Genomic DNA, 271244 nt, shown 5'->3' on the forward strand with positions numbered 1-271244 from the left:
ATTCTGTGTCTACAGGTGTTCAACTCATCAAATCAAGACAATCCTTCCCCTGTGACATGCATGCTTGTGTGACCAACTATGTGGAGCTCAGGGTGGTGACACATGTCTGCTGTCATTTCTGGGAGGCTGAGGCAGGAGGCCCATGTTTCAGGTCAGCCTGTACATAGTGAGACCCTGCAAAAGGTGGAGATGTAGCTCAATGGTAGAGAGATTACCTAGCAAATACAAGGCTCTGGGTTCGATCCCTAACAACACACACACACACACACACACACACACACACACACACACACACAGAGTGAAGATCTAGGCAGTTTATTATTTTTTTCAGTCTTCTTGGAGATCCATGTTCCTGGCCCTTCATTGCCATCCCTGCCCCACTCTGTCCCGGACTGTAAAGAGCCCCAGATAACACAAGACCACTCACAGCTGTACACCCAAACTTCCTCTACCAACATCCCCTAAATCCCCAAATAATCACCCCTTGAATACACGTCCTCCAGGAGGACAGGCCCAGGGAAGATGTCCTTGTAGGCCCATAAAGGACTTGCTACCACCGAGGCAGAAATTCTGGAACCTGGATTTCCAGTAAGTGTGCAGATGCCTTCCCCAAGGACACACAGGAAATGGGGTCAGGGAGAGGTGGCACCCACCCCTCAGAATTGCCCCTAGACATCTGAACTCCTGGAATTCTGTATTGTGGGAGACCACACCTCCTCCTTATCACACCTCATCACCCCGCTTTCTTGCTTTAGAGGCCTCCTTGTGCTCAGTAATTGGCACCAGACAAGACTCCACCCATTGGCCAAGACCACAGCTACCCTGGAAGTCTTTCTCAGTCCTCAGCAAAATGTCCTCAAAAAGCAGCAGCCTTGCACTTGCAGAGGCCCACAGCAAAATGCGGTGGGAGGAGGTGTCCTTTAGGGCACAGAGTGTCATTTCTCTCTCAGGGGACAGATAATTCTGGCCTTAATGCAGCCCTTCATCTGCCTAGTCTCCAGCTGATGGGAAGGCAAGCTCCCGGAGCAGCCCCAGTCAGCGATAAGGGCTCTTGGCCTGAAATGAAAAATTCATGAAGGAAGACCAGTGCTGGGGCCTTTGGATCGCCTCCAAGCCACTGTGCTCGGAGGATATGGCACGGAACCCGAAAAGCCAAATGGAAAATTTCTTTCCTCTCCGGTACCTGTCATCATGCTTCTCGTCCCTGTTGCCCTTCTCCGGCCACACACCTCTTCAGTCTCAGCAGTGGCCCACGTTACAGAGGCAACCCAGAAACAGGAAGGCCGGCCCGCCCAGACCAACCACACGGCACCCAGCCAGCATCCTCAACAAAATAATCCTTGTACCTAGACAAGCTGGCACAACCCCGGCCACCTGTCACCCCAGTCCTGGAAGAAAACCAAACTGACTGTTGTCTGCCCCCAAGACACCTAAGGGATACTGCCTGTTCTGATATCCTAACCAAGAAATCTGATCAAAATTCATGGGACTGGTCAAAACTCACAAGTTGGGAAAGAGATGGACTTTAATGTTACCATGTGGGAGAAGCGGGTTTGGATGAAGTCAAGAGGAACAAGTAAGATTGGAGAGTTGAACTCTCACATGGGCTTGAGAAGCCTGCAAGCTGGTGGCACAAAATGATACCATGGTGACAGGAGCCGTTCAGAGACAGTGAGTGCCGGGGCAGGGGCCAGGCCTGCCACCGGGGACGTTCTTCATTGAGGGATGGGGAGCCGCAGGCTTCAGGTACAGACGCCTGTCTCTGCCTTGTGGACCCAGCCAGGGGCACACCTCCCTTGGATCCAGGTGTGATAGTGCACATCTGGAATCCCAGCACCTGGGAGGTGGAAGTGGGAGGATCAAGGGCTCAGCTACGTAGTGAGTTCAAGGCCAGCCTGGGTTACAAAAGACTGTTGTAAGCAAGCAAACCGATCCCCTCCACTGTCCCCCTCCCAGGCCAGCTGGTGCCTGCAAAGAAACTGCGTCCTCCATGAGCTTGGCACCTGCCGATGCCTTGGCAATTAGCTCTCAACTCTCTTAGGCGTTCACACTGTCTCTCCACACAGTGAAGGACCTGGGTTCGGGTAACAGCTTCTTATTGATGAGCTTCTCCTGACAGGTATGGTGGCGCACGCTTTTAACCCCAGCAGTGAGGGAACCAAAGCAGGCAGACCTCTGTGAGTTCAAGACCAGCCTGGTCTACACAGAGAGTTCTAGGACACCCAGGGCTATACAGTGAGTTCTAGGCCCTCAGGGCTACATAATGAGACTCTGTCTCAAAAGAAAGAAGGAAGAAAGGTTGATTTTCCACCCCCTCCTTGTGAGCCACCCAAGGCCCTTTCTCCACCCCGACACTCACTACAAGATGTCTGTGCACCATTGCTTCAATGTTAGGGCTCTGCCAGGAAGAACAGGGGTATCAGAAGGCAGAGGGCATGTTACTCTCCACACCAGCAGACGCGGGCCTCTCACACCATGACCAAGACAGAGCAGTTGAGTTTCCAGAAGGTTCCCAGCGGGGGAGGGAGCCTCTTGGGTAAGCAGGACCCACGGTTGAATACCTCCTTTCATTGTTTTCTGCTGTGTGGCTGTGTGTAGTCTTTCACGTTTCTTCCTTCCAAATTTATACTCACTAAGAGGCATTTGAAAAGGGCAAAGACAAAGGTGGAGAAGGAAGACTATCTCACGACCCAGATGCCAACTTAGTATTTAGCACCTGTCTGTCCCATTTATCTATGCCCTCTAAAACTTCAAATGAAATCACACCAGATATACAGTTTTCAGCAAGAGTGTTTTAACAATACTTCAAGGATTGGCGGTGTGGCTCAGCAGTTAGCACACTTGCCCAGCATGCCTGAGGTTGTGAGTTCCTTACTCCGGCACCACTAAAACAACAACAAATATGTATTTCAGAAACATGTCCTAACTATAACGTACCTCTAATATGTCCGTGCTTTGGTTTGCCTGCTTTGGGACATCTGGATGGCCTCTGAACTTCTAAACTATGCAATTAATAAGTCTATGTAAGTTTTTCCCATCAGTTGAGGGGACATCCCAAGGAGACAGTCTTAGAGATGGAGATTCAGAGGCGATAGCGATTGACAAGCCGGTCTCCCACAAGGCTGTAGCCGCAGCAAACAGAACAGCCATCTCTACAAGACTCAGCTCTAAGTCCCACTGGTTGTGAAGCTAACGCCACCCTGACAAGAAGTAAGGGACCTTCTGGTGGGAATAGGTAGAGGTGATGGGCTCTGTGTTTAGATACTGCTGGAGTCAGAGCCTTGGCAGGTTTTTCTTTGTTTGAGACAGGGTCTCATATATGCCAGGCTGGCCAGGATGACCTTGAACTTCTGATTCATCTCCTGAATGCTGGAGTTACAGGTGTGCCCCCATCATGCCTAGTTTTATGCAATGAACTCAGGGCACTGTACGTGGTAGGCAAGCACAGTGTCAGCAGGCCCCAGGGTGGGGGTGGGGGGGCACACTTCTAAAGCATAAATTCCAGAGGACCATAACAAATAAAAAGAAAGAAAGGTTTGTCAAGACAGAGTTTCTCTGTGTAGTTTTGGTGCTTGTCCTGGATCTTCCTCTGTAGACCAGGTTGGGCTCAAACTCACAGAGATCTGCCTGGCTCTGCCTCCCGAGTGCTGGGATTAAAGGTGTGCGCCATTATGCCCAGTTGAAGGCAGTCTTTTAAACATCAAAGCTAAACAGGGCTGGAGTCCTGAGGTCAAAGCAGAAGCATGTACACGGAGGTGGGTTTTCGAAGCCTCAGGGCCACTCTCCATTCAGGAATATGAAGGTTTGGGCATTTGGGAGCAATGCGCACTGGAGATAAGGCTAGAGGAGGGCTTGGAATGGATGTTTCTTTTTAAAAGACGTTTAGGAAGGGACAAGAGGTGGTGTGGTTCTAAGACTCAGGAGGCTGAAATGTAGCATTTGGTAAAGAGCTTGCCTAGCACGCACAAAGCCTTATGCTTGGTCCCCAGTGTCACATAAACTGAGGACGGTGGTGCACACCTGTAATCCCACCTCTCAGGTGCTAGTGGCAGGAGGATCACATGTTCAAGATCATTTTTGGCTACAAAGTAAGTTCCAGACCAGCCTGGGCTACAAAAGACCTTAGAGCAGGGGTTCTCAACCTTCCTGATGCTGCGACCCTTTAATACAGTTCCTCCTGTTGTGGTGACCCCCAACCTTAAAGCTATTTCATTGCTACTTCATAACTGTCATTTTGCTACTGTGATGAACTGTAATGTAAATACCTGTGTTTTCCCATGGTCTTAGGTGGCCCCGTCACGACTCACAGGTTGAGAACCCCTTAGATGATAACTTAGACATACTTTTAATGAAGAGGTACTAAAGCTAGCTCATCATTGATTCTGGTACTTACTGACCTCTCTGATTTTAATGGGAGCTAATTTCTTTTTCTTTTTCTTTTTTCCTGGATCATTTGACACTGCCAAGGTTATTCATCCATCCCCATTGCTGTTCCTAATAGAAACTGGTTTCTGCAGGGCAATGATGGCTCACACCTTTAATCTCAGCACTCAGGAGGCACAGGCAGGCGGATCTCTGTGAGTTTGAGGCCAGCCTGGTCTACAGAGTGAGTTCCAGGACAGCCAGGGCTACACAGAGAAACCCTGTCTCAGAAAAAAAAGAAAGAAAGAAGGGAGGGAGGGAAGGGAGGGAGGAAGGAAGGAAAGAAGGAAGGAAGGAGGAAGGAAGGGAGGGAGGAAGGAAGGAAGGAAGGAAGGAAGGAAGGAAGGAAGGAAGGAAGGAAGGAAGGAAGGAAGGAAGGAAGAAAACTGATTCCTTTCCATTACATCAGACTTAACGCACCCAGAATCCCCACTCCCGGGAGGCTGAATTAGGAGAACAGGGGTTTCAAGGACAGCCTGGGAAGGAGGAGTGACTGAGCATAATCTATGGGTTATAACCTGACTACTGAAGACCTCTGCATACAAGCTGACATCAACCCTGTCAGCCTTTTGGTGGTGGTGGTGTTTTGAGACAATGTCTTGCTATGTAGCCCAGGCTGGCTTCAAACTTGTGGCCATTCTCCTTTCTCAGTCTCACAAGTGCTGGGATTACACGTGAATACCACCATGCCTTGCTCAGGCTTTTTCTTACATCTAATCCCTCCAGCTCTCTCCCCATCCCCTCACCCACACAGTCCTGCAGGCACACACACCGAGAAAGACATGCACACACACACACACACACACACACACACACACACACACACAGATACACAGTCTGGGGCTGGTTTTGCTTGCTGGCAGTGGCTGGGAACCAAACACAGAAAGCATCCGGGTGCCTGTGGCCATCTTTGAGTGGCAATAAGCTCCCAAGTTACGGTGCAGCATCCATCCCTCCAGCCATTTTCCGCTGACCCCACATCCATCAAACACTGGCTCCCTCTTCACTCCCAGTCCCCACGGCCGCTACCCTACTTCGTGTCTCCCTGAGTCAGGCGGCTCTAAGCGCCTCCTGTAAGTGGACTCATACAGGGTGTGCCCCCTTCCAACTGGCCTATTTCACTTGGCAGAAGGGGAATTCACTTAGCAGCATCAAAATGTCCTTCCTTTTAAGTACTCGATAATGTTCCATCATAGCCATATACCTCATTTTATTTATCCGCTCACCCACTGATGGGCACTTAGTGAAAATAGGTTTTTAAGTTGCTTTTATTTTTTCAATCTTGCAGGCATCACGTCATATTATAGTAAAAGTACATTTTTTAAATTTTTATTAGCATATGTTAATTATACATAATGGGTTTCATTATGACATTTTCATACATTCGTATAATATAATTTTGATAGTATCCATGCCCATTACCCATTATCCCACTGATCCCTTCTTTTCACAGCTATTTCCTCTTCTGCTTTCATGGGTTTTTTTCTTCCTTCCTTCCTTCCTTCCTTCCTTCCTTCCTTCCTTCCTTCCTTTCTTTGGCCAATGAGTTTCATTAGGGTTGTCTTCAGGAGCATGGGTTAAAGGTTATTTATAAGAGCCCAGACACCTTACTGTGGCTGCACCACCAAATAAAAGGGGTGCCTTATGATTTAGGGGTTTTTTTTTACTGGTATTGTTTGAAACCAAGTCTGACTATGCAGCCTGGCCTGGGACTCAGAATCTTCCTGCTAGGCTCCTACCGTGATGTGCTGTCCCAGCACATAGATAGGCCCATGGTTTATAGGCTGAGATCTTCAAAATCGTGAGCCAAAACAAACCTTTCCCAGTTATAAGTTTATTGCTTCAGGTATTTCATTACAGCTTGAGGAGACTATGTACAAACCTCTCTCTTCCCTCTGGCAGTTGTCAGAAAGCCTTGGCATTGTTTGGTTTGTAGATGTCTCAGCCTGTTTTCCATGATCACATGGCTTTTCCCATGTCTCAGTCTCTACATTCAAATCTCATTTTCTTCCTCCCAAGACGCCAGTCTTCGGGCTGAAGGCCTGTGATCCCAAACAGCACGAGTATATCTTCATTTGATTCCAGTTGCAATGACCCTGTCCCCCGAATGATCCAGATATGAACATACGCTTTTAAGGGACATAATTCAACCCACTACTATGGGCATCCCTGTCCCCAAGCCATCCTCCTGCCCTGTCTCCTTCTGGAGGCAGATGGGGGGATTGCTACCTGGCCAGAAGCAAATGGGGGGGGCGATACTGGAGGCTTTTCCCTGTCCAGAGAGAGAACAAAGCCACAGTGCTCAGGACATGAGCCTTTGCTGTGAAAGGCTCTCCATGGTGACGGAACCGAGAGAGCCATGGGCCAGCAGAGTGGCTGAGCCAGCCTGCGCTGAGACAGTTTGCTTTGCTGTCCTCGGCTGAGCCCTGAGCACAGTGATATAATGGCCCAATTCTATTAGTCACCGCTCCTCCAGACGCCATACCATTTGGGAAACATGGCTGCATTCTGTGAGGTCACCACATTTACAGCATTTAGGGTCGGGATAAACAAAGAAGCAAGGAGTTGAGAGGCTCGTGACTCTCTACTCCAGACGAGGGTGGAGAATGAAGGATGGTATCTTCACAGGGCCACGGCACCTGTACCCAACACTCCCCCTAAAAGCCCCATTGCTTACTGCCCACTCTTCCCTCTCTGGCCTCTGGGAGGTGGAACATCAAGGCACAGACCATAGTATAGAGGGATCTCACAGGCTGGCTCTTCATAGGTAGTCAGCACTGTGTGACGAGCGAGGGAACTCGTCAACAAATGGATGGATAAGTCCCATGGGAGTGTGTGTGTGTGTGTGTGTGTGTGTGTGTGTCCTTGACTTAAGATGGTCACTTTTTTCTTTCTTAGAGAGGGTCTCATCATATATCCCAGGCTGTCCTGGAGCTTATGGTCCTCTGGCCTCCACCTCTCAAGAGCTGGGATCACGTACAGCACGCTGCAGGAGAGCCTAACCTGACAGCCCAGCTTCAGAAGGGCTTCTCAGGGTACTACACGCACAGACTTATATTCTACACTGACCATGGTTTGTCAGAACATAGACTCGTCTGTGCGTGTCTACCTCTGTGTGCAGTTTAAACTGTCTTAACAACATACTGCCTCAAACCTCAGTCCCATGAAAACCGTTTGAGCTGAAAGGGCTCAGGTCAGGAAGTCAGACAGGAACTAGAAGGGGCGGCTGATCTCTGCCCCACGCCAAGGCTGCCTCAGCAGCGGGGGCTACGGTCATCTGCAGGCATCTTCACCCACACGTCTGGTGGTTTGGCTGAAGTCTCAGCTGGGCTGCCAGCCCAAATGCCTACCCCCTGCCTCTGCGTGTGACCTCTCCATGCTGGCTAGTTCGGGTTTCTTCAAACCAGCTGGTAGCTAGGATCCAGAGTTTCCCACAAACCTAAAGCGCAGGCGCACAGAATTGTGATGATGGTACCTGGGAGATCCCAGCGCAGCACCCAGCACCACACTGTGTGCCGCAAGGTGGTCACACGGGTTGCCAGGTTCAGGACCTTGGGGCGTGGGCAAGAGTCTAGGACATGTGGACAGACTTGTGTCCATCCCTCCCCTGGAGAGATGGCCCAGTGGTTAAGAGCACTTGTTGCTCTTGGGGAGGACCCGGGTTCAGTTTCCAGCAGGCACATCAAGCAGCTGCCAGCTGCCTGTAACTCCAGTTCCGGGGGATCCAATGTCTGGCCTTCGTGGGCACCGTATGCGTGTAACGCACATACAAACTGCAGGCACATACACCGTCAATTAAAATACAGAAAGGTTAAGTTGCGTCATTCATACAAAACTGTATATAAAACATATGAAGAATTAAAACCCACCAGTTGTGCCTCCCTGGTGCTCAACCAAAGACAACCACGTTTTCCTGTTATCTATGTATTTGCTTTATTTATAATTGTGCCGCACACATTTGCTCCTAAATAATATAGATTGTTATAAGCTTCATAAAAATGGCATCAAAAAAAGCTAGCCATGGTGATTTAGCTCTGTAATCCAGCCCTTGAGAGGTTGAAACGGGAAGATAGTGAGTTTGAGCCTAACCTAGGATGCATAGCAAGACCCTGTTTAAAAAAAAAGAAAGAAAGAAAGAAAGAAAGACAAAGGAAGACACACAGAGTATTCTTTTGTGACCTCATCCATTTACTCTTGTATCGGGCAGGACAGGCTTGGTTATGCTGAGGTAACAAACATACTTGAAGTCTCAATGGCTCACAACTACAGTTATCTACCACTCACAGAATGTGCATGTTGTGAGTCAGCCATAACTCTGCTCTGGAATCCAGGCTCAGGGACAGCTCTGACTGGACATACTGCTAGTCTCCAGACAGAAGGAAAAGATGGTTACACATGGCTCTTCTCCTGTCCAGAAGTGACATGTGTCAGTTCCATTCTGTTAGTCCAGCAAGCCACATGACCAAGTCTAAGGTCCGTAGAGTGCAAATGCAGTCCTCGGGTAGAGGTATACCCCGAAGAGGGTGGCCCTAGAGCAGTAAAGAGTGTTTGAGGTAATAATTCAAACTACCATGAGGTTTCCTTCAGTCACAGTCTTTTGCTTCCTTAATGCAACTTATCTCAACATTCCTCCTTGGCCACAAATGTTTGTTTCTCTCTTGCAAAACAGCTCACCGGGGAGATTTGACATTCCCATCTAATCAGGGAAACAGACTCCGAGTCCAGGGTTGCATGTTAGGTACAAAGGATAGAGGTGTGGTTCCCCTGACTGGAGAGACGAAACTAAGAGAACAAGTCATTGTTCAGGAACAAGGATGGGAAATGACAAGGAACGCTTCGTTTCGAAAGAGTGGGGGGGACAGGGCACTGGCCACTGAAATCTTGGAGTGTTATAGGACTGGCATTACAAAGTGCCTCTTAAAAAAATTATTACCGTGTGTGTGTGTCTGTGTGTCTGTCTGTGTCTGTGTCTGTGTGTCTGTGTCTGTCTGTGTGTCTGTCTGTGTGTCTGTGTCTGTATGTGTGTCTGTCTGTCTGTGTGTGTGTCTGTGTGTATGTCTGTGTCTGTGTGTGTGTCTGTGTGTGTGTCTGTGTGTGTGTGTCTGTGTCTGTGTGTGTGTCTGTGTGTGTGTCTGTGTGTGTCTGTGTCTGTGTGTGTGTCTGTGTCTGTGTGTGTGTCTGTGTCTGTGTGTGTGTCTGTGTCTGTGTGTGTGTGTGTGTGTCTGTGTGTGTGTGTGTCTGTGTCTGTGTGTGTGTCTGTGTCTGTGTGTGTGTCTGTGTCTGTGTGTGTGTGTCTGTGTCTGTGTGTGTGTGTGTGTGTGTGTGTGCAGGTGAACACATGCCATGGCATACACATCTGAGCTCAAAGGCCAACTCGAGTCTCTCCTTCCAGCATGTGGGTTCTAGGGATCCAACTCAGGTCATCAGACTTGGCAGCAAGTGCCTTTCTCCATGGGGCCACCTCACCAGCACCCATGGAGCCTCTTGTCCGGGGAGTGGGGCTGTCTCTTGATCAGGTCTTAGATTTGCTCCTGGTAGAGAGGGAGTCCTTCAGCCTTGGCTCAAAGGACCTAATTGCTGAGTCCTCTTGACTCTGTCATTCAGAAGGTCCATATGTGTGTGTGTGTGTACATATACATATACATATACATACATATACATACACACACAAATATATATATAAAATGAGAGAGAGGATATGCACTCCTGGGACTGTGAAGTTTTCCGACTTGCTTTCTATAATAGATTCTATTATTATTCAAAATGCCCATTGCCCCTCTCTATGGGTATTTTACTACCATGGGATTGATAAGTGCTTGCTTCATTCACTGATGTCTGATTGGTCACATGATCCATTTATTCATTTTATTTATTCATCTATTTATTTGTGGTCAATGAAATGTGAGCACAGGTATGTCGACACTGGTCCACAGCAGGGTGTCTCACTTTTTAAGACATGTATGAAACACCATAGGATCTTGCCAAACAACCATTCTGATTCAGCAGCTCTGGGGTGGGGCCCCAGGATCTGCATTTCTGCATTTCTGCATTTCTGCATTAAGTAGGTGCATTAAGATTTGTGGATCACACTAACTAGTAAGACTGGGCAGTGGTCCTCAAACAAGACCCATCTGGAGGGCTTGTTACATCAGGTTTATGGGTGTATCTCAGGCTTTATGATTTAGCAGGCCCCTAAAAAGAATTCAGTATTTCTGATGCTGCTGCACTGGGGACCCAACTTTGAGAAACACAGTGGGAATGAGCAGGTGTCTAACTCCATCCTAGTGTGGTGCTGAGTCTGACAAATTCCTTATTCCATATGTGAGACTAGGGGAACTCAAGCCAATCAGATGCCTGTGTTCTGGCCTAGTTCCAGGGAAATTAGAAAAGCTGGGAGGGGCCCCAGAGCTGTTGTTTCAATAATATTAATTATATTATTATTAATTCAATAATAATGTTGTAGCCAAGTGGGAACCACAGAACTATGCTGAGCCTTGCTTCTGCAAATGGCCAGTGGATTTCAAACAGAAATACAAAGGATCAGCATGAGGCAAAGCCTCACACCTGTAGTCTACTCTCTATACTTCCATGTCATCAATTTTTTGTTTGTTTGTTTTAGTTTCCACAAATAAGCAAGGACATTTAAAGCAACATTATAATCAACAGCAGCAAATAGCCATTGTAACAGGGTAAGTACTATTCCAGGGTTGTCCTTGAATCTGTACAAGGCTCACCTACAGCCACCATCCAAACAGCCCTCTGGCCTGTCCTTTTGCTCCCGGCCACTGCTCTCAGCAGAACCTGACATCTGTTTCCTGCTGACACTTCTCTGTATTTGGAAATACTTGGGAGCAGCACACTGGCAGACACCTGCCCCGTGTGCACGAGGCTCTGGCAGGTTAAAATACAGAATAAATGCAAAGGAGCAAACAAAATGAGTGCTGCTGGACTCTCGTCACTCAGTCTCGCTGTCATCCCGTACCCTGCCTCTGCCCACTGATGCGTTTCTCAAGTGAGTGGCCTAAAGCTGGGGTTTCCGAGCTTTCTTGAACACAAAAGCCTTGTCTCTCTCTTCCTTCACCCTAAATGACTACAAAGACTCCTAAAAATAATGAAGGGTGTTTGGCCAAAGACATTTTCTCAGCAATCATTCTTCCAACTGAATTAAGTAAACACGGTTTATTGCCGCCTCTCAATGAGGTACAAAGATGACTAATTTACCATCCTTGACCCCAAAGGGTAGAGCCGGAGAGCAGATGTTACATAATGAGTCAATATCACTGGCGAGATAGGAACTATGATGTAAGGTCTGAATTATGGAAGTGCCTGCCCTTGACGCTCTGCCTCAGCACAGGGCCTCACAAATAAATGACTTTGACTGAACAAATGAGTGGAAAATTGAGTATGGAATGAGTGAAGTCCACAGGAAGGAGAGGGAGTCAGACAGACGGAGGGATTCTGTAGCAGCCTATGGAAGGGTGAGTCGTTTTCCAGGTAGAGAAGTGTGTCTAGCTAGCCAGCTTGCTCCAGGGAGCCCGTCTTTGCTTCCCGCATACTAGGGATACAGGCCGGCCGCCACACCCAGCTGCCATTTACAGGAGTGCCAGGGATCCGAACTCACACCTGGGCAGCAAGCCTCTTACCCACTGAACCATCTAGTCAACCCCCTGAATTCATTAAAAATTTAGTCCTAACAGGAACACAGAGCACTAGAAAAACGACTGACCCTTTGGGAAAGGGGACAGAGAGGAGAACAGGAGGCTACAGACAGCCCAGAGCAGAAGGAGGAGTCCTCAGGGTAGACGCAAAGGGGAGGCCTGGAAAACCGGGGCTATTCCCAAGCAGGAGGGCCCAGCAGCCAGAAGTCAGGTGAAAGGGGACAGCAGTCCAAACGCCGTATGTGGCAGAAGTCGGGGTCATGGTGGCATCTGCCAGACGGATGGAGTGGAGACAAATCAAACTACAGTCACAGGTACCCAGAGCCCCACCCCCTCACATTCCCTCCTCACTCCAGTGTTTTTACACGTTTACTGTCTTCTGTCTCAGAGGAAATGCAAACTTAAAGACAGGAAGCCAGCCAACTATGATGGTGATCCCAGCACTCAGGAGGCAGAGGTAGGCCCATCTCTGTGAGTTCAAGGTCACCCCGGCTACATCGTGAGATCTTTTCTTCAAAATAAAAAGACACGAAATCAGAGGAATCTGTTCATTTGCTGACACCATTTGCTTAGTCGGTTTTTCCTCCCTTTCCTTCCCCTTCCTCCACAAAATCGCATTCAACAAAACATTCAACATACATGTAAGTAGTGTTACACCAAACCCCAGGTAACTATCACGTGGTCAACAATGCCCAATCCACACCAATCCTGTTTCATCTCTAGGTGGATAGCTTCATGCTTTTGAAGCAAATACTAAACTTTGAGTCATTTCATCCATAATTATGTCAGCATTGCCTTTAAAAAAAACACAAGGACTTAAAAATAAATGTTACAATTAATATCACCTAAAATCAAAATGCCTCAGTGTCAACCAAAATGCAGTGTTCAGATTTCCCAACTGTTAGATATTTCACTGGTGTAAGTTTGCTTTGGTGTAGTCCTGGGGATCAAATCCGGGCTGCCTGCACCCTAGTCAATACCACTGAGCAGCAACCTCTGGTTTGTGTTTCCAGTTTGTATTAAAATGCTAAACAAACAAAACCCCCAGCCATTGCTTTCAGTTGACCTGCCTTTGAATTTAGGTTCATGATGGATGTCCCAGGTTCCCCCTCCACAGTTTCCTTGGCTGAAGAAGCAGCATGTGCTGTCTTGATTGTCTGGGGGTTAAGAGGATTTTTGTGCCGTCACACTTCGCAGTGGGGTGTTGCCCACACAGCAAGTGAACCTGAACTGATGGTAGACATGCAGCTTGATGAACTTCCCCAAATGAACACAAACTCAGGTCTGCTCAGAAACAAGACAGTGCGTGTCCCAGAGACCCTCTCTCTCTTTCTCCTATCCTACGGAGGTCACCTGATCTCTTTACATCAGAGGTTCCTTTTGCCTCTTTTGAACCTTCTAGAGATCAAATCAAACAGGTCTCCTCTGTGGCAAGTTCTTTTGCTCAGCATTTTATCCATGTTGGGTTTAGAGCAATGATCTGTTCATTTTCAGCGCTGTACCGTAACCCGTGGGATATGGATATACCATGAATTGCTTATCCATTGTCGCACTGATGAACCTTTGGGCTGTTGGCAGTCATAGGCTGTTATTAAATGGCATTACCATGAACATCGTGTTTCTTTGGGTTCATACTTAGGAGTGAGAGTCATGCATGCTCTTAATTGCTGGATTTTAATCTATTTTTTTTTTAAATCTTGATCTCTTAAACCTTAAGCACATCATTTCAACCATCTGGAGTTTATCTGTAAATGGGGGTTGTCACACCTGTCACATTGGCCCTGTGGAGTTAGGAGGGTTATGTAAAGCTCTCAGGGCCACACTGGGTGTCAACTGTTGCTCCATCTTCCTGTGGTGGTCTGGATCTTCATTGCTCTCCTCCTGCTTCTTCCAGGTTCAAGGTGACCTGATGGTGTTTCCCTCTAAAGCTGGTCTATTCTAGTGACTTCCGCTTTTTTGTACACGAACAAATTTGCAAAATATATGAAAATGTAACAATCTCTTTATCTACAAAATTTGGTCTCTCTCCTACTGGCCAAACCTGAGAGAGAGAGAGAGAGAGAGAGAGAGAGAGAGAGAGAGAGAGAGAGAGAGAGAGAGAGAGGTGTTTCTGGGGATGGAACTTTTGCAAACTCGGCAAGCGTCCTGCTGCTTTGACACACCCCCAGCCTCCCAGGTCACTCTTTTTTAATTCCCTGTCCCTTTTTACACCCATTGTCTTAACCCCTTGTCACTTCACACCTAATGTCATAGCCCACCACTTCTTCTACCTGGCTCCAGGCTGTCTATTCACCCGAGGGTACTCACCACCTCTGGGGTGACCAGGCTGGACAACGGGATGTATGGCTTCCAGAATGATGGCTCTTAAATGCTCCATGAACTCTCTCCCCAGTGAAATCCCACAGCAGGGGAGCGGGGATTATTTAAAACTCAAAACCGCAACCACTTAAAGCCTCTGCAAATGGTCCTAAGGATATTTAGGAAATTTATAAAGATGGATGCCAGAAAATCTGCAAAATCCCAGAAAGAACAGCGAGAGTCAGTGTCACTGAGCCACAAACCACTTCCTCCTTCCTCCTCCAGTTCCAGGAGGGGGGGGCATGCTGTGAGAACAAGAACACTGGTGACATTTTCCAGAGTGGCTTCCGTTTGACCCTGGAGGGACGGGCTGCCTTCTAGCTCCGGGCTGCAAAGGCTCCGGCAGGCTGAGTGGTCTGAGGCTCACTTCCTACCCCCGCCCCCACACCGTGCAGAGGTGGAAGTTCTGTTTCAGCCATGGATGGTTGGAGGTTAGCTGCTTTAGTCTGTGGGGCAGGGACTCTGTTTTGAAACGAGCATGCCAAGGAAACCAAAGGCTTCTTACCTTGTCCAACACCCTGCCCACTAAACTAAGCAGGACTGTCACTGAGACGGGGGAGTGCCACCGTCCCTGGCCAAGTTTCTCCGGCTCTAGAGCAGCCTGTAGGTTTTGCTGAAGAGGAACAAGCCATAAAACAGAACGACCCGAGGCTTTCACCAAGTAAGACAGTTTGGGGATGGTCAATTGAGGATGCTCCCAGAAACGATGAAGATTGAGTTAGGAAGCAGTGAAGGGGAGTTGGGCACTCCTCCATTAGACAAGCTGGACTAAGGGGTGGGGACAGAGTTTAGAAGTACAGCACTTGCCCAGTGTGTGTGAGGGCCAGGGTTCAATCCCTGCTACCACATACACAGAATCCAACTGCAGACCAGTTACAAGTGCATCAGAGAGAATCATGGATTGCATCAGTCAATCCCCACTCCCCACCCCACTTCCTGGAGCTGGACTGAGCCTCAAAATTAACCTGAAAGATTATATCTGCAAAAGGGGCCAAAGTTGATTGGGCAAGACTGAAGCAATTTCTACACACAGGACACGATCAAAACCCACAACCCAGTGAGCCATAGTGAAGGTAAACAGCTCATAGGATATCACTGGCCAACAGTTTAACAAGAAGATCAGACAGAGGGGCTGCAGAGATGGCTCAGTGGTTAAGAGCACTGGCTGCTCTTCCAGAGGATCTGGGTTCAAATCCCAGCACTCACATGGCAGCTCACAACTGTCTATAATTCCAGTTCCAGGGCACCCGACACCCCATGACAAAACACCAATGCATATAAAATAAATTAATTAATTAACTAAAAAAAAAATCAGATAGAAAAGCAAAGGGAGCCTTTTAAGACCCGTGTGAGCCAGGCACAGTGGTGCAGGCACTGGGGGAGGCTGAAGCAGGAAGATCAAGAGTTAGAAGCCAGCTTGGGCTACAGCAAGTAGAGCTAGATCTGTCTCAAAAACAAAACAGAAGACCATCGCCATTCCAAGGTAACTGTGTATGTGCCCAAGTTTGCAGCCTCTGAGGGGTGGCATCCAAATCTACCTGTGAGAGAAAGAAACTTCATTAGAATAATCCAGCCAAGCCACTCCACAAATAAAATATGCAAACATAATAGCAACAAAGTCCCAGCCAGGCTGTACTTGGGAGGCAGAGGCAGGTGGATTACTGTGAATTCAAGGCCACCCTGTTCTACAGAGGGAGTTCCAAGATAGCCAGGGTTACATATATTACCTGAAATAGTCTTCAGTGAAGTTATGGCTAACAGGAAAAGAAACAGAAATTGTGACCCACACAGAAGAAAAGGAAAAACAGATACGGGAGTTCCCAGACTTACTAGACAAGGACTCTGAAAACTCCAAAACAATTGTCATAAGACCCAGATGTTGCACATCTGCCCCCAGGGTCTAGCTTGCTAAGTCTCCTTGACCTCCCTATCTTTGCCGTTTCCCCAGCCCACCAGATCCAGCCTGGGACCCACATACAGTACCCTGCCTGCCAGGCTTTTGCTAGGACCCTCCCTACCTCTCCCCAAATCCATTGTTGCACCCATTTCGAGAAACCCCCAGAGACCACCAAGAAGCCGGTTTCCGATGCAAGCACATAAGGGCTCTTTTATTCAGGTTCAACCTGAGCCACAGCACGGCAGATGGAAGGAAATGTGGCTGTGGCCACAAGCCCAGGTGTAGAGAGTTTTTATAAGGAAAAACCACAAGCTGGGAATTACATGCTTGGGATTGGGTAGAAGGAATATGGGGCAAGGTGATTTTTTGAAACTATTGGTCTAGACTTTGGGCGCAAAACCACATTTGAAACCATTGGGTTAGACTTTTGGCAGGGAACCACAGTCCACTGAACAGGATTATCTGGATCTTGTTAAGCTTTACTGCCCTGTATCTGTTCAAGTTGTCATGGCACGTTCCTGAGGTCCTTCCTGGAACTGAGTACAGCAGGTGGTCTGAGATGGTGGCCCTTTCCCTAAAATGGAGCCTGTAAAGTCAAGTCTAGACCTTCACATTCTCCCCTTCACAAGTACCAATGACAGGACTCAGTCATGAGTCCTACCTGCCCAGAAGTTCAAGGGTATTGGGACCTAAGAACCATTAGCTAACAGATTTTTCTAGGGCAGCGACATCTGTATCTGTTGCCATTCTTAAGCCCCTGTAGTTCTGATCTTTGAGTACAACCAGATTATAATCTTATATAGTACTTCTTTGGTTCTATACAAAGAAAGTCAGGTGTCTTATTGCAGAACCATTTTAGTTAATAAACTTATCAATTGACAACTCTGAACCTATTTTCCTAGTATGTCAATGAGCATTATAGTTGGCCATCTTGCCTCTATGCCAGGGAGTTTCCCTTTGACCCAGCATTTCAGCTTTTTCTGAACAGGGAACATGGGACAATGTATTCTCTTCTGGAACTGCTTCAAGCTGGTGTTGGGGCACTGTTGTCAGGGCCCCGAAAAGGTTGAAAGGCTGGTCAAACTGGGTAATGGGGCATCTGTCAGAAGCATGTGGCTATCTGACCCTTTAGAGACAGGGAACAATCACGTTGTCTGGGCTGGTCCACGTCAGCTTTTAGCAAGTCTGGAGTTCATAGCCATCCGGAGCAGTATAGTTCACAACTGAAACTTGGAGGTGTCTGCAAGCCAAGTAGAAATCTGTTGAGACAAACTTAAACTAGGAACAGAAGTTAAAATTCATGAACTTATTTGGAACCCTTAGGCCCATATTCTTAGTAATTGGGAAAAGCAGGAGTCCCAAGACCAGGAGAGAGAGAAAAATACTATCCTGAGGAATAAGCTAGACTTATGGATATCTGCAAAAGAGCAGAGGTGGACTCATACCTTTGAGTCCCAACAAGAACTACAGATTTGGGTTAAAACCATATGCATTTTCCTTCTGTCCAGAGAGCCACGTATAAATTGGACAGAGATTTTTGGTGTGTGAGTGCACTGGGTCTAGAGGTCAGAGGTGGCTGGGTGGAATAAGGTCAGGTAGACAGAGGGGACTGGGCTGGGGTACAGGAGGTGCTTCCTGGTCTAAGCCTGGAGTGTGGGGGCAGATCTGGGTGGGTGGAAAGGTTGACTGTGTTGTGGGATGGGCCAGCCTGGGCTACATGAGAACTCTATCAGAAAAAAAACCTTGATGACAACAACATTGATTTATCATTCACAGGGTACTTACTCTACAGTGGGCACTATATGCATTGTTTCATTGTCCAGCATTATGACATGGATCCTGTTTTGAGTTATAGATGAAGAAACAGAGACTCACTTGACCAATAGACACTACAGCCTAGAGATGAATTCAGAAAGAGCCTTCGCTTCTTAAGCACATGCCCATATATATATATCACGAAACTTACCTTCTTATGCATTTTTGTAAGTGTATAGTTTACTGGTATTGAAAATATTTACCCCATGAGCAATCATCTCCACTCAACTACAGAACTGTTTCCTCTCCCAAGACTGAAATCCGGCATCCATTAAACCTAGCTCCCCATGCCTCTCCCTGCTGTCCTAATGTACTTTCCGTCTCTAAATCTGACTCCTCTAGGTACCTTTTAAAAGTGAAATGTTACAGTGTTTCTTAACCTTACTCTTACTGGCTTATTTGCCTTAGCATAACATCCTCAAGGATTATTCATGTTGTAGTGTGTGTCAGAAGTCCATTTTTTCTTACCCATTCCTCTCTATCCATAGGTTGTTTCTTCTTCTCAGCAGTTGTGAGCAATGCTAAATGAACATCGGTGTACAAATACCTATGTGCATCAAATTGAACTTGTTTTGTTTTGTTTTTTTGAGACAGGGTTTCTCTGTGTAGCCCTGGCTGTCCTGGAACTCACTCTGTAGACCAGGCTGGCTTTGAACTCTGAGATCCACCTGATTGCTGGGATTAAAGGCATATGCAGCCACTGCCTGGCTCAAGTTTAACTTTTTTTCTTTTCTTTTTCTTTTTTGTTTTTGTTTATTTTCAAGACAAGGTTTCTCTGTGTAGCTTTGGAGCCTGTCCTGGAACTCGCTCTGTAGACCAGGCTGGCCTCGAACTCAGAGACCTGCCTGGCTCTGCCTCCCGAGTACTGGGCTTAAAGGCATGCACCACCACTTCCTGGCTCAAGTTTAACTTTTAAGGTGCCACATCTGCATTGAGGATGATACAACGAATGAGGTTAGAATAGAACATGGAAGAATATCTTATCTTAAATTTTAATAGTTATGACATGGTTTTAATGAAATCAGAATAATTACAACCATCAAATCAAGTCTGAAGTGTCACAAGCCACGCTTCTGTCCACAGGGTTCCTCAGCCATACCACTACCAACATTTGGGGCCAGGTAATCTCTTGTGATCAGGTGCTGTTCTGGGCACTCTAGGATGGTTAGTCACATCTCTGGTCTCTATCCACAGAATGCCAGCAGCACCCTTCTAGTTATGACAACCAAAAATGGCTTTGGGAGCAAAATGGTTGACAGTTAAGAACTACTGATTAGACTGGAGATGTGGTTGAGTGGTGTTGTGTTTGCCTAGGGTGTGAGGGGCCTCAGATTCAATCCACAGCATCACCAAGCCAAAACCAAAACACTGACTTAGGATGTGTCTGAAGACGCCATTCCACCTGAAAAGCAAAGGCACACCTGGGCATGGTGGCACACTCTTACCCCATCACTTGAGAGGTAAAGGCAGGAGGATCAGGAGTTCAAGGCCAGCCCCTGCTATATAGCAAGTTGGAGACCACCTTGGGCCATATAAGACCCTGTTTCAAAAAACAAAACCACACATACACACACACACACACACACACACACACACACACACACACACACACACACAGAGCAAAGTCAAAAGTCAGGAAAGGTGGTACAGGCTTATTATCCCAGCACTCAGATCACTGAAGGAGAAAGACCATGAGTTTGAGACCAGCCTCTACTACCTAAAAAGACCTTGTCTCAAAAATATTTTTTAAGTGAATCAATTTAATGAAAGCATAAGTTACAGAAAAGGGAATACAGAGATGGGAACAAAATTATGAAGGAGGCATGCAGATGCCTGGCGATGGGGGATGCATGCCCTGCAGGGTGCTGGGCAAAGCCATTAACTCAAGTGAAGGCATTCATGGGCCTCTGACACTGACCCATCTGTTCATCTTTCCTGCCTGTTTCCAAGGATTCCACCCTGGACAGCTGTCTTGAATTCTCCCACCCAGAGGCCTCTGTGGCTGCTGCCTTCACCACCTGGAATACCACCCACTGCCTCATCCTAGGGGCATCTAAGCACCAGCTCAAATCTCCATGAATCCAAATCAGAAGAAACTGTTCCCTCCTCTGAAGGAAGGTTTTCGGCACAGGCTGAACTTTGCTGTTTACTGCTGAGGCATCCTGGGGTGTCTGTAGGATTTCCCCTTTGTCCTATATACCCACCCACGCAGGGACAGGACTTTGCCTCATGGTCCAGTCTATCTCTCTAGCACTGAAAATATGTTGCTCAGTAAAACTGTTTACTGTCTGGTTAATTAAAAATATGATGAAAACAGAATATAGGTCTCTACAGGGACTTAAGTAGCTTTAAAATAGCTCAATCACATGAATTCTGGTAGGAAAGGATTTGTGATACACCAGTTTAATGCACACATTTTATTGACTTCATTGGAATTAATAGTGGGGAGCAGTCAATTTTTATTGCTGTAATTAAGGATGATGTCAGAAAGAGAAATGTTTGGTGACTGAGACTTCATCTACCTGTCTGATAGTTTTTTTTTTTTTATGTATCTAATAGTAAGTCTGGAATACCATGTGTGTGCGCGTATGTGTGCCTATGAGTTTTGGCATACGCCTTTAATCCCATCACTTGGGAGGCAAATGCAAGGTGAACCTCTGAGTTCGAGGCCAGCCTAGTCTATAGATGAGTTCCAGGACAGTAGTATCATTGTACTATTTATCATCCAAATTGAGTCACTGCAATAAAAGTCACTATTACATTTTTTTCCCAAAACTATATCAAGATTTTATCTTTATTATTTTTAGAAAATTCTATTGTTTATTTCAAAATTTATTACTCGTGTGTGTGTGTGTGTGTGTGTGTGTGTGTGTGTGTGTGTGTGTGTGTAAAAGATGGCAGAGTGACGTGTGGAAGTCAGAAGTCAACCTTACGGCATCAGTTCTCTCTTCCACTTTGACATGGGACCAAACTCAGGCCATCAGGCTCACACAGTGAGTGCTTTACCCACTGACCCATGTCACCAGCCCCTCAGTTCAAACTCTTACTATAGACAACTTCACACGTGGACTAAGGAAACAGCACAGGCCAAAGGGAAGGTTCTTTTCCCATCATCACTGCTTTATACAGCCAGCTGGAAGCTTTGTCTGATAACCAAAGGAACCAGGGCCTTGAATAGCATCCTCCGTGTCTTCATTGACCTGTAACACATCTGGCCTTAGAACTTCTAAACCAAGTTAATCGCCATGATCAGAAGCTGGCCAGGAAGCACTGCACATTCTAAACCTGAAAGACCCATAAACAGCCCTGGGTGTGACAATAAAGGTACAATGTCGCATTCCTCGGTCTGACTCATGTCAGGCTGTCAGGGGAATCGAGACTGCATGTCCAGACTGCATTTAGAATCATTCTCTCAGCCTCACCCTCTCCCTCTGCCCTCATGGTGATTAAGCTGATGAGGTCTAATCCCCTGAACCTTCACACAATCCTTCAGATAATCCACAGCAAACGAGGGTGGGTGTGGCGGAGTTCCACTGCAGTCCCAGCACTTGGAAGGCTGAAGGAGGAGAGCCACAAGTTTGAGGCCATTCCGAGTTATATTGAAGGCTGGAATAAAGTTACATATATGCATGTGCATTCCCACGTATGTGTACGCTAAAAATCACCAGGGAGGAAACTTAGAAAATGAGATGGATTTAGAGAAAGGTTCTTCAAATGGCTCCCCTCATAACTATGACAAAGGTTTACTAAGAGCTTGGCATTTGCCAGGTGCTGACTGAAACACTTGTCCATTACAAACTCATTTGCTTAGTCGTAGGGCCCCAGGAGGGAAGCGCATTACAGTCGGCTGCGTTTAATAAAAGGACAGCACAGAACGGCACTGTGCTTGCCCAAGGCCACAAAGCTAAGGCGGGTGGAACCAAGGTTCAAGCGCCAATAGCCGAGATTGCAAAGCTGGTTGCTCTCGGTCATTCCCAGAGGACTGGGAAAAACTGACCCGGCTAGGAACTGCCAGGCTTGCCTGAGGACCATGAGCACAGTGTGCATTGCTTACGGCTCCCCCATCTTCCAGGGTACCTTGTAGACTCTCTTGGGTGAAATCCTGTTGAGAGGCCCTCACTGAGTTAAGACTCCGTTCCAATGAAGACCCAGAGCCTCTGCCAACACAGAATGTGAGCAGGGACACACTGTCTCTAGGTGACCTTGAACTGCTGATCTGCCTACATCCACCTCCTGCGTGCTTCCATGACAAGTGTGCATCACTATGTCAGACCTATGCTACGCTGAGGCTGGAGCCCAGGGCCCCATGCAAGCTGCTAGGCAAGCACTCTGTCAGCTGACCTGCACCTCCAGCTCTCCTGCTTTTTAAAACTGCTCTACAGACACACTCTGGCACCTGGGTATCTCAGGTCAAGGCTCACCGAGTCCTCAATCCCTGCTAAACGTGAAGGCAAAAATGGGGCCATGTTTGCCCCTTAAATGGCCTCCCACGCCGATGCTTTGTAAAATGAAATAATATGACTAAACAGAATACGGCAAGAGCCCTGGCAGAGGGGAGGAAATAGAAACCGGAGATAAATAAGAAAACAGCGCTGTGAGCTTCATTATGATAACGGATCCTTCTGTAGGCCACCCAGTCACAAGGGACAGACATGTGTTCTGTCAACTCCCTCTTCTGCCCAGGCTTAGTCTGCTCTGCTTTTTGACCCTCAGTGACTCACTGTGTCTAAGAATTTCTAAGCTGGGCAGATGTCCTTTGCTAGTACCCCTGGCAGAACCTAGGTTCCTGTGACAGGAGGGGAAAATCCACTTTTACCATGGTGAACTCACTTTTACCATAATATGGTGGACCCACTTTTACCATATGGTGGACCCACTTTTACCATATGGTGGACCCACTTTTACCACAGTGGACCCGTCTAAGATCCTAGGAGCCACTGCAGCCATTCCATGGCCAAAGATGAGGTCTCAGCCCCAGCAGACATGAGCAGGAGGAGACCCAAATCAGGCTGAGCCGGCTTCCTCAGCACGTGTGAGGCTGTGTGCATAACCACCAACCAGCTCTATTTAAAGGGAAGAGCCAGAAAACCGTAGCTCAGAACCAAGTGTGTGCACCCACACACACGCGCCTGCGCCCACACTCATGAACACAACTCTCTCAACTGGCAGCAAGTCTATTTATAAATTCATTGTTTTTAAGAATTTCTTAATTGACAATTCTGTGCATCCTTATGGCATACACCTGCCACATGATGCTTTGGTACCCATGTATGAGTGAGATGGCTATATCAAACTGGGTAGCATCCTCATCTGGTGACAAATCCAAAGCTCATCTCTCAAAGTCTAAACGGTTTCAGTAGAAGAGTTGGGACCATGGGGGAGGCTGTTCCTCAGTAAAAATCCGTTGCTACCAAAGCCTGGAATTCTCTTTGTCAAGATGGAACAGAATACAGAGGACTAAGTAAGCCTTGAGATGAAACTTTATTGAGGTGACGTGACAATTGGGTAAAAAACACAAGAGCCCTGGATTCTCTCCCCTCCTCTCTGCTGTCCCATGGCTAGGGGTGCTTTCTAAGGTCTGGGGTCCAACACAGTTCCAAGAGTCTATTCTGTCCACACTCTGGGGTGCCCCATACCTTCAGAATGAGAAATGGGCTTCCGGAGAATCTGACAGACTCTTTAGAGTGACTTTTTTGGTTCAGCACCGAGCAGCCTTCAAAGGATGCTATTTGCACACACTGCTCTTTTTGTTTGTTTGGGACAAGGCCTCATGATGCAGCTCAGCCTGGCTTTGCGCTTACAGCAATCCACCTGCCTCAGCCTCCTGCCGGGATAACAGCCCTGAGCCACCATACCCCAGCTTGCTCCCACTCCTTGAGTTGGCTCCTGATTTCCTTGTCACAATCCTGAAATGTGTTGGACAAGATCTGGCACAGCTTCGGAAGACAACTGCCTTCCTCTGGCTATGCGCTCCTTCCATTTCTTCCGTCTCCTCCCTCGCAGGCCCTCTGAGCCTTGGCGGTGTGTGCCTGGCTGCCCCACCGGAGAGTGGCATTTCAAGTCATCGGAGTTCTATTCTTAGTCAAGCACGTGCCACTGCATGCGCAGCCTCAGGCTCACAGAATTTTAGAACCGGGCCTAGCTGCACGGATGGAGAGGGTGAGTGGCGAACAGCGAGTCTTGACGAAGGCCTGTGGAATGCCAGGCACTGTTCGCACTCATCTTCTTCTCATCAGCTACCAGCTCTTAGCAAACGAAATCAGCACGACGCCAAAAGGCTAAATGCCACGGCGGAGGCCACACCACCAGCACACCCTCCATTCTAACTTGACTTCAAAGGCTACCTTCTTCCAAGAGGCTTCCAAGCTGCAAGCCCTGGTTAAAGGCTGAAAGAAACTGAGGGCCTATAACAAGTCCATAAAGCTCCGCATGTCCCCACCCACTTCCCGAGCTGAAAGAGGTCAGAGGCCGCGCGCGTCTCCACTTCTTTGTCCCTTTCTGGCTTGGTGACTCACCACCTCTGCGCTTCAAAGTTAGGACTCCACATTTCGTCACCTGCGTCCTGAGCTACAGGTCCGTCCTCCTGGGCACACCAGAGCTGAGAACTCCACAGCTGGGCTACCTCCCTCCCCCAGCCCCCCCTCCCCCTCGCCCCCCATTCATCCCCATGGGATTCCAGACCTTTCCAGCCCCAGAACCCAGCTAGCAGTCACAATAGGCCCTCTCACATCATCTCACACCTAGCAACCATCAAACACAACCCACCCTCCAGCCGGCTCCCTGTATCCCGCCTCTTGGCGCAGCTTACCCAATAGTATCTTTGCCCCCTGGCCAAAGACATCAAAAGTAACCAATTGTAGAAGAAATGTCTGCTAAGACTAGCCGCCTCCACCCTGAGGAACAGCCCCACCGACCAATGGGCTGCCAACCAGGCGCAATGAGCGAGCCGAGCAAATAGAGTGGCGGGCGGCCTATCCAATAAGCAGTGGGGTACCCTTGGTTGGGGGCGTGGCAGAGGCGGTCGTCAGGGGCGTGGCGGCAGTTGCCTGGGCGGGGCCGGTAGCGGCGGGAGCTGCGCTGGCCAGGGGTTCCGGCTGTATTTCTATGAGCGCTGCCGGCAGCCGCGGAGCTGCGGGAACCGGAATCCGGGCGAGCTGGACCGCTGGAGTCAACGAGCGCAGGTAAAGCCTCGGCTGGGCGATCTCCACCAAGCCGCCATCGCTCTCTGGAGGCGTCGGGCGAGAACCCCGAGTCCCCGGTCCCCAGCGTGGCTCGGCCCATCGCGCCGCAGCCTGTGTGCTCCGGGTGCGTGGGGACTCTTGGGGGGACTGTCACCTGGCACTGCGGGGTCCGAGGACTAGCTTGTCTAGTGGCGGGGCAGCCCAAACCACGGGTGGGATACGCCTTCCTGAAGGTCCTTTGTCCTCTCCCGCTCGAAGAACCGAGGTTGGGGACAAGGCCGACAGAGGCCTCCTGGCTGCCATTCCCTGTTCCCCATCGATGCTCACTCTTGGGGCCTGGGGAGGTATCCCGCCAGGCCAGACTCGGGGAAAAGGGTTGCAGGATGCTGGAAACCCGAAAGGGCCCGACTCTAAGCCCGGCATATTCGATGGGCCTCTGCGTTTTGGGATCCCGGTGCTCACCTACGACTGATGGGTTCAAGTTTTAGGGAAGCAATTTCTGACCTACTTGGAGGCGCACTTTATTGAGCTTGTGGGGCAACTGTTCTAGGTGTTTCTTGGGCTTTCCCCACAGCAAGATCTGTCCAGCAGCGCCCTGGGCTGCCTGCCAGGCTAGACAGCCCGAGCATCGACCTTGGAAGTGCCTAGGCAGAGGCCAGATGACAGCCACCTGTCTGGGATGCTTAGGAACGGAAGGATTGTATCATCCATCTGTAAGGGGCTACTCTTTCTGGTTCCTCTCTTTGGGGCCTCCGCCCCCGGCTTGTCGGTTTTACCTGGCCTAAAGGCAGGTTCTGAGAACAGGCTCCGGAGAGATTGCAGATTTGGCAGGCTCTCCACTCGATCTGTGCCCAGAGCTTTTCAAGGGCCTTTCGGTTACAACCACATTAAGCAGAGTGCGTCCCCGCTCTTCACTGCACTCTCTCATTTGCCTGATGAGAAGGGACATAATCTTCTGAAGGTCAGGAAGCAGGAGAAATAGTTGTAACACACCTTGCCCACATGAGGCCAAATGAAGCTTCCAGCCAGCCGGAGAGCAGGCCAGTCCATGCTGAGAATGGTCAGCACGAACTTAGGATATTCTCAAGCTAAAATGCCGAAGCTCGTCTAATTCATTCCCCTTGTTGTACAGAAGAAGAAACTGAAGGCCTGGGGTGGTCACAAGGCTGGCTGGCCATCACAGGGTCATGACTAAGAGTTAACCTCTTGACCCTACATCTAGCCAGGACATGACTTAAATTTGACTCCCAGCCTAGTTCTCATTCTTTTAAGTTCTAGGGGAGCCCAGAGAGGTTAGAAGCACAGACTTCAGCATCTCAGTGCCTGGGTTCGAATCTTAGTCCTGCTTCTTTTTCGCTATGTCATTTGGGGCAAGTTATCCAACCTCTCTGTGCCTGTTGCCTCACCAGTAAGGCAAGGAATGCTGTTGGCACTTTGGTTAAAAGATTGGAGAAGCATGCACTTTGGGGAACATTAGAACAGTGCCTGGTACATGGCAATCATAATAGATTTGCTGACTAGCATGTTGTTGCCTTTCTCTGTAGCTTTCCTTCATATCCACCACCCAGTATTGTTCATCCTTCAACAGAGTCTCTATTCTAACACAGGTTTCTTAGTTGCATCACATTTTCCCCCCTGTTCTCCTTGTATTGAACTGGACAATATAGTTCCTCTGTTAGTTCCCACCTTGTAATAGCACTCTTCTCAGACACCGGCATGTCTGTTATCTTTAAAGGGAGTAAAAGTGAATCTAAGTGGTAGACCAGAGTCCCCAGGATCCCGATCTGCACAGTATCCTCCCAAACTCCCGTTCTCTCCACCCAGGCTCCCTCCCCAGTTGCCAGTGTGATTCAGCTTGATTATAAATGGATGAACGTTTTTAGATTAAGATTTCATGAGCCACTGAATTAAGTGCTTTGGGGAAGTTCAGGGATCATGTATCGAGTGCATTTAAGCAAGCTCCTTAGTCATTTGAGTAGGGGGAGCAGCAGCAGCAGCCTGGCAGCAGCAGCAGCCTGGCGGAGACACAAGTGCATGACAGATCCTTGCTGGCCACCTACTTGTTCATTCCTCTGCCTGCATCCCCCCCCACCTTTTTTTTTTTTTTTTTTTACAGAGCTTGAAACAAGTCAGATGGCAGTGCGGTGCAGTGGTCTTTCTCCCCTCGTTCTATCAGGAGTTCTCGTTCGTTCCTTTGACTTCCCCTTTCATTCACACTACCTCTTTGATGTGTTTTGAAGTCCACTAGGTTCCAAGGGAATGTCGAACTCATCCGTATTGAAGTGCCCTCTGTGTGCGGGGCCCATTTTCTGTAAATGAGAAGATGCCTGCCACTTTTGTTTCTTTCTTTATTTTATTTTTTTTTATTTTTTGGTTTTTGCAGAAACCCCATGCCCTGTGGCTTTTCCTTCTCTAGGCGTCACCAAAATTGGTGACTCTTCATTGATGGGCCCCTGGAATTATGATCCTGAGTTCGGGGCCTTTGCCTTGTGTCTTCACCAGTCAGCCATTTTAGAATAATGGTTCTCTCTTCTTCACTGCCTTGCTCTTTCTCCCTGACGTTCTAACAGAAGGACGACTTCCTGGTCACTGTCATCCCTCCTTTCCGAATTCACACCTTTCCCCGTCATCTCTGACGGAGCCTGTAGAGTACAGAGGTTCCACCACTTAGCCCACAGCGCCTGCCCTAGAGGGTAGCACAACCTCTGGCCCTGTGGCAGGCAGGGGAACTCACTCTTGTTTGCTTCCACCCACCCCTTTAAAATCTGGTTCTGTGAAAACCCCTGGCAGATGGACATTTTCAGTATAATGGAATCCCATCTGGCAGAATTTCTGCCGGGACCATAGCCTACAGTATGTGGATTTTTATTGGCTGTAGGATTTGAACCCTGGTTGACCAGTTGAAGAGTAGATGACTTGGGCCCTGAGGTGTTGTAAGCCTTTCTGTTTCATCTTGGCTATCCCAGGAACAGACACTGGAAGGGTGGGGAACCTCTAGATGTGGTGAATGTTAGGATTGTACAACAGCCTTTCAGGGCCCAGCAGTCATTCTTCTGTCTCTGTCTCTGTCTCTGTCTGTCTGTCTCTGGTGGTGGTGTTTGAGGCAGGATCTACATAGGCAATCCAGGCTTGGCTTCTCATGGTCCTCCTGCCTCAACCTCCAGAGTCCTGGGATTCTAGGCATGGGGCCCTGATGCCCAGTGATTACAGCCACTTTAAGCCCCTGTGTTTCTGTTCAGCACTGATAACATACAGGGGCTGAACTTATTTTCCATAAGAACTGGTTTTGTTTTTGTTTTGAGACAGGGCCTCCTGTAGCCCAGTCTGGCTTCAAACTCACTGTGCACCCAAGGATGACCTTGATCTTGATCTTCCCAAGTGCTGGGATCACAGGCATCACCAGCCACTACATGGTCATCTTTTAAGGATCGTGTTTCTATTTACATATTATTTTTTTCTATCCTGGTTCCAGGGCATCATGTATGGGAATTAAATCTTTTCAGTTTATAAAATGGCAGCAGTAGACTGCTGAAGAACCCCACTGTGACCCTGAAGTGTGTGCTCTGGGCCAGTTGAACAAAACACTTATTACACACAGACCCATTCTCCGATCTTTCATAATCGTCGGGCAACAGTCAGTAAAGAGCTGATGAAAGAATCCGAACATTGGTAGCACAGGTTTGCCTACTTTCTGGCTTTTCTCTTGTCTTTAAGTGGAGCCCAGGTTGGCCAGGAACTGGCTGAGGTGAAGGATGGCCTTGACTCCTCATCCCCTTGCTTGGGTCTCTGGAGAGGCTGGGATCACAGGTTGTTGCGTTAGTTTGTTATATGGTGCTGAGGATGGAACCCAGGGCCAGCATTCTGTCAACTGAGCTACATCCCCAGCCAAATGGAGGTTTGCTGGTTCACAAATTCTTCACCAGGTGTGTGTTGAGACCCACAAGTGTGTCTGCTTTATCACACAAAGCTATTTTGTTTTAAAATTGGTTCTATTTAAATTTTTTAAATGTAATGCTCTTTATTCATATTTTGGTGGTTGTTTGTGTTTGTTTGGAAACAGGATCTGTCTTTGCTCTGGCTGGCCTGGAACAGAGATCTGACCGCCTCTGTGTCCTGAGTACTGGGATTAAAGGTGTGAGTCACCTAGCTTGGTTTTTGATGACGTTGTTTATCTTAATTTTTTTTTAATGTTGTGCACTTATTTACTGTGTTTGTATTTATGTACATGAGTGTGTACATGCCATGGTGTACATGCTGTGATTAGACAACTTTGGGGGTTGGTCCTCCTTCTATCCTAGGATCCAACACAGACTGTCATGTTCAGTGACAGCCACCTTTATCTGCTGCACCACTTTTCTGACCACACTAAAAAACTTATTTGAAGAAAACATACGTTGAAAAGTACAGCATATTGAATCTATATGAGAAATGCCACTCTTGGAAATTGCAGTTCTGGCTAGCTTTTTAAAAAACAGATAATACCAAGCCGAGTGTGGTAGCTTATATCAGTTATCTCAGCATTTGGGAGGTTGGGGAGGATTGCCATGAGTCCAGCATCAGCGTGGGCTACATAATGAGTCTAGGTCAGCCTGGTTTACAATGCGGCAGTCTTATCTCTTGGGGAAAAATGGTTACACATTTATATGATGAGAGAGAATATTTGAAAAGTGCAAAGACTGGGAAGTAAATGCATCTCTGTCCCAATCCCTACACCCATCACCTGCTTTATACCACACTCGCCACCCTTTCTACACAAACGGTAGCACACACAAGCAAGCTGTTTGAAACCTTGCTTTCTGACTTCATTTTTCTTGACCAGATGAAACAAGCTTCCACGTCAGCCTTCATGAAGGCCGTCTATTTTAGATCTCCCTTTCTGCTCTAGAGGATGTTGAGAAGGCCCTCTCGTTTAAGCAACAGCTGTGCATGGGCATCTTAAAGCATTCTGTGGTAGTTTGGAGACAGATGTTTTCCTTCTCTTTGTCCTACTCTGCTGTTTAAGGGTCTTGATCTGGTTCATTTTCTCCACCAGTTAAAGAATTAAAAGGCAGGAAAAGAAAATCTCAGACCTAGCAGGCAGCAGCAGGCAGCAGACTACTAAAAGTGAACCGGCACACACACATAGCAAAGCGCACAGAGAGACAGACTCCTCACAAGTGGAGAGGGCATTCAGAAACCGAAATCACCCCATCACTCCCCCCCCCCCCAGGGCTGGGAATTGTGCTTCCTGGCCTGAGATGGGTCCCCTTCCCCTTATTTTGGATTGGTCAACTCAAACAAAGAAAGGGAAGTTGATAGGCTCCCAGTTTCAAATGAACATCTTGGGGACCAGCCTCGAACATCTGACAGCCTGGACAGGTCAGCCAGAAGGGTGTCTGCTGGTGGGGAAGAAAACCTGCCAGGCCTTTGTCTCGGTGAGGAGGGTGAGGAAGGTTGCATTTTATTATTTATATGTGACCCCCTTTCCCTGTCTATCTACCTGTCAGGGATCTCTCTGGCTTCTAGTCCCTCACTAGGATTGGGAGCCTGAGAAAATGCTTGGAGAGACAGAAAGGTTCTTCAGGTCAGTCTGTGAAGAGAGCTGGACAGTGGAGAATGAGGGACACATAGGCCCTTGGGCCCGACCAACCGTGCCCTTTGGGCAGAACATGCTGGCCATGCCAAAATCAGTTCGCTGTGTTCTCCGGTATCCAGAGAACTTCATTTCCAGCTCCTGGTGTCTGGCCCTGTGTTGTGCACCACAGCTTTCTCTGTGTTCTCACCTTTGAACAGCAGAGAGGAGCCTGCCCTTCCCCTCAGGACTTCCTGTTTGGGGAGCATTAATAAGTGCCACACCTCTTTTCTCTTGCCTCAGGAAGAACCAGCTCTGGCAACTTCTCTTGCCCCCAAATCTGTACGCGACTTTTTTTGACCTGATTGGAAGTGTTTCCCAGGCTCTCCAAATCATTTTGCCACTTCCAAGTTCTGATCCAAGCTGGCTTTGCTAACCAAAGCTTTCTTGTCTAAGGAGAGGGTTTCCTGGTTCTTTACATTGGAGTTTCCCATGGCTGTCCTTGTGTTTTAAATAACCATGCTGATTTAAACGTGGCCTTTTGGTCTTCTGTGGTTCCTAGATTTTGCCTATGGGTTTTGGGTTTTCTTTGAATGTGTCTCAGCCTCCGTCTGCTTTTATTTTCCTCTGAGTCTGTCTTAAAGTCACCTTGGAAATGTTTGAATGTTCAAGATGTTACTCAATGAAGCCAGTCTTGAGTCATCACTTCCTGGTCCTCACTCACTGCCGGGCACCCACGGCATCCCTCCATTTGTACCTCAGATACCTCTTGTGCGCAGTGAGGACAGGGGGTGTTGTGATTAGTTGTTCTTTTCCATCCTCTCTCCAATAAAAGAGACCAAAGCTCCCAGCAAGTGCCCCCAGCTTGTACACCATCACTCTGGACGTGTGTTTGTGTACTGTTTGCTTGGTCATGTCAATGAGGGCAGTGTAAAAAAAGACAAAACAAAACAAAACAGGAAGTACAGCACAAGTTCACCCAAATTCAAAATTTTGAAATAAGGAAAGCAAATGTAACATCGCTTTTCAAATAAACAAAGCAAACTCAAACCTTTATTTGATTTATGAATAAAGATGCCGGCAGATATGTGAGCATCGGAGGGAGCCAGGGGTCTGACAGTACAGGGACTCTTCTACCCAGGTCAAAGGTTGTCCTGGTGGCTGTTGAATCATGGCATTTGGGAGGGCCTGCATTTCCTGCAGAAGACTGTATTCATGAAGTGGCCTCGCCTCTTCCAGTGTCCTTAAGCAGTGCTGGGAAACGGGGCATCCACCGGGTCCAGCTTTCTCTGGAAGTGGTACCTTTTGTGGGCTTCCAGGTCAGGTGTCTTTGGGGGTTCAGACCATGAGTTTCCAGCATGTTCGAGAGATATGAAACTGATAGGGGAAATTGTTCTTTAACTCCTTGGGGTCTGGATTCATTCATGTGTGAAGGGCCGTGTTGGATTTCCTCAGGAGTGAAAAGTGGGGGGAGGCTGAGCCGAAAACTCAGCAACGTTGCGGAAGGATTGGGATCAGGTAGAGCACTTGGCACCGTTTACACGGGCATTTTTTGAAGCATGTGTGTAAGCCTCTTCAGCCCATGATGTAGCATGTCAGGGGTGACTTCTCATCAGGCCCCAGGTCCTGTTTGCTTGCCTCCGTAATACCAGCACTCCGACCTTGGGCTAAGATTTCCCAATCCAGGGCCCAGGGTCTATCTGTGAGGTTTCCTGAGGTCGCCTTAGAGGAACCCTGAGCACTCAGTCTTTCTTTATTTTATGTGAATGGTAATTGGAAAAACTTGAAAGGCCTGACGTGGAATGCTAGGATTACTAATAATATTAGAGTCCACACATAGAGCCTTGGTACCCCTCATTTATGTGTGGGAGATCCCGATGAGTTGGAGCCAGGAAACCCCATTATAGAGGAAAAACAAAGATGGGTTTAGCACAGAAAAGAGGCAGGAACTTTTCATATGAAGAAATAGTATGATAAGTAGTGATTGGATAAATCATATCGCATGACCTCAACACAATGTCAAAATGGCAGCAGCCGGCAGCCAAAGCTTATTTGTCATGGTGACAGGGGACATGGCCCTGAACTTGACTGGAGATGAAAGCTGGGGGTGAATTTGCCTCTCATTGGCTCCAAGGCTCGTGTTCTGTTACTAAATAACCACTCATTCATTTGTTAGCTTTTTATTGTGGACATTTTAAAGTCACACAGTAGACCGAATTATGCAGTGAGCTCCAGTGGCCCCAGGGCCCATCACCAGCTTATAAGTAATGGAGTTTCCTATATTCTTCTGGCTACTTTCCCCAACCCACATTTATCTTTTTCTTTTCTTTTTATTTATTTATTTATTTTATTGGTTTTTTCAAGACAGGGTTTCTCTGTGTAGCTTTGCGCCTTTACTGGATCTCACTCTGTAGCCCGGGTCAGCCTTGAACTCACAGAGATCCGCCTGGCTCTGCCTCCCTAGTGCTGGGATTAAAGGCATGTGCCAGCACTGCCCAGCCCACATTTATCTTAAAGTCGACCCCAAACATATTGTTACATCTGTAAATATTTCCATGATATCTCGTCAACATACTCTTTTATTACACATCTAACATTTTAAACAAGTTAACAGTAATCCTTTTACCGCCCAGCACGCAATCATTTATTGAATTCTGCAGCCACACCACCCAGAACATGCCCGGGCTTGGCTGATCTCTTGACTGTAATTCTAGTTAGCCCAAGGGAGGCTCACTGTGTTCCAGGCTCTTACTCCCTGGCGGGCCTGAGCTGCAGTCATGTGTAAACTTCGGCTTCCAAGCACTCTGGCTGCAGTCCCCTCTTTGAGTCCGAAATGCACATAAAGTGCTCGCTCATTCTTATCAATGCCATTGAAGAAATGTGTCCTTCTGAACAGTGAGACGATGGGAAACGCCAAGAAGAGAGAGCCAAGGATGTTTCCCTCAATTTAGAAACTAGCCCCTTCCTTTGGTCTGTCATTAATGCCATCCACTACAGGTTATTTTAGCCTTGACAGCGGAAGGTGGGTGTGGCACTGACATTGTCACCATAGAGCTCATAGGAGGAATGCAAATGTCTTTATGTCTGCCTTTGAATGGGAGGAGTGCAAATGTCTTTGTGTCTGTCTTTGAATGGGAAGGGCCTTAGAAAACTCCTGTCAAGGGGGCTGAGGTGGTGGGCTCCATGCAGTTCTAACACGGGAACTCCCCACCACACACATCATGTTCCTAGAGCCTTAGCACAGGGAAGGGTCCCTGGGCCTCAGTTTCCTTGCTTACATTCATAACACTCAGAGCTGCTGCGAGTACCAAATGAGGTAATGTCTGAGCATACACTTTGTAAGCAGTAAATTATGAAGTTGGCCTCCACTGTCAACACAAACGCATCCCGTGCCTTGTTTAGGGGGTGACTGAGGTCATGGATTCACGTCACCAACACTTGATAAACTGTGGAGCTACCAAAGCAGAACACTTCCCATCATCTAGTTCTGTTCCTCGGTTAAGATCCAGTGTGCTAAAGATAATGATGTCTGAGCCAAATGTGTATTAGATCCCAGGACAAGGGTGGGTGTGTGATGGAGAAGCTAGTGGTCTGCAATAAGGTAAGGACTGTGTACTAGAGTGTGTGTGTGTGCGTGCGTGCGTGCGTGCGTGCAGGGGGATGTATGCACATACAAGTGGTCCAATCATTTCCTTGGTACCTGGTAATGTTGGGGGTGGGAGGGTGGTGATGGCCCACAGGCAGATCAGACAGCAGACTCTCCAAGCTGAAGGAGCTGTTACTTGGTTCTGGAATGAGGTCCTCTGGTCTCAGATACAGGAAGCCCCTTTGCCTTCTCTGGTGAGCATACATACCATTGCCAAGTTTGCGTAGTGTTTGTATCTTTAAACTCATAATAGCAGGATGCTCTGGCATAGGGTGCTTGACCCTGTCTACCTCATTTAAGCCTCTCAATGACTCTTCAAGGAAGGTCCTAGTATATCCATTTAATTGGGGTGCCAAGAGGTTAAGAAACTTGCCCAGAGTCACCCAAGTGCTATGCGTACAGCTGCACTTTAGGCTGTCTGTCTTTCCGGAGAGCCCGGGGAGTAGCCCCCTCCCCGCCAGCACTACAAATCAGAGGAGTCTCTCAGGAGGTGGAAACCTTGTGGGGCACCAATTGTTCTGAAGGACTTCTGTTTCCCTCAGATGCTAAAAAGGAAGCTTATTTTATAATCCGACTGGCTTCTTGGTCAAGATTAACCTAGGATTAGTGCTATTCAAATAAGCTTATGTCCACTAGAAAACACTATAGAGAATGTTGTGGTATCATCTCTCACCAGAGCTGCTGAAGGCTGTACCTTCTAAAGGTCTGCAGTGTGTACCAGTTCCTTCCTTCTACCTACAACAGCCTGTTTCCACTGTGAGCTATCGTGATTTGTGAGACGGCTGTGTCTGAAGTCGATTTCTTACATTTTGGCCTCCTGAGGTGTTCATTAGTCACACAGGGAAGAGAGGAAGAGAAATATAGCCTTGGTCAGTAGCTTCTCTGAATGACAGAAAACTGAAAACCTTCATTTTGGGATGGAGAAATGGTTTGCCAGATCTTCAAGATGGTCTTTAGAATACCCAAAAGCTGCCGCCAGCTCAGCTCACGTTGAGCTTTCTCTCTCAGCCCACAGCGGCAAGGCAGCTGCCCACCTCTCAACCTAGTGGAATATCCTGGCAAGGAAATTCTGCTTCAGGGATCACGGTGGTGATCCTTCAGGCTGACTGAGTCTTTCCTGCTGGCTCGATCTGTTTACAAGATGTCCACTATGCGCTCAACACCCCAAGTTTCCATCTGTGTAGAATGCCACATACAAGTGATCCAGTAGGATGATTAATAAGAGGTGACTCATCATTCTTGTGAAGAGATGAGACTAGCAAATTTTCTGGTCATGCGTGGGCATTTACATGTCAAGGTAGGCCGCTGTGGTCTTAGAGTCTACAGGAGATAGGCCGCCATACTGAAGTTCCTACAAAATGAGTTATATGCCATCAAGGATTGTCATTGTGGCTCCAATGGTGAATGACAATACATGTCCCAACAGAGAGTCTGGCTCCAGTAGCCAAGTCAGTGTTCCTCACACCTGCAGCCTTACTTCAGCCCCTCACTTGAACAGTAAGGTAGACACAGCTCATTGCCCACTGCCATGACAGCCTGGCGTCATCTTCCAGGCTGGCTCCTGGAATTCCCCTTGTAAACAGAGTGCCAGAGCATCATTCCACAGTGACTCATGGTCCCTTCTCCAAACCCATCCCTCTGCTTCTGTCTGCCTCACACTCTGAGCCTCAGCTCAGCTGTGCCCCTGATACCTGTACACACCCCATTTCTCACTTTCTTCCGTTCCGTCTCTCCTCAAGGATCCCCCACTGTAACCCCGTCTCTTCCTTTCCCACTGCTTCCCCTTTGAATTCCTCAGGGTTTGTTGTCAGCCCTGAGGATTCAGTACTTACTCCTGCATGGGTACCACTGCCCACTGCTTTACAGGTCTGTGTAGTGTACTTCTTGTGTTATACCCACAGAAATGAGACTGAGGCTGAGGCCTTTGATACAGGGGGATTAGGGTGACAGAATGACAGAATAGGGTGTAGTTTGTGCAGCCTCCCAGGGTTGGCATGAACACTCCTCACAGTTGATATGAACACGTCTCCTGTAGGCTCTGTCCTTTTCTTTTGTAAAGCACCGCCGTGGCCACTTAAAGCAGGTGGATTAATTTTCGGTAAATGCTTATGTCCTCTTCCCAATTGTGGGAAAGGATTTGCCCTCGCTGGAAGCTTTCTAACCTCCCAGGACACTGAAGAAGTGTTGGGAAGGCCCTGCAGAGGAAGAGCTCCAGCAGGGGCCTATCTGCTGTTCCTCACAGTGTGGTCACAGAGGAAGACTGGGTGTGGACCTAGAGAGCAGGTGCCTGTTCGTTATAGGCGAAACTGAATTTGGACAAAAGTCAGAAGAGGAAGGCCGCTGGCAGACTAAGGGTGGCAGTTGGGACTCGCCCTCAGGCTTTAAAAAGGCTGAGAAATTTTGCTTCTAGAGTGGGAGGCAAGAGAGAGCGAGGCCCAGAACAACAGTAGGGTGTTTGTATTGGATGGATGGGGAGACGGGAACATTTGAGGGTGTGAACTTACTTCTGTTTCTTTACTTAGCAAAGCAATCCATTTAGCTCAAACCCCAAAATATACCAACCCAGTGTGCTTCCTTTTGAATTTTCATTTTTCTAGATTGTTCAGGATCCTCCATGCAAAGATCTGATAAAGCCACACTCAGGGCTGCCTGGCCGCAGATGCCTGGCCACGTGTGTTAAAAGTCCCTTACAGCTGCTTTCAAACGGACAGTTCTCTAACCCTGAAGTATGAAGGCAGCTTTCCTTTAAGGAGCTCAACATGTTCTGTGAGCCTTTTGTATGTCTGTAGATATTTTATAATTTTAAACCCTTTTTAACCCACATAGTTCCTTTAGCTCCGTAGTCAGCCTCTTTCCCCCTTTAGCCTATAAAGGAACCTATTCCCTCATTTGTAGACAAAAGAACCAATTAACACGAAGTTTACGTGATTTACCTAAGATTACTTGACAGAATCAGGATTCAAACGCAGGGCCTCTGATTGTAAAACCCATGTTGTTCAGAGAGATCCTGTGGACTCTCGCGCTGTCTCTCAAAATATCCAGAGAAAGCCAGCGACCCACCCAGAGCCCATGGCACGGCGTGCTCAGGGGAGAATCACTCTAGACGTCATTGGTAGAAGGACAGAGGATATGCATGTCTTCCCTCTCCTCTCTCTGACATCTGGGTCTCCGACATCTGGGTCTCTGACATCTGGGTCTCACCACTTGGGTTGTGCCCTGGACGTTCCAGCTCTCAGAATCCACAGGCCTGACAGCAGAGGCTGTGTGTCTTTCCCACACTCCTTCTTCCTTCCTTTTCAGCCCAGGGGCCTCAGTGTCCGTCAGTGATTCGTGTACTTATCTGTGTTGGCTGCTCACACCTGTTATCTGAGACTGGGGCTCAGTGGAGGCCACGTGACCTCCAAGCCTGCTGCTGTAGACTGGCAGAGGCTCTCGTTTCTAGTCCTAGCTTCCAAGGTGCTTTGACAACTTGAAGAAGTAGAGCGTGCCTTCCAAAGCTGAGCACACTGCAGTCTCTTGCCCTCGGAGACTTCTGTCAGTCTGAGAAGGATGAAGATTGCTGGAGCTGTCGTCACTGTCTAGCCTTGTGTTACGGGCCCAGTGGTTCAGCCCTGAGGAGAGCCTTTGCTCTCACGGCTGATAGGATTCATCATAAGAGCCACAGAGCTGAGAGGGCGGGAGGAGGAGTGAGCTCAGCTCCAGCAGGCCTGGAGGGATGGGGTGAGTCATTTTCCCTGTGGGGAGGTGTAGGGCTGGGCACGTGGGTCAGATCTCCATGCAGATCTGCTGTTTGATGCCTACCGCGGTGAGAGGCAAGATTGGCAGCTTCATAGCCATGCTCCCACTGGCTCCCACCTGCATCCTCATTCCATTCTAGAAGCTTGTCTGCAGAGTGGCCGCTTGTCTGTGTGGCTCCTGGGACATGTCCCGAGTTTCTTTTCGCTGTAGATCCAGAGCTGTTCTCTTCACTTGTACCCTTCTCTGAAAAAAATGGAGCAGACGGGTCTGGGGATGAAGCTCAGTTGGCAGAATGCTCGCCTATGGTGCAGGTCGCCCTGGGGTTTGAGCCCTACCATGTAAAACTGGGCACAGTGACACATTCCTGTAATCCCGGCACTCGAGAGGACCTGAGAGGTGGGGGCCATAGGATCAGGAACTCGAGGTTATCCTTGGCTGCTCTGTGAGTTCTGGGTCATTCTAGAATGTGTGAGACTCTGTCAGTAAAGAAAGGAGGAAAAGAAGGGAGACAGGGCTGGGCAGTGGTGGCGTACGCCTTTAATCTCAGCACTTGGAAGACAGAGGCAGGCGGATCTCTTGAGTTCGAGGCCAGCCTGGTCTACAAAGGGACTTGCAGGACAGCCAGGACTGTTGCACAGAGAAACTCTATCTGGAAACCCCCACCCCCGAAAAAGGAAGGGAGGCAGGGGTGGCGGGTGTAGGTCTGTCCTTGCAGCAAGTGAGGCAGTGGAGTTTGTCAGGTTCTGGTAAACTGAGAATTTGCTTTGATATTAGAGTTTAATTTTAGTATAGGTTTTTTAAAATACAATATTTGGAACTATTGAATTCCTAATAAAATATTTTCTTAGAAATGTCCTCTTTGAAGATTCTGGAATTCCTAGAGGAAACAGCTGGCTTTTGTTTTGTTTGTTTGTTCCTTCTCAGCATGGGTTGGTTTCTTTAGGGTAGAGAACATTTCTGAGCAGGGGAGGGGCAGGTTCTAGGCGTTTTTCCATCCTTCTCCAGGACACAGCATACCCCCTCCTCCGGCCAGCTTCTTTGCAAGCGGGAGAGACCAGCTTCTCTTCAGCATTTCTGTAAATGCAAAGTGCCCAATTATATGTTCATGTTTAACTGGTGACTCAGTCTTCAGATATTTTTAGTTTAGTGAGTTTCTTTTGTGAAAGCTGGTGGGTTAGTAGCCATTCCTGACATTTCGACGGTAAGTCTTCATGTTTTTGCTCTTCTTAAAAAATTCCTTTTGAGGTTTATTTTCTTTTCTTCATATGAATGTTTTGCCCACATGTATGTATGTATTTATTCTACATGTATGCCTGGTACCTGCATAAGTCAGAAAAGGCATCAGATCCCCTGGTGCTGGAGTTGTGGATGGTTGTGAGCCTCCATGTGGGTGCTGGGAACTGAACCCATGGCTCCCCTGCAGAGCGTCTCTCCAGCCCCAGGTCTTGTTTATTACTGGAATTCAGAAGCCATCTTTGGAAACTTCAGCAGATTATGACCTTACAACTTTGTAGAAGAATACAGTTAAATAAACTTCTATCACTTGAATGAGTTTACACACACACACACACACACACACACACACACACACACACACACAGACACACACACACACAAAGGAATTTCAAGGTCTAAATTTTTAATGAAATTGAAGGCAACATTAACATAAATATATTTAATTATCTACCATGTCTTCTACTTAATCAAATTATGTGTGACCTTGTACAGCCTTTCATCTTGCAGGATCTAATTTCTAAGAGATGTCAGTCTAAGTCAGTAAGGCTGTGTGTGTCTGTCTGTGTGTGTGTGTCTGTATGTATGTGTGTGTGTGTCTGTGTGTCTGTCTGTCTGTGTCTCTCTGTGTCTGTGTGTGTCTCTGTGCGTGTGTGTGTGTGTGTGTGTGTGTGTGTGTGTGTCTGTGTGTCTGTGTGTGTGTGTCTTTATTGGGTTGGGTTTGGTTTTGAGACAAAGTCTTACTTTATAGAAGACCCGCTGCTTCCATTGCCTCCAGCTCCAGAGTTCTGTGATTGCACGTGTGTCACTGTGGCTGGCCAGTGAAGGGTCTTGTAAGTTGTAGCTTTCAGCCACTCAGCTCCAGCAACTTCAGCATGAGAAACCTGCTCTGATCTCCCTGGGTGGCCCCAAGAGTCAGCGGCAGCAGTTACCACAGGAAAACAGCTAGTTACTCAGTGCTGATGCCGAAAAATAAATGCCTCTTGGCATCTTTTGAAATTGGTGCATTCGCCGGCCTTTCTCCTCACTTGGGAGTTTGAAGTAGTGGTGGTCCAGAAGGACGGTCTTTCAAAGTCCAGAGCACATGAGTAGAACACTCCATCCTCCCCAAACTCTGAGGGAGAAGGTCACATGGACGTGTTCTGTGAGCTGCTGCCTCAGATGCTCAGACACCTGGGCTATTAGACCTCGAGTGGGACCCAGGTTGTCAGGGATTGCCCACTTCTCAGAAGATGGCACTGTTTAGGGAGGTTTTGGAGGTGGGGCCTTGCTGGAGGAGGTGTGCCACTAGGGGTGGACTCTGCGCTTTTAAAGCCTGGAGCCAATCCTGTTTTATATCTCCTTCCTGCTTGATGTTCAAGATGTGAACCTCAGCCTCCTGCCGCCACTTCTGCCCCACCACCACGGACTCTGGCTTTCTGGAACAATGAGCCCAAGTACCTTGTACTTGGTATTTTATCGCAACAATACAAAAGTAGCTTATACTAGTGGTAAATAACTGCAGGGTGCAAACACGCATCTTAAGTGGACACTGGGCTTTCTCCTAGCCATCTTCTCCTGGGCTTATCACTTACTCCCTGTGGTATATGACAGCTCTGACTTCTCAGTTAAGTGGCAGAAACTGGCTCTTTTCCACTCTCTTCAAAAGTCTTGTGCTGCCCACACTAAGGTTGACTGCTTAGGGATGTCTTTCTGTTTGCTGTATGTGTGGCTCCCATTGGATAATAAATAAAGCTGTTTTGGCCTATGACAAGAGAGCTTACAGCTAGGTGGGAAATCCAAGCAGAGCTGCAGAGAGAAGGGTAGAGTGGAAGAGAGACTTAAGCTCATTGCCAAAGGAGCAAAAAGATGCCAGCAGACCGGTAATGCCATGGCCACGTGACAACATATAGATTAATAGGAATGGGTTGAGTTAAGTTATAAGATCTAGCTAGCAAGAAGCTGAAGCTATAGGCCATACAGTTTATAAATAATATAAGCCTCTGTGTGTTTACTTGGGACCAAATGGCTGCTGGATGAAAGTGGGAGAGATTCATCTCGACCATGGGGCAGGACTGGAGAAACTTCTGGCTACAGTTGACTGCTTTTTTTGCCACATCATATGGAGTGGACATAGGCCATATTTTTGTGGTCGAGTGTTGTTCCTTGACCCCTTAACCCCTTCAGTTGCCAGAAGCCTTGTGTGTGCTAGCCTAGAGTTGTGGGTCAGGATGGGGAGAGGCATGGACTTCCCTGGCAAGGGGAGGTAAATCTAAGGGCAGGCTGGACTTCAGTAGGAAGGACCCTCTGCAGGACATGGTGGGAATATTGGAAGGCTGTTGGCATAAAACCAGGAACAACGTAGCTTGAAACTTTTTTTTTTTTTAAAGAACGAGCTTCTCACTGTGTTCCAGACCAAACTGGCCTGGAGTTTGCCCACAGTCTTCCTGCTTCTGTCTCCCTGAGTCCTGGGACTCCGGGTGTGTTTCACCATGCCCAACTTCTTGGAACCCTTTGGGGAACCTGAAGATCACCATCTATTATCCAGTGGTGTATTAAGTCTAACAGGGTTCCTCTGTGGAGGACTCTGGAAGAGAATGTCCTGGGACTAATTTAATCTTATTGGAGGTAGTCCCAGCAGATCATCAGCTAGCTGTTTCATTGTTTCCTTAGCCAGATGTCTTTTGTGTGAGTTCTGTGTGTCATATTAAGAAGTTTACTGAGATAAGAGGGAAGATAATTTAGTAGTGATGATGATAATAGCTGATATATTGAGACATTTACTGGAGTAATCTAATGGAATTATTGGTACAAATATATATAACTTTAATTGAAAATTATTATATATATATATAACTGAAAATATATAACTTTAATTGATTTGAAGAAAGAACCAAGGCCTTGAGGTTTGTGAATTTTATTGTGTGGTCTGAGTCAGGAAAGCAGGGACTACATTCTGTCACAAAGCACAGAGAGATTTGTTCCCCCTGTCCGTTTTAGCCAACGACTGCAATTGTCTCCCCAGAATCTCTGGCATTTCACACTGAAAGAGTTCTCTACTCTAATCCAAGCCTCTCAGTGTACAGCTGAGATCCTTAGGGCCTGAAAAGCTAAGTGACTTCTTCAAGGTGGCTAGGCAGAACAGGTTCTGGCCCCCAGGTCTCGGGGCCTCCATCCTCAATGATGCTCTTGGCCATGGGAGAGCAGTGAAAAGCGTGGGAGGCAGCCTAGGCCTTCAGCATAGGTGGAAATACCAGCCACGCAGGTCTTAGAGTCCAGCAGCAATGCTGAGAGCCCTGTTAATGACCAGATGCTGGACATTTGGCGACACTCTGCATCTTCTTCTGGATGATACAGAGATGACAAATAGAATACTAACGATCAGTTACAGCACCGACATTTCTCATAAACTAAGAGGACTGGAATGTAGGGTAACCCACAGAAAAAAAAGATTGGTGAGGAAAGGCTGGCTCCCTTCCCTCACACACCCAGCCCACCAGCCCTCCTGTTACTTGTTTTCCCCGTCTAAGGCTGCTTAGGGCTCCTTTCAACTGGATTTCGTCTGCCTAGAAAATGGAGAGGGGGAGCACGCAAAATAGCTCAAGGCGTTGAGTTTGGTATGTCTTCCATCTGAGTAATGACCAGGCCCGACCTTGCTTAGCTCCCAAGATCAGATGAAATATGGCACATTCAGGATAGTATGGCCATAGAGTCTAAGCTTGATGTGTCTAGACAAAGTTCGGAATATTTAATATTAAGTGCCAGGTCAGATTTGTAAAAAAGAAAAATGGAGAGTAACCACCGTAAAGTAAAAAAAACATAAGATATGAGTCGAAATGGACCCGAAGAGCTTTGTTTTGGAATTACCTAGTTTAATACCTACATAGACTGATAGGTAGGGAGGTAGATATTCACTGTACACACATACACACACTTCTGAAGTCCTAGACTTGATACACTGAGGCTCAGTTCTGGATGTAGCTGTTTTAGGCCTTTCCTTGCTCAAGTATTCTCATCTCTAAGTTCCTAAAGTCCATAGACCCTTAGCTTGTTTTCCCCCTGGTTGTATACAGATGGTACTTAATTGTGGTTCTGTGCCATGCTAAGCACCCAGTAAGTAGTAGGCTACTTAAGCCTGCTAGGATTTAAGGGTGCACTCCCTAGGGGCATGCAGAACTGGCTTGCTGCCCAGGACCCTCAGACTCAAGCCATGGGCCAAGGCTGTAAATTCAGGTCATAATCCATGAAATTGTCTGCCCTGAATTGAATTTTAAAACCTTGTCATTTTTCAAGGGTTGAGGAAATCAATTCTTTGCTGCGTTTGCTATTTAAAAGAAGTTGAGGGAAGACACTGTCTGACAATGGAGGTCTCCTCTATAAAGCCCTGCACATCTTTAAAATAATTCTGTGCCGCAATAGCCCTCCCTTCCACCGAATGCATGTCCTGTACCCCGGGCTCAGAACGCGCTGTTAGCTCTTCCCACTTGGCGACCCACTGATCTGCCTGGATTTCCCTTTCCCCTCTGGTGGGCAGAAAACCCAGAGTTGATCTCACTGGACCACATACATAGTTGTGTTTGTTGGTGTGTGTATTTTTCTTGTACTAGATTTTGACTTTTTTCATGTATTTTGTTAGTTGCTATCCTAAAGCCAGCTAGTGTGAATGCATTCATGAATTCCTTCCTTCCTTGTGGTACCAAGCAGTGAACCCAGTGCTTTGCACTTTTTAGAAAGGTTCTACCCCTAGCCCTTAAAGCTTTTTCCTCTAGTAACAAAATAGTTCAAGTCATTATGAATTTTGAAAATAAATGAAAACATTCTTATAAGTAGCAGCAAAAGCATCTTCCACCTGGCTATTGATGATGCTTCTAGCATCACAGAGGTATATTGTATTTTCTTATGTGTCACTGGAAATTGTATAGTGAAAGCACCTAGAAATAACAGTGGTGTGGACTATTTTACATAAAACAAATCCTGAGATTGGTGACCTAGGTCTGATCTGGTGGCTCCACTAAGTCTCCTTAGGCTGCTGTTTTGAATAGGCTTAGAGTGACTCCAAGGTTATTTCATGGCCCAAGATGGCGGTTGGAGTTGCAGCCATATTGTCTGCATTTCAGAGAGGCGGGAAGGGAAGGAGGCAGGAGGGCGGACTTCTTTTTAAGGAGTTTTCTTAAAACCAGACCATTTAGAATTGGCCAGAGTTTAGTCAGATTGACTCACCTAGCTGCAAGGGGGCTGGGACTACGTCAGTTCACTCAGCAAGACACATTCCCAGGTAGAGGTGCTTTGTCGAAGTTACCTCAGATAGTTTATGGGAAGTTTTAGGCATAAACAGACTTTAATTGATGAATAGTAAAGCAAACCATAGCACATCTGATAAGCTTTGACATTTTGACTTTCAAAACTTGGCTATGGTTTTAATCATTTGTGCATATACTTGCTATTTTTAAATATTTAGCCACTACAGACTTACCCAAGGCTAGAAGGGACTTTAGATAGGTTTTTCCAAGGATTACATGTTCTGGAAGATAATTATAGGGATGATTCAGGTGCCAGAAATGATTAAATTGGGCCAGGGGTGGTGGGGTCAGCATCAAAGACTTCACAGGAGTATGATGTGTCTGGAGGAGCAGCTGCTTTTCAGCCTCATTCATTGTTGCCATGGCAGGCTCTGTGTTACCAAATCTTCTGCTTTGGACTTTTGTTTGTTTAGGGTTTTTGTGTTTGTTTGTTTTGTTTACTTTGGTGTTTTGTTTTTTTTTTTTTAAAGAAAAACCAGAAGTATAGATTTTTGCTTGCAATTTGATATTTGACAACTAATGAACAAATTTTTCCCCCAAATGCCAGGCAAAGCCAGGCATGGTGACTCACATCTCTAATCCCAGTACATAAAAGCCTGAAGCAGAAGGGCTGCCAAGAGTTCAAGGCCAGCCTGAGCGACAGTGAGACACTCACCACCACTGCTAAAGCCAGGCAAAGATAACACCAGGCCGAGGGCCGGCCAGCAGGCAGCTTAGATCTTGAGTCTGGGCTGTGTCTTGTTTTCATCCTGCAGCTGAGCCTTTGGGCCTGGTGGGCCCAGGTGGCCTGTGATGGGGCTGGGGACACTGCTCTGCAGTTCCTGCCTCACCACACCCTGGCCCTTGTGGCTAATTTGTCTTGGACTGTGAAGAGCGCCTCCCCATGGGAAGTAGAGCAGCTTGGCTGTGAAGGTGAGTGAGCCTCGCCTCCACCTGCCTTCCGTTTTCTTCTTTAGTGCTTTCCGTGTGGTGAATCAGAAACACGTGGCTTGGGGACCAGCTCTGCCTGCGTACCTGTGACTCGGGGCCCACTCTAGTGTCCTCTGCGTTTGCCCTCCAGACCATTCGTTTCCTTGCTTGCTTCTCTCGGTGGCTTTCAAGCAGCACCACATCAGGGTCTCTGGAGTCAGAAGCGAGCACTGGCCTCCCTGCCTTACCAGCCTCGTGACCTTGGGCAAACTTAATCTTCGTAGGCATCCGTTTCTCCATCTGTAAAATGGAGTGATACTGGCATCTGTCTCACTGGGCCTGGGAGGAGTAAATGAATTAGCATTCACGAAGAAGAGAGCTTTGTGCAGTTTGCTTTTCTTTGGTAGTTTTGGAACCTTGTTGTTGCGCGTTTTGCGTCCCTGAGCTCCCGTCTTCCCCCCATTACTGAATGTCTGGAGGAAGGGCGTGACTCCCCTGCCCTGCTGTGTGGCTCTACAGCCTTCTCAGTTACGTCATGTGTCACAGCGGCGACGCCTGGCCTGTCAGCACTGTTCAGGATCGTGTTGTGGGATAAAGAGCAAAAGTAGCTTGAGTTTTAGTCCAGGGAAGAAACCCGTCTCCGGAGCCAGTGAGAGCCCCGCGTCTTGGTGGGGGTCACAAAGCCTCCCCACAGCCAGTTTGTGAGAACATCCAAGACCATGGCAGACATGTTAATTAAAGAAATTTCCCTTTCCCCTAAAGACTTTAAGTGTAGAGAAAGGAGAAGTAGACTGTTTATGTTTTAATTAAAATGGGCTGTTGGCCAGGCGTGGTGGCACATGCCCGTAGTCCCAGCACTTGGGAAGTCCAGGAGGAGGGGTGTGGTAAATTCAAGGCCCGTCAGCGTGGTGTTTCGGAGACCGTCTCCAACAACACAGAAAGGAGGGTTGCTTTCTCGTTCTTTAAAACCTTACCTACATCCCATTCTGTTCAGCTTTTAGGTTAATTTGAATACAAGATCAGAGCGGATTGGCCCAACTGTACAACTCTTGGAGGAAAATCCACCTTCTCCGCGAGAGAGGAATAACGACATAGGTATGTCCTGCTGAGACTCAGTTTCTCTTCACCTCCCCGTGCATTATAGTAAATAGTGCATGGTTGTTGGAAGGGACGGATCCTGCAATGAGCTACTAGCCTTGACCAGCAAGGAGACTGGGAAAGCCGCGGTGGCCAACCTCTGTTCTCACTCCAGCAAGGAGGACAGACAAACACTTAAACTTTACTTCTGTGAACCAGCACATAATCAGAGAACTTTGGAATTTGGAATTTCTGGTAGATTTTTCATTTCTGCTTTTGTTTTAAGACAGGGAGGGGTTCAGGGCTGGACATGGTCGCACGTGCCCTTAACCCCAGCACTTGGAGGCAGAGGCAGGCGGATCTCTGAGTTTCGAGACCAGCCTGGTCTATAGAGAGAGTTCCAGGGCTACACAGAGAAACCTTGTATTGAGAAAAACAAACAAACAAAACCTTAAAATTGTATCAGGAATGTTTTCTCTTTAATTAATTAATTAATATTATTTATTATTGTTAAGACAGGGTCTCATCCCAAGCTGGCCTTGAATGTGGCTATGTAGTGGAGGACAACCCTAACTAACTTTTTTAAAGCGTTTTATTTCGTGTGTGGATGTGGACAGGCTCATGTCATAGTGTGTGTGGAAGTCAGGGAGCTTGCTAGAGTCAGTCACTTTTCCTTTCTACCATGCGGGTTCTGGGGATCGAACTAGGGTCACCAGTAAGTGCAGCAAGCGCCTTTACCTGCTGAATTATCTTGCTGGCCCTCCAGGAATGTTCTAGAATCTTTTTCTTGTCTTGATGACAGAAGGCCAGGTAAGAGGCTGTGACTGTTCCTCCCCAGATTGAAGACCTTGCCAGAGGTTTCCCAAAGTCTTTTGATGCTGTGTTTGTGCTGCTTTGGTTTTAGAGGAGCCCCCAAGGCCCCTCGGAGTCCCTCAGGAGTCTTCAGTCTGTTAGACACATTTTGGAGATATTTTTTTTTCACCCTACCCATTATGTCTCCATGACTGGCTACCAGAGTTCTCATAACTGTTTTTAGCAGCGGCTACTTGAAATCATTCCAGGGAAAGCCGTTACCATAGTTACCAGGGCTGTGAGAATTACATTTTCTGTTTTTGTTAGTTTTGTGCTAGCCTTCCCCCACCCCTCATTTCATTGTGAGGCAGGGTGTCAGGTGGTTTAGGCTGGCCTTGAAGTCCTTGTGTCGGTACCCTGCCTCCCAAGTTCTAGGCTTACAGGTATGCATCACCATGCCTGGCTAGTTACCCCAGTCCTTAAGGCCAGGGCTGATGTTCTGTTACTCTGTAGAGCAGCAGGGAAAAGACGAGCTTTTGTTGTTGATGTTTGGTCCTCTGTGTTTGAAGTGGTGGGTGAAGGCTCTGTGTATCAGGGAAGGTTACCTCCAAAGGGGAAATATTCAGACCCCGTGTTGGAAATCAGATATGCACGTGTATTTTCTGTACTGCAATCTTAAATTTCGGTCTAGTGGTTGAGTTTGGTCTGTCGTTGGCCCCGTTTGGACTGTTAGCTGCATTCAGGTACCTCCTACAGGGGGAACACTGTTTTAATTGACTAGCTCCGTTTCACATTGCCCGAGAGCCCCAGGAGCCAGGACCACGATGACCTAGGCCAAGTCTGAATGGACTTCTGCAGCCTGGACTCTGTGGAGCAAATGACGGAGTTAGGCAGCTTTCTCTCAGCACGCTCTGAAAACAGAGAGGCGGGGCCAGCACAAAGGACAGCTTTACCTGTGCTGGTGGCACTCGCAGTCCCATGTCGCTGTTCAAGGCTGGAAACAGCAGTGAGCACACCACACCTGGTGCTCCAGGGGCCATTAAGTCTACAGAGATTTAAGTGGCTTCTTCACAGACATCAGAGCTCTCCCCCAGCCCTTCCTGACTCACCTGACTTTCCTGACTCACCTTACTTTCCCCGCTCCCCGAAAGACTCTATTACTGTACATTCTCCAGTGTGTTCATCTTGGAACCGCTCGTGAGACTACAGGAAGAACATCGTACCCTCCTCAGTCAACACTCAGAACTGTTTCTGTGGCTGTGGGCATTGGCTGGGTGTTGGGGTTGTCAGGTGATGATGGTGGGGGTTGTCTGTGGAGCACCTTTGGGCATGTGTGAAGCAGGTCCAGAGCGGGCCATGCCTCTGCCGTGAGGTGGGCTCCACCCTCCTCGCCCTGGCCATGGCCCTGAGCCCAGATCTGTGTCTTTGCCTTCTAGATCAAGATGAACGCCATGCTGGAGACCCCCGAGCTCCCTGCCGTGTTTGACGGGGTGAAGCTGGCTGCGGTAGCCGCCGTGCTCTACGTCATCGTGCGGTGTTTGAACCTGAAGAGCCCCACCGCCCCTCCCGACCTCTACTTCCAGGACTCCGGGCTGTCACGCTTCCTGCTCAAATCCTGTCCCCTTCTGACCAAAGAGTGAGTCCACTGCCCTGCCTGTCCCCACCTGCTGCTCTGTTTGGCCTTGTGCGATGTTCAAAGAACCTTTCCAGCCGAAGGACGGTGCTTATCGGGTGGGCTCGCTTGGGATCTAGCTTGACGACTCGGGTTCTAGTCTCAGCACCACAAAGCAAGCAAGCAATGGATCTCGGAATGCACCTCTAAGGCACAGAGGGGAAAGGCCTGGCCTGTGTGAGAAACAGTCTCGGTAGTTGGCTAGTGTTTAGATAATGAATGGTGGGAGAAAAGAATCGTATCTTTGTTGCTTAGAAACATCCTGTCCTTCACAGCATGATGTCGTCATCATCCATGACAAGGATTTTTCAGAAAACAGTAGACATTTTTAGGTAGATATGAAACCTTGGGTCATATTTTAACTCTCACCACTCTGAGGACAGAGAAGCCATTCTTATCCAAAGTCACTGGGAACCACAAAGGCCTTGTCATGGGGTCCTCTTTATCCCCCGGACATTAAAATGTATCCAGAGCACTAACCAAAAGAGCACACTTGAAGGGAGTGCCTCCTCCGATCCCGGTGGGCCGTACCTGCATTTTGGAGGGGAGTGGCATGCCTCTGAGGGAGGTAACCATGGTCTTCCTCTGCGGCTCAACCAAGCCCCAGGCAGAAGCATTCCATGCCCTCCTTTGTAGAGACCCACAGAGGTTTCCTAGTGAGAACTTACTCAGGGTCGAGAATCTGAGCTTGCTTTACCCAGCAGGGCGGCATAAGGGGGTGATTGGACCATGGGTGTGGTTACCAGGTGTTTGGAAGAGGGGGAGGTTTTTTGCCCCGCCCCTTGGCATTGTTATAAAAAGCCCTTTTGGAGCGGCAGAAGGGACCGTTGGGTCTTGATCCAGGTCCTCCCTCTGAAGCTATCCTGTGTTTCTGTCTTTCATCTAAAAGTTTCTTATCCCTCTCTCCTCCTCATTGGAACCCTTTTAAAAAGCGGAAGCTGGCCTCCCACGCTCCTTTTAGTCCGGTCAACTCCGTCTTTCCCTCTGTGCGTCTCACGGCTTGCTCCGTTCATCCCACCGCACTTCGAGGCTGTGCTGTGGCTGTGCAGAGAGGTGTCCCTAGTTAACCGTGTCCTCGGCACACGCCTGGCGGGTTTCTAACACGTGGTGACAGGGCAGGAGCCCTCCCTCCCCCCTCTTCTGGGGAGCTGGTGACTGAGTGCGTGATTGTCTTCTAGGGGCAGAGGACAACAGGCATCTGAGAGTTGTTCTTGCTTTGTGCAGTCTCCGCGTTTGGTTGATTTTCAGAGGCCAGTAGCTGCGATGGGGGACCTTCCATGTGGCCCTTGGGTGTTTGGGGTGGTCTCCAGTGCAGTGTCTTACAGCCAGGTCTATGATGTTGTGGCTCTAGAGCTAGAGAGATCCTCATTGAAGAATGTGTGTACAACGTAAATATCATAATTGTGTTTGAAATTACCCTTGTGAGGACCCGTCCCAGCACAGTAGGCGCCACATACCCGGCGCCATACTAGGATATGGTGTTCCTATTACATGATTTTTGCAATTAAAAATCTATTCTGTCCAGGGTATGCACAGTAACAGTGTTTTGAAAATTGCCCGGCATTTTACCTTGTCTTTTCAATGTTTCTCCTGTGTTTCATTTGGATAATTCACTAATTTAGACTCGCTAGTGACATTTACAGTTACTTCAGACTCTGTGGAACCACCAGGCGCAGTTCTTCAGTCATCTCATTTTTTGTAGAGAGCTTTTGAAAACCAAATTAATGCTGGGTGGTAGTGGCACATGCCAGCTTCGTCTACAGAGTTAGTTCCAGGACAGTCTTACACACACACACACACACACCAAAAACAAAAACAAAACCCAAATTTATTGCCTAATTTTCTGGTTCTTACGAAATGCCTGACTGGAAGCAACTTAGGGAGAAGAGGTTTTCTTCAGCCCCACAGTTTGAGAGGGTGCAGGCCGTCTTGTTGAGGAAGGCGTGGGGGTGGGAACAGCTTGAGGCTGGAGCAGCAGTGTGAGGTGACCGGTGTCTGCAGTCAGGAAGCTAGAGTGTGGGCTCACACCACCCCAGTGGCCCTAAGTCCGCCATCTAGACTTCATGTCCCAAAGGTTCCCCAGCCTGTCAGAAGAGCACCACTGCCTGGGGACCAAGGTTTAGATAAATGAGCCTGTTGGGGGGACACTTCCCTTTCAAAACCCTAACACCAAAGTGTTTAAAATCCTGTAAGTTTATATGCAGACAAGTGTAAATTTGTGCTAAGGATTTAGAGGGAGGATCCATGGGAGCACTGCCTTCAGGCTCCGGAAAGATACTACCATTTTTTTTATTCTGTGCTGTTTGTAAATAAACGCTGCTTACAGCAGGTCTCAGCTCCTTTTCTTTTAAAATTAACCCAGACACATTGAGCTCTACAGTCTCCCTTTGCTCTCTTCATTTCCTGGCTCACATTCCCACGGGAGTCTTTGGTGTTCACCTAGTGACTGCTCTGAGATGGCTGACTCACTTCCGGTGTGGTAGACTGTCCCCTCCATCCTTGTGGGACAGCACCTGATTCAGGGGCATCAGCACAGTCCCCGAGCTTTCTTCCAACACGGCCTAGATTAGGAGGGGGTGGGGTGCCCAGGTTAAAGGCAGAGCTGATGTTTGTTTAGGACTTAGAGACAGCTTAAAAAGTGGGTGTGAAAGACAAGTTCTCCAGGAAGTGTCTGCTTCCAAGACCTTTCTCTTTGGCTACAGGACCAGCTCACCTAGAGCAAATTGGAATATTATTTAAGCAGTGGAATTCCAAACACACAAGCCCCCTTTATCATGAATATGACATGATTTTGGGACAAAAAGAGTCTGTTCCCCCTAGGTTTTTGTTTTTTGTTTTTACCCATTCATTGTCTTCTTTATGTTAGAGTCTGGTCTGTGTTCATGTGGTGCTAGCACACCACCCTCACACCCTCCCTCCGGTGCGTGTCCCTGCGCTTCACATTTAGCGCCTCTGGGATACGTTCTGCCAACAAATCTTCTGTTTGTTTGTTTGTTTTTTCCTAGACAGGGTCTTACTATGTAGCCTTGGCTGTCCTGGAACTTCTCTGTAGATCTGCCTGCCTCTGCATCCTGAGTGCTGGGATTAAAGGCTTGTACCACTATGCTCAGCTAATCCTCTTAATGACTTGGAGGCCAAATTCATTTTTCCTGTCATTTTAAGGATTGGGAAGCTGGGCATGGCAGCGAGGGCACCTGAGACAGACTGGAGTGTCTGGAGCGGGTTCCCTTTTCATCCCTGGGCAGAGGTGGACAAGGAGTGTTCTCAGGGGTATGGGGGTATGGGGTGGGGGGAGCACAGAACAGCAAAAGGCTAGCCCACAGGAAGGTTGTTAGCAGGGTTTCCCCCAGCAGGTGGCCTTCAGTTCCTGCCTGTCTATTTCTATCTCTGGTCGAAGCCACTGTCCCCTAATGATCTTCCTGAGTCACATTTCCGGAATGGCTTCCCTTGTGCTTGAAGCTGAGGGTAGGAAATGGCTATTGTGGGTAAGAACTTCTCCTGGGACTTTGAAGTTTGTTTCCTAGGAGGAGGCTGTCTCCAGGCTGCACAAACACTCGCCTCTGCTGGAAGGTTCGGGCAGCTGATTCACAGTGAGTCGCCCAGCAGCCCGACTCAGGCAGATGCTTATTATGACTTTCATGCAAATCCAGGCAGAGCCTCTTGCTGTACCCAGATGGGAAACAAATGATGAAAAGTGGATATTCAAAGTGAAGAGTAGAGAGCTTTGTCCTTTTCTTGGCATTAAAGTCAGCTTGTAAGTCTGACTTTAAAATAATTGACCCAAAGGTCCATCACAAATGAATTCTGTGATGTCTGGAGGAAGGCGGCTTTGGTGGGATGCTGTGCCTCCTGTTCACTTAGTAACACATCAATATTTACCTCGCAATTCAAGAAGAGTTTGCCTTTAGGGAAACAAGCAGACTGAAGCTTAGTGAGGAGCAATGAGGAGTCTCTGGATGGTGATACGGGTCTCCATTTCTTCAGAGTAAAAAAATTAATGCACATTCATTCATTAAAAATAGAAAACAAAGCACATAAAAAAGCACCTATAATTCTTCTAATAAGAAGTAGTGTACCATTGCTGTTTGAGTGAGCATTTCTGGGGTCTTCTGTATATATGTGCCCTCCACTAAATCAGGATGGTATATGTTCTGATTCCTCTCTCCCCTCCCCCTGTGTGTGTGTGTGTGTGTGTGTGTGTGTGTGTGTATTGCTGGGAATTGACCTAAAGGCCTTGTGCGTGCTCGGCATGTCCTCTACCACTGAGCTGCATATATCCAGGCCCAGAATGGTAGCTCGTTTTAATCCTTGCTCTGCCATGCTGCTGCCAATCCTCTGGCATGTTTTTTTCCTGTCTATCATTGAGCTACAACTGGCCTCTAACCAGACGTGTACCCCCAAGTTCTCCTCTAGTTCACCATCTTACATCATCCTTCCAAGTGCTAGGATTGCAAGGATGTTGCATTAGAGAAGTGTAAACTAGGATTCGAACCTAGGTCTTTTGCCTGCAGACTAACCAACTGGGAACCCCCGGGGGAAGTGTAGCCACTCTGGGCCTGCTTCCTTCGATTACAGTGGATCAGGCAGACCTCCTTTATCACTTGTTCTTCAGCATTAACCTGTGCTTCTGGCATCCCTGCTCACAGTCCTCCAGGGGGAAGGAAGTAGAAGTTACACGCTGGAGAAGGGTGGAGGGGTCATTGTGTCTAAAGAGGAGCAGGTGAGTTAGGGAAGGTTTCTCAGAATGAGGTCCAGTTTAAGATTCTGACTACAGAACAATGAAAGAAGATAAGCAGGGGCAGGGAGGCCCTTTCCTGTCTGTCTGTCTGTCTGTCTGTCCTCTCTGACCTGTGCTGTACAACAAGTAGGCACTGTCTCTTCTTTTAGTGCTCTGGGGTAATCATTTGCATATAGTCTAGTTTACAGACCTTGAGTCTACAGCACAGGACCGTGCCCAGCTCTATAACCCCACCACTCCCCGAGCTCTCACGGGAATGTCCCAAGTTGCCCCTCCCTGCCTCTGACCCACCCAGATGTCATAACAGTACTTGAGTTGGCTCCCTCACGCCTCCTTCAGTGTGGCCCAAACTTAGTTGTCCGTTCCCATCCCTCATGACATTCTGTCATAGCCCAAGAAGGGCCTGCCCACAGGACTGCTGTCCTCTGGCTACTCCAAATCTCCTTTGTTTTCCACCAGAATACCCTTTCTTGGGGTGGATGTGTGAGGAGTGTGTGTGTGTGTGTGTGTGTGTGTGTGTGTGTGTGTGTGTGTGTGTGTGTGTTCAAGTACACGTGTGTAAGTGCATATGAAGGCCAGATGTCAATGTTGGTGTCTTCCTTGGTCGCTCTCCACCTTTATGTTTTGAGACAGGGTGTCTTGCAGAACCTGAATTCACCACTTCAGCTAGGCTGGTAGGCCAGTGGTCCCTCGAGTCCGTTTGTTTTTATCCCTCTACCTACACCCCTAGTGCTGAGTTCTGCCTGCCTCCATGGCTTGGCTCTTAGGTGGGTGTTGGGGATCCAAACTCAAGTCCTTACACTCGTATGGCAGACACTTTATTCACGGAGCCATTTCCCCAACCCACTAAGATAAGTCTTAGAACAAAGCCTTAAACTGGACCTCATTCTGAGAAACCTTCCCTAACTTCCCTCCTCCCTTTAGACACAGTGACCCCTCCACCCTTCTCCAGCATGTGACTCCTGCTTCCGTGTGGTGCCTCTCATCTGCTGTCTGTGAGAATTTGTGTCTCTTTCCACCTCACCACTGGAGCACATGTACCCCAGATCAAGAACCACATGCTTGTCGAGGCAGAACAGACCATGGGTGCTCCCAAGCCTTGAGTGTGGGATCGTTCTGTCTCTTATTTTCCATAAGCAAGCGTAGGTGAGAGATGTTCAGATTTTGGCAAATGCCATCTGTGTCAGCCAAGAGAAACCAAGAAACCGCCCTGGCTCCCATTTGTCCAGTGTCACCCAGGGAGTCGGGTGTCCCTTTAGCGCTGACAACGTTGTTTGTCTGTCTCTGAAAGATGTATCTTGTTAAATGATTTGTCTGGCCTTAAATTGGTCGGGGCAGCCCCAGATGCATCATGGCTGTCCCCAGCCTTTCCCTGGGGCCCTGGCTGAAGGATCTGCTGGCAGGTGCAGGTTGGAAAGTGAACACGAGCACCAGGTGGCACTTACTGTACATTCCCCGTGGGAAGCCAGGCTGTGCCTTTTCACTCACTAGCAGGCGTGTCTGGCTGAGTTGTGTTCTAGCTAGAGATGCAGGGGTTTAGGGGAAGCATGGCAGAGCAACAGACAAACCTGAAATAGAGCTGCTGTCTTCACCGGATGTGAGAGACATCTAGGCTCCCTTTTCTGGTCCGGGAAGGGGAGGCAATGTGACCGAACCCTGGCTGAACATGTTTAAGGCTTCCCCAGAGACAAAAAGCTAATAGTTTTCTCCTGCCACCAGCCACCACCTGTGTCACCCAGAACTGGGTGTTACTGTTCTTGCTGGTTTTGGAAAATGCCTGAGACTTGACTGTGAGGGTCACGCCCATTCCAACGCCATGCCAAAAACGACAGTTGGCGTCCTGTGCCCCCGTGTCCTCTCGGAACACTGCTCCTGGGAAGCTGCTTCACACTGTCACAAGAGAACGGCAGAAGCCCCCTGGCCCTGCAGTGGATCGTGATGGGTCATTGGTAGTTTTCCCCATGGCTCTCACTCACCAGAGTTCAGGCCCGAACGGTCTCCCCTGAATCGTTCTCATCCTAGTTAGCCTATAGTCTTAGTCTTTTCCATAGTCCTTTGATTGTCTGGCTCCTAAACGTTAGAGAATCTCTGTTAGACCTAGCTGTTGGGGTGGGGCTTAAGTCATTAGAAATGTTGACATTGTAGACATTTTCTAGAGGCATTTTGAAGAGTGGCTTCATCCTAACTTCACTGTGGCTGCTCTCCCGCTTTGCCGCCATCCACAGACCTGGATTACTCCCTTCATAATTATGCCCGGCGAGACAGAGAAAAACTGCTTTTAGTTTTCTCTCAAACAATGTTGATTCACTTTCTTATCTGAGATTTTAGTGTGTGTGTGTGTGTGTGTGTGTGTGTGTGTGTGTGTGTGTGTGTAGGAAGGTATGCCATTTGTGTGCAGTACCTGTGCAGGCCAAAAGAGAGCGTCAGAGATCTTAGAGCTGGGGTTGCAGGCGTTTGACAGCCCCGGAGTGGGTGCTGGGAACCGAACTCAGGTCCTCTGGAAGAACAGCAGGTGCTCTTTGCCACTACAGCATCTCCCCAGCCCCTCAGCTCATTTCCTGTCTTCCTGCACTCTCTTTCTAACCGGAAATATCTGTTTCTTTCATCCACCACAAACAAAAGCCTGGTTCTATATACTATACATACTGTGTTTGTCAGAAACGGGCAAGATAAAGGTACTTTCGTCCTGGTGTGCCCAGGAACTTTTAAATGACTAGAAGTACTCTACCAGGACACCCAACACTGATTCGGATGTCTCTGGTAGAGCAGTGTAATGCATGGAGTTCTTTTCTCTGTCAAAAGAACGGAGGACTTCATAGGTGAACTCCTGTGGTTTTCCTCCTGCCTCTGTCTTAAAGACCGCTTCTTTGCAGTGACAGTGCCAAAGCCTGGGCTAGCCTGCCACCCTATGCCAGCCTGCAGACCCTAGGCTATCCCACCACCCCTATGCCAGCCTGCAAACACTGAGATAGCCTGCCACCCCCATGCCAGCCTACAAACCCTAGGCTATCCCACTACCCCTATGCCAGCCTGCAAACCCTAGGCTATCCCACCACCCCTATGCCAGCCTACAAACACTGAGATAGCCTGTCACCCCTATGCCAACCTGCAAACCCTAGGCTAGCCTGCCACCCCTATGCCAGCCTGTAAACACTGAGATAGCCTGCCACCCCTATGTCAGCCTGCAAACCCTGGCCAGCCACTCCTAGGCAAAGCTCTGCAACCAACACAGCTTATTTTTATAGTGAGTTAAATCTGGAAAGAATTTCATTATCTTGGGTTTAAACTCCACTCAGTTCCCTGTTGTTCACTCACATTCCAGATCAGATTTAAATCCTTCCGTCCTCTGCTGAACACTAAAGCTCTGTCCTTTTCAGAGAATAAACTAATTGCCAAGAGTCTTCATTTCATTGACCTGATTTTATCCATCCCAAGAGCTGTACAAATATTTCCTTAGATGCTGTAAGAGGATCTGCAGTGTCCCGATACACTTGTTACTTAGCCCTTAGACCTTCAGAGCATAATTACCTGGAAAGCTTTAAGATGGAACACTCCAATTGTCTGTTGGGACTGAATGCTGATGGGCAGCCTTGGTTGAGGCTACTTCATCTTAAACTTGCTTGTATACATAATTTAAAGAATTGTTATCACAATCATGCTGTCAAGGCCAACAAAACAAAACAAAAAACTGACCCTGGGATATAGTCCTTCGTTACAGACCCAACCAGTTTGCCCAGGGCTGGCAGGTGGCCTGAGACATGAGACTTTCTTTTTTCTTCTTTTGGAGACAGGATCACACCATGTAGCCCTGGCTGGCCTAGAACTTACTGGGTAGACCGGGCTGGCCTTGAACTCACAGAGAGAGGTCCACTTGCCTCTGTCTCCTGAGTGCTGGGATTAAAAGTGTGTGCCAGCATGCCGGGTGACCTGGGACTATGAATGCTAACACTGAAGAAGTCTCAGCTAAGTGGGATGGGTTGACCACACTATTCTGTCTTCTGTTGCAAAGGGAGGTTGGCTGAGTGAGTGAGTGAGTGAGTGAGTGTGCATTTGGAGGTGGTAATTACTTTGCCAGCAACTAGTCTAAATTTTACTCTAAGATAGTCGTTCCCCTTCTCCGCCTGTGCCCCAGGAGATATTTATCCTAGGGGCAGGCTGACCAGGACAGGGAGGAAGGTGCTGCCATCTCCCTTGACTTGAGCTAGGTAACCGACTTGAGCCTGCCACAGAAGTCACCTGAGCCCTGTCCCTGAGATCCAGATCGGAGCTTTTTGTGACAATTCTGTTCCTTCTTTCAGGAATTGCTGAAGCCAGCAATACCTAAAAGGGTTCGGAATCCAGAATTTTCATGATCCCCCCATTTTAGTTAAATAGAGGCTGTGCCATTTGTGATAAAACAACCAATTCCAGGGCTGGAGAGATGGCTCAGCCGTTAAAGGCTAAGCTCACAACCAAAAATATAAAACAACCAATTCCAGCTTCTCAAACCTACCCCTCTCCCATTTGACCCCTCCCTTGATGCCCTGTTCACCAAGCCTGACCATATTCTTCAGGGCTCTGCTCTGCCTTCAGAAATGCAAAGCTGGGTACGAGTCATGGCACTTGGGAGGTAGAGGCAAGAGGATCAAGAGTTCAAGGTCAGCCACAGCTACATAGTGAGTTTGAGACCAGCCACAGCTGCATGAGACCCTGTCTCAAAGCGGGCAAAGCAATCAAAAGAAGCGTGTGCTACAGTGATGCCTTGACTCCACGTCAGACGCAGATGCATGGGCAAGAGGGCCTGCTACTGCTGTGGGTCCCATTGCTAAGTTACTCTTCTTTTCCAGTCTTCCCCGGACCAAGTGCTAGCCTCCATCTTGGGTTCCCGTTCATCCTTAACTTTCCTTTACTTACATTACTTTATTAAGCTTCATTTACAAGTCCTACCTGGGACCACGTCCACTTTCTGGTCCTTTTCGGTATGTATTTGCCTGAAAATTACTTCAGTATCCAGAAGCAAAGACAGATCTGCTTTCTAGGAAGCCTAACATTGCTAAATACAGCGGGCTTTCATCAGCGTCTCATGTTTTATTGATCCCATGAGTTTAGTAGTTACCAATTTTTATCTCAATCTGTTCTTTTGTGCCTGCCTCTCAGCACCTCTCTCCTCGCTACAGTGTCTTTCACACCACAAACAGTGCGTATAATTAAAACAGAAATCAACTTTAATAATGTGTTCCAGAGGGTAAATAAGTATGATTTCCAGATTTCCTGCTGGCATGTCATCGGTGATGATCAGACTGAGCATGCTCCATTTCAGCATCTGTACTTTGTCTGGAGCTTCCCAAACTTACCCCTCTCCCATGCGATCCCTCCCCTTGATGCCCAGTTCATCAAGCCTGACTGTATTCTTCAGGGCTCTGCTGTGCCTTCCGAAGTGCAAAAGAAAAGCTACGCACGAGTCATGGCACTTGGGAGGTAAACGAAGTGCCTGGCTTTGGAGCCCAGTGTCTTCAGTGTGGATGGCTTTCCTGTACATGGAGCTTTAGGGGGATGGCTTGGGGGTCAGAATCCAATGGTGGTGTAGTAACTACTTAAGGGATGCATTTGCCTGAGCCCCACAAAACTCTAGTAAGTTCTACTCACACAGAAAGTTGGTATTCACCCATAATTGGATGAGGTACACCCAGTGACCGGTTACTGCTAAAAGTCCTTTTTGGATGAGGTACACCCAGTGACCGGTTACTGCTAAAAGTCCTTTTTGGATGAGGTACACCCAGTGACCGGTTACTGCTAAAAGTCCTTTTTGGATGAGGTACACCCAGTGACCGGTTACTGCTAAAAGTCCTTTTTGGATGAGGTACACCCAGTGACCGGTTACTGCTAAAAGTCCTTTTTGGATGAGGTACACCCAGTGACCGGTTACTGCTAAAAGTCCTTTTTGGATGATGTACACCCAGTGACCGGTTACTGCTAAACGTCCTTTTGCCCCTGAGCCTCCTTAGAGCTCTTCAGCTACCTGAGGTGACGACCTGCCATGTCACAGTAAGTCATGGAGATGGAAGGGAGTCAGCCTTGTGTACCCTGTCTCCACCCAGGTGAAGGGTCTGGCTTAGTGTACACCTGACTTCAGGCTATGCTACTTAACTCCTTGGGGTACCCATTCTGAAAGTCTGTAATCTGAAACATTTGAGGAACTTCTCCCAAGGTCAGTGGCTGATGGAGAACCATCTATGGCTTCCCTGGAAGGAAGAGGTTCCCTGACCATATTGGCTTCCTTTTGACAAGAAACATGAAAAGGTCCTTCCAGCAAACCCCTGAACTAGTGTGTTCAGTTGAATCACACAAACTTGAACAGTGTTTTCATATTATATGAAATGAAAGACTCTTAAGTCTTTACATGTTGTATGTATGTATGTACACATGTAAGTACACACATGCCATAGTACTCTCATAGAGGTCAGAGAATAATCTGCAGCAGTCAATTCTCTTCCACTATGTGGGTTCCAGGGATCGAACTCAGGGTGTCAGACTTGGTAGCAAGCGTCTTTACCTCCCAAGCCATCTTACCAGCCTCAAATATTTATTTATTTATTTATTTATTTATTTATTTATTTATTTATTTATTTATTTATTTAAATTTGAAGTTATCAGGCTATAACATTATGGGCTTAGCTGGTGATCTATTTTTGTTTGTTTTTTTGTTTTTTGTTTTTCAAGACAGAGTTTCTCTGTGTAGTCCTGTCTGTCCTGGAACTCACTCTGTGGACCAGGCTGGCCTCGAACTCACAGAGATCCACCTGCCTCTGCCTCCCGAGTGCTGGGATTAAAGGCGTGCGTCACCACCGCCCGGCCTGGTGATCTATCTACTCTTATTGTCTGTTCACTCTACCCACACTCGCCTCCTTGTGTTTACTACACTCAAGATGCTCCTTTTCCTCATTTTCCCCTTCTCCATCCATCAGAGGTCCCTGCATCCCCCACCCCACCCCGACCTCTGTAGCCATTCCTCTCGCTTCCTGTCCTTTTTACTGTCTTATCTCTGGCTCTTCCCTAGGGGTAGGGAGGGATGTAACAGTAACTCTGCATGTGTCTTTTTCATCTCCAACTGTATTCTTTTTCTTCCTTTTGAAACAAAGTTTTCCTATGGAGCCCAGGCTGCCCTGGAACTCACTAGATAGCACAACTGGCCTTGAACTTGGGGCAATCCTCCTGCCCCAGCCTCCCGAGGACTGGACTTGAGCCACCAACTGTTTATCCCGCCCCCCCAGAGGCTTGCAAACAAAGACCATCTTTAAAAAGTCTGTGTTCCACACAGCTGTTCCTTTGCACAGAATCAGTTCATGCTGGTGTTTGTAGATTTTGGAAGGAACATAAACTATGTGAATGAGTAATTTCAGGCCAGGGATAAAGGATTGGGGGGTGGGGAGGCATGAGAGACCTTAGTACCATGACACGTTGGATGAAGGGCCCCGTGTGATCTGCAGGACTACTTGGCTTCAGATTGATGGGACAGAGAGCACCAGGGTCAGTGAGGACACCGGCCAGTGGGGCAGACCGTGTAAACAGCACTCTTGCAGGGAACTGGCTTTGCCTTCCAGCAGAGCATTTCACCTATCCAAGTTTGTCCAGGGCCTCCAACCAGCATCCAGGCTAAGAAGGCAATTGCTTTGCTCTGACCCCACAGGCCCTCATGCCCCTGCTCCCAGTGTCAAGGCTAGGCTTTGACTGTTCCTGTAATCCGCACAGATGAACTTCAGACTGCTTGTTTAACCATTTGCACCTGCCACATCCTCTGCCCTTTGTCCTCTGTACCCTTTGATTCTGTTTGTTAATGAGTGTCTGACCCCAGTGCTCCGGTCTCCACCATGCTTCCTGGCCGGCTCCTAGCCAGGTCGTATGCATGGTCTGGTGACGACAGCTGCCTGATTAGACCCACAAGTCCCATGTCTGTAGGGGAAGAAAAGGAGGTCAGATCACATGGAGTGTCGATTTCCCAGAGAGGGCTTTGGACTCGTTCCACACTGGGGTGGGAAAGGGAATCAGGGGCCTTCAAGGTAGAAGTAATGGTATCTGTGGACACTGGAGGGAAGGCCATAATGTCCACCCCATAGAGCAGCTGGGAAAGAATGGAGAGGACACACAGGGACGCGGCTGTCTTGGAGGCTTGTCTGTGGGAATTACACAGAACCGGGTACCAGTGTGACAGCAGAGTTGGGGGCAGACAAGCAAATTCCAGGACTCCAGATCAGCTTCAGGTTGGGGGGGGAGGGGAGGGTGGTTGGAAGGTTAAAAGAAATGCTTTGGATTGATGGCTGCCGTATAGGAGGAGGAAGAGGCAGGAATGAGCCTCAGGAAGACAGGAAGAGAGGTGAGAGGAGAGCCAGAAGGAAGAGCTGTGAAGACGGTGCCAGGATCCACAGAGCCAGAAAGGATGCGGCCGGAGTAACGGCCGTGATCCTGGCCAGAGTCGGGGGTGTCGGGGATGTGCTTCGATAGCAAGATTGAAAAAGAAATGAGGATGCCAGTGAGCATTCAGACTCGGCGAAAGGAAGCGGAGGGGTGACAGAAAACCAAGCTAAACGGGATGAAGGCTCTCCCCCAAGGTGAGAAGCAGTGCAGAGGCAGCCAGGCAAAGGAGGAGGTCTGGGGGTTGTGAGGACAGAGATGAACTCTCCCGGAGGTTCCTGGGAGGCTCACCTGGACCGGCTCTGGCCCTAGCGGCAAGGTGACTTTACCTTGCAAAACCTCTATTTCCTTGTTTGTGAAGCGGCATGATGGTAGCTGTTTGATAGGCTCAGTAAGAGGAGAAAAAGATAACAGCGTGTAAAGAAATTTCCAGGATGTCTGCACGTGTGAGCGTTTAGTAACCACAGCCGCTGTCGGCTAGAGCTCTTCATAGGTATATTGTCATCCAGATCAGATGGCAAGTGGCATCTCATAACTAAGTTCCTGTGAGTCTGCCGGATCTGTCAGCAAGACCTGTGTAGGTAACTGGGGAGAGGAGGGGGCTATATAATTTCTGTAAGAGGAAATATAAGTAGCAAATAACGAATAATGTTTAGCCTTGGGAGTGAAGTGTTAAAAAAAAAAAAGTGTTGTTGGATGCTCAGAGGGAAAAAAGTATCATCAATATGATATTAATTTGTTGTTTTTATCTCTGCGGCACAGCAGCTACACCTAATCCTATCACTGCCTCAGCTTCTGACTGTATCTTTGCAGCCAGCGCCTTGCTGAAGCCACAGCCTGAGGGAGCCTTAGTATCCCCCTCCTGCCTCAGCCGCCTCCACATAGGGAGACAAATTTTGCTTTAACTAAGTCTCTGTCCTCTTATTTTACCAATCAAGACTCAGAAGCCAGATGCTGGGGTGAAAACATGAGAGCTCAGAGAGGCAGAGAAAGCAGCCAGCTGACCTTCTTCCTTCACCAGTGTCCCAGAAAGAACTTCTCTTCCCGTGTCCCAAACCAAAAAGGACCTCCAGACTCAAAGTCCCTCCCCACTACTTCCTGTGCATCTCTAATCATCTTCCTGACTCCCTCTTACTCTCTGTGGCTACTTCCTGTCAACTAGGTGCTTGCTTCTCCTCCTGACGTATGGTTAATTTTATTTAATCCTTCTTACAATAAACAGAAGGCTCTTGGATTACGGGTGTGTACTTAGGGCTGGGCCACACCACAGCTAGAGGCAGGTTTTTCCAATAAATAACGCAATCTCAGGGTTCACAGTGTGATCAAATATCCTGCAACATTAACTAGACACTGTATCAGTCAAGATCAGCTGGTTGTGCCTTGGTAACGTCTCCTAGTTAACATCATACCTTGTGGTAAACAGTTACTTCAGATCAACAGGAGGAGGAAGGTGCTGCCAATTATAGTCCCACTGGGACCTCAGCTGACGCAGGTGTCATCTCAGCATGTGGTGGGAAAAGGAATTGACACCCCCCCACACACACTGGCTCCCTAAGACTGCTTCCCAGAAGTTGGTAATTCCCCTTCCCTTGACTATGGCAATGCTCTTGGCCATGTCTAACTTTAGAAGTGCAACTAACTTGTGCCCAGAATTGAGGAGAGAGGGCCGCCAAGATGACTCAGTCGGGCAAGCCTGATGACCTGAGGTTGATCGGGGACCCACGTGGTCGGAGAGAACTGACCAGTTGTTCTGTGGCCTCCATGTGTGTGCTGTCACTTGCTTGCTCTCATACACACACCAGATAAACAAATAAATTAATTAAAGACTATGAATAAAAACAGAAGTGGGAAGAGTAAGGCCTAGACCCCAGCCAATCAGAGCTTCCTCTAGTCCACCCCTCAGTCTTTTTCCTCACCCATCCATTGCCTTTTCCTTAGGTCAGACCTCGTCAGCTTTCACTTGGAGTGACGCCGTAGCCTCTTTGTCTTCCAGGGTGTACAGCCCTGCTTCAGATGGCAATGGGATCTTGCTGCCCCCCCCCCGGGGGGGGGGTCTCATCTTGGCTCTGCCTCTCCTCCCCACACACCTGTCTTCTGTATCAGAGTCTGCTCTGCTCTGCCAACACTTCGCGTTCTCGAGAGCCTGCCTGTTCCTCTTGTGTCCCCTCTCCCTGGAATCCCCTTACAACCTTTGCACAGACAGCCTCCTTCCTGTGAGAACACAGGCACCCTCTGAGGAACCCTCAGCTCCTCCTTCCCACTCGGGGTGGGTGGTTCTCTTCTGGGTGGCCTCCCAATGTCTAGTACTTCTCTGACAGCATTTGTGTGTGCATTAAACATTACTAGTCCACATCCGCAATGCATTGTGGGTGACTCACTATTAAGGGGAGCGCTGATTGCACCCTCAGGAAGACTCTCCAGTGCAGCCTTGTTCCTCCTTGCCCACCTCAGTCCTCAGGGCTTAACAGACAGCCCAGCACGGGGAATTATCCAGTCACAGGGAGGACTGAGATTTAGCCCTGCTCCTCCACCTCTCCAGCCCTTGTGCTTCGTCGGCCATGTATCTTCACTACCCAGCGTGACGTCCAGCGCAAGAATGGCTGAGACGTGTTTATTGCTTGGATGGATGGATTATAAATAACTGTAAAATGGTGCTTCTTTATAAAGAATAAATTTAAACAAAAAATAGAAGCCTCTGATGAAGAGTGGCAGATTGAATCCAGTTTATTTTTATGCTTTCCTGAGCTCTGCCCCACCACACACACAAAAAAATTAAAACTTAAAAATGAAGGTTTTAAAAGGGACAAATAGAACACAAGGAATGGGCGGGGCCATGGATCGGATGAGCAGAAAGCAGTGATCAGGTGGAAATGGGAGCTGACTTGAAAGGTCAAAGAAACCTGACCCCACCCCCCCAAGCCTGCACAGGGGGTCCTACAAGAGCCAGGCTGATTGGAAGGCCCAGGTGTTGGAGCATGCAAACAGGAGAGTTGGCTGGAAGCCTCTCGGCCTTCTCCCTTCTCACACAGGACGTGACTGCCCTGCCCTGCAAGAGACTAGCAGCTTAAGGGTGGGTGGGGTGTGGCACCAGGTCTGGTGTCTGACTCCAGAAGGTCCCCAGCAGACACAAGCAGGTTCCAGAGAGATGGGAGGATTCCCCTTGGAGGAAAACTGACCACCCCAGGACAAAAGTCCCAGCGATGATGTTGTTTGGGGATCATCTCGTGAGATAACAGGAGCCCCCGGACTGGGAGGCCTTTACACAGATAGACCATGTCAGCTTTCTAGCACCCCCATTCTAGGAATCATGAGGAAAGCCTGGAACGTGAGAGCTGTGGTAGGTAGCCGGCAGCAGAAAGATAGATGTGTGTGCCTGTGGCGAGAATAAATGACCACAACTAGAGTGTTTGAAGCCTAGGAACGGCTTTGGGAGCAAAAATAAAGATTGTCAGAGGGACGGCAAATTTGGAGATCTCTTCCAGAAAGAAAAAAAAGACAAAGAGATACAATGGAGAATGGAAGAGAAAATGTGGACATTGATCCAAGAAATCCAACATTCAAATAACATTGGTTCCTAAAGAAAGAGTCGGGAGGCTGTGGGGGAAGGGGCCATTGACAGCTGCCCCCCCCCCAACTGACGCCTCAGCACCCGACCTATTGACCTTTGCATTTCTGTTTCAAGTGTCAAGAGAGGTAGCCCCTGCTTTAGCACAGTTCTCTGGAACACAGTTATCTGTATGGTTTTGTGGTACTTGGCACACTGTGGACAGAAGGTCCGGCACCTCCACTCCTAGGGGAATTCCTCACAAGGGCAGAGTTGTTGGAGGAAATGTTTTCCTGTGCTTTGGGAGAGGGCTGTATTTCAACAGGGCTGACCCACAGCCATCCTCAACAGTGGCCTCTCTGAGCTGCGCTCGAGGCTCCCGGGGCATCATTTCCTTCCTTGGGGTCTCTGCTTGCGGCTCGCCCTGCTCGCTCGGGGAGCCCTGGCTGCTCTCCCTGTCTCAAGTGTGAGTCTTGCTTCCATAGGCTTTTGAAAACAAAACAAAACAAGGGGTTAGAGATTTAGCTAGGTGGTAGAGCGCTTGCCTAGCAAGTGCATGGCACTGGGTTCAGTCCTCAGCTCCCCAAAACAAAGCAAAACAGAGTCTCGGTATGCAACCCACACTGACCTGGAATTTGCAATCCTCCTGCCTCAGCCTCCAAAGTGCTGAGATCACAGACATACACTACCTCATCCAGCTCTTCTTATCCTTTCTTCCTAGTCCTAGAGGAGTTTCCTCTTTTGATGTGTTAGTTGTCTAGTAGTCCATAAACAGTTCAACCATCTTTTACTTCTAGATTTTGTCTTTCCCAGTGCTACAGTGAATCATTTTGCATTTGCACATGCCAGTGTCAGATAAACTCCTAGAAATAGAATTGTTGGGCTGAAGGGGACTTTGTAGAAAAATTTCCCAGTGGTTGCCTTCCAGCCTGTCCCACAAACACCATGTGAGAGGGCCAGTTATGTCCCACACCCACAGCAGTCAGGCTCTGTTCTTACAGATATTTGCCAAACTGGCGGGGGAAACATATTTTCTCTGTGTGGTTTTCATTTGTATTTCTTTGAAAAGGGGTTTTTTCAATGCATTTAAGAGCTGTGTGTGTGTGTGTGTGTGTGTGTGTGTGTGTGTGTGTGTGTGTGTGTGTGTGTCCTTTCCTGCTTGTAGCCCCCGGCCATTGCCCTTGTGGTCACTGACTGGCCTGCTCTGGTCATCTGAGAGAGCTCCAGATAGGCCAGGGAAATTAGGCCTCTGTGATAGGAATTGCAAATATTTGCTCCTGGTTTGTCATTTGCCTTTGGACTTTACATGTGGTGTTTGCTGTGCAGAAGTTTGTAATGTATGCATAGTCAAATTTTCCAATAGCTTTTGTGCCTTGTGGAATTTCTGTTTTCCTTAGAAAAGTAATCCTTTCTAAGAAAGAAATACTTCTTTGCTTCAGATTATTAAAAAAAAAAAAACTCTGAAATTTCTTCTAGCACATGCATGGTTTTATTTTTATTTTAGAATGTTTGACCCTTCTGGAATTTATGTTCCTGTGAGGGACAGACAGTGTCAGCTTACTTTTTTCTAGATGACTGTCCTTCACCCAGCACCATTTATTGAACAATCCATCTTTATCTCATGTGTTCAGGACGGTCTTTCTCTCACTAAATTTCCCGTATTTCAGAGTATTCAATGACTCTAAACATGCACCATTTGCAGGCTGTCATTTGTTAAACTACATGTTTTGTTAAACTATACATGTCTTGCCGTGGGGAGTGGGCAGTGTAAGGAGGCTCCTCATTTACACTTCTTTTTCATAATTTTATTGGCTCCTTGACAGGTCATTTTTTCCACATGAGCATGCAAATGCTTTATTCCAAATACAAAAATCCTATTGTTTTGATTGTACATCTGGTTGAGGGTTTTTTTTTCTCCCCAGACAGAGTTTCCTGGAACTCACTCTGTAGACCAGGCTGGCCTCGAACTCACAGAGATCACCTGCCTCTGCCTCCCAAGTGCTGGGATTAAAGGCGTGCGCCACCACTGCCCGGCTGATTGTGCATCTGTTAAGTTTATAGACAATTTAGGGAGAAGCAACATGCTTGGGTTGCAGATATTTCCAGTATAGACACATTTGCCCAAGTCTCTTGAGCCTTAGAGAGCATTAGGAAACTGCCTTCTTAATCTCCATCTCATGATGTGAACTCCCTGGGAACTAGAGTAAGATTCTGAATGTGGCTTCTTAATAATGATCTATATAATTACTGACAAAAGCAAAATTTTTATTTAATAGTGTGAGAACATGTCTTCTGTCTAACATCATAACTTGTCATTCTTGGAGTCTCTTCCCGCACATTGAAGGAAGGCAACATGTAGTACCAAATGCTGTTGTCAAATGCCAGCATTTAATTTTTGCCGTTTTCTTTTCATTTTCTTGCCTTAATTTCTATTTTATGTGTATGGGTGTTTTGCCTGCGTGTATATCTGTACACCATGTGTGTGCAGTACCCAAAGAGGACAGAAGAGGGCGTTGTATTACTGGGACTGGAAATGCATTCGATGGTGAGCCGCCATGTGCATGCTGGGAATCGAACCTGGGTCATCTGGAAGGGAGAGCAGCCGGTGCTTTTAGCTGCTGAGCCATCTCTCCAGCCCCATCTCAAAGTCATCTTTTAATTGAAGTGTTGGGAAAAGATCAGTCCGCATAGATAATCCAACAGTTTCACATTTAAATGTCCCAGTTGCCCTCCCTGTTTGAATAATGGCAGAGGAGATGAGACTTTCCACTCCCTATCTTCCCCCCATCAAAGCCTGGCGCAGAAGTGGCCTTGGTCTGGGAAGCAGCCAAAGGCAATCCTGGCTTGGGCAGTGAGTGGGTCTTGGCACTTTGTGTGTGTCCTCCAGACGGGAGGGAAGTCACTGGAGGATATGAGGACATAAAGGTGTGCTGTGTCCCGTGTGTCAACATGTGCCCTGTTTGCCAGTACAGGCGGGTTCATTTCTGTTTTGTTTTTAGTCTCTGAGTTCTCAGTGAAAAGGATTGCCAAGGTAATGTTTTCCACATGAAGTCTGCGCTCACTGAATCCGGGCCCTCGTGCTTGGCGCCTGGGCAGCCTTCTTCCTGGAGCTGCAAGCTTCTGTCCGAGGTTAGGCCAGTCATCTGCGACGCCGCCGTCACAGGCCTGGTTCTTCAGGGGATGCCTTTTGTCCAGTAGAACCCGTTAGCAACTGCTGCCTTTGCTGCTACCCTTAGAGCATGGGGTCAGAAGGGGGAGGGGTCACACATACAAGAGAGGTGCTGTGGGACTCCGTGATCAGAAAATAGATCTTGTGGGATCAGGTAGGTTTAACATGAGAATACAGTCCCAAGGGTTTGAAAGTTTTTTTCTTTGAATTTAGTGAGAAAAAAGTATGAATGTTTTCATTTTAAATTATCTGTCATTCACAGTCCTGTTCTCCTCCACAGTCCTGTTTAATAGCTTGCCCACGGTGCACAAGGGATCCACAGATGTGTCCGCTCAGCCCTGTAGCCCCCCCACCCCCCGGGCTTAGGAGCCAGTTGCAGGGACAGAAGATGATTTCCATCTTGCCTACTCTGGCTCCTCTTCATCTCAGGCAGAAGCAGAATTGTTTCTGGGTTGGAATTTTCCTGTGCTGAATCCAGCAAATCCGGAATAGAACATTTAGCAAGAATGGGGGGCGGGGGTAATGAGCAGCAGCTGGGAAGCGTCTGCCTCCGTGGGGCCATGCTGTGTGGAGAGCACATGCTGCGGTCCTGGGAAGGGGTGTCTGGGAAGCCGCTCAGAGGTAAAGGCCTGAGGTATTTGTTCTGAAGCTCAGGATGGATGAGTCCTTCCTGAGATGAGCCATGCCTCCCAGGAGGGCTGGAGAGATGTGCCTGTAGGGCCTCCTGAAGAGAGAGAGAGGCCTGTGGGGCTGTGTCCTAATATAGCAGGGTGAGGCCCAGGGCAGTGGCTCTGAAGACCTAATATTGACCTTTTGGTTAGGCGTGGGGGAGAGGCCCTGAGAGAGGGAACCTGGACTCAGGTTCAGTCAGAGTCTTGGGTTTCAGACCTGAGGAAATGGGAAGGGGTGGTTCTGGTCTGGTCTGGTGAGAACTCTTGTGGGTGTGCTTGAATGCGTGCGTGCACATGTGTACACACACACACACTCACTCACTCACTCACTCACTCACTCACTCACTCACTCACTCACTGAGAGAGAGACAGAGTTCAATTTTGCCACCTCAGCAAAGCGTTGCTCCTCTGTATCTCTGCCCCAGCCAGCAATGATTAACTTGGTGATTTGTTTTTAACCCATTAAAACAAGAAAAATGCTTCCCCAAACCAGACACCTGCCACCTTACCGGAAGTGCCATTTTTCTCTTCATTACCTTCTGGGGTCTCATTATCTTTGGAGAGAGACCAGCATGATTTTATTAGTCTGGCCTCACCTTAGAAATTGCCAAATGTGAATATTGAAATAATTTCCATGCTGTTATATTTCTGCAGGGGAAAACAAAACAAAAACCCCACTGCCATTCAGAGGACAGTTTCAGCTGTAGAAAACATGAGACCAGAAAAAAAAAAAAATGGCTGTGTATTGACTGTGTGGGGGAAAGCTCCATAGAGAGGTCCCAGCAAACTCACTTCTCAGTTTGGAGACTCGTGATTTCAAAGTGCATTTTGACAGTTGATTAATGCTTTGTTGCTAATTTAACTTCTAGTTAGGGGGGTTAGTGAGCCTTAAGTATAAACTAACAAGAAAAGCCGTGGCCTGAGTCACACATCTTCCCCCCTCCCCATCTAGAAAACTGGGAAATGCTATCGTTAATAATTGTTGGTGAGATTAAATACGAAGTGTGACTTGTCCAGGCCCTTACAGGATGCTCAGGAATGCTCCTGCTCCCTGAGAACCCCAGACTCCATCTTGAACTGATAACTTCTTGTCCACAAGGCTGTACACCATCATGCCTTTTCCTTCTGCCTCCCGGACCCTGCTGCCCACACCTCCTCTCTGTGACCTCTGCTTCCTGGCCCTCCTCATGTGCTGAACTCCATCCAGGTCAGGCCCTGTAAGGGCAGGCACTGGGCCTCGCGCTCTCCATGTGCTTTGTAGCACCCACATTTGTTGAGTTGTATTGGGCAAATACGGCATAACCCTGACACTGACTTTGGCGTGGTCCCAGCTTCTGATACTCCTCGACAGGGCTTCTCAGGCCACAGGTCACTGACCTTTGGTCAGAATGTTTACCTTCTCTGGGGGCGAATATTTTTTCCGGAGATGGAAAACTTGTTTCTGTTTCTCTGAGTGTGTACACAGAGCTGAGTGGAAGCCTGCTGCAATAGACATTCTCTCTGGAAACCAGGCCAACATTCGAGTTTGTGTACCCTAACCATTCCAAACAGCCCCTGACCGGAACTCTGACTGATGTCCTGGCTCCCAGCCGGTGAGGGACATCTGCATTGCTGGAGAGTGAGATTGTCAGGAGATGAACAAGAAAGCCGTGTGTGGTGGCGCACACCTTTAATCCCAGCACTCAGGAGGCAGAAACAGGTAGATCTCTGAGTTCAAGGCCAGCCTGGTTTACAGAGTCAGTTCCAGAACAGCCAGGGCTACACAGAGAAACAGGAAAAAAAAAAAAAAAAAAGATAGACAGAGGAAGGGAGGGAGGGAGGGAGGAAAGGAAGGAAGGAAGGAAGGAAGGAAGGAAGGAAGGAAGGAAGGAAGGAAGGAAGGAAGGAAGGAAGGAAAGAAGGAAGGAAGGGAAAAGAAAGCCATGTGCTGGAGAGATTGCTCAGAGGACCTGGTTAGGGTCCCACCATTCATATGGTGGCTCACAATAACTCCATCTATAACTCAATAACACAATAAAACTATCCATAGCCCCTGCTCTAGGGGACCCAATGCCCTTTGAGGAAACTAGACATACATGGTACACAGACATACACGTAGGCCAGACACACACATAAAACAAAGATAAGTACATCTTAAACAAACACACGACAACAAACAGTGGACACGGTCGAGAGCGTTTTCAATATTTCCTCTGCTTGTTTGAATCTCTTGGACGCGAGTTCTGTAGGAGAGGGCAGCCTGTGGGCCAGAGTGCCGAGTGACAGAGATGTTTGTAGAGTTGAACAGAGCCAGGGCCTGTGGGCTCTGGAGACTTCCTGGGAGGATCCGTGGTTACAGACACTTCCCCGCAGGACCCGCCAGAAGAGCCGCAGGGCGAGCATCGTACAGTCACAGTTCTGAAGAAGATAGCCATCCATTTTGCATGCTGACCTTTCAAATCAACCTCAAGGGTGAATTCTAGATGAATTCCAGAGGCAGCTGTGGGCGCCTGGCAAAGGCCCCGCAGACACTCAGTGCTGGGCGTCCTGCTTCCTACCCCAGGCCTCCTGAGTTTCAGCTGGGAGTAATTTAAAGATGGATTTCTTACTTCTGATTAACGTCACAATATTTAGCTCTCCCTTGACGTGTTTTCTGGTACACAGTGGGGCCGTGCTTAAGCAAATTCAACCAGATCAAGAAAGAAGGTTGGGGATATAGCTCTGTGCTGTGTCCTGAGGTCCTGTGTTCCATCCCCCCCTTTCCCCCCACACACAGCGTGCTTCATTTCTGGTGGCTCTTCTGCTAGCTTTACCATTTAGAGGACCATGAGCCTGCATTGCATGTGGGTCCCCTCTGGCAATGCCAGGCCCGTGTCTCCCCCACAGGGAGAACATCTTGTTTGCTCCCTCCAACTTTAAGACTGTGTTTCTGGGTTTTCATTTTTTTTTTCTTTCATTTGTTGCACAACACGATCCCAACCTGAAGCCACAAAGCCATCTGTGCTTAGCTCCGGATCCAGCCATCTGCCCAGCACTGGGGGACTGTCTGGGGCTTCACTTGGAGAGACAGTGTGAGTCTGGGTATGGCCGCACGCGCCTGTAACCCCTAGGGGGCTGAGGCAGGAGGATCAAGACCTGCCAAAAGACGGTGTTCTTTCCTAAGACATGCTCGGGATGTGACGGAGTTACAGTGCATAGTTTCACCTTTTAACCTGACCCCCAAGCTGCAGTTGAGCTGTGACCCCACTTTAAATGCAAAATGAGCATGGGCAGAGGGACCTGCTCCGGAGTGAGTCCGCTGTTCGGGGACTGTTGTCTCCTCGTATTTGCTGAAGCCCAGAGCTTGAGCTGAGTGTGTCCCTTCTCCACTTCATTGGCAGCTCTGATGCCCTCTTTTAACCGGCTCCTCGGTAAGCTGATGTCTGTCGGGAGTAACTAACAGCCAGGACCATTCTCCATGTTCCTAAGAAGGAGACAGCCTTTAAAACTCGACAATAGAAACTGCACGTGCTAGTAGTTTGCTTGTTTGGGTTTTTGTTGGTGGTTGGTTGCCATTTTGTGGGGTGGTGTTGTTGTTGTTGCTACGATGTTGGGGGGTGTACCCAGAGCCTTGTACCTGAGAGGGAAGGCTTCTATCCTGAATTACACCTCCGCCTCACATGCCACTTTGATAGAGGTTTTAAGCTGGAGGTTGTTGACCATGTACACAAGCCTCATTTACACTGGTGCTCACCACTACTGTTCTTACGCGACGACTAGTGGAATCTCTGGAGAGAAAGCATCCCTTTCCTTTCCCCTCCTTGGACCCGGTCACCATCCGCATAAGCACCACACAGTGCAGGGCTTCGGTCGAACTCTTGGTTCCACTGTTGGCACACAGTCTGGCCATCCAAGCTTTTAACTCACTGGCCTGGGGGCCCCAGGGAAAAGCAGGCAGTCCATTTCACAAAGTCACATCAAAGCCAAATGATATCGCGCACAAAAAGGACTTTGAAAGCCTGTGAAGGAAAGGCTGTAGAAAAACAAGCAGTTTTACTTAACATGGTCTCTGTTCAAAGAGAAAGGTAAATAAACTCAGGATTACACAGCCATGAATAGCATCTCAAACGTCTCTGGCTTCCTTTGCTAAGGGGCTCGCTTTGTTGAGGAAAATCCTTAATGTGTATTAAGTCACTAAGGGAGAGGCCCTAAGGTTTTGGTCCAGTGACATTTCTTTGCTATTGTAAAATTCTGGTGGTTTTTCCTGGGCATGAGTCTTATTCTCACAGGTAACTAGAGCATGGTAAGTACTTTCTTCTATTTCTCTTTGAGAGATCTTTGTTCTTCCTTTGCCACGGAAGAGAAGGAAGACTCCTCAGTGGAGCTTCACAGGGCTGGAGAGATGGCTCAGTAGTTGAGAGACCTGCCTGTTCTTCCAGAGGACCCAGGCTCCCTTCCCAGCACCCACTTCCCAGCACCCGAATGGTGGCTCACAACCTTCCGTAACTCTAGTCCCAGGGGATCCAGTGCCCTCCTCCAGCCTCTGCAGGCACCAGGCATGCATGTGCACTTGATGCCCAGACATGCATAAAATGCAAAACACCCAGAAACAGAAAATTAAAAACAAAGGGGGAAAATCGCTATGTTGCTCAGGCTGCCCTCAAACTCCAGTATTCAGGGGATGCCTTAACTTCAGCACCCAAATAGCTGAGACACTTGCTTTGCATCTGGCTAGGAGTTTTCTTTGAGAAAATATTGTCTTCCTCGAGGTCCCAACCCTACACAACAAACTATAGGCAACTAAAGAATGCTGAGAGCAAGAGAAATAGTCTTCCCCAGGGAAGCAGCACACCAGCTGGTTATATCCAAACCAGTGGTCAGCCCTGAAAACATCCATACGAGTAACATCACACAGGCTGTATTTAGGAGTATATATGTATACACATATGTATGTGCCTGTGACCACAATTAATGACAAGCCATGCATTTGAGAGGGAGCAAGGAGGGGTGCACGGGAGATTTTCAAGGGAAGAGAGGGAAAGGAGAATGTTGTAATTATATTATAATCTCAAAAATTAAACAGCATTAGAGTTGTTTGTCCTAGCCGGGCATTAGTGGCGCACGCCTTTAATCCTAGCACTCGGGAGGCAGAGGCAGAGGCAGGTGGATCTCTGTGAGTTCGAAGCCAGCCTGGGCTACCAAGTGAGTTCCAGAAAAGGCGCAAAGCTACACAGAGAAACCCTGTCTCGAAAAACCAAAAAAAAATAAATAAATAAAAAAGAATTGTTTGTCTCAGATTGTTACTCAGATCATGTATGTATTTTCAGAATGAATAGATTTGAATTTTTCCATTAAATGATTTTATTCCTTCTTATATGTAAATGGGTGGGCACAGTTGAGCTTGAAGATAAAATAATATAAATGGAAAAATATTTTCTGGAACAAATTCTCCTGAGCCAGTTCATTTTCTGTTTGTATTTTTAACCAAGCTTGGGGTCAATGATCATTTTAGTTTCTTGAGACCTAGTGCTCACTATGTTTTCCAGACTAGCCTCAAACTTATAGCAATCCTCCAGCCCTAGCCTTCCAGGTGCTGGGACATGTGTGCCACCACGTCCTGCCCAGCTGTCAGTTTTTTGTTCATAACCCATATCAGAACATAACCTCAGGGGAAGTAAGTTCTCCTGTGGCTGTTCGTCCCCACATTCATTTCCTGGTTGTGTTCAGCAGTGAAGGTCGAAATGGTCTTAAGAATATTAGTTGTTTGTTTGTTTGTTTTGTTTTTTTGGGATTTTTTTTGTTTGTTTTTGTTTTTGTTTGTTTGTGGTTTTTTTTTTTTTTTTTTTTTTGGTTTTTCGAGACAGGGTTTCTCTGTGTAGCTTTGGAGCCTGTCCTGGAACTCACTCTGTAGACCAGGCTGGCCCCAAACTCACAGAGATCCACCTGCCTCTGCCTCTGCCTCCCGAGTGCTGAGACTAAAGGCGTGAGCCACCACCGTCCGGCTTGAATATTAGATTCTTTTGCCAATTTTTAGACAACACTAAATTGTACCACATGAAGTTTTAATTGATTTCATTGTGACTTTGTTCCTTTTTTTCCAGTAATAACCATTGTGAGATGAACAGGAGACTGGTATTTATCCACTATTCTTTTTTTAAAATTGCAATTAGGGTTAAAAATAGAGACAAACATAGAGATTGAAGGGAGGAAATAGCCTAGAGTCGTAGCAATAGGGGGATTTGACATCATTAGTCACAAAGGAGACCGCATCAGAGTTGGAATGAGATGTCCTTCTCACACCCACCAGGAAGGCACAATCCTGTTGTTTGCTCTACGGGAGATTGAACCCAAGACCTCATATACGCTAGGTGAGCACTCCATGCAGGTACATGCCCCCAGCCCCTTCATCCCACGTTTTATTTGGAGACAGGGTCTTAACCAAACTGCTCAGGCTGACCTTGAATTTGGAATGTAGCCCATGTAGGACTTGAACTTTTGCTCTTCCTGCCTTAGCCTCCCCAATAGCTGGAATTACTGTAATAAACCACTAGGCCTTGCTTAAAAAAACATTTTTAACTTATTTTACTATTATTAGTGTTATTTATTTACGTGTGTGTGCGCGTGTGCATGCATGAGTGCAGGTGCCCGCAGAGACCAAATTAGTCAGATCCCGCTAGCCACCTGATGTAAGGGGCTAGGAATCAAGCTCAGGTCCTCTGAAAGAGCAGTACATGCTTTTAAGCATTGAGCCAGCTCTCAGCCCCTCCAATATATATTTTTAATAGAATGTGACAAGTGCTGGTGAGGATGCAAAGAAATGGAAACCCTTGAATATTGCTGGAGGAATAGAAAATGATGCAGGTGCTATAAAGAACAGTTTGGCTGTTCCTTGGGAAGTTAAGCAGAAATTCTGCTTCTAGGTACAAGCCTCAGAGAACTGAAAAGAGACATTCAAACAGGAACTTGTCCACAAATGCTTAGGGCAATGCTATTCAGAGTAGTCAAAAGGTAGAAACCACTCAATCACTATGAAATGATGAATGTGCAAATATATGTGGGCTAGCCAGGCATTACTCCTTGTATTTCTTTCTTTCCTTCCCGCCTGGGCAGGGGCTCAAGGCAGGTGCCCCCCACCTCACCTGGCATGTGTTCCTTTCTTGATGGTGCTGACTTGGAGTTAAGTGTTGTTGCTTATGCTAAAGTGTCCAGAGCCTGGAGAAATGACTTGACAGCTAAGAGTTCTTGTTTCACCTCCAGGCAGTGGTGGTGCACACTTAATCCCAGCACTTGGGAGGCAGAGGCAGGTGGATCTCTGTGAGTTCGAGGCCAGCCTGGTCTACAGAGTCAGTTCCAAGACAGCCAGGGCTACACAGAGAAATCTGTCTTGAAAACTAACTAACTAACTAACTAACTAACTAACTAACTAACTAACTAACACAGAGTTCTTGCTTCTCTTCCAAGAGGACCTGAGTCTGGTTCCCAACACCCATGTCATCGGCTCATAACCACCTGTAACTTCATTGTTAGGAATTCCAGTGTCTTCTGGCCTCTGTAGGGACCCGCACACACTGGCATATATTCTTTCTCTCTCACACACATATGCATAAACAAAAATTAATAAAAACTTCAAGTGCCCTATCTGATAGACACCTAACATGCCCGGGAAGAGCTGCTGATGGACATTTGGGTCATTGGAAAGCACTGTCAGGGACTTGCTGGGATTGGGGACTTAGTCTCAGGGAATGTACCCAAAACTGTGCATCAAATCCTAACTTGGTAGAGAAATAGGAGAGCGTCAAAGAGGATGACGACCACCACTGAAGCAGTTTGATTTATAACCAAGGGACCCAGGTGATAGGGGGACGCTGGTCACACCCTGACCAGGGCAAGCATGAGCATTAATCTTTAAAGATCAGAAGCCATCTGCCCTGCTCCATCTGCCCAAAGACTGTGTGTGTGTGTGTGTGTGTGTGTGTGTGTGTGTGCGCGCGCGCGCGCGCGCGCGCGCGCGCGCGCGCGCGCATGCCTCAGGATATGTGGGCAGGAGGAAGTTCTAGGTTTTTTTCCCCTGCAGTTTTTCCCATTGGGCAGTTTTGTTGGAAAAGCCAGATGTTGATCTGATAAGGACAGGCCGGCCTCTATTTGCTGTGAGCTAGCTCGTTTCTTAGTAACGAGCCTTTATTAACCACAGGCTTCAGCACAACAGTGGACAGAGCCGCAAGTGGATTAGAAAAGGAGACATTATTCCTGCTTTGTTGGAGATAAACATGACCATATGCTCCAGTTCTTGAGAACAGCTTTTAACAATATGCATGACCCCATGCAAAGCGGTGTAGTCCAGCTGCACATTCGAAACCACAGAGAAGGCTGTAGAGCTTTACCATGGGACCCGGGGGAGACGTGCCACGTTTTTAGAGGGAAGAAGTCTTGTGAAGATGTCTGTTAACCCCAGGGTAATAATATTTGATATGTTTCCAATCAAATCTTCTCAAAGTTTCCCAGGAACTCAATAAGTTGATCATATTTTTATCTGGAAAATGAAATAACCTGCCAAGGAAATTTTGCAAAAGAATAGTGAAGGCGACCTGAACTTTCATCTTTCAAAGTCTCCCATAAGCTGTATTGATTAAAATAGCCATACTGGCAAACGAATAGACAAATAGATGGATGAACCAGAGTAGAGAACAGAGAACTATATCTAACTGAGAACTTGGCGTGTTACAGATAATGGTTGGAATCTGTCTGGATGAATGGACCATTTATTATTGTGCAAGGACAGTGAACTCATCTGTTGGGAAGAGATTAATTACATCTTCATATCACTCAGAAATAAGTGCATTTAAGGGGAATGCATTTCTAAAAAACTATAGGATTTGAAGGAAATAGGTGGTCTAGTTATAAGTGGGTATTGGAGTCACTCTTTTCAAATTACCATGCGAAGTCAGGAGTGCTACAGGCCTGTAATTGTAGCACTCTGGAGGTAGAAGCAGGAGGATCCAAGAGTTCAAGGCCAGTCTCAACTACATAGCAAGTTCAAGGACAGTGTGGGCTACACAAGACACTGTCTTAAAAACAAAATCAAACTAGAAGGTGGCAGAGGAGCCAAAATATAAAAAAGTATGTAAAATCAAAATAAACTTTTCTGAGCATCGTGATGCTCAGTCCTGGCACTCAAGAGGCTGAGGCAGGAGGATTGCCAGTCCAAGGTCAGCCTGGGCTATATATCTAGACCCTGTCTCAAAAACAAAAGAAAAAAAAATGAACTTAAAACATACACTATAATAAGGAAACAATTCTAATATACAAATGGTAATGCTTAATAATATAGAGCTAGTAAAAAATACAAATTAACAAGAAAAAGTAAAAATATAATAGAAAATAAACAGAACTCACATAAGAAAAATAAAACTAACCAGTAGGAGACATGAGTCATGAAAATACAAATTGAAATGAGACACTTCTGCATTTCCTTATTTGGGAGCATGTATGTGTGCCATGCACACCTGTGGTGGTCAGAGAACAACTTGCAGGAGCCATGTGGGTCCTGGGGATCGAACTAAGGTCATCAGGCTTGGCAACAAATGTCTTTATGCCCTCCAAGCCAGCTCATGAGCCCAAGAAACATTTTTTAAATTATAAATTAGATCAGCCTTAAACATGTTGAAATGAGGTGCCCATTAAAGTGGCCAGAATGTAAAAATGATGATTATGGTGGTGGTGGTGGTGGTGATGATGGTGATGTCGATGATGATGATAGTATTAATTACTGATGAGGATAGGGAAGCCAAACAAGTGCCTTCATGTATTATTGGTGGAATATAAATCGATCCATCTTCTTGGAAGGCAATGTGGCGTTATCTATAAAAGTGAAAATGCACACATCCTCCAAGGTTCCCCTCGAACTTCTCACCTGCTGAGCAGCCAGACTTCCAAGGGTGTGAACACAAAACCTGCCAGGTCTCTCAAGGGACAGGCATAGGGCTGTCCTTCCACTACACTTTGTCCATCCAACCCATCCCAGACTGTCGTAGGTCCTCTAGTGACCTTCAGACACAGGAACGACAAGTGAGTTAATGGCTACTGTGTTTTCAGACAGACTGTCGCACAGGTAGGTAGAACAAGTACATCCTTTCACAGACCATGTCAGCAGCATGGTCAGTGTTGGTGCGTGTTTAGATAAACTTCAGAATATTTTATGCTTGGGGTCTGTATTTCTTCCATGACCTGGACCATTCTAAATACTGTTTTGATTTTTTTTCCTTGTGGTTTTTGGATAAGTTATATAAATATTTTTTTAAATGCACTTAGAAATGCCACTGCACTGAACTTACTTCAAAATCAGAGCTTTGTGAGTCCTGCTGTGTGTTATTGGGAAGTTAATTAAAAACAGTGTTTTATCAGTAGGCGGTATTGTCGCACAATTAAAAATTGTGAGACTTCCACTGTGCACAGTCGACCTCACACTGTGATTCTAAGGCCGTTGCTGCCCCCCCACGCCCTCCCCCCAGTCTTTCAAGATTTCATTCTACTGAGTGAGAATGTCACCAAATGCCAGTCAAACGAGAGCTAGACTCACCTTATCATGGTACATACCACTATCTTTTAAAGATACTTTTTACACCTAAGATTTCTAAGTGGGTGTGATTTCTGTCATTTCAGCAGATTCTCTCTTAGGCCATAGACCCTAAGGTAAATGTGGAAGGAGGTGTGCCTGGAAAGAACTTCCTGACTAGTGGAGCTACCTGGGTTCTGGGACAGAGCAGTACCCAGAGATGAGACAGTTGTCCCAGCAACCAACCTGAGTGGGAGCAAGTCCTAAAGACAGGGCCCAGTTGGCTAGGAAGAGACCAGGATGGCAAATTGGGCTTCTGGAATAGGCACACTGTTCCCCAGGAGTGTCCATTTGAGGTGAAGTTGAGCCACTGGTTTAGGTGTACTGGAGCTTATGGAGAGAGTTAGGGAGCACCAGGGTGTGACCACCCCCTAGACCAAGCTAAAGACCCATGCATTGGATGGCTGCAGCAAGATTTGTGTGTTGCCTTGCTCAGCCTTGGTGCAGGGAGAGGGCCTTGGACCTGCCTCAACTGAATGAACCAGGCTCTGCTGACTCCCCATGGGAGACCTTGCCTTGGAAGAGGTGGGAATGAGGCGTGGGTTGGGGAGGAAGGCTGGGGGGCAGAAGGAGAGAGGAGGGAGGATCTGTGGTTGGTATGTAAAATGAATAGAAAATTTCTTAATAAAAATAAAAACAAAAATAAGAGATTTGTGTGTTGAGATTCTCTCTCCGTTGGCAAGGTGGACCACTGGACAGTGGAGCGGATGGGAAGCAAGGCTAGAGGCTAGGAGGCCACGGGGAGGCAGTTGCCAAGATTCACAGGAGGCGATGTGTCATGGGTGTGGAAGACGTGTCATCATGATATGCAAAATCTGCAAAGCCAAAAGGAGATTTGGTTGTATTTTTGCCATATTTTCTAAAAGTAAATAATGTTTTAAACAAAGTTTAAAAAGTAGCATGTGAAATATACCCGTTCTGGTTTTGTTTGTTTTTTTTGTTTTGTCCTGTTTTTGAGACAAGTTTTTTCTGTGTAGCCCTGGCTGTCCTGGAACTCAATCTGTAGACTGGGCTAGCCTCAAAACTCAGAGATCCACCTGTCTCCTGTTCTGATATGTTTAACCTCACTATATTCATCCTTTTTAAAATTCATATTGTAAGGAAAACTTTCCTCCAATTTCCCTCGGGAGTTCTGTTTCCACATCCGCCCTTTTCCCTATACACAGCCTAGTCTGAGGCTTTTGTAAATTATGTGGCTAAGTCTGACGTTGTGTTCAGTTGTCCAAGTGACATTTTTGTAAGGCTGCTTTTTGTTACTATCCTAACCACCCAGCCCTTGTGAGTACCTTCCTCTGCTTTGCAAATGCAGCCTTTTCTGCAGGGACATTTGCACCTCCTGGCAGGTGGCCCCATGTCTCTTAAACACCCACGCTTTCTTCTCCAGCCCCAAAGAAGCAGCTTGTCTGGGGACTGGCTTACAACGGCTTACACTTCTTTAACTTTTGTATATTTAATAGTACACATACAAAAAGAATAACCAGAAATGGAGCTTCTAGAACCATCTGGTTCAGAGGGAAATGATAGCTATGCATGAAGGGGCAAATAGGTTAAGATAAATCATTAATAAAAAACCACCGGAACATCATACAGAGCTGGGAGACGGGTGTCGCCACTGCGTTACAGTTTGACATTGTAGTTTATGTAGATCACACATCATGGCTAGCCACTGAGCCTGGATAAAAAGCTGTGAGATAAACCAATAGCATTTCAGGGAATGGATCGTCTTGTACTGTGGCCATGAACCATCCTCAGTTCTTAATTGGAGCCCTCTCTTTCCCAGGAATTAGTGGGTTTGCAGTTCCTGTTTTTCACTCCAAGGCCACCATTGTCTTCACAAAGGACAGTTGTAAGGGAGGTGCCAGGCCTGCCTTAGGCGAAGAAGCCCTTGTCCTTCATTATTCCAGCAGAAATACTGCTCACCCTTCTAGCACCTTCTCAGGGCATACAGTAGTGCTTCCCCCCATACCATAAAGCACTGAGAGGCTCTGAGGAGAGTCTGCAGTCCTTCGTGGAGTGGCTGAGAGCAGCATTTCTGCTAATGGAGTCACCACAGCAGATATGGCAGAAGTGAGCGTTTGCTGAGCACAGGCGCCATGCAAGCCATTTCGTATACATTGGCTCGTTTGGTAAAAATGAGGCCAACCCTGTCGTGTGGGATGTATTCCAAGGATATTATTTGCGTTCCTTTTCTCTCTATTATAGAAATAACCCAGGTTGAATAACTTGATGCTCTAAATTTGAAATCATGGTTGGTTTCTGAAGCTAATCCGGTGTAGGAGGCATTATGAATGTAGAGGAGCAAATGGTGGCATGGATATGAAGTGGTAAAAAACGTTCAGCTCAACGGTAGTGTGCACTCAGCATGCATGAGGACCTGGGTCTGATCCCTGCGTAGAAAAAAGATGAAACAAATTTGTTTTGTTTTGTTTGAGACAGGGTTTCTTTGTGTAGCTCCAGTTGTCCTGGAACCTGCTCTGTAGACCAGACTGGTCTCACACTCACAGAGATCCACCTCTCTCTGCCTCCAGAGTGCTGGAATTAAAGGCGTGCACCACCACCTCCTAGTGAAACAATTTTTTTTAAAACTAGCCAATAAAAAAAAATCATTGTGTGTATCATTAGTGTACAAAATGTGTCAGGAAAAGCTTTCAAAATTAGGGTGCCTTTGTTGGAGGAATATGGAGGGAATTGACCACCCTGTTTTTCTCCCTCTCCTTTCTCAGATACATCCCACCACTGATCTGGGGGAAGAGTGGACATATCCAGACAGCCTTGTATGGGAAGATGGGAAGGGTGAGGTCGCCGCACCCTTACGGACACCGCAAGTTCATCACCATGTCTGATGGAGCCACGTCCACGTTCGATCTCTTCGAGCCCTTGGCCGAGCACTGTGTGGGAGGTGAGCTAGTCTCGGATCATAGTGTTGGGGTGCCTAGAGAGAGGCAACAGCCAGCAGTGGGGAGCGATGTGTGAGTGCCTGGGCCCCCCATCGTCCCATTGCACTGGAGGTCATGCCATCACTCAAGTGACCTGCACTTTAACCTGCGGGTGCTGGTTCATGTGTAGCAGAAATCAGTATGGAATTATAATCCTCTTGTGAAATGTAGAAGCCTGTTTTTTATTATTTATTTATTTTTTTATAATTTATTTATTTGTATTTTATGTACATTGGTGTTTTATATGCGTGTATGTCTGTGTGAAGGTGTCAGATCACCTAGAACAGGAGTTACAGACAGTTGTGAGCTGCCATGTGAGTGCTGGGAATTGAACCTGGGTCCTCTGGAAGAGCAGCCAGTGTTTTTAACCGCTGAGCCATCTCTCCAGCCCTATTTATTCTTAATTTCTGTTCATTGGTGTTTTGCTTGCATGTATGTCTGTATGAAGATGCTAGATCCCCTGAAACTGGAGTTGCAGACAGTTGTGGGTGCTGGGAATTGAACCCAGGTCTTCTGGAAGAGGAGCAGTGCTCTTAACTAATGATCCATCTTTCCAGTCCTTGCTAATTTTTTTACATTGAAAGTTATTTCTTTTATTTGTGTTTGGTTTTTGAGACAGGGTCTCACTATGCAGCCTTATACTCATGATCCTTCTACCTGAGCCTCCCCTGGATGGAGGATTACCCATACTCTCCCATAATCCCACCACCCCAAACCCTGTTCATATCAGTGTTCACATACTAAGTGGATATATAAGAATCTCTTTCTCCACCCTGTAGACGACGTCACCATGGTCATCTGTCCTGGAATTGCCAATCACAGCGAGAAGCAGTATATCCGAACCTTCGTGGACTATGCCCAGAAAAATGGCTACCGGTGTGCAGTGCTAAACCACCTGGGAGCCCTGCCCAACATTGAGCTGACCTCCCCACGCATGTTCACCTATGGTAAGCATGGGGCGTGGCCAAGTGGAGCCTCTCCCGCCCCCTTTTCTGTTCTCATTGAGAGTGCCAAGCTCCTTCAGCCTTCTGCCTTGTGTCGTAAGTGTAGAATTTGTGAACATTCCACACGACATGATGGGGCACACGTATTAGAGCAGCCAACCTGCACTGGCATTTATGATGCTGTGCCTTGAGCAGCTTTGGAGGTGGGCAGCCATCCCAGCTCCTAGAGGTTCATAAGGGAAGGTCTTGCCCAGGGTCCTCGACTGGTCTGAGAGTGCTGCTGGGAGCCAGGGAGGTCATGTTCATAGCTGGACTTACACCATTCACTATGCCATCCTGACACCTGTTCCTCCAGCTTCTACCAGGCAGCCAAAGATGTAGTAAGGTAGATTAGTGTCAGCTGAAAGAAATCTGTACACCAGCCCCTTGCTGGATTCTCAAGTTCCTTGAGGACAAGAATAGGCTGTCGATTTTACACAAAAGCTTGTGTGTGTGTGTGTGTGTGTGTGTGTGTGTGTGTGTGTGTGTGTGTGTGTGTGTGTGACAGGATTTCTCTGTGTAACAGCCTTGGCTCTCCTGGAATGCACTGGGTAGACCAGGCTGGCCTCAAACTCATAGAGATCTGCTTGCCTCTGCCTCCCAAGTACTGGGACTAAAGGCGTGCGCCACCGGCCACACAAATGCTTCTTAACTAATAGAAATCTTGTTACTCAAAGTTTTCACCTCTGATCTGTTTCTTCTTTTTTGTTTGTTTGTTTTGTTTTTGTTTTTGAGACAAGGTCTTACTTGGTAGCACAGGCTGTTCTAGAACTTATGGTATCTTCCAGGCTAGGTTTGAACCTGCGGTGATTCTCCTGCCTCTGCCTCATAAGTGTTGGGATTACAAGTGTGCACCACCATGCCCAGCCATAAACTGTTCACTCTTGATTCCCGTTGGCTCTCTCTTCAGATTATGTATGCACACATAAATAGTAAACACATGAAAAGATGCATCTGTATGTTCACATTTGGGATGTTTATCAAATTATAGTATGTTGTAATGGGAAACAACTGAACATTCTCTCTATTATCTTGCCATAATGGCAGTTTCTGATTCTTCACTCTCCCCTTCTGTCTTTATCCATATTTACATAGTTTTAATTTAGTTGCAGACACAGTTTGGATACTAATAATAACTACTTAAAGTCACTTTTTGGTCAGTTTAAAGCAATGTAGTCATATTGAATCTTTTTAAGAGCTTCATTTCTCTTTAGTTATAGTCACAGGGGGGGCATAGGTTTTCAGTATTTTAAATAATGATGCTCTGAATATCATGCTCATAGTTTTGGGGATTTTTTCCCTCTCTCTAGTATCAGGGACTGAACCCACAGTCTCCTGTGGGTTAGACGAGCAGCCTGTCGATGAGCTATAATGTAGCTCTTTTGCACTTTTATTTTGAAACGGGCTCACTAAGTCACCCAGGCTGGCTCTGAACTTGATCCATACATATCCAAGTGGGCCTTGAACATGTGATCCTCTAATCACAGCCTCCTAAGCAGCTGAAATAACCAATCTGGCCTTTCATCCATTAATGTCTTAGAAGTAGATTTCCGATAGAATTATGCCGCTGGCATTTTTCCTCCATATTTGTACATATTGCCATATCATCTATGGTGTCACGTGCGCTGCCATTGGTAACAGGTAAAGATCCACTCTCTAGACTGGGTAAAGGAAAGATGAAGTGGGTGTAGAAAAGTGTAAACTCGCATGTGTGCTTTGTGGAGGGCTTAGGACTGCCCTGGAAATGGCTCCAAGTCCATTTCCACCCTTGCACTCGCTCCCATAACTCACACACCCCTGTTACAGGTGCTTCTGCCCAACAGTCTGGTCAGTGGTTTGAGATAGAGGTGAAAATCCAGATTTACACTTAACCCAGGGGCATGGGGAATGTGAGACGTGGAGGAAGAATTGGCTCTAAAAAGCCAAACTAGGCAACTTTGAACCCAGATGAAAACAATAGAGAGTGATTATAAGAGCCTGGATTAGACAGAAAGCCATCTGGATAAGTAGAAGACAAGGACGTGTGGCTTGGCTGCGAGGCTCACAGAGACTTAGAAACACCATCTAACAGCAAGTACACCAACAAGTCAGAAATGCCAGTGGGAGTTAAGGGAGTCCAGCTCAGCTGGTACAGTGCTTTCCTAGCATGTGAGTGAGTTCAGTCCTCCACACTGCATAACCCAGGTGGAGTACTACGTGAATATCTGGAGACAAAAGCAGATCTAAAGTTCAAGGCCATCCTTGACTATATAGAAGTTGAGACCCTGTCAAAATGAAGAAAGAAGAGTAGAGGCCACTGTCAATGCCACCAGTGAAGACACCCACACCTAGTACATGTGCTGGTCTCAAGCAGCTAGAATCCCCTGAATGTCAAGCACAGCAAACCCAGAGACAACTTTGAGTGGAAAAAACTGAAGTACGCAGAAGAGCCATTTAGTCAGGGACATCAAGCCCATAAGTAGAAGAGTAGAGACAGGAGCCTAGATCCAGCTGTTGCATCCTTCAGAATCATCTCACAGCTGGTAGAGCATCTGAGTCCCTGAGAACCAGGCATCTCATCCCCAGAGTGCACTGGGCAGCAGATAAGGGAGATGGATGGCATTACAGACTGGAGAGAAGGCTGAGAAGGAGCAGAGCAGACTCTGGCTGGAGTATGCTCTCAGAGAAGACCCCGGCAGGAGACCAAGACCCTGGGTCAGACACTCCAGTCCAACCACAGCTGGCAAGGTGGCCTCGCCGAGCCCCATTCCAGATTCTTCAACACCAGTTTTGAGACTCTAATCCAGGAAGACAGGTGACCAAGAAGCGATGTGCCTTTTGTGGCTGGTCTCTTCCTCTGCTCTGTGTCTGTATATCCTTTAGCTGTTGCTGGAAATCTTTTAATGGGGTTGAGCTCAAACAAGCATGACTTTCAAGGGGTATAAAAATCTAGAATTCAGATACCTTATTGAAAGCTAACGTATCTATGGTGGCCTGCAAGATGCTAGAGAGAGTGAGAGCGGGGACTTCCTCAGCAGCTGTTTTTAGCTAAAACTAGTTGATTTCTGGTAAGTGAATTCTTAGACTGGTGAGCAAGGAGCACTGTTTTAATAAAAGTGGCCTGGTACATCACAGCAAAGCCTAGGTTTGTTACTTTTGACAGAGAGACCGAGACAGCTTAACAGTGAGTGTGCTAGAAGTGGAAAAACCTTCACCACAGTTAGTCACGTTGTAAATCATACATATTGCTTTCATACCTCAGCACAAATATCTCTGTAGAGTTTTATGTCCACAACAAGCCATTATTTGTTTTACGTCTTTGTTGGACTTGACCTAGTATCTGACGTCACTGGCCCTGACTCACTGCTCCTTGGGGTGTACTTTTGTCACCCACTCTTGTCTTCCTTTCAGCTGAACTTGTGAAGTATTTGGTCAGATTCCCTGTTCAATTTCTGTGTGAGACCAGATAGACTAACTGATGCGTATCCCCAAAGCCCAGCAATTCAAAAGCAGAGATGTATTTCGGCTCACCCTACATGCTCATGGCATAGCCTGGAGCCCTGGGTCTCCAACATTACTCTCTTCATACAAAGGCCCAGGTTTGAAGAGCAGCCATCATCTGGAACACGGCCAGCCTCGCAGGGGATAGCAAGAGTCTGGCTCTAGAAGCTTCTGCCTAGAAATGATAGCGATCATTCCTGGCCATAATTTGTTGGCCAAAGTACAGAGCACTACCAAGTTTAACTTCAGTGGAGTAAAGGAATGGAAAGTAGATATTGCCCAACTCTTTGCACAGCTTATCACAATTTTTAATCAGAATTATAATTTATAAATTAACTTATAAAAGGCTTATAAAGACTTTATATTAACGGTTCATGCTTTCCTCTTCCAGGAACATGGTGTTTATTAATCTTCATAGAGAACTTCTAGTTCCCTGTAGAGGTCAATGATCCTACAACTGACTCATCTGTAGAATTCCCCCTGGGAAATTTTAAAAGACACCAGACCTGGGGCCCAGCTCCTTGGGAGCCTGTGGTCTAGCCAAGGTTCTCAGAGCCACAGACCTGAGTCTCATCTCCTGTTGCCTCTTTAGTTTGTTGTTACGTTACTGTGTGTTGTTGTGTTAAATCTTGTTTTGCTTCTCATTGTAGACAATTTCAGAACAGGGAGGGAGGAGACTATCAGAATGAACAGGATAAACCCCAGTGTACTAGCACCTGCTTCAAGACTCATGCAGCTCATAACCAGTCCTAACCAGTCTTGTTCCTTCTGTAAACGCCCCCCTTCCCACATCCCCTCTCAAAGGCTATTTCAAAGCAAGTCCTAATCAGCTGGTCCTTTCATCTGTCACTACTTCAGTGTGATGTGCTGTGATACACTGTAAACTGGTCTAACTTGTCTGGACAACAAAGCCCCAGTCTGGTGGCTTATCCAGCAGAAACTTATTTTCCCACAGTTATGGACCAGGAGTCTAGATCTGTGATCTCTCTCTGTGGCTTGGAGATGGCCACTGTCTTGCTGGGTGTCTCTGTGGTCTTCTGTCTGTGCTTCTGTCGGGTGCTTCTCTGTGTCTTCTTCTGTATGTGTTAGGGCCTGCCCTCACCACCTCATTTTAATGTAATTATACCTTTGAATACCATGGCATGCTGAGGGATTGGAGGTTAGAGCTTCAGTATGTGGACCTGGGGAGACACCATTTATCTCATAGCGTAAACACAAGCACAGTATATCAACTCAATTAAAATAGCACCACTTGAGTTCACTTCTCCCAACTGTCTTCTGTCCTGTTCCCGTTACTGCAGGTTGCTCAGTTTAGAACCCACATCAAGTCCATGTGTTGCAGTTGTCTGATGTGTTTCTTAGACCTCTTTTAGATCACCTTCCCTCACTTTTACCAGATTCCTACACTAGTCGTCGTCGTCGTCGTCGTAAGAGTGACTTGATGTGATTTTATGGTGGGAAGCTCTCTGGATCCCCAGGATATGCCACAAGCTCCTGAGTCTTCCTCATCCCACTCTGAGTATATGTTAGCACTGACCCCAGCGGTCTCTAGGTGCCAGAGGGACTCTGGCCTGCTCATCTCCGGGATGCCCAAGTTCTTTGGAAATCTCTTCCACGGCGCTCACTTAGCTTCTCCTGTTATCTGAGACTCTACCAAGATGTCACTTTCTATGAGAACCCTTCATTGATTCCACTCCCTGTAAGTAATGTGACCCCATCCACACCACCCAGTCTTCTACCCAGTGCTTGCTCCTAAGCATTCTCCATGAGACTTAAGATGTGAAGTTATTAATTGGTTTTCATATATATATTTGGTTTTTCTGAGACAGAGTTTCTCTGTGTATCTCTGGCTGTCCTGGAACTCACTCTATAGACCAGGCTAGCATTGAACTCAGAGATCTGTCTGCCTCTGTCTCCCAAGCGCTGGGATTAAAGGCTTGCGCCACCACACCTGGCTGGCTTTCGTAATTTTTAAAATGGATTTATCAACATGCTTAGCTCTTGTCTCTCTGTCCCAAAAGTCCACTCCACTAGAGCAAGTCTTTGTACCCCTGCTGTGACTCTCAGTACCCAGAGTCCTGCTTGGCCTCAGGAGGCACTCTCTGAGACCACCGAATGCCGGCTCAGGACTCTGCTGGCAGATGTGGAAGACAGTGTATGAATGTACAGTGGCCGTGAGGTGAGAGGAAGCTCAGGCGGGTGTACCTCGTCGATATGTGAATTCTCCCTGGTGTACAGCTCACCACTCTAGAACCTAGGCCTGGCTTTCCCCTCACTGTGAAAACCCTTGTCTTTCTCAAGACTGAGGAGGAAACAGAAGAGGGTATTGACAGGAGCCCTGTACTCTGCCCATTCCACAGTGCCCTGGGAAAATCATACACAGCCTTTCCCTATTTTTCAGTTAGGAACCCAGTTCCAAAGCACAGAAGCCCTAACCCCTTGTCCGCAGCCATTATTAACAGAAGACTTTCCTGAGTGGGTGATTACACGTTCTTAGGCTCTTTGGTGCTGCCTGTGAACGATAGTTCATTAAGGAAAGCCTTGCACAGCAGCGTCCATTGATCTCACACTAATGAGGGGCAGACTGTGCTGAACTCTGTGTATTTTTTCATTTGATTCTTCCGCATCAGAGCTAGCTATTAATTAGTGTCCCCACTTTACAGGTTTAGGGAGGTTAAGTGCCTTGCCTTGGATCATGTGACCAGAGGAGCAGAACCCACATTTAAAGTGTATGATTCTCAACCCCACTTCTGTTCCATTACTCTTCTCCTATTTGGGGTACTATTCATTGTAGTAGAGTATATATAAAAAATAGGGAGTGTGTGTGTGTGTGTGTGTGTGTGTGTATACATATATACATACATACACTATATATAGTAGAGTATTCACATATATACATACATACATACACTATATATAGTAGAGTATTCAGAATAGTAGAGTGTAGAGAAACATGGGTATTTGAGCATTTAAAAGTATCTCACTTTGGTGATGGTGGGCATTTTTATTAGTAACTCTTAACTTTCATGGCTTATGCCATGTGCTGGGAACTGTCCTGAGTACTTTTTATGCCATGTTAAGTCAGCTGTCCTCTGTAACAGGTAAGGAAACTGAGGCCCAAGCAAGGCTGACTAACTAGCTGTAGATCACAAAGCCGATGAGTGAGTGGCCTGAGTGTCAAACCATGGCAGTCCAGCCCTGTCTGTCGGAGTTCCTGCCTCTGAACAGCAGGCTACAGCACCTCTCCATGCATGAGCAGTCGCTGAGTAGACATGGCTTTCAGTCTCTTAGACCGAAGACCAAAGGGCATCCAAGAGCTTTTCAGGCACAGAAGTGAGCCTGGTGGTTTGGAGTCTGGTCTTTTATTTGTCCAACATCCTGCAGTATCTGGAGTGGAACACACCTGAGAGTCTGAGTCCCTGGGCCCTTCAGGACACTATAGGGAACAGCTCACTGCTTTGGGCAGACAGGACTGCATAACTACAGTGAGTCCAAGTTTATTTGCTGAATTTATCCGAAAGAGAGTGTTCACCATTGGTAAGCTTTTTAGATACAGGGACCAGGTCTTAGCTTTTAACAGGTGCAGATAGAATGTTGGATAATCTCCTGCCTCTCCTGCACGACCCACATCTGCTCAGGAACAGCCCAGACAGGGCAAGAGGCCTTCAGATGGGATTTGCATGTCTAGTGGAGAGAGCTGAGAAAGGCAGGAGAACATTGGCAATAATATCAAATGTATGACATAGAGTCCACTTCTTTCATAGGACTGGCTTTCCAGATGCGTGACCTTCAGTCAGGTCTGTGTGGGTCACGGACCTTCAGTTCAAAGCTACTGTGGCTTCATATTCAGAGTGCCTCTGTCTGTGAGAATGTGTGTGTGTGTGTGTGTGTGTGTGTGTGTGTGTGTGTGTGTGTGTGTGTCTGGGCTCAAACCCAGGGTCTCATACACACTTAAGCATTTTATCACTGAGCTACATTCCCAGTCCTGTAATCAATTTTTAAAATAAGTAGAGGCATAATATTTTATTTCAGTACTTGCTTATATTCAACCTGCTTTAGCCTTTTTTAAAAAGATGCATTTTCTTTGTATCTTATGTGTACAAGTCTTTTAACTACATGTATGTAAGTGCACCCCATGTGTGCCTGGTGCCCAGAAGAGGGTCAGATCCCTTGGAACTAGAGTTCCCAGACTGCTGTGAGTCACCAACTAGATGCTGAGAGCCAAACCGGGTCCTCTCTGAGAACAGCAAATGCTCCTAGCTGCTATGCTGGGGCTATAGATAGATCAGTGGCAGAGCGTCTGCTTGGCGTACATGAGGCCCTGAGTTCAATCCCCCGCTAGCAGGGGTAGGAGTTTCTACTTAATTTCCATGGGCACCATAGATCTTGTTTGTTTGTTTTCTGAGACAAGGTCTCTCTGTGTCTACTCTGAAACTTGCTCTGAAGACCAGGCTGGCCTCCAACTCACAGAGCTCCGCCTGCCTCTGCCTTGTGAGTGCTGGGATGAAAGGCCTGTGCCACCACTGCCTAGAGCACCGTAGATTTTAATGTGGGAGAGGCAGTACTATGGGTTGAACTGGGCTCTTTCTTGTACTTGCCTGGCATATGACCTGCCCTTTAGCTACATCCCAACCTCCACTTTACTTCCCTTTATTCTGAGACAGGGTCTCCCTGAGTTGCCTGGACTGGCCTTGAACATACTTTGTAGCGTGAGCAAACCTCAAACGTGTGGTCCTTCTGTCCTATCCTCCCGGGTAGCTGAGATCACAGGCTTCTGTCACCAGGCCTGACTTCATAGACCTTTTAAACTTTAATTCAAAAAGTATTTCAGCGTTACAGGAAAATTACAGAGAGTTCCCACATGTTCCCAGCCCATCCCCTAATGTCAACATTTAACCACAGTACAAGCATTGAAGCCAGGCTTCATTGGCAGCATTCTAGACTAATCTTCAGACTGTCTGAACTTGTCCTTCCAACTCATCTTCCTTTGTGACCAGCCCACGTGACCTTTATTTGTGGTATCGCCTTAGGTTCTCCCACTGGGGACAGTGCCTCAGTCTTCCTGTCTTTCCAACCTTGACACTTGTGATGAATATTTAGTATTTTTTTTAGGATATCTGGTTAGGGGTGTGTGTGTGTGTGTGTGTGTGTGTGTGTGTGTGTGTGTGTGTGTTTAGAAACAGAATCCTAGCTGTCCTGGAACTCACTTTGTAGACCAGGCTGGCTTTGAACTCAGATCCTCCTGCCTCTGCCTCCCGAGTGCTAGGATTAAAGAAGTGTACCACCACACCCAATTCTTGGTGTTTTGTAGGGGGTTTTTTAACTGTGAAATATTAAATATTTCCCTTGATAAATTAAAATAAATGACATTAGCTAATCAGATCAAAAGCAGAACATGAACCTTTTATGGTAATTAGTAGCACCTACAAGGGTCAAAGTTGCCTTTTTTCAAGACTTTTTAATTTATTACTTGTATGTGCATGTATACGCATGTGCAAGCAAGCAAAAAGTGAGGAGGGAGGAGCCAGAGACAGAACTTATGTGCACCAGCTTTGGGGGGGGCCGGGGTTGGAGACCAGAAAAGGGCATCAAACCCCTGGATCTGGAGTTAGTTACATGCAGTTGTGAGCCATCATGTGGTTACCAGGAACCAAACCCAAGTCTGCTGCAAGAACAGTAAGCACTCTTAACCACTGCGTCATCTCTGCAGCCTCCAACCTGTCCTTTCAATGTCCCCTTAGGTCGGATGCTGCACTGGCCCAGGTTAGGCATCCACCCTGCCCTGTGCATGCCATCAGTAACACTGAAGAGGAAGGGAAATGGAGAAGCTTTGTGATGTTTTGAAGTATCTTATTGTAAAGAGCCCCATCTAACATTGGAACACAGCAGTTGTAGACATGTTGACACCATTGATTTTCTAATCCAGGCCGTGTTTGGAATATGATGTTTCTGCCTGTGATAATATAAGGCCGGTAAATCAGGAAGCACTGTGTTCCTTCTGTGTGCCTCTGGCTGAGTACGTTAGACCCCAGAATTGGTGATCAAAGTAGATCAGCCCAGGCTTGAGCTGGGGACTGCTTCTCTAGCCGGAAATCCTCCTGCACCTGTATTTTATCTTCATACCTAGGAATTTTAGGGCCAGAAAATCAAGAGCCAATGGTCCTGTCAGCTCGATCTTGAGTCAAAGATAGAGATAATATAGGCGTTTTAAAGTCTCTTCTAAATCAGACAAAAGGAACAAAACTAACCTGGCTTTGGCCCCATGAGGTGACTGGTTTCCTTGGGAGTGTGACTCTCCTGAGAACTTAGCGCCCTTCTTTACCTGAAACACCACACTGGGCATTTTGACGTTGAAAATGGGCGCAAACATTTAAATGCTTTAGTTTAAATAGTGAAGTGGACTTCCCTCATTTCCTAAACTCTCTACCTCCTGGCATGGTAAAATGCTGGGGGAAGGTGCCTGAACTGGCCACATCACTCTGTCTTGTTCTCTTCCTTGGAGAAGAACACTTCAGTGTCCTATTGAGTCTACTGTAGGATTATTCATTTGTTTGCTGGTTCTTAATGTAGATTGGAGCCTTCGAGAGAAAACCAGAAAACCTTGACGTGCCTAAAGGGCAGTACCAATCTTCAAAGGGAGAAAGGCCCTTTCCCTAAAGTAACCATATAATTTAGGGTCCTAACTGGGTCACTTTGGAAAGTCAGGGGAGCTCTTACCAATATCGATATCAGAACATCAGACATGCGTCCAGACTCAGACAGAATGGGATTCTGCACCACCTGACTGTGGCATCCACAGAGATCACCCATAGTCCAGGACACCTGTGGTAAAGAACTTCAGACAGTCAATTGTTTAAAGCAAACTTACCTTTCCCTTCCTTTGGTTTTATGAGACAGGGTCTTGTGTAGCCCAGGCTGACCTCAAACTTGCTTTGTAGACAAGGCTAGCCCTGAACCTCATTTTCCTGCCTCACCTCCCAAGTGATGAGATTGCAGGTGTCCACCACACCCAGCAGTTATGTCTGTTTGCCTTCCTTTGCTTTCTTTTTCTTTTTTTATTTTTTTCAGGTTTAGTGTGTGTGTGTGTGTGTGTATGTGTGTGTGTGTGTTTTGCCTGGATGTATGTATATGTACCATATGCATGTGTGGTGCTTGTAAAATTCAGAAAAGAACATTGGACCCCCTGGAGTTGGAGTTATGGATGATTGTGAACCACTATGTGGATGCTTGGAATTGAACCAGGGTCCTCTGGAAGACCAACAAGTGCTTTAACTACTGAGCCATCCAGCCCTTTTCCTTTTCTTTTTGTAATAGTGGGGCTCAAACTTGGGCTTTGCACATGTCCTGTCCCTGAACTACAACCTTGTTCCAGACAGCAAATTCTAAGAAATTCCTATTCCGTTTCCATTGTTCAGTCCATCTTGCAGGATCTGATTAGTTCATCAACCTAATGTTTCTGTGAATTTGTCATATAGCTGCCATTTTTGCTGTCGCAGGCCCAGTAGGGATTGTGTTGATTCCAGAGTGACGATGTGAGTTGTGTTGCCTCTGTTTAACAAGTCAAGCCTTGGGCTGGTGGTGGCGCACACCTTTAATCCCAGCACTGGGAGAGAGACAGGTGGATCTCTGTGAGTTTGAGGCCAGCCTGGGCTACAGAGCGAGATCCAGGTCAGCCAGGGATACACAGAGAAAAGCCATCTTGAAAATAAACAACAACAACAAAAGAATTCAAGCTTTCTTACACTGGCAGTGGACACCAAGGGAAGGGAGATGGATGGGGGACATGGGGAGGAAGGAAGAAGAGAAGGCAGTGATGTGGCCAAAGCTCAAGCATCTTAGGGGACAGATGCTGAGGAGCAGAACCCGTGTGGTTCAGGACAGGTGCAAAGCGCTGTGAGGTTCTGGTGAGATCGCAGTGTGTAAGATCCCGGTGTGTAAGATCCTGGTGTGTAAGATCCCGGTGTGTAAGCCTGCGGCCATAAAAAAGCATTTCCAGGACAGACGAAGCTGGAACTACTCAGTTTCTTTCTGAGATAAGGCAAGCTAACTTCTCTTCTGGGGCTGTTTTCTTCCTGGTGACTCATCCTGGGTGCCTTCCCCTTGGCTTTAAGAAATGACTCATGTACCTTTACTACGAAAGTGACAGGAGTTGCTGGGCCCCAACCACCTGCTGTCAGCGAGCCATGTTGTGAAACTTAGTGGGACAGATACTCATGATGCTGGCCAGCGTGTGCCCAGTGTGTGTGCTTTTGTTGAGCATGATTCAAACTTTGTTCTTACTCACGTCACATCCTGTGACATACCTACCAAATGCCAGGCCCATGTCTGGCATAGAACATACAGAATGACTCGGCTGCTGCACGCACAGGACACCCTGTCTCTGGCTTTGTATATTTTAGCCTGCTTAGTCATGTTCGTGTCATTTGGGGATATGGCTTTGGCTTTTGGGTTGTTTTTTGAGATAGAGTCTCGTGTAGTCCAGGCTGGCCTGAAACTCACTGTGTTGCCAAGGATAACCTTGAACATCTGACCCTTCTACCTCCACCTCCCAAGTGTTAGGATTATAGTCTTGTACCGCCTCACCCAGTTTTGTGGTGCAGAGGATCGAGCCCCAGACTTCCTGCGTACTAGACAAGCACTGTACCCACTCAGCTACATCCCTGGCCCAGGAATAGCCTTTGAAATAGCAGCTTTCAGAACGTCTTTGCTTTGTCTTTCCACGGGGGGAGAGGCTTGAAGAAAAGGTAACAGGTTTTTGTTCGTTCTCTTCCCACTAGCCAGGCTAGTGGTTCATATGTCATCTTGTCCCTGAAAGCTACAGTGAGATTAGATGTCTAATCTTATTATTGGTGCTAATCTCAGGAGGATCAAATACACAGAACCTCCCTAAACCCCCACTGTGGACATACAGATTACTACAGTGCTTAGCGAAAGAAGCCAGGGCGGGCCTAAGAGCATCAGGAGCTCCCAGCGCCATGAGGAGGGCAGTCCTGGCCCTGGGCAGACACAGCGTGACTACCCTTCCCTTGCCTAGGATAGGTGGCTGCTCTTCATAGACAGCCAACAGCTTATCCGGCACCGGGCAGAGCTGGCTTTTATGCAGATCAAATGTGTTTCGATTTAATGAAATGAAGGTTCCAAAGAGCCTGCACCATCAGCTGTGACTGCTCCTCAGTTGTGTAGCAAATCCAAGTTTTGTGACTGCTCCAGGTCTCACATAATTAGGTTGGAATCGAAGTACTGGAAGAGGGGTCAGATGGGAAGACAGAAAGTCTTTAATAATTGAACAGACTCCCCTGCAGTACTGTTGCCTCTGTAGGCTTGTGATACAGGGCGGGAGACTCAGGCATGGCGTTCAGATGCAAGTACCCATGGCCAGCATCCCCCCCCCAGGCCAGCATCCCCATGCATCCCCACCCAGGCCAGCACCCCCACTCATCCCCACCCAGGCCAGCACCCCCACTCATCCCCCCCCAGGCCAGCACCCCCACTCATCCCCCCCCCAGGCCAGCATCCCCATGCATCCCCACCCAGGCCAGCACCCCACTCATCCCCACCCAGGCCAGCATCCCCCACTCATCCCCACCCAGGCCAGCATCCCCCATTCATCCCCCCCCAGGCCAGCATCCCCACTCATCCCCCCCCAGGCCAGCACCCCCACTCATCCCCCCCCAGGCCAGCACCCCCACTCATCCCCCCCAGGCCAGCATCCCCCACTCATCCCCCCCAGGCCAGCATCCCCCACTCATCCCCCCCAGGCCAGCATCCCCACTCATCCCCCCCAGGCCAGCATCCCCCACTCATCCCCACCCAGGCCAGCACCCCCACTCATCCCCCCCCCAGGCCAGCATCCCCCACTCATCCCCCCCAGGCCAGCATCCCCCACTCATCCCCACCCAGGCCAGCACCCCCACTCATCCCCACTCATCCCCCCCCAGGCCAGCACCCACACACACACTCACCGTGTGGGGGAGGACAAGTTGCCTCAGTGGACAGTGGTTTCTTCATCTGTGTGATCCGGACAGAAAGCCGGCAGCAGAGTGTACCTCCCCTCTGCCATCTCTTTGCTTGAGTTATGCCGACTAAGCGTCCTGTAAGCATCAGGCTCACAGATGCAGTGGGGAGCAAGATCAAGGACATCTTTATGGAGTTTATAATCTAATAGCAGCTCCCTCAACATTAGACCACGGCATAAAGATAGGGGTAATTAGCCAAGGCTGATATTAGGCAGAAATCCAAAGAAATGATAGAAAAGTAAGGATTTTTACATTTAACGGTGTTAAAAAAGAAAAGAAATCCCCTTAGAACCATTCCTTATGCCAATAATGTCCCAGCACAGACTGCCGTCGCATTACTAATGTGCCGGGTCCCTTTAACATAGTTGAAACTGGCCGTAGGGATCTTTATTTGGCTGGAGAGTTGAACGAGCTAGGTTGCTTTTATTAGACATGAGGCCCACAGTTCTCCCATTGGTATCTGCCACAGTTTTTCACAAATACTCGATTAGCTATGTGCACACATATACTTCCCGTTGAAACCTAAGCACACATGTGGGATGGCTCCCTTTCCTGCTCCCTCCCTTGTTTTGGTTCCTCTGGAAGATGGACTGTCTGTCATTCACCCAGCAGGGCACATCCTTCATCATCTTTCTCTTCCACAGCAGAACATGCTTCGTGTTCCCTGCCTGCTACTCGGTTACTCATGGAAGTGGGGTTGTTCCAAGGTCTTCACTGCTACACACAGCCGTTGCCAGGAACATCCATGTACATAGATCTTTGCACACACATACAATTGTATCTGCAGCATAAAGTTCCCAGAAATGGAATTGCTAGACCAAACACTGTGTTTTGTTTGTTTGTTTGTTTTTATTTGAGACGGGGGTCTAACTATGTAACCCAGACTGGCCTTCTGTCCTTGGTGTCAATGATTCAGACTTTTTCTGGTTTTCAAGATATGGTCTCATGTAGCCCAAGCTGGCCTGGAACATGCTATGTGACCAATGATTACCTTAGACTCCTGACCCTCCCTCCCCGCCGCTCCCATGCCATCGACATCCACCTCCCAAAGTGCTAGGATTTCGGGTTTATGCCACCATACCTGGCTTAAGGACTTAAAAAAATTGTGTGTGTATTGGTTGCTTTTCTGTTGCCGTGATAAAATGCTACGACCAAGGCAACTTATAGGAGAGTCTATTTGGGCTTCTGATTCTAGAGAGTGAGTGTCCATGATGGTGGGGCAGAGGCAGCAGACTGGCAGCTAGCAGCATGTTGGAAGCTCACATCCTGAACTATAAGCACAAAGCATGAGCCTTTAGACTTTGAAAGCCTGTCTCCAGTGGCAAGGCCACACCTCCTAAACACCTGCAAACAGTACCACCAACTGGGGATCATGTGTTCAAATGCCAAGACTGTGGGCAACATTTCTGATTCAGACCACTCCAGTGTGTTTGGGTGTTTGCCTGCATGCATGTCTGTGCACCTTGTACATGCATGGTGCTCAGAGGCCAGAAGAGGACATAAGATCCCCTGGAACTGGAGTTACGAATGATTGTGAGCTGCCATATGAGTGCTGGGAACTGAACCTGGGTTCTCTGCAGGAGCAGCAAGTCCACTTAACCATTGAGCTATCTCTCCAGCCACAAAAGCATTAATAATGTTACCACGATGCATTCCAAGGTCTCTGTTCCACCATGCACCACCACGCACCACCACGCACTCATTCACAGTGAACATACCTGCAAGCCTGTTGCCTGCAACCTCCCCAGTCTGGATATTGGCAAATTTGATGATCTTTTCTGATTCCAACAGAAGAAAAAAAAATGCTATTTGTTATTTTGATTCAAATTTTCTTACCTATAAGTATCAGGGAGCATCTTTCTACACTGTCCTTTTAAAAACAAAAGAAACAGAATTGAGACTTTCATCCCCCTTCCCTATCAGCCAGGATGGTAATTCTCCAGTGGACCCCTGGACCAGCAAGGTCAGCATCACCTGACATCAGGCTGGAAATGGAGACTCCACCCATTTCCTCAGGCCCTCTGAAGGGGGAGCTGAGTTAGAACCCTGAATCAGCTCTCTGTGTAATCCTGCCTCTGGAGCTCCTGGGTTAGTAGGTTTGGGGCAAGAGCCCAAGAACAAGCATTTGGAGCAGACTCCCACGCAGTGGACCACACTGCCATTCACTGTGACAGCGCATCGCTCTTGCAGAGATGTTAATTTGTTTTTTCAGTGCTGGGGAGTCAAACTAGAGCCACACACTTGCCAAACAGGCACGTCTGCCGCTGAGCCGGACCCCAGCCCTTTGCTATGATAATTAACTTCAGGCAGGCTTTCTAATTCCACCTTCGCAGAGGAACATCACCACAAAGCAACTGTGCATATTTAAAGTTTGATTTTGAAGCTGGGTGTGACGGCTCATACCTATAATGGCAGCCTTGGGAGACTGAGGCAGGAGGATTGTCACAAGTTGAAGATAGCTTAGCTTGGGCTACCTGGTGAATTCCAGGCCAACCTGGGCTAGGAAGAAAGGGAGTGGGACAGAAAAAGGAAAGGGAAAGCTGTTTGTTCTTGTCAAGGCGGGGAGGCTCTTTGAGTACCTGGTTATGGTGACCTGGAACTGGCCTCCTGGAAAAACCTAGATGATTCTAAAACGCTGCGCAGCGCCCCCTTCTGTGCAGGTTGCTTACTGCACGTAGAAAGGGAAGGAAATACGGACTGAGATCACCCAAAAGATAAGAGCATACCTCAAAAAAAACCTTTATTGCTGGGAAGTCTGAGGCATGCCCTTAATGCCAGCACTTGGGAGGCAGAGGCAGGCAGGTCTCTGAGTTCGAGGCCAGCCTGGTCTACAGAGCGAGTTCCAGGACAGCCAGGGTTGTGCAGAGAAACCCTGTCTTGAAAAACCAATAAACAAAAAAGTCCTTTCTCATATAGTTCAGGGCGGGTCACTTGGTTGTTTGTTTTGTGAGACAAGGTCTTGCTCTGCAGTCCAGACTAGTCTGGAAATCACTAGATAGCCCAGGCTGTCCTCTACTTCAAGCAATCCTGCTTCAACATACACACATGTATGCATGCTCCTAGGGTTCTGGGTCACAAAGGTGCAACCATTAGGCCTGCTTTGTTTTATTTTTTCCTCTTTCGAGACAAAGTCTTGCTCTGTTTCCTCAGCTGGACTACAAACCTGCCTCAGCCTCCCAAATGCTGAGGTGACAGGAGCGAGCCGTAATGCCTAGACAAATTCCTTCTTCGTTAGAGAAATGGTTATAGGCCTACTGGTACACAGAGACCATCTAGGGGACCCTCCAAAGAGCATCCGTGCCCTTTAGGTCCCATCACCAGACATTCTGATGGCAGGCTAGGATACATGAGACCCCACCCCACCCACCCCCCACCCCACTGCAAGGAAAAAGATGAAAACAGTGGGTGTGCCTTAGTTTAGTTTCTATTGCTGTTGTTAAATTCCATGCCCAAAGCAACTTGGGGAAGGAAAGCGTTTATTTCCTCTTCTAACTGCCAGGTCACATCATTGGGGGAAATCAAGACAGGAACTCAAAACAGGAACCTCGATGCAGGAACTGAGGCAGAGACCGTGAAGGGCTGCTACTTATTGGCTTGCTCTTCATGGCTCACTCACCTTGGTTTTTGTACAACTGCCCAGCACCAACCATAGTGGGTTGGGCACACACACACACACACACACACACACACACACACACATCAATCATTAGTCCCCCTCCAAAAAAAAAAAAAAAAAATGCCCCTCAGACTTGCCTACAGCACAGTCTGGTAGAGGCATCATCTTAATTAAGGTTCCCTCTTCCCAAATGACTCTAGTTTGTATGAAACAGCACAGACAAATGGAAGGAGTTGTTCTAGGCTCTAAAAGTGTTGCCCCCACCCCAGCTTGCCAATTCTGGAAGCTACTGTTGGGCCATTTAGGGGAATCAAACCTCTGTGCCAGTGGCAGGGTAGCAGAACCCATTCCCACTGTGGATCCACTTTTCCACGCTGGTGTGTGTGGTCTGTGCTTCCAATAATTTCTCAGCTAGGCTTTACTCAAGTTGGCTCCCCAGGCTGTGGCCTTAACCCTTTAGAAGGACGTTCTAAATCCTTTGCCTATAAATGTCCACAGCCTCTTTCTCTTAGTAAAGCTCTAGAGGCATAGCTTGGCTCTGACTGCTTCCCAGAGGACAGCAGCTGAGATCATTCCTCCTGGGCAGACCAGGCCCGACACCCTCTCCGTTCACACGGCCCCTCTGAGTGCTTCTGAATGAGTTGGCCTCCCTTGGCAGCTTATGTCACCAAGAACGTTTGGCTGAACCCCGCAGAGCATCCCAGGTGCCCCTCTGGACTGGAGTTCATCTCCTTTCCCTCCCCAGAGTTGACAAGAAGATCCTGTAAATAATATCCTTTGGGTTCTCACCATCATGAATCATTGTACACATGGGTATACCACCCCAATCTGTAGCTAAGAAGCCGATCAGTCCCCGAAGGACTTAATTCTTGCTTGTGTTCATATCTGTGCATGAACATGGGTGCTTACACTCAACCTGGAGATCTGTTGGGATGCCCAAGAACACCTAGACTGGTAAATCACGGCCCACCTTTAAAAGAGCATTGTAAATCTATTGATATGTGTACATCTGCTCACAACCACTACTAATGCCCAGTTTTCTCTAATGAGGGAGCACCTGTCATGTAGCTGAAAGGCGATATCTCTCTGCCCGGCTGTTCTTTCTTAACATATGTGCAGTGTGCCTCACTCTGTCCGTGTGCTGGCACCGTTAGCAATGCTCTAACTTGCATTTTCTTCAGTATTGGTTGCATGTGAAATAATTGGCTGACCTCACCTTTCGCCCTCAGGCTGTACATGGGAATTTGGAGCCATGGTGAACTACATCAAGAAGACATATCCCCAGACCCAGCTGATCGTCGTGGGCTTCAGCCTGGGTGGCAACATCGTGTGCAAATACCTGGGGGAGACGCAAGCAAACCAAGAAAAAGTCCTGTGCTGCATCAGTGTGTGCCAGGGGTACAGCGCGCTGAGGTGAGTCATCTGCATCTCTCTGTCTCTGTCTCTGTCTGTCTGTTTCTGTCTCTCTCTCTCTCTCTGTCTCTCTCTCTCTCTCTCTCTCTCTGTCTCTCTCTCTCTCTCTCTCTCTCACACACACACACACACACACACACACACACACACACACACACCCCTTCCATTGAGTCCTTCAGTCAACAATACTTATTTATTGAGCTAAACCAAGATACCCGACCAGGTCCAGGGAACAACACCTTGCAGTTGCAGTCTGAGCAGAAGTTTCCAGCTCCTATACTCAACTGGATCTGCTTCCATGTCATACACCAGAGTCATCCTAGCAGGCTTGTTAAGCCTGAGATGCATCACAGTATTTTAGGATCAGAGCTAGAATTGGATCACCAAAGCCTCTGTAAGAGCTGCTGCTTCGCTAGGGAGTCTCAGATTATGTCTGAATTTCAGGAATATGGCAGAACTACAGGTTAACGAGAGAACACGGGAAACAACAGTATCTGACCCCAGGACCTTGTGACCCTAGATCCCTCCATCCGACAGGAGCGTTGAGTCTCAGATAGTGTCTGAAGGGACTTGTGGAAGTCATCTAAGTGTCCTCACCTGAAAGAGTCATCTCTCAGCATCCTAGCCTAAGAAGCTGGCCTAGGGAGCAGATGTGTACCTCAGCCCTTGGTTTCCTGCCTGGAGACTCTTCGGGATGAGTTCATGTGTGTGGAGTACTCAGAACAATGCCTGGCCACGGAATGTCATTGTCAGCAGCATCGTTCCTGTTCCCTGGAAAGTGAGGAGGGTGGCTTAAATCAGGGGACCACAGAGGCCAGCCTGATGAACTACGGGCTCTCTCAGTTCATTGAGAATCACTGGAGTGACTGGCAAGGTGGCCCAGTGGGTAAACACACTTGCTGGAGAAGTCTGATGACCTAAGTTTGATCACCAAAACCCACATAAGCCAGAGCTGGCCACAATCAACTCTATAGAGTTATCCTCTGACTCCCGTGTGCATGCCATGGCGTGTGCCCCTACACATGTCACACGCACACACAGTAATAATAAGGAAGGGTTAAAAAAACTCACTTGAGGGGACCGTGTAGAAATATGTTCAGGGTGGTGAGCCTACATCTAGAAGTGTTCATTTGATGGAGCCCAGGAATCTGCCTTCTAGACCCACTTCATAGATGTTTCCATGTGAAGCAGTCATTGGGTTTGGTGGACTGAACAGCCTCTAGCTCTGGCGTTTTGGACTAGGTTAGCCTCTTGTCCTGTGGGAACCTTCAGTAGGTGACTGAAAGGCATACATACTCTCTTTATCTTGGCTCAATGAGAACTATCCAACTCCCAGTTCATGGTCACGTACAACTAGAGCTAGCCAGAATCCATCCTGCCCAGTCACTTGGATAAGAAAAGATAATGAGGAGACAGCCTTCCACCAGATCTGAGGGAGCGGGGCCTGGAGATGAGGGGCCGTCCCTGCTTCCACCTGACAGCTGGTCCAGTGTTCAGGACCCTGTCTGTCGTCATCTTTGGTTTTAGGAGCCCCTGATCCCCTTCAGGGAGCTTGCTGTGAATGCTAGCCTCGTGTTCAGAGCGCACTGGGTTTTATAAATAGGAAACGTGTGACAAATTTGTCTTTTTCTTCCCCTCCTCCCTCTCCTCTCCTCCCGTCCTCTCAGTAAACAAGTTTCCCTGCATTTTGTGGCAATAGCGCCATCTGCTGTTTACAGGCAAGCAGCACAGTTAGCAAAGTAAGGGATTCAACTAAGGCAGAGTGAGTCAAGTAGGAACCTGGGATGGTGAAGTGCTCTTCCCTGAGATCTCTAAGAGCTCCAGACACACGATTGTCTGTTATCACATCAGCCTCATACAGTAAGGAGAGGAAGAGGTAGGTCGGTTCTCTGGAGCGTGATTGACGTTTGGCCAAGATCCTGCAGTCCTCCACATGGACTCTTGTGGCCGGCCAGAGAAGCACATTGTCCCCCGTGTGCTGGGGGAAGGGAGGAAAGTTCCATACTTGAAACCAGTGTCACCTCCTCTTCCTGCTGATACTTAGGTGGCAGGAGCCTTTGCATCCCTGGATGGCTGCTGGGCAGCTGGGCAGGAAGGCTCATCCGCACCCTGACTGACATCCAAAGTGTAAAACTCATTTCTTACATCTGACAGCACCTCTCACAAATGCACTTTGCAGGTTTTTCCTCTAGGGGTTCTGAGTAGCCACACGGTTCCCATCACAGGGTCCTGCCCACCTCACGATCTTAGTGATACCTCTGGGATCTTCTTCTCTGTAATTACATTTGTTTGGTTGGTTGGTTCTTGGGGCTGGGTGTGTATTCATGCCACAACATACATGTAGAGGTCAGAGAATAATTATGTTGTTTGGATGGTCTCTGTATGTAGCCATGGCTGGCTTAAAACTCGCTATCTAGACCAGGCTAGCCTCAAACTCACATAGATCTGCTGGCCTCTGCCTCCTCTGAGTGCTGGAATTAAAGGTGTGCGCCATCGTGCCTGGTCAGAGGACGGTTTTGGGGGATCAGCTCTCCCCTTCTACCGTGTGGGTTGAACTCAGTTCGTCACTTAGCAGCAAGAGCCGTTGTCCACTGAGCCGCCCCAGCAGCCCCTCCTCTGGGATTCTCTGTGCTCAGGTGAGTTAGGTTCTCCGTGGGAGCGCTCCACTCACCAGCGTAAGGCTACCTCAGACCACAGCAGCCTCTCCTGCTCCTTCGGAGCCTCCTGTACACTGTCCCTCCGTGGCACTTAGAGTCTATCTTGGCACCCCGTGTGCCACAGTTTCACGTGGCTCACTCGACCACCACTCTCTTCCGTGGCTCACCTAGATCCCGGGCCGACACTTCCATCCTTAAGAAGCATGTGGCTCACTGGCCCGGCACCCTTGCCCTCACCTTCCCTGGGCCCTAGATTCTTGTGCACTCCAGGGACTTTGACTAAGCAGCACCCGCGGTACTGAACCTAAACAAACCTCTGCACTGCCGACAGTAACATTATGGCCAGGACTCCCCTCCCTCCTTACCCTCTTCTCTGAGGTAGGTACTAATGAAAGCAGGAAATAATGCCCCTCAGTCAGGATCTCGGCCAAGGGAGAAAGGAATGGGATCAAGAGGAAACCCTGACGTGACTCTCCGAGCTGCAGCAGCCACCGGAGAGGAGGAGCCACGGGCTGTGGCTTGATGGCTGAGGAGGAGGACATTAGGCACGGGTTCAGTGTCCTCGCTCTGACGGCGTGACTCGCCTGTGATGGCGCTGCTTGTGTTTCTACCCGCACGGTGCAGGGAAGTCCCGGACATGGTAGCGGCGTCTCAGGAAGTGTGTCCTTCTCCCCTCGAAGCTTCGGCTTCTGTTCTGTGTTCACACGCACCTTTATGCTCCGCGGTTATTTATTGAAGCAGTCGGAGCAGATTCTCCACAGGCCAGGAGGGGGTCAGGCCTGCTACCAACAGCCAGCCATGCTTTTCTAGCCCTGGAGGCTTCCCGCGGGGTCATCTCCAGAGGGCTTGGTGGCTTCTCCCCTTCATGTGTCATGATGCACATCCGAAGCTGAGCTCCAGCACAGGGGCGCAAGCCCGCATGCACAGTCCCCACGGCCCCTCATGGCAGGCCTGGCCTGTCTCACTTGCTCTGCTTCTTCCAGGGCCCAGGAGACCTTCATGCAGTGGGACCAGTGCCGCCGATTCTACAATTTCCTCATGGCCGACAACATGAAGAAGATCATCCTGTCTCACAGGTATACCACCTTCTCTTCTGTCTCAGGAGATACCTTGGTAACGCGCGCTAAGACGAGACAAAGAAGCTCTTCGCATGCCATTCTTCACCCAGTTAGAGCAGCCCTGAGGTGGCCTGCCACTGTGTAAGTGGCCTTCCTCCTCAGGATGCTTCTGAGGAGGGCTTCAAGACTGGGTCTTGGCCAGTCTCAACTTCAGCCACATGGCAGGAGGCTCAGAGCAGCGAGTCAGTGCCTGCCTGCTCGAGGTTCGAGGTTCAGGTCCTGTGAGCGATGCGGAGGGAGCAGGAGCCGGCCAGGGATGTCAGTGATGGCTTTGTTCTTATTATTCCCATTGTTCTCTCCCTTCTCCGTGGCACTTCCCTTCCCCTCTAGCTAGACTGGAGCATGTGGAGAGCCCTGCTCCCTCTGTCCTTGTCAGCGTCTGCCCACTGGGCCCACACCGTTCCTTAAGGACCACCTAGGTTGCCCTTCTCGCACGAGGCTGCTCTTTTGAGGCTTCCTCTGGGTCTGTCCTGTGCCTCAAGTATGTATGTGGGACATGTTTTCACTCCCCGCATCCAGAGAAGCAGTTCTCAACCTGTGGGTCATGACCCCTTTGGGGGTAGAATGACCTTTTCACAAGGGCCACCTAAGACCACTGGAAAAACACAGATACTTACGTTATGATTCATAACAGTAGCCAAGTTACAGTTATGAAATAGCAACTAAAATAATTTTATGGTTGGGGGTCAGCACAACGTGAGGACCTGTATTAAAGGGTCACAGCACTGCCCTAGAGCCTGGCACCCGGGGAACACTCAAGAAATGGACTTTGGAGGGGACACTTGGCACCACCCTAAGAAAAAAAGCATTCTATGTGATCAGTGTCTTGGTATTTTTTGTTGGTTGGTTGGTTGTTTGGGGGTGATCTTTGGGGGGGGTGTTTTAGATGTGGTCTCACTATGTTGACCAAGTTAGCCCTAAACTCTTAAGTTCAAGCAATTCTCCTGCTGCAGCCTCCTTCATCCTGGGTCCACAGGCGCGCACCCCTGTGCCCACCTCTTAATTTCCTCCCTCCACCCTAGTGGTTAAAACAACATTGTCTAGCCTGGCTTAGCCACACACCCCAGGGCAGGCTGAGCTTCCCGTGGGTGGACTCACATGGCACCTGAGCAAGGCTGATGCTCAGAGCCCCTCAAACTACAGAGCTGTGAGCATGTCCTCAGGTCCTGTGTCAGGTCGGTTGACTTCTGTCCCCTGCGCTGTGGCCAAGTCAGCAATCGCCCTCACTTCCTGTGATTTGAACTTCGGTCACATGCACACTGAGTTGGGTACAGCCCAGTCGAAATTCCGGTGGGTCTGGGGATTTGCCGAGGCTCTCTAGCCAGACAGGGTGAAGTTAGATTGCTGATGCCAAGTTTAAAGTCCTTGTGTCTGCACCTCCTGAATGGACAGTGAGTCCTCCAAGGGAAGGTCTGTTTTGCTGAAAGGGAGTGTTGCTAAAAAGTCCCGAAGGTTCGTTATGCAATTGCTAACAAATTGGGAAGGCATGTTAGTGTATTTACCAGAGAAAGCCAGCTCACTGAAATCTGAGGGAAACTTTAGGTTACGAATTCAGTCTTTTGCCACCTTATTTGGGAAAAAGTAAGTCCTAAGGAAGGATGTTGCTCTCCTTTTAGATAGGTTATAAATGGATACCAGAACACTGCATTTCTGGCATGACTGTTTCCCACTGTCGCGCCAGCCCTCAGAGCAGACTCAGTCCTCCTCTGCTGCGTGACTGAGAGCACCAGCTTGGAAGGGAAGTCCACCCTGCCCGTTGTCCTCCCTGCCTTCACCACCGCCGTGTCCTCAGTGGACATTCCTCTCCATAGAAATGGCCGCTGTATGGACCTCTGTCTCCACAGATGCACAGGTTCAAACAACAGCGGGTGGGAAGCACAGTTTGCCCTGCAAAGGTTTGGTCTGCCGAATGTGTGCAGGTTCTCCTCCTGAGAGGTTGTTTGGGGGTTCCAGCAGGGGAGCGTAGCTACTTGTGTGCCCTTGACCGAAGACTCTAGTTAGGGAAGGTCGTCCTCTTTGACCAAGCATGCGGCTTCCATAGAGACACACAGGGAGCTGTGAGAAATGAAGGGGTCACCGGCCTAGCCAACCCCATCACCCTCACATCCGCAAGTTTACCTCTTACCCAATCCCTAAACAGTAGAGCCAAGTCTAGTGACTGTTTCCACTCCGTTCCCAACGTCTTAGGTATTACAAGTAATTTAGAGATGGTTAAACATGCAGGAGATGGCAGAGTTACATGCACATCCTAAAGCCAGGTATGGTGGCACGTGTCCTTGTCATGTGCTCAAACCACTCAAAAAGTTGAGGCAGGAAGATTGCTTGAGCCTAGGAGTTTGAGAACAGCCTGGGTAACACAAAGAGACCCCACCCTATTCCATCCCACCACCACCCTCCAAACATCAATCCTGGAGTATCTATGGGTTTGGATCTCTGAGGAATATCCTCTTTTTTGTTTATTTTATTGTTGTTGTTGTTTTTGTTTTGTTTGTTTTTCAAGACTAGAGTTTCTCTGTGTAGCCCTGGCTGTCCTCAAACTCACTCTCTAGACCAGGCTGGCTTCAGACTCACAGAGATCCACCTGCCTCTTGCCTCCCAAGCGCTGGGATTAAAGGCATGCGCCGCCCCCATCCAGCATCTGAGGAATATCCTAAAACTAATTGCCTGTGGATAGCAAGCGTGCGGCGGGGACACAGTTTTTCAGCCAGGGCTGTGAGCTGCTGGTTTAGGCAGGTGCTGAGGGGGCTGCTGGTTAGCTGCCTTCCAAAGCAACACACACAGCTGGGGAGGGAACAAGGACCTGCCAACAGTTGGCAGCATCAGCGTCAGTGTCAACCTGAATCCCCGTGTTTGGACTGCTGTCCATCACTCTTCCAAAAGGCCCTTCCGGGGCTTCCTCCCCTGTGCTAAAGGTTGTATAATAGCCAGCCATCTTGAAACCTAGTCTTCAGTTTGTCTTGGTACCCTGGAAGGAAAAGAGGACTTTAATGTTTGTTTTCCTATACATGCTCATCTTGGGTATTCTAAAGGCTCAAAGGAGCCAGGCATGGCAGCACATGCTTGTAATCCGTGAATGTGGGAGGTAAAGGCAGGAGGCTCGGGACTCCAGGGTTAAGTAGGGGATTTAAAATTAGCCAGGCTAACTGAAAAACAGAAATAGCCTGGCGGTGGTGGTGCACACCTTTAATCCCAGCACTCGGGAGGCAGAGGCAGGTGGATCTCTTTGAGTTCGAGGCCAGCCTGGTCTACAAAGCAAGTTCCAGGAAAGGCGCAAAGCTACACAGAGAAACCCTGTCTCGGGGACAAAAGAAAAGAAAAATAGAAATAAAAAATAAGAGCTGGGGTAGAGTAGCTTACAGTAGAGTGCTTGCCTAGCACGCTTAAGAGTCTAGATTCAATACCCAGTAACACGGGAAAACAAAAATCAAAATAAATCCAAAACTGGAGGGCTGTATGTCTAATTGACCAGATCTCTGGTCCCATGGCGACTGGCGCTCCTGGTCTGCCTGGGGACAGGGAAGCAGGCTCCGCTGTGGTGGTTTCTCCCACATCACTTTGTTCACTTCTGTGTCTTGTTCTAGACAAGCTCTCTTTGGAGACCATGTGAAGAAACCCCAGAGCCTGGAGGACACGGACTTGAGCCGGCTCTACACAGCAACATCCCTGATGCAGATTGATGACAATGTGATGAGGTGGGTCCCCAAGGTCCCCAGAGGCTGCTGGTCACTCTGCCCAGCGCCACTGCCTGCTCCACTCGCTTCAGGGACTTCTTTTCATTTCAACAAGAGTCTAATGCTTAGAGGAAGAGACCGTAGGAAAATCCTCATCTCTTGGAAATGGGTAGACTATGACCATTCATCCCGTGTGGCACAGGCAGCTTGAACTGGAGGGTGAGGGGTGCCCACCTAGTAGTCCCTGTACACTGTGTGTCCTGCCTCAACACAGGGCAAGATCAGTGCCCCCAAGAAGTAGCTTTTGTACATGGTAACAGGCTTATCCCGACATCGTTGGCTGAGTCCATCAAAAGCAGATGACCCAAGGTAGACCAAGAGACCCGTAAATTTCAGACAACACATGGAACCACTTTCTGGGGTGGGGATGCGGTGAAGATGCTTCTGAGTGGAAGACGTAATCCCCACCCACTTCTCTCATTCAGTCTTTCCCTGCCTGGCACGTGAGCTCACCTTTGCTGGTGCCGGCGCCTTCTAATTGAAGTTAGAGACTTCACTTGTGGAGCTGGTCTCAGACCTTGTCACTGTCTTTCACATTTCACAATCCCTTGAGACCTTTGGACATAGCCTAAAGCAAGCAGGTCCCCCTTGGATAGGTGGCCATTGGCCTGAGGCCGTGAGAGCTCTGTTTTTCTTCTTCATGAGACTCCTTTCACACCAGGTAAACTTGAAGGTGCCCATTACTGTCTTCTCAAAGCAAATAGAAACTATGGAATTGCTAATATATTTAAAAGATGGAAATTGTCTTAGTTGGGGTTTTTATTGCTTTGAAGAGGCACCATAACCACAGCAACTCTTATAAGGAAATTGGGGTGCCTTGCTTACAGTTTCAGAGGTTCAGTCCATTATCATCCTGGTGGGGAGCATGGCAGCATGTAGGCAGACATGGTGCTGGAGAAGTCGCTGAGAGTCCTACATCTTGCAGGCAACAGGAAGTCGACTAAGACACTGGGCGGTATCCTGAGCATAGGAAACCTCAAAGCCCTCCCCCACAGTGACACTCTTCCACCAACAAGGCCACACCCACTCCAACAAAGCCACCAACAAGGCCAAACCCTGTGAGATTATGAGGTTCAAACTACCACAGAAATAAATGATGCTCAGCAGCCCCCTTAGGGCACAGTATATAACCTACTGTGGTGCCTAATAAGGAGAGAAAAGTAATTTAATTTTAATTTAATATAAAATTCCCATCCATCTTCTTAACTGAAGCCCAAAAGAAAACGTCTTTCAATTCTCGTAAAGCTCTTCATCATTAGTAGGACTGGGTGGTAGCGGTTCTGTAATCAAACCACTCCGGCAGTGTCCTACAGAGTGGTCACCAACAGTGCTGGAGGAATGGAATGCTCTGGGGAGACTACCGAGGACAGATTCACGCATGCTGGCTATGATCTCTGTACAGTCTCCTTCCCCACCAGGAGACCCTCATGGTCTAGCCTGAGCCTTCTGGGTCATTTCCAGACTGAGGTACCTAAGAAGGCTGGAAGTGGAAGAGATCCACAGCTCTGGGGGAGGCAGGACATCTCAGAGACCTGAATCGAAATGGAAGGTCCACCTTCAGAGACTAGGGGCCCCACCCCAGGTAGGAAAGAAAGGGAGGTTCAGAGGTCTTCTGGCCAGCGGTAGAATTTGGGGTATCAGGACATCAGAGCCCCAGCTGAACTCTCCAGGCCTCTCAGCACAGAGCTGAACAGAGCTGCAAGCCTCTCTGGTATTGTGAAACCTCAGGTGGTCAGTGACAAGTACTGCTCCTTGCATGGACAGGACTGGTAACCTCAAAAGATGCTTGTCACGTCCTACTCTGGCGCATTTCATTCCAGCGGCTCCGGGGTAACCCTCCCGAAAACAAAGGTTTAGCCCATGCATGCCTGTGAACCTTAAATAATTTTATGCTGCCTCAAAAGATGCAGCAAGTCAATGATGATTATAACAGTTGGTACTGAGATTTCTCCAGGCAAGGTGCACGTAAGCACTTCCATACTGTAAGTCTCACGGCACCATCAAGGAAGGCCCTGTCTTTGGTCTACTTTCCAGTGAGACAGCCAAGGCCCAGGAAACTTGAGCATTTGCCTGAGATTACCCAACCAGAAAGTAGCAGAGCCGGGATTTGAATCCAGATCCCAAACCCGTGCTCTTGACTCCACTCTGCCTCCTACATTCACTTTAGTTCAATAGCTAGAACCCTGGTGAAGTCGCTGCCTGTGTGGATTCTACCACTGCAGTGAGTTAGTGAGGAAACCAGCGAGTCATCAGCTTAATTCTCTAACATGTTGTTTTGCCTTTGTGTGTGTGTGCTTGTGTTCCAGAAAGTTCCATGGCTATAACTCCCTGAAGGAATATTATGAGGAAGAAAGCTGCATGAGATACCTGCACAGGGTGAGTGGCGGCCACCTCAGAATCAGTGTCACCACAGCCAGCTTTGCCCTGGGACAGCAAATACCCTTCTTAAGTTCACTGATGGAAGCAGAGCCAGAGTCTGGTTGGCACCACTCTAGTTGGCTCCTGAGCCAGCCGCCTCTCTGTGACTGCCACACTCTAAATCCCAGAGCAGCACTCCGACCAGACTTCTCTCAAGTCTGAGAACTTGCTTGCAGCATCTAGCTTATCCTTAGACATCCTTGGACAGGAGAATAGTAGAAGCACCTGTTTTCTGGTGTGGTTTTTCATGGGAGATGCATCTGGCTTTCTTTCTGCCCTTGACTCTTTCTCGTGGCCATATGTATCTTATTAACGTGCTGTCTAGGACCGATCGCCCCGATTTCTGCCATGACCTGGTAAACACAGAATAAATTAGGTGGAGGTTTGTATCAAAGTGAGAAGGAACTTGCCTTCGGAAACATGTAATAGGCAAAGTAGCATGCACCTGTAATAACCAGTACTTAAGAAGCTGAGGCAGGGGGATTGCTGTGAGTTTGATGCCAACTTGGGGTCCATAGCAAGTACCCAGCCAGCCAGAGCTACGTGGAAAGACCACAACTCAAAAACAAAAAGAAGGCCAGCAAGATGGCTCAGCAGGTGAAGGCACTTGCCGCCAGGCCTGGAGTTCTGAGTTCAAATCCAGGGCCCTCATGGTGGAAGGAGAGAAATAGCTCCCTGGTTGTCCTCTGACCCCGCATGCATGAGCGCACACGGATGCACAAGCTGATATAATAAAAAAATTAAAGGTGACTGGGTTTTTACCTGTTCTTTTAGCAGCTACAGTAAACTTTATGTTTACTAAGTTTGTGGCCAACACAGTTCCCATATTTTTACCTGAGCCAGCACAGACCAGTCTCTGATTCTGCCACGCACCATTGCTCAGACTACACCAGCACACGGCTCCCCATTTATCAGTGTCCACGTGTGGGTTTGGCCCACGGATCCTTGGCTCACGGGGACGGTCGTGGATCACGGTTCCGTGGCTGTCTTAGTTACGGGTTCTCCTGGGTCAATGTCATCACCCAGGCCTTTGACATGCCGGAGTTCCAGGAGAGCACAGCCACTCGGTGTGTCTGATGGCAGCTCGGGATGATCTGAGTGCCCCCGTCAGCCCGTCTGCACTCTAAACCACAAGGAGGCTCTTTGTATCTGCTTCACTAATGTGCATCCTGAGCACAGGCCTGCCAAGAGCTCCCTGACGTCCACCAGCCACTCCTGTTTGTGCAGTGGTGCTGAAATGGGTATTGAACCCGGGGCCTTCCATCTGCCGCATTGGGACATCGCTGATGCTTGCTTTTTTGAAATAGGGTCTTGAGATAAATATACATATACATATAGATATATTGGTATATATCTTCCAGGCTGGCCTTGAACTCACAATTCTTATGTCTCCGCCTCCCAAGTTCTGGGATTATGAGTGTGCACAGCTGGTTCTCACTCCTGTTTGCATCTTTCAGAGTCTTCTAAAAGGTCCCCTTTCCCTCTAGTGGGATGCACTTCAGTTTTCTTTTTTATAATGTAAGCCGAAGGAAAGATTAGATAGATAGATAGATAGATAGATAGATAGATAGATAGATAGATAGATAGACAGACAGACAGACAGACAGACATCTTCATGCGGTCATTTTCTGAGAAGTGTGGCTAATCTGAAACACTAAAGATAATCAGAAATACTTGTGTCGTTAGGTACCCATTACGCCCTGTCTCCCATGAGCATACAGGTCTCCTAAGGCACAGGCAGCTTTGCTCCTGTATAACCTGCTGGCAGGTGGCGCTCACAGCAGACTTGTCCCTCACCTCGCTGCCAGTGACAGCAAGGCACCCCTAAGGCTCGCTCGTCCAGCAAACGGAGCTGTGAGCATTTCCCTTTGCTTCCAAGGCGTGTCTGGTAGGGAGCGGGCCTTTGACTCCAGTTTACCTTCTTGCTGCAGATATACGTGCCTCTTATGCTGGTCAATGCAGCTGACGACCCCTTGGTGCATGAGAGCCTTCTGACCATTCCAAAGTCTCTCTCAGGTGAGTCACTTCCCACCGTCCCCAGCCCCACAGCACACGCCCCCTGTAAATGTTGTCACTTTCACTGTTCTGTCGGCGTGGAGACAAGCCTCTGGGAGAGGGGCAGCTCATTGACTGATAGTCCTAGGTTGCCAAAGGCCCTGGCTAGAACCTTCTCGACTTCCATCCTGGTGCAGGAGACAGGACATTCTTGATGTCCATCACCAAGAGTGCGCTCCTTAGCAGTATTGTCTCAGAGCTATTGTCCCATTAAATGGGAGAGCCTGGCTCAAAGAGGTATTTAGAACTAAAATTGGCCCTAAAGCAGAACAAAACAAAGCCAGTTCTGCTTCCTCTGGTGACAGCCCCTCTGTCTGCCTGGAGGTTAGAAGCAGCTGAATGGCAGAGAACGTTGCTCACGGAAATGCAGTGCAGACTCAATCCATTTTTGGTCGGCGCTACAGGGAAGGCAGAGAGAGGAAACGGGAGGAAAGGCTGGGGTTCCCGTGACTGCTCATTGTAGTTCCAGATCCCTGGGGTATCATCTCCAGTCCTCTGTGATTACATTTCCTCTTGTAAAGATAGTAGCCTAAAGGAAGAGCTCACCCTGTGCCCCCCACCCACAGCTGCCAGAGTAGATAAGGGAGCAGAGGAAGGGCTTCCGCCTTTCAGAGCTTCTGTCCGGCTCAGGAGAGAGGCTGCGTGTGTGAGAGCCTGTTTCATGACAGAAGCTATCTCCTGTCAACCCCCAGCCACCACACCACAGCCCACTCGGCCACGTGCAGCAGCGCTTCTCTCCTGAATCAAAAATACCTTTCACAGGACTCACGCTATCCCACGGATGTACAAATAGCAACTAGAAAGGAAGAATGGAGGGAGGGAGACAGGAGCCTCGTCCACTATCCCCCCCCCAAAAAAAAAAAAAAAACCAAAAAACATTTCCTGCTGAACTTGGCTGCCTCTTCACCACCACCTCTCCAGTAGCCATGGAATCCAAACTAAACGTGGGCCCGAAGCTGGGCTTTCAGGGTAGCAATTTATTTAGTTCATGGCACTGGGAGCCGGGCATCTTTTTTTTTTTTTTTTTTTTTTTTTTGGTTTTTCGAGACAGGGTTTCTCTGTGTAGCTTTGCGCCTTTCCTGGAACTCACTTGGTAGCCCAGGCTGGCCTCGAACTCACAGAGATCCGCCTGGCTCTGCCTCCCGAGTGCTGGGATTAAAGGCGTGCGCCACCACCGCCCGGCTAAGCCGGGCATCTTTTAACACACCTTGTAGCTTAAGCCTTTAGTCCTGAAGATTGATGCCTGGCATGAGAAAGCACTGATGGCATTACACTCGCCTTTTCTCTGGCAAAGGGCACTCTTTAGTGCCGTGATCCTCTCCTCTGTGCCTTCCCACCCTTGGAGTTACCTAATCAGGGTCTGCATTTCAGCAAGATACCCTGAGGAACCCAGGCGCACAGAGTCGGGAAGCACAGCCCGCCAGTCAGGGGACACTCCGGCACCCCCAGCGCAGCACGGACTCCTGACTAACTCTCTTTCACCCCTAGGGTTGTAACTCAGTCATGTGGGGGGCAGGGTGCAGCTTGGGTTTGCAGAGCTGTAAGTATGGGTGCTAAGGAGTTCTGAAGCTGATGCCCCTTCTATGAATTGGGTGTTACTTCTTTACTTGGGCGGTGCTGGAGATTGAACTCTGGGGGGTTCATCTGCTAGGGCAGTGTTTTCCTGTTGAGCTGTGTCCCCGGCCCGTTTGGTGCTCATTGTACCCCAAACTCACGGGGTCCGGCTGACTTGCCTGCCCACTTGAGAAAAGACAGCACGTGCGTGCGTGCGTGCGTGCGTGCGTGCGTGCGTGCGTGCGTGCGTGCGTGCGTGCGTGCGTGCGTGCGTGCGTGCGTGCGTGCGTGCGCATGGTTGGAATGCCCAGGCTCCCGGCTTGTTCACCTTTGCTCCCTGGCTCTGGAGTTAATAGGATGCTGTCCTTCCACTGCCTTTCCCCTACAGAGAAACGGGAGAACGTCATGTTTGTGCTGCCTCTGCACGGGGGCCACCTGGGCTTCTTCGAGGGCTCCGTGCTGTTCCCTGAGCCGCTGACGTGGATGGATAAGCTGGTGGTGGAGTATGCCAATGCCATTTGCCAATGGGAGAGGAGTAAGTCCCAGTGCTCAGACACGGAGCAGATGGAAGCCGAATTAGAATGAGGCCCCCGGACTCTGGCGCGCTCCAGCAGCCCTCCTCTGGAACCCATGGCTGTTTCAGGTCGCCCATCTCCCTCCGTGACCTGGATCTAACCTCAGACCATCAGTGGGGGCCACCCATCATGCAATCTGTCTCAAGTCGGCAGCTCTCCCGGGGAGCTCCAGGCTATTTTTGTGCTTAGTTACGGGTTTTCTCCACTGCATTGTTAGCCATGGTGACAAGCTACAAGATTCTCACCCTTCTGTCCAGTTTCAGTATCTGATTGCTTTCACGCCAGTTACATCTAGTTTTCCTGCTAAGAAGCGCATCCGAACTGCAGTTTTGCTTTGCCAATCGAAAGGCCTTTCCCTGAGAACCGTGAAGGATGTATGCCACTTTGTGATGGTTGTATGTGCCCGCGTAGAGTCCCCAACAAGAAGTCAGCGTCTCTGACCAATGCTGAAGAAAGGACTCAGCTTTGGGGGGTCTGAGAGCCTGAGGCCTCCTGGGCCTGAGTTTTGCCTCTGAAACAAAGGAAGTTCCCTGAGTCTAAAGCCAGTTCCTCCTCAGCATCTCCTAAGACACCTTCTTCCTTCCCATCTTGCTGCTGCTGCTGAGAATTGCATGGGGCACTTGTCTAAAAATTCAGCCTCCCAGATCCCTCCCCTCGGAGAGGCTGACTCGGTGGGTTTGGGAAGGGCTCTGGGGATTTTAATTTTTGACAAGTGCCCCAGGGAATTCTCATCACCCAGCAAACTGAGGGAAACACCATACTGCAGGGCCTCTAAATTAGAAACGTCTTGGTGGCTCATTTAATTGACATTCATCAGCCACAGCGTCTCTTTGCTCCCAGAGACCTCCAAAGCAGCATGGCCTGGTGTATGATCTCAGTGTGGTGTCCCGAAAAGAGAGAAGACATTTGGGCTGAGCCCTGACTCTGCTTCTCCCCGGATGTATGACCCTGGATAAGTCGTTTTGGACTTGACTCCTTTCTCCTGTTAAAGGGGACTCGGAGCAGGCAGATTGCCGAGATGGCCCCCAAGTTCTGACTCAGTATACTGAGTTCTGAGAGAACATCCCCCTGGGGAGCCTGGGAATCCATCTCCCAGGCCGAGCATGTATATGCCAGGACTTGCAATTTTCCCCCTTTCCCCCTTTCATATAAAGAGATTTTAGAGTCTTAATCACTCACTTGTAATTTTCGTCCCAGGTCCTTCTAACTCTGGGTTTTGATACCAAACAATTCAAAAGTTGGACCTGAGTTTGAAGAAATGTATCTCCAGCGGAGAGGAGAGGGTGTTCTTTTGAAGTCAGTTTGTAATCCTCTCTGTGTTATCTGTTGGGTAGATCTTCCCAAAATGTCTTCTCGAGTGGGCGCGTCACTCTCGGGTTCAAGCACTCTTCTGAAATCCTTGTGGTACTTGAATCCCTCAGAACCTGCACTTTGAACAATCAGCAGTTGCTCTCTGGAATTAAGTGAACTGTGGGTGAATTGCCTGGATACTGTTAAAAAAAACAACCTTTTTTTTTTTTTCTCTGCTTCATTTCCTTTGGCTCCAGGACAGACTGCACTGTAATGGTGGGTTTGTATGGATATTTAAGGAGCCACCTGTACGCCCGAATGCCAAGCCTCAGGGCGGCAGGTAGGATGGAGAGAGTGGGCATTGGCCCAAGAGACTGGACAGGAATGCCTGTGAATTGAAGGACTGTTCTGACAATCACGAGATCACCCCGTAACATCATCAGTGGACATTCTCTGGGAAGACTGAGATGTCTGAGGTCTTCAGTTTGCTTTGCTATAGTTTCTTCACACTCACCAAATTCTGTCCCTCTGCCCCTCCAGTGGTTATCATTTCCCTGTCACATTTCTTTTTTTATGTTCTCTTAGCACAAATTGGCACTTTATCGTTCATCCCTCAATTTGGAAGCTAATCCTTTCCTTTCAGCTTTCCCTCCACCAAACTGCAGCTGTTAGAAGACTCACAGAGTTCCTGCCGCTGCCTTTATCCCTTCAGACTTTCAAAGACAGCAATAAGGTAATAGAGTTGAGTCACCGTCCCTAGAAGTCAGGGGCTCCCTTCATGTGAGGTCATCTCCTCCCAAGTCCTGACAAAGCAGTAGCTTGGGTACCACCTGCTTCAGAGAAAAGTCAACCCTACTGTCACCCTTAGGAGCCAGTGGGAGGCGGTCCTGGGAGCCTGGTCTCTGCAGCAGTCCTGGAGGCCCACCAAGGAGAGGCAGGGCTGGGGCACAGCCTTTGTTACCGCACTCCTGGAAATCCAGCCCCTAGGACTGGGGGAGGGGCCGTGTGCCAGCTGAAACCTCCCTAGTGTGTGCCTCTGAATGGCACTGGCCTTCCGTTTTGCTTCACATGAAATCAACTGAAGCCCTTTATTCAAGCTTCGGGCTCTCAGACATGGAAATGAGACCGTGACCTTGGCAGTCTGACAGGAGAATTCTTGTTTGACCCTGAATGTGAGCACAGAGGCATGAATGTGGAGGTGCCAGCTTGCCTAATGAATGAGGGAACAGCCTTTATGTAGGTCAGCCTCTCTCCTTCCTCTGGGCTTCTTGCTTTCTTCCCAAAGTCATCCATTTCTAATAATGATGTGAATTGTCTGCTGCCTATGAAGGACTTCCTTGGACCAAAGGCTAAATTTTTAGAGGACATTTGAATATTCTTTCTTAAAATCAAGGATATAAATTATATAGATCTAGACAATTCTATGGCAGGAATAATATTAAAACCCAAGTACGGAATGCACCCACACTACTCTGGTGGTGTTCCCTGCTTCCCAGATAATTGGGAGACATCATCTTGGGTCAAGTTAGGATTGCCTAGCTTAAAAAAAAAAACATAAATTATCAAGACTGTGTAGTTGGCGGGGAGTTTCCCAAATGTGAAGACCTATTCCTTCCTGAGATGGCTTCCCGTCATCCATCCCTGAGCAGAATGAAGGTGGAAAGTGTGTCATGCCGTCCATATTCTTTTCTGTGGCATCTTACAGGTACCTTAGTATCTACTGAAATGCTCCTGAAAGGGAAGTCTTCCTTTATTTGCATGGCATCTCATAACTAGGGTCAGGAGGCCTCATCCCCACTGGCTCTGACTCACCTTGGCCAAGAGCAGGTCACTTCACCTCTCGGGACCTGCTACCTCATCCTACATCATCTAAAGACTGCTTCATCCACTTACGGATCATTTGCTCAGTCATTGCTAAGTGTTAGAAGTTGCAGATAGAAACAGGTTTATCAAGACCCCTAAGCTCATCTTGAGAGGACTTGGAGAGAAAGAGCGTGTGCATTCAGCTTTTCCTAGTTAGGAGCCTGGACAGAATCCAAAGCCATCTCTGACCTCTCTTTCTTGTCTTCACCGTTAAGATAGTTTCCTTGCTATTCCGAGGGTAGTCCTGTGACCGTGGCAGGTGAGGGCCACCGGTAATAAGGCAAGTACCTGCGGCCTTCAGTGTGAGCAGGCAAAGCATGGACTCTTGTCAGGACAGAAGTCCCCCTGTGTGGCTCATTCTGAATCCAGTCTGCACTCCGCTGAGGATTCTGGGTAGCTGAGCTTATATGGCTGGCATCCGGATGAGAGCTCTCTTTGTAAGTGGCTGACTTGAGAGCGTGTTTGCCAGCTCCGGGGACACAGGACGTGCCTTCTCGTTTGTGTTGGCCCCGGAAGCAGGTGTTAGAGATGTGAGAGAGAGGCTTTTCTTTTCCCATGGCCTTGATCCTGACTGAGAGTGACAGTTTTAAAAGAAGAAGAAAAAGGGAAAAACAAAACACAACACACAAGCATGTGGAGTTGGAGGAACTCGTGGGTTTTCCTCCTTTAGGCACACAGGAAAGTTCTTAGGAAGTGTGTCGCTTCAGCATCCTGTCACGGTATCATCTGGAATTGTTTTTCTTACCCAGAAAGCCTTAACTTGCCTCTAGAAAATCCCCTGGTGTGGCAACACAGTGGCACAAGCATTCAAACTCTTCTGCTGTGAAAGTTTGAAGAAAGCCACAGCCAAACCGGAGAATTTCCTCAGGGGGCCCGGAGGCTCCTGTGACGTCACCCCACCTCTCACCCCCAACAGCATGAGTGGTCTGGAACAGCCCTCCACCTGTCTTCTTTGCCTTACTCTTCCCAAAGCCACTTTGGATCACTCAGATGCTTCAGAAGGGGCGTGCTCGGCACTTAGATGCCAAGCAATTGAGAGCCAGGTTTCTTCCACCTGGTATCAAAGCGAAGGACGGCATCCCCTCTTCATAAACTAGGGCCGTTTTTCCTAAACTGTATTTACAGCTAAGGACACAGGAACAGGCCCCTGCTGGCTAGAGAACCAGAACGGCGTCCAGAGCAAAGGCTGCTCTGCCAGCCTGGCTCTGCTACCTCCAGGTGCTTTGCTACAGCCCAGCATCCTCTGGTAGTGGTCCTTAGAAACAGGCCACACAGTCCCGCTTGCCAACAGTCCCCAGACACCCAGAACGTAGACAGCTGTCCCTTTTGGAAGATTCCGTCCTCCGTGTTTTCCAACTGTCCTCCTAGCATGTGTGTAGATAGAGCTTTCACCGATGCCTAATAAAGAAGCTGAAATTAATTTCTAATTGGTAGATCGTCTGACACCCTGAGTCTCAGTTCTCAGCCTTTAACTAGACCCCTGTCAGTAACAAAATCCATAACCTTCCGTCTCCCCGTTCTGGTCCGCTTTAGCCAAGTAATCTTCTATTGCCATAAACTAGGGACAGGCCACTTCTAGCGCCTGCAGAAACCTTCGTCTCAGTGGGCATTGGCCCCCAGACCACACACACAGAGCAGTCGACATCACCTAAAACAATCGCCAACCTCCTTGGTCCCCAGAGCCAACCACTGCTCTCCCAGGCTGCTCTCAAGAGGGAACCCAGTTCCTGGCTATAGGAGCGAGGCTCACTTTGGTCTTCATTTTGGCCTCTTTAGTTTTCCTAAAGCACAAGTCCCTTAGAATCCTGTCCCTCCCCCATCCCCCCACCCGCTCCAGGTGACCTGGGCAGACCTTCACCGAACCTGAGCTTGCAACTTCCCCCCAGTGCCGCTGCCTTAGTGACCCAGGGCTGGGGCGGGAGAGGGGGCCGGTTCGTCTCCCTCCTCCTCCCCGGTGAACTCCAACCAACCACAGTCTCACATTGGCAGATCTGCTTCCAGATTGATTTTCGAGAACCCATCACTTTCACATTCCCGACTCTAGTCCATTTTGTTTTGTTCTCTGGGTTTTCCGGAACTCCAGATGCTGCCCTGGAAATACTGTACTTTGGAGTTCGTGCTCTGAAAGTCCCTGTGCTGATGGTCTTTTGACTCTCCCAGCACCAGGCGCTCCGGACTCGCAATTAGCAATGCAACTTTTTCTAATATGAGGATATTTACCTTTATTAAGAAACTATACTCAACAATGGCGTCCTTGATCGTTTTTGTGTTCTCACATTACTTTTGATTCTACTTTGATTCTTCTGTGTGGTGGTGAACAAAGATCATTACAAACAAAAACTGTAATTTTCTTATCTTTGATTCAATGGGATTTCTTTACTTAAAAAAAATAAAGACTAAAAAATGTCGAGTGCTTGTCTGTGCTTTGTCTGGAGGGGGGTTTCTACATAAAGGGGTGCATCTGGGGATGAAGAGGTGACTCAGTGGGTAGAGGACTTGCTGCACAGGCATGAGCACCTGAGTTCGGATCCCCAGCACCCACGCCAGGTGTGGTAGTGCATCCCTGTCAATCACATAGCTAGGAGGCAGAGATGGGAGGTCCCTGGGGCTTACCAGCTAGCTGGTCTACCTCCCTGCATAGAACCCCAGGTTCATTGAGAGACCCTGTCTCAAAAAACAAGGTAGAGCATGATAGAGGAGGACGTCGATGTGGACCTTCATCTTCCACATGAGTGCTCCCGCTGGAGTACGCATGCGCAAATACGCACGCACGCGCACACACACACACACACACACACACACACACACGATGTTTCCTGTGTCTATATCAAAGTACACGGCTTAGTGGCAGGGTGCATATGTGATGTTAAACCAACCTTGCAAACAAATACCAGATGTGACTAGTTCACGCAAACCCATCCTCTCCAAGGAAGCAGGCCAAGAGTCTGGAATAAGTAAGGTAGCGGCGTTTTTTTAATTTGTTTCCTGAACCGAGCCGTGTAGACAACTTCAAGGCAAGGTGGAAATGGCGCTTGTCCCGTGTCATTTTCGGGCTTTTTCAGTCATGTTCTTTGAGAAGACCAAGTGGGATCCATCTAAGTCAAGGTCAAGTTGGGGTCATTGCGTGGTTGTAGTGGTTCCTTCCTTTCTTTTTGTTTTCTTGAGACAAGGATCTCACGTAGCCTAGGCTCATCTCTGCCTCACTCTTTATCTAAGGATGCCCCTAAATTCCTGATCTTCCTGCCTCAGCCGCTCCAGTGCTGGTTAACAGGCAGGCGCCACCACACCCAACTTGGGGGTGATGTTTTCTTCTCCTCTGGATCGGTCTTAACCTGAGCCTTTGCTCAGGGTCAAGCCCTGGCTCAGCCAGGAGAGCCGCATGACCTCCCAGAGCCTTCTGCTTAAGCCTGCCTCCTTCCAAACGTGCAAGCCCTTGACAAGCTAGGCAGTGTGGTGGGGGGTGTCGGCTTTGGAAGGCATGGCTTACCAAGACCCAAGAATGCCCAATACCACATTTCAGAATTCCCCCACGTCCTGTCACTAACAAAACACTCTATTTTGACCTAAGAAAACCAACTTGTAAAGAATACTGCCTAAAGTCTTGAGGATTTAACTCAGTGATAGAGTACTTGCCTAGCAAGTGCAAGGCCCCGGTCCAGCCTCCAGCACCAAAAAATAAAATGTGGGAAAGAATACTGCCAGGTTGGGGAGATGGCTCAGCAGTTAAGATCACTGGCTGTTCTTCCAAAGGACCCAGGTTCAATTCCCAGCAACCACATGGCAGCTACCATTTGTAACTCCAGTTCCAGGGGATCTGACATTCCTTTTCAGCCTTCATGTCCTTTAGACATACCTTCAGGCAAAACACATATACATGTAAAATAATGAAAATGGGAAAGATTTCAGGTCGGCGGTGTTAGGAGAGCCAGTACCAACAGCCTGTCATTTGCCACACCTCTCCTGGGCAGCCCACAGGCATGTGCGCTCAGTGCCGCTTGCTCCAACAGAATGAGTGTATTTTTCATTATGCCTTTCACAAACAGGCTCTTCAAACATGGTCCCACTGAGAGCAGACAGGAAGGACAGACGGTGGCATTTGTATATCCTGTAGTATAAGGACACGTCTGTATTCTGTAATGTAGAAAGGAGTCCACACGTGCGTGTTATTAGTAGCCTAACACAAACTGGTAATGGCTTGTTCAAGTCAACCATATACTCACAGGCCGGGTACCCTTGGGGAATTGCGAGGTTGATAACAGGAATACTAACCAGACTTGTGTTTCAAGAAGCCACCCAAGTCCCAGAAAGCCAGAGAGTGAGGGAAGAGAACAAGGGATGATAACAAGAAAGATACAGACTCAAACCTCAGAAATATGGCTGACGCCTCACCAGAGGGGCAGAGCCGAACTGTGCAGACCGTCTTTCTTCCTCCTGCCCATGCTCGTAAAGCCTGCTGGCTAGAGATGGACGTAAAGCAGGTCTTTAAAGATGCTAAATCTGCTGCCTTGTCGGATCTCCCAGCCTCGGAAGTAAGCACAATTTAAAGATTCCGTTCCTGGGGCTGGAGAGATGACTCAGTGGGGGAGAGCGCCTTCTGCTTCTGCACAGGATTTGAGTTCAGTTCCCAGCACCCACATCAGCATCAGGCAGCTCACGATGACCTGTAACTCCAGTTCCACAAGATCCAGCACCCTGTTCTGATTTCTACAGGCTCCTACACACACACACACACACACACACACACACACACAATTTAAAATAAAATTTTTTTCTGATATTCATATTATACTTTAAGTAACATTTCCCTTGGTGAGGACCCGATGTCTATTCGGATGGCCCTCCATATTGTTGTCCCCACCTCCATTTCTCAGTGTGTGTGTGTGTGTGTCTGTCTGTCTGTCTGTCTGTCTGTCTGCCTCTCTCTCTCCCGAGGGCAACTTACAGGAAGTGACCACTTTTATGAAATATATTGCAGGCAGGCCAGCGTGATGGTACACACCTTTAATATTGTTCAATTCTGTGATTCCAAGGACAGCCTGCTCTATAAACCAAGTTCCAGTTCAGCCAGGCCTACAAAATACAAAATTTTGAGACCCTGCCTCAAAAAATAAATATTTTTTAAAAAAGACGTTACAGGCAATTGACTTTGAACTGCTGAGCCCTTCCCTAGAGGTGACAAATTCCTCTCTCCCTGTGGCTCTGGGCCACTCAGAACTCCCTTCTGACACTCTTGTTGGAAGTACCCAGCATCCCTGATGAACATACACCAATTGCCTCTTCAAGTTATCTTCTCCTTTGTCTTATGACTGGGAAGTGAAGTTCTCACATCAGCGCTCCTCTTCCCCTCTCCTGTCGGCCTCTCCTGTGCCCGGATTATCATGGAGACATTAATTAAGGCCAACAGCAGAGCCTAAGCATGGGCAGTAACAAAGTCAACGGGATTCGGAGGCAGAGTCCCATGCTAGCCTCCTAGCCCTTTGACGCTAGCAGGAATTAATGTTACATTTTAATGTTTCTACTGGATAAGATAAAAATAATGCCTACATCTTGGTGGTGTGGCACATGCCTTTAATTCCAGCGCTCAGGGGGCTGAAACAGGACTGCTGAGTTTAAGCCCAGAATGGGGTACAGAGTGAAACCCTGGCAAGTAAATACATGGCAGTTGAAAGGTTCAAATAATATTTTTCATAGTTTCTGTGTTTTTTTTTAATTTTATGATTGTTAGTGTTTTACCTGCATCTGTGTGAGGATGTCAGAAGCCCTGGAACTGGAGTTACAGACAATTGTGAGCCACCACGTGGGTGCTGAGAATTGAACCCGGGTCCTCTGGAAGAGCAGCCAGAGGTCTTGACCACTGAGCCGTCTCTCCAGCCTCATTTTCTGTGTTATTTTTAACAGTGGTTTTTAGCTTGGTCCACCTGGTTCTCCCAGGACAGTGGGGAGCTTGACATTTCCCATGGTCCAGCTCCATACCAGAGCGTCTAAAACTGAGAGGTCCAAAGGCAAAGTAGAGACAAGCCTGGGTATGTAATTACCAGAACATTCCTGGGCTTGGAGAAACTGAGGAACTGCAGATGGACGCCATCAAACCCCAGTCCCACCCTTTCCCTTCTTTGTGCAGTCACATGGAGAAACCACAAGGCAGACTCGAGGTTCCTCCCCCTCCTGACCTGAGACAAAAGCCTGACCTTTTCTCCCACCAACAGGTCTCCAGCTGATGGACTGGCTCAATAAATTCCAGGCTTGTTTGTTTGTTTGTTTGTTTGTTTGTTTTTTGAGACAGGGTTTCTCTGTGTATCTTTGGAGCCTTTCCTGGAACTTACTTGGTAGCCCAGGCTGGCCTCGAACTCACAGAGATCCGCCTGCCTCTGCCTCCCCAGTGCTGGGATTAAAGGTGTGCGCCCACCGCCGAGCAAATTCCAGGCTCTATCAGGACATGGCACACAACAGTTGTGGGCCAGTCACCATCCCATCTGTCTTCAAGCTTCTTTCTTCTTCTTCAATCAGGAGAGAAAACTCTTCAGAGACTTAAAAATCTCCAGCCCCCAAGAAGAGATTTTTTTGGCTTCCGGGGCTCCCCCCCCCCTGCTTTGCAGGGGGGTCTTTGTGTGGGTTTGCTCTGTGTGGGTTTCCTGACCTGTAATGAACGCCTTTCTTCAGCTGTCTGTTCCTGTTCACTGTGTTTGAGATTTCTCCTCTGTTACCTGTCGCTCTCCAGATTTTTTTTTTCCTGCCTTTTAACTCTGTAACTGGCAGAGAAAACTAACTGGATTAAGACACCCGCCCCCCTCCATGCTGTAACAGGTTTACCCACATGTACTGGCCTGCTGGCAAGGCCAGTTCCACCCAAGGCCCTGTGGAGCTTGGAAACATGTCAATGACTAGCTGGTCCGCCAGACCAAGCATAGTGGAACCTTCGCAGGGTTGGGAATATAGCTCACACAAAGCCCTGGGTTCAATCTCCAGCACCACACTCCGGTGTCCGTCTGTAGTACTTGGGATACAGGGGCAGGAGGAGCCAGAGTTTAAGGTCTTCTTCAGCTATATAACAACTCTAAGGCTAGTCTGGACTACATGAGTTCCATGTTAAAAAAAAAAAAATCTGGGCTGGTGCTGGAATCAAGCCAGAGTTCTTCCCATTCCCCAGAGGATCCTATCGGGCAGAGGTTAGAAGCTGTTGCGTTGGGAACTTTGATGGGTTCTTGAGTGTGCAATCCCTAGAAGTCTTGTTTAAAATGCAGGCTCTGATTCAGTAAGTCCGAGTGGAGCCTCAGATTCTGCAGTCCTGGCCGGCTCCCCAACAGAGCAATGCTGACTTCCTTGGAGTACCCCCTTGAACGGAGATTCTGCAAGCTTCAGGGGACCCTGCAAGCTTCCAGTCCAATTTACTGATTTTCCTCAGAATCGGAGCTGTGCTCCCCCGCCCTGGAGCAGAGCGGTCCAATCCACCCTCTTGGTATATCTCCATCTCTTCCCCTAGCTGGCTTGACCTAAGATAAAAGCACAGGCTTCTTCCAGGAGCCTGAGTCAGAACAGGCTAGACCAGTCTCCTGTAGGGTTACCCAGTGACTCTAGGCTCCAGGCAATAGCCAACTCAATTCAGAGTCGCTGAAGTGAGGACTCTCTCCACCCACCCCTGGATGAGTGGCCTTCAAAATATGCTGTCCACATTCTCTGAAGGTTCACACACAAGGAGGGCAGAAATACACAGCTCTAATCTTCCAGCCCATATCCTGCTCCAACCAGTTTGTGGCCAAATCCCTGCTTCCTGACAGATGTCCAGAAGGATGCTATTATATGGACCACATGGTTGTCATAAAACCCATGGTCCTTTGTCCTAATTCCTGGGGCTTTCAAGAGTATTTTATTGTTCTTCCTGTATCTCATTAGTGCAGGAGGATGGGGCACTTGCCTCATCACAGATATGGGGGAGGGCCCCGATCTTACAAGGCTGAAAAAGTCAGATTTTAGCATTCGAGGTCTCCCCACATGTTCTCCTCATGGCAATCCTTTCCCAGACAAGCCTAGCTGGCAGCCCCTGTGCCCATCACCGCCACCTTTCCTGGCCATGTCCTCAGGCTATGCTGAGGCCAGGCCAGCAGGGGGCAGTGTGGACACACAAAGCAGGATCTCAATTCTACCGCTTCTCCCACAAAAAGCCACTTGGTTCTCTTGTTATGATGACCCCTGAGCTGAGGTCCTTGCCTTACTGACTTCAGATGGACTCCAGCATCCTCTTGGGGCTCGAGTAGGAGCCAAGGTTGCCCTGAGAGTGTCCTGGCCAGAATCTGCCTGCAATGTTCTCCCTATCCTTATTTATCAAGTTGGGGCTACCACAAATCAGCAAGCCGGAGCTGCACAGAGGAGGGCTGCTGGCAACTGAGGACCCAGAAAAGAGACAGGAGTCAACAACACTACCAGCCACTGACCTCTCGGACTTGTAATATAATGCTAGAAAAACAATTAGGAGTGTAGTGTAGTGTGTGTGTGTGTGTGTGTGTGTGTGTGTGTGTGTGTGTGTTACTAGGTAGCCTTGGCTGGCCTGGAACTTATTATGTAGACCAGGCTGGCCCCTGTTTCTGCCCCAGAGCTCTAGGATTAAAGGTACAAGCCACCACACCTCAGAAGTATAACTTGAAAAAAAAAATTACTCATTTCTCAGAGCTGGGGAGAGAGCTCGGTGGGTAAAGGCCCCATGTTCAGAAGATACAGTCCCGCCCTCTGAGGAAGTCACGTGCTCAGCAGGCAGATGCTCTAACAGGAATTCTCATACACAAAAAAATCACTAGGTATTTGTGGAAGCCAGCCGCACAGGAGGAGAGCATTTGTATTTGTCAAAACACGCAGATTTGGGAAATGTAAGCGGTCCTGGCCAGTTTTATGTCAACTTGACACAAAGTGGAGTCCTTTTAGAAGAGGGAACCTCAATTGAGAAAATGCCCCCACCAGTCTGGCCTGCAGGGAAGCCTATGGGCCATTTTCTTAACCAGTGGATGATGAGGGTGGTGGGTGGTGCCACCCACCCCTGGCTGGTGGCCCCGGGTGCTATAAGAAAGCAGGCTGATCAAACTGACCAAGCCATAGGAATATGAATCAAGACCTGAGTCAGGAAGTCCAGCACCCTAGATGGGTGTGGCAGTGCATTCCTGTAATCCCACAGCTGGGGGGAGGAGGGGGACAGGGGGAGCCAGGGGTGGGGGAAGGCACAGAAGGATCCCTGGAACTCGATGGCCAGCCAGGCTAGCTGAAACAGTACGTTCCAGGTTCAGTGAGGCCCCCTGCCTCAAAAAAATAAGGTGGTCAGCAATAGAGGAGGACACTCAACATCGACCTCTGACCTCTACATATGTATGCACGGGCAAGTACACATGCAAGTTAAATAAGTAGATAGGAAATGAAAATAGCTAGGCACGTGGCACATACCTTTAGTCCCAGCACTTGGGAGTTCGAGGCTAGGCTAGTCTACAAAATGAGTTCCAGGACAGCCAGGGCTACACAGAAAGACCCTGTCTCAAAAAAAAAAAAAAAAAAAAAAAAAAAAAGAAGAGGGCTGGAGAGATGGCTCAGAGGTTAAGAGGCCCAAGTTCAATTCCCAGCAACCACATGGTGGCTCACAACCATCTATAATGAGATCTGGTGCCCTCTTCTGGCCTGCAAGCATACAGACAGACAGAACACTGTGTACATAATAAATAAATCCAAAAGAGAGAGAGAGGTGGGAATGGAGGGTGGGCTGGGGGTAAGGGGAGGGCGTGGGAGGGGGGAGAATAGGGGAACCCATGGCTGATATGTAGAACTGAATATTGTAAAATAAAAAATATATATCACACACAAAAGAGAGAGAGAGAGAGAGAGAGAAAGAAAGAAAGAAAGAAAGAAAGAAAGAAAGAAAGAAAGAAAGAAAGAAAGAAAGAAAGAAAGAAAGAAGAAAGAAAGAAAAAAGAAAAGAAAAATGAAGTCTTTTACTCAGCCAAATACTGGTTCCCTCAAAACTACTCCCTCTTTAGAAGAGTCGCCATCTTGGCCCCCCCACCTTGACAAATGCTGGTCCCAATTGTCATGCACCTGGCCTAACACCCCCTGGACATAATTGCAATGTTCTCATTCTTGAAATGCCTTCAGCTCCAGAGGGTCTGAAGAGGTCCCTCAGGGTTAGGGTTCCATACCAAAGTTCCATGTCAGATTTAGTTTGAAAAGAGCGCTTCAGCTTTTAAACTGCAGCTAAAAGAAATTTGGGGGAAGTCGTCCCTGGCCAGCCTTTCCCCTCCTGGCCGCAGTAACAATAATTTGCTGATTCCTCCTCCAGCTCATAAGTCCTGTGTAAAGACCATTGAGGTCCATGAACTGTTGACGGTGAATGCCACAAAGAGGGAAGCTTCTCGGGTAAAGAACTGCAAACCTTGGCATGGAAAGATGTAAATCAGTGCAGGTTTGGTGAGACAGACGGTCGTAGGGTAGAGGTTTGCCACACAACTTGACAATCTGAGTTCAATCCCCAGGACACATACGGTAAAGGAAGAGAATTGACAAGTTTTTCTCTAATCTCCACAGGCACACCACACCATAACACACAGACACACACACACAACACAACACACCATAATACACACACACCACACCATAACACATACACACACACCACACCACAATACACACACCACACCATAACATACACACACACAAATTTTAAAAAGGAGGACTAGAGAGATGGCTCAGGGGTTAAGAGCACTGGCTGCTCCTCCAGAGGTCCTGAGTTCAATTCCCAGCAACAACATGGTGGCTCACCACCATCTATAACAGGATATGATGCCCTCTTCTGTCATGCAGGTATACATGCAGAGCACTCATACATAAAATACAAATAAATAAATTTTTAATGTAAAAAAAAATTAATGAATTCATACAGTGGTAAATTTTATAATATCAACACAGGAGGCTGGGACAGGAGAATTGCCACAAGTAAAAGGCCAACGTGGGCTACAGAGTGAGATCCTGTCTTAAAAAAAAGAAAGAAGGAAAATAAGAGATGTATATTCATGTACTGTGTGTTCATATATATATATATAGGTTTTTTGAGACAGGGTTTCTCTGTGTAGTTTTAGTGCCTGTTCTGGATCTTGCTCTGTAGACCAGGCTGGCCTCGAACTCACTGACATCCACCTCGCTCTGCCTCCCGAGTGATGGGCATATGCCACTGCCATATATTTATAACAGCCTCACTGAAATATAAGAAAGAGAGCTTGTGGGTCAGAGAAATTCTCAAAGGTGTGAAAGCAGAAGGGATTGACCTCAGAATTCAGGAAACAGTTGAAGTCCCCCAATAGGTGCACAGCACTGGCACCCACCACCTGGTGTAGATCCACATAAGACCTGAGAAGGCTTTAAAAAGGTTCTAAACACACAGAAACCTCCACCTACATATGGGGCCCAAAATGGGGCCCAAACCCCCAACCCTGAGATTAAGAGTCTCATGCTATAGTAGCTACTAGCCAGCCAGCCACCCAAGAAGCAACATGCCAACAGACTGGTAATGCCACAGCCACGTGGCACTACATAGATGAATGGAAATGAATTAATTTAAGATGTAAGAGCTAGCTAATAAAAAGCCTGAGCCATCGACCAAACATTTATAAGTAATATTAAGCCTCCGAGTCAATTACTTGGGCAGCAGCTGCCAGGTATTTGGGAGTTGCTAGGGAGACAGAAACTTCTGTTTACACAGCACCAAGAATTCTTCATGTACCTAATGAAGCAGTGACCCCACAGGCAAGAGCTAATGACTCTTACTTACCTGGTGGTATGCAGGCAATCAACCAGGCCAGTCAGCTCTCACCTGAGGCCACCTCCACTGGCCAGACCACAGGAGGGAATGTCTGCTACCAGCTTGGAAAGCGGGAGCTCATCTTGGAAGAAGGAGCAATCAACACTTAGGAGCCCCATACCCCATGAGGCAATGCCAGCCAAAGAGGAAATCACGTGCCCAGCAAGCAGAGGAGGCTCTGACAGCAAGTCTTAGTTACAAAAAATGAGCGCACAAAATTCGCTGTGCACTTGTGGAAGCCAACTCCATAGGAGGAAAACATTTGTATTTGTCAAAACACACAGACTTGGGAAAAGGAAGCTGTGCCAACTTGTTTTATATCAACTTGACACAAACTAGAGTCTTTTTGGGAGAGGAAACCTCAGTTGAGAAAAGACCCCACCAGATTGGCCCGTGGGGCCCATTTTGATTGATGACGGATGTGGGAGGACCCAGCTCCCTGTGGGGGGTGGCCACCCTGGGCTGGTGGTCCTGGGTGCTATGAGAAAGTAGGCTGATCAAGTCACGAGCAAGCCGGTACGCTGCACTCCGCTATGCCCTTAGCTCCAGTTCCTGCCCTGAGTTCCTGCCCTGCCTCCCCTGGTTGACGGACTACAACCTGTTAAGATGAAATAAACCCTTTCCTCCCCAAGCTGCTTTGGGTCACTGTTTTATCCCAGCCATTGGAACCCTAAATGAGCCATAAGTTCATCGCGAAAGAGCTTGACACAAGACAAAGAATGACTTTATTTGTCTGTCGAGGACTAAGTGTTCAGAGAAGATAGGAATTTAAGTCAAACCCATCCAACAAGGCAAAGAGAGAGTCTAGTGAAGGGGGACCCACCCCGAGGACCACCCCTAAGATAGGTGGAGAGGAAGGGACACGACCTCCACCATGGAAAGATCCAAAGCTCTTAGCGCCTGGGTCACTCAGCAGCAGGTCGCCCCAAATGCAAGCTGCTCCCTCCCTGCAGTTCTGCGTGGGAAACCCCTTAACTGCCTACAGCTGCTGCGTTTGTCAAATCATTAGCGCGTCAAGCCCTCCTCCCCTTCTTCGTTTTACAGAACGTGAGTGGGCTTTCAACTCCGCCTTGCAGACCCTAAGTATCAAAGCGATTACAAAGGAAATCACGGAGAAGCCTAACTGGTCTTTGAAATCCAACTTCTCGCAAGGTCACTGCCCTATAACTGCAGAGGCGGGTGGGACCATAACTGCCTCACAAGTCTGCTGTTTAAAGGCATCCCCTCGCCTGGCGACCTTCTATGTCAGGTTGGGATGAGGTGCCCCTCAAGCTCTCCTAAACCTAGAGAAGTCTGGGGAACCCAGTCACCTCAGGCATTCCTGTTCCCAGCCTCGGGTTCAGGAGAGCTGAGGGAGGGCTAGGATGCTAACAGGTCACATGGCAGGGCGTCTCCTCACAAGGCTGTATTCTCAACTTCTACCCTGGGGCCAAAGAGCTGCTCAGCAACCACCTTGCCGTCATACTTGGGCAGCGTACCCCCAAAGTCAGCGGGCAAGATGCTCTCATCAATCTCCCGGAAGAAGTCATCCAGGTCATCTCCGTGAACAAAGACCTGAAGGAAAGTGAGCAGGACAACTGAGTGGGAGGAAGAGGCAGGAGGGAAGGACAGAGCCGCTGCGTGACGTCTTTGCCTGGAGATGTCTTTCTCAACAGTCCTCCATGCGGGGCTGTCGGGGTTGTCTACTCAACTTGGGACCAGTGTGCGGTATCCGGGAAGGCTCAGGAGGCAGCCGTGAACTTACCCTCTGTAGCAACTTGTTCTTCAAGAAGGGCTTGACCACGTTATAGGTGGTGGTGAAGTACCATGGCTGGTGGATGAAGTGGATAGCTTTGAACCTCGCTGGGAATGAATCCTGTAGTGACAGAGAGAGATCCCCCCAACCCATTGCCCTGGTGGTCTCAGAGGCTCCTACTTAGCAACACACACACACATGCTCTCACACACACATGCACAGACAGACACAGACACAACCTCTCCCCATGGAGTGAGGACTGACTTGTCCAACATCAATCACATGTTGCCCTGGAGGATAGCCCATGCCGGGGCCTGCCGCCAGGGAACCTTGACTTCACTTTGGCTCCAAGGTGTAGGGAGGAAACCCTGCAAGTTACACAACCTAAAGCCATCCCATGATGTAAAACAGAGACAGAAATGAAACCCTAGAAATAATTTAAAAAAAAAAAAGGATGAAGTAGTATGTTTGCTTATTTAATTATTTGGTGATTGTGTGTTTGGGGTGTGTGTGTGTTCCGTGTTTGTGTGTTGGTATTTGGTGTGTGTGTGTTGGTATTATTTGTTGGTTTTGTGAGACAGGGTCTAATGTGTCCAAAGCCGACCTTATGACATAGTTGAGTTACGACCTTGACCTTCCAATCTTTCCACCTCTTCCTTCTGAGCGCTAGAAGTACAGACATGGGCCACAGTGGCCAGTGCAGGCAATAGAACAGTATCCCCATCCGGGGGGGATTGAGGTTTTTTTCAAACCACTTGTCCACTGGGTAGACCACAAACCATTATCGACCATAAGGACATCCTTGTCATGCCTCTGCCCTTCAGGCACTGCCATACCCATACCCAACATCCCCTTTTCCAATACACGTCGGGCAAATATAAGGCAGCTCAAAGAGGAGCCTGGGGGCTATCTGTCTATGAAGGAATCAGAAGGGGCTAGAAATATCCTTTCCTTGGATAAACTCACAAGCAAAAAGAGGCAGCAGGATATACACGGCCAGACAGCCTAAGGTCCCAGGATCACTCATAGAGAGTCAACTCCAGCCTCTGCCACTTTATCTGTGTGTGACCTTGCAAAGTCACTTAACCTCTGAGCCTCAGTTTCCAGGTTTGTGAGATGAAGCCCAAGATACGGATGAGAACCCTCTCAAGGAGCCAATGAAATCATTCCCATGTCCTTAGCACACTCAATCACCATGCAAGTGTTTGTGGCTGGGATGACGGCTGTCACTGCTCTGTAGGACACTAGATTGCTCACCCCTCAGGTCCCTTCTGGCACCGGGAAACTGGGAAACCAGGCCAAGCCTCCCCAAGGTTCCTATGGGACAGGTTCCAAGGTCTCACCTGGAGCATGTCCACCATCTTCTTGAGATCCGAGGGGCGGAGCCCCGCTGCCTGCTGCATGGTGAAACCCTTAAAGTTCTCGACAATACAGAAGCCGTTGATTTGCGTTTCCTCATTCTCCAGCAGTTTCTCCAAAATGAAACAGTATGCCTGCAAGATCTAGAAACACAGAGGCTAGGTATGGGGCTCAGCCAGGAGGCCCCCGAGTTGATCTCCAGCATCAGAACGTGCCTGAAGCACAGGGAGCAGGGTTTAAGATCCACCCCACAGTGGTGATGAAAGCTTGGGGTCCTGAGTGGAGAGCCCCCGGCACATGCCTCACTGCAGGAATTTGCCGCAGATGTCCATCTAGGACCTCCCCCTCGCAGAAGACATGCCAATAAAATAACATTAAATGTCACGTTCACGATTAGAAGCCACAGAGTTTATCCCAGCACTCTTATGATGTTGGAAAGCACTAGAAACAGCCTGAGTGTCCAGTCAGAGAGGAGGGAAATGAAGGGGAATGTAAGCCATGGAACATCGCGGAGCGGTGAAAATGATGTAAACCATTAACAGTATGGGGAACTCTTCGCGACAGGGCACAGAAGAATCTCCTGTTGATTTTGTTATGCTTTGGTTTGTCTGTTGGTGCCAGAAATCAATGGTAGAGTCTTGGATGGGCTAGGCAAGCACTCTGCCACTGAGCTCTATCTCCAGCCCTTAGTTGTTTTGTTTTGTTTTGTTTTGTTTTGTTTTGTTAAGAGGGTCTCACTTTGTAGCTCAGCCTGGCCTTGAAAACTGTTTAGTCCAGGCTAGCTTTGAACAACAGCTCCTCCTACTGCAGTTCTGACCACCATTACCCTGCCTGTTGTTGTGATATCTGCCCTTCCCTGATCCTTCCTTCCTCCTTCCCTCCCCTCCTCTCTCTCGCTGTCTCTCTTCCTTCCTTCCTTCCTTCCTTCCTTCCTTCCTTCCTTTCCTTCCTTCCTTCCCCCTTCTCTTTTTCAGTACTGGGGATTGAACCCGGGGTATTGCAAATACTAAACTATATCACCATCTCTTTTTACTTTGAATTTTTAGGCAGTGTCTTACTAACTGACTTAGGCTGGCCTTGAACTCACTCTACAGCCCAGGCAGGCCTTAATTAAACTTGTAATCAGTCCTCTTTCTTCAGCCTCCCTAGTAGATGGGTTTGTAGGCCTGTGCCACCAAAAATGACTGATGATCCCACAGTTATAAGAAGTGTGTGTGTGTGTGTGTGTGTGTGTGTGTGTGTGTGTGTAAAATAAATTGGAAGAATATAGTGGTAAAAAAAACTAGGTAGCAGAATTATAGATGATTTTGTTTGCAATTTTTTGTATATTCTAAAAAGAATAGATACTATTAACATAATACAAAAAATGCATTTTTCTACATTTTTTTTCTTAAAAAAATATACCTTCAGTTGGAGCTAGAGAGACAGCTTTGTGATTAAGAAAACTTGCTGTCCTTACAGAGGACCTGAGTTGGATTTCAGTACCCACATCAGGTAGCTGGCTCATAACTGCCTGGAACTGTAACTCAAGCTCCAGGGGACCTGATGCCCCTGGCTTTCCCAGGAACTAGCATTCACATACACACACACACACACACACACACACACACACACACACACACACACAATTAAAAATAATATAAGAGCCAGATGGCGGTGGCACATGCCTTTAATCTCAGCACTCAGGAGGCAGAGTCAGGAGGATCTCTGTGAGTTCGAGGCCAGCCTGGTCTACAGATCAAGATCCAGGACAGGCACCAAAACTACACAGAGAAACCCTGTCTCAAAAAACAAAAACAAACAAACAATAAATGAATTAATGAATGAATGAATAAAAATAATATAAATCTTTCAGGTTGTGGTGGTGCACACCTCTAATCCTAGCTAGCACTCTGGAGGCAGAGTCAATTGGATCTTTGTGAGTTCAAGGCCAACCTGTTCTACATAGTGAGTTCCAGGACAGCCAGGACTATGTAGAGAGGCCTTTGTATATATATATACACACATTTTATTTTACTTGTTTCATTTGTTTGTTTGTTTATTATGTGACAGGGTTTGTCTATGTAGTTGGGATTAAAGGTGCACATCTCCACTACTGCCTGGCTCATTTTTACTCTTATTATCATTCATTTATGATGAAGATGTTGGTTCCACTGAAGCTGGAGTGACAGGAGACTGAGCTGCCGGACACGGGTACTGAGAACAGGACTCAGGTCCTCTCTGCAAAAGCAGCAAGTCCTCTAAACTGCTGAGCCATCTCTCCAACCCTCCTCCCCAAATAATATGTCTTTCTTTTTTAAAGTTTTAATTCTAAAGCTAGTGTCTTGCTTACCGAGAAGGCCTAGTAACACCCTTAATAAGAGCAGACATAAGGTAGGGATGCTGGCTGTTTCCATCACCATTGAACTAGAGCGAAGGGCTGGCCAGTGCAATCTAATTTCTTCTTAAAGTCTGGGGTCAAAAAAGTAGAAGAGGTGGGGGCTGGAGAGAAGGCTCAGCGGCTAAGAGCATTAGCAGCTCTTCCAGAGGTCCTGAGTTCAATTCCCAGCAACCACACGGTGGCTCACGGCTATCTATAATGAGATCCGATGCCCTCTTCTGGCACGCACGTGTATATGCAGATAGAGCACCAGATACATTAAATGAATAATAAATATAAATAAATAAATAAATAAATAAATAAATAAATAAATAAATAAATAAATAAATGGAGGTGAACATTTTGGGGCTGGAGAGATGGCTCAATGGTTAAGAGCACTGGCTGCTCTTCCAGAGGTCCTGTAGTTCAATTCCCAGCAACCACATGGTAGCTCACAAACATCTATAACAAGATCTGGTGCCCTCTTCTGGCCTGCAGCATACATGCAGGCAAAACATTGTATACATAATAAATAAATTAATTAATTTTAAAAAGTAGAAAAGGTGAAGAAAACAGTCTCCTCTATTCACATATACTAGTATTCTTAGGAACACAGGTGAAGGCCGGGACTTAGCTCACTTGGTAGAGGACTTGTCTAGCATGTGTGCAATTCTGGGTTCGGTCCCCAGCACTGCATAAAACCAGGCATGTCGGCACATGCCTCTAACCCCTGCATGGCAAGAGAGCAGAAGTTTGAAGGCTATCCTTAACTACATAGTGAGTTCAAGGCCAGCCTGGGATGCCTGAGACTCTGTTTCAAAACAAACAAGAAAGGAGGAAAAATGAAAGAAAGAATAAGGAATAAAGAAAAATCCTTTGTTTTTTCCCTTCATCAGACTTCCTAAGGGCTTAGACCTGTGAACGTACCGTAAGCAGGTGTTGAGTAGGACAGAACCTGTACCTTCCAGAACCTTCCAGCCCACAGCCCTCTGATCCCCATCTCTCTGTTGCTCTCAGCTTTCAGTGTTTGGCAAGGTTTCCGTCAGCTCACGGCCCACAGCTGCTGCCTCCACTTGGCATCGCTGGGCATAACCAGGCCAGTGGGCTCCACTTGCAGAGCTGCTGGGCTTCCCAGCTGTCCTGGAACAGCCTAGGAATTCTCTCCCTGTTTGGAAAATGCCTGGAGGCAGGTGACCGCCTGCCCTTGTCCCTCCACGGACCTTGCCTCCTGGGGAACCCAACACTAAAGACAAGCGCTAGGACAGAGAGCCCAGCTGACCTCATCAAAGGTGACCTCTTCACAGTGCCAGTTTTCAATATTGAAGAGCATAACCACTCGGCCATACTTGTCCCGGCTGGAGAGGACACCAGGGTAACCCGCCTCGATAGTGCAGCGCACGGCCTCCATGGAGAGGCTATCGAACAGCTCAGGGTACTGGAGCCGGAAGTTCACATAGCCTGGAAGAGGAAGAGTCAAGCAGCCATCTCGGCAGCCTTTCCAGCCACGCTCACCCGCCTTCTCAGGTGGCACATGGTGAGAATCAGCGGCCTGGCTGCTGTCTGTCCGTAACAGGACTTCCAACTGTCTGTGTCCCGTGGTTCCCTTCCACAAGACTGGCCTGTCTCCCCCCGATGTTGTGGCAATTACACATGCTTCACAATGTCCCCGTTGTGAGCTGCGCAGACATGACGTACGGCCCTACTTAAGAAGGTAATCATATGTGCTACATTCCTTCCCTTGGGGACAAGGCACAGACTGTCAGCTGGGCACAGGGTCAGCTGGGTGGGTGGGTGGGTGGGCAGTGCTGAGGAAACCCAAGGCCCCAGCTAGACTCGGGGGCCCTTCCTAATTCTAGCAGCACCTACTTCGTCCACAAATGCCATTCTTACTTACCCTGAACAGGTCCCTGCCTTCATGTGGCCATCTGTACCCCCAACCTGGGGCCCAGGGGTTGGGTTTAGGGGGCAATTGCCAAGAAACTGCCAACAACTTCTCTGCTGTTCTGGAACACTCCAGCCTTATCCTACCTCACATTTACCTTGTTGTATCCTCTGCCCCGTTACTCAGATGCCTGGCTTCCTCGGGGTTTATATTTCAGGTGTCCCTCATTCAGAAATGAGTGGGAGCATTTCTAGAACCTTCACTTCCAGCTTCAGTCTTCTGTCCTTTACCTCTGTCACTCAAACTCTACCTATGTACTCTCTCTGTCAGGTTTCTTATTTCCACCAATAGAACGTAAGTTCCACAACGGCATGGGATGCTTGCGCTCCTTGACCTAAAACAGTGGGGGGCCCTGGCACTGACGACATTTGGGGACACAGGAGAAAGGTAAAAAGGGAAAGCCAGTAGGCTGCAGACCACCTGCTTCAACTCTCTATAGACACCAAAGACGATTTCTTCAGGAAATGTCTTCTCCACCCAGCAGGGCCATGGCAGTTCTGTCCCAGCTCCCCAGTCCCAAGGCAAGCACCATCTTTGGTTCCACTGGGGTTAAGGTTTAGTGCCAGGGCAGTGCATGGAGGAGGCACAGCTTCACCATCTGGAACATTCCAAAGCCAAAGGTGGAGCTACAAAGGAAACACCTTCCTTTGTTGTCTAAATGTGGTACCTGAATTCTACTCACTGAGTTCCAAGACTGACAGAGAAGAGAGTCTTCTAGGAATCTGTAATCTGTTCTTGACCATCTAATTTTGTCCAACCATCTATTCATTTATCCATCCATCCATCAACTAACAGAGCCCAAGTGATCCTGAGGACTGCTCAATTCACACATGCATGGGTGTGTGCATACCATACGCATGCATGCGCACGTGCATACACACACACACACACACACACACACACACACACAAAGGATATGGAAACAGTTGTGGGAGCCCGTTTTCAGGTTCCTCGTGGCTTTACCCAGCAGGTCCGAATAGAGGATGATCAGGACCACGGGCCTGAGTGCAGGTGTCTGAGATGGTCTGCACTTGGCTGTGCTGGGGGAGGAGGTCTTTGGCTCCACCCCTTGGCGTCTCTAAAAATACCCTGGGGCAGAGACAGTCAGGGCCCATTGGAAAAGGTTCCAAGCCCTCTGGAGGCGATTCCGTATTTTCTATCTGTTTATCTCCACAATCTAAATCCTTCTATCTAACATTTCCTGCTGCTCGCACTCAAGAAAACTCCGGGGAACTGTGGGGTTGGTGGGTAAACGCCCCACCGACGGTGACTACCTCATGGCATGAGGGAGTTTTCTTAGTGTGGAAAGGGTCGACACCCTCCTCAAAACTTCCTCCCAGCTAGCATGGCCAGTCCTCCAATGCAGGCCTTACCTTTGAGCAGCTCATAAGCGCGGCCCACGTTGAACTTGCGAGCTCGGATGAAGCGCAGGAGGAAGGCACTGTCCCTGGCCTGTACCCTCTCAGCCACCGCCAGGGCCAGCTCCTCCCCGGAAGCTGCCTGTGCCTGCACCAGCTCCTTTAGCTCCCTCACCGCCTCCTCCCGGGTCTCCTCCTTCTCATTCAGCTCATCCTTGGCCTGGAATGGGGGGTGGGGGTGGGGCAGAAGTTACGGATAGGTGCTGGTGAGGAACAGGGCATGTGAAAAGGCTCACATTTAAGTGGGCCTGCTGGGCGTGCCCAGGGTGCTGCAGTGTGGGTCTTACGCCTGTGCAGCTCTGCCCTCAAGGGCCAAGGAGTGGCATCCCGCTCTCCCATAGGCATCTGGAGAGAGTCAACGGGCTCAGCCTGGATTTGTTTGCCAGACATTGACAACAACAAGTGTTTCCAGCAAATGCCCGTGTGCTCTGTGCTCTTACCCCACACGCTGCTCAGTCCTGTAAATACATTGTGTGTGTGTTTTAATTGATTGAATTCATTCATTGTATACGTGAGTGTTTTGCCTGCACGCATGTCTGTGCACCATATGTGTGCTTGTGCCTGAGAAGGTCAGAAGAGGACATCAGGTCCCCTGGAACTGGAGTTATGAAGAGTTGGGAGCCACCACTGGGTGCCAGGCATCCAGTCAGGGTTCTCTGCAAGAGCAAAAATGCTCTTAATCACTGAGCCATCTTTCCATGCCTAAACTACTGTGTTTTTAATTTTTGCCACAACTCATTATGGGGCTTTGTTTTGTTTTTAATTATTGTTTTGTGTCTTTAATTGCCTTTTGCATTTATTTATTCTTACATGTGTACTTAGGGGGCGTGTGTGTGTGTGTGTGTGTGTGTGTGTGTGTGTGTGTGTGTTGTGACGTTCATGTGGAAGTCAGAGGACAACTTGCGGAAGTTGGTTCTCTCCTTTTACTATGTGGGTCCTTGGGATCAAACTCATTTGGTCAGGTTTGATGGCAAATGCCTTTTAGCCAATGAGCTACCTCACACAAGCCCTTATTTTTGTTTTGGCATTTTTTGTTTGTTTGTTTGTTATTGTTTTTTGTTTTGGGTTTTGGTTTTTCAAGACAAGGTTTCTCTGTGTAACAGCCCTGTCTGTCCTGGAACTTGCCTTGTAGACCCGGCTGGCCTCGAACTCACAGAGATCCACCTGCCTCTGCCTCCCAAATGCTGGGATCAACGGTGTTTGTCACCGCACCTGGCTGTAGGTTTGTTTTTTTTTTTTTTTTGAAACAATGTCTCTAACCCAGGCTGACCTCAAATTTGATATATAGCCAAGGTTGACCTTGAACTTCTGATACTGCCTGTACCTCCCAAATGCCGGGTTTACAGGCATTAGCTACCATGCCCAGTTTTATGTGACCCTGGAGGTGGAATACAGAATCTCCTGCACTTTGGACAACTCTGTCAACTGAGCCACACCCCCAATCCTATTTTCTGTTTCCTTTGAGACAGGATCTCTCTATGTAACCCAGGCTGGCTTTAAAATTATACTTCTCCAACCTCTGTCTCCCAAGGGCTGGGATCACAGAACCACCATACACGGCACAGTTAGTGTTCTTATGCCCATCTCCCAGAAGGGCAGGCTGAGGCGACTAGAGGTGACACATCCCATCAGAGAGCAGCCTGCCTCAGCCCCAGAGCTCCACTGCCCTTCCTTTTGCTGGGTTGGAAGAGCCGTGAGGACTTCCTTTGGGCAGCATGAAGGGCAAGGGAGAAGAAAGAAGTCGAATGTGGACGACCTGAGAGCACCTGCCGATGGTGACACCAGCTGACGCAGAGACGAGAGCCTGGAGCAGATCTCAGCCACGTCTCACCTTCGCCCTGGCAGCCGCTAGCTAGTCCAGCTGCTATATTCACATTTCCTAGGCACAGGGAGGCCAGGTGCAGTGATGGAAAGCTGTTTGCTCAAGGCCACAGAGCAAGGTGAACGTGTCTGGTCCTAGAACGTGAGCCTCGTGCTTTTCCATTGGCCACAGCCATTTTACCCCCATTCACCAGGGCCGCTTTCCTGAAGCAGTGTTCCTTACACCTGAGTTGAGGCTGGCCCCTGGCCCCTAGGCTCCAGGCTGGAGTCTCAGATTAAGGGGGTCTGAGTACTGATTAACCCAGCTGTTGCAATAGCTCTGACCTTTAGGATAGTCTCTAGCATAGGCCAGTCTCTCGTGTCCAGGATGACCTAGAGGGTTCCGTCATGTCCACCCCACCCCTACTGTGCTCCTTACCAGGCTGTCCCAGCCAGCACCTCCACCCGCTCCCACCCCAGCGCCTCACCTTCTGCAGAGTGTGGCGGGGCAGCTGACTGCACGGGCCGAAGACAGGACCATGGTCCTTGGTTGTGAGCTGCTCCAGCTGGGCGCGGAGCTCCTGCTCCTCCTCAGGGACCATTCGGAATGTGCCCACCTGGGCAGAAAGGAGTCATGTCGAAGGAAGGATGGCTCTGCCTGCCCCCCCCCGCCCCCCCCCATGCCCCCAGTAGCCAGAACCACTGGCCTATGGACCTGCTGAGATCTTGCATAGTACCTTTGGCCAAGATCTTTGCTAAGCCTCCTCCCTTTGATGGATCGGGACCCCAGAGAGATTGCCAAGGTGTAGGGAGGAAGGGGACCAGGGAAGAAGACCCCAGGCTACTCACCCCCTCTGACATATTGCCTCTCGATGACACTGAGGAAAAAGAGAGAACGCGTTTGCTCTGCCCTGGCCTCTCCAGGTGGCCTGTCCCCAGCAGCCAAGGAAGTCAGGACTGCAGTGATGTTGGAGAAACCTTCTGTGTTTGGCCTAGAACCTCAAGCACCCGTGTCCTTCCCAACAGCTAGATGATTGGCAGAAATTCAGATGCATGCATGGGTCCTGGCCCCTATGATTCTAACTAGCGGGCTAAAATTAGAGGGCCCCCCTTTTCCCACCCAGCTCTGAAGGGAAAGGTCCCTGGGCTACACTTTGGGAACACTGCATTTGGAAGGAGCACACCACTAATACCCTACTCTTCAGCTGTGGCTAGCCAGAATTGGGCCCCATTCTCAGCTACAGGGTCAGGTCACTACAATGTAAGGCAGTTTCTCTTCCTTTCTGCAGCCTTCCTTGTCCAGCACAAATGGGCACCCCAGAAACCTCTCAGCCCAGTGGATGGCTCTATCCCCAGTGCATTCGTTCTTAGGAGCCATGGTGAGCCATTAGACCATCAGTCCTGAGTGTGTGCTCAGAGCTACGTGACACACTAAGAACTTCCAAGTTCATTATCTCAGAGACAGGCATGGTAACGCCATTCCTCTTTTATCTAAGGGAAAACAGGGCCGGGGAAGTAAGTGACTTCTCCGAGGTAGCATAACCCAAGGAAGCCGGGGATTAGGAGATATACCTGAGCTGTGACTCCTGTAAACAGCAAGGAGCAGCTTGGGGCAGCTGGATCTGGGACCCGGGTTCGAACCCTGTCCCTCACAGTTGCAGATTGTGTGATTTCTTGACTGCCCCCTGTTGGGATGGAAGGGTTACGAGATGTAATTAAGTAATGTACACACACACAGGCAGCCCTGGGCCACCAGAGCGGGTTTCAGTCATGGCTCACATGCTCCCAGGTTTTCCCCTCCCAGGCCTACGTGTCCCCAGTGACTGTGAGGATCTCTAATCACTCTGTTTCTACCTGCCACCAGGTTCCATCAGTCAGCTCAGCCCCTCATAGTTGGTGAGTAGCTGGGACTTGAACCTGTGTCTCCCTGACACTGAGTCTGTGTGATGCTTCCAGCCATGTCGTCTCTGTGCAAACTCCCCGGGGAGCTAGTGACAGAAACCTTGTAGGTTGGAGAGGTCTGGATTTGAATCTGGCTTTTCCCACCTGTGTGACCACAGGCGAGTTATTTAATTTCGTCGGAGACCGAGAAGCACATTGAAGACGATAGCAGCCACCAAAGGTGACTGTCACAAAGACCACAGGGTTTCTATGACACAGCCTAGAGTGGAGCCTTGCTCTGCAACAGAGTCCCCTCTCCCTTTCTTCTAGTCACACTGAAACTTGAGAGTCCCGGAGAATATCTGAGGGTCTCCCACATTTTGAATCTGTCCCTACCACAGCCCTGCAAGGACAGGGGATTCTGGGGGCTGGAGTCTGCCCATAGGAACCAAGTACAAGCCAACTTTTTGGAAAGCAGACAGACATCCAAATATGTGAGCATCAGGACCAAGAGCCGAGTATAGTGGCACACACCTAGAATCCCAGCACTTGGGAGAGAGAGGCAAGGAGATAGAGGCTAAGGTTATTCTTGGCTATATAGTGAGTTCAAAGCCAGCCTCTATCACAAAAAAACTAAAAGTGAGCCGGGTGGCGGTGACACACACCTTTAATCCTAGCACTTGGGAGGCAGAGCCAGGTGGATCTCTGTGAGCTCGAGGCCAGCCTGGTCTACAGAGTGAGATCCAGGACAGGCACCAAAACTACATAGAGAAACCCTGCCTCGAAAAACCAAAAAACCAACCAAACAAACAAATAAGCAAACAAACAAACAAGGTGATGCATGTCTTTAATTCCAGTACTTGGATCTCTGAGTCTGAAGCTAGCCTGATCTACATAGAGAGTTCCAGGACAGCCAGGGCTACAGGGAAAGCCTGTCTCAAACAAACAAACAAACAAACAAAACAAAAGAAAGCAAAGCAAGACGTCTGAAGAACTCAAAAATTAGTGGATACCCCTAGCCAGAGAAGCAGATCACCAGCACAAGACCCAGACCTTAGAAATATAAGGTTGAAGTTGGCACAGAGAGGCAATTATCTCTTTTTTTAAAAGCACTTATCTATGAGCTGTAGACATGTATGTAATGAAAACATGCTCCCCCCAGCTCCACATCGATATTCTCTGCCATTTAGAATTGACAAATAAAATACATATTAATTACAAATACAGGACATAAAAAGTATTTGATCATCTGCAGTCCTAATTGAATTGGGCACTCCACATTTATATGTGCTGAGTCTGCCTGTAGATCGGTCTGGCTCACACCACTTTACAGATAGGTCTGGCTCACACCACTTTACAGGCAAACGGAGCAATCTGAGAATGGTGAACCCACCCCACCTCTCACTACTCACCCCCCCCAACCCCCCCCCCCCCACACACACACACTGTCTTATGCTCCCTGGCCAGGCCTTGTTACTAACTTACCTGACAGCTCTTCCTTGGGGCTAGGGCGCCTGAACTGTTCTGGCGCTCTGGAGGCTGCCTCCTTTGGAGGTGTGGTCAGGTCAGCAAGCTCGGATTAGTGTGTCACAAGGAACTTCTCAGGCCCACTGTTTCCCATTAAATCAGGCTCACAGGAGGCCCCGAGTGAAACAAGCGAAGTGTCCTGAGGGAGAGGGGAGAGACCCAGCCTGCAGACAACCATCAAAGCCCTGCTTTGTGAGCTTCTGCTTGGAGCTCTGTTCAGCCATGTGGAAGCCGCTTCTCTGGGATCTGAGCCAGCCCCATCCCATGCCCCTGCCCTCTCTCTTCTCAAACTGGGAGGCAGGGGAGCCTGGGAGAGCACTCCCTCCCCACAGAGGGGAGGACATATAGAGAAATAAGAGAAATCGTAAATGTGAGCACCAGTGCCATCCAGCCCTATGGTCCACTTCCCACATGCAGAGGGAAGCTGAGCAGGGGAGGACCTGCTGTGTATCCTAAGCCGGCCCCAACCCACACCTCCCACTCTTTTGAATATGTTCGTGGGTCGCTGAGGATTGCACCAGGGCCTGACACATGTAAGAACTCTATTTCTAAACCACACCCTCGGACCCCCGCCTCCTTTCATTTTACGCAGCCCAGGGAGGTTTTGAACTTCTGATCCTCCAACCTCTCAAAGGGGAGGAAAACAAGTGTGCTCTGCTCCAGTAGGTCCCCCTTGCCCACTCTCCAGTCCTTGCTCCATCCCCTTTCTGGAGGTTACTTCTCCGCCTCCTCTAGAGAACCAGGCTGGGGCTGTGGGGAAGACCAAAGAGGGCCACACAGCACCCCCTTCAGGTGCCTGATCCCTGGGAAGTGTTCCGGAGAGCTAGCAGCTGTGCCCAGTGCAGAATCAGTGGGCACCTCGGTGAAGGGAACATGTCCGACCCCCAGGGCAGCCAGGAACTCTTGAACAGCCCTCAGCAGGGGACACCCAGCCTCTGCCTTAATATTGCACCGGGGTATGAGGGGTGCAAGTCCTTTAGATCATTCTCTGCAGGGGATTCCAGAGTCACGGAGCTCCCTACTTCCACCACTGGGAAGCTCTCTTTAATTGAGCTCACCTGAGTCTGAACCCAAGCAGCCCGCCTTTGGTCCTCTCTCCTAGAGGTGGTGCTCAGGGCAGGGTTGAGTACCTGGACCCAGGTCATTCTCTGGAATCTAGCCACCGAAGGGTTTTTGATCTCACCACAGCTTGGGGCTTACACAAGAAGGACCATGTGTAGACACGGAAAGAAGACAAAGCTACCCACACGCTAAGGAGGTGACATCACTGGATATCACCTTGGTCTCAGATCACCAGCTTCCCGGATTCTAGAGAATGAATTTCTGTTGGCTGTGGCAGTTTGTGATCCCCAAGGAACTTCACTGGATGTGAGGCTCACCGGGGATGATAAGAATAAGGGGCCAGGCTGCCCCCTGAACTGCTAAGAGGCTCTGTCAGGACTGAATAAAGGGCTTCATTATGAAACATCCCTGTATACCAAGAGCGCTGTGAAGTCCGTAACATGGCCTAATAGAAGAAGGCTGTTTAGAGCATCAGTTCTCTAAACAGAGTATGGGCCATGATCCCTTTGAGGGGGAGGTCACATATCAGATATTTACATTACAATTTGTAACAGTAGCAAAATTACAGTTATTATAAGTCGCAACGAAATAATTTTATGGGTGGGGGTCAGCACAACATGAAACTGGATTAAAGGGTCACAGCATTAGGAAGGCTGAGAACCACTCGCCTGGAACATCTCAGGACACCAGCAGGCACGAAGCCCATCTGGGGAGGAAGAACCACAGCACAGATTTCTGATCGCAGCCCTTCTCCTGCCCCCTCCTGCCCTCCTCCCATCCCAAGAGTCCTGTTTACCTCCAGCTCCTCTGGCTAGAACAATGGTGGCCCTGTCCTCATTGGCCCACAAACCTATGCTGGGTACTGGCACACACCCTTGGGCTCTCTGGCCTGCCTGGCCCCAGCTGACGGAAGACAGGGAGGGACGGGGGCTTGCATTTGTAGGGTCAGTGTATCAGTGTGAACATCTCTCAGTACGTTTCTGTCAGGAGCAGAACCAGATGGACATGCTGGTGTCAAAATTTATCGAGTAAAAATAAAAATCACAGCTTTGCTGGCTGCAATTTCCCAGGTAATTTCAATTTTGCTTGAAAAGTTGGCCATAGACAATCATGAGAATTTTATTCCAACCTTAATTACCAATATTAACCCTTAGATCTCACACACACACATATATGTGTGTATATACATAGATATGTATGTATATATACATGTATATAACAGAATGGCCATGAAAGGGTTAAAGAGGCTGCAATATTCAGAAAGGTGTTCAGTAAGTCTTAGGAACCCAAGGGCAGAACTGTTCTGAGGCCCAGGTGTCAGACCCAAGTTCAGGAAGCTATTTAAGGGTCAGTTTGAAGTGGGATCTCATGGGCACAAGGGAGAGTGAGCGGGACCTGAGGGGCAAGGTCAGAAGACAGTCACTGGGACAGTTTTCCGGGGTGAGGACTGTAACGAGTGGTTGAGTGACATGGTGGCCACATGCTGATCTTGGGGTGCTCTTCTTTTATAGCCCCAGATGAGGGGGTTCCCTCTGGTGTGGTGACGTGCTCACGTGGCTGGTGTGGCTGGTAGGATCTGCTCTGTTTTCCAGGTGTCATTATTGATTGGCACTAACAGATGATCAGTTTGTGTTTCTGGGGCACCAACAGATGGGGGTGATCTTTCAACCAACATTTGTTGAGTGGCTACTACGTTTGACACTGGGAATCCAGAGAAGAATGAAACACTGTCCCTGAAGTTTACTAGATCAAGATCATACACAAAATAATTATATAACAATACAGTACTGGCTTTAGACGCCCCCACCACAAAAGGAACAGCACGTGATGTGACAAGACACGATCCAAAATGAGTAATGTGATAGTATCCTCAAGTGTTCCAGAACACACACAACTGCAAAAACTCCACACACAAAAAAAATGAGTTTGCGGCTGGGGGGATCTTCGGATTACTAGGTTTGAAATACGTTACAAACAATGTGTTCTTCTAAGAAACTACCAATGAATGTAAATAATGTAAAGGTTCTGAAAAGTCCCGAAGTAAAGAAATCCTTTTCAAAACCTCTACAGTCCTTAAAGTGCTTTCCACCCAAGCATGAGGACCTGGGGTTATCCCCAGAGCACATGTAAAAAGCCACTTGCAATCCCAGCAGTGGAGAGGAAGAGGCAGGATGGGGGCTGGGGCTCACAGATGGACCAGCCTAGCCTTACTGGCAAGCCCTAGGTCCTGATGCAAGACTGCCTCAAAACAATATGGAGAGCTGTGCCGAGGAGCAAACAGCTGAGGTTGACCTTTGGTCTCCACATGCACATGCATGTGAATATACACGAACAGGCTGTAGGGAACAGAGGTCCACAAGGGCCAGTTTATGTTTAGACAACATGGTGAGGACACGGATATCCTGCATGGACCAAGATGTAACAGAGACCTTAGCACAACTGACTTCATGGTGGACGTGCCATTTAGGCTGTAAAACTCAGCACTTAGCAGGTCCATAGTTCTGGGAAAGTCTCTAAAGTTCTAAACTTGCTTTTTGGCTTCTGAAGTTCCACTTCTGGCTAACTGTTCTTGTTAACTGAAGTGTGTCAACCCAGAACATGGTTTTTGTGCTTAAAAGCTCACTCTGAGAAAGGCTCAGGGCTACACTGGGATCCCCAATACCTAATGTAGTCACTAATAAAGACTTTCTATTGGCTTAAACCCATGTCCGAGCAGTCTTCTCTGGTGAATACCCCACAACAAAGATGGCTAACATTGCATATGTGTGTGGTGGGGGAGCTCTGAATCAGCACAAAATAGCTGATCCCAGATGTCTAGGGGTACGTGTGCCTGCATGCCACATGACACCTGTAGAGACAAAGGACAAATTGCCACAATCAGTTCTCTCTCTCCTTCTACATGCTACAACATGGATGCACCTTGACATGATATTCCTGAATTTTCATTCTGCTCTTCTCCATTAATTAATCCATCAAAACTGCTTTGGCCAAGAACACGGCAGCTTTCATGTTCTAAATCTGGCTTCTTTGCCCACTGAGCCATTTTGCCAGCCCAATAATTTGATTTCTTTTTTAACATTAAAACTTTGTTTAATTTTATGTGTATGTAAGGGGGAGGTATGTGCATGGACAAGTACCTGAGGAGTCCAGTGAGGATGCCCTGGAGCTGGAGTTACAGGCAGTTATTAGCGGTCTGAAGTGAGTGCTGGGAACTGAACTTGTATGCTCTACAGGAACAGCAAGCACTCTTAACAGTTGAGTCATCCCTCCAGCTCCCACTTTTAATGTACAGAATACTGGGTGCCAGGCCTGAGCCAGGAAGACTATTGTGGTGGTTTGAAAGAAAATGGTCCCCAAAGGGAGTGGCAATATTAGGAGGTGTGGCTTTGTTGGAGTAGGTGTGGCTTTGTTGAAGGAAGTGTGTCACTGTGGGAGTGTGCTTTCAGGTCTCCTATGCTCAAGCTACTCCAAGTGAGTCAGATCACTTCCTGTTGCCTGTGAGATGTAGGACTCTCAGCTACTTCTCCAGCATCATGTCTGCCTGCACACTGCCATGCCCCACCATGATGATAATGGGCTGAACCTCGGACATTGTAAGCTACCACCTCAATTTAATGTTTTCCTTTATAAGAGTTGCCGTGGTCATGGTGTCTCTTCACAGCAATAGAAACCCTAAGACAGCTGCTTTATGACAACCTGCTCTTACTAGCCCGAATCTAGCACAAAACATACAGAGAGGAACCCTAGAAACCCTAGTGGTGTGCAGGTATGCCCAGCCCCAAAGAGAGGTCCACAGAAGATTAAACTTACCCACTTCAAGTTTACAGTGTAACTGATGTTACAGGCTTGTAGATATGGAGCCAGGATGACGTCATCCCTCAGATGAGCCTCATTAGAAGAATTACAGCATCAGGCATGAAGTGGGAAAGCAAACCTTCAGTCTAAGGAGAGCGGCATTAGGAGAAACGGCCACGAATGTAGGTCCTGAAAGGACCTTCAAATGCCTTCATATTCCAGAATGGTAGAAGAGTTACAGCATTACACCATAGGCAGCCGAGAGAGAGAGAGAGAGAGAGAGAGAGAGAGAGAGAGAGAGAGAGAGAGAGATCAATTCCAGAAAACAAAGGGAATTTCTACCTCTTAATAGGTTTTCAGAGGGGTAAGGTAAGTTCCACATCACTTGATGTAGCTTACACACCATGAGTCAAGAAGGAGTCAAGCACTTGACAAGAGTTATAGACAAGGTTATCTAGGGTCTGGGCACCAGGGTGCAGCTGCAGAGCCCAGGGAGAGAAAGCGATTCTTGCTGAGAGCTGCAAGGTCATAGCATGTGCTGCTTATCAACCCCCCAGGGAGAGCTGCAGCAGGCCAGGACCTGACTTTGAGGACAGAGAGCTGCTAGAGGACCCCGTGAGGATCAGACACCCACCAGATTCACAACATGAAAGCTGCCATATTCTTGGCCACAGCAGTTCTGTGGATTCATGGAGAAGAGCAGAAGAATGGAAACTCAGGAACATCACGTCTTCAAGGTTCACCCATGTTGTAGCACGTGTCAGAATTTTCTTCCTTTATAAGACTAGATAATAGTCCCTTGAGGGAATAAACTATATTTTAGTCATCTACGCACTGGGTGGAAGACTTCTGGTTGGTTTCTACTCTTGGTATTGTGAAAACCCTGGTCTGATAATGATCTGAATATGGGTATGTTGATATGTCTCATAACTATTTTTTTTAAAGATGGGATATGTAGGACAGGATCTCACATAGCCCAGGATTTGTGACTGAGGTGACTTTGAACTTGCGATCCTCCTGTCTCCACCTCCAGAGTGCTGGGATTACAAGTGTGTGACACCACATCCAGTGCTTCCCACCAGGAAAACAATGGACTAAACTTCTGAACTGTAAGCCAGCCCCAATGAAATGTTTTCCTTATAAGAGTTCCCGTGGTCATGGTGTCTCAGCACAGCAATAGAAACCCTAACTAAAACAGTTGGTACCAGGGACTGGGATATTGCTGTGAGAGGCCTGACCATGTTTTTCTTTGGAGGAATGTGGACTTTGGGACTTTGGGTTAGGAAAGCAGTGGAATGTTTTAAGTGCTGCTTAATGGGCCATATTGGCAGGAACATGGAAGGCAGTGGTACTGAGGGCGATTTGAACTGTGGGGGCCTGGCTCAAGAGATTTCAGAAGGGAAGGATTATAGTATGTGAGCTAGAGATAGTTTTCATGATATTTTGGTAAAGAATGTGGCTTCTTTTTGCCCTTGTCTGAAGAGTCTGCTTGAGGCTAAAGTGAAGAGCTTTGGATTAATTCCATTGGCAGAAGAGATCTCAAATGAGTCTGGCATGGACTCTGTTGTGTGGTTATTAATGTTCACTCTTAGGCAGATTTATAATGAAAAGGAGCAAGATGAGCAAGGAAAAATACAAAATGTACAGTTTAAGGAGAAAGGGGGCACCTGGAAATGGAATGGGGCTAAGTCCTGTGTTCAAGGAGATAAACAGATTAAAGAAAAGCCTGATGGTAAATGGAAAAAGGGATCTCTCAGGGCAAGATCCCACCCAGTTAAGCTTCCAACTTGTGAAAAGGAATTAAAGAAACCTTATAGCCAGGTATGGTATGCATGCCTTTAACCTCAGCACTCCAGAGGCAGAAGCAGTCAGTCTCTGGAATTTGCAACCAGCCTGGTCTACAGAGCAAGTTTCAGGACATCCAAGCTTAGGCACTGAAGGAAACCATTGAAATCAGAAAGCTGGTGAAGATGTAATTGAACAAGGGGGTTGTATTCCAGCCTCAGCAAGCAGGAGAACTTGGCAGCTTCAGCTATGTGGTGTTGTGAAATAATCCTCTTGTACACTGTAAAGATTTGTCACTTAAATTGGTTTAATAAAACACTGATTGGCCAGTAGCCAGGCAGGAAGTATAGGCAGGGAGACCAAACTAAAAATGAGGGAAGAGGAAGGGCGGATTCGGGAGTCACAAGCCAGATGCAGAGGAAGCAAGATGAGAATGTCATACTGAGCAAAAGGTACCAAGCCATGTGGCTAAACATAGACAGGAATTATAAGTTAATTTAAGTGTAAGAGCTAGTTAGTAATAACCCCGAGCTGCTGGCTGAGCATTTATGAATAATATAAACCTCCATGTGGTAATTTGGGAAGCGGCTGCTGGGTATTTGGGAGTTGCTGGCGGGACAGAAACTTCCAATTATAATGTGGTTCTGGTTTTAGAGTCAAGGACAGAAGAAAGGGGCTATGGAATTTGCCTCCTGGACTAAGAGAAGCTGCTGAGGCCAGGCATGTGTCAGGGGTGTCCCTGTATGGAAACCTAGAAAGGCCATTGTGTGAAGCTGTGAAAGTGAAACATGGATTGCCTTAGAGACCCCAAGATGTTGGAGATGCCAGAGCCAGGGAATCTCTGCTGAGGAAAACTGCTAACAGGAAGTGGAATCAGCCCAAGAGAAAGAAGTGTGTTGGGGTCAACAAAGCTGAACATAATTGGAGATCTGAAGAGAGTTTTCACATCAGACATGGAGCTGCAGAATTTGGAGTTTGCCCAGCTGGTTTTTGGTCTTGCTTTTGTCCAGTATTTCCTCGATATACTCCCTTTCCTCCTAGAATGGTAATGTATATCTTGTGCCATTATATGGAATGTGATTGGAAGTATGTGATTGACTTTTTCATTTGATTTTACAAGGGATTACAGTTAGGAGATTGCACAAATCTCAAAAGAGCTTTGAACTTTGGACGTTTAAACAAGTTTGAGACTGTTCTGGACTAGGGGAACTTCTGAAGTTGGACTGAATGCATTATGTTATGGCTACAAGCCTATGGGGGTCAGGGAGTGGAATGTGGTGGTCTGAATAGGAATGGCCCCCATAGACCCATGTGTTTGAATACTTGGTCCATGGGGAGTGGCACTACTAGGAGGTGTAGCCTTGTTGGAGTAGGTGTGGCTTGGTTGGAGGAAATGTGTCATTAGGGGGTGGGCTTTGAGATCTCAGAAGCTCAAGCCAGCTCACTTCCTGCTGCCTGCAGATCCAGATACAGATCTCTCAGCTCCTTCTCCAGCACCATGTCTGCCTGCACACCACCATGTCCCACCATGATGACAATGGACTAAACCTTTGAACCAACTGAAGTCAGCCCCAACTAAAATGGTTTCTTTTATAAGAGTTGCTGTGGTCCGGCTAAGCACTGGGCCAGGAGGCTCCTGGAGTCCAGTTGAAGAGAGGGAGGAGGGTTTGTATGAGGGGGGGGGGGTCAAGAGCATGATGGGGAAGCCCATGGGAACAGCTGACCAGAGGTAGGCCCTCTGAATGTGGGTGACAGTGGTGTGGCTAGATCTATTTGTGGGCCCCTGGCAGTGGGACCAGGGTTTGTCCCTGGAGCATGAACTGGCTTTTTTGGGTCCATTCCCTAAGGTGGGATGCCTTGCTTGGCCTGGTGTGGGGGTGTGGGGGTGTGGGGGGTTGGTCCTGCCTCAGCTTGGTATGCTGGATTTTGTTGATTCCCCGGGGAAGGTTTTGTCCTCTCTGGGGAGTGGATGGGGGGTAGGGTAGTGGGAGTAAGAGAGGGGGAAGGGGTGGGAACTGTGGTTGGTGTGTGGAGTGAAGGAAGAATAAAAAAAAAAAAAAGAGTTGCTGTGGTCATGGAATCTCTTCACAGCAATAGAAACCCTAAGGCAGCGGTGCTGGGGATGGAATCTGGGTTTTCATGCCTGCTGGGCAAGAACACTTCCAATGGAGCCACACACCCCTCCCCATTGCATTTTTGTAACGTTTGAGATTGCTGCAAGTCAACACTGTTAAGTGTGGGCTCTTGACGTTTCCGTGCCGATCCTCTCAAGTGGTGCTGCTCTTCAGCCCAGGTTACTGAAGATTCTGGGCTTCCAGCAAGTGCCCCATTGGCCCTTCTCTGGTCATGCCCTTCCCAGAGTTCAGGGAACTGGAAAAAGTGCCCACCAGCGCCCACATGTCCTCTTTAGAACATGTTTTCGGTACCTCCTTAGACATCCTCAAGGTTGCCGCCAACCCATGCAGGCCATCCTCTGGGGTCCATCCTCTGCAGAGTGGGCACACCAGTGTGTGAGGCGCTGTGGGTGGCCAAGAAGCGGCTCTGTGGAGAAGACAGGTGGCAAACCTTCAGGGTGGGTGTCCACAGTAGGTGCACCCCGTCCCTTCCATAGCAGGAATATCGGCAGTCCTCCGTTCAGACTGTTTCTCTGGACCCTCACCGTGCTCATTCCTGCTAGGCTCTCCTGCACGCTGGCTAACCTTGAAAACACTTGTAATTCCACTATCGTAAACCTGCTCTCAACGGGCTCCATTTCTTTTTTTTTTTAATATAATTTAATTAATTTATTTATTTCAGTCTTTCCAGGCAGGGTTTCTCTGTGTAACATCACCGGCTCTCTTGGAACTCACTCTGTCGACCAGGCTGGCCTCAAACTCACAGAGATGTGCCTGCCTCTGCCTCCTACTCAGGATTAAAGGTGTGCACCACCACCACTCAGCTCTTTTTTTTTTTCTTTTTTTAGTTTTTAATTTTTGGTTTTGAGACAGGATGTCACTATGTCACACCCCATCTTTCTGCATCAGCCTCATCCCAGCTGGGATGATAGACATGTGTCGCCATACCTGGTGCTGGCTATATTTTCTAGTGTTGGCCACATCACTGGCTCTCCTTGTACGTGCAACCAAGCTGCTTTTTGGTGAGCACAAAGTCGCTGTGCACAACCAGGAGATGGAGGAACACGGAGATTCATATTTGCAGCAAGTAAGGAGCCCACGGGGGGATCATTCCCAAAGCAGTGTCTTCCCCAGGAAGCACAGGAGCATGCACTGGGCAAACTCATACATATTCATGCAGGAAAGACATCATCACAAATACAGGCCAGAGGACAACCTCCGGTTCCATTCCTCAGGCTCTATCCACTTTTCTTTTCTCCACCCCCCCCCCCTTTTTTTTTTTTTTTTTTTTTTTTGGTTTTTCGAGACAGGGTTTCTCTGTGTAGCTTTGCGCCTTTCCTGGAACTCACTTTGGAGACCAGGCTGGCCTCGAACTCACAGAGATCCGCCTGGCTCTGCCTCCCGAGTGCTGGGATTAAAGGCGTGCGCCACCACCGCCCGGCTCCCACCCCCCTTTTTTGAGACAAGGTCTCTCACTGGTCTGGCACTTGCCAACTCAGCTACACTAGTTGGCCAGTGAGCCCTAGAGACCTTCTTGTCTCTGTCTCCCCAGCACTGGGACCACAGATGAGCAAGACCCTGTAAGTACCCACACAGGGAATCTAACTGGTGAGCTGAATGGGAAAAGATTAGCTGCTTAGTTAAGGAAGTCTGCATCAGAGTGGAAACTGCAGGTACTAACCCGAATCTATCCTTTATCTTACTAGCACCGTTAATGCTGGCCACGTGTGGTGGCACATATGCAATTTGGGAAGTAGAAGCAGGAAGATTAGGAGTTCAAGGCCAGCCACAGTGAGATAGCAAGTTAGAAGCCAGCCTGGGCTATGTGAGATCCTGTCTCAAAAAAAAAAAAAACAAAAAAACTTAATGTTAATGAAAAACATAGATACTATTATTCACGTTACTGGGTAGACATTCATGCAAACAATTCAGTAAGTGCTCTGGGATGCACAAATGGAAACTCAGGGGTGCTAATGAATTTATTTAAGCTACACAGACTGCCGACAGATTTAGAGTTGAATGGTCCAGTCCTAGAAGGAGTTTGGAAAGAGGGTTTTGTGTGAAGATGGACGAAGTTATCTGGTTCTTTAGCAAAGTAAAGGCTTCCTCTCAGGAACCATCCTCAAACTCAGCTGCTGGGTTTTAGCTACATCTCACAGCTCAAAGTTGAGACGGAACTGTAGGAGAGGAGTCCCAGAAGGAGCAAAGGAAGACAGCTGAGAAACATCCGTTTCTTCCAGCAGCTGTTTCTTCCAGAGCTGGCCAAGAGGACCCATTGCACTCCTGATGTCTATCAAATCTGAAGCCTTTCCATCACCCACCCCTTCCGTCCCCACTGCCACAGTCTAGACCACTACCACAGACAACTTACAACTTCTTAAGGGTTCCTACTTAGGGCCTCCGCACTCAGCTCATCATTTCTTTTGAACTCTCTGGGGCACTCATCTGAAAAGGACGTGATTAGACAATGTGAATACATTCATCATCATCATCCCCGACCCCTCCCCCCCACCCGCTGTCACCAATATTAAGGAAATGTACATGCCTCTGCTTCCCTTCTAACCACCCTAAGCACATGCTTCACATGCTTGTTGACTCTGGGCACTTGGCACAAGCTGCACCCTCCATCTAAAATAGAACCTCGGTCCACTGCTCCATTGATCTTGACTCTACAGTCAGGTGCTTATTAACAACTATGTATCGAACATTCACTGTTTCTGGGAAAGTACCAGCTAAGCGTTGAGGTTATGTAAGAGAGCAGAGGTTAGTGCTGCCTCGCCTCCCCAAGGACAGGATGAAATCTGAGGGCTCCCTCTGCCTCTCAGGTGCTTCCAACGCAAAGACCTGAAAAGCCATCTATGAATTCAATCCCTTGCGCACTGTCTTCAACTACAGAGCTCAAGGAAAGCTTGGCAAGGTCAGACCATAACGGGAATGCTCACTCTGGGGTCCTCAAAGCGGGTAAGCAGGTCGCGCCTCCCCCGCCCGCGAACTTAGACCAAGAACTCCGCAATGATCCGCACCCCCCCCCGCCGGTCATCTAGATGGTACGCCCCACCTAGGGAGTCGGAAATGAGCCGCGGGGGCGGGACCTGTTGCTCTGGGCGACGGAAGTGCGTCTGCGTGGGGTTGAGCGGGAATTTTGGAAGGAGCCTGCGGCGGGGTTAAGGTGACTGTCGAGGGTCTGCGCACCCGGGGCGGGGGCACGTGGGCTCGTGGGGTCGGGCGGGTGTCCTTGCGACGTGGCGTCCCGCCGTGCCTGGTGCCCGCGCTGGGGTCGGGTGCCTCAGCTTTGGCGGGTGTCTCCCGGGCGCGCCCCGCTTAGCCCTCCCGATTTGGTCCTGCCCGGCTGGGACGTCCCCGAGCCCGCTGTCGCGCGTGGAGCCCAGTGCCAGTGGGAAGACAGGCCAGTGACACTGCGTAGGGTAGATAGGCAGGCTGCTCAGCGGCGCACACGTGAGTAGAATGGAGCTCCAGAAGCTAACAACCCCCACCAGAGTCGTGTTTTGTTTTTTTTCCATGTATATAGTGTTTATTCTAACGTACAAAACGAACACCCAATCTTCACTAAATGCTTAGTATATTTTCGGCACTGTATTCAGAAGTTGGGATAGAAAAATATGCATTAGCTGCCTCGTTTTATAGTTTCTGTTTCTTTTTCCCTTTCGTTCGTTTTTTTTTTTTTAAAGCCAGGGTCTTATGTAGCCGAGGATGACCTTGAACTTCTGATCTTGTCTCCACCTGAGTGCTTGGATTCCAGGCATGCATTACCATGCCAGGTTTACACAGTCTTGGGGTGGCTTGTCGTCACACCCTGCTAAGCAAGCCCTCTACGAACTTAGCGACATCCTTTAGCTCACATCAGATATTTTGTTAGGTCCTTAATAAGCTTGATACTGTGCTCAAGATAACAATAATAAAAAAAACTGGATACACTCATGGAGTTGTAGACCAGTGGGAGACCTAGCCATTAATTTAAAATGTAGTATTAAAAGTTGGAACAGGTGGTGGTGGCACAGGCCTTTAATCCTAGCACTTGGAAGTTCAAGGCCAGCCTAAATTGGTAACGTTGTGGAAGGAATTTTATTGGTGCTTTTGGAGGATGTAATGCAGAACATTTAACCCCAGCATCTAAGAGAGTGTGGGCTGAGCTGAGGTCTGAAGGTTTTGTAGAAATTGAGTGGTTAGAGAGCAAGGATGGAAGAGTGGGTATTTATTTTGTTTCAGATGAGAAATCATTTATAAGGGCCAATAACAGGACCTTGGGGCTTTGAAGGACAGAAAACAATTCATTGTGTTTAGAATACAGTGGTAAAACTTTTTCATGACTCAAATGTCCATTACCTGCAGTCAGCCCTTTCTTCTCACCTAGTTTAAACTCTAATATATGGTTTTCTGGTTTGGGTGGAGGGTAAGTGCATAAAAACATATTTGATAGAGAAGGTGCAAAATTCAGTGTGAAGTTCCACAGCTTTAGAATGGTTCTTCTAATTGTATAGAAGTTCATTGTGATGTATAGACTTTGAGTCTGGTTAATTTCTTTCTGTGATTTTTTTTCTTATTTACTAGTTCTCTATAATAAAGTTTTTGTTTTTGTTTTTCGAGACAGGGTTTCTCCGTGTAGTGTTGGTGCTTGTCCTGGATCTCACTCTGTAGACCAGGCTGGCCTCGAACTCACCGAGATCCACCTGGCTCTGCCTCTTAAGTGCTGAGATTAAAGGCCTGCGATACCACTACCTGGCTATAATAAAGTTTTAACACAGGTGTGTGTGTGTGTGTTTGAGATAGTGTCTCATTTATGTAGCCCTTGGCTGTCCTGGAACTCACTCTGTAAACCAGGCTGGCCTTGAACTCACAGAGATCTGCCTGCCTCTGCCTCCCAAGTGACGGGATTAGAGGGGTGAGCCACCGTTGCCTGGCTGGAAAACCACTTTTAAGATAAGGATAGATTGGAAGGAAAATGTATAATTTGTTTTTTTGTTTTTAAAAATATGTCGTTGCTGTGTAGAGGAGGACAGGTTAAAATACCTCTGGGATGGTTCAGTGGGAGATGCTGGTGGCTTTGAAGTAATGTTACTTAGAACAGAGGTGGAGAGATGCTGCCAGATTTGAGAGATGTTCAGGGGATGACGTTGATAGGACTTGGTAGTGGATATGGGGGATGAAGGCTGAGTTCCTAAGAATTTGCCCGGGGTTTTGGGCTGAGTGGCTGATGGTACTGTATTTGAGGATGAGAAGCAGGAGGGAGAGGAGAAACAGGAGGGTTATTCCCCCCTGCAGTCTGCATTTTCCTCTTCACTTCCCTGTTACTCAGGACTGTGTCTGATGTGCCTGCATTCATCTCTTCCACCACACAGTTCACACTCTACACAGGCCTTTTATCTTTAGCACTAAAACAGTGTCGAGGTTGCCTGTCAGTTTCTTCTTTCTCCATATTCCCTTCCTAGTTTGATTTGCACAATAATTTGATGTTCAGTTGCCCCAAAGACTGTTTCCAGTCTCGTCAGACTCTGTCACTCAAGGACTTTTGGTAGCTGTCAGTAAATCTAAGTTCCTTAACTGACACTTGAGATCACGTTTCTTCTCAGCCTCTCTCAAGCCTTGCTGCTCTCCTTGGCCGGCCACGCTACTTACATTCCCAAATCCGCCTTTCAGCTCACACACACACACACACACACACACACACACGCCTGCCTTTGTTTATGGTATCCTCCTTCCCACTATTGTAGACTATCTGGTCGTCTTGGCTACCTACATTTCGTTTCTTAATTTCCAGTTCTGACTATTTTTCTGAAAACATTTTTTAGTGTTGTTAGCTTCTCACGTGTTTTTGTTCTGTGGTTTGTTGAGACAGAATCTCTTGTAGCCAGGGTTGGCCTCAAACTGCCTGTGTAACTGAGGGCTGGCCTTGAATTCCTAATCCTGCCTCTCCCTCTCCAGGTGTGAGCTAACCAGCTAGTGCATGTGATCTCTAACACACACACACACACTTCTCTGCTCTCTCTCTTTTTTTCCCCGTTTTTATGGCATGGGAATTGAACCCAGGGCCTTCTGCATGCTAGACAAGCACTGTCCCACTGAGCTACATCTTCAGCCTTACTTGTTTTTTTTTTATACCATTTAATTGGTACTTATCATTTATGATGCTGTTAGTTTATTCATTTGTCCAACAGTATTTTTATTGTATGTTTATATAGTCCTATAGTTTTACAATATATCTGATATATAGCTCAGTGCTATTTTGGTTTTAAGCATTATGTTGAATAGATGGTAAAATATGCAGAAACTCTGAAACCATGTCCAGAGTTGTAGGGAATTCGTAAGACTTGATTAGGATAAGCATCATCATCTTCTTTTTTTTTTTTTAAATAAATTATTTAAATTTATTTTATGGGCATTGATGTAAAGGCATCAGATCCCCTGGAACTGGAGTTACAAACAGTTGTGAGCTGCCATGTGGGTGCTGGGAATTGAACTCGTGTCCTCTGGAAAAGCAGCCGGTATTCTTAACCACTGAGCCACTTCTTCAGCCCCAGGCATCATCATCTTACCTGAGGTTTCCATCTGCTGAACACTACAGTGTTGTCTGTAACCGGTATGAATTACTTCTAGAAGCTTCCAGCTGTGACCTTTTTTTCCTTTTTCTTACAGTTCTGTGATATGAGCAACAATGGACCTGAAAATCTTGTCTCTAGCAACAGATAAAACAACAGATAAACTGCAGGAATTTCTTCAAACCCTGAAAACTGATGATGTGAGTACTGCTAGAAGCAAAGGCCACACTTGACGTGTGAGTGGGAAAGAGAGCAGCCAGTGCAGGGCCGCAGGGGTACACTGAGGCCCCTCCCTCCAGGAGATAGACACTGAGCTGTGAGCTGCTGCAATCCTGCCATCGGGGAAACTGGCAAGATTGCAAGTTCATGTCCGGCCTGGACTAAGTAAAAAGTAGAAAGAGGGCTGGGAGCTGGGCGGTGGTGGTGCACGCCTTTAATCCCAGCACTCGGGAGGCAGAGCCAGGCGGATCTCTGTGAGTTTGAGGCCAGCCTGGGCTACCAAGTGAGTTCCAGGAAAGGCGCAAAGCTACACAGAGAAACCCTGTCTCGAAAAACCAAAAAGAGAGAGAGAGAGAGAGAGAGAGAGAGAGAGAGAGAGAGAGAGAGCGAGAGAGAGAGAGAGAGAGAGAGAGAGAGAAGAAAGAAAGAAAGAAAGAAAGAAAGAAAGAAAGAAAGAAAGAAAGAAAGAAAGAAAGAAAGAAAGAAAGAAAGAAAGAAAGAAAGAAAGAAAGAAAGAAAAAGGGCTGGGGTGCAGTTCGGTGGTAGAAGATTCGCTCGGTGTGCACAGGCCTTGGGTTCAGTCCCCAACACTACAAACAAACAAAGAATGAAATCAAGTGCTGAGAATAAAAAGGACAACGAAAGCCATTTATAATACGTTTTAAATTTGAAATAACCTTAGATTGCCTTTGCAGCTGAGTATATACAAGTCAGTATACTTTTTTATTTTTAATTTTTTCATTCTGTGTGTGAGTATTTTGCCTGTATGTATGTATGTGTACTGTGTGCATGCCTGGTGCCCAGATCTCCTAGAATTGGAGTGATAAATGGTTGTGAGCAACCATGTGGGTGCTGGGAATCAAACCTGGGACCTCTGGAAGAATAGTAAGCAGTGTTAACCACTGAGCCGCCCCTCCAGCACCCAAATCAATATGCGTTTGTAGTCCACAGAACAGTCCTGTTTGAAGCTACATAGATAGATGCTATAGTTATGGACGAGAAGCATTAGTTTACTTGTTGATGTGTCTCCATTTATGTTTTTCTTTGAAGAGAATAAGTTAGTGGGCAGAAAAATCATTTTAAAAAATTTTTATTATGTAGTCATGTATGCATGCCAGAAGAGGACACTAGATCTTACTGTAGATGTTTGTGGGCCACCATGTGGTTGCTGGGAATTGAACTCAGGATCTCTGGAAGAGCAGTCAGTGCTCTTAACCTCTGAGCCATCTCTCCAGCCACAGAACAATCTCTTTTAAATTACTGGTAAAAGAAAACCAGTGTCCAAATCTTCACTGTAAATCCATGAGTATAAAATTGAAACAAATAATGACCTAGTTGTCTACTTGGCATTTGGCCCTTATATCTCAGAGTAGAGGTCCTAAGCTCTATAAGAGACCACCTGCCTCAGAAACTGGGTGGAGCTCAGCAGAGTGCTTTAGTAGCCCTCTGGGTTACTTAGGTGCTTACTAAAGCCCAGATTTCACCGTTTTCATTAGACACCACCTTAACCTTCCAGTTAGTTGCTTAAGTCTGAAATTAAGGCTTCTTCGTTGACATTTTTTCTGCATCACTCTGCCTCTCCTTTACCTCCAAACTATATTTATGTGTGTGTATATATATATATATATATATATATATATATATATATTTCTATTTTTAGCTCTCAACTATGTCTTGAATCTATCTCCTTTTTCCTATTTCCTATATATTAGTGTACTAAGGCTGCTGCTATAAAGGACCTCAGACTGAATGGCTTAAATAATAACAGTTTATTTCCTGATTCTGGGTACCAGAAGTCCAGGTCAGGGCTCTGGCATGGGTGACTCTCCTTCCAGGGCTGTGGTGATCTGTTCTGGGCCTTAATTTCTCATCATTTTGCCATGACCTGCATGGCTTGCTCCCGGAACCCCGACTAGGGGCGTCGGGGGATTGAAGAAAGAACAGACTTACTAAAGAAACCACAGACACACACAGAAACGCTGGTGGGCTGTGCACGCGCCAATGGAGTGGTGCCAACTCCTGCAGCAGCCTGGAACCTCACTGTGTTCACTGTGTGCAGCACAGAGGGCGGGAACCAGCTGTCTCCACAGGAGGCGTCTGTAAGCGAGCAGTCTCAAGCTGCGGACATTGAGGAGGAAGCCGCAGGTGCTAGTTTTTGCACACACTGGTCAATCATTCGTAAACACTTGTACTTAGACCAGAGGAATGTTCTGCCTTTCTGAGCCGAATGTGGCGGAAAGGCTCTGCCATTTTCCCATGGGTCCACGGTCTTGGTCCTTAACATGGCTGGGCCATGTCAACAATATACATTCACTCAGGACCTCATCTGCTCTTTACACAGTCACTCAGTCTTCCCGCGTCAGTCCCCACAACCTAAGAAGTTCTTCCTGAGAAGTATCACCTGTTTTACTTCAGGAACTTCTCTGGCACTGAGATGAAACCTAAGCTTCCTACGGTGGCCTGTGGGAGTCTTCTTACTCTGGTCCTTGCCTATATCTCCAGGGTTACTTTCTGCTCTTTTCCTTCTTTACCATTCAGCCGATACATTGGTCTTTTCTCAGGTCCTCAAGCATACTGACTGCTTGCTCCTTTGGGACCTTAATACGATGACGCCTCTCTCTATCTCTCTGTGTATAGCCAGCTCTTACCTGCCCGCTCTCGGCTTAAATGTTTCCCACCTCAGAAGGTCTGACTGCCTAGCTGCTGTTGCCTCCCTCCCCTCCAGCTATTGTCTATCTCAGCTACTTGTTCGTCATCGTGACAAATTTTTTTTTTAAATTCTTCTGTCATTCTTTCCCTTTCTCATAAACTCTGAGGCAAATGACCATGTCTGTTTGTCCAGCCTTACATTGTTCTCTGAAAAAGTGCATGCATTAGAAATAATTGTTGATGGATGATGTCTCTAAATCATGCCAAAGTACTCAGTGCTAATGAAGGAGTTGATAAATATTTGTAGAATGACTGCTACCCACTTTGGGATTTTGAGACAAAGTCTTACTCTGTAATGGAGATAGACCTCGAGCTCCTGCCTCAGCTCCCAAATGCTGGGACGATAGACATGAGCTGGTACCATATCTGGCTCTAAATTTCTGAATAGCTACTAGTCTGTCTGTCTGTCTGTTTGTTTGTTTGTTTAAACAGGGTCTCTTGCCCAAGCTGATCCTGAACGCCTGCGTAGCCAAGGATAACCTTACACTTCTGATCCCCTGCCTCTATCTCAAGAACACTGGGATTATAGGTGTGCGCCTCTACACCCAGTTTCTGGAGTACAAGAGTTTGAACCCAGAGTCTTATGCATTCTAAGCAGGTGTTTTACCAACTGGGGCTACATCCCCCAGCCCTAGTCTTTATTATTTTTTAGAAGTTTTACTCTGGCTTCTTGCTGGCCTTGCAGTTGCTATGTATGCTAGGCTGGCCCAGAACTCACGGATGTCCCCCTGCTTCAACCCGAAGTCCTGGGATTTCAGGCGTCCCTCTTCCTGGCTAGCTTAGTCTCGGCGGTCCAGGATTCTTGAGCTCTTCCTGCCATATCAGAATGAGAAGGGAGTGCTCGTGGGTTTTAGCGTCTGACCGGGACCTGGCAGCGCCTGTTTTCCTCTGCACACTGAGGTCATGTGGGTAGAGGAGCCGGTCGGGAGATTGTAATGGTTCTCTCCCCTTGGTTGCAGTTGACTCATCTCCTTCAGAGTCAAGCAGTGAAAGGAAGAGCCGTGGGAGCATTCCTGAGAGCCATCTTCAAAGGTGATTCCTTCTCCGTGTACCCCTCGGTAGACGCTTGACTCTGGGTGCCATTGCTGGTATTTCTACTGTCTGAAGGCCCAGGAGAGCCTACAGAATCCGCTAAGGCGGGGCTCTCCTCGGGGTGATGCTGGGACTCTTTTCTGAAGGGAATCGGAAGGGCAACCTGAGATTGTGTTGCCGACTGGGGCCTGTAAAGAGTGCCCTCTGCTGTGTTTACTCAGTCTTCTAGGATTGTGGGGCGAGAATGAGATGTGTCGAGCATGCCCCGGGGCTAGGGGGCTCTGGGTGTGAATAGTGGAGGACCTTGCATACCTCACCCAGAACCTTCATTCCCAGTGTAGTACGTCTGTGTCACTCTCTTGAGCAAAATGAACTCTATGTTCATTTTGACTCAGATTGGTTTTATAAATTGTGGTAGAATTTTTTTAAAAAGTTGTTTATTTATTTATTGTTTGTTTGTTTGTTTATTTTGAGTCAGTATCTTATTATGTAGCTCCAACTAGTCTGGAACTTGCTATGTAGACCAGGCTGGCCCTGAACTCACAGAGATCCACCTGCCTCTTTTGAGTGCTGGGATTAAAAGTGTGCCCCAGCATGCCCAGCCCAGCCTCAAATACCTACTCCTGCTTCAGTCTCCAGAGTACTGGAATTCCAGTGTGCGGCACTCGACCAGGCTTGGCTTTGCTCTTAGAAACAGCTTCGATTGTCTCGAACTGACTTTTGTGTATGTTGTGAGGTAGAGCTCTGACTTTACCCCTTGCCCCGATTCGACACCTTTATAAAAATCGACTGCCTGGAATTACCCTTCTTTGTTTTAATTTTTGAGACAAAGTCTCATTTAGCCCAGGCTGGCCTTAAACTGATGTAGTTCAGGATGACCTTGAGCTCCAGTCTCCTGCCTCCACTTCCCAAACACTGGTATAAGGGAGTGTTCCGCTATGTCAAGTTGTATTTTTTTACATAGGGCCTCCTTTGGTTGAGTCTTTGGCTCATTTCTTGATTGAATTTGGCTCCTTTTGTTGGTACTCACTCTTGTACCTTATTTATGGAAGAGATGGATTTCCGCTGTCCTTATCACTCTGGTGACATAACCTGGTGATAATGTCTCTGACATAAAGCATTAAACTTGGATAAGTGAAGCCCTCTTCCCAAATCGCTGCACTGTGTAATAAAGTAAATCAGTGGAGCGGAAGGTGACGCTTTAGTCCTTTCGCTTTGTCTAAACCGAGTTCTTCTCCCACGCCCCTTGTGTTGCTGTTGAAAACACCGTTATTCCGCTTCAGTATTGCGTTGCAGGCTTGTTTGATTTTCCTGCTCACCCTGGCACTTTGTTTCTTCTTCCTTTGTTCTGGACACCTGTTTAAAACACCAAGGCTCCCCCTGCTCGGACGAAGATGGCGCCCTCAGGAGATTGAAGATATATTGTTGCTGTATCCAGTTGGTTGAATCAGGAGATTTGCAGCAGGAAGTAGCCTCTGAGATCATAGGATTGCTAATGCTGGAGGTAAGATGGAGGAGGTAATGCTCAGTGCCAAACTTAGCATAGGTCCCACTCGGGGAGGAGGCCTGTGGCTTACACGGGGGCCAGGAAGGTATAAACCCCGTAGATTGTGCTCACCTTCTGGTACCAGGATGCAGATCTCCTTGTAGGTCTTGAAAGCAGTGAGGGGTTGATGGAGGACTAACCTTCGAGGTCCCTTACAGTTACAAGTGTGGAACAGAATAGTGTGATTCCATGAATCCCTGATAGCGCCTGTTGTGGGAGGCCATGTCTGTTTAGTATTTCAGCGATACACTTATTCCACAGAAAGGCTTCAGACATTGGATTCCTGCTTAAGATTTTCTTTGTCCTTGACCTTTCAGGTTCACCATTTTCCAGGCCCGTTACTTGTTGAATTAGCCAATGAGTTTGTTGGCGCCATCAGAGAGGACAGCCTGGTGAATGGGAAATCTTTGGAGTTATTGCCCATCATTCTCACTGCCTTGGCTACCAAAAAGGAGGTGCTGGCTTGTGGGAAAGGTAATGTCCTTCCGGCTCTAGTGACTTTTTCTTTTTTCACATTATGCGGTCAGTCTCTCCATCCATTTTGTGTTTTTAGGTGATTTGAATGGAGAAGAACATAAGAGGCAGTTGATTGACAGCCTGTGTTCTGTCAGGTGAGTCTCTAAACGTGTGGGAGTCTGTCAGGACTCATGTGGCCAAAAGCCTGACAATGATTCATTTCAGGAATTGACATTTGTAAAGTGTTTTTTTATTGTTGCTGTTGAGGAATTTTGTTTTGTTTTTAACATTTTTGGGGAGTTAATTATACAAATTAATAGGTTTCTTTTTTTTAAAACTAGTTTTTAAAAATTAGGATATAAAGTAATGAGTTTTATTATGGCATTTTCATGCATGTCATTATCTTTAGTTAGCTCTATATTAATACCCTTCTCCACTGTTCTACTCTCCACTTCCTGCCTCGCTCCATTCCTCAGATAGTCCCTTCTGGGTCTTTGTCTCTCACATACAGGCACAGGCACAGGCACACTGCACACGCACGCATACACACACACACACATACACACACACACACACACACACACACACACACACACACACACACGCACGCACATGTGTACACACACACAGGCACACACATCTAGATGATTTTGTTATTTTGAGACTGGATTTCACTGTGTAGCTTAGGCTGTCTTTGAACTTACGATCTTCATGCCTCTGCCTTCTGAGAGCTGGCATTATAGAGTGCTGTGATCCCTGGCCGTGTTTATAAACTTCCTTGTCTGTTTTGTTAACTGTTGTTTATAATATACCACCAAAAGAGCCGGGCATGGTGGCGTGTGCCTCTAATCCCAGCATGTGGGAGGTGGAGGCAGGAGGATCGGGAACACAAAGTCATCTTGGCTGTGTAGCAAGTTTAAGAGCAACCTGAGCTACATTCGGCCCTGTCTCAGAAAATGGAATAAACAGTCCCTTGTCTGGTTTCTACTATTAGTGCTGCTGTTGCTTACTAGCTTTTCTGAGAGAGAGAGAGAGAGAGAGAGAGAGAGAGAGAGAGAGAGAGAGAGAGAGAGAGAGCGCATTACTGACAAAGCCTGGGCCTGCTTTCCCAGACACTGGGCGTTCTCACTCCCTAAAGCTCCCCAGTGCTGTTGACCATGTGTTTGCCTGCTGACTGCCACGCTTAGCTCAAAAGGCCTGGCTTTTCTCTTCCTCTAAATCTTCCAAACCAAATAAAAATTTAATTACTTAATATCATTTCCAAACCAAATAATAACAATAATGATATAAGAATATTATATATTTTATATTATATATAATTTTATATATAATTACATATAACTACTATGTCAATATATAATATATAAATATAATTATGCTAGGATAGTAATTTATATATTTAATATTTTTCCAAACCAAGTAATAATAATAACAATATACTATCATAACACCATTTGGTTTGCAGTAAATGTTTAAGAAAGATAATTTGGTATACTAAAACTGCACATGCTTTCAGTTTATTTGACTCTTTGTTTTAATGCAGCTGCATAGTATTCTAAATATAATTTAGAGAGTCCTGATATCCTTAAGGCAGAGGAATGTCTAATTCATCTGTGTTTTATTATTTTATTTGTTTTTGAAACACTTTGATTTTTGTTTTTGATTTTTTTGAGACAGGGTTTCTCTGTGTAGCTTTGGAGCCTGCCCTGGAACTCGCTCTGTAGACCAGGCTGGCCTAGAACTCACAGAGATCCACCTGTCTCTGCCTCCCAGTGATGGGATTAAAGGTGTGCGCCACCACTGCCCGGCTGTTTTGTTTTTGAAACAAGGTCTCACTGTGTAGCTCAGGCTAACTTCCAGTTTGTGCTATTCTTTCAGTCTCAGCTCCCAAGTGCTGGGATTACAGGTGTACACCATCAGGCCTAGCTATCTTATTTATTTTACTAAAGATAGGCTTTCAACATACAGCCCTCAAACTCATTACCCTCCTGCCTGAGACTCTGAAGTCCTGCCATTATAGGTCTGTCAACAGTCCTGGTTCAAATATTTTCTCTGTTTAAAAACAAAAATAAAAGAATGTTTGCAGTAACCTGTTTATATACCTAAGTGACATCTTGTAAGTTTGTATGTAAACTGTTTCAAGTGGTAAATTGGGTGATTTGTGAGTGTGTGCTTTTTTAAAGTTATAACTTGGACACTCTGTAAATGTATATAAAGTGTGACTGCTTCCTATAATTTTACCAGTATTAGGTGTTATCAGAGTGGTTTGTTTTTGGTGCTAGGAATCAACCTCATCATCTGTTTTGATTTTTTTTTTTTTTTTAGTCTGATAAGTTAAAGGTTAGTTATTTATTCATCTTTGTTTTTTAAAAAGGCAGGGTCTCATGTAGCCCTCGAACTTGATCTGTATGGGAGGATGACCTTGAACTTCAGGTCTTCATGCTGCCTCTGAAGTGCCAGGATTCAGGGCCACCACACCCAGCTATTGTTTCAAATTGTATTTGTTTTGTCTTGCTTCCCAGTATGAAAATCAAACTTGAAATGTCCACCTCTTTCCTCTTCTTCATCAGTTTTATAAAATTATATGTAAAGGAGAAAAATGAAATAAACTCACTCTTCCTCATGTCTTTAACCAGATGGGCTCAGCGGCACGTGATCCAGCTCACGTCTATGTTCAAGTAAGCATTGTTTTTTTTTTGTCTTCACATCAAGATTTGCCAACTTATCTATAAGAAACTGAAACACCACCAGGCAGCGGTAGCTCATGCCTTTAATCCCAGCACTCGGGAGGCAGAGGCGGGTGGATCTCTGTGAGTTTGAGGCCAGCCTGGTCTACAGAGTGAGATCCAGGACAGGCTCCAAAACTACACAGAGAAACCCTGTCTCGAAAAACCAAAAAGAAATTGAAACACAGTGAGCTCAAACTCTTTTTCTGAGTAATAGCAATGGTACCTCTGTTTTCTGTTATGATATTCTTTCCCCTCCCTCTCTTTGGGCTTAGTTTATTAAATACATGATTTTCTTTTCGAGATGCTTAGATACATTTGTTGGTTCTCTTAAAAGATTATTCATAGGAGAAAACTCAAAGAGGACAGCTGTAGTAAATAGCTACTTTATTCTTTAATTCCAAATTTCATTTAAAGACTTGTTTATTATTTCTGTATGTGTGCATGTGTGTGAGGGCCTGCAGAGGCCAGAAGTGGGTGTCAGAGCCCCTGGAGCTGGAGTTACAGGTGGTTGTGAGCTGCTCCTCGTGGGCGCTGGGAACCAAACTTCAGTCGCCTGGAAGAACAGCAACTGTTCTTAACCATTGAGCCATCTTGTCAGCCGTTTGTTTGTTTGTTTGTTTGTTTGTTTGTTTATTGTGGTGTGTGGCACGCGTATGTGTACATGTCTTTGTTACATGTATTTACGTCGTGAGTGTGGTGTATGTGGGGGCCAGAGGTTGATGTTGGTGCCCTCCTTGGTCATCTCCTTAGGTGTTGAGACACAGTCTCTCACTTACCCCGTAGCTCACTGATTCAGCCATTCTAACCAGGCAGCTTGTCCAGAGATCCTGTCTTGGATGAGATACAGGGGACAGGTCCTGGGGATCCAAGCCCTGGTCCTCAGTCTTGCATAGTAAATGCTTTACCCTACTAAGACATCTCCCTAGTCCCTATATTTTATTTCTTAGAAAATGTTTGATAGAATTTTGATTGTTATAGAGCCCTGAATTTAATTTCTTAAAACAAAGCAGTTCGGCTCTGGCTAGACCTTCCGATCTCTGCTCCACAGGGATGTCCATCTAGCAGCAGAAGAGATGGAGCTTGTGGTGACGAAAGTCTTGGCGATGTTTTCAAAGTTGAATCTCCAGGAAATACCACCCTTGGTCTATCAGCTTCTGGTTCTCTCCTCCAAGGTACAAATAAAACAGTTATTTCCCCTTAATTCTGTGGCATACGCAGCTGTACCTGTTCAGCTTTTTCAGATTGTTGGCTTTCATACTAAGACATACATGTTTTTATTTCATCTGTGGTGATTTGATCATACTTTTCAGCCAGGGGGAAAATGATTTTTTGTGTGTGAAAGTAAAAGAAATAGACATCAGAAAGCGTGTACACTAAGAGCACAGAAACCACGTTATTTGTGGTGTGACACTATTCCTGGAGAGTTGTGAGCAGACATAACAGATAGAGAACCAACAACCAATCCTCGGAGGATACCCCCAAAGCCCCCGTGGGGAAACAACAAGCTTTATTTAGTGGTGTCGCTTTCAGGAGTGTTGGGGGAGAGTTACCTATGGGAGCAGGAATGACTCAGACCCCATCACCAAAGGCCCACCCCAGCAGGGGTGACAGCTCACAGAAACTGGACTCCTGGAGCGTTCTGCACACTTGGAGAGGCAGTGCAGCAGCTTGGAGAGCCTCTTCCAGGCAGCTCTGCTGGTCTGACGGTGTCTCTCATCGGTCCTTGCTGCTTACATGTGTTTCAGGAGGGTGGGACTTAGTGTATCTCTTCAGTTTCAGGGACTTCCTGAAGTTTTGCCCATCGTTATGCCTGAGCTTAAGGAGCTTCCCTGCAGAATGAAATGTTTTATTTAGGAGGAAGTCAGCACAACAGTATTTCAGTTAGGGCTGGCCACCCGAGGCACACACTCTACCGCCAAGCTGTTTCCCTGGCACTGTGAAGTATTTCAAACTCTGTTGCAATGTGAAAGTATTCTGTACATTATTACCATGACACTAGGTTGTAAGTTATTTAAATTTATATTTAAATTTATATTTCTAGGGGAGCAGAAGAAGTGTTCTGGATGGAATAATAGCCTTCTTCAGTGAGCTGGATACGCAGCACAGTAAGGAGCAGAGCGGTGATGAGTGAGTACTACAGTTTAGAAGTGCAGCGCGTTTTCACAAATCTACCTTCCCACTGTGTATTTCAGTCCTTAGTGTGGTTGTTAGCCTGGCTTTCACCCCTTCCTCCCCTTCCTCTGCCTGCTCAGTTACGAAGGTAGGAGAATAATTCAGTCTCTTCTTCACACCCTTCCAGGAAAATAACTTGTAAGATGCAGGTTTAACATCTATTTATTAGAAGAAAATTAACAAACAGCTTAGTGTCTGCTCTGAGGGTAGCATTGGCTTTGGGACTATAGTGATGAACTGTTGTGGAATATTATTTTAAGATGTGTTACATTTGTTTATGCTGTGGAACATTTGTTTTAATGATGCAAAGATGTGTTGCATTCTTTTATGTTGCATTTGTTTAACTCTGTGAAGCTGTGTTACTGTGCCTGTCTAGAACATCTGATGGTCTAATAAAGAGATGAATGGCCAATAGCTAGGCAGGAGAAAGGATAGGCAGGGCTGGCAGGCAGAGAGAATAAATAGAAGGAAAAATCTGGGAAGAAGAAAGAGCAAGAGAACAAAGGAGGACTCCAGGGGCCAGCCACCCAGCTACACAGCAAGCCACAGAGTAAGAAATAAAAAAAGGTATACAGAAATAGAGAAAAACAAAAGTCCGGAGGCAAAAGATAAGACAGGGATAATTTAAGTTAAGAAAAGCTGGCAAGAAACAAGCCAAGCTAAAGCCAGGCATTTATAATTAGAATACGCCTCCATGTGTGATTTATTTGGGAGCTGGGTGGCAGCCCCCCAAAAGAGTTAAAAATAACCAACAACCATGAACCAGTCAAGCAAGGCTCTTGCTGTTATGGAGCTTAAATTTTGGTGAGAAGAGAAAATCTTAGTGTTCATCATGTGCGAAGATAAATAGAAAGGATCATATGTCAGTGACAGCATAGCTACTTTAGATTGGGTCTGGGAAACATCTCTGGGAAGGTTCTGTTTTAACCAGAGCCTGACTGATAAGAACCACCATATGTTGATGAGGAGAGCATTTTCAGGTAGGGGATAAATACAAAGGCAGAGCCCAGTGTGGCATATCTTAGAAAATTGGTGGGTTTTTTTTAATGTTTATTTTATGTATATATGTGTATGTGCCTGAGTGTATGTATATGCACCAAGTTCATGCAGTACCTGGTGAGGCCAGAGATGGCATCGGATCCCCTGATCTTGAGTTACAGATGGTTGTGAGCTGCTATGTTGGTACTGGGAACTGAACCCAGGTCCCCTGTGAAATGAATGATAAGCGGCACTGGTGACAGCACTGGTTACCGCGTGGAAAGGTCACGTTCATGACAGAACCCAGTATTAGTTTTAGAGCTTTATTAGGAAGAAGAGGGGTGGGGGAAACCAGGCCTGGGAAAGGGCACGTGTAGAGGGCAGAGAGAAAGATGGTCGGGGAGTGGGGGGAGGGGGGGCAGAGAGGGTGGGGTCTGCATCCAGCTCTTTAAGGGCTCCCAGTGAAGCTACACCACGCATGCACCACGCATGTGCTGATTGCGTGACCACGCCACGTGCATGTGGTTGCCAGTGCAGACTGATGAAGTAAGACGCAAGACCCTTTGCTTAACTCCTGAACTGCGCATGTGCAGTCATGTGGTTGCAGTGAGGGCAGAATTCTAACACCCTGCAAGAGCATCTAGTACCTTAACCATTGAGAAATCTCTCCAATCCCAGATGTTTTCTTTTTAAAACAAGTGCACAGAGTGCTTATTTTGTACCAGGTGCATATACTGTAAACCTTACATGCTTTTTTGTGGATATCGAAACCAAGAAACAAACAAATTCAGGTATTATCCTGCGTTGTATAGCCAGAAAATAACAGCAAGGATTTGCATCCAGGCGGCCTGGCTACGGAGTTCGTGCTGTTGGTCTAGTGCCATCAGCTGCTCCCGCCCGTAGTAACCTTTGTTACTTGGCTTGCACAGTTGATGAGAAGGTGGTTCTCTGTGTTGACTTAGGAAAGGTTGACAGCAGGTTTCACCGACGGTAAGGAGGTCAGTTCTGATCACATTAGACTTGCAATGTATATTAGCAGCCCATTTGGGCATTGAGCAGGTGAAAGTCTGAACTGATATATAAGGTGACACACATTTTAAAATCATTGAAAAGTAAGTATACATATGCATATAAATGGGAGGGAACTAAAGCCAGGGAACAGGATGGAATTACCTAGGGAAGATATGCAGAGGAAGAAGCCTACCAGCTCTGAGATACTCGGCATTTAAAGATCAAGTGGTAGGGAGGGTGAGCTAGCAAGGGGGGTAACATTGAGATCCATCAGTGTCCCTGAGCACAAGGAGACCAGCTGTTAGGCACAGCTTATAATCTCTGCACTCTGCGGGCCGAGGCAGATGGATCATGAGTTCAAATTCAAGGCCATTGTAGGCTACGTAGCCAGGTGAGACTGTAGGTTTGGGCCATGTGGGTGTCCTCTGTGACCCTTACAAGAATAGTGAGATGGCACTGGTGGGCAAGGAGAGGTCAGAGCCTGACTGCATGTGGTTCTACTTGGGAAGAGAGTGTGAGATAAAGAAGTGGAAATCTGGCTGACTGTAGACAGTTCTTTGTGTAAGTTTCCTCGCCACTGGGTTCTGCGGCTTCGGTTGGATGCTTGTTCGTCCCAGCACTCTCATTCTATAACCCTGACTTAGACCTTGTTGTTGAATCTTCTAGGTTGTTGGAGCTCGTTACCACCCCAGCAGATGAACTGTATCATGTGGAAGGCACCGTCATTCTGCACATCGTGTTTGCCATCAAACTGGACTGTGAATTAGGCAGAGAACTTCTGAAACACTTGAAGGTAGCAGCCGGCTCTTACGATGGTTTCAGGTCTCCATGAGACAGGGCACTTGTACTGAAGCCTCTTTCCTGTCAGTCCGTGACCAGAAGGGCAAGTACAGGACATCCAGGGTGTGCAGGATCTTTTGTCTTTGAAAGTGGAAGATATGTGTGCTATTTCCCAATCCTAAGCCAAAAAGCTCCATTTAAAAACCTTCCTTACACTGGTCAGAACCTAAGCTAAGCTGCTACCCTGGTGCCTTGGTCTTCCTTACTTTCTCTCCAAAGCCCCCCTCTCTGCCATAAGGCTTTTGGCTGTTTGTCCTCAATGTGTTAGACATCTGTACCATTTGCCTCTTATCTATTTATTTATTTATATTGTTTATTTATTTTATTTATTGTTTTTCAAGACAAGGTTTCTCTATGTATCCCTGATTGTGCTAGAACTCACTCTGTAGACCAGGCTGGCCTCAAACTCAGAGATACGCCTACCTCTGCCTCCCCAGTGCTGGGATTAAAGCTGTACGCACCACATCCAGCAGGAAGCTCAGTTTAATTCTAACTTTATATCTGAAGTAATTTTTATCTTTGGCTTCAGCTTTCCCATTTATGAATTGGGATTTTTCTTATTTCTAGTATATCATAGAATTTTATGATGCTAAATTATTCATCATTAAATATCTGTGAGGTAGAAAAATAAATTATTTTAATTTTAATTAATTTTGTTTTGAGATAGGGTTTGTGTATATAGGCTGGCCTCAAGCTCCTTTTATAGCTGAGGTTGGCTTTGAACTCCTGATCTTTCCGCCTCTATCTTCCAAGTGCTGAGATTACAGGCTTATGCTACCACCATGCTTATCTTCCTCTAACTTTTCATTCTGAAAACAAAAACAAAAACAAACAAACAAACAAAAAAAAAACCCCAACCCAAAGCAAAGATAAAAGTCTAACAAGAAAATACCTGGTCCCGTCACCTAGATTCACTTATTACTAAGTACGTTTATAAGCCTCACATACACCTTCTTCAGCTGTGAACCATTTCACAGGAAATTGCAGAAACCATAGCCTTTAGTTGTCTGAATCATTTAGTGTGTGTCTCCTGAGACTATGGACGTGTTACCACAGTGACATCCTCTCACCTACAAATTTAATTTTAACTAACTCCTTTAATACGATTTAATCTGTAATCCTAACTTAGATTTTCATAGCTGCTATATAACTGTTTTTCCTTCCACCCCATGATCTATTCAGGCTTAATACGTTATTACATTGGTTTATTTATTATGCCTAATATAATTCCTTAAATATTATTTATTTTGGCTTTTATTTTGGTTGCAAATATATCTTTGTAATGTGTTCTTTAATTTTTTTTTAACATTATTCTGTGTTTGTGAGTGTTTTGTGTGCATGTATGTATGTGTACCACATGTGTGCCCGGTGCCAGAGGAGGTCAGAAAAAGGCATCAGATCCCCTGGAGAAGGAGTTAACTGATGTTTGTCAGCCTCCATGTGGGTACTGGGAACTGAACCTGTGTCCTCTGCAAGAGCAGCAGGTGCTCTTAACCACAGCATTTCCTCTCCCTCTCCATTACATAATTTTTTAAAAGCATCCAGCTCCGTTTGCCTTGGGTTCTACTTTGTAAGATTCACCTGATTATTTTCTTGGGCCTGGATTGTGTTTTTAGCAAGGACCCTTCAGAATTCTTGGCCCCTGTCTTGCAGAGGCCAGCAGATCTGTGTACAGATACTGACTCGTTTAGGTTTGCTGGCTTCACGGCCTGTCACGGCTGCTCAGCATTAGTGTGGTGGCAAGATCTCAGCCCTGGACAAGACACACACAAATAGTACAGCTGTGTCCAAGTTAAACTCTGCAGACACTAAGACTTGATTTTCCACGTGTTAATGATTCGTAGAGAATTCAAAGGAGAATTTTTAAAATTCTGCGTGCTAGGTCTTGCTTTGTAGCCCTCGCTGACCTAGAACTTGTCTTGTATCCTAGGTTTGCCTCAAACCTGGGGCAATCCTCCCTCAGGAAAGTTGAGAAAATTTCTATTGTGTCATTTATTCTATTAATGCAGATTTGTTGGCCTTCTGTAAACATTTCTCCTATTGTTTTGTGTGTCGTCAGTGTCAGAAAAGCCTTTAAACCGGCTCTGCTATTATCCATGGCAGTCGTTATCTATTTTGAGCGCAGAGCTACCTAAGTTTGGCTGTTTGGATTCCTCGAGTTGGGTTATGTGTCCTTTTGATGTGGCGGCATCAGTCTTGGGGCGTTTTTGTGGCGCAGGGTATTCAAGGTTTACTGTGCTTTCCTTGACAAATCAGAATACCAGCCACTTCCTCTGGGAGCCCTGAGTCCATTGTGTGGGAAAGGTACTTAAGGACCTTGACGTCAGTTAGGTTTTAAAGCTCTTCCATCATCTGACTGTTCATTGTTCACTTTTTATGTGTTCAAAGTCATCATTTTGTTGCTATTTTCTCTCTCTCTCTCTTTTTTTTTTTTTTTTTTTGGTTTTTCAAGATACAGTTTCACTGTGTACCTCTGACTGTCCTGGAACTCTGTAGCCCAGGCTGGCCTCGAACTCAGAGATCCACCTGCCTCTGCCTCCCTAGTGTGGGATTAAAAGCGTGCGCCACCACCGCCCAGTTTATTGAACTTGTTTTTGAGCGGGTCTTGCTGTGCTTGTGAAGTGTCGTGACGTCTGGTTCATTCTAGGCCGGACAGCACGGGGACTCCAGGAGGAGCTTCTGCCCCTTCAGCATCGCGCTTCTCCTCTCCCTGACCAGAGTACAGAGATTTGAGGAGCAGGTACTTATAACGACACTTCAGTCCTTTCTGAGCTGACGAGAAAGCATGCAGGAGCCCATTTCTGTTAGTGTCCTTCCCTGTCCGGCCAGCAGCAGAGACCACTGTTCTAGCTGCCGGAAACCTCAGATTCCTGGCGCACACCTTCCTTTCCCGTCGAGAAAGCCAGATGGTAGAGTGGAGTAGAAGCACGCTAACCCGCTCAAGTCCAGAAAGCCAGCCCAGCGGGCCCTCGAGCAGAGGTCTCATGGCAGCCCTCTCAGAACTGTCCCTGCCAGTCAGCCAGGAAAGCATGAAGTTCTTGCCCTCTTTTTCTCATGCGTTCCAGCATTAGGAGTAACGTTTCCGGTCTTTGTCTTGCTGTTTTGCTTGTGGTGGGGACACTGAGCCAGCCTCACGTTTGGTAGCAGGTGGTAGAACACTAGTTACACACCTGTCTCTGCTGACTTTATTAATTAATTGGAGACAAGGGAGCTGGTGAACCGGCTCAGCAGCTGAAAATACCCGGTACTCAGCCTGATGACGTAAGTTCAGTCCCTGGGAACCACGCGGAGGAAGGGGAGGACCAGCTCCCCAGAGTTGTTCTCTGACTTCTGCATGTGCACTGCGGCATGCACGCCCCCAAAGACACGTGATAATTGAATGTTCAAAAAAAGGGTTAGGCGCGAGCTAGGGTCCGGAGTGTAGGTTGTCCTCAAACTTGTAACGCTCCTGCCTCAGCCTTCTCAGTGCCAGATTATAGACTTGCACCACCAGACCTGGCACGGGAAATGTTGATAATGTATTGATGTTTAGCCCTGTTCCCTTGAAGAAAAGCCTGTCACGTTCCCACTGAAGCTCACAGCTTCTGTGTCCTCTGAATCTGTTTAAATAATCTCCATGGGGCTGTGTGTGAGCGGCAGCTCAGGGCTACTCACAGGTTTAGCTCAGATCAGAAACTATAATTTTGGCTCATTTTCTTATTTCTTCAATTATATCAGGTGTTTGATCTTCTAAAGACTTCGGTTATAAAAAGCTTTAAGGATCTCCAGCTCCTCCAAGGCTCAAAATTTCTCCAGACTCTCGTCCCTCAGAGAACTTGTGTTTCAACCATGATCTTAGAAGTGGTAAAGAATAGGTGAGTTGAGGAATCGTATTCTAAAAGTGTTTGAGGGTCAGGGTTAGAAAATGCAGTGTGGCCCCATGCTTATGGCCACTCAAAGAAAGCTGACGAGTATAGCTAATGACTTTGTAAGATTAAAGCTCTGACCCTTAAAATTGGTAAAAGAAGATGTTTCTATGTGGAAGGAAAAAAGCCTTTCATCTCAGGGCCTCATTCCTTAGACACCTGCTCTGTAACAGGAACATAAAGCATTGTCTTGTCCTTTCCTTGGTACTTAGCTCCGAGCCTGAGTCTTGATTGGTGTCTTTTTAAGTGAGTGAAAAATGCTAAGTTCTCTTGACTGTGACCATTGAAGTCTGGGTCTGGGCAGTCAGAAGTAAATCATTGACTTAACAGTTTTATGCAAATCAGCTTGAAACTACAAGGAAATCATCAGTGGCCATAGTAGGATGTCTGTCTGTTTTGTTTTTTAATTTCAGGGTAAATGTTAGTTGTTGTACAGTCTTTATCATGCCATTCTTTTCTGTGTGGGTTAAATATGAAGTTTTACATTTTAAGCCATAACTTAAGGTCTTTTGCATGTTAGAATAATTCCGATTTAGATGCAGGTGTGAGCTCGGCACATCAGGCAGATTAGACTGGGTTCTCTTTCAGAGTGTTCCACTCGCTAACCAGACTCTGACACGTCTCTATCTGTTCTCTACCTGGATAGTGTTCCCTTGCTTGTAGTGTTTGAGACAGCGTCTCACTGTGCAGTCCTGGCTGGCCTCGAACTTCTGACAATCCTGCCTCTGCTTTTTGAGTGCGGGCATATGCCACCATACCCAGCTGTGTCCAGTTTTCCTTTTTCTTAAAGATAATGGTGTCTCTCCAGTATTTTCCCCACTGAATCTCTCCAAGTTAGGTCAAAGAATCAGGCAGGGCCTAACCAGGAAATGGGACTCCGCCCATCTTCTGGAGCCCTCTACCAGCATGGAATGTAAAAGCATCTTCGTCTATATCTAGCGGAACAGGCTCTTGCTACCAGATGGGGCCAGACTTCAGCAGGAGAGATGTGGGTGACATCATCATAATCTTGCAGGGCTGTGTGAGTGCTCAGCAAGTGCTGTAACACACACACACACACACACACACACACACACACACACACACACAGAGTCTTCCTGTCGCCTCCTTGTTAAAGTTAACAGTACTTGGTTGGACTTCATAATAAGTTTTACTGAGCTCTTCGCTCACTCTGTTTTTTGAACCACATTCCTTTCTCCTGGAAAAAATGCTATAAATATGTAATTTTTGCAGGATTTCTTTCTGATACAGTTTGTGGATGATAAACTTTGAGTCTTTGATATCTGAAATTTTTAATTTGCTCTGCTAGTTGAATTGTTTCACCAAGTGTAAAGGTCTACGTTCATTATCATTTTTTATTTTCTCTTTCATCTAGAATTGCTGGTGGAAAGTCTGATGATTATCTGATTTTTGTGTTATTGTAGATAACTATGTTTTTCTTCACAGAAATTTTTACAACTTTGTCTAATCTTTGCTGTTCTGAAATTTAACAGTTTATGTTCATGTAACTTCTTTTTCCATTCTACCTGATACTTAGGTTTGTACTCTATATCTTTCCTGAGCACTGTGATATTCTTGTCTTGTGTGATTGGGGGGATGGCTCAGTTGGTAAAGTGTTTGCCATGGAAGCGTGAGGACCTGAGTTCAGATCTGGAGCACCCATGGAGAAGCCAGGCATTGCAGTGTGCCTATAATCCCAGGGCTGCGGGGGAGAGGTGGGGAGATCTCTGGGGCTTGCCGGCCAGCCAGTCTAGCTGAAGCCAAGAGCTCCGGATTGAGTGAGTGACTGTCTCAGAGAGTAAGGTACAAAAAAGTTTTAAAATAATAAAACTAATAAAGGGAAGAGTTGGGGGTTAATAGGATAAAAAACATTATTTGAAATTCCCAAAGAATTAATAAACAAAAATCCACTCTGTCAACTCTTCATATATGTACAGTCCATAAACTACAGAAAAATGAGGTTTTTTTTTTTTTTTAATTGACCAGAAAACCAGCCTCTTATTTCTCTATAGTTTATAGAGTTGTTTTTTTTTTTTTGGGGGGGGGGTGTATACCATTTATGTACTTATATATGTATACATGCCATTTATATGTATAGACTATACTATACACACACACACACACACCTTACACATAGTGTGTATGCATCTGTGTACAAGCACATGTGCGTGCGTCTTTGAGACAGGGTCTGATGTATCCCAGGCTAGCTTTGGAACTTACTATATAGCCAAGGATGACCTTGAATGTCCAGCTGGATTACAGGTGTATGTCACCATGCCCAGTTTTATGCAGTGCTGGGGATTGAACCCAGGATTCCTTGCATGCTAGACAAGCTATCAACTGAGCTACATCCCCAGCCCCATGTGTGTATCTTGCTATATTTTAAGTACTAGTGTGGGAAGAATGGAACATCTACTTTATTTCTTTTGATCCTTCCTCTCCAGAGTAAGTATTGTTAAATCTGTCAAGATGCACAGCTGTATTATCTGTTGTTTAGTGCTGTGTATACTTTGCCTGTGTCTTAACAGGTAGATATAATGATATAAAGACCAATTTAAGCTTATCCCTTCCACTATAAAGGGTGACATCAAGTGGTAATCACCAAGGTTCTGTTGCTTACAAAGGTTATTTGTAGTTTAGCTCATGCTGTTAAAACCATATCATTCATGCCATAAATATTTACTGCGTGCTTTGTGCCTGGACTGCATGGGTAAAAATGTGACTACACTTTGGTCTTAGCCCTAGAGAATCTCAGTCTAGAGAGGGCAACTTTGTTAGTGTGTATGTACATTGTGCTGCAGAGAAGGGAGAACTGAAAAAACTATTGGTCGTGAAATCTTGAGTAGAAATTGCAAACTGGTCATGCCTTGAAATACTGTACATTTCTTTTTATATATTTTTGGTTTCTATTTTAAAGGCATTTTAGATACTTTTATTTTGACTGAGGATTGAATCCAGGGCCTTGTATGTGCTAGATAAGCATTTACCACCAAGCTACACCTCTAGCCCTAATTTCTGCATCTCCCCAGTGAGTGTTCTGTCTGCCCTTGGAAGCCTCTTGCCTACATTTTCATGACCGAATTAAGAATTTTGTCAAATAACAGTACATGCAGAGAAAGGAAATCTGCGTTAAATGAGCAAATGCATTGAGCATGAAGATGGGGATTTACTGAGATTCTCTTCACTACACTTTGTTTTCTTGTAGTGTTCATAGTTGGGATCATGTAACTCAAGGTCTCATAGAACTTGGTTTCATCTTAATGGATTCATATGGGCCCAAGAAGGTTCTTGATGGAAAAGCTGTTGAAATTGGCTCCAGTCTTTCTAAAATGACAAACCAGCATGCATGTAAGCTGGGGGCTAATATCTTGCTGGAAACCTTTAAGGTAAGTGAACTGGCTACTTTTATGTAATCTTGACACAACCTAGAGTCATCAGCGAGAAGGGAGCCCCAGCTGAGAAAATATTTTCATTAGATCTGGCTATAGACAAGCCTGTAATGCATTTTCTTCTTAGTAGTGGGGAAGGGCACAGTCCATTGTGGGTGGTGTCATCCCTGGGCCAGTGGTCCTGGGTTTTTTTGTTTTGGTTGTTTTGGTTTTTTTGAGACAGGGTTTCTTTGTGTAGCTTTGTGCCTTTCCTGGAACTCACTCTATATCCCAGGCTGGCCTTGAACTCACAGAGATCCACCCACCTCTGTCTCCCGAGTGCTGGGATTAAAGGCTTGTGCTGACGCTGCCACCGACGCTGCCACCACCACCACCACCCAGCCTGGATTCTTTTTTTAAAAGATTATTTATTATGTATATAGTGTTCTGCCTGCATGTATGCCTGCAGGCCAGAAGAGGGCACCAGATCTCATTACAGATGGTTGTGAGCCACCACGTGGTTGCTGGGAACTGAACTCAGGACCTCTGGAAAGAACAGCCAATGCTCTTAACTAGTGAGTCATCTCTCCAGCTCCCTGGTCCTGGGTCTTTAAGAAATCAGGCTGAGCAAGCCATAAAGCACAAGCCAGTAAGCAGCACTCCTCCATAGCCTCTACATCAGCTCCTGCCTCCGGATTTCTGCCGTTTGAGTTTCTGTTCTGACTTCCCTGTGATGATGAACTGTGATGTGGAAGCGGAAGCAGAATAAACCCTTTCCTCCCTAACTTGCTTTGGTCATGGCGTTTCATCACAGCAGTGGTAACCCTAACTCAGACAGTCAGAGTCTCACTTGACTACCGTTTTCGAATTGTATCTAAATAATATAAATAGAGCAAGATGCTGCCTGGGAATGTGGCAGATGAGGAAGTTTGACAATTGTTAGAGTGTATGTGACAGCTTGGGATGATATTGAAACATTACAGATCCAGGTTGGTGAATACACTCTCGTTTTTCTTTTTATTTGTGTTGAGAGAGGGAAAGGTAGATGCATGTGAGTGTGTGTGATTACACTTGACCTTGTGTGCACATGCGTGTAGAAGACCAGAGCGTAACATTGGGTATCTTCTTCTGTAGTACTTCACTTTATTGCCTTGAGACAGGATTTTTCACTAAGACCTTAAGTTTGAATGGAAGGTAGATTTCTCTCCCTCCAGCAAACAGGACGTTAACTTTTTGTCTCTGACAAGGACCAGGGAGAAACAAATTTAAAAGAGTTATTTTGACTCATAACTTCAATGTTGCAGTCTGTGCTTGATTGGCTCAATGCCTTTGGGCCTAGATGGGTCAGCATATCATCCTTGGCAGCAGGAACAGGCCGGAGGAGGCTTCTCACCTGATAGTGGCCGGGAAGTGGAGAGACAGACACACAGACGCAGAGTGCATGAGAGTCAGAGACAAACAGGAGAGACAGAGGCTAGGTCTAGCCTGTGGTAGCCTCTAGCTGGCTTGTTCCTCCTTTATCTCTTCTTGCATCTGGCTCATAGCCTACTGCATACTTCTGTCCACATTTAGGATGGTCTGTCTGTCCTCAGGTGCTGTCCCACATGCTAGCAGTAGACATGTTCCATACTAATCTAACAGTCAGGTTGACAACCATGCCTTTAATCCCAGGACTTAGGAGGTAGAAGCAGGCAGATCTCTCTGAGTTCTTGGGGAGTTCAAGGACAGCCAGGGCTACCCAGAGAAACCCTGTCTCAAAATAAAACCAAATCAAGGTGACAATCAAGAACCACCGTGGTCCTGGAGATGCTCAGCATGTGACCATTTGCTACTCTTGCAGAAGACTGGTTTCTGTTCCCAACATCCCATGGGGGCTGCAACCCACTGTAATTCCAGTTCTGGGGTGTCTAGTGCCCTCTTCAGGCCTCCTTGGTAGCTAGGCATGCACATGGTGTACATTTATACATGCAGACAAAACACTCGTACACATCAAAATAAATGAATCTTAAAAAGAAATATGGTTAACAACATCCTAGTTTTTGGTTTAAAACTATATTTTAAAAAACAAGATGTTTCATTTGATTTCAGAGGTGTTGATTATCAAAATATCTATCTGTAGAGCATATAATTGCTATTAAATTACTATTGAGTCTAAAAAATTAGACAATCAGAGTAATCACATTCAAGTAAGAGTTTTGATAAAATGCAAGTTAAATTTCCTAAGTTTTTTTGATACACCTCTTCTGCTTCTTGGAGCAGAGAAGCCATTGATTAAGATTTTATTGTTATTGTTTCTAAAACTTTCCATGGGCTTTTAAATTTTACATTTTGGAATAAAAGTTACTGATTCTATCAGAAATGTGGCTGTTGACTGTACTAGACACCAAAGTAGGAGTAGTCCTTGATGCCCAGCCTTGGCGTTCGTGAGAATTGTACTTTTAGGTTAATACAATGAGCATTCTCCTTGCCTAACAAATCATCTGGGTGAAGAATGAGGAGAGCGCCGTGATTCTGTTTTCCAGATGATTCGTACTGTATCCTGATTTGTCTGTAACATTGAGTTTCACACATACCCAAATTATTCTTGTTCTGCCTAACGTGTATTGATGCATCTAGCAAGCTGAAAGTCACTCAGGCACGCTTTATTGATTCTGTTCTTTCAGATCCATGAGATGATCAGACAGGAAATTCTGGAGCAAGTCCTCAATAGAGTCATTACTCGGACGTCCTCTCCCATCAATCATTTCTTAGGTACTGAACTTCAAAAAGATCGAGTTCTTAAGAATATTTTCTTTTAAATGTCGTGATTCAGTCCGAGGGAGAAAAACAAAAAACAAAAACCACCTACAGTGTGTGAGAAATGGCTCGGTGGTTAAATCACTCACCATGTCGGACTGGAGTTGAGCTCAGGTCCTCAGAACCTACCCAAATGCCAGATGGGCAGGGTGGCCTATTTGTAATTACAGCCTCAAAAAATGGAGACGGAATCCCCAGAACAAACTGGCTGGCAAAAGTAGCCGTATTGATGGGCTGTGGGTTTGACTAGGAGACCTCGCCTTGCTGAGTCAGGTGGAAGGGGACCGATGATTCCCAGTTTCAACCTCCAATCTCCACATGCATGCACAACACACACACACACACACACACATACACACACACACACACACACACACACAGGCACGCATGCACCCACGCACACATGTGCAGCATATACATTCATAGCACATACACCACATACACCATATGCACACAGACAGGAGAAATGGGGGGGGAAGCAAAACTTAATAATGATATAATAGAGGTTAATGTATTGTCTTTGACTGTGATGCCAGTAAGACAGATGAATCCACTCGTCTGTGGTGTCAGTAAGTAAGGGAACATTTAACCAATGAGTTGGACGTCCATTGTGCATCAGCATTAACACCTGTTAACACTTCTCAGCGCTTCTCCCGTGAGGCCTGTTGTGCCACTGGGACAGATGCTGGCCTTGAAGGCCTGGGACTCTGGGCTTGACTTTCCCACACTGTGCTGTCCTTCTCCATGCATTGACCTCTGCCTGGCTGTTGTTATTAGGTGTCTCCTAGTGTCTACATCCATTCCTTTTTCTTACCCACCAATTTCACTAAATGCTCTGTTGTCTGACCTGTTACAGCTTTTCTGAGACTCCAAGAAGGTCCTCAGAACTGTAATTGTTTGTTTCTTATCATGCCTATGGCCAATCCCCCCCACTTTTTTTTTTTTTTTTTTTTTTTTTGGTAACTTTAACCCTTAAATTTTGGAGTTCAATGAAGTCCAGTAATTAATATTTTATTATATCTTACAACTTTATGATGTCTAATAACATAATCTGCACATTTAAAGTGTGACAGTTTAATGACTTTTAATATGTGTATATGGTGTGAAGCTATTGCCATAGTCAGTTTAGGCACTGGGAAAATGAAATTGAACAGCGTAACTAGATAGCGTAGTACACCTGATAGGTATTAGAATGCGTAAGTTTAAAAAGAATGGCCATGGCCAGGTGTCGTAGTACACGCCTTTAATCCCAGCACTCAGGAGGCTGAGGCGGGAGGATCTCTGGGTTCAAGCACCAGGCTAACTAAAGCTATATAGTCAGACCCTGTCTCCAAAATGAAATCAAAAGAATGACTTCATCAAGTGCTGGTGACAGTGTGAATAACTAGGTACTTTTGGAAGAAGGTAGGTTTATTTAAAAATAGTATGTAAAATAGGAAATGTAAAAAAAATCAACGAATTAGACTTCATCAAATTAAAAAATTTCCTTTCTGTATAACATTACTACCAAATGTGAAGTTAACCTCAGATTGGATGGAAATGTGTAGGAAGCATACCTTTGGACCTGACCGTGGGCTCTGCATCTGTTAGTGGCTCCTTTCTCATTCCCGAGTCATCGTTTACGGCGTCTCTCTTCCTGATCAAATGAAATTCCAAGCAGCTTTCTGTTTTTAATGTATTGTTTTGTGTCCTCACTTTGATTTTTGCTTTAGTTTTCTTTCCCATACTTGTTTAGCATGTCGTCTGTTCCTCCTTTGGTTGGGAGCTCAGCTTATTAACTTCACACTTTTCTCTCTTTTCTGTTGAAAAATATTAAGCTATAAGTTTTCCCCTAAATGTCATGTTAGATGTACCACATTTCTAGAATTTCCATTTAGTCTGAATCTTTTTAAATTTCCCTGTGATTTGTTCTTTAGAAGTGGGTCTTTTAGTGTCCCCGTATCTGAAGATGTTCTTCTTTTTTCTTTAAAGTATCATCTTGTTACTGGTTTCTAACTTGTGACCAGAGAACATACTTTGTATGAGATTAATTCTTACAAGTTTTTGAGTCACAATTTCCCGGTTGGTTTCTGAGGTGACTTTTTCTCCCTGTACCAATCCCTGCCCACCCCTGCATATTGCCACTAAATTCTTAAAATACCAGTAACCATCACTCTGAAATCAGTATGCTCTTTTCTAAATTATCGCCTCTCACCCGACATGATAATGATGCACATCTGGAATCCCAGTACTCTGGCAGCTAAGGCAGCCTGGCCTCAGGTTTTCGTCCTGACCTCTCAAGCGCCTGGCACTTCCGTCCTAACCTCCCTTTCCCACACTGACTTGACTATCTGGATCCTTCACCCCATTCACTGACCTCCCACCCCTGTGTCCTTCTGAGACTTTTGTGCAGACGGCCGTTCTGGGGTTTGTGTTCCTTCAGAACCTTGAATAGTTCTTTCTCTTGATCTTCTAAAATACCACAGTGACCTCTTCTTGTGCACTTCCTGTTTAAATTGTCTACTGTTTGTTAGGTAATACATGTTTGGAATTACTAGGTACTTGATATTCTATTTTTCTCTTTTGAGATATTTTTGCTTGTGTTCTGACTAAATTACTAAAATTCTTAAAAGAAGAATATGCCTTATATATTCCTGATAGGACCGTGTGTTTGCCAGATAGATAGATAGATAGATAGATAGATAGATAGATAGATAGATAGATAGATAGATAGATAGATAGACAGATAGATAGATATAGATATTTATTGACTTACTTTTGCTTAGAGACATGAGTATAGTTGACACTTGTGCAATCAGTGTAAATAGGTTGCGTCCTTTCTTCTAGACATTTTAATTTTGCTATTTTTATATTATCACAAAAAAATGATAAAATATCTTGGTGACACTGGGAATATTTACACCCAGCGAATAGAAATTTATATTTTAACCAAGATACAAAACACTCAACATTTTTTTCCTTGTATAGATTTTAGATGCTTCCTCATCTTTATTTTATAGCAATGTGAAGCAACTAATTGAGATTCTGTTTTCAGACTTGCTTTCGGATATCATCATGTTCGCACCTTTAATTCTTCAGAGCTGCTCTAAAGTCACGGAGACGTTTGACTATTTGTCCTTCCTGCCTCTTCAGACAGTGCAGGGGCTGCTCAGGGCAGTGCAGGTAAGTCGGCTGACACGGGGCTGCCTCCCCAGGCCCGAGCTTAACCGTCTAGTCGGGAGAGTCGGGCACACCCTTCCCCTGAGTCCCACACAGTTTCGCATTGAACTGCTAAATGCACAGAGAAGGGCTGCTTCCCAAGCCCATCCCCTATGGGGGTCTGTTTTCCTGCAGCTCATTTTCAGCAGTACTGTACGGAAAGAACCTTAGGAACTAGTGAGCACAGTGGGTGCATGAAGGCATTCAGACTACTCTTGTTTGTTTGATCGATTGATATTTGAAGCAGGATCTCGCTCTATAGCCCAAGCTAGCCTGGGCCCCTCTGGGTAGTCAAGGCTGGCCTCAAATTGGTGCAGTCTGCCTGCCCTCGTCTCCTGAGATGTTGGCATTAGAGGCCTGTATCACCATGCCTGACAGTAACAACTTCCAGTTACTATTTAGAGTATAACCAGCATGGACCATATACACAAACAGATCCAAAGCACCAAAATCCTAATGGCAGTCACCGAAAGGGGCTAAGCTAATGTGGGGGTGATCTGCTCTGTTCTTCAGCCGCTTCTCAAAGTCAGCATGTCGATGAGAGACTCCCTGATCCTTGTCTTGCGGAAAGCTATGTTCGCCAGGTATGTCGCATTCCTTGAGACCACAGGGGCTGCGCCACCTTCTAATGTAAGTGATCTGCTGCCTCCTGCCCGCCCCTGCTCACAGCAGTCATACGGATCACTAACCCACACAGCACTCACAGCAGGGGGAGCATCGTGCCAGGGGCTCTCTGTGCTTTTCATTTGGTCTTCAGGCAACCTCAGGAAGTGCAGATTATTACAGTTCTCATTTTACACGAGGACAGTTAGGCTTAGGCATGACAAGTCACTAAAGGTTAGACAGCATGTGGTCTTGGGAATAGTCTACCATTGGTGATCTCCAGTACCCTGCTCTCCCCCCCTACAGTAACCTGCATGAAAAGGCTTGGAAACTTGAGCTAACCACCATGCCAAGGGAAAGGAGTCAAGAAGAATATACTCACGTATCTCACTTCAGTAGGCAGCAGAATTATGGCCCAGTCACTAGTGGACCTGGTGATTATTGAGGGGCCTGTGTCCTCCTTGGAGCTCGTCCAGTGCCCCCTGACTTCTCTTCCTTTATTGTTGAGTGTATAAATGTAATATAGTGATGTGTGGAAGGCATTTGATACTTTGAGAATAGGATGCCCAGTTATCAAATGGGATATAATGCACTCATACACGTCCAGAGGAATAACTAGCAAGTAGCTATTATCTCTGTTCTAGAACTGACAACTTTATATTACTCCTCTCCCAAAAGCATGCCTGCTAGACAGGGTTATATGCTCTAATGTCTGTAGCATGCGTTGATCACTGAGCTGCAGCCGGAAGCTGTCATTTATCTGGATGGAAGGTTCACATGGCATCAGGTACTGTGCTCCTGTGTAAACAGGAAGCTTGAAGAAGAATACACTCATTCAGACGTAGTAAAACCCAGTCATTTCCATTGCTGTTCAGTATGGAGGTTCAAGTTCAGCTCGGTTTATAGCCTCAGGATCCTTCCGATTGCCATGGAGTCTTGCAAACAGGATAAAAAGTTATCCAGATAGTCATGAGGTTAAATAGATAATGAAAGCAATCCGCTGCATTCCTATGCTGATAGTTGCTCTGAATACCTGCTACCTTATTTTGAGCTTGTAAATTCAGTTAGGCTTGGCTTGTGCTTGATTGTCCATACGTAGTCTTCATATTCCTTCTGTGTGTTTTTGTTTTTTTGTTTTTTTGCATTGAATCTCCTGTGCTGCTGATTTCTCTGTGCGTTCCTGAGCTAGCCAGCTGGATGCCCGGAAGTCCGCAGTTGCTGGGTTTCTGCTGCTCTTGAAGAACTTTAGGGTCTTAGGCAGCCTGTCGTCTTCCCAGTGCAGCCAGTCTATCGGTGTCACTCAGGTAAGGCTCGCTCAGATTGACGTCTGTCAGACATGGCTTCAAGACCAGTAACATGGACACAGGGTCTCAGTAGCTCAGGCTGACCCTGAGCCTGCAGTGATCCTCATGCCTCTGGCTCCTGAGTGCTGGGATTGTACATGTGAGGACTGTCTTCATCCCATACTTACTAACAGCGGGTCAGACTGCTGTCTGGTGTGGTAAAGAATAGCCTTCATGTAGCTGCTGAACTAGACACTTGAATGAAATGTGTATGTGTATACACACACACACACACACACACACACACACACACGTTTCATGCTTATTTAAAGATTTAGAGGGAAATCAAAAAATAATTCAATCATTTTATTGCTATGAATAGACACTATGAGCACAGCAACTCTTTTTTTTTTTTTTTTTTTGGTTTTTTTTTTTTTTTTTCGAGACAAGGTTTCTCTGCGTAGCTTTGCGCCTTTCCTGGAGCTCACTTGATAGCCCAGGCTGGCCTCGAACTCACAGAGATCCGCCCGGCTCTGCCTCCTGAGTGCTGGGATTAAAGGCGTGCGCCACCACCGCCCGGCTAGCACAGCAACTCTTACAAAGGAAAGCATTTAATTGGGGCTGGCTTATGGTTCAGAGGTTTAGTCCATTATCATCGTGGTGGGACATGGAGGCGTGCAGGGGACATGGTGCTGGGGAGGTGATGATAACAATCTTCTTGTCTGGGGCAGGGAGCTGATTCAGCAGCAGCCCGAAGACTCCTTCCTGAGTGGACAAGCACGGTCAACTGGCCCTGAGAGGCCTCTGTTGCAAAGTTAGCTGTGGTCCACACAGCTTTCTAGACTCCGAATTCTGCAGTCTTTAGTAGGGCTACCAACAGAGGCATTTGCATATGTTGGGTTAAGTAAGATATCAACACTTCCTCTGCTCATTTTGCTTTTTTAAAATTTTACTTTTAAAGATTTTGTTTATATGTAAGAGTGTTTTTTCTGCCTGTTTGTATGTGCACAACCAAACAAGACTATCTCTAAAGTTCCCTGGTGTTTGTGGATGTAAGGAGGTAAGCTTTTTTTTTTAATGGAAGTCATAAGGTTTTTAATGAAATCACGAATATCGAGGCTACCGGGTTGTCATGGTGTAACCAGCCACCTTCCTGAGTTGCTGACATTATTCAACTAAACCCTAAGGAGCAGAAGAGTTAATCTTGCTAGGATGGTTTAAACCTAGCTCATTTCAAACCAGAATGAGTGGCATGGGATGTGTGGTGATGATGACCACATCTGCATGTGTCCCGTGTTTTTAGGACAGGGAGAGCTAGACCTAGTATGCTTCCCTGGCCAAGAGCACATCCGCCATCTTGGAAACCACTTAGAAGGCTGGACACAAGCTGCCCCTCTCCCTTCCAGGTGCACGTGGACGTTCACAGCCGCTACAATTCTGTTGCCAATGAAACGTTTTGCCTTGAGATCATAGACAGTTTGAGAAGATGCTTAGGACAGCAGGCTGATGTTCGACTCATGCTTTATGAGGTAAGTCAGGAAAGTAGAAGAAATGTGTCGCCCCTATCCAGAGAATAATCCTTCTAATGTCAGTCTTTTTCTGGTTCAAGAAGAACAGTAGATGTGTGCCCTTATGCAGTTAGAGTCAGTGAATAGTAATAGTAAGTTATAAAATTATAAATAATTGATATACCGTAACCATTCTATTTTAATCTGAAATATTTAGATATGCTGATAATTTACCAGTCTGAATTTAACACCAAATTTGTCATTTGTAAGTTCTCTGTCATACACAACATACCCTTACTTTATTGCCTCAGATTTCAAATTTTTGTGTTCATAAACTAAGCATAAAAACTTCCCAGAGCTGGGTATGGTGGCACATGCTGGTACTGGCCAGGCAGAGTATCTTAGTTACTTTTCCATTGCACGCTAATACCATGGCTAAGACCACAAGTGTTTAGTTGGGTCTTACAGCTCCGAAGGAACTCCTCACCTTCTGGTGGGGAGCTGGGCAGCAGGCAGGCATGGCACTGGAGCAGCAGACTCCTCACATCAAAATCCATAGGCAAGCTGGGCGGTGGTGGCGCACGCCTTTAATCCCAGCACTGGAGGAGAGGCAGGCGGAGCTCTGTGATTTTAAGGCCAGCCTGGTCTACAAAGTGAGTTCCAGGACAGCCAGGCCTGTTTAACAGAGAAACCCTGTCTCAAAAAAAAACAAAACAAAACAAATCCACAGGCAAGAGGCGGAACACTTTGAGAAGGTGGGAGGCTTTTGAAACCTCAAAGCCCACCTCTAGACACCTAATCCTTACCAACAGCCCCACCAACTGGGGGCCAAGTACTCCTTTGTGGGTCATTCTCAGACCACCACACAGAGGCAGGCAGAGCTACATTTAAAAAAGAAAGAACCGTTTAAGCTACTGGATAGACGTAGTGTAGACACTACTTAGAGGGTCCAGGTTCTGCTTTCCCCTTTACGATGGTCTTACCTCGGCTTCATCAGAGATTAATTTTAAAATTGCCTGTCTTAAATCTCTAATATACTTAGCTTAGTTTAGTAAGAAGACAGTCTTTCTTTCCTTCCTTCCTTCCTTCCTTCCTTCCTTCCTTCCTTCCTTCCTTCCTTCCTTCCTTCCTTCCTTTTAGGTGCAGATCTGATGCAGTCACATAACATAAAATGACAGAATAGTTAGCGAAAAGCAGAAAACAAAATCATAGCCCAGCCACTAGGAACAAGACCCAGTGACTGTGAAAGGTACACTGCTGTTTCTAGTATTTGAGGTATTCAGGATGTCATGTACTTCAGCATAGATGTTGCATGGAAGGAATGTAGAATATTAGAAACTTTCAACAGGGAGGGTGGGGGTTGGAGTGGACAGGTTGGTGGCGGCTGGGGATAGTGAAGGGACGAGAAGCCGGTCGGGATGTAACGTATGATGGAAGAATAAGTACAGTTAAATTAAAAAAACAAATGAGGATGAGGGTAAAGCAAGTTATTTCAGAGAACAGCTTTTTTTGGTCCTCCCCCAATAGGATCTCATGTAGCCCAAGCTGGCCTTGAATTCTCTGTGCAGCTGGTGACCTTTCATTCTTGATGTTTCTCGGCTCTACCTCCCCGAGTGCTGGGATTACGAGGGAGTTCTGTCACACCTGTACTCCTTTGTCACCTTAACAATATTTGTTGAGTTGGTAGATCCTGGAATTTTCAGGTTTACGGTAGAAAATAGGAAGAATTTTTTTAAAATTGTTTTAGGTAGGTAGGTGGCTGGGGGAGTAAAGTGCTTGGTGCTGAGAAGTGAAAATAGGATTCTGGGGCTGACCGGCCAGCCAGCTGCGAAGTCCAGGTTCCCCGAACGACTCTGCCTCCATAACCAAAACAAATCGTGATTATGGGAGACACCCAATTCTAACCTTTAGCCTCCATGTGTACATAGGCACACACACATTTGTTTAGGAGTATTACCAATTCTACTGTTCTTATACACATGAGTACCTTTCTCTGCCCTGCCATGTTACTTCCTGGGATTAAAGGCGTGTGTGCTTCCCAAGCAAAGACATGGGATCTCAAGTGCTGGGATTAAAGGCCACCACTACCTGACCTCTATGTCTAATCTAGTGGCTGGCTCTGTCCTCTGATCCTCAGGCAAATTTATTGGGGTACACAATATATCACCACATATAACAGTTCTAGTTGTCCTGAATCTCACTCTGTACAACAGACTGGCCTGGAACTCACAGAGATCCTCCTGCCTCTGCCTCCTGAGTGCTGGGATTAAAGGCGTGTCCCACCACCGCCCAGCTTAGAATGCTGTTTTTAGCGTGAGTGTGTAAGTAAGAAGATTGTATGGGCTGGAGTGTAGGCACAGCAGTTGAAGAACACTTAGCTCTTCGGAGGACCTGAGGTTCCCAGCCCTATTTTTAGGTGGCATATAACTGCCTATTATTTCAGCTCCAGGGAGTCCAGTACCCTCTTCTGGCCTCCACAGGCGCGCGCACACGCACACGCACACGCACACGCACACACACACACACATTTCCGCACATCCGCCAGCCCCACCTCACACAAACAATCAATTTAAAGAATAATCTTGTCTCTGTTGCTCCTAGGGTTTCTATGATGTTCTTCGACGGAACTCTCAGCTGGCTAATTCAATCATGCAGACTCTCTTCTCACAGGTAAAATATGTTTTTATGGCTCACATAGGGGAATCAGATGAGGTTATTAAGATGTGACAATACTTTTTAGACTTTTGTAAATACAAAACTGTTGTACCTAGAGTCCCCCCAAAGACCTCCAAGAGACTGAATCCACTGGGTCGAGGTGGCGCACGCCTTTAATCCCAGCACTTGGGAGGCAGAGCCAGGCGGATCTCTGTGAGTTGGAGGCCAGCCTGGGCTACCAAGTGAGTTCCAGGAAAGGTTCAAAGCTACACAGAGAAACCCTGTCTTGAAAAACAAACCAAAAAAAAAAGAAAGAAAGAAAGAAAGAGACTGAATCCTATGCAAAAGCAAAGAGTCTTTTTACTATTACGAGTTAACTCAGAACTCTCTGTCCATCTGTCTGTCCGTCCGTCCGTCCGTCCGTCCGTCTGGCATAGCAGCAGAGCAGGAGAGACCCCAAGTAGCAATGAAGCAGAGTTTTTAAAGCAAGAGGTCTTGGGGTCTTTAGACTTCATAGGAACAGACTCAGGATTGGTTTATTTGAATGACAAACATGTTAGTAACTTTTAATTGGCTAGGGTTAGTTGGGGGTTACAGTTGTCCATTTTTGGGCAGGCCTGGACAAGTCCCAGGCTCTGTCCTTGAGCTGCCATGGAGGCTGGTTGGCCTTGCATGTACTGACTGTGGGGGCTGCTCAGTGGCCCAGGCTCTGTCCTTGACTCATGCACGTAGCTCTAAGTTGGTGAGGGGTCCCAGACAGTAAACAACTGGCTGAACCCTGAGCAGTCAGAGTACGTGCAGAAAGGGAGCTACTGCAAGGACTATGTCTTTTGTTCGTGGCCCTCCCAGAGACTGCTTGCTCAAGTGTCAGGAAACTGAAATTGAGGCCTGATCTCTGAGAGAAGACTGACAGCCTCTTATGGCGTCTGCTTGGTCCTTTCAAAAACAGCTCACAACTGGAATGCTACTAAGTTGTAGGCATGCTCTGTTTGAATGTCACTCACCTGCTGCTCTGTTGCCGTCTCGTAAATCTTCCTTGGATTCTCAGTCTTCTCCTTCAGTCAGAAGGACTCTTTTTGGAACTGTTCAATTTTATTTTATTTTATATATTTTGAGACATGGGTGTAGTCCACACTGCACTCAAATGTATTTTGTAGTTGAAGCTGTCTTGAATTTCTGATTTTTAACTCTACTTTCCAAGTGCTGGGGTTTCATATATATACCACCACTTCAGGCTTGGATTTTTTAGTTTCAAAAAATTGTGTGGTTGGTTCTTTTGAAGTAGAGTCTCACTATATATCCCTGGCTATCCCAGAACTTACTATGTGGACCAGGCTGGCCTTGAACTTTCAGACATCCTTCTGCCTCTGCCTCCCAAGTGCTGGCATTAAAAGTGTTTGCCATCACATCTGTCTTAGTGTTCTATTGCTTTGAAGAGCCACTGGCAGCTCTTATAAAGGAAACCATTTAATTGGGGCTGGCTTATAGTTCAGACGTTTAGTCCATTATCGTCATGGCTGGAAGCATGGTGGCACACAGGCAGACATGGTGCTGGAGAAGGAGCTGAGAGTCCTACATCTGGATCCACAGGCAGCAGGGAGAGAACTAGCTTGAGTTTCTGAGACTTCAAAGCCCATCCCCTAGTGACACACTTCCTCCAACAAGGCCAGACCTCCTAATAGTGCCACTCCCTAGGGGCCTCTGATGGACATGGGGCCATTTTTATTAAACCACAACACCCAGCTCAAAAAAAATTTAAATTAATGAAATATTTCAAAGGACCATCAAGATGAGATGAGGTCAGATGGAGACATCGTATATAAATAAATTCTCAAGATTGATTCATTAAGCATTATCACAATCTTTTTTTTTTTTTATTTAACCAGCTATATAACATTTATTCTCTGGGAATATTCACTGGGAGAGCTTGGGTAGACCCATAGTCCATCCTTTTCCCGCAATTAGATGTGAGCTGATACAGGTCCATGCCCCATTGCTTCATGGTAATTCTGGGGGAAATTTTTTTTTTTTTTTTTTAATTAAGGTCTTAGATATGTGTAAGTTTGGAAGGCCTTTGCTATCTGAAAACTTCTCACTGGGTCTTGGCATGCTCCTCTGTAAAATGTGTGCCCTGGTAGCTAAATTTATCTTTCGAGCATCATCACACTGTTAAAAAGAATTAAGAATGTGTTTGAGGCATAGAGCAATGCTTTCCAACATGGGTTAATACACAGACTGGTAAAATTCTGCAGACTCCAGGAGTGAAAAGACAGGAGCAAATAACAGCCAGGATTTGGTTTAAAGCTCTGTTGTGTGCAGGTAGTGTTTGAAGTTCTTTGTGTGTGTTGTAATAGTTAACCCTTACATAGCTTCAATTTTGCCAGTACACTCAGTTTTCAAGTGAGGGAGTAAAAAAGTGAAGTAAAAAACGTTCCCTCCATCAGTGCTGTGCCTCCAGCACTTGAAAAGGATGCAGGCAGGCCAAACAATTTAAATTTGTTACGTCATTCTTCGGACAGTTGGGACACGTGTCTCAGAAGGCTAGGGTGCCATCAGCTGGAACCGTTAAATACTCAGGAAGTGTTCGTGAGTCATGATTTTTCTCTTTCACCGTACACAGTTAAAGCTGTCCTATGAGCCGGAACCTGACCTGCTACCGCCTCTGAAACTAGGAGCTTGCGTTCTGACCCAGGGAAGTCAGATCTTTCTACAAGAACCGCTGGTAAGACCTGCCGCCCCTGCGGCCACTCTCACCGTCGGTGGGAAGGCTGGTCTGCAGTGGGTCCCGTTCTCCCTGGACCTTTTCTAGTTCTTTCCATGTCCATTGTTTGTGACCCGTTTTAAGATTTATTTATTGTATTTTATGAATATGAGCATTTGCCTGCCTGGGTGTATGTGCGCCATGTGTGTGCCTGGTGCCTGGAGGCCAGAAGAGGGCATTGGATTGGAGCCAGTTGTGAACCACAGTGTGGCTGCTGAACCTCAAACCCAGATCCTCGACAAGAGCAGCAATTGCCAGTGCTGGGCCATCTCCCTATTTTGGTCTCTTGGTCAAAGTCTCCCTTCACTAATCGTGATTTCACTAATCGTGACTTCACTAATCGTGACAACCACCTCTTCCTAAGAGTGTCGTGTCTGTCCCTTACAGACCTTTGGTTACGCACCGGTGGAAGTAGAGATGTGCGCAGGAGTCTGGAGGGGTCTGGCTTCACTTGAGTTGCAGTGTGCACTCTGGTGAACTCTGGGGACTAGCTGTTCTTAGCTAGCTTCAGAAAGGTGGGAAGGGATGGCAAGAAGGGAGACACCCCACGAGTGACTTCGAATACAGGGCAAGGAGAGTGGGAAGAGGTTGAGTTGTCCCATCTGGTCGTCACTAATGGAACTTCAGGGCCATGAGATGATGCTGTGTTGGTGTCCCAAAGATCACCTCAGCATTCCCTGTCTCTAGAATAGCTTTCAGGACTTGGGGACATTTAACTTCATAATCGGCTCTCATGGTGTTGATACCAAACCAGAGAAGCGCATGTGGATTCATTCTGAGGTGTCGGCTCCTTGTGGGCCCATTTTGGGAAAGGCTTAGGAAACACCTCTGTTAGTTCAGTCCCACTTTTCCAGCTTTGTTAATTCAGATGGACCTGCTGTGTGGTGCCAGCGAATAACATGAGCTTTGTATAACATGAGCTTCGTATCAGCATCCTAGGTTCTTGTGGTTTGTTTTCTTCCCCAGGATCATCTGCTGTCTTGCATTCAGCATTGCTTGGCCTGGTATAAGAGCAAAGTGATTCCCCTGCAGCAGGGAGAGGAAAGAGAAGAGGAAGAGGAGGGATTGTACCATGAGCTGGATGATATGTTGGAGTCTATTACTATCAGAATGATTAAGAGTGAGCTAGAAGACTTTGAGCTGGTAATTACTGAGTCCTCAGCCGCGTGGACCAGTGGAGGCTTCCGTAGCATGTTAATTTGTGTTTGTCTTTTAGGATAAATCAGCAGATTTTTCTCAGAGCTCTAGTGTCGGCATCAAGAATAATATCTGTGCATGTCTCATAATGGGAGTGTGTGAAGTTCTAATAGAATATAATTTCTCCATAAGTAATTTCAGGTAAGGATTGCTATGACCCTTGATACAGTTTTATCATTTGTTCATTTACTCAATCATTACATTAGACATGAAAAGAGCAAAGACTATAATATTATGTCTTTCCCTTTCTTCGGTTTTTTTTCTTTTGAGACAGGGTCTCATTACATAGCCCTGGCTGGCTTAGAACTCACTCTATAGACCAGGCTGGCCTCGAACTCACAGAGATCAGCCTACCTCTGCCTCCCAAGTGCTGGGGTTAAAGGCGTGTGTCATCATGCCTTATGTTTTTTCCACCAGGCCTGTGAATTCTGTCTTCCTGCAAGTTTTCATTTATTCGCAGTTCCCAGATCCTGAATTCAAGTACTACTGACTCTAATACAAGAATTTTATTAGTGGTAGTACTGGGCTTCCATGGTCGTCTCTGACTGGAACGAATCAGAGCAAAGAGAAAGGGGCTCCCAGAGATTGCTGTGACTTGGGGTACCAGTGCTAATGCGGGCCCATTCCCTCACAAAGCTGTATCTAAGATCATCGGACATTTGAGGAAGCCTGGTAATCGTATCCTCCAGGAAACCTGACCACAGGTGCTGACGCTGCTGTCTCTGCTCTCGCTTTCCTTTTATGCAGCAAGAGTAAGTTTGAGGAGATTCTGAGCCTGTTTACCTGTTACAAGAGATTCTCCGACATCCTCAACGAAAAGGCTGGTAAAGGCAAAACTAAAATGACCAGTAAGACACATGACAGCCTTTTGTCCATGAAATTCGTGTCTGATCTTCTCAGTGCTCTCTTCAGGTAAGATTCTCCTGGCCACGAGAGGCAGTCCCGCCAAGAGAGCATGGGCCCAGTGTCCCGGGTTGCCCAGTTTGGAGTCATAGTTGGCGCCATGTCATATACAGTAGGAAGTAAGTTAGGAGATTTTAATTTGCTTAACATGAAAACTGCATCACCCAAGGGAGGCATTCTAAAGGGGGAGGGTGTACCTCAAAACTGTTCAAGCAAATGAGAAGCTGTGGACTAATGAATGAGAAGGATGGGTTCTAGCGGTGTTGTAAGAAGATCTCAAGACCTCTGTACGCAACAGCAGATAAAAGGGGGAGAAAGGAGAAACTGAACTGAATAACAGCAGGACAATCCAAAGTCTGAAAGACTGAGACCGATGCTTTGAGTTCATTAAAGTGGGAGGGATGGGGGGGGGGAGCAGCCATGGCAGTGACTTATGGTGTCCATCAGATCGTGCTGAGTGCTGCTGTTCTGAAGTCTCTAGAAAGCCTAATCCCAGACCACAGCAACAGGAGGGAAGTCTCTTTTTCCCCTTGTATCTAGTACTGGGGACTAAACACAAGCCTTGCGTGTGTTAGGCACATACCACCTGGCTGTACCCCACCCCTTTTCTCTTTTTCTTCTGGACAGGATCATGTTCCACTGCCCAGTCTGGCCTGGAATTTGCAATCCTCCTGTCTCACCCTCCCAGTTGCTGAGATTACAGGTCCCACCGCCAGGTTCAGCTCCTGCCTTCCTTCCTTCCTTTTCTCTCTCTAGAGATAGTGTCCAGAGCCATGAAGAAAGCCTGTCTGTCCTGCGGTCCAGCAGTGAGTTTATGCACTATGCAGTGAATGTAGCTCTGCAGAAGGTGCAGCAGCTGATACGAAGAGGGCACGTGAGTGGTCCTGATGGCCAAAACCCAGACAAGGTCTTTCAGAGCCTCTGTGACATAACTCGGTAAGCCACTTCGAACCTTTAAACTGTGTGCTATCTTGTGTGTTGTGAATTCTGCAAGATAGGAAATTAGGGACAGAACGATTGGGCATGTGTTAGGAGTGAAAGTGTAGTAGCTCGTAGTGAGTCTTGTTTTGGGTGGATTCTTGGTCTCATATAAAATCTTCCTGCATTCCCAGCATAGAAAAGGGTATTATTACATAGTGATGGAATTGTGCATAAAGTGAGCATGACCATCCTAATGTACATGCACCTGCCAACAGATGAAAAGTACTTAAAAGCAAATAAATAAATAGGCTAGAGGGATGACTCAGCAGTTCAGAGTGTGTACTGTGTGCTGTTCTTGACCCTGGCTCAGTCCCTCACACCTATACCAGGTGGTTCACAGTCCCCTCTATCTTAGATCGAGAAGGACCCAGCAGACTCCTGCACCCACATGTGTATATCCACACACACAATACACATACACTTAATTTAAAATGAAGTAAAATCTTTCTTAAAAAGAAATAAAACTAGCTGGGTAGTGGTGGTGCACACCTTTAATCCCAGCACTCGGGAGGCAAAGGTAGGTGGATCTCAGTGAGTTTGAGGCCAGCCTGGGTTACAAAGTAAATTTCAGGACAGCCAGGACTGTTACACTAAGAAACCCTATCTCAAAAAACAATAACAGCAAAAAAAAAAAAAAAGAAAGAAAGAAAAAGAAAAATACAAAAAGCAGGAAAGAGATGAAGACCTGAACAGCGTTATCACCCATCTTTACTGAATTGACATCTGTAGAAGGCTCAGTAATGTTAGGGTCCGAGAGAAGCCCCCGAGAAAGACCATCAATCATGTATGCAATCAACAAGAGCATTTATTATTTCCAACATGTTGGGGTGGCAAATAGTGACCCTGAAGGGAGGTCACAAGCTCCTTTTAAGCGGAGTTAGGGGAATTCCAGGGAGGAGGCATTAATCTGGTGCTGGTTGGTGGAGGAAAGATTAGTCTGGGGGCAGATTGGTGGGAGGCTCTAGTGGTTAGGGACCTTCCAGCTACAGGGTAGGAAAAGCTCTCTTTAGCCAGCAGAAGGCTGGGGGGCGCCTGCTGATTGGTTGCCCCTGAGTTTTGGTCTTCCTGAGGACTGCGTGCTCAGCTTCAGCCAGTTCCAGTAAACCGAAAGTAAGGCCTGGTCCCTGGCAGGGCTTTTAGAAACCTGATGGCTGTGGTCTAACTCCCCAGTCCTCTCAAGTAACAGCTTCTAAAACATTCTTTTCCTGTACATGTAGTGCTTTGATCAGGGTATACCACGGGGGATGGGGGATGGCTCAGGAGTTAGGAACTGAAGACTGCTACCGTCTGACACTGTATCTGGGGAGGTGTTGTAGGGGTTACGGCTGTGAGGGGACATCCCCAGTACACGTGTGAGAGCTCTGAAGGAAAAGTTTTCCTGGCAGTCGGGAGCCAAGGAGTACCACAAAGTCACATCGTATAACAAACCTCCCAAGAAATGATTGGGAAGGACACAAGAAGGCAGCTGCCTCTGCTTGGGCGGGGGCAGCAGGGAACTGAGGCAGGCTTATACGGGGTTTCTTGGAGTTTTCCTGAGTGGGGATTGGTAAGATTCAAACCAAGCCCGGGATTGGAGAGGTTTCCTGCTGGTTAGTTTTTTTGCTAACTTGACACACACTAGAGTCATCTGGAGTGAGGGATTGCCTCCATCAGGTCATCTAGGCAGGTCTGCGAGGGCATTTTCTGGGTTAATGACTGATGTGTGTGAGCCCCAGTGCACTGTGGGTGGGGCCACCCCCGGGCAGGTGGTCCTGGGTCCTGTAAGACAGCAGGCTGAGCAAAGCCATGGGGAGCAAGCCAGTGAGCAGCACCCCTTCAGTGATAACACTTGCATAGGGAACTTGTACAACGTGGAATCGTGGGAAAAGCAACGAGACTGGTAGTTACTTGTAAACCAAGGAGCGTTGACTATCAAGGAGGTATAGAAACACCTTAATGGCGAGTCAGTTTCACATGTGTGAGCTTCTGAGACTTCACAGAACCTTTGTGTACATGGGACAAGGTTTACCATGTAGAGGTTGACGTTAATGGTCCATGCTGACAAACCACTTTCCCGCACTTTAGGGTCTTGCTGTGGAGGTACATGTCCATCCCTATCTCAGTGGAAGAGTCCGGAAAGAAAGAGAAAGGGAAGAGCCTCTCACTGCTGTGCTTGGAGGGTTTGCAGAAGACCTTCAGCGCTGTGCAACAGTTCTATCAACCCAAGATCCAGCAGTTTCTCAGGGCTCTGGGTAGGCACTGTAGTGTCAGAAATGGCTGGCTTTGGTTTCTCCAAAGCCAGACCCCTTGAATCTGTTTGCGCACCTACCAGAGGACACCTGAGAAGAGGCCTCACGCTGCTGAGGAGTGACATCTAGTGGATTCGGGGTTGGCACTTACTGCATTGCCTTCAACCACAAATAGTGACTGAAGATGGAACAGAGCAGTAAGAAAGTGAAGTTAAAGCCAGGCGGTGGTGGTGGTGCACGCCTTTAAACCCAGCACTCGGGAGGCAGAGGCAGGTGGCTGTCTGTGAGTTCGAGGCCAGCCTGGTCTACAGAGCGAGTTCTAGGACAGGACAGAGCTACATAATAAAGAGACCCTGTCTCGATCCTTGTCACCACCACCCCTTTGAAAAAAAGAAAGTGAAATTTAGAAAGACATTTAACTCAGCCTCCAGACTTTTTTTTTTGTTGGTGGTGGTGGCTTTCTAAAATTTTAACTGTCCCCAGGCATGATGGCTCAGACCTGTAATCCCAGTACTTGGGAAGCTGAGTCAGGATCACAAGTTTGAGGCCAGACTTGACTCATAGTGAGTTCCCGGGCTATGAGATCCAGTCTCAGAATAATGCAATTTTTTTTTTTTGTTTGTTTGTTTTTTTGTTTTTCGAGACAGGGTTTCTCTGTAGCTTTGTGCCTTTCCTGGAACTCGCTTTGGAGACCAGGCTGGCCTCGAACTCACAGAGATCCGCCTGCCTCTGCCTCCCGAGTGCTGGGATTAAAGGCGTGCACCACCACCGCCCGGGAGAATAATGCAATTTTAAGTATTAGTTCTGTCTAAAGTTGGTGTGTGGTGGTACATGCATATAAACTTAGCACTCAAGGGGGAAAGGCAGGAAGAGTACCACAAATTTGAGGCTGCATAATAATTTCTAGATTAGGAAAGGTTACAAGGTGAGGCTCTACCAAAAATGTGTGTGTGTATGTGTGTCTAATTAAAAAAAAAAAGTGCCTGGGCCTGGAGAGATGGCTCAACAGTTAAGAGCACTGGCTGCTTTTCTAGAGGACATGGGTTTGATTCCCAGCACCCACATGGCAGCTCACAGCCATCTGTAACTCCAGTTCCAAGGGGATCTGATGCCCTCTCCTAGCCTCTCCAGGTACGTGGGTACTGCACACACATGGTGCACAGATACACATGCAGGCCAAACACCCATACACACAAAACAAAAAGAAAGGAGGTTTCTAAGTAAAAACAGGGCTGAGGCTATAGCTTAGTTGGTCGAGTGCCGGCCTAGCACAGATGAGGGCCTAGGGTCAATCCCCAGGACCAAAGTGGGGGTGGTGTGGGGGTCCAAAGAGAACTGGGTATGATGATGGTGCAGGCCGGTTATCCCTGCATTCAGGACGCTGAGACAGGAGGGTTGCAGGTTCAGGGCTACCTAGATAAGAAGTTCTCGGCTTGGTTGGGTTTTTACATTGACCTTGTCTCAAAAAACAAAAGAACAACAACAACCCAGGTCCGTTTGAAAGAAGACAGGATTGTTTCCATTTCCAGATGTCACAGGCACAGAAGAAGAGGAAGAAGAAGCAGCTATCACTGTCACTCAAAGAGCTGCCTTCCAGATCCGGCAGTTTCAGGTGAGACGCCTTGGGAAGCGGCTGTGTTGAAGTCTTCCTGGAGGATTCCGACAGGAAGGAACCGAGGGAAAAGTGATGTGTTTGAAAGGCTCCTAGTGAGGGTCCCACAGAACTCTCGGCCTCAGGAATCATCGTTTAAGGGGCCATAAAGTTGGTCTCCTGGAGGCAGGTTTTTTGGTTTGATTATATGGTATAATTTGGCCTTGTCTAACAGACACCTGGACTGGAAACAGGAAGCCTGTGAAGTTTCTCAGCAGTAATTGTCAGGGTTATCAGTGTGTTCCGTGTCAAGGATTTCTTTCACAGATAATGGTTGCCATTCCACCTGTGTCCCGGGACTCGTTGCTGGGAACAGAAGAAGTAAAACATTCCTGAAGGGAGCTCCATTGTAGTCAGGCAGACTGCCAAACGGATACTCAAATCCGACTGGTTGTCAGGGCACCGGCGGCAGCGGAGCCGAGTTTGGGGCACGGTCCAGCCCTGAGGTCAGAGGCTGAGCTCCAGCTCCAAGCAGAAGAGAACCACCAGAAACTGTAGTTTGTTCCTCGTGGGTACTGCAGGAGTGAGGCCAGAAACCGCCCTAGTTTGCAAGAGAATTCTTCAGTTTCCGCTGAAACAGAAAACTGCTGTTCAGTTCAGGCCGGAGTTTATCCCCTTGGCTTCTGTTCCAGCCACGAGGCTGTCCAGCTTTGGTCTCTTCTCTGATACAGAATGTCTACACCGTCTGTTTGCAGAGGTCCTTGTTGAACTTGCTTAGCGGCGAAGAGGAAGATTTTAACAGTCGAGAGGCCTTGCTGCTCATCACCATTCTCTCCGCCTTGTCCAGGATGCTGGAGCCCACCTCTCCTCAGGTAACAGCAGTGCTTGTTCGGTCCCATCTAGTCTCCCTCAGAAGACGAGAACTGTGTCATCGGGAAAGCGGAGACCTAGGGCTGAGGATGGGGCTGGTCGGCAGGACCTGTGTTCACCTTGTACTCGGCCATGTGTCTGATCCCCAGCCACATAAATCCAAAGGAAGACCAGACGCTCAGGGTCATCCTCGGCTGCATAGCAAGTTTGAGGCCCCCTTACTTGAAGAAAATCAAAAGTATCCCCTGACTATCCTTTCAGAGGTGCTGTAGGGTGGATCTTTTCCTATCGTTGTTCTGTCAGAGCACATGCAGCCACGTGAGGTCAGGAACATACTGACTTGGTTTGTCCACTACGAACACTGTTTCTGTCAGACAGGTTTGTCTCTGGTGCCCTCAGCCTTTTTAACACGCCTCTTTCCCGAGCCTTGTGCTTCTGGTGGTTCTGCCTTTTCGGAAATGACAGAGCTTTAATTGTGAAGGCAGCTGAAGTTCAGCGATTGGATTTCATAGGGAAACAACAGTTTGAGGGAAAATTTAACCAATGATAAGTCAGCGAGTGTGGCCGCAGTCCCACAGCAGAAACACCTGCAGAGATTATGTACATAGACTGCCCGTCCATATGAGCATCCACACATAAAGAGAATGAGAGAAGGGCCATTGGTGGGTCTGTTCAGTTCAACAGTAATAGCTCCATAGGACAGGAAAGGATCCATAGGGAGCTGGCAATCCATCCCTATCTACCCCGTCCTGTTGAAGCCCGAGGGACGCAAGGCTCCTCATGTGGGGTCTTGTCTCCAGGAACTGCTGTTCCCTGAGAGGCTGTCACCTGTGGTGGGGGGTGTTTGAGCACTGGAGGACAAGATCCTAATGTCCTAGATCCGGGTTAGCCTGGGAAGAGCTCCCTTTCCTCTCCAGTCCAGCCACAGCTCAGCCATACTGAAGCAGCTTCATCCCTTCATGCTGCTGCTTAACTGGTAAAGAAACAGAACTGTGTGGTTGGGGAGTTTGAGGACACAATAAATGAGTTTTGGAAAGACCCCTTCCCATTTAACCTCAGGTTATATCTCATTTTCTTATGTTTTTTGTTTGTTTTTGAGACAGGGAGCCACATAGCCCAGTCTCCTGTGAACTCGCTATGTTCCTAAGGATAACTGCGCTGGTTAGCTTTTTGTAAACTTGACACAAACTCGGGTGATCTGGAGTGAGGGATTGCCTCCACCAGGTCGCCTCTAGGCAGGTCTTGGTTAAGGATTGATGTGTGTGAGCCCCAGTGCACTGTGGGTGGTGCCACCCCTGGGCAGGTGTCCTGGGTCCTATAAGACCGCAGGCTGAGCAAAGCCATGGGGAGATAGCCAGTGAGCAGCACCCCTCCATGGTCTTAGCCTCAATTCCTGCCTCCAGAGTTCTGCTTTGAGTTCCTGCGCTGACGTTCCTCAGTGATGGACGGTGAGCTGTTAAACCAAACCAAACCCTTCCATACTCAAGGTGCTTTCAGCCAGAATGTTTCCTACAACAAAAGAAACCAAAATAGAATATGTTGAAGGAGACCCTCCCCCAGCACAACAGGGGCTCCCTCCCCGACCCCAGATTAGGTGCAGGCTACACCCAGACACCTGTTTTCACAGAGATCCTTTGTTAAACAGGAAAGAAAAGTTAAAGTGGCTGCTCTCTGACTCAGAAACACAGCAGCAAATGACCGTCAGGTGTCATTGTTAAGAGGAGAAAAAGGGGAGGTCTGTGTTAGAACGGGCCAGGATGTGGTGGTAAGAGAGAGAGAGAGGAGGAGGGAGAGGGGAAGGGGACCAGGGAAGGGCCCGGGGGTGTTTGTCCAGAAGGGACAAAGGTCTGCCTCTGGACAAAGGAGACAGGCATGACACATAGGAAAACGGCGGTCTAGAAAGGTAAGGGGGAAAACCTCAGGTTAGGATGAGGTATTTCATTTTGATTGGGTGTGTTAATTAGGTGATAATGAAGGGTTTCTGATTGCTGGACTTTAATACTGATACCTGGACTTCAGTAGTCAGCCTCAGGAGGTGGCCAAATAAGGGAACAGACCTTGGTGGCTAGCTTCAGGAATGGAATCTAACAGCTTTAGCAAGGTGAGGGGGTGGGGGGAAGGGCAAGGCCTGCCAGAGCCACGTGCTCCAGCGAGCTGGTGCCCTTCATGCAGAACCTGAAGCTTCTCGGCTTTCTGCCCCCACCCTCCCAGGGGCCAGTATTACAGGCATGCGGCACAAGCGCTCTTCACAACTGACCTACGTCCCTAGTTCCCACCCAACATTTGTTATTGATAATTTTACTTGAGCTTTGAGCGGGTAATAAAGTTCTGTCGTTTGAAAGTGAGGAACTATAACAGTGTTTACCGACTCTCGTCTGCCCTTTTCATCCCCTCCGTGTCTTCTTAAATAAGCAAACACTTAATCTTGTCTGAGTCTTTCAAGAGTTTCCTATGGAAGCAAATACAAATATCGATTCTTACCCTAGACCCCGGCATCTCACCGCAGGAGAGGGCTTCTGCATCCTAGTTACTCCGTTGGCATGGGTTCTGGAAGTCTTTTACTGTCAATTCAGAGACCTTTAGTTATTGATGGATTGACCTTTTAGTTACCGACCTCATAATTGACCTTTTCCCTCAGCAAACCAAAAATCTTCAGTGTCTGTACTTCACTGCCTGCATATCAGTTCAGTGCTTTCGTGCCTGCAAGCCTGTTTGAGATTCCTGCTACCCCAAAACTTCGTCCCCTCTGCCTAAGAAAAGTCTGGGTGTGTTTGTATGTATATATTTCTTCTTCCGCCCCCCTCCCCCTTCTCTTATGTTTTTATAGCCAAGATCTTCTCCCACACCTCTCTGTTAGCCAGGTGACCTGTAAAGTATCTGAAGTATCAGGACATAGGATGTTTAGCCCCGGACTTCATGGTAGCAGCAGAGAAAGCTCAGAGATGAGAACTCAGATCCAGATCTCGGGACACTTAGCCCTTAATGACAGAGACATTGAGTGTCCAGCCGCGTGCTGTGAGATGTGCGGCTCCTTCTCATCACGTCACCCTCATTTTTATGCTGTTCTTATGTAACCGATTACGTCCAGGCACAGTTTGGTAGGTGATTTGCTAGGCCTGGAAAGGTCTAAGGATCTTCTGACTAAAAAAAAAAAAAAAAAAGTTTCATTTTGTTTTGTTTTTCTTTCTTATTTATTTTTATAGAAAAAAAGACAAGGTCTGACTTTGTAGCCCTGGCTGGCCTGGAACCCAGTATGTAGATTGGGCTGCTCTAACTCACAGAAATCTGCCTGCCTCTCCCTCCCAAGTGCCACCACACCCAGCACCTTTTTCTGTAACCACTGAAGGTCTTTTGTTTAGTTCACGCAGATGTTATCCTGGACGGCTAAGATTTGCAAGGAACACAGCCAGGGTGAGTTTCCTGCTTCCCTTCCCGGGCTTTATACAGAATCACCATCACCAAAACCTGTTAGAGAGGGATTCCCTCTACACCCTCACCCGCCAGTCTAGTCTGCCACAGCTGTAACAGTGCATCAAACTTTCCTTCCTTACTGCTCCTAGAGGATGCCTCCTTTTGCAAGAGTCTGATGAACCTGTTCTTCAGCCTGCACGTCTTGTATAAGAGTCCTGTCACCCTGCTTCGTGACTTGTCCCAGGATATCCATGGGCAGCTGGGAGACATAGACCAGGTAGCCACCGCAGATCTAGTGTGGCATCCCGTGTGGGGAGTGGTCAAGGCCTACTGGTCTCAGGGCTGGCCTCTCTTCCTTTCCAGGACGTAGAGATAGAGAAAACAAACCACTTTGCTATGGTGAATGTGAGAACAGCTGCCCCCACTGTCTGTGTAAGTGTTGATGGGATCCAGGGAAACAGCCCTGGCCGCCCCTCCCACCGCGCTCCAGCTGGGGTCCTTACAACGCCTCCTGTCCTCGGGCCTGTAAGGTCCCTGCGGAAGCGATGCTTGGTACTGCCCCAGCAATGTGAACCCTGCCACACAGTCGTTCCTTTTTTTTTCACAGTTACTTGTTCTGAGTCAGGCTGAGAAAGTCCTGGAAGAAGTGGACTGGTTGATCACCAAGATTAAGGGTTCGGTGAACCAAGAAACTGTATCAGACGAAAAGACTGCAGATGGGGATCGTAATGCCGGCCAAGTCCACCCAAGTATAAATGCCGTGAACCCATTTCCCTGGGGTGGTTTAATTCTCCTCCGCTGTGGTCTAGAAAATAAGACTGAACGGCATCACCCTCGTCTCTCTCCAGAAGATGCCTCCTCTCAAGCTCTTCCACCGAACCTTCTCATTGAGAAAGCCATCATCATGCAGCTGGGGACACTGGTTACTGTCTTCCATGAACTCGTACAGACAGCTCTGCCCTCAGGCAGCTGCGTGGACACTTTATTAAAGGACCTGTCCAAAATATACAGCACCCTAACGGCGTTTGTCAAATATGTGAGTGTCCCCCGTCTTGTCCCCACTGGCCAGGTGCAGAGTGCCTCCGAACACGGCTCTCCCACACTGTCCTCACAGTTTCGTTCTCGTGTGTTCCGTAGTTAGCTGGGTTCTCCACAGGTCAGGGGAGAAATCCTGGGCGTAAGCGAAATCAGCTTTGCTGGGCATAGTGGATTTCACCTCCAACGGAGAATGAACATACAGGAACCTCTCTGGTCCTCGGTGAATTCAGAAGGTGATGGGAACTAGGTAGTTTATATTCTGTAAGTGATCTAGACTAAGTCCTTAGGTATTGACAGCACAGCCCGAGTGTGCTCATCCCTGGAACGTGCGTCTCCAGTCACCTGCTGTGGCTGCTAAGCTACTGTGGTGGAGACACCGGGAGCCTGTCCTCTTTACTAGCAATGTAAGAGGAGGGATTTATCTCCCAAATGGAGGGACTCTGCCTGAAGGGTCTTAAAGCATTGAGCTGCTCAAGCCGGAAGCAAACCCATGGCTGCCTGTTTGGGAAGCTTTGTGTCTGGCTTGGCTGTGAACGTTCCCTTTCCTCTGTAGTCGGGGCAGGGAGACACACTCCATGGCTGACGGCTAACCTAGGAATTCTTGGTTAGTATCTCCAGGTGTGTCAGAGCTCCAGAGGAATCCCAAACACTGTGGAAAAGTTGGTGAGTGAGGACGGCTTTCCTAAGGACGGGGGACATTTTACTGCTACGGTTACATTCCCGTCTCTCTCCTTGCCACAGGTGAAGCTGACCGGCTCTCATCTGACCCCCGTGTGTTACTCCTTCATTTCTTACGTGCAAGTAAGTGATTGGAGGGTGTACCAAAATAATCTCCAAGAAAGGGCGTCATGGAGGGCTAGAGCCATGAGCCAGTGACTAGGAGTTTGGAGAACTCTTGGAAGACCCAGGTTAGGTTTCCAGCACGCACATCATCAGGTGGTTCATAACTGCCTGGAACTCAAGCTCCAGGAGATCCGAGACATCTGATTCTGACTTCTTTGGGAGAGAGAATATGAGAATATTTAAAATAATAAAAATAAATCTTTAAAAAAAGTAAAAGAGCTACTTTGCTTTGTCCCAGGAGCTGCTTGGCCACCTGGGCTGAGTGTACGCAGCCTCTCCCGCATGTCAGTCAGAGATCCCATGGGAACAAAGCAAGACCAGAGAGAGCTTTACAGGCCTTGACATACCAAGGAGACCACCTTTCGAGATAGGAAGCATTTGCTCTGCTTGTGTGGAATGACCAAAGGCAGCCTGGGTCCATTCTGGGTGACTACAAGTCCAGGCATCAGGACTCTTCTCAGTAACAGCAACCGACACCTGGGGGGCTGGGATCGGGTGGCAGGGTTGTAGGCGCAGCCACGCTTGAGAGAGGTGGAGGAGAGCGACTTGTTGGATCCTGTGTCCAGACTCCTTTTCTAATGTATAGATTCAGGGATTGGAGATCTTTTTATTTTATGTGTATTTATTTTCTGTTTGCCTGCATGTATGGTACAGCCCAGGCTGGCTTTGAACTCATCTTCCTGCTTCTATCTCTCAGGAATCACAGGGGTGCACTGTCACACCCAGCTTTCCTACTCTGGGCAAGAAATTTACTCCTGATCTTTTTCTCTCTGAAATGCTTTCAGGCATGCCCTCTCAAACTTCAAACTTGGTATATTTTCATGTGGATGCCATTCTTTCAAATCTGTTCTGTCTCTGTAGGATATATCCATCCATTCCTAAACTGAGGTTTTGAATCCCCCCATCTTTTCAGGTTTGCCTTTGACACAGTCCTCGAGTGTAGTGCAGGCTAGCCTTGGACTTGAGATCCACCTGCTCAGCTCAAGTTCTGGGATTATAAGCATGCTGTCATACCCAGCTTCGTTGTCTCCCTCTTTGGAGGCAGGGTCTCACTTTGCAGCCCTGGCTAGCCTGGCTAGATGAGGTTTTGAACTTATAAGAGCTCCTCCTGCCTCTGCCTCCCCAGTGTTGGGGTTAAAGCTACCATGCCCAGCTTTTTTGTTGTTTACTTTTTGAGACAGGGTTTCTCTGTGTAACAGCCCTGGCTGTCCTGGAACTCACTCTGTAGACCAAGCTGGCCTTGAACTCAGCGATCCACCTGCCTCTGCCTCCCAAGTGCTGGGATTAAAGGCGTGCGCCACCATGCCTTCTATATTATTCTTAATGTTTATATAGCCACACAGATTTCATGAAGCATCCTTAGAGACTGAGACAGCCTCTAAAAGGAGATCCTAGGCAAACTTATATGTTCCCTGTCTTAGAGAACGTATGTCATGTTGGTTTACCAGCATTTTAAGGTTCTGAGAGTCCCAACTGTGTGTTCAGGAGTGCTCTTCAAACCTACCAAACCACTTGTAAGTACCATTATCGGGCAGAAGAGCTGTAGCTCCGCCCAAGTCTTATTTTTATTAGGGTAGCTGCCACAAAGCCCTTACCTGTTAGTTACCATATTCTTTTTAGACATCAGCTTTTGTCTCCAATGCACTTTATATCGGGGGTTGACTGAATGGTTGAGAACAGCTTGTAAAAGCCAGAGTGAGACTTGACCCCAGCTAGTGTGATTATTCTACAATGGGGCCAGCAAATTTTCCATAGCACAGGACCAGCTAGTGAAGGTTGCAGGCTTGTGAGCCCCGCCATGCCCACGCAGCGCGTCTGTTGTAAAAACAGCTGGAGCACACAAATAAACGTATATGGCTACGTTCCCTTTTTAAATGTCACTCCCAACAGGTAGTGGACCAGATCTGTCCCATGGTTTGGGCGTGGTTTGTCAGTCCCCTGCTCTAGAATCATTTGCTATTGGTTGACCTGGGTACCTTCTGATACTTTCCTAAAATTATACAAAGGTGCATTTTGTCGTGTACACCCGCTGCCTTAGACCTTGATGGGAGCCGTGAAAAGCAGCGTTGCAAACCCCTTAGCATTCTGCTCAGAACTGTGCGCACCTAAGGATGTTTCTGCCTCTGATTTGTTTCCTTTTTCCTGGCTCTAAGTCTGGCTCTTGTTTTAGTCGGTAGTTATGGACAGTGCACGGGGTTTACTTGAGTCTCAGCAGAGTGCCACTTTGGCTACAAGCCCGAGAAGATGGTGGCTCACTTCCCATGTGCTCAGAAGTCTATCCATGACTGCTTTCCTTCTCTACTCAACCTGTTTTCCAGGATTTTAACTTCCTCATGCCAGTGCCTCAGAATCTTTCAGATCAGAGTGAGATCTACCCACCTGCCCATTTCTCTCTAGTTCCCTGTGCCTTTAGGGCACTCTTCCTGCTCCTGCTCCTTTGCTGGGAGGCAAGGCCTCCTTTTGAGATGAAGGCTTCCTGTTTCACAGACACTGGGTGGTTTTTCCATCTCCCCCCACTTAGGTCTTGATTTTCTTTTGTCCTGTTAGTATTTTGTTGTTGACTGTTGTTTTGGGCAGGGTTTTACTATGTAGATCTGACTATCCTGGAAGACTGGCCCCAATTCAAGATCCACCTGCCTCTGCCTCTTGAGAACTGGGATTAAAGGTGTGCATCACTACCAGATTCCTCCTTTCTGTCCAGGAGCCTTACACACTAATCTTCAACTCAGGAAGTATCCCTGTGACCCTTTACACACTCCCAAGCATGGTAACTATATTGTGCATAAGATTACATCTGAGAAGACTGACTGTATCTGCAGAGCCTTTTAGTCAGCCGCCCAGCAGGAAAATGCCTGTTCTTGCTACCACCCTGACAGTGTCCATTTAACTGTTTATCTGTGTCTAACTAGCTTAATACAATAGTGGTTCTCCTGCCCTCAAATTCTATATGGTACCTCCAAGAGCATACCCCAGAGGCAGGCATCCAAGGGGCTATGCTGCATCTGTTTTTCTGCTTCCCCAAAAGCTTGCAGTCTGCAGAGGAATCTTGAGGACTGAGACAGTGTTTCTGTTTCTTTAGAATAAGAGGAGTAACACCCCAAAGTGCACCGAGAAGGAGAAGGCCGCAGTGGGCACCATCATGGTAAGCCGCTTCCCTGGCTGGTCAGAGCCAGGGGGCCTCAGTTCTTGGACATTAAAATTGTTTTTAGGAAAAGCAAGAATGTGAAAGGTGTTCTGTAAAGGATCTAAGAATTAGCCAGGTGGTGGTGCTGCCGCCGCCAGATCTCGAGTTCAAGGACAGCCAGGGAGGGCCACACAGAGAAACCCTGTTTTGAAAAACCAAAACTAAAAAAAAAAAATCTAAGAATTGGTGAATGCAGCAAAGCTACTATATTTTAGGAAATACAGCTGTAACAATTCCTTTTAAGATATAGAAAGGCCCAGGTACAGGCTCGTCCTCACCACTGTTCATTAAAGGGAAATATTGGAAATACCTGATGTCAAAAGGACCAGCTAAGTCACAGTATATATCGCACAGGAGAACACTGGGCAGAAGGTCTCAATGTGCAGCTAGAGAGCTGTCTCCGAGGTATTTTACAAGTGGGATGCTGTCATCAGGATCGGCCGCACAAGCCTGTAGCCCCAGGATTCAGGAGGAGGCCAGCCTGAGTGACAGGCTCATTCGGGAATAATCCCAGCAATGCAAGTGCGTTCACCACTCAGAAAGAAACAAGAGCAAGTGCCACAGTGGGTTCTTCTTTAAGACACTACAGGAAAACTTCAGAAGCTTTGAACTTAAAATAGAAGTCTTAACGTCCTTTTGCCCGTAGGCCAAAGTTCTTCGTGAAACCAAGCCAATCCCTAACCTCGTCTTCGCCATTGAACAGTATGAAAAGTTCCTAATCCAGCTATCCAAGAAGTCCAAGGTAAACACAGCATCACTCCCCTTTCCTGGAAGGGGCCTGGCAAGCCAAGGCCGGCCGCACAGCAGGGGCTGCCATTTCTGACCCCACGGACTCAAGTGTGTTAAGCTGTCCCCGAGTAAGTGCCCGAGTTTATAAGCCCGTCTGTCCCAGGTAAACCTGATGCAGCACATGAAGCTAAGTACTTCCCGGGACTTCAAGATCAAAGGCAACATCCTAGACATGGTTCTTCGAGAGGACGGGGAAGACGATGAAGAGGTCGGTGCCTACTTCCGTGTGTTTGGTACATGTGTCCAGGAAAGGGGCAAACTGCCCTCCCCTAGGGTCCTGTTTCTACCGCATTCTGGCTGGTTTTTACACTCTCCCTCATGGTAGACCCATCATGAATCTTAGGTGAGATTCTCCATTTCATTATCTGAACCCAGTTTCCTTGCCTTTTGGAAGCCAGAAGAAGTAACATCAGTAGCCTAGGCCCATTCAAAATTAGAAGTTTATGTGAAATAACCTGATATCAGAAAATTCGATCCTGAATTCTTTAGATCATCAAACTCCTGTCTCCGTGGAAAGGTCATATGGAACAGTGTTCAGGACGGAGGCTTCTAAATGGCCACGTGGGGGGCGGAGAGGAAAAGCATGACTAGGACAGGAGTTGTTTGGTGTTTGTCTTTATTCCCATCACCTCAGCACTCTATTCTCCCCTCTAGGGCACCGCACCAGCACACACGGAGCAGGACAGAGAACCAGCCAAGAAGAAAAGGAAGATATGCCTGAGTTAATGTGACCTTTGGGGGATCGGCTTCATTCGTGCCCACAGGACCCCTTGTCATACGGCCTGCACCGACGTTGGCGTCCTGGTCTGAACCCACCGGACTGTGCCTTCAGTTAGAAGGAGTCTTCCTTCGGGGCAGGTCCTGCTACAGAAAAATGGCTGCCTAGGCACGCCCTTTTTTCCCAAAGCACAGCTGGAAGCCTGAGTTAGGAGCCTGCACCACTCGGACGAAGCTCCACGGGAGCAAATACAGAGCCTGCAGATGGAGCTAGGGTCCAGGCTGGCTTCGTTTCTCTAAGGAGCCTTTGGTGAGTTCAATGATCTGGTAAATGTCCAGCGCTTCACCTGCAAGACAGTGGGAACTGGTTAGGATGCCTCCAAAACTGTGACTGAGCTCTGAAATGAGAAGATGAATGTTGGGGTCAAAAAGACAGGGGGTGGGACCATCGAGAGTGACTGCCACGAAAGGCAGTTTGTCCTAAGTTTTCTGACTCACTCTGGCATTTTCAGCAGACATATTTTTTCTATCTCAGAATGCACTTTGACTTATATAATAAATCTTTAAAATTTCCTGGTGTAGCTTTGAAAATGGGTCATTATAGATGGAATATTTGCAATTCTAGCATCTTCTTCATTTACTACGAAACCACTTTCTGCAACAGCTCCCTTTGTGATTTGAATATCACATCCACTTTAGAATATGGCGCACGTTACAAGTGGATTTCTTCCCCAGAGCCCCAAAGTTCTAAGCCACCTCCCATTCTATGCATATGAGGAACAAAGTTTGTGCTCACCCTGGGGAATCCCGTATCTCCTTTCCATCCCAGTTGGGTTAGAAGGCGTTTTACAGTCCATGGTCACTTCCTTCCTGAGGCACTGGTCAATGTCTACTGCACTGAAGAAGGCCACCGACTGGGGCAGATCCTTCAGACCCAGCTTGTAGGCAAACATGCACCTGAAAATGACCAGTCTGCTCACAGCCATGCCCTGCTGTGAATACAGGCTCCTGCTCCAGGAGGTGTGACCAGAGCTCCCACAAAGCAGGGCTTCTCCTGTTTCAGTCACCCACACTTAGCAGAACCATGAGAGTGGAGGCAGGCTTAGTACCCCCATGTTCAGCTTAGTACCTCTTGAGATTGAGATAATGAAATACATTAGGGACTCAACATACTTGTCCAGTTTGGAATACTTCATTGATACTAAAAATTGATTTCAATTACTGGACCCAAATATGAAAAATAAATGCTGACTTTAAAACATAACCACTAACCAAGCCCAGAAAAGAGCATGGGTAACAATGCTGAACTGTAAATTTGTTATTTACCCATTTTTCAAGGTAGATCACCGTTTCCAAATTGGTTCTGGGTGGTAGATCAATATGAAATAGTATTTAACTCATCCACATGAACTAGGATTTTTAGTATAAGAAAATAAAATTCAACAGGCATGGTGGCACACAACTTTAATCCCACCACTTGGGAGACAGAGGCAGGCAGATCTCTGAGTTCAAGGCCAGCCTGTTCTATATTAGAGTTCCAGGACAGCAAGGACTCTACATAAAGACCCTGTCTTAAAAAAAAAACAAAGAAAATACAACTCAACATACATAAAACATGTTTTCTAAGTTGTATTTGAGTCTCCTCATTAAAGAGGTTTCCTGTTAGCAGAATAACACCTTAGGCACTTTAAATATTTAGGGGAGAAAAAGATGAACATCTCACTTCTGAGTTGAAATGTCTTCTGTCATTGATTCCAGGCATATTACTAGGGGAGCAATTGTCGGCAGCAGGAAGTTGGCTGCCTTATTAATTTTAAATGCCCTTTTTTGTCCTGTCCCAGTTGTTTGTGTGAAATGTGCAGTTGGGCTCTGGAGGGTGCTGGGGATCAGTTCCCCTGTGGTTTTTCCTGTTTGGAAAACAGTGTCCAGCTTGCCTCTGGATACAGAGCAACCATTCCTTGACCCCTGCTGTTAGAGGGGTATATAAGCCCAGGTTGGTAGGAATAGAGAGCTGAAACTGGGTGTCTAGAGCGCTGTTTAACCTCAGCGTCCCTCGCCAGCTCCAACTGCGCGGCCGCAGCAAGCAATAACAACTCCCTTGAGCTTGCCACCACCTGAATGGTGGTTACTGACACATGCCACTTTCAGACCCAACGAATCCTTTTGAAAAGTTGAGGTCCTTTTTAGGAGTTCCACAAACTTGAAAATAGGGAAGTCGACAACCAGACCTGCTCCGCGGGCCCCAGGCCCACCCACCTGGTCAGGAGGTTGGTGATCTGCAGCGCCAGGGCAGCGCGGTAGCGGTCCTCCTCCCGCACCAGGTAGCGAACCTCATCGTGGATGCTGATGCAGAAGCGTCCATCAATGGCAAATTCCTCAAACAGCCACTTCATGGCCACAAGCATGAGGTGTAAGTAGTCCACAGCAGAGCTCTGTACCACCCAGTTCACACGACTGGTCATAAACTAAGGCAGACAGGCGGACATCAGTGGGAAGAGGCACTTACCAGTTTGCTCTAGTCCAGCGTGCCCCCCCCCCCCTTCTCTTCATGCTCTAAGGATGGCGAGGTCCCTCACCTCTCCCTGGACAACCGAGGGCTCCAGGGCTCTGCTGATGCAGCAGCCTAGCACTGGGGTCCGTGGTGTGTCAGACATGGCAATGCTCTCCAGCTTGTTGAACATTTCCGACTCTGTGCCCCCTGACCACGACCGTTCAGCAGCCACCTCCCACTTCTTCCAGCGTGACCTAGGGGAACAGACACCATGAGGTCAGGCTTTGTCTGTTAGCGTCTCGGTGCTACAATTTGAAGTGTGTCAGCCTTTGCGGGCCAGCCCACACCAGTCCCTGCAACGTGATCACAGAAAGAAGGTTCTCACTTCCTTGAAGCTTCTCTCCGGATCTTTCGAAGATCCTGCAGGGAAACGCGGCCATCCTCTGTCCTGTCCACAGGGAGGTCCAACTGTCTCACCAGCCATTCACCGTCATCTGAGAGCCGATACCTGGGGGCAGCAGTTCCCTGTCATTCTCATTAAATGGCCACCTCTGTGGCACACCCACACTCAATTTCCCAAACAGCCCCTTGGTCATGCTTCTCCCCAGGGCTAACTTCAGCAGGGAAAACAGGCCCAAAAAGGCTGAACAGCTTGCTGGGGTCGGCAGTCAGGAAGGGGCATAGCCTAGAAACGGGCTTTTGTGTTCCCAGAGGCCTGGGCTGTATGTGTTAGCCCAGTAAAGGGCAAACTCCAACACAAGCCAATCCTGGTCACACTGTCACAGTGCGTGCTTGACATGAACTGCCCAGTGACCAACAACATCCTTCTGTTAGTTCAGGAGACAGTGAGGAGCGAAAGTACAGTAACCCCTAAGGAGAGAAGGAACCCGGAGAAGCCAGGAACAAGCCAGCCAAGCCCAGCTTCTTAACCCCTACCTGCTCCTGGCTCTTAAGGGTTCCAGAACCTATGGGAAGGAACACCAGGGCTTCCCCACAATGTAGGGCTGCAGTTCAAATTCTTATGACGTCTTCCCTTCTACGACTGAGGGCCAACTCCCTTCTCCCTGTCCTCCTTCCAGGACATGGTCCAGCTGCTCTCAACATCAGATCCTCATTCCAATAGTCACCACTACACCCTACGCCAGTTACTCAGCTGTCAGTCTTTCTCAAAGTGAGTGTGCTGACTGACTAGCTTGTAGCAAGTTTATAAAAAACTGGAGTCATCCAGGAAGAGGGAACCTCAACTGAGAAAAATGCTTTCATTGCATTGGCCTACTTGCAGTCCATGGTGTCTTTTTTTTTTTGATTAATGACTTGTGGGAGGAGACAGGCCACTGTGGGAGGTCCCACCCCAGGCAGGAAATCCCAGCGTATACAAGAAAGCAGGCTTAGCAAATCAGTAAACAGTATTCCTCCATGGCCTCTGCGCTTCAGTTCCTGCCTCAATTTCCCTCAGTGATGGAGTGGAACCTGAGAGTTGAGTTGTAAGATGAAATAAACCCATTCCTCCCCAAATTGCTTTTGGTCATTGTGTTAATCAGAAATAGAAACCTAACTACGACAGTTTCCAGTTAATAAGCTATCTAAAAAAACCTAACTGAGACAGTTTCTAGTTAATAAGCTATCTAAAAAACCTAAGACAGTTTCCAGTTAATAAGCTATCTAAAACAACCTAACTGAGACAGTTTCCAGTTTAGCTATCTAAATGGGGACACTACACAGTGTACCCTGAAAAACTGCCACTGTCCTGCTACTCTCCTGCCTGCACCTGAGCCTACCAAAAGGCCCAAGGGCCTAAGCACACAGCATGTAGTAGCATTGCTGGAGGAGACAGGTCTGAGTAAACTGGAAGGCTTTCTCCTGTCAGGACTAGCCTGCACTCTGGTTTTGCAGACTTCTATTCCCTCAGCTCCTACCTTCTCTCTGTGCTCACTCTTGTTCCTACAGCGATGAGCATAGGACCCTGTCCTGGCTGGTTTGTGTGCCAACTTGACAGAAGCTAGAGTCATCAGAGAGAAAGGAGTCTCCGTTGAGGAAATGCCTCCATGAGATCCAGCTGGAAGGCATTTTCTCAAGTAGTGACTGATGGAGGGCCCAGGCCATTGTGGGTGGGGCCATCCCTGGGCCAATCGTCCAGGGTTCTGTAAGAAAGCAGGCTGAGCAAGCCATGGGAAAACAGCTAATAAGCAGCACCCCTCCATGGTCTCTGCATCAGCTCCTGCCTCCAGGTTCCTGCCCTGTTTTGAGTTCCTGTCCTGACTTCCTTCAGTGATGAACAGCAATGTGGAAGTGTAAGCACAAATAAACCCTTTCCTCCCCAACTCACTTTTTGGTCATGGTGTTTCATCGCAGCAATAGAAACCCTAAGACAGACCCCTAAGATGTGACCTAATTATAGCCATGGATGACCACTTGATGACAATATGCTCTAAGTACAGCTTTGCCCTGGGAGGGAAAAACTAACACTATAAAGATAACGTCACAACTTCAACGATAAACCATCCTGAAGCTAGGTCTAGAGGGAGAGCGCTCGAGCGATGGGCAAGAGATGGAGAGGAAGGAAGAGCTATAAAGCAGGCCTCCGGTCCCGGATGCTAAGGTGGTGGGAAAGGGGCCCTCACCGGCGGAGGCCCTTTGTGACAGCGTACATCTGCTGGGCCTTCTCAGCTGCCTCCTGTCTTGTGAGCCTGTGGTTGAACTGCATCAGCAGGCGCTCGGCAAAGGACTGCCCCGCCCCATAGATGCGGCCGTAGTTGAAGACTTTGGCATGCTCTCGGCTGATGCCGACCGTGCTGGCTGTCTTACTGTGCAGATCGGTGCCCCTGCTCTTCCTGCCCTGCAGAGTCATCCAGCCGAAGGCCGTGCAGCCTGGAGAACAGACGAGGAGCAGCAGCTCAGCAGTGTCTGGCCCTGCCAGCTCACCCCTGCCCAAGCCACAGGTCCCGCTTACCGTGCATCCCAGCAAAGTGAGCATCTCCAAGAACAGCTGCAATCCACAGTTCCTGTGAGTCCACATCAGCACCCACGAGGACATAGCCAGGTGGAGCCTGAACCATGGCTTTCAATTCACTGCCTACTCGGTCAGGCTGCAGGAAGAGTGGGTGGGGTCAGGCCCACCTAGAAGCCCAAGGCAACCGCTCCCCTGGATTCCTAGGCCCAGGGCTGACAAAGTACTGGCTCTTTCCCGGGGGAAGACTGGAGAATGCCACACAGAACTACTCCAGACTTGGTGCCGAGATGGCCCCTGCCAGCAGCAGGCTAGAAAATGAAGAAACCCTACGAAACTGAATGCCAGCACCCCAACTTGGCTCATCTAAATTCCAGGATAGCTGTGGCCACCATGCCTGGCACTGTCTGGCCAGCAGCAGGCACCTGAAACACATTTGCCAAAGGGAATGAATGACATGAAGTCAGATTTAAACCAGAGTCCTCTGCAACCAAGACTTGGTTTTCCTCCCCATGTCCCTTCCTAGACCTCCAAAGGCTGAGACCCAAGAGAGGAAACAGAAGGCAGGGACAGAGAGGACACGCACCCGAGCATTGCTGGCCGTAAGCCACGTGGGCTCCACAGCTCGGCGGGTGATGGTGCCAGCAGTCACCACCTGCGGCAGGATGGCACCATAGCGGCCTTCCTCATCGAAGTTAGGGTGCCTGGGATGGAGACGCAGAAGTGTCAGCAGTGTGCCCTGGCCCTAAGACCCCACCACTCAGTTCTCTCCCCACAAGCACTCAGCAGGCGTACCTGGTCACGGCACGCGGCAGGGCTGACCTGGGGAGCCACACCACCATCTGGGAGCTGTAGGACAAGAAGGCTGAAGCTCAGCAGAGCCACACAAGCAGGCCCCACCTCAGCGTGCTGTCACCAGCAGTGACCCCGGAGGCCTGGCATCAACTCTCTTCTCTCTTTACTCACTCTTCTGAGTAAGTCAACGTCCTCAGCTGGGCTCTGGCTCAGCCAAAGCCTGGACCGACAGGAGGCTCTAGGCCTCACAGAAGAATCTAGGAAGTGGTCAGGCTTCCAAGGCAGCTTCTGACTGACTCTCTCCCTGGTACCACGGCCTCTCTGCAATCAGGGCAGACTACCAACCCCCTCACAAAGGGCTGTGACCACAACCATCTGGAAACGACCTTTGGGATGAATTCATTTGCCACTGCAGAAGGATTCCGCTCTCAATCCCTAACACAGGCTACAGATAACCAGCCCTCCAAGGCCTTTATTGACAGCCCATGGCTCCAGCAGTTAAGTTAGGGGATTTCTGGGAGTTGGGACGAGCCCTCAAAGTCCTACCATGCCACTCTACCTAAACAAAGAAACTCAAGTTGGAGCAGGAGAAACATGGCCAAGATCCACGTCACCCGGACAAACAGCTAAGCCTCTAAACTAGAGCCAGGCTGCCCCCCTCTGGAGCAGCCCAGGCAAGGTCAGGACACCAGAGTGGAATGGGAGCAAAGGAGGCTGGGGGCTGCAGACACCTGACCAGCCCCACAGCCAGGCCTCCAGCTACCCTCCTTGGGCCCACCTGATACGTTTATGAGCATTCCTCCAGAAAGAGATCATCTTATTGATTTCCAGGGCACGGGGTCCACTGGCACCTCCTGGGCCAGCCTGCAGGGTGCCATCCTCCATCTTGGGCAGGAAGTCTTTGGCAAAGGGACTGCCCACATTGTAGTTGTTACCATCCTGCAGAGGACAGAGACAGCAGGAGCTGGAGACAGGTGGCAGACCACCAGGCAGGGAGCCGACAGACGCCAGGCCTTCTCCAGCAGAGAGAGGAAAATGCCACACTGGTACCTTGCACATATGTAAGTGCATGCCCACATGCTAACGATAATCAAAGGCAGTATCAACAGCCAATAGAAGCTACCAGGTGACAGATAAATGACGTCCGTGTCAATTAATCCCACCTGGAGACCTCTGACCACTCAATTTTCAAAAAACAAAAGCACTAGAGACGGAACTTGTCCCAAATCAGAATCAGCCCCACTACCACCGTCAACCTCACGAAGAGCAGCCTCCTGGCCTGAGCAACCACTACCTCCTCCTGTGGGCCTCAGCCAGAGAGAGAACACGAGGCAGGCACAAACCACAGCACACACCTTGTGAGGCAGCTTGAAAAACCAGCAACCAGGGATATCCACATCATTGTAAGGTCCGTTGCCATGGTGGAAAGTGGGCTGGCTGGTTTTGGGGTCACAAGCAGCAGGCTGTGGGGGCCACACACCCAGATCAGGCCCTGCTCCAGCACCTGCATTCAGCAAGGGCCAGGAGGTAGGGGGATGGGAAAAGGGCCTGAAACTGAGCAAGCAAACTGCAAAGTGACAGGAAGGCATGAGGTCATAGGTTTCCTCCTCGGTCTCCCTACACCCACCGGACCAGAGGGGATAAGGGCAGCATCTCCAAACCCCCAAGACCTAGTGAACTCTGGTGGGAAAGAACTTGGTGAGCAAGAGGAAGTCCCAGCCACCCACTAAAAACCCGGAGAACCAAGCAGGTGTCTTGCTCACCAGAGTTAAGGGTTGACCCAGCAATGAATTCTCCATCTTGGCCTCAGCCTCCACATCTAAGCAGCCCAGCTCTTCTGCCTGAATGGGCCCAGGAACCAGGGGTGAGAGAGGCTGGCAGCTGTAGGCCTGAAGCTACCAGCCCTTCCCTCAAGAGACCTCAGACCAGTCTAGTCTAAGATGAGGAACCAGAGGCTCCCACACAAAGGTGCCCCATTTCCCTAGGAAACCGACCCCTCGCCCAGCAGGCTCAGGCTCGGAGCACCCTCACCGTCTGCCACATGGCACTATTGTCAGTCACTAAGAACTCCTCAGGCAGCGCTGTCTCCTGGGTCTTCAGCTGCTGCTTCCCCTGTTCAAGACAGTGCTGCTTGTACAAGGATTCAATGGCCCTGGACAGAGAAAGTAACTGCGGATTACTGGATGCCTGCTCAGGCCACGCAGCGTGCTGGGGTGTTCTATGGGCCCCTCGTTCAGATCTCACACCAGCTCTGAGGGAGGCGACAGCAGTTTCCCTGGGTTTTAAACAAGAGAGAATGGCCGGCCCAGATGCCTTAGCACGCTGGTGACGTCAGGCCGGGGTGCGACACTGGTCTGACTCAAACCCAAGCTCCTCTGTGCTCGAGAGTTCTGGGGGCAAGCAGCAGGGGAATCAAGACTGAGGGCTGCCCTGCAGGGCTGGCTCCTGTTCACCGCTCACCTTGTGTGGGCTCGGCAGAGCAAGACCGTCTCAGCCCCTTCCATCTGAAAGCCTGACAAGGTGACTCCAGCTGCCCTGGGGAACCAGGACCCTGGGCCACTTCAAATACCCTGACCTCTCCATAACACCTGCCTGTCCAAAGTTCAGGGTGTGTGGCCTCCAGCAGGTCAAGCAGCCTCTCTAGGCCCTTGTCAATTATAAATGTGGATACCAGGCCTCGTAAGACACTTGCCTCCTGTGCATGAGGTCAAAGTCCAATCTCTAGCACGATAAAATTTAAAAAAAACAAAACAAAACAAAAAAAAACCCTAAAATTAAAAATAAATAAATAAAGCCAGGTGTGGTAATTCACACCTCTAATTCCAGTAGTTGAAAAGCTGAGGCAAGGGGCTAGAGAGCTGGCTCAGTGGTTAAGAGCACTCTTTTTTTTTTTTTTTTTGGTTTTTCAAGACAGGGTTTCTCTGTGTAGCTTTGCGCCTTTCCTGGAACTCACTTGGTAGCCCAGGCTGGCCTCGAACTCACAGAGATCCGCCTGCCTCTGCCTCCCGAGTGCTGGGATTAAAGGCATGCGCCCCCACCGCCCGGCAAGAGCACTCTAACCTGCTGCTCTTCCAGAGGACACAGGTTCAGTTCCTAGCACCCGCATGGTGGGGTAACATCCTTTTCTGACCTCTGCCGTGTACATGGAGCACCTTTGTGTGGGAGCCTCTGGTTGCTCACGTGGCACACATCCATGCAGACAAACAGTTGTATAAGTAAAAGTAAAAATAGTCATGATAATTTAAAAAGAAAAAAAGAAAAGCTGAGGCAAGATTACTGCCTTGAGACTGAGGCCAGCCTAGGCTACATAGTGAATTCCAGGCTGGCTTAGGCTTCAGAGTGAAACCATGTCTCAAAAACAAACATTAATAAAAGTCAGAATTGTTTCTCATGGAGCTGCTCAGATGCCAAGTGAGATTCCCACTGGCTGGGAACACCGTGTCCAGCACCTGACGAGCACGCAGATTCTACTCAGAAAAGCAGCACACCTACCCTTCCCAGGCCACACCCCAAACCTCCCTGTCCGTTACTGTGAAAGCAGCCAGGCTGCTGGGCCTCGACAGCAAGGCTCTGAGGTCCAGGGGGTCAGAGCACCCACGGAAAAAGAACTAACAGCTCGAGCTGACCTTGCTTACTCCAGTAAAGGGAGGGATCCAGTCCCTTCCTCCCTGGAGTCAGAAGGTGATTCTTACCTGTAGGGGCAGGCTAGCCCAGCTGACTCGGCAGTGGGGCTCGCGGGCAGCTCGGCCAGATTATCCCGCCGCCCGGGCACCAGGTAGCCCCAACCATGAGCGTCTGAGTAGTGTAGAGGAAAACCATCCCAGGTCAGTGCCATGAGCTTGGGAGTGACCCGCATCTGCAGGCTGAGGAGGCTGGGGCCTGGAGTCCATGCAGGGTCATCTAACCGAGGGCAGAGCTTCCGGTACCACCTATTGCCCCGACGGGGGGGGGGAAAAAAGTGTCACACTAAGGAGTAAGGAAGGGTCTCTTCCATGATGTACCCAACCCACCTTCCAAGGCCTCCAGGCTTTCTGACAACTCAGATCAAGAATTATCAGTCCTCTCCTTTGGAGGGTTTTGAACCTATCTGGTGTCTCTTAGACTTGTTCAAGTTATCTCAGAAGGTGAACCCCACATGTCAAAGCTCCTTTCCAGCCCCAATGCAGCCTCTAAGAGGAAGAAACAGATCTTCCTTCCTACCCACGAGAACCCCGCTGTTGTGGAGACACACAACTCTGTCTGAGACCAGGGTGAGGCTAGCAGCACCCATGTCTAGCAGCATTTACATCCAGGGTCACATGAGTACCGTGAGGCTACACCACTGTTCACTACGGCTGCCCTGTTTCTCACCTCTGCCTCCTCAAGGAAACTGGCTTATTTCCACAGGCACGACAGAACTGCCTCTAAACTAGAGGCTCTTAAGTCTTACTACAGGTCAGCTGCACTGGCTGGTCTGTACCCCGCTGCCCCTCGAAGGGAGATGAGTGCCATGTGTGCCCCCGCAGCTGCCACAGGCAGCATACAGAGCAGGGTCTCAATGCTGTGCTCAATGTGTCAGGGTAGACACAAGGAAGCAGAAATGCAAAGTGCAATGAACGCACACCAAGGTCCAAGACCGCGCTGAGGCCCAGACCGAGAGTGCCGAGGAGCACGAAAGACAGTCTCTGTATGCCAGACAGTCAGTCTCACCCAGGGTGTCCAGGAAGGTGCTGGGGTCGCTTTGGCAGGACATCTATGGTGCTCTTCAGCTGCTGTAAACGGGTGCGGGCTACCACATCTTGCTGAAGCTCCTCCTCCTCGCTAGGTGGTCCGGGATCTGTGCCAGGGTCAGGAGGTCAGGACCAGGAGGGACTCATAGGTCTGAAAGACTACAGCAACCCCTTCCTAGGGCCCCTGGGTCCTAGGACTGTCCCAGCGATCACCCTGTCCCATCTCCCACCTAAGCTTCCCACCTTCCTGCTCCGTGGGTTCCCCAAAGGGCCCAGCTCCCTCGATGGGCAACTTGTTGGCTGAGGCAGACTTCTTCACCTTCCTTGCCTTTTTCTGCTTAAATTCCTGCAAATCCCACTCCAGGTCCCAGAGCCAAGGGTCTTCTTTGTACCTGCAGAGCCAGTCCACCAGGCAAGGGTTAATTTAAGGCTGAGCTAAAATCCAGGCCTCCTAGCTGCCTGTCCCCTGCCTTGACCCAGGACCTGACTACCTCTCTCCTGAGAGCAACTGGCAGGCATCATTAGCCAGATCCATCAGCGACTTCTTCATCTCCCGCTGGAGCTCCTCGTATGTGCTCTGGGCCTCTTCCAGGTAGCGCTCCCAGTTCTGGTTGACAGGCAGGTAGGAGACGCCCATCTCGAGCATGCCAGCCAGGGTCACTGGGTGGGGGCACCTTAGGGACAGACACCAAGGGCCGCCATAAATGACCACAGGAGACAAGGCTTGGGCCCAAGTCCTAAGACAATTTGACCAGCTCAACCCATCCCGCTTTGTGGCACAGCTCTAACATGGGACAGGCTTGAACCCAGCTTTACTGCTGCCCAGCCCTGCGCTGGTCACCTGACTTCTCTGGGCCTCAGTTCCTTTACCTGAAACATGGAACTAACATCCCCTCTTCGGGGGTGATATGAAAATGATGGGGGCGGAGAGAATGGGGGCCACCAAGTGACAGGTCGGTGTCAGGCACCGTGCTAACAATCCCACACATGCCCATGACTGCCTATGGCCCTCACAACCAGGAGGGAAGTAGATCTGTGTGTACGTCTTGATGAAAACACCGAGGCTCACAGAAACCTTAGACAAGTTACTTGTCTAAGGTCAATGAGGATGCGGCACCCACACTTTGAGCCTTGGGTGCATGACAACCATCACTGACCGTATCATCAGACGCACTAAAAAGCAAAGACAGAAAATTGGGACCACACATGAGACGAGCCCCTGGGACTCCAGGGCCCACATGGCCTCCACTGAACAGAGGGGCTCCATTCTTTCAGCCTACAGAAGCTAAGTGACCAGCCTGAGAAAGTATCAGCCCTACCTGATTACAAGGGATCGGGTCCCAGGACCTACCCATCCCCGGGGTTTCACTTGGCTCCCCCTCACCTCTCCAAGAAGAGCGGCAGCTGCTGCTGGAAAACCTCATAGGTGGCCCACACATCACTGGCACAGTACTGCATCAGATCCTAGCACAAGGTGACAGGAACGTGGTGGGGTGGGGTGGGGTGGGGTGGACAGGGACAACCACCTACTACCACTGCCGGGTCTCAGGGGCAGATCCAACAGCTGTACCTCCCCAAATCCAGCTGCCGGTCAGTCACAGCCCATGTATCTGGAGCTCTGTGCCAACACCATACCTGGAAGTTCTCCCGGATATCTCTCATGCTGCCCTTGACGAACAGTTCCCGAGGCTCCTTGTCTAAGGGAGGCCCCCCCACATAAAGGCTGTGCACGTCTGCAAGATTATTAGCACTGCTGATGCTCATCCAGTCCCAAGATGAAACCTGAGAAACCGAAGGGAGGTCAGCTTGGTAATCTCAAGCCCAACAAGTAGCCCAGTGACCGGACCCTAAGCATGCCTTTGGGGGCGGTCCCAAGCGCACTCTCACCTCTAGACCACTGGCCTGTTTCCTCTGGGACTTCTGCCCTCGATGTGTGGGGTGCCCGGTCTTCCGCTTGCCCTGCTTGGCTGCCATCCACAGGCTGCGCTGGAAGCTGCTCAGCCCTGAGATGGCCATGTGCATGCTCATGGTGTCCAGAAAGCGCATGCGGGAGCCCTGGGAAGGAAGGCAGGAGAGGAGAGGCTGCAGCAGAGGAGGGGCCAGCCGGCCGCTGCAGCAGAGGTGTTGACTCCAGCCCCACATTAGCCCCTCACATACCCTCTACCCCCAGCACACAGCCTCCAACACAACACAGAAGTCCCACGCTTGTCCCAGCACCCAGGAGCGACCTGCCCAATTCCTGAATGTGCAGAACTGGCCCAGTCCCAATGCACAAGTCCTTCCCAGCTTCCAGCAACACCTCTGGGCACCGCTGGGCAGAGGAGCTAAACAAGACCTTCAGAGCTATGGGCCAGACCCCCAGCTCTGGTCCTGGTGCTAGCCCTCACAAGCTGTGGTCCCTGACAAGTTAATAAGGCTGTCCACGCCTAGTGCCCTAAATGCCAGGCTAAGGGTGCTGCCTGGGGTACTTCCTTGCCCTGCCCTTCACCTCAGCCTGTTATGAAGATTCAAAGAAAGAGCGGTTTCTACCAGGTAAGAACCACCACTACACACCAGCAGGTTCTGATGGCCTTGACCCATGTGCTATTCAAACGCTCCTAAAAGTGCATTGAGGAAGCTTCTGTCAGCTCTCTTCACAGAAAGAGACTGAGGCTTAGAGGTGTTAAGGAGATGAACACTGCCCATCAATGGACGAGGCAGGATGTGGCCCAGGCTGTAAGTCAGAGCCCTCAAAAGCTCTAAAATGCCACAAAAAAGAGAAGAGCCATCTTGTTCTAGAACAACTCCCAGACCCATGCCAGCACAGCTGTGATGGCGCTCCTTGCAACAACCTTCAGGGAAGAGAGGGGTCCTCTGCCTCAACAGTTCCCAACACCACACTAAATTGTCTCAAGTCTGTTCTGGAGATCGGACAGCTGGTCAACCCAAGTCCCTGGGAACAGTGGTCAGGAAAGCAGTGCCGGGCTGGAGAGACGGCTCAGGGGTTAAGAGCAGCGACTGCTTTTCCAGAGGACCCGGAGACCGAGCTCTTGGCCCAGACTGTGCCAAAGCCCGCCATTCCCACGAACCTCACCTGAATCAGGTACTGCTCCCTGATATAGGCTCGGTCGAAGGAGACATTGTGGCCCACCACTAACTGCTCCTGCCAGTCCCGCTGCGGGGAGCTGCCGGCGCCAGTGGAGACGTCCAAGGGGATCAGGTCAGCCGGCGATAGCTGGCTGGTCCAAGAGTACCGCTCTTCCACCAGCCGCCGGCTGCACCAGGAATACCTGAAGGAGATGAGAAGGGGGCAGTTGACCACAAAGGCACCGACTTCCGTTCCACACCACCCACCGCATGCCACGTCCCCAGGGGGTGCTACGCACTCATACAAGTCAGGGGATCACTGGGGAAGGAAATGATGATAAAGCTTCCTCACTATCCAACTCCCACAGATCAACAAGGAGCTAAATGCTGTGGTAGTGGGTGCCACATGCAGGAAGGCGGGCAGGCCAGGTGCCGAGTCTGCAGCCAGCTCTGAGGCCTCTATGGATATGACCAACCCCTTTGTCTTTAAGCACAAAACAGCTAGTATTACAAGTTCTAATAAAGGAGAGAGTTGGTAATACAACCCAAAGTGGAGAATTTTTTCATCGAAAATGGCAAAAAAGAAAAACAAAATGATAAATGCCGCATACACATACAGGGTGAATCGCCTGAAGATTCTGAAGGAAAAAATAAATCATGCACTTCCAGGAGCAACCACCCTCAGTGAGATGCCACAGAGTACACCATGATGAGAGAATGTATGTCCATGTGCAGAGTGGGTGTGGCGGAGGCAGAATGGGTGCTGATCGCAGGGTCCTGACACTCACTCAGGAAAAGGTTAGTCTGCTCAAGGTCCCAGGGCAAAGTGGGGGGGGGGGATGGCCACTGACAGAGAACAAGCCCCACACCGTTCCAAAGGCCTGAGGCCATCCAGTAGACAATACCGCTCTGATGGTGCTCCCTGCAACCTTTCGGGAGGACATGCATGACCTGCCTCAAGTTCCAACCGCAAAACTAGCTGCTTTAAAGCTGGCCAACTCTACTGCACACTCCACGGTAGGGGGACTGCATATGGTACTCAAGCTGGACTCCTTCCTCCTTTACCCCAGCTGGCCAAGCGAGGGCCCAAGAATGCTAAATACTCAAAGCTATGAAGACGATAAGGACTTCAGTTAACAAAAGCCATACTGGTGTCTAGACACAGGCCTGCAGCTGTTCGAAAAGCCATCTTTTTATTAACTTGTGATTTTACCAAAAAAAAGGGGGGGGGGGGCGGGGGGCAAAATTAGGATGAGCTGGAACCCATGCTATCGATACCCGAGTTCTCCTTGGAACTCTCCAACGCCAAGAGCCTGGGTGATATCCCTCCAGGCAGATGACTGACCAAAGCCTTTAGGAAGACTTATGGGAGACTCAGTGGTCCCGGCTTCCATCCAACTCCTACAAGCTGCGAGCCGGTCGGGTTATACGACCGTGTGACAGAGCATGCCAGGTTAAACGGGGACCACTCCGAGGCACACCCACAATCACGCTAGTCAAGACGTCTAGGAGAAAGGTCTTTGCATAAACTCGGGCCTCGGCACTGGCTTCTGCCATCAGGTCAGGCAGACTAAGCAACGCCCCCCCCCAGTACCACTGGCTAAATGGGATGAGAATGGAGACAGAATGGGAAGGAAAAGAGAGAGGTGAAGCGAGGAAGGCGGGCGAAGAGAAGGGGGGGGCCTGACTTGTCCAACATGACCAAGGGTCCAAAAGCCTCATTGTCACTGGTTTCCTTGGAGCCACCAGAGCCTACTTTATCTTTCGACTGGTGGCCGGTATCCCCCTTGACTCTGGCCATCAATGCACGAGCACTGTGGTCCTTATCGGAACTTCAGCTACATCAATGCAGAGTCATCAGCCAGAGCCGCTCTTGTTAGCCAGTGATGCCTACCTTATCTATTTAGCCATGCTTTCACCATTTTCAACTGCATATATAACATTTCGCAGCTTTCTGTACAAAGATGTAGCTTCCAATAGGAATAAAGAAACTGCCAACTTTTTTGCTGGCCATGCCAGAAAGCATTAAGGCTGTAAATAGTATTTTAATCCTGGAATGAAGAATAAGAAAAGGGAGAAACAGTACCGCCATCATTGCTTGAGAAAGAAACTTGGGTAGCACTTAGAAAAGTTATTTCAAAAGAAAAGAGAGAGACTGGATATACCTGTTTGGGGACCAAAATGCCTAACTTGTAAGGAAGTAACATTTCTCAGCTGGGGGCGGTCAAGACTCGGGCCACCTCCGGGGTCATTTGGAAAGGCTGAACAGGATTTGGCCTGGCGTTTATGGAAGACACTGGGGGCGCTGAGCATTTTAAACTGCCTACAACAATCCCACCAAAAACATCTCCCTGTCCAAAATAACCATCGGCATTCCCAAAACCAAACACTTTTCAGACTGACTTCTCACGGACGCTCCTAGGGGCTAGGGGTTGAGGCGCCAACTCGTGGTCATCTTGCACGGTCTCTCAATCTGTCTCAAACACAACACTGACTCTCTGCATGGCCCCTGCCCTTCGCTTGGGCGCTGCCTAGAGCCTGTCTTTCCACCAGAGTGAGCCCCACAAAAGCGGGATTAAGCGGGTTGAGTTCACCACACCAGCCATACACAGCAGGGCTTCAGAAACTGTTCACCGAATCAAAACCACTTAGCCGGGCCCCCCTACAGACGGTAGCTCCCTGTTCCGAACCCCCACTTACCAGGCCGAGGGGGATATGGCCAGCGCCAAAGTGGGGCACGTTCCCTCTGACAGGCAGACCTCCACGTCGAACACCAGGGCCCGCTCCTCGGGGATGGCCACGGGTTCGGCCTCCCCCTCGGGGCCGTACCGGGTCCAGCCCTCCGCCCAGGCCCACCTCGCGGGCTGGGGCGGCAACTGGGCCTCCAATAACGAGGCGGCCGCCTCCAAGTAAGGCATGTTCTGCTTCTGGGCCAGGAGGCGGAAGTGCTGGTCCAGGTTGCCCCCCAGGAGCCGGGGCAGGCTCAGCTGCACGTCTGGCATGGGCGTGGCCGGCTGCCCCCAGAGCCCGTGCCTCTGCAGGTGCTGGATGCTGCGCCGCACCGCGGCCTCGTCGGGGGGCTCCCCTCCGCACCCGGAGAAGATTTGCTCGTGCAGCCCCCTCGACAGCATCTGGATGTGCAGCGGGTTGAGCCGCAGCTGCTGCCCGTCCTCCTCCGAAGAGGGCGCTTGCGACGGCCGCTGCCCGTCGCCGGGGACGGGGGCGGAGGCGGCGCCGGAGCTGGACACCCTCCGTCCTGTTGCTGGAACCGGCCTGGGGCCGATCTTGCCGCTGGCCACCTTCTTCCAGAGCAGGCGGCTCATGATAGTGGGTGCAGGGAGCCCCCCGCTGTGAGTCGGGACACCCGGCCTTGGGCTCCAGCTTGACTGCTTTTTTTTTTTTTTTTTTTTTACTGGCCGAACGACTCAGAGAGTGACCCGTCCCCTCTCTGTGTTCCTGTCTGCTGTGAAATAGGTCTCACCATGCCTGCCTTCCTCACACAAACCCTAAAGGAGACAGATGAGAAAGTGTTACTCCAAGTTGGCGCTGTCTTGTGACAAACGGGATCATCACTCGTTGGACATTGGCTGCGTGCGTGCGTGCCAAGCATCTTAGCCGAAAAGGCCAGGGGGGTGTAGGGACGTTTTCTGAGATGCCTCCAGCCACCTTGGGCACCGGCACTGCCCCTCCTGCGGACGGAGCCACCCACACAGGCTCCTCCGTGAACTTGGAGAAGGCGCTGGAGAGGCTGGACTTTAAGGGAGACGCAGAGCAAGAGTTCTGGCTCTCCAACTGCGTGACCTTGGGCGAGCTCCTTAGGCCCCGACCTCCTCCTCTGTAAAAGCAGGGTTCAGGTCTCTCCGAGTCTCGGGGCGATGCAGTCTGAGTGGCAGAGGGAGGGCGCGCTCCTCGCGCGGCCCTAACCCCAAGCCGGCGCTCGGCAGGCAGCAAGCTGCCAGGAGCAAACCGCCGGCGGCCCGAGGGCCTAGCGCCGGGCTTCGAACCCGCCACGAGGGCGGCCACAGCCCCGGGGTCCCCACCCACCCCCGGGCCGGCCCAGGGCGCCCCCTGCTCGGCGGCCACCCCCGCGCGCCGGGACAGACACCCGGTAGTCGTTGCAGCTGCCGCCGCCAGCGCCAGCGCGGCGCGCCCTGGGACCGACCGCCGCCCTGCTCCGGGCCGCCGCGTTCCCCCTAACTGGAGAGGGAGCAGCCGCGCCGCCGCGCCCGGCCTCCCCCTGCCTGCCGAGCCCGCTGGAAACCTCGATCTGCTCCGCGCTGCCCGTCCTGCCGCAGCCCCACAGCCCTAGTGACGCCGCGGCGTCCGCTCCGAGCGGCCCACGCAGCCCCCGGGTGCCGTGCGGCCTCGCTCGCAGCCGCAACTTCCCGTGTGCGCGAGCTGGGTCCCGCGGCTACCCCGAGGCGGGCGGGCGGGCGGGAGACTCCCCGAGGGCCCAATAGGAGCGCCGCCAATGGAGCCGCCCGCCCGCGGGGGTGGGACAGCGACTTCCGGGTGGGCTCTCCAAGACCCCCCCTCCGCCTGGGGAAGATGGATCGGTCCGGAGCCGGCCTGCAGGCTCCTTGATGCTTTAAGCAAAGTAGAGGAAGCTGCCAGGCGGCGGCCGCGTGGCCTAATGGATAAGGCGTCTGACTTCGGATCAGAAGATTGCAGGTTCGAGTCCTGCCGCGGTCGAGGGGGTTGTTTTCTGTTTTTATAAACTCTTCCATCTTCCCCATCATTCCCTCTGGAAATGAAGCCAAGCACGCACCGTGGTGGGCTTGACTAACTTCTACTATAAACACTGGGGACTCTGGGTCTGAACTAACCACTGGGAGGGCGGGGCGCACTTCTCAAAATGTGTCCCCACATTTTTTAAGTGCGGGCACATATTGCTAAACTGTGGCAGCGGTGGAGAAGCCTGCCCCGGCAGAGAGTGGGACTTAGCACGTGCCTTTCTTCCGAAGTCCAGACTCGTCACCTACCGACGATGACGGCTCCAAGTGGAGCCCTGCTGTTCCCGGCGATGAGGATGACGCTGAGCCCGGCGGATGGTGCCCACCGGGAGCTGTGGTCCCACCCCGGGCACAGCCGACCGGCATCCTCCTCCGGGATCTGCCGGTCTCCGCGTCCGGCGCCTGTTGCTCTAGGTGTTTCTGCTCCCAGCTCTCAGCGGGTCTGGGTGAATAAGGGCAGAGCCTGGGCATTAAGTCCAGAGCCCCGTACCAGGAAAGGATCAGACGGTACAGACAGACTAGCGGTCACGCACAGCTGGCTGGGGAAGAATTCCGGCCTCGCTGGAAGGCAGCCCCACCTTCCGGCCGCTGCAGTGGCCAGCACGCTGAGAACTGACGGTCGATAGGGTCTTTTTCAGAAGTCGGGGCTGCTGCGGCTACTCGGCCTTGGCCGACACTCTTACATAGACCCTTTCTCTTTTCTCCTTTTCTGTTTCACTTCTCTTCTTTCTTTTTTCTCCTTTATTATTGTTATTATTATTATTATTATTTATTTTTGTTGTTATTGTTATTTTGTAAACTATGAGGCCTCACCCTGTAGGCAGCCTAAGCCGGCTTGGAGCTCACTCCTGACTCAGTTCTGGGACGGCAAGTGTCCACTACCTGGCTTCCTCTTTCTTTCCAGTTGAGATATTCTTACACGTTTTTCTAGATGTACTTAATAGACACCAAGTGGTTTTTGTTTGTTTCTTATCCGTTCCAGAGACACACACAAATACAACCAGCCAGAAAGTCTTTATTTTTCTTTCTTCCTGTTTTTAATAGCTTTGCACAATTGATGTTCCTATAAAGTGACGAAGGAGAGGCTCTTAAACCAGGGAGTCCCCGAGCGGGGGTAAGGGTACGGGGTGGGGAGGGGATGGGGATTGGGGTGAAACAACTTTATTTTTCATTTCATAGTCTCCTGCTGAAATTATGTTGCTTGGTCTGTGAGCTGAGGCAAGCAGCTGCTTTGTCCTCAGCCCTACCTGCGGCTTGTCCTCCATGGTGATCACAGACTTTTCAGAGCGTTACACTTGCTGCAGATGTTTCAAAACTCTGCTTGCTGTCTCAGCAGTGATTGCAAGGAGGCCGCTAAAGCCTGTGAGTTAATGGATCAACAAAACACACATAAGGGTCAGGGTTAGGCAGGAAGTGGTGGCGCACATCTTCAATCCCAGCAGAGGCAGACAAATGGCTGAGTGTGAGCCCTCAGCCCCGGCTGAGGGAATGGCCGGGAGTGGAGAGCAGCATGCCTTGCAAGCATAAGTATCTATCTCCAAGACCCACATTAAAAAGCCTGGTGGTGCCGGCTGCGGGACGCAGAGAGCCGCAGATCCCTGCCACCCTGATCTAATCAGCAAGCTCTGGGTCCCACAGAAAGGCCTGCTTTCAAAAAGCAAGATAAACAAGTCCTGAAAAATAACATCCAAGGTTGACCTCTGCCCCCATATTCGCATACCTGTGTACGGTTGACATCTGACCCATAGCCACAAAAAAAAAAAAAAAAAAAAAAAAAAAAAAAAAAAAAAAAAAAAAAAAAACCCGAACACCTTATCAACTGATCGCTCTCTCCAGCCCCAGGCATGCATCAGGTGATCTGGTCTCTCCAGCCTGCAGCTCCCCTGCTGTGCGTATCTGGTGGGGTGCCTGGGGAATTTTCTGTTTGGTTGTTTGGTTTGGAGACAGGATCTCACTAAGCAGCCCTGGCTGGCCTGGAGCTTGCTTAGCAGAACAACCAGTTCGGCTCTCTTCACAGAGATCTGCCGACTTGGGGCTTTGAGACTCTGTAAAATCCAGAATAGTGCCAACCTCTCAGAGTTAGTAAAAGGATTATGTGGTTACACGACATAATGTTGTAAGGTGTTTAGCCCGGTTCCTTTGGAAATGGTTATCTTTTCTCTCTCTCTCTCTCTCTCTCTCTCTCTCTCTCTCTCTCTCTCTCTCTCTCTCTGTCTCTCTCTCTTCCACCCAACCCCCTCTCTCTCATCCTCTTGCCTCCACCTCCAGAGGGCTGGGATAACAGCCTGCGCTACCACACCTGCTTTATGAAGAAGAGACCCAGGACTTGGTGCATGTTAGGTAAACACTACCAACCGAGCCACATGCTCAGCACCATGGATAAACCGAGAGTAGCCAGGATTTAACGGATTTTCTCCCTTGGCAGAGGTCCTTTAAAGGGCTCAGGAAACAGGCACCAATACAGTCACCAGAAGTCAGCAGAGGTGACGGATGCAGGAAGAGCAGGTTGGGACACGAAGGCTCCTTGGTCAGTGTGGGATGATGCAAAGACTGCCTGGAGGCCTACTCCGTTCCAGCTCACGCTTGGGAGCAGATCTAGGGATTCCGGGGTCAGTCAGTAAGTAGTGCACAGTGACTTAGTGAGGTATTTGTTCTCTCTGGGTTCAAGTCCCAGACAGGCTTTGTCCCTGAACCCTTTAGGCGAGCCAGCTAGGCTGACTGGCCAATGATATCCCCAGAGTTCAGGTCACAGAAGAGCACCACCATGCCTGGTGTGCCCCGAGTCCTGCGCCCTCAGCTCTGAGGGTTTCAGCAAGCAGCCTCGTCTCCTGATCACTCCACCTCCTCATCAGTACAAGAAGGGGACAGTTCCTCCCGGGGAGGTTCAGCAGCAGTGACCAGGTGACATCAGAACAGGACGTCCTTAGAGCAGGAGCCAGCCTGCCCTGTGGTCAGAACTGGTCGTCACCACCAGGCTTAGGTCAGGCCCTAGAAAAGAGCTTGGACTGAGACCCGGGTTCAGTCCCTGTGAAGATTCTCAGCCGTGGGGAGCTGGGAGGAAATCTTCTCAGATGTCTCCAAACAGACAGAGCAGGAATGTACCCCCAGCACTTGGGAGGTAAAGGCAGGAGGATCTGGAGTTCAGAGTCATCCACTGCCACAGAATGGACTCAAAGCCGACCTGAGATACACCAGACCCTACCAAAAAAAAAAAGAATAAGAAAGGAAAATTATATGCGTGATAAGTAAAAAGGAATTTTCAATCTATGGGAGATATTTACTAAGTTCTTTTAGAAAATACTGGTTAAAGTACATTGTGTACATGTACTTATACCATTGTTTTAATGTAATCGACATATTAATTTTTAAGAGAGAAAAATACATGCACCATAGCTGCTTCCAGCACCCCAGATTATTGGAGAGCCGAGGTAAACGATAAGGGTTATGCAAAGGGACCACACTCTGCAAATGTGACCATCTGTGCCCCGCCCCGTCTCCTCTGAGTGCAAAGGACCTCAGTGACATTTAGCTGATGACAAGAAAAAAAGAAAAAGAAAGAAAGAAAGGAAGAGTAAAAAGAAATAAGGGCTCTTTCACCAGCAACAGAAACGCCAGCTCAACCTGGGCTACAAGAGACCCTGTCAAATCCACTCCTCAGCTGGGCATGGTGGCACCCTTAGTCCCAGCTTGGGAGGCAGGGACAGGCCGGTGTCTGTGAGTTTGAAGTTAGCCTGGTCTACGTAGTGAGTTCCAAGGACAGCCAGGGCCTCATAGTGAAATTCTGTCTCCAAACAACAACAAAAACCTTAAACCACTCCTTCCCCCCATGCCCTTCCCTCCCCCCCAACAAAAAAAAAAGCAAAAATAAATAGATAAATACGTAAATAAAATCCAGGGGCCAGGAATATGGCTCAGTAGATAAAGGTGCTTGTTGCCAGTGCTGAAAATCTGAGTTGGATCCCCAGGATTCACGTGGTGGAGAGAAAGAACTACCTCCTGGATGCTCTCCTCTGACCACCAGGGCACGGTGGCATTGGCGCCCACACACAACTAAGTTTTAAAATTTTGAAGAATGCAATCAACAGCTGGGAGCAGTGGTGCAGACCTTGAACCTCAGCACTTGAGTGTCAGAGGCAAATGGAGTTCGGTGAGTTCTAGGCCAGCCTGGGCTACAGAGTAAGGCCCTGTCTCAAAAAAGGAAGAAAAAACAAAAAACCCTCCAGCCTGAATCCACTAACACAAAAGAGGGTGTTTCCATGGGAACCAGCCCCAGGGATGGCAGGAAGGAAGCCTGCTCATGTGGATTGTCCTGACCAGCTCGACTTTTAGTTTATAAGTTCCTCCCCAATCCTGAGAACTGAAGCTTGTTCGTGTGGATTGTCCTGACCAGCTCGACTTTTAGTTTATAAGTTCCTCCCCAATCCTGAGAACTGAAGCTTGCTCATGTGGATTGTCCTGACCAGCTCGACTTTTAGTTTATAAGTTCCGCCCCCAATCCTGAGAACTGAGTCAGCCCCAGGAATCAGGAAGAGGCAGACAATTGGTGATAAGAGCAGTAGATATCTCCTCCATGCACCGCTTCCACTCCAGGAAACTCATAAATGGTCAGGGACCGGTCTCTTCTCCTCAGGAAGCGTCCTTGTCACTCACAATGATTTACACTTCCATCAGCTGCTTTTACCTGCCCTTAACTGTACAAGTGTGGTGCAACCAATTCCCCCATGTAAGAGGGAAGTGAGTTTGAAATTAAGTCTCTCATCCCAATATCACATAGTAGGCATCTTCCTCACATAGTAGGCATCTTCCTCCACAAAAGAGGAAGATTAAATGTGCAATCTACTTTGCCCTCTGGGACCTGAGGTGGGCCAGGGCTCCTGGGGTTTCTGCAGGCTGTCCCTGTGTGGGACAGTGGGAAAATAAAGGTCAGCTTTATGTTTCCAAACTTCCTGCCTGCCTAGGGAGCTTGCCTGGTGTCTTTGTTAGGGACCAGACCATGCTTGGGTTCAAGCCCAGGCCCAGGACTGACTGTACTGACCGTATGTGTCTGTGTGTATATGTGCTTGTTCCACGGCTACAGGTTGGTGTCTAGCTTATGCTAGGTGTGATGGTTGATCTTGTCAACTTGACTGGATCTATGAGCAACTAGGACATGTGTCTCTGGGATGTCTGTGAGGTTGCTTCCTGGATTACAGGAGGGGAGAGCCTCCGCAGGGTGGGCAGCACCACCCGGCTGAAGCCCAGAGACCAGGAGAGCCCATGGGGAAGCCATCCTGCTTTGGGTTAGCCTGTCTGCTCCGCGTCTTGCTGGTGAGCACACCCACACTGTTGCTACCATCATTCACAGACATGGAGTCCAGCTTCTTTGCTTTTATAAAATGGACTGAACACAGAGGCTCCTCAGGACTCCCCCAGGCCTTGAGAACCAGATTGTGAATACTGAGGCATCCAGCCTCATGGATGGAGCAGCTACCACGTTCTCAGCAGATGACCACTGTTGGAATCCTCAGCCCATATCACGCAAAGCAATCTAAATCCCCTTTGTAATACTTTTATTCTATCAGTTCTGCTCCTCTGGAAAACCAGTTCACAGGCTAGGCAAGCATGTATCCAACTGAGCTGCACTGCTAGCCCCACCACACGTACAAATTTAATAAATGCAGCTACACATTGCCATATAATACAGAACACATGGGGCTGGAGAGAGCGCTCAGCAGTTAGGAACATCGACTGCTCTTCCAGGACCTGGGTTTGATTTTCAGCACCCACACAGTGGCTCACAACCATCTGTAATTCCATTCCCAAAGGATCAAATGCACCTTCTGGTCTCCTTGGGAACCAGGCACGCAAGTGGTACATAGAGAAAGATGCAAGCAAAACATCCAAACACAAAAAATAAATACGTAATTTTCTAATTAAACGCACAGCTCATTTTTAATACGTAACTTCATCTAACATGTTAAAAATAACAATCCCTACAGCTGGCTTGGTTAAACTCGCTGTGCCTGAAAACAAAACAGAACAGAAAGAAATGATGGTGTGAGGAGGAGTGGAGGGGGGTGAGAAGGGATGAGAGAGAGCAGGTGAGGTGCGTGTGTTATATACATCTATGAAATTGTATTCTTAAAAATGCTGGGAGGGGCCGGGCGGTGGTGGCGCACGCCTTTAATCCCAGCACTCGGGAGGCAGAGCCAGGCGGATCTCTGTGAGTTCGAGGCCAGCCTGGGCTACCAAGTGAGCTCCAGGAAAGGCGCAAAGCTACACAGAGAAACCCTGTCTCAAAAAAAAAAAAAAATGCTGGGAGGGGGATGGAGAGATGGCTCAGAGGTTAAGAGCACTGACTGTTCTTCCAGAGGTCCTGAGTTCAATTCCCAGCAACCACATGGTGGCTCACAACCATCTGTAATGAGATCTGGCACCCTCTTCTGTGTACATAATAAATAAATAAATCTTAAAAAAAAAAAAATGCTGAGAGGAAGACCAGGCCGTGGTGGTGCATGCCTTTAATCCCAAAACTCAGGAGGCAGAGCCAGGCGGATCTCTGTGAGTTTGAGGCCAGCCTGGGCTACAGAGCGAGATCCAGGACAGGCACCAAAACTACACAGAGAAGCCCTGTCTTGAAAAAATAAAAAAATAAAAAATTCTGGGAAGACCCTTTCCTAACTGGCAGCAGCCATCAGGTGAGCCAAGATGGGTACATACCATCCAGGAGCCATGGAGGAAGAAGCAGTCTGACATGTTGTACTTTCTTCTGAGGGTCCTCTGCTGGCAATACCACCAGCTCTCTGCCTGCACAGGGCTCCCCTCCCAACCCGGCCTGAGAAAGCAAAAGGCTGGATACAAGGCCAAGCAAGGTTGTGTCATATACAGGATTCATGTCTGCTGTGGTGGCCACAGATGCCCAGTTCCTCAGGGTACAACTTAGAACAAGCCTGCCCATCGTAGTGTTAACCAGCTAAGGTTTGCCCAAAGCCTCGAGAGTCCTCAGTTCTTACTGGACTAGCGAAGATTCCGCAGAGATATTTTTTGAGGTTCTCTTCCCTGAGCCATTCCATAAAGCTATCAGAGGGAATCCTGACACCCAGTGGATCACGAAACCAGTCCACAAACACAAAGAGATGTGTGGGCTGACATCTGCTGGCCACAAGAGCCCACAGCCTTGGAAAGGGCTACAAGTTCCACCACACTATTGGTGGCTCTCGCTGTGCAAACTGGAGAAGGCACAATACCCTGCCTGCAGCGCCACCATTACTGCTAATACACACAATGTCTGTAAAATTCATACCCAATAAACAATTTAGGACCGTCAACAACAACCAAAAATGCTGGAAAGAGGGCTGGAGAGCTGGCTTAGCAGTTAAGAGGCACTGGCTGCTCTTGCAGAGGACCCCGGTTCAATCCCCAGCACCCACAGGGTAGCTCACAACTCTCTGTAACTCCAGTTCCAGGGGACCCGACACCCGTGGCAAAACACCAGTGCACATAAAATAGAAATAAATAAATAAATAAAAGACTATCAGCTGAAGTCTCCTTATTACATATTTTTTTCAGCAAGTTTTATTTTTTATTTTTTATTTTTTTTTTGGTTTTTTTGAGACAGGGTTTCTCTGTGTAGCTTTGCGCCTTTCCTGGAGCTCACTTGGTAGCCCAGGCTGGCCTCGAACTCACAGAGATCCGCCTGGCTCTGCCTCCCGAGTGCTGGGATTAAAGGCGTGCGCCACCAACGCCCGGCTCAAGTTTTATTTTTAAGATGAAAGAATTTACAAGTATTTCTATTTATTTACTTATTTACCAATCCTGTGGGAGTTTTGCCTGAGTGTATGTATGTGCGGCATGTGTGTGCTTGGTGCTCGTGGAGACCAGAAGAGGGAGGACATCAGATCCCTCGGAGCTGGAGTTATGGTTGTGAGCTGCCATGTGGGTGCTGGGGATTGAACCCCGGGTCCTCTGCACGAGCAGTCAGTGCTCTTAACCCCTGGGCCATCTCTCTAGCCCTAGAGTTGACATTCTTAAAAACAATTTTAGACTTATTTATTTTACTTTGTGTGCATGCATGGTTTGCCTGCATGGATGTATGTCTGTGTACCATGTACATGCCTGGTGCCCACAGAAGTCAGAAGAGGGCATCAGATCTCCGGGAACAGGAGTTACAGATGGTTGTGAGCTGCCATGTGGGTGCTGGGACTGAACCACGGTCCTCTGCAAGAACAGCCAGTGATCTTGACCACTGAGCCAGCTCTCCAGCCCCTTGGCTAAGAGTCTTAAAGATGGTTCAATAACATTTTCGTTTCCTGTTTTGAGACAGGGCCTATTATAGCCCACGGATGACCTTGAATTTCCGATTCTCCCACTTGGCAAAGACAATTTAATTTTAAAAAAAAAATTTATGACAAGGCTAGGGGTGTGGCTCTGTGGTAGATAAAGTGTGTATTTAACACGCTCAAGGTCTTGATTTTAATCCCCCGCTTCTCCCAAAATTATTATTTTTTTAGACAGTTCCAAGAATCTTAATAAACAGTGTGTGTCAAGAAAAGGGAGAGAGCCAGGCACAGGGCCTCACAACTGGAATCTTAGCACTTGGGAAACCAAGGCGGAAGGATCGCCCGCTTTGAAGCCAGCCTGGACTACAGAGTGAGATCCTGTCTCAAACCCCCTTTAGGCTAGAGGGATGGCTCAGCAGTTAAGAGCACGAGCTGCCCTTGCAGAGGACCTGGTTGGCTTTAGTAACCTTGTGGCAACTCACAACCTCCTGTAACTCCCTTTCCAGGGGATCTGCTTCCCTCTTCTGGCCTCTCCAGGTACTGCATGCATATGATGCACTTGTGTGTGTATATATACATACAGGCAAAAACATATACATAAAATAAAACCTTTCTTTTAAAGATAAAGACTATTAAACTGTTGCCTCTGATATAATTTTGTATATTCATAGAAACTAGACATATGGGGCTGGAGAGATGGCTCAGCAGTTAGGAGCCCTGACTGCTCTTCCTAAAGGTTCTGAGTTCAATTCCCATCAACCACATGGTGGCTCATAAGCATCTGTAATGAGATCTGGCGCCCTCTTCTGGCCTGCTGGCATACGTGCAGGCAGAACACTATATAAATAAATAAATCTTAGGAAGGAAGGGAGGGAGGGAGGGTGGGGAGGGAGGAACTAGATACACTCAGCAAATACTAACTTTTAGAAATGGCATTTCTGCATTTCTGTCTGGGTTGATGTCTGTGGCTCCTGTTGCCATGAAGGCTATGCGGATTTCTGGGGTCTGGGCCTCCACCTGGGGTTCTGTTGGTGTCCAAGGGCCGAGCTACTGCTGACTGGGTGGCCTGCGCTACCACTGACTGGGGGCCACGATGACATCCAGACCTGGGCTGCTACTGAGGACCATATCTGGGTCTGTGGTCCTTCTGCAGCCGGGTTCTGTGTTGAAGTCTGTAGCCCATGTTGCCACCCAGAGCCCTGTAGATGCCTGGTTCAGATCAGCCACCTGAGTCCATGTTGGTGGCCCAGGGACATGCTGCAGCCAGGGGCATGCAGATCTGAGTGGCCGATGCCGCTACCCGATACCATGGTGACATCCCAGCCAGAGCTGCAGCTGAGAGCCATGTCTGGGTCCGTGGCCCTGCTGCAGACAGGGTCTGTATTGGTGTCCTGGTTCCTGTTGCCATCAAGGGCCACATGGATGCCACATCTGGGGCCATGTTAGTGTCAGAGGACCAAACAGCTGCTGGGGCCATGCCTGTCTGGGTGGCCTGGGCTGCCACCTGGGGCAATGGTGACATCCAAATCCAGCTGCTACGGAGGACCACGTCTGGGTCGGAGTTCTCACTGCAGCCGGAGTCTGTATTGCCACCAAAGATCACACAGAAGCCTGATGTTGGGACCACAACCTGTGACCTTGTTGGTGTCCGGGGCCATGTGGCCACGTGAGCCATCTTGACCTGAGTGGCCTGTGCTTCCACCTGGAGCCAGGATGTTGTCTGGGCCTGAACTGCTGCCCAGTGACATGTCTGGGTCCATAGTCCTGTTGCAGCTGGGGTATGTGTTGATGTCTGTGGCCCGTGTTGCCTCAGGGGGCCATGGGAACCGTGCATAGGCATCAGAGGGCCGATCTGAGCAGGCCCTGCCATTTGCTGGCCCTCAGATAGCTGGCCCTGCTTCTCGCTGGTTGCTGCAGCAAGAGAGCTGGTTCCCACCCTCACGGGGCGGGGGGGGAGGGGGGGGGGCTCACTCAGGAGAGACGGCCCCACCCCTCACCTCCTGCAGGGGAGATCTGACCCTGATGGCAGGGATTCAGAGGAGCTAGCCCCGCCCCTCACCTGAGGCTGGTGGCCCCAGTGGCCTGGACTGACCAGCTCAGCTGCCACCCAGGCCCACAGCCAGGCCTGGGGTTGGCCCACCCTCACATCTACCCCATCTAGGACCTGCTGGAGCTCCCGAAGGGACTGGTCCTGTGGAACGATAACCACAGGATCTCCATGACTCAGGGTAGCAGTGGGATACCTGAGCCGAGATTCGGTGAGGATCCAGTGATGATGGTGTACCAGAACCCAGAGGCCTTGAACCAGACCAGTGACTCATTGCAATGAACATTTGCAAGTAAAGCTGATTAGACAAAAGGGTGCACGGTGTGGTACGCTGTGGCTCCCAGTGCCACCAGGACAAGTGAAGAGGTGTTGGAGAGGTGGGAAGATGGAGGAACAAAGAGATGTTGTTGTCGTTTTGGTTTGAATTTTTTTTAGGTTTTTTTGTTTTTGTTTTTGTTTTTTTTTTTTAGTTTTTGATTGGGAGACCACTGCGGGGGGAGGGGGAGGGTAGGATATGGAGGGACTGGGAGGTGGGTGGAATTGGGGTGCATGGTGTGAAATTCTCAACGATTCAATAAAGAAACTATGATATATATATATATATATATATATATATATATATATATATATATGCATTTCTATCCATTACTGAGGAAAGGTCCCCCACAAAAAGGGCACTGAAAAATGAGGATTCATCCTGGGCGTCAAGTCATCAGGGCAGATGGACATCCAAACAGAAAGACAGAACTCTTTGCTGCTAAAGGATTGATGCATCCTTCCATGGTCAGGGCCCTATAGCCTGTTGGGAGTTTGTTTGTTTTGGTTGTTTTATTTTTTGAGACAAGGTTTCATTATGTAAACCAGGCTGACTTTGAATTCACAAATATCCACCTGCCTCTGCCTCCCAAGTGCCTGGGTTAAAGATGTGCACCACCGCACTGAGCAACCCTGTCTCGAAAAACCAAAAAAAAAAAAAAAAAAAAAAAGATGTGCACCACCACACTGGGCAACCCTGTGGTGATATATTGTGTACCCTAATAAAATTTCCTGTAGATCAGAAAACAGAATAGGCCATTAGATTAAACAGACGCCAGGCAGTGGTGGCACACATCTTTAATCTCAGCACTTGAGATCTCATGCCTTTGCTTGGGAAGTCACACACCTTTAATCCCAGCACTAAGAAGGAAGTGATATGGTGGGCAGAGAAAGGTATATAAGGTGTGAGGAGACAGGAACTAAAGCCTTTTCAGGCTGAGGAGTCCTAGAGGTAAGACGTGGCAGTGGCTTGTTCCTTTGTCTCTCTGATCTATCAGCATTTACCCCAATATCAGGCTCTGGGTTTGTATCCAAAGACCTATTAGATTTCGTGCTACACAAGCCTCCAGCCTACTAATGTGCTCATACAGGAGCCGACCAAGTGAGCAGTGTCCTATGTGGGATGAACCTCCGGCCACTGAGGAAGCTGTGACCTTCAGCTCTGACCTACAGCCGCTACCTGAATCCCACAGTCCCTGTTCTAGCTGCCCGAGGCACTAACTGGGTTTCTTGCCTTTTATGTGCCTGCCGCATGTTTCCAGATCAAAGCGCCAGCCTTGCCAAGCGTAAAGAGCATGAAGAGAAGTATCCACTTCTCTCTTACAGAGACATAGCTCTGAGTGGTAGCTAGGTCGGAGCTCTCAGGGTCAAGACTATACATGGACACTTTCTCGCTCCTCCGTTAGAAGGAAACATGTCCCCCTTCACTCCACCCCAGGAACAGGAGTGCCTAAGTCATCCATTCCCTCAGCAGAGGAAGAAAAATGAAAGAAAGGAGGGGACAGGTGTTTACTGCCTTGAGAATGCCTCCCACAGTCTGTGTCCAGAAGCAAATGACCTCTCGTCACGCTAGCACGTAATCGTCAGAATTTAAAGAGAAGATTCGGGGTCTAGTCCTTCAGGAGCGACGCGGGCCTCTTTGGTTCTCTGGAAGCGCCATTCTCCTGGGCTGTCTTTGTTCTCTATCCCCACCACACTGAAGCCCGTTCTGAAAGAGTTGCCGTTTAAGGTTAGCAGTGATCACGGAAGGATTACTGGAAGGGCAGAAAGCAGGGCTACAGCTCACCTTGGCTTCTCATGCTCGCAGAACAAGCAGCTTATTGGCTGTCATCCACCGAGTCCTGCCAGGAAGTTCACAAAAGTCAGCCACTCCTGTAGGCCTGACTCCTAAGGAAATGTCCACGCTCCCCTGGCCACAGCTGACTGGACCCAAGGTAGCCGTGGGCCAGCCAGACTTGAAAGATACCGACTTTAGTCAATGAAGTGAGGCTCAGCCCGTAGACTGGGCGGTGTTTGGTTTTGTTTTGTTTTGTTTTGTTTTGTTTTGTTTTTGTTTTGTTTTGTTTTGTTTTGTTTTGTTTTGTTTTTGTTTTGTTTTGTTTTGTTTTGTTTTGTTTTGTTTTGTTTTTGTCAACATGACACTGGATAGAATCATTTGGGAAAAGAGGCTCTCAACTGTGAGAATGCTTCCATAAGATTGGCCTATAGGCAAGTCTTGATAAATGATTGATGTATGAGGGCCCAGTCCACTGTGGGTGGTACCACCCCTGGGCAGGTGGTCTTAGATAGTATAAGAAAGCAGGTTGAGGGCCTGGAGAGATGGCTCAGAGGTTAAGAACACTGGCTGTTCTTCCAGAGGTCCTGAGTTCAATCTCAGCACCCATATGGTGGCTCACAACCATCTTTAATGAGATTTGGCTCCCTCTTCTGGCCTGCAAACAGAACACTGTATACATAATAAATAAATAAATCTTTAAAAAGAAAGAGAGAAAGAGAGAAAGAAAGCAGGTTAAGCAAGCCATGAAGAGCAAGCCAGAAAGCAGTACTCCTCCTTGGCCTCTGCATCAGCTCCTGCCTCCAGGTTCCTGCCTTGAGTTCCTGCTCTGACTTCCTGCAAGGATGGACTGTGATGTGATGTGGAAGTGTAGAAGAGATAAACCTGTTCCTTCCCAGCTGCCTTTGGTCCTGGTGTTTCATCACAGCAATATAAACCCTCAGAGAGTGGCCAAGCACCCCACAGATCTTCTTTACAGCATCCCCTCCTCAGGAGGGTGAGAAGGGACCATGGCCATTATCCTCCCAGAGGGCAAGCTCAGAGCCACCAGAATTGTTGCGGCACTCATGTGTGGGGTGGAGCCTGGAGGCCACCCTGCCTGGGGAGCTGAGTCAGCTCTCCCAGAGGACTTGGGAGAAGTCGAGACAGCAGTTCCAGGAGGGCCTTGAAAGCCCTTCTTTGCTTGAAAGCTGGTCTTGGGGCATTCGGAAAACACTTTAGAAGGGTCCTGAGAGAAGGGTCCTCCCACACACACACATTGTCCACCACTCAGTCCTTCTGATGATTTGTAAACATTTAAAATGCCCTACACTAAGCAGAAACAGACAGACAGACAGGCAGGCAGACAGAGACAGAGTCCCAGAGAAAGAACATGCTAGAGTGCCAGAACATGTTAGCTGTCATCCTTAGTTACTCTCTACCTGTTGTTTGGGGCAGGGTCTCTCACCAAACCTGACATTGGCTGCTTCGGTTAGACTGTTTGGCTCACACGTTCCAGGAATTCACCCTCCCAGCCCAATACCCAGCGCTGGGGCTGAAAGCTGATGTCTGCCACACCCAGCCTTCATGTGAGTGCTGGGGCGCAAATTCAGCTTCTCATGTCTGCATAGCAAGCATCTCTCTCTAGCCTCTTTAAAAAAAAAAAAAAAAAAAAAAAAAAGATTTATTATGTATACAGAAGAGGGTGCCAGATCTCATTGCAGATGGTTGTGAGCTACCATGTGGTTGCTGGGAATTGAACTCAGGACCTCTGGAAGAACAGTCAGTGCTCTTAACCTCTGAGCCATCTCTCCAGCCCCTCTAGCCTCTTAAGCATTTTTTTTTTTTTTTTGAGACAGGGTCTTGCTGTGTAGCCCTGACTTGCTTGGAACTTATTATGTAGCCATCCACTCTACCTCCTGCTCAGCTTCTTTTGAATTCAAGTATCTAGATGATCACTGATCCCGGAGCCTCCCTCTGGACTCCCGAAGTGTCTATGCATGGATCACAAGGACAGTGGTAGTTTACCACTCTTTTCTGTTTGTTTGTTTGTTTGTTTGTTTGGACAGTATTTAGCTCAGCAGCCCAGGCTGACCTGCCTCAGCCTCATGAGTGCTGGAACTGTAGGGGGAGCATGCGTGTATGAGCTCTGCTGTGGGTGGGGGAAGTCCGCTTTCTCTTATATCCCTCACGGTGGTTTGCGTGAGAAATGTCCTCGGTAGTCTTGAGTGTGTGAGTGCTTGGTCCCCAGTCAGTGATAATGTTTGGGGAGGCTTAAGAGGTGTGGCCTGTCCAAGGGAGTGTGTGGTGGCTGTTCTTAGTTGACAACTTGACTACATCTAGAATGAACTAGCAACCCAAGCAGCCTGTGAGGGATTTTTAGCTAACTGAACCATTGGAGGTAGGAAAACCCACTTAAATCCAGATCACTTGCAGTCAGAGGACCCACCTTTACGTCTGGGCCACACCTTCTGGTGACAGGCCATATGAAGGACGAGGAAGAAGGAAGTTTTGGGGCTTTGCCTGCTTGTCCTCGCTCTCACTGTTCATTTCTTCAGTGGCTTTAGAACATGCTTCTTCGGGATTCTGGAGAATACTGAAGACCAGCTGAGACTTTCAGCCTCACGGACTGAACAGCTCCTGGATTCTTGGACTTTCTGTTGGGAGTCAGCCATTGTTGGACTAGCCGGACCATAACCTGTGCATCACTCTAATAAATCCTCTTAATGTCGACCAGTGCCATTCCTCTCACGAGCCCTGACTAATTCAGAGTGTGTCAGGGGCTTTGAGAGGCCAAAGACTCAGGCCATTTCTAGTTTACTCTGTTTCATGCTTGCCGTTCAAGACGTGAGCCCTCAGCTTCCTGCTCCCGCTGCCGCCGCCGCCGCCGCCATGCCTTCCCTCCACCGTCAGGGACTCCATCCCTCCGGAACCGTGAGCCCAAATAAACCCTTTCTTCTCTAAGGTGCCTTGTTCCTGGTGTTTTATCACAATGACAGAAAAGTAACCGATACACCCCGCTACCTAAAGATATGGCCTACACAAAGGGAGTGCCCGGTCAGTGTTTGTGGAATGAACTCATGACTCTCCCCACATGAATACACTGCCTTTTCACCGTGTATCTTTTGTAATAGAGTTGTGAGCCAGAACCAGAAAGACTCCGGAGATTTCAAGCAAAGGGGTGTGATAGAGGGGCTTTGAGTGAACAAAACTGTTTAGAAGACCTGGGAGGTAGATGTCAGGTAGACACAAGGCCACACCATCATAGCCAAGATCAAGTTCAGAGGACAGAAGGAGCTCTTGTGGTCGCCATGACGTAGAGCCAGTGTGGCTCAAGAGTGACGCATGGGGTGGAGCTGCCACAAAGTCTTTCTAGCCAGAGCTTCCTGACCAGGGCTAGGGCCACGTGAGTGGTCTTTTTTAAGCAGAATGTAAGTCACAGTCAGACCCTGGCTGCAAGGGTATAGGTCTTAGCCTTCTGTGCTGGCTAATTTTATGTCAGACTTACACAGGCTTAGAGTCATCTGAGAGGAGGAAATCCCAATTGAGAAAACGTCTCCGTGAGATCTGGCTGTAGGCAAGCCTGAAGAGCATGTTCTTAATCAGCAATTCATTTGGGAGGGCCCAGCTCCACTGTGGGTGGAGCCACCCATCGCCCGGTGGTCCTGGGTTCTGTAAGAAAGCAGGCTGAACAAGCCATGATGAGCAAGCCAGTAAGCAGCACCCCTCCACGGCCTCTGCATCAGCTCCTGCCTCTAGATCCCCACCCTGTTTGAGTCCCTAGTCTGACTTCCTTCAGTGATGTGAAAGGTAGACCACATTCTTCCTCAACTTGCCTTTGATCATGGTGTTTCATCACAGCAATAGGAACCCCAACTGAGACACCTCCCACCCACTGCAGTTCCTGGGGGAGTACAGTAGTGGTCCCCACCTGTAATTCCAAACAGGAGGTTGGAAGCAGAGGCCAGCCAGTTCCAGTAGAAAATGTCTAGCAGACACAGCTCTACAATTGTTTTGCTCTGATGTGCAGCATCTGCCTGGCCCAGGATGTGGGAGCATGCACACTGGTTCCCAGCATGCACACTGGTTCCCAGCATGCACACTAGTTCCCAGCATGCACACTGGCTCCCAGCGTGGAAAGCAAGAACACTTTCTTCCTCTACTTGGACTCTCCTACACCAGCTTGGTGCCCATCAGGGGTCAAATGCCCAAGTGATGTCTCTGGCCAAGTGGCTCATGTTTTCTTTGGGTCCCCAGAGTCAGGAATCCAGAGAGTCACTGCCTGCCTACCCACTCCTCATCCCTAACCCTGTTCCTAGGAGTTCAGTGGCCACGGGGAAGAGAAGCTGCGTGGTAGAGATGGGGCTCAAACTACATCTCTTCCAAAGACAAAAGGCAGAGAGCATTGCTTCCAGCAGAGCCTGGACCAGGCAGGTGGAAGCACCTTGGAACCCTATTGATACCAACCAAACCTGGAGGCCCCAGACAAGAGGTATGTTGAGCATGGATGGATGGGGGTAGAGGTAAGGGACACTGGATCCCGGGAATCCATAGGAAGAGAAAGTATGGATCACATGATGGGCTTACTCAGAGAATTCAGTATCCCCAAACATCAGCAAAAGCCAGTATCTAAGAGGAAGGGACCTGGACTATTGTTGCCTGTGTCCACGTTGAGAAGGTCAGCTAGCAAAGGAAGCTGTTCTGCCCCGTATCATGGGGACCCCCAGCTCTCAATCAGCAAGTGAGTGGAGACTGGCTGCTTCCCTTCATCCTCAATGAGGGCCTTCTAGGTGGGTCAACAGCCCAAGAGTCATTTGATACCAGTCTGGGTCCAAAGAGATGCTTAGGGTCCTGAAGATGGAGGAGAGCATGGTCAGGCTGGGCCTATGTGGGCCTGAGCTTTGCCGGGTAAGCCAAAAGAGGGAAAGGCATTTTTGAAAGCCATGGCTACACTTTCAGGCCCTATGATAAATGGCACCAGGGTCCCCAGGAGGCAGGCATCCCCAGGACTAGACCAGAGCAGCTCATGCTGGCTCCTGGTCATCGCCATAGCCTCACCCTCACCCTGAAACTCCTAAGTGGTCTCCACAGGACACCAGAATCTGACAGCAATGTCACCTCCAGCAGGGAGTGACACAGTGGGGGGACATCTTCCCCTCTGTCTTGTCAGGCATGGTGGCTGTGATGGCTATTCTTTGATTGGACGACAATTAGACTGCATCTGGAATCAACCAAAACCCAAGTGGCTGAGGGCAACTGTGAAGATTTTTTTCTTGTTTTGTTTTGTTTGTTTGTTTTATTTATTATGTATACAGTGTTTTATTTGCATGTGTCCTTGCAGGCCAGAAGAGTGCACCAGATCTCATTACAGGTGGTTGTGAGCCACCATGTGGTTGCTGGGAATTGAACTCAGGACCTCTGGAAGAGCAGCCAGTGCTCTTAACCACTGAGCCATCTCTCCAGTCCTTGTTTTTTTTTTTTTTTTTTTTTTTCTTCTGAGACAGGGTTTCTCTGTGTAGTTTTTGGTGCCTGTCTCTCTCTCTGTAGACCAGGCTGTCCTCGAATTCACAGAGATCTGGCTGGTTCTGCCTCCCGAGTGCTGGCATTAAAGGCGTGTACCACTGCTGCCTGGCAAAGAATTTTTTCTTAATTAAATCACTTGAAGTGGGAAGACCTACTTTTATTCAAGATCTCTTAAGGTAGGAAAATTCAGCTTTAATCTGGGCCACACCTTCTGGTGGCAGTCAATATAAAGGTCATGGCCTTTGGTCTTTGCCTGTTTGTTCTCGCTCTTGCTGGCATTAGCGTCTACTTCTTCACGATTCTGACATCTACTGAAGGCCAGCATCCAGTCTTGTGGACTAAATAACTACTGGATCCTTGGACTTTCTATCAGGAGTTGGCCATTATTGGACTAGCTGGACCACACCGCCTGTGAGACACACACACACACACACACACACACACACATTCAGTCTATCAGTTCTGTTCCTCTAGAATACCCAGACTAATACAGATTTTGGTGCCAGAAGTGGTTCTTCAGCAACAGAAGTATAAGGGTAAATTTGTTTGTTTATTTGTTTGTTTGTTTGTTTAGTTATTGGGTTTTGTTTGTTTATTTGTTTGCTTGCTTTGTGTTTTGGTGTTGTTTGTTTGTTTGTTTGTTTGTTTGTTTGTTTGTTTTGAGACAGGGCTTCTCTGTGTGACAACTCTGGCTGTCCTGGAACTCACTTTGTAGACCAGGCTGGCCTTGAACTCACAGAGATCCACCTGCCTCGGCCCTCCTGAGTGTTGGGATTGCAGGCGTGGGCCAACACCACTTGGCTAAGGATGAATTTTTTAAGTATCTGGGATGGGCCTTCCACTTTGCCAACACTACAGCTACTGAAGCCTCTCCTAGAAGCCCATGGTGTGAACTATTTTACAAACCAAGGAGACAAATGCCTTTGATTATCCTGATTCACCAACTGTGGGAAGCAATGGATTTGGCGACTCTCTCTATAAAACTTTTGACAACTTTTGGAAAAATGAGGCAAGTGATGATGTTGATTGGTTGCTCCTAGAATCTCTGGATCAAGTACCAAAGGAGAACAAAGCACTCTGTGTCAAAGATAACCAACTTCTAGCCCCTCAGAACATGGTGAAGGACAGTGAACTCAGTGATCAAATGGACCAGCTCCGGGGACGCATCAACAGCCTAAAGGTTTCTAAGTGTGCCCTGGAAGAGAATCTTCTCTCCAGCAGCCACAGGGCTCAAGTTGTGGAAAATCAAACTGATGGTGGCACATGCCTTTAATCCCAGCACTCGGGAGGCAAAGGCAGGTGGATCTCTGAGTTTGAGGCCAGCCTGGTCTACAAAGCAAATTCCAGGATAGCCAGGGCTACATACAGGGATGCCCTGTCTCAAAAAACCAACCAACCAACCAACCAACCAACCAACCAATGACTGGCCGAATTACAGCTTTGGAGGGTGAAAGCCATTAATTGGTTAAAGAATGAGATTCTGTAATGGGATGGGGATGAATGGGAGGACCCTATTGAGGCTGAGAACTTTAAATCCTCAGATCCTCAAGATTTCACCTGAAGAAGCAGTCTCTCCACCCTCAGCAGAGTTACTCCCATCCCCATCTCTGAGATATGTCTTCTCTGCCTTTGCCTGAGGAAATTAATCTTTCAGTGTCTGCTAAGCCAGCAGTGACTTTCCCTGAAGGAGATGCCAGGCAAAACAACACTGAGGTTTCTCAGGACCCACCAGTAGTTGTCTCTAGACCTAGAACCAGATGAGGCTAAGCAGACTCAGAGGAACCTATGAGGAGGTACGCTACACTACTAAAAAGCCAATCATTCAAGCAAAAGTCTGGGAATATGTGTTGGGGATTTTAAGGGTGGGATAACAGTGAAAAGAGCCTAAAACTGGATCAGGCTGAGTTCACTGATATGGCCTACTGAATGGAGAGTCTAGATTTAATACGGATGCTTGCACAGTACAAAAAAAAAAAAGTGTTAAAAGCTTGTTTGAATGTTTGGCTGAAGCGTTTGTCAGAAGATGGCCTACTGAAACGGAGTTGGAGATGCCTGATATCCCTTGGCTTAGTGTTGATGAAGGGATTTTAAGGCTTAAGGAAATTGCAATGCTAGAGTGGGTGTGCTGTGTGAAACCTAATCCTCCACAGTGGGAAGGCCCGGAAGACGTGCCCTTCACAAATCCTGTAAGACAGCAAATGGTGAGAGGCGCACCAGCACATCTGAAGGGCTTTGCTGTTGCTCTTTTCATTGTGCCAGACCATAATGGGCAGCACAGACAGAGCAATGTTCATGATAGCCCGACCCGTAATGGGCAGCACAGGCAAAGCGAACTTTATGTGGCATGACTCGTGTGGACCTTTGGTACTGGCTAATCAGTCATGGTGTTTCCAGGCGTAAAAGAGGTAAGAAGCCCCTACTGCATTTTTGTTTGATCTATATAAGCAGACAAATTCTCAAATAAAAGAAAGACTGAACTGGATCATGGCAAAAGGGAATCTTGGTCTGGAACCAATTTCTAGACCCAGAACCCCTTGAACGAAGGGCCAGGCAGGTCTCCTGAGGAAGGACCTCGATGGAATTCCTGAAAGTTTAACAGCTCTTCCCCGGGGACCTCCAGCCTTTGACAAGGGTAACTCTGCACTGGGGGAAAGGAGACAAAGCAGACTCTCCGGGGTCTGTCGGATGCTGGTTCTGAACTGATGCTGATTCCGGAAGATCCCGAGAAACTTCGTGGCCCTCCAGCTAAAGTAGGGGCTTGTGGAGGCCAGGTGATTGGTAGAGTTTTGGCTCAAGTCCAACTCCCTGTAGGTCCAGGGGGTCCCCAAACTCATCCTGTCATTATCTCCCCAGCCCCAGAACATATAAATGGAAAAGACAAACTTGGAAGTTGCCCGAATTCCCACATGGGTTCCCCGACTGTGGCGTGAGGGCTGTTATGGTCGGAGAGACTAAATGGGAGTCTTTGGAGTCCCCTCTGCCAGAAAAAAAGTGAATCAAAACTAATACCACATCCTTGGAAGAACTGCAGAAATCAGTGTGACCGTCAAGAAAGATGACGGGCTGGTGGTTCCCACCACATCTCTCTTTAACTTTCCTCTCTGGCCAGTGCAGAAGACAGATGGATCATGGAGAATGACATCAAGTAGTGACTCCAGCTGGTGTACCAGATGTGGTGTCCTACTTGAGCAGATTAACACATCTCCTGGTACGTGGTATGCAGCTATTGATGTAGCAAATGCCCTCTTCTCAGTTTTACCTCAGAGATATATTAACACTCCAGCCGAGTCATAACTTACTTCGAAGGCATCTTGTTTTGTTTTTGTTTTTTGAGATAGGATTTCTCCTGGCTGTTCTGGAACTTACTCTGTAGACTAAGTGGGCCTCGAACTCAGAGATCTGCCTGCCTCTGCCTCCCAAGTGCTGGGATTAAAGGTGTCTGCCACCATGCCTGGCTCAGTTCAAAGGGGTCTTGATCATCTGTCTCTCCCATAGAATATCACACTGGTGCACTATATTAATGACTATATTGATGACATTATGTCGATTGGGCCAAGGGAGCAGGAGGTAGCAACACTTTGGACTTGTCGGTTCCTAACCAACTTTGGACTTGTGGGTGTGCACAACACTTACGCCTGTTAGAGTAAATAAATCCTACCAGAATTCAAGGGCTTTCTACCTCGGTGAAATGCTTAGGAGCTCAGTGGTGTGCGGCATGCAGACAGTTTCCTTTTAAGGTGAAGGATAAGTTATTGCACCCGGCTCCTCCCACCACCGAGAAAGAAGCACAATTTTAGTGTGCCTATTTGGATTCAGGAGACAGCACATTCCCCACAGTGTGTTACTCTGGCCTATATACCAAGTGACTCGGAAAGCTACTGGCTTTGTGGGGGGCCTGGAGCAGGAGAAGACTCTTCCACAGGTCCAGGCTGCTGTGCAGGCTGCTCTGCCACTTGGACCCTAGGATCCGGCAGACCTGATGGTGTTTGAGGTGTCAGGGGCAGATAGGGATGCTGTTTCACAGGCCGCTATAGGTGAATCACAGAAGAGACCTTTGGGGTTTGGGAGCAAAACTCACCCGTCATCTGTGGACAGCTCTTGGCCTGCTAACGAGCCTTCCTGGGAACTAAACTTTTGACTATGAAATGGATCAATTACATATTTAATTAAAAAATAAAACAAAGCCAAGTCTTTGCATCAAGTCTTCCAGGGTGGAGGATGTCGGGTTAGAGGTGCTGCTGGCCTCGACCTACGATGTGGAGAAAGTTGGTTGGACCTGCAGAAAAAGCAAGGCTAGACAAGACCCCAGTGAGGCCAGGCTGAGTGGCCCCCTCCATCCCTTGGTGCAGTTTGGCTGTACATGCCAATCAAATCCCCTTTTGTCTGCCCAAACTGACTTAAATTAGGTTTCTGGTGTGTATAGCCAAGGAGTCCCATGATTACTTTTCTCTGTAAAATAATGGAGGTGTGGGTGGGAATCCAAATAATGGGTCAGGGAAGGCTGGCCTGTGAAGGGCAGGGTGGCTTTTGACATCAGTACTTTGCATAGTCTTATCCTCAAGCCCTGGAAGAAGCCGAGGTGGCATGACTGTGCAGGTCATGGGGAAAAGGGACCTCAGTGGAGCAGCCCCTCTCAATGTCTGGCTCAGGCTTGGCACACTGAGACAAGCAACTTAAAAGAAAAAACAACAAAAAAACAAAAAAAAACAAACACTCGCTTTGCTATGGCTTCGAGGCTTCCAGGCCACGCCTGCTTCATCCTATTGCTTCCGGCCTGCGGCCAGGCAGAATATCCTAGCAGGAGTCAATGCTGAAGGGAACTGCTCACCTCAGAGCAGGAAGAGGGGGGGGCGAGGGAGCGGGTGGAATGAGAACCCTCCCACAGGCGTGTCTTCTGACCTAACTTCCTCCCTGAAGGCCCTCATCAAGAGTTCCAGCATCATAGGCCTGCAGATCAAACTTTCCACACCTGGCCCTCACAGACGTTATAGAGAAACGTGTGTGTGTGTGTGTGTGTGTGTGTGTGTGTGTGTGTGTGTGTGTGTGGTAAGTTTGTTCAGGTGAGACTTACAGAATTGTTACCTGTGAACTGACATCAGTGAAGGCAAAGGAGCCGGTCAGTACAAAGACGTCTTTAAACAGAAACACGAAAGCAAAGTTGTATATTGTCTGGTTGGCTAAACTCTAGGGTGAGTCTGGGGAGATAGTGAGGGATTTTCTTGTCCCAGAACCCACAGTTTTTAAAGGGAGGGTGTACTGGCTGGTTTTGTGTGCCAACTTGACACAAGCTAGAGTCATCAGAGGAAGGAGCCTCTGCTGAGGAAAGGCCTCCCTGAGATCCAGCTGTAAGGCATTTTCTCAATTAGTGATCAATGGGGGAGGGTCCAGGCCATGGTGAGTGGGGCCATCCTTGGGCTGCTGGTCCTGGGTTCTATAAGAAGGTGGACTGAGCAAGCCACGGAAAGCAAGCCAGTAAGCAGCACCCCTCCGTGGCCTGTGTATCAGCTCCTGCCTCCAGGTTCCTCCCTGTTTGAGTTCCTGTCCTGACTTCCTTCAGTGATGAACAACAAGGCTGAAGTGTGAGCCTAATAAACCCTTTCCTCCCCAACTTGGTTTTTGGTCATGGTGTTTGGTCGCAGCAACAGAAACCTTAGCTAAGACAGAGGGGCTGGAGGGGTGGCTCAGTGGTGCCGCCACCATTCTTGCCTTGGAGGTAGGATCTTTAAAGGGCTAGTTCAGGGGCTGGAGAGATAGCTTAGTGGTTAAGAGCACTTGCTGCTCTTTAAGAGGACCCATGTTCAAGTCCCAGCACCCACACGACAGCTTACAACTTTGTAACTCCAGTCTAGGGGTTCCTATACCCTCTTCTGGTCTCTGCCAGCAGGCACGCACATGATAAATAGACATACATGCAGACAAAATACAAAGAGCTGGACAGACAGTTTGGCAGTTAAGAGCACTTGCTGCTTTTGTTTAGGACTCAAGTTCAGTCCCCTGAAGCCATATGGCAGCTGACAATTACCTGTAATACCTGTTTCAGGGGATCAGCCACCCTCTGCCCTCTGTGGGTGCCAGGCATGCACATGGTACATATAAACTCATGCTGGCACTCACACATTCACATAAATAAAAAAATAAATAAAACTGTGGTGTGGCCTGACCACCTCTGTCTGAGAACCCAACATGAGGCTGTGGCCTCTTGGGGACAGGAGATGTTTCTATTGCCGCTGTCCCAGCCCATACATAAACGTTGGCAAAACACCTATACACATAAAATAAATCTTTAAAGAGCTCACTAAATTGAATTAGATCATTGCCTAATGTGATCAGTTTTCTCAGCGGAACTGAAGGTTAGGACGTAGCCACACACCAAGGGAAGACAGTGTAAGACACAGAGGGAAGATGCTTTTCCTACGAGGCAAGATGAGACGTCTTAGAAGATGCTAACTCTGCCATTGGTGCCTTGAGCACTGTGGGTAAACGAATTGCTTTTGCTTCGGCTGCCCAGTCTGTGGCACTTGGCTGGGGCATCTTGCCACCATCTTCCCTAGAAGGTGGGATGCGGATGTGGGAGGAAGGCAGGCTGTGGTCCTACTCACTGATCCGCATGCACTTACCCAGTGTCCCTTGCTACATAAGGAACTGGAGCTCTCTATTGAAGACCGAGAAGCCAGTGGAGGAAGCAGGATGTTGAAAGCCTGGAGCTTGGCAAGGAAGGGTTTCCAACAAAGCTCCAGGCTCTGGCTAACCCAGAGGGCCCCAGAGGGTGAATCGCAGAGCAGAGCAGGCTGCCCAGTAGGGGAATGAAGCCTTCTCCAGAGTAGAGCATCAACCCGACGCCAAGGTACTTCTGCAAATGATGATGCTGGGAGACAGATGGACACATCTAGAAAGAAGTCTGGGTTGAGATCTGGGTGGAGAGTCAACAGTGTCCTCGGTGGTGCCCAGCATGAAAACACACTTTGGTGGGGCCTGACACTCTAGTCTGAGAGGCCAACGTGAGGCCGTGGCCTCTTGAGGGCAGGACATGTCTCTCTGGCACTGTCCCAGCATGAGCCCCCAGAACACTGCCTGACCTGTGCCAGACACTCAAGAAATGCTCGAGAAGGGAACAGAGAGGAGCAAAGGCAGTACCAATCGGGACCTGCAGAGGATCCAGAAACCATGCTGATGCTTTAAGCAGAAAGGAGTCTGATATCATCCAACTGGGGAAGCTGACAATTCCTCACTGAGGGAAGGACCTGGAGTGTCCTTTGTACAAGGCCTGCAGGATGGATTCCCAGACCCTGCAGGACTGGCTTGCTGGGGGACATGGCCACTGCTATGCTCTCTATCTGGGAGGCAGGAAACTACGAGGCAGCCCAACTAAAGGTCTGCTGGGCTCAAGAACACAGCTCTGAGTCGAGTGTGATGGTGTGCACCCGTGTGCAATCCCATCATTTGGGAGAGGCCAGAGGATCGGAAGTTCAGGGTCATCCTCACCTCATAGTGAGTTTGAGGCCGGCCTGCGCCACTTGAGACTTTGTTTAAAATACATTTAAAAAAGCAAAACAAAACAAAACAAAAGTTTACCTGTGGCTTGGAAATCGGAAAGGAAACATTTTCAACTATGAAACTGTATCTCAACACCCAAAAATCACAGGATGGTACCCTGAAGCGTCTTGTTGAAGACAGTCAGGAGATAGCTCCTGCCTCACTTCCTCCCTGGGAAATGATACTGAATAACCTATCAGATTCAGAGCTAGAATACTGGGATTGAACTTGGGCCCTCTGCAAGAGCAGTATTTGTCAAGTTGACATACATCCAGCCGGCCCAGCCTGTAACCCCAGGGATCCAACACCCCTGACTTCTAAGGGAACCTGTACTCCTGTGTGTATACCCACACATGAACACAGACATAATTAAAAACCAAAATAAACCTTAAAAAAAATTGCCATGTAGTAAAGAAAATAGACAGAAATATACTGTCTTTCCACAGCTTCTTTTTTTTTCCAATTATTTTTATTTTATGTGCATTGGTGTTTTGCTATGGGTGTCAGGTCCCCTGGAACCGGAGTTACAGACAGGTGTGAGCTCCATGTGGGTGCTGGGAATTGAACCTGGGTCCTCTGGAAGAGCAGTCAGTGCTCCCAACCACTGATCCATCTCTCCAGCCCTTTCCACAGCTTCTTATGTCTGCAAGGTATAGCTTTCCATTGCATTCTGTGTCAAACACTGGGGACATGGGACCGAGGCGATGGCTCCGTTGGTAAATGTTCACCGTGAACACGAGGACCTGAGTTTGATCCGCAGCACCCATGTTGAAAGCCAGGCATGATGGCTCACTTATTTTTTGTTTTCTGTTCTCTGGCACAGGGTTTCTCTGTATAACAGCCCTGGCTGTTCTGGAACTGGCTCTGTAGACCAGGCTGGGCTTGAACTTGGAGATCCACCTGCCCCTGCCTCCCACTGGGATTAAAGGCTCACTTGTAATCCCCGTACTGGGGATGCAGAGCTGCTCAGGCCCTGGGGCTTGGTGACTAGCCAGCCTAACCTTATCAGTGAGCCCTAAGTCCTGATGAGCTACATTGTCTCAAAATTCAAAGGGGGAGGCTCCTGATGAATGACCCCTGAGACTGACCTCTGACCTCTGTGGTCATGTGCACCTGCACACACACACACACACACATACACACACACACACACACACACACACAAACTATTTTTAAGAGTCAGTACGAGAGCCAGGCATGTGAGCATATGCTTGTAATTCCAAAATTTGGGAGTAGAGGCAGGATCATGAATTCAAGGTAGTCTGGACCATAGAGTGAGTTCCAGAGAGCTTAATACACGTACCAAGATTCTGCCAAAAAAGCTGGGCATTGTGGTTCATGCCTATGCTCTGCATTTGAGAGGAGAAGGTGGGAGGATCACTCACAAATTTGAGGCCAGCCTGAGGTACGTATGTAGTGAGTTCAAGGACAACCTGAGGTGCCTAGTCAGTTCTGTGTCGGCCTGGACTCTGGAGTATGACCCTGCCTTCAAAATACAAACCAAATAGAATTCCAGAGGCTGAAGCAGGATAGTGAATTTAAGGCCGGCTTGGTCTACATAATACAGGAGAGCCTGGGTTACAAAGAAAAAAAACATACACTTGAACACGTTAGACTATGGAGCTTGTTGACGCAGCACTTGCCTAGCATGCTCAAGTCTCGGCTTCAGTCCCTGCAAAACACACACACACACACACACACACACACACCTGTCTTCCAGCCAGGTGTACTAGTACACACCTGTAAGCCCGCCCCTCAGGAGGAAGATCCACGACAATGGTGAACTCAGCTCAAGGCCCCGGCCCTTGGGCCACCTAGTGAGACACTAACTCAATGAAAGAAAAGAAATCAACAGTTACTCTGGATTCTCACACCGGGTCAGCCACTGACTAGCCAAGACTTCCCAGGTCTGGGATTGGGGTTTGCCAGGGTGGAGTAACTCCAGTGTTCACTGCATCAGAACAGCTGGAGTGGGGATCAGTAACGGAGTGGCTACATTCACGTCTGGCACAACATACCCACCCAGTCGTTAACCCTAGCAGATTTTGTGCCGTGAACAAATTGGAATGCCGCAAATCCTGCACCCTGTTAATCAACAAGCCTATCACTTGAGCTGGCATCTAAGCACGCTGTAAATTGTCACAGTCGCCGCATGGTGGCGCGCCTGCTCTTGCCGCCATGGAAACTCTTGAAGGATGGTGGTTTTGACAAGTATCTGGCCTTTTTTTTTTTTTTTTAAAGCCGGTTTCATGCTGGAGCCCTGGTTTGCTTGGAACTCACCGTATCTCCTCAAACTCTCCTGAGGGAGGCGATTGCAGGCTTGAGCCACTGGGCCCCGCTTCAGAAGCCTGGCATCCAGAACGTGTGCCCTTGACTGCACTGCAGTATGACTTGGGCGCTGCCTGCTGGGAAAGGCACACAAGAAGGCTGGCTGGGCTTGGCAGGAGCGCCTTGGAGTCAGAGAACTGGCAGTCACTGGACAGAATCCTGCTAAAGTGGGCCAAAACAGGGACCAGAGTGTGCTGCAAGAGAGAGGCAGGGATAGCTCAGTTATCCCCTCCCCCTCCCTCCCTCCCTTTTTTCTTTCTTGAACCCCAGGCTGGGCTGGAGATCAGTCTGCACATGGTTGGTTATCAGGGGAAGCAGTGGCCCCAGGAGCTGTAAACAGGGCCACAGAGGCCCACCAGGTCTAGTAGACGGGAAGGTCCTAATGGACACCTCTGGGTCACAGATGGACTTTGACTTAGAATCTCCTTTTTTTTTAGTAAAGCATACGTTTTCTTTTACCCATTTACTTTTCAGAAGTCTGAGGCCATGTGAGGTTCAGCATCACAAGGATTACGTAGCCAATGGCGTTTACAGGAAGGTTGCTTTGGAATTCGGCACAAATCATGCTACTCTTTCTACAGGCCTGAGTTACCTTCCCCCAGATCACCCTGGTTTTGTTCTGTCTGCTTCTAAGAATCACTGTGTTGTTTTTGCTTTGTACACACACGCACATCTCTTGCCTAAGTGGAATTCATTTTCATCTTCAGGCATAAACATCTTCAATTTTAAGCAGGGCCGAGTGTTCTCTTCGGTTCCAGAGACCTCGATTATGGCCTTTGGAAAGCTAATTACCGTTCCTGAGCCATGCCTCTAGCAGTGTGGGCTCAGAACTCAGCACATATTTGTTGAGTGAATGAATGTCAAGAACCCGCCCACACTGTGGCCACTGGGAACATCATGTCTGCATCTTCAGAGACGTTCCAGACTGCAGCTGTGAGACCCGGGCAAAGTAAGCCTCCAAATCCAAGCATCCCCTATACTTCCAGGCATTAGATGCCTCTACCCCACCCAAAGAGAAATAGCTTTCGCTTTTTCACTTTCTGAGATCTGTAGAGAAGGACCCTGGCTGAGAGGAAACCACAGAGATGAAGAAGCAAAGCTGGGAAGGGTCTGAAGCCCCCAGCAATGCAAATGATGCCCTTGACCCACGGTAGAGTTTGAAAGGTAAAGAGGACCCAGGAGCGGGAAGAGATGTCCATACAGCAGAGGCCTTGGTGTAGCTGACCGTCCAGATGCGGGCGTGGCACCGCCCACTTCTCTCACATCCAGAAGTCTTTCCCGCCGCCAAGCTAGGCTCTGTGCGCGCTTGCGTCCGAACAGAAAAGTCCAGCAGAGGGCGCTGTTGGACAATGCGCGGAGCCGCGTCAGCACGCCAGAGCCGCTGGGTCAGCACCGCGGAACGCAAGGAAGGAACTGTGGGCGGGAGTGTGGGAGCCCCTTAAGAACATCTGTGTCTGCAAAAGCTTTCATTTAGTCTGTCCGGACCTCGGAGCTCCGCTGGTCTCGCCAACTGCAGTTCTGGAGCCCAGGGGAGTGGGAGGGATCATTTGAACTGCAAAGGGTTCTGGCCTGGTCAGGATTCCTCTCTCTTCCTGCTTCCCAGGCCTATCAGGAGCAGCGTACCGTCCGGCGCTCTCTTTCTGCGTCCTGAGCTCCACCTGCACCCTTTCCTTGGTTCACAGTCCCTCATCTTTGCCCTCTTATTTGCCCCTCCGTGGATATACTCTATAAGTCTGTGTTCCTGGGAAGTTGGGCTAATCTTAGGAATGGCCAGAACAGGCAGGCCAGAGGCCTGATCGACTTCTAGAAGCCCTGTGCATCAGGGTTGGCCCAGAACTTGATAACCTCAGAGCAAGAGGGTCATGCCTCAAGTGACCTTGCTCTGGGAAAAGCAGCGGCCAGCCTTTCCTGAGCATTCCCGGGCCACTGACATCCCGAACTTGCTGTTGTTTCACGGGTTCAGGGCCAAGACACTGTCACTTAGAGACAGTGTCAGGATCCTGGCCTGTCTAGGGTGTTTCTGGGACACGGGACCTCGGAGTTCTTCTTCCCAGGATTCCCACCTCCCGAGTTGATCTCCCTGCAAGATTCCCACCTCTCTCTGTAGCCCTAGTCCCTGTGGGAGGAGAATGGTGTCCCTCAGCCACGGTCGTGGATCTGGAAAGGCACAGCTAAGGACTATGCCCAGCCACTTCTCCGCGAGCCTAGGAAGCTGTCACGCTAGGGAGGCATGCGTGGGCACAGGGCACAGCGGTGCTCCCAGGGGTGATTCCTACTGAAGGTGGGCCCTTCCCCCACGCCTCCGGTTTAGGGGCCGCTTTGAAGCACTGGAGGGTGTCTCACCGCGGGGACCCGAGGGAAGCCAAGAAGGGACGACCAGCCGTGAGAACGCAAACGGAGGACTGGAGACCTGGAGACAGAGGGTCTGTGCAGGTTGGTCCCTCCCCCGTCCAGTCCCCTCCAAAACCAAGCCCTAGCCAGCGGCCAACCAAAGGGCCAACCCCAGCGGCCAGCCAAAGGGCGCGCAGGTGGAGGGGAGTTGTGACCACTGTTCTTGGGTGAGCCCCGCCGAACCTCGCAGCGAACCTGCCCTTTTCTTCGGTGACTGTCCCTTCCTCCAGAAGAGGCAGCCGAGGGCGGGAGCGTAGGAGCCGAGCATTGACGCGGGGGCCGCCGCCGCCGCCGCCGCCGAGGCCTAATGGATTCAAGGCCTGCGCAGGCTGAGGCGCACCCGCCGGCCTGCCCGCGCTCTCAATAGCGGACAATGGAGTCCCGGGGTGACCCGAACAAAGAATTTGGAAGTAGTTAAACTGCAGAACACGTTCTGGGCCTGGGTGCCTCCTTTCAAAAGGAGCGCTGGGAGAAGAAAGGAAAGCGCTGGGGGGTGAAGGGGTGAGAAAATGCCCAGGGGAAAAGTTGGTAGGTCGCCCTAGTTGACGCCAGCTACCAGACGCTAGGAATTCAATAGGAAGTGGGGGAGGGGGGGAGACTGGCCCAGGCTGCCAGACTGCACGGAGAGCCTGAGAAAGTTAGGGGAGTGCTGGGGTTCGAAAACAAGGGGCAGCCTTCACCCCAGGCAAGGACACCCCGCCCCACACACACACACACTGGAGATCAAGCCTGCAGGTTAGTCTGATCAGAGGGGCCAGAGGAAGAGCATCTTCATCTGTAGAGCAGAAGCCCGCGCATGCAGTGTGAGGGGAAATGTTTGGGCCCTCCAAGGTTTCCCAAGAACAACCACCCCTACCCCTCTCTCTAGGTCCCGGTGTCTAGATCCTTATCTCCTGGGGGTCTCTGAGGCTGCTCTAGCAGGTCTCTGAACATGTCTCCCTCTTAGATCCTCTTCTGGAAGCTTCTTTCTGGTGTCCTGTCCCCATCCAGTTCCCAAAGTCTGATTCCACGTTCATCCTGTCTCCTCCTCGGCTGCTTTCCTCCCCCCTCCCTTTCTCCTCTTTCCCCTCCTCTTCACAATGGGCGATCTAGATTCTTCTCATAAGAAAAATCTCATTATTTTCCCTCAGGCCTTCAGGTAAGTATAGATTGAGGGAGGCCATTTGATATTTTATCTCGTATTTTTCTGAACTTAATTTTCCACAATGAACAACACCATACCCTGGGAAGAAAAGACGTTTAGAAAACCAGCTAGCTATATGTGTCTCAAATTAATTTATAAGAGGAAGAATCTAGAAAAATCGTGAAGACCCCCCCCCAAAAAAAAGTAAGAAAATAACAGAGGGGGGAAAATTTCGGAGCGAGACCAGGAAGAAGAAAGGAGCTGTGGCCCGCACAGCTTCCGGGAGGTGGTGTCCCAGGAATCCCAGACAGCACTCCCTATTCAAACGGCTCCCTCCTTTGGGAGGCGATCAGTTTGCAAGGGGTTAACTGCGTTGCTCATGAACTTGGCCTGTCTGTCTGGCTCGTGATGAATGATGAGACCCGCTGACAAGTTCGGCTGGAGGGACCTCCCCTGCTGGGGTGGCGAGAGAAGCACACACTGGCAGAAGGGACCCTGAGCGAGCCACCGGGGCGCAAGAGGAAGAGGTGGTTCCGCAGGTCAGGCACTCGGGTCTGCCTGCCCTCTCTGTTCCCGCCTCCTCTTGACCTCTCGCCCCCTTCCTTGTAGCTTCCCAACATCATCTCAGAGCACTAGAATTTCCAGGGGCTCTGTCTCTGAGTCCCAGAACCCTGTGCCCGCCCTGCGGACAATGCCTAGCTAGCGCGGTGCAGCCGGGCTCGGGAGCCCGCCCCGGGGAGGCCGGATTCAGCATTTGGACAGCGGCTCGGGGGCGGTCTGCGGCCCAACGAGTTTGCAGGTGCACCGCCTACGGGTGAGGCGGGGTGGGGGAGGCACTGGGTCTCGGAGGAGCACGCTCCAGCCTAGCACACAACCCAGGCTGTCAACGAGACACGATCCTGCGAGCTAAAAGGTCCCTTCCGAGCCCACACAGGGAACCCAGGACCGGCCAGTCCCTCCTGGGTCCCCTCAGCCATGACTTGTGTGTGCGCGAAAAGATCAAAAACCCCCACTTTGAGCCCAGAACGCAGATGCCCCTCAAGCCCTGGGCTCTCCATTCTTCCCCGAGCATCCTGGATCCGGCAGCTTGGAGCTGCCAGCGAGATTTCCTGCCCTGGGTTGGTCACCACTTCCCAGGTGGTTGGTGGCTCTGGGTGAGCCCGGCGGTGCGGGGCCGTTTGCGGGGAGGGTTGCTCGGACGCAAGCTGGGGCGCGGGCTGGCAGGGCCGGGTCTCAGGGCAGGGCGCCCCTCGCCTCCTGCCTCCGCCTCTCCGTTCCGCACTGGTCCGGGTGAAGCCAGGGGGGGCGGGGGGGAGCCGCGCTGACGTCACTGCGGGCCGTGCCCGCCCGAGAAGGCGGCGCTGAGCCGCTCAGAGCCCGGAGAAGCGGCGCGCCGCCAGGAGCCCCCGCGCCACCGCCGCCGCGCCGGCCTCTAGCAGCTCTCGGCCACGCCACCGTGCGGGCAGCGGCTCCTGGGAAGGCGGCCGGAGCTGGGCCGGAGCCTGGGGACTCGCCTGATCCTGGGCGACCGAACCACCGTCACCGCAACCGCCCCACCCCCGCCGTCGCCTCGTGGGGTCCCGGCCCCCTCCCGGGTCCGTAAGTTCCACTGCCTTTTGCGTCTCGGCCAGGCCAAGAAAGAGGGGCTAGGGCGCCAGGGCGGTAGTCTTCCACTAGAACCGCGGTCAGGGAGATGGCTGCACTGGGTAAGGGGCCTGGGGTATCCCTGTGGGTCCCTCTTGGGTATCTCACCGGGCTCGGGGCTTTCCTTGACTACTGGAGGGATGGGGGTTGCGCTCTGATTGTGGGTCAGGGCTCAGACATCTCCCGCAAATGGTCAAGACCAAGGTCAAGGGTCTTGGGACAGTGAGACACGCCCACGGTGTTCAGAAAGGGACAGGGTGAGGGGTCCGAGGGAAGTTGTGGGCAGGTAGAAAGGTTTGAGAGAAAGAGAGTGTTTCTGAAAGAGGTTGCAGGGAGTACCCCTCCCTAACTCCTACGCGTGACTCCCCTCTTCTTTCCTACCCCTCAGCCCCCACCAACACACACAAATAACCTACAAAGTGGCTTCCTGGAAGAAAAAAAAATTTTTTTTTGAGAAAATGCAACACCCAGCTCCCACTCTAAACAAGATTTATGACGTCCTTTTCCCCTTCTGAAATGGGAAGTTGGGGAAGCCCTTCTGTTGGGCACCCCACTCTATGCTTTCGGACAGGCCTTTGGATCTGTCTGTGGGTGTCTCTCAAGCCTCCTCCAGCCTGGTCTCCTTTGAGCTGTGAAGAATGAGGGAAGCGTGGAGGCTGAGACTGTCGAGGGGCTTTTATGGGAGACGCTTGGGTGATGGGGTGGTGCAGTTGACCTCAGCACAGCCAGGAGGTAGCCGACTCCAGCAAGGGAGGTCCAGGCCAGCTCTCTGGAGCAGTAAAAACATCCAAAAGAACACAAGCTCCGTGCCATTGTGGGGGGGGGCGAGGGAGGAGGGGAGGGTGCTGAGCTTGAAGGGGAGACCCTCTTTGAATCTTCATATTCGGGAGCTGATAGATTCTTTAGCCTTGGCGGCGGGGTGGGGGAAATGGAGTTTGAGGGTCTGGCTTTCAGTTAAGGGAGGCCAGGCAGGCAGGCTAAATGGACACCGCGAGCTGGGGTGCACCTCAGGAATCTCCCGCAGCAATACTGGCTGCTAGAGGTCCCAAGGAAAGGCTTGGCTTTTTGAGAGGGGTGTTTTGAGGTCCCTGTTTAGAAGAGCCCACACCCCACCTGCCTACACCTCAGCTGCTGAGGAAATAGGCTGGGTTGGAAGCCAGAGAGGCAGCTACAGCCCAACTGGCCCTGTGTATTTGAGGGCAGGTGTGGAGGCCTCTGTACCCTCTGGGTAACAAGGACCTGGCTCCATCTGAGGGAGCCCAAAGCTGGATCTCCCAGTGAACGGCCCTTCCAGCCTCCAGACAATAGGGAAGATCAGCCTCATCAGAGCTTGGGCCTGAGGAAGGAATGAGAGAGAAAGGCAGCCATAGGGAAAGGCACCTGGAATTGGCCTGGGTTGTGGCTGGAGATGCTGTGTCCTAATTACAGCCCAGAGGGGATCAAAAGGAGTGCTCATTCCAGGCTGAATGGCAGGCCAAGTGGCTGCATCTGCTGTGCTCTCTCAGCCTCAGGCTCCCGGCCTCAGAATCGGGGCAAGTCTGGTCACAGGACAAGGGTGTGAGTGAGGCTGTGAGTCGTCCCCAGCCTCCTCCGGACCCCTGAACTCATTGTGTCCTGAGCGAAAGGTGCCAGCCTGTGTCCTTTCTGGAGCTGAATAACTACAACTGCCACTACCGATGGGAAACAGAAACATGGGCCAGAGGCAAGTGGAGTTCAGGTAGCCGGTGTTAGCCTGCAGGTGTGGGAGCCCTGGCATACAGAGGGTCCCCACAAGTAACACACCGACCTTAGGGGCAGCCTGAGGAGAAGGTGTGGTGTGGGTTTCCTGAGTCAAGGGCCTCTAGAGCAGATGTGTAGTTTCTGCAGATTCAGATATGGGGATCAGTTAAGGACTTTTGTCCCTCTGTGGAGCTCTGAGGATGAACGATGGAGTCTCACCTTTGGTGAGATGTCTGGGGGCTGGGCTTCCCCGGATGTTTGCTTCTCTTAAGTAGCTGTAGGGCACCCCTAAGGCTCAGGTTTCCAACCACAGCTGAATGAGGAAATTCTGGGCAAGTGGAATTGCGAGGGGGGAAAAAAAATGCCAGGTGGGCAGCCCTCAGCACCATGGCCAGGGCCCATCAGCAGCCTCCAGTTTTCTGGCTGAGCCACCCGTAAATCCACTGCCTGCTCTTCTCAGGACGTAGGGACTGTGCTGGGACAGTAGGCTAGAGGCCAGGGAACTCAGACTCAGTCCAGAGTGCAGATGAGGAGACAATCAGGGCCGAGGTCAGTGGGGTCTTCCTTGCCTAGTCTCTGCTCCGAACAATGTGTCCTTGCTGGGTGCTGACCTGGAGGCTTCCCATGCTGTACATGGGTGTGGCTACTGGTGGACGGCCCGAGGAGACTACCCATTGCCCTGCCCCATCAGAACAGCCCCCAGATGGCAGGCAGCCGATGGCTCAAGGCCTACTCTTTCTGTGGTCTCCTTCCTGAGAATGCACCTAGAATGAGCCTGTAATGCCTTCATGCCCCTGGGCACTGGAGGGTGGGAAGGAAGGAGTCTCCCTCCATTCCAGGACAGGTCTTATTCCAGCGTGGTGTGGGACCTTCTGCCTGGCTGGCCTCACCTGCTCTGGCAAGGGGCTTGATTTCCTAAAAACAAAACAAGACAGCAGAAATGTGGCTTTGGTGGCATTGACCCGCTGCACCTGAACTGAATGTAAAATCCAGCTTTTTAATCTTTCTCTCAGAGCGCTCACCCGCCCTAGGCTTGCAGGCCAGGGCTCCAGTGCTGTTACCGTGAGCCTGACTGAGGAGCCATTTTGTGTGGTACCCTGCTTTTAATCGCACTCTGAGAATGCTCCTTCTTCTTCTTTCTCTCTCTCTCCTCTTTCTCCTGCTCCCGACTCCCCCTCTCTCTTCCCCCAATCCCACTCTCAGGTGAATCCTGCTTGTACCCCTCACTCTGCCTCTGCGGTTCCACCCAGCCCAGCTCAGGGTGCCCCAGAAGGACTAGAGCTCAGGAGGCCGCCCACACTGACAGACACACAGCTAGATGGGGAAGGGTGTGGATTCCAGAAGCTGTAGGGGGAGGAGAAAGGGGCACCTCCTAATTGTGAAAATCCTTTAGAGTTAACCACACAGGCCCAAATTTGAGGTTCCTTCGAGAACCTTGAGGTTGGTAGGTCCGTAGGTCGGCGGAGTGCTCTCTCTCTGTTTCTCTGATGCTCTCATCTAGGTCTGGCTTGTGGCCCTTTTCTGGAGAGAAGGATGTGTCTGTGGGGTGGAATTTGGAGAGAGGTGCTGCTAGCTGGCCTGGTCACAGGCTGACGGGGGGGGGGGGGGTGATAGTGAGAATACAGCCCACCTTGGGTTTTGGGTCAGGATGAAAATGGGACAAGTCCAAAACAAGCAGCAGTGTAAAGAGGTGCATGACAAAAGCTGGTACTTGACAAAAATCCAGACGTGTCATTTTAAGGGAGAATGCTTTAGATGTGTTTAGAAAAATCCTGAACCCCCTTCCACTTTGGGCCTATTCTTTGAACCCACCCTGCAGGGATTGGCTGATGGAGAGTGTCCAGGGATTTTCAGCCCCACTGAAACAGGTCTGAATGAGTACCCCACCTAAGTCGGTAGTGGTCCCTGGAATACCTTAGGGCGGGAGTCTCTGGGCCTCCTGCATAGCCACTGATGGAATCCTGGAATCTGCAAGCCTACTCTATTGTTGACTCTCTCCCTAGCTCTTAGATTTCAGATCTTTCGAGGAACATCTGGGCACAAATATATCGAATTTTTCATATTCAATCCTTGGCCTCCCAGGGATGGATGACCTAGGGGAATCAGAGGCCCCAGAGTGGGAGGGTAAGCACAGGGCACAAGGAGGAAGGGAGTGATTTCAAGTGAGCACCTATGACCCACTCATATTTGGGAGGCTGAAATGGGGTCATCAGTTCAGTGGCCAGGCTCAGTTCCACGGTGGCTCTGGGAAACCCAAGATGTCAATCCTTTTGCCCTGTGAAGCCACTTGGAGTGAGTAGGCCAGTTGTGTGCTGTGAGCAGAAAGATGGCAGGAGATGCTTTTTTTTTTCCCCCCTGTGGGAGATGAATAGGAGCCCAATTCCGGCCTTGGATATCTTCAAGGCACCAGGGCACAACCGATTGCATATCATTGGCTGTGCCTAGGAATAACCAGAGGGAAGGGACCCAGCAGCCTGATATCTAGAACCTGGTTTGAGTGTAGCATGCCGCGGGAATCCCTACAAGTCAGGCGCCTGTGTATGGGATACACTTACTGATCTAGACACAGGAGGACACTCAATCCCTCCCTTAATTCCCAGTCTTTACCGCGTAGTCTGCACAGTGCTTGGGCAAGGGGAAAGAAAGAGAGAGATTAAAGATGAAGTGAGCGGTTCGCGGTCTCTCAAGCGCTCACTTGGTTGCCCCAGCGAGACCACGACCTTAAACCCCTTCCCTCAAACTCTAACTCTGGTGGTCTGCGGTGGCTGCCGGGCACCCAAGACTTTGGGGGGAGGTCAGAGAGGCCAGGGAGAAAGGCCAGAGTGTGTGCATCCAGGGAAGCAGGCCTAACGCTTCTGAGGGCAGAAGGGGCGCTCCCCTGTCCTCGCGGCGCAGAAGCCGTGAACGCCGAGGCCATTGTAAGGCTGGGTGGTGCCGAGCGCGGGAAGGGGGCTGGGATTTGAATGGGAGCCCGTGATAGGCCAGTTCCCGGACTGACGTCACTTCCCCGCGGGGCGATTAGCCTGGGAGAGGAGGGCTGACGGTCCAGTGCGCTGGGGGCCGCCGGGGCGCCCGAGGCTGCCCAAGCGCAGCGCACCGGTGCCCCGAGTGCGCCCCGGGTTGCCGTCGAAGCGGGCCGCGGACGCACTGGACGGGGAACTGGGGGTGGAGATGCCGCGAGGG

At 48.4% G+C, this 271244-nt stretch overlaps 4 protein-coding genes, 2 long non-coding RNA genes, 1 other non-coding gene and 1 pseudogene across 13 annotated transcripts in view; 4 read left to right on the top strand and 4 right to left on the bottom strand.

The window, feature by feature from the left end:
* LOC143267447 (uncharacterized) overlaps nucleotides 1–1392 on the bottom strand; it is a 6049-nt gene extending 4657 nt beyond the window's left edge. The window contains exon 1 of the long non-coding RNA XR_013042577.1: nucleotides 1184–1392. This is a non-coding gene — a long non-coding RNA (uncharacterized LOC143267447). The remainder of the gene's footprint in view (nucleotides 1–1183) is intronic.
* Nucleotides 1393–5425: 4033 nt separating this feature from the next.
* On the bottom strand, nucleotides 5426–24783 carry LOC143267450 (uncharacterized). Its single transcript, XR_013042581.1, has 3 exons — nucleotides 24666–24783; nucleotides 14388–24536; nucleotides 5426–14121 (listed from the first exon to the last, which is right to left on the bottom strand). It is a non-coding gene; the product is annotated as an uncharacterized LOC143267450 (long non-coding RNA).
* Nucleotides 24784–25191: 408 nt separating this feature from the next.
* Abhd2 (abhydrolase domain containing 2, acylglycerol lipase) lies at nucleotides 25192–122423 on the top strand. 2 transcript variants are annotated; one of them, XM_006970032.4, is made up of 11 exons: nucleotides 25192–25331; nucleotides 46682–46782; nucleotides 48993–49192; nucleotides 83032–83207; nucleotides 84024–84191; nucleotides 102569–102752; nucleotides 106393–106485; nucleotides 110109–110219; nucleotides 112565–112634; nucleotides 114608–114692; nucleotides 116674–122423. In XM_006970032.4, the coding sequence occupies exons 3-11, from the start codon at nucleotides 48999–49001 to the stop codon at nucleotides 116868–116870; spliced, it is 1278 nt and encodes a 425-aa protein (XP_006970094.1). In that variant the 5' UTR covers nucleotides 25192–25331; nucleotides 46682–46782; nucleotides 48993–48998; the 3' UTR covers nucleotides 116871–122423. The 2 variants fall into 2 exon arrangements, with proteins under 2 accessions (XP_006970094.1, XP_042134348.1); XM_042278414.2 differs by having other exon boundaries at nucleotides 25317–25455.
* Nucleotides 122424–132536: 10113 nt separating this feature from the next.
* On the bottom strand, nucleotides 132537–157666 carry Rlbp1 (retinaldehyde binding protein 1). 3 transcript variants are annotated; one of them, XM_042278444.2, is made up of 14 exons: nucleotides 157554–157666; nucleotides 156983–157056; nucleotides 154924–155038; nucleotides 151347–151510; nucleotides 150728–150921; nucleotides 145814–145994; nucleotides 144020–144132; nucleotides 143297–143325; nucleotides 142936–143064; nucleotides 140603–140807; nucleotides 138567–138745; nucleotides 134913–135071; nucleotides 133579–133689; nucleotides 132537–133388 (listed from the first exon to the last, which is right to left on the bottom strand). In XM_042278444.2, exons 8-14 carry the CDS (start codon nucleotides 143306–143308, stop codon nucleotides 133230–133232), a joined length of 954 nt encoding a protein of 317 aa, XP_042134378.1. In that variant the 5' UTR covers nucleotides 143309–143325; nucleotides 144020–144132; nucleotides 145814–145994; nucleotides 150728–150921; nucleotides 151347–151510; nucleotides 154924–155038; nucleotides 156983–157056; nucleotides 157554–157666; the 3' UTR covers nucleotides 132537–133229. The 3 variants fall into 3 exon arrangements, with proteins under 3 accessions (XP_042134378.1, XP_006970093.1, XP_042134386.1); XM_006970031.4 differs by lacking the exon at nucleotides 151347–151510 and having other exon boundaries at nucleotides 157554–157645; XM_042278452.2 differs by lacking the exons at nucleotides 150728–150921; nucleotides 151347–151510 and having other exon boundaries at nucleotides 157554–157645.
* Fanci (FA complementation group I) lies at nucleotides 157394–215259 on the top strand. 4 transcript variants are annotated; one of them, XM_042278422.2, is made up of 38 exons: nucleotides 157394–157528; nucleotides 161263–161365; nucleotides 165053–165125; nucleotides 166499–166629; nucleotides 166989–167145; nucleotides 167225–167282; nucleotides 169764–169805; nucleotides 170905–171028; nucleotides 171898–171983; nucleotides 174684–174810; nucleotides 177505–177597; nucleotides 178575–178711; nucleotides 181968–182148; nucleotides 184794–184881; nucleotides 187961–188088; nucleotides 188638–188708; nucleotides 189917–190031; nucleotides 191417–191539; nucleotides 194120–194188; nucleotides 196794–196895; nucleotides 197901–198077; nucleotides 198151–198272; nucleotides 198879–199043; nucleotides 199791–199970; nucleotides 202080–202246; nucleotides 203773–203855; nucleotides 204590–204706; nucleotides 208064–208115; nucleotides 208265–208392; nucleotides 208479–208547; nucleotides 208723–208864; nucleotides 208964–209151; nucleotides 209763–209816; nucleotides 209895–209954; nucleotides 213076–213138; nucleotides 213827–213922; nucleotides 214073–214177; nucleotides 214624–215259. In XM_042278422.2, the coding sequence occupies exons 2-38, from the start codon at nucleotides 161282–161284 to the stop codon at nucleotides 214693–214695; spliced, it is 4029 nt and encodes a 1342-aa protein (XP_042134356.1). In that variant the 5' UTR covers nucleotides 157394–157528; nucleotides 161263–161281; the 3' UTR covers nucleotides 214696–215259. The 4 variants fall into 4 exon arrangements, with proteins under 4 accessions (XP_042134356.1, XP_042134360.1, XP_015850407.1 ...); XM_042278426.2 differs by having other exon boundaries at nucleotides 157448–157572; XM_015994921.3 differs by lacking the exon at nucleotides 157394–157528 and adding an exon at nucleotides 157674–157780.
* On the bottom strand, nucleotides 214569–233094 carry Polg (DNA polymerase gamma, catalytic subunit). The gene is made up of 23 exons (XM_076545518.1): nucleotides 232956–233094; nucleotides 231395–232200; nucleotides 228702–228897; nucleotides 227516–227683; nucleotides 227264–227410; nucleotides 227013–227092; nucleotides 226120–226302; nucleotides 225872–226020; nucleotides 225609–225735; nucleotides 224612–224848; nucleotides 222951–223071; nucleotides 222683–222760; nucleotides 222275–222382; nucleotides 221698–221858; nucleotides 220920–220973; nucleotides 220711–220828; nucleotides 220128–220263; nucleotides 219799–220045; nucleotides 217563–217685; nucleotides 217263–217431; nucleotides 216943–217151; nucleotides 215483–215643; nucleotides 214569–215033 (listed from the first exon to the last, which is right to left on the bottom strand). Exons 2-23 carry the CDS (start codon nucleotides 232015–232017, stop codon nucleotides 214957–214959), a joined length of 3672 nt encoding a protein of 1223 aa, XP_076401633.1. The 5' UTR covers nucleotides 232018–232200; nucleotides 232956–233094; the 3' UTR covers nucleotides 214569–214956.
* A 219-nt stretch (nucleotides 233095–233313) lies between these two features.
* Nucleotides 233314–233386, top strand: Trnar-ucg (transfer RNA arginine (anticodon UCG)). Its single transcript has one exon. It is a non-coding gene; the product is annotated as a tRNA-Arg (tRNA).
* A 295-nt stretch (nucleotides 233387–233681) lies between these two features.
* Nucleotides 233682–243355, top strand: LOC143269970 (uncharacterized; annotated as a pseudogene).
* The last annotated feature ends 27889 nt before the right edge of the window (nucleotides 243356–271244 follow it).

This window comes from Peromyscus maniculatus, chromosome 1 (genome assembly GCF_049852395.1).
Source record: "Peromyscus maniculatus bairdii isolate BWxNUB_F1_BW_parent chromosome 1, HU_Pman_BW_mat_3.1, whole genome shotgun sequence".
Classification (NCBI taxonomy): Eukaryota; Metazoa; Chordata; class Mammalia; order Rodentia; family Cricetidae; genus Peromyscus; species Peromyscus maniculatus.

Coding starts and splice junctions, on each gene's coding strand:
- Abhd2 (XM_006970032.4), top strand. CDS start 48,999: ATGAACGCCATGCTGGAGACCCCCGAGCTCCCTGCCGTGTTTGACGGG. Junction 110,220..112,564: donor ATTGATGACAATGTGATGAG/GTGGGTCCCCAA, acceptor CTTGTGTTCCAG/AAAGTTCCATGGCTATAACT. Junction 112,635..114,607: donor GCATGAGATACCTGCACAGG/GTGAGTGGCGGC, acceptor TTCTTGCTGCAG/ATATACGTGCCTCTTATGCT.
- Rlbp1 (XM_042278444.2), bottom strand. Junction 135,072..138,566: donor AAGAGGTCACCTTTGATGAG/GTCAGCTGGGCT, acceptor CTGTGTTTCTAG/ATCTTGCAGGCATACTGTTT. Junction 133,389..133,578: donor AGAACAAGTTGCTACAGAGG/GTAAGTTCACGG, acceptor ACTTTCCTTCAG/GTCTTTGTTCACGGAGATGA.
- Fanci (XM_042278422.2), top strand. CDS start 161,282: ATGGACCTGAAAATCTTGTCTCTAGCAACAGATAAAACAACAGATAAA. Junction 199,971..202,079: donor AGCCTCTGTGACATAACTCG/GTAAGCCACTTC, acceptor CCCGCACTTTAG/GGTCTTGCTGTGGAGGTACA. Junction 202,247..203,772: donor GCAGTTTCTCAGGGCTCTGG/GTAGGCACTGTA, acceptor TTCCATTTCCAG/ATGTCACAGGCACAGAAGAA.
- Polg (XM_076545518.1), bottom strand. CDS start 232,017: ATGAGCCGCCTGCTCTGGAAGAAGGTGGCCAGCGGCAAGATCGGCCCC. Junction 221,859..222,274: donor TTTTCAAGCTGCCTCACAAG/GTGTGTGCTGTG, acceptor TGTCCTCTGCAG/GATGGTAACAACTACAATGT. Junction 220,974..221,697: donor AATGCTCATAAACGTATCAG/GTGGGCCCAAGG, acceptor CTTGTCCTACAG/CTCCCAGATGGTGGTGTGGC.